General features: G+C 38.3%; 21 protein-coding genes, 3 long non-coding RNA genes, 1 other non-coding gene and 2 pseudogenes across 35 annotated transcripts; 15 read left to right on the top strand and 12 right to left on the bottom strand.

Annotated features, from left to right (window-relative positions):
• Positions 1-12,982: 12,982 nt before the first annotated feature.
• On the bottom strand, positions 12,983-14,235 carry LOC126601538 (BURP domain protein RD22-like; annotated as a pseudogene).
• A 6,865-nt stretch (positions 14,236-21,100) lies between these two features.
• On the bottom strand, positions 21,101-86,107 carry LOC126601384 (BURP domain protein RD22-like). Its single transcript, XM_050268094.1, has 4 exons — positions 86,097-86,107; positions 23,284-23,369; positions 23,075-23,183; positions 21,101-22,350 (listed from the first exon to the last, which is right to left on the bottom strand). Exons 2-4 carry the CDS (start codon positions 23,320-23,322, stop codon positions 21,341-21,343), a joined length of 1,158 nt encoding a protein of 385 aa, XP_050124051.1. The 5' UTR covers positions 23,323-23,369; positions 86,097-86,107; the 3' UTR covers positions 21,101-21,340.
• LOC126601382 (indole-3-pyruvate monooxygenase YUCCA6-like) lies at positions 70,735-74,861 on the top strand. The gene is made up of 4 exons (XM_050268092.1): positions 70,735-71,979; positions 72,727-72,975; positions 73,432-73,554; positions 73,751-74,861. Exons 1-4 carry the CDS (start codon positions 71,221-71,223, stop codon positions 73,988-73,990), a joined length of 1,371 nt encoding a protein of 456 aa, XP_050124049.1. The 5' UTR covers positions 70,735-71,220; the 3' UTR covers positions 73,991-74,861.
• Positions 78,966-79,038, bottom strand: TRNAF-GAA (transfer RNA phenylalanine (anticodon GAA)). Its single transcript has one exon. It is a non-coding gene; the product is annotated as a tRNA-Phe (tRNA).
• LOC126601396 (60S ribosomal protein L37-3-like) lies at positions 79,166-80,024 on the top strand. Its single transcript, XM_050268106.1, has 3 exons — positions 79,166-79,323; positions 79,418-79,553; positions 79,656-80,024. Exons 1-3 carry the CDS (start codon positions 79,321-79,323, stop codon positions 79,805-79,807), a joined length of 291 nt encoding a protein of 96 aa, XP_050124063.1. The 5' UTR covers positions 79,166-79,320; the 3' UTR covers positions 79,808-80,024.
• Positions 80,463-82,769, bottom strand: LOC126601388 (GTP-binding protein At2g22870-like). Its single transcript, XM_050268098.1, has 4 exons — positions 82,119-82,769; positions 81,768-81,837; positions 81,316-81,478; positions 80,463-80,997 (listed from the first exon to the last, which is right to left on the bottom strand). Exons 1-4 carry the CDS (start codon positions 82,636-82,638, stop codon positions 80,779-80,781), a joined length of 972 nt encoding a protein of 323 aa, XP_050124055.1. The 5' UTR covers positions 82,639-82,769; the 3' UTR covers positions 80,463-80,778.
• Positions 82,916-96,982, top strand: LOC126601373 (beta-adaptin-like protein A). The gene is made up of 11 exons (XM_050268079.1): positions 82,916-83,106; positions 83,555-84,071; positions 84,348-84,472; positions 84,722-84,920; positions 93,609-93,837; positions 94,006-94,172; positions 94,392-94,601; positions 95,079-95,189; positions 95,323-95,499; positions 95,746-96,195; positions 96,301-96,982. The coding sequence occupies exons 1-11, from the start codon at positions 83,054-83,056 to the stop codon at positions 96,589-96,591; spliced, it is 2,529 nt and encodes an 842-aa protein (XP_050124036.1). The 5' UTR covers positions 82,916-83,053; the 3' UTR covers positions 96,592-96,982.
• LOC126601398 (uncharacterized) lies at positions 89,388-92,298 on the top strand. Its single transcript, XR_007615728.1, has 2 exons — positions 89,388-89,531; positions 90,228-92,298. It is a non-coding gene; the product is annotated as an uncharacterized LOC126601398 (long non-coding RNA).
• Positions 96,983-99,120: 2,138 nt separating the features above from the next.
• Positions 99,121-102,784, top strand: LOC126601374 (proline-rich receptor-like protein kinase PERK14). The gene is made up of 8 exons (XM_050268080.1): positions 99,121-100,318; positions 100,488-100,958; positions 101,288-101,374; positions 101,468-101,538; positions 101,677-101,762; positions 101,907-102,054; positions 102,211-102,372; positions 102,478-102,784. Exons 1-8 carry the CDS (start codon positions 99,385-99,387, stop codon positions 102,667-102,669), a joined length of 2,151 nt encoding a protein of 716 aa, XP_050124037.1. The 5' UTR covers positions 99,121-99,384; the 3' UTR covers positions 102,670-102,784.
• An 81-nt stretch (positions 102,785-102,865) lies between these two features.
• On the bottom strand, positions 102,866-105,257 carry LOC126601392 (protein SYM1-like). The gene is made up of 3 exons (XM_050268103.1): positions 104,826-105,257; positions 103,853-103,944; positions 102,866-103,623 (listed from the first exon to the last, which is right to left on the bottom strand). The coding sequence occupies exons 1-3, from the start codon at positions 104,979-104,981 to the stop codon at positions 103,215-103,217; spliced, it is 657 nt and encodes a 218-aa protein (XP_050124060.1). The 5' UTR covers positions 104,982-105,257; the 3' UTR covers positions 102,866-103,214.
• Positions 105,258-106,182: 925 nt separating this feature from the next.
• On the top strand, positions 106,183-108,401 carry LOC126601387 (pentatricopeptide repeat-containing protein At5g25630-like; annotated as a pseudogene).
• A 430-nt stretch (positions 108,402-108,831) lies between these two features.
• On the bottom strand, positions 108,832-110,992 carry LOC126601389 (rhomboid-like protein 11, chloroplastic). The gene is made up of 7 exons (XM_050268099.1): positions 110,684-110,992; positions 110,470-110,594; positions 110,213-110,298; positions 109,966-110,006; positions 109,670-109,836; positions 109,518-109,580; positions 108,832-109,179 (listed from the first exon to the last, which is right to left on the bottom strand). The coding sequence occupies exons 1-7, from the start codon at positions 110,904-110,906 to the stop codon at positions 108,979-108,981; spliced, it is 906 nt and encodes a 301-aa protein (XP_050124056.1). The 5' UTR covers positions 110,907-110,992; the 3' UTR covers positions 108,832-108,978.
• Positions 110,993-112,869: 1,877 nt separating this feature from the next.
• LOC126601386 (signal peptide peptidase-like) lies at positions 112,870-117,532 on the top strand. Of its 3 annotated transcripts, none has more exons than XM_050268095.1 (12): positions 112,870-113,030; positions 113,166-113,289; positions 114,028-114,143; positions 114,237-114,388; positions 114,464-114,549; positions 114,906-115,033; positions 115,240-115,290; positions 115,584-115,670; positions 115,781-115,850; positions 116,478-116,614; positions 116,817-116,894; positions 117,299-117,532. In XM_050268095.1, the coding sequence occupies exons 2-12, from the start codon at positions 113,250-113,252 to the stop codon at positions 117,377-117,379; spliced, it is 1,026 nt and encodes a 341-aa protein (XP_050124052.1). In that variant the 5' UTR covers positions 112,870-113,030; positions 113,166-113,249; the 3' UTR covers positions 117,380-117,532. The 3 variants fall into 3 exon arrangements, with proteins under 3 accessions (XP_050124052.1, XP_050124054.1, XP_050124053.1); XM_050268097.1 differs by having other exon boundaries at positions 112,877-113,032; positions 113,169-113,289; XM_050268096.1 differs by having other exon boundaries at positions 112,900-113,060.
• A 270-nt stretch (positions 117,533-117,802) lies between these two features.
• Positions 117,803-118,375, top strand: LOC126601399 (uncharacterized). Its single transcript, XR_007615729.1, has 2 exons — positions 117,803-117,885; positions 118,018-118,375. It is a non-coding gene; the product is annotated as an uncharacterized LOC126601399 (long non-coding RNA).
• Positions 118,376-122,908: 4,533 nt separating this feature from the next.
• On the top strand, positions 122,909-126,724 carry LOC126601380 (sulfite exporter TauE/SafE family protein 3-like). Its single transcript, XM_050268089.1, has 12 exons — positions 122,909-123,395; positions 123,940-124,099; positions 124,481-124,681; positions 124,762-124,826; positions 125,071-125,098; positions 125,201-125,277; positions 125,366-125,452; positions 125,558-125,608; positions 125,701-125,922; positions 126,026-126,119; positions 126,256-126,396; positions 126,488-126,724. Exons 1-12 carry the CDS (start codon positions 123,180-123,182, stop codon positions 126,571-126,573), a joined length of 1,428 nt encoding a protein of 475 aa, XP_050124046.1. The 5' UTR covers positions 122,909-123,179; the 3' UTR covers positions 126,574-126,724.
• A 9,699-nt stretch (positions 126,725-136,423) lies between these two features.
• LOC126601393 (uncharacterized) lies at positions 136,424-138,923 on the top strand. The gene is made up of 6 exons (XM_050268104.1): positions 136,424-136,676; positions 137,217-137,344; positions 137,487-137,590; positions 137,722-137,809; positions 138,069-138,130; positions 138,454-138,923. Exons 1-6 carry the CDS (start codon positions 136,564-136,566, stop codon positions 138,604-138,606), a joined length of 648 nt encoding a protein of 215 aa, XP_050124061.1. The 5' UTR covers positions 136,424-136,563; the 3' UTR covers positions 138,607-138,923.
• A 2,587-nt stretch (positions 138,924-141,510) lies between these two features.
• Positions 141,511-144,648, top strand: LOC126601381 (la protein 1-like). 2 transcript variants are annotated; one of them, XM_050268091.1, is made up of 10 exons: positions 141,511-141,740; positions 141,852-141,930; positions 142,089-142,238; positions 142,364-142,506; positions 142,757-142,905; positions 143,185-143,283; positions 143,365-143,752; positions 143,920-144,067; positions 144,188-144,269; positions 144,373-144,648. In XM_050268091.1, exons 1-10 carry the CDS (start codon positions 141,690-141,692, stop codon positions 144,461-144,463), a joined length of 1,380 nt encoding a protein of 459 aa, XP_050124048.1. In that variant the 5' UTR covers positions 141,511-141,689; the 3' UTR covers positions 144,464-144,648. The 2 variants fall into 2 exon arrangements, with proteins under 2 accessions (XP_050124048.1, XP_050124047.1); XM_050268090.1 differs by having other exon boundaries at positions 144,370-144,648.
• A 1,267-nt stretch (positions 144,649-145,915) lies between these two features.
• LOC126601372 (transcription factor MYB3R-1-like) lies at positions 145,916-151,838 on the top strand. 2 transcript variants are annotated; one of them, XM_050268078.1, is made up of 12 exons: positions 145,916-146,117; positions 146,644-146,854; positions 147,254-147,308; positions 147,580-147,637; positions 147,848-147,942; positions 148,082-148,185; positions 148,295-148,423; positions 148,577-150,350; positions 150,487-150,806; positions 150,940-151,054; positions 151,148-151,384; positions 151,493-151,838. In XM_050268078.1, exons 2-12 carry the CDS (start codon positions 146,778-146,780, stop codon positions 151,622-151,624), a joined length of 3,096 nt encoding a protein of 1,031 aa, XP_050124035.1. In that variant the 5' UTR covers positions 145,916-146,117; positions 146,644-146,777; the 3' UTR covers positions 151,625-151,838. The 2 variants fall into 2 exon arrangements, with proteins under 2 accessions (XP_050124035.1, XP_050124034.1); XM_050268077.1 differs by having other exon boundaries at positions 145,917-146,117; positions 148,577-150,377.
• A 987-nt stretch (positions 151,839-152,825) lies between these two features.
• On the bottom strand, positions 152,826-156,297 carry LOC126601379 (aspartate aminotransferase, cytoplasmic-like). Of its 2 annotated transcripts, XM_050268088.1 has the most exons (12): positions 155,992-156,296; positions 155,505-155,576; positions 155,207-155,268; positions 155,001-155,084; positions 154,814-154,913; positions 154,605-154,725; positions 154,242-154,405; positions 153,997-154,134; positions 153,753-153,874; positions 153,510-153,604; positions 153,302-153,422; positions 152,826-153,149 (listed from the first exon to the last, which is right to left on the bottom strand). In XM_050268088.1, exons 1-12 carry the CDS (start codon positions 156,211-156,213, stop codon positions 153,065-153,067), a joined length of 1,386 nt encoding a protein of 461 aa, XP_050124045.1. In that variant the 5' UTR covers positions 156,214-156,296; the 3' UTR covers positions 152,826-153,064. The 2 variants fall into 2 exon arrangements, with proteins under 2 accessions (XP_050124045.1, XP_050124044.1); XM_050268087.1 differs by having other exon boundaries at positions 153,302-153,604; positions 155,992-156,297.
• A 750-nt stretch (positions 156,298-157,047) lies between these two features.
• On the bottom strand, positions 157,048-160,640 carry LOC126601391 (tetraspanin-19-like). 2 transcript variants are annotated; one of them, XM_050268101.1, is made up of 8 exons: positions 160,299-160,640; positions 159,932-160,161; positions 159,586-159,685; positions 159,221-159,301; positions 159,016-159,120; positions 158,309-158,871; positions 157,860-157,922; positions 157,048-157,635 (listed from the first exon to the last, which is right to left on the bottom strand). In XM_050268101.1, exons 2-6 carry the CDS (start codon positions 160,093-160,095, stop codon positions 158,608-158,610), a joined length of 714 nt encoding a protein of 237 aa, XP_050124058.1. In that variant the 5' UTR covers positions 160,096-160,161; positions 160,299-160,640; the 3' UTR covers positions 157,048-157,635; positions 157,860-157,922; positions 158,309-158,607. The 2 variants fall into 2 exon arrangements, with proteins under 2 accessions (XP_050124058.1, XP_050124059.1); XM_050268102.1 differs by lacking the exon at positions 160,299-160,640 and having other exon boundaries at positions 159,586-159,665; positions 159,932-160,086.
• A 1,282-nt stretch (positions 160,641-161,922) lies between these two features.
• Positions 161,923-167,520, bottom strand: LOC126601378 (uncharacterized). 2 transcript variants are annotated; one of them, XM_050268086.1, is made up of 8 exons: positions 167,445-167,520; positions 164,441-165,071; positions 164,009-164,340; positions 163,555-163,894; positions 163,036-163,184; positions 162,856-162,949; positions 162,278-162,349; positions 161,923-162,168 (listed from the first exon to the last, which is right to left on the bottom strand). In XM_050268086.1, the coding sequence occupies exons 2-8, from the start codon at positions 164,999-165,001 to the stop codon at positions 162,124-162,126; spliced, it is 1,593 nt and encodes a 530-aa protein (XP_050124043.1). In that variant the 5' UTR covers positions 165,002-165,071; positions 167,445-167,520; the 3' UTR covers positions 161,923-162,123. The 2 variants fall into 2 exon arrangements, with proteins under 2 accessions (XP_050124043.1, XP_050124042.1); XM_050268085.1 differs by lacking the exon at positions 167,445-167,520 and having other exon boundaries at positions 164,441-165,153.
• On the bottom strand, positions 166,176-169,196 carry LOC126601390 (uncharacterized). Its single transcript, XM_050268100.1, has 3 exons — positions 168,450-169,196; positions 167,445-167,525; positions 166,176-166,774 (listed from the first exon to the last, which is right to left on the bottom strand). Exons 1-3 carry the CDS (start codon positions 168,823-168,825, stop codon positions 166,407-166,409), a joined length of 825 nt encoding a protein of 274 aa, XP_050124057.1. The 5' UTR covers positions 168,826-169,196; the 3' UTR covers positions 166,176-166,406.
• A 6,467-nt stretch (positions 169,197-175,663) lies between these two features.
• LOC126601383 (D-amino-acid transaminase, chloroplastic) lies at positions 175,664-178,317 on the top strand. Its single transcript, XM_050268093.1, has 5 exons — positions 175,664-176,089; positions 176,219-176,265; positions 176,725-176,903; positions 177,082-177,755; positions 177,913-178,317. Exons 1-5 carry the CDS (start codon positions 175,876-175,878, stop codon positions 178,005-178,007), a joined length of 1,209 nt encoding a protein of 402 aa, XP_050124050.1. The 5' UTR covers positions 175,664-175,875; the 3' UTR covers positions 178,008-178,317.
• Positions 178,318-187,112: 8,795 nt separating this feature from the next.
• Positions 187,113-193,640, top strand: LOC126601375 (TOM1-like protein 9). Of its 2 annotated transcripts, none has more exons than XM_050268082.1 (10): positions 187,113-187,457; positions 188,264-188,342; positions 189,142-189,240; positions 189,338-189,451; positions 189,619-189,779; positions 190,400-190,475; positions 190,767-190,852; positions 191,633-191,824; positions 191,928-192,421; positions 192,643-193,640. In XM_050268082.1, the coding sequence occupies exons 1-10, from the start codon at positions 187,357-187,359 to the stop codon at positions 193,356-193,358; spliced, it is 2,118 nt and encodes a 705-aa protein (XP_050124039.1). In that variant the 5' UTR covers positions 187,113-187,356; the 3' UTR covers positions 193,359-193,640. The 2 variants fall into 2 exon arrangements, with proteins under 2 accessions (XP_050124039.1, XP_050124038.1); XM_050268081.1 differs by having other exon boundaries at positions 189,142-189,243.
• A 644-nt stretch (positions 193,641-194,284) lies between these two features.
• On the top strand, positions 194,285-197,072 carry LOC126601395 (protein PEROXIN-4-like). Its single transcript, XM_050268105.1, has 6 exons — positions 194,285-194,447; positions 194,704-194,764; positions 195,354-195,473; positions 195,548-195,676; positions 196,154-196,283; positions 196,746-197,072. The coding sequence occupies exons 2-6, from the start codon at positions 194,759-194,761 to the stop codon at positions 196,832-196,834; spliced, it is 474 nt and encodes a 157-aa protein (XP_050124062.1). The 5' UTR covers positions 194,285-194,447; positions 194,704-194,758; the 3' UTR covers positions 196,835-197,072.
• On the bottom strand, positions 197,003-198,751 carry LOC126601397 (uncharacterized). 2 transcript variants are annotated; one of them, XR_007615727.1, is made up of 3 exons: positions 198,426-198,751; positions 198,248-198,324; positions 197,003-197,994 (listed from the first exon to the last, which is right to left on the bottom strand). It is a non-coding gene; the product is annotated as an uncharacterized LOC126601397 (long non-coding RNA). The 2 variants fall into 2 exon arrangements; XR_007615726.1 differs by having other exon boundaries at positions 198,248-198,751.
• Positions 198,752-199,378: 627 nt separating this feature from the next.
• LOC126601376 (protein tesmin/TSO1-like CXC 5) lies at positions 199,379-213,501 on the bottom strand. Of its 2 annotated transcripts, none has more exons than XM_050268084.1 (9): positions 212,728-213,501; positions 212,129-212,230; positions 202,936-203,113; positions 202,387-202,734; positions 201,929-202,035; positions 201,747-201,841; positions 200,755-201,150; positions 200,041-200,249; positions 199,379-199,675 (listed from the first exon to the last, which is right to left on the bottom strand). In XM_050268084.1, the coding sequence occupies exons 1-9, from the start codon at positions 213,057-213,059 to the stop codon at positions 199,445-199,447; spliced, it is 1,998 nt and encodes a 665-aa protein (XP_050124041.1). In that variant the 5' UTR covers positions 213,060-213,501; the 3' UTR covers positions 199,379-199,444. The 2 variants fall into 2 exon arrangements, with proteins under 2 accessions (XP_050124041.1, XP_050124040.1); XM_050268083.1 differs by having other exon boundaries at positions 200,100-200,249; positions 212,728-213,477.
• Between the last annotated feature and the right edge of the window lie 1,763 nt (positions 213,502-215,264).

The following is a 215,264-nucleotide window of genomic DNA, read 5'->3' as shown; positions in this document are numbered from 1 at the left end:
GTTGCGTGTGAAGATTACAGACAGCTTTATCCAAGGAGATCCGGCTCTTGAAGTTGGGAAAGTGTTGCCTCTTCGGTTTTCGAACAAGCAATCCTATCGAGGATCTGGCTCTCGAGATTCGGAGAACGATGCCTCTTCGATTTTTGAGAAAGCAATCATGCTGGGGGTCTGGCTCTCGAGATTCGGAGAGCGGTGTGTCTTCGATTTTTGAGAAAGTAATCATGTTGGGAGTCTGGCTCTCGAGATTCGGAGGGCGGTGCCTCTTCGATTTTGGAGCAAGCAATCTTGTTGGGAGTGTTTTCTCGAATGTGATTAAAGGTTGGGCATGTTTGCTAGTCTACCTTGCCACGAAGCACAGAGGTTGACACACAGGGACTTTCCAATTATCCAGCAGTGGTACTGTTCCTTTACCCTTGTGGGTAATAATATGGTTGCTAGACCTTCAAAATTTATGTGTCTAAACTTTGTTAGTGTTGTTTCTTTGCTATTCTTTTACCCTTCTTGGTCAGAGCGATGTAGTGGGAGCTGCAAGCTTCACGTGTTCAACTTTGGCAGAGAACTTTGGCAAAGTTATCTGTGGTACCCATGAGCTACTGTTGCGTGTGGGAAGTGGGTGATTGAACAGTAAGACTCATGTGCTTTCTACTTCACCAGAAGTCTTCGACCGAATGCCCATAATTTCCGCAAAGCTGAGTGTGCGTGTGACAGGTGCTGACAAGGCTGGAAAAGTAGGTGCCTCTTCGATTTCTGAGATCGGCCCTCGTGGTCTCTGAGCAGCCCAGCTTTTGAGAAAGCAAGCGCCTCTTCGATTTCTGAGATCGGCCTTCGTGGTCTTTGCGCAGCCCAGCTTTTGAGAAAGAAAACGCCTCTTCGATTTCTGAGATCGACCCTCGTGGTATCTGAGCAGCCTTTCTTTTGAGAAAGCAAACGCCTCTTCGATTTCTGAGCAGGCGCCTCTTCGATTTCTGAAGCTCCGTCGAGTGCAGATTTTTATAGGGGCTGGCATTAAGTTCCAAAGCACACTTGAATCTCCACCAGTAGAAGCTCCATTCTTGCACTTCTAAGATCTTGATTTGTCCGACCTCTTCTCTCTTCAACACCTTTGAAAATGTTTGGCCCCTCCGACCGTCGTTTTGACTTGAACCTTGTTGAAGAGGCAGCCTCGCCTTCTCCTGACAACATATGGCGTCCATCCTTCGTCACCCCTACTGGTCCTCTTACCGTTGGGGATTCCGTGATGAAGAATGATATGACCGCTGCGGTGGTGGCCAGGAACCTTCTCACTCCCAAAGATAACAGACTACTTTCCAAACGGTCTGATGAGTTAGCTGTTAAGGATTCTCTGGCTCTTAGTGTTCAGTGTGCAGGTTCTGTGTCTAATATGGCCCAACGCCTATTTGCTCGAACCCACCAAGTTGAATCATTGGCGGCTGAAGTGATGAGTCTCAAACATGAGATTAGAGGGCTCAAGCATGAGAATAAACAGTTGCACCGGCTCGCACATGACTATGCTACAAACATGAAGAGGAAGCTTGACCAGATGAAGGAATCTGATGGTCAGGTTTTACTTGATCATCAGAGATTTGTGGGTTTATTCCAAAGGCATTTATTGCCTTCGTCTTCTGGGGCTGTACCGCGTAATGAAGCTCCAAATGATCAACCTCTGATGCCTCATCCTTCTAGGGTTCTGTCCAGTACTGAGGCTCCGAATGATCCCCCTCCGGTGCCTTCTCTTTCTGGGGCTCTACCGACTGCTGAGACTTCTCCTAAGCAACCTTTGTGAAGGCTCCCTCTTGTTTGTTTATTTTGACTTATGTATGTGTACATATTTGTAGCTTATCGGGGATATCAATAAATAAGCTTTCCTCCATTTCAACGTATTGTGTTAAATACACCAAAGCCTTCTTCGCTAAGTTCTTTGAATTTTCTTTTGTTGAAGCTTTGTGAGTGGAGCATGTAGGTTGAGGTAGTGTTCCCTTAATTTCCTGAGTGGGGAAAACTTCTCGGTTGGAGACTTGGAAAATCCAAGTCACCGAGTGGGATCGGCTATATGAATCTTAGAACGCCATTGTGCTCGGTCCTGTGTCATGTCCTTCGTTAGATCCAAGTACTCAAAGTCTTTTCTTAGAGTCTCTTCCAAAGTTTTCCTAGGTCTTCCTCTACCCCTTCGGCCCTGAACCTCTGTCCCATAGTCGCATCTTCTAATCGAAGCGTCAGTAGGCCTTCTTTGCACATGTCCAAACCACCGTAACCGATTTTCTCTCATCTTTCCTTCAATTTCGGCTACTCCTACTTTACCCCGGATATCCTCATTCCTAATCTTATCCTTTCTCGTGTGCCCACACATCCAACGAAGCATCCTCATCTCCGCTACACCCATTTTGTGTACGTGTTGATGCTTCACCGCCCAGCATTCTGTGCCATACAGCATCGCCGGCCTTATTGCCGTCCTATAAAATTTTCCCTTGAGCTTCAGTGGCATACGGCGGTCACACAACACGCCGGATGCACTCTTCCACTTCATCCATCCAGCTTGTATTCTATGGTTGAGATCTCCATCTAATTCTCCGTTCTTTTGCAAGATAGATCCTAGGTAACGAAAACGGTCGCTCTTTGGTATTTCTTGATCTCCGATCCTCACCCCTAACTCGTTTTGACCTCCATTTGCACTGAACTTGCATTCCATATATTCTGTCTTTGATCGGCTTAGGCGAAGACCTTTAGATTCCAACTCTTCTCTCCAAAGGTTAAGCTTTGCATTTACCCCTTCTTGAGTTTCATCTATCAACACTATATCGTCTGCGAAAAGCATACACCAAGGAATATCCCCTTGAATATGTCCTGTTAACTCATCCATTACCAACGCAAAAAGGTAAGGACTTAAGGATGAGCCTTGATGTAATCCTACAGTTATGGGAAAACTTTCAGTTTGTCCTTCATGAGTTCTTACGGCAGTCTTTGCTCCTTCATACATATCCTTTATAGCTTGGATATATGCTACTCGTACTCCTTTCTTCTCTAAAATCCTCCAAAGAATGTCTCTTGGGACCCTATCATACGCTTTCTCCAAATCTATAAAGACCATGTGTAAATCCTTTTTCCCATCTCTATATCTTTCCATCAATCTTCGTAAGAGATAGATTGCCTCCATGGTTGAGCGCCCTGGCATGAACCCGAATTGGTTATCCGAAACCCGTGTCTCTTGCCTCAATCTATGCTCAATGACTCTCTCCCAAAGCTTCATTGTATGACTCATTAGCTTAATACCCCTATAGTTCATGCAATTTTGTACGTCGCCCTTATTCTTGTAGATAGGCACCAAAGTGCTCGTTCGCCACTCATTTGGCATCTTCTTCGTTTTCAAAATCCTATTGAAAAGGTCAGTGAGCCATGTTATACCTGTCTCTCCCAAAACTTTCCACACTTCGATTGGTATATCGTCTGGGCCTATTGCTTTTCTATGCTTCATCTTCTTCAAAGCTACAACCACTTCTTCCTTCCGGATTCGACGATAAAAAGAGTAGTTTCTACACTCTTCTGAGTTACTCAACTCCCCTAAAGAAGCACTCCTTTCATGTCCTTCATTGAAAAGATTATGAAAATAACCTCTCCATCTGTCTTTAACCGCGTTCTCTGTAGCAAGAACCTTTCCATCCTCATCCTTGATGCACCTCACTTGGTTTAGGTCCCTTGTCTTCTTTTCCCTTGCTCTAGCTAGTTTATAGATATCCAACTCTCCTTCTTTGGTATCTAGTCGTTTATACATATCGTCGTAAGCCGCTAACTTAGCTTCTCTCACAGCTTTCTTCGCCTCTTGCTTCGCTTTTCTATACCTTTCACCATTTTCATCAGTCCTATCCTTGTATAAGGCTTTACAACATTCCTTCTTAGCCTTCACCTTTGTTTGTACCTCCTCATTCCACCACCAAGATTCCTTTTGGTGTGGGGCAAAGCCCTTGGACTCTCCTAATACCTCTTTTGCTACTTTTCGGATACAACTAGCCATGGAATCCCACATTTGGCTAGCTTCCCCATCTCTATCCCACACACACTGGGTGATTACTTTCTATTTGAAAATGGCTTGTTTTTCTTCTTTTAGGTTCCACCATCTAGTCCTTGGACACTTCCAAGTCTTGTTCTTTTGTCTCACTCTTTTGATATGTACATCCATCACCAACAAGCGATGTTGATTAGCCACGCTCTCTCCTGGTATAACTTTGCAATCCTTACAAGTTATATGATCCCCTTTCCTCATTAGAAGAAAATCTATTTGTGTTTTTGACGACCCACTCTTGTAGGTGATCACATGTTCTTCTCTCTTCTTAAAGAAGGTGTTGGCTAAGAAGAGATCATATGCCATTGCAAAATCCAAGATAACTTCCCCATCCTCGTTTCTCTCCCCAAAACCATGGCCACCATGAAAACCTCCATAGTTGCCTGTCTCCCTACCCACGTGTCCATTTAAATCTCCTCCTATAAATAACTTCTCCGTCTGAGCAATTCCTTGCACCAAGTCTCCAAGGTCTTCCCAAAATTTCTCCTTCGAACTCGTATCCAACCCTACTTGAGGTGCGTACGCACTAATCACATTGATAAGTTCTTGTCCTATTACAATCTTGATTGCCATGATTCTATCTCCTACCCTCTTGACATCTACAACATCTTGTGTCAAGGTCTTGTCCACGATGATGCCAACACCGTTTCTCGTTCTATTGGTGCCCGAATACCAAAGTTTAAACCCTGAGTTTTCTAGATCCTTTGCCTTACTACCAACCCACTTAGTTTCTTGTAGGCACATAATATTTATCCTTCTCCTCACCATAACTTCCACTACTTCCATAGATTTTCCCGTTAAGGTTCCTATATTCCACGTTCCTAAACGCATTTTGCTCTCTTGAACTCTACCCTTCTGTCCTAGCTTCTTCACCCTCCCCCGTCTAATAGGATCAAAGTACTTCTTTTGTGTGTCCCGTGTAAAGTTGATAGGAGCATATGCTCCCAAACAACTTTGAGTGGAGTCGTTCGAAAAGAAGTTTCTATGGCCCCCTTGCTCATTTAACACTGCATCCGGGTGCCAATGGAGATACAGCGACCCTTGCTCACTTATCACTGTGCTCGGGCCACACAGCGCGCCACTTACGGGTGACGCCCTAGCTTTAGCGCAATTTTGTTCTGAATTCATTTTCATAAGGATTCGACGTGATCATGGAGTGCCGGCTGTCGACTACCTGACGCCCTCCCCCTCCTCCTTTATCCGAATAACTGACATAAATAAAAGTTGTAAATTTAATTATAATGAATATGCAATTGTGGAACGTGTTCAGAGCATATAACTAACCCAAGACACTACAAAGGAATAATATAAAATTGAATGAACAAAGGGATGGGTCCTACACCGAGAGGACTTAAAGATGCCGATGCGGGAGTACCCTAACGTCGGGATTGTACGCCTCGATTCTAAATCTTGAGGGGGCACAAAACAAAACATGAGTGGACCAAGTTGATATATAAGTAATACAGAAACAGTTATTCATCAACGTACTAACCCCCAAAGTTTATGAAAACTCAATAGTAATAATATGTAGGTTTTTTAGTTAAAATGGTCTCTGATATTGAAAATCAATAGAAATGGTCCCTGAGATTGTCCACCATCCATTATTTTGGTCATTCCGTTAAAAACTCCATTAAGTGTCTCAGAGCTCTTGGCCAGAAGTTTGGGCAATTTTCAAAACTTCGTAACTAAATCGTTTCTTAACCAAATTCGACCCATAATGTATCAAAATGAAGATAGGAAAGTGTAGAACAAGATTATACCTATTTGGAAGCCCAATGGTTACCGAGATGGCTAGAAAATAGCTTGAAATGTGAATGATCCCTAGGAAAACTGGAAAACTCATTGGAAACTAGGTAAATTTTAAACGTTCATAACTTCTTCAATACTCAACGAAATCGAGTGATTCAAAAACAAAAATCATAATTATTGATGAGACAAAGAGAATGGTACCTTTCTCGACAGCTAATTCATCTTGTTTTGGTCCGTAAACGGCCTAAAAGTGGCTAACTCGAGACCAAGACAATAATTTTCGGGCAGTTTTTCCGCCCAACCACGATGATTTAGCCATCAAGAAAGGTATCATTCTCTTTTTCTTGTCGAGAAGTATGATTTTCGTTTTTGAATCACTCGATTTCGTTGAGTATTGAAGAAGTTATGAACGTTTAAAGTTTACCCAGTTTCCGACGAGTTTTTCAGTTTTCCCGTGGACCAGTCACCTTTCAGGCTATTTTTCGGCCATCTACGACAACCATTGGGCTTTTAAATAGGTATAATATTTGTCTAAACTTTCCTATCTTCATTTTGATGTATCATGGTTCGAATTTGGTTAATAAACGATTAAGTTACGAAACTTTGAAAATTGCCCAAACTTTCGGCTAAGAACTCCAGAACACTTAATGAAGTTTTTAACGGAATTACCAAAATAATGGATGGTAGACAATCTCATGGACCATTTCTATTGATTTTCAATCTCCAGGATCAAAGAGATGTGTCATGCAAATCTCAGGGACCATTTTGACTAAAAATGTAATAGGTTTTCCGAAAACCTATCATGCCATAAAACCTTTCATAAAACATATATCATATATAATGTGTTTAGTAGTGTTATCATAATGACCAAAGCCACTACATCACCTGACCGAAGCCAAATATATTGGGAAAATTCAAATTTTACACAGTTTACTCACAGTAAAAAATGCAAAGATTCTCAAAGGAAGGAACCTTATTGAAAAGGATGAAACAAGAAAACTCAGGTTCTGTGGTGAACAATAGGAGAATGGTTCAAGTTTTATAGAGGAAGTCAACTAAAGTGCCAAATTTGTTGGGATTAAGTGTGTTTATACCATATTTAGGGCCTCGTATTTAAATCTCGTACAAATACTCGGGGGACTTAAATATAATTATGTGATAAAGGAATGGGCAAATATGTAATGAGTGAGGAGTCATTATTCTATAAAAGGACCCCTCACCTTCACAATTGGGGAATGCCATTTCTTAAGCCTTATCACCCCTTTCACATCCCCTTTCATATTCAGAGGTTATTTCCCTCACCTCTCAGATAAATACATAATCAGTGTGGACGTAGCCCAAATCTTGGGGTGAACCACGATACATCTTGTGTTATTTACATTTCATGCAGATTCACGGTCCGATTTACATTGTTCCAAGACCTCCGGTTTTGTGCATCAACATTTGGTGCCATCTGTGGGAAACGACACAAAAAACTATGTCGGTTCTCTTTCATTTTTTCATCAAATCTCACCACTGTGAATCTGCAAAATCGCAAAAACCCAGACAACCCCAAAACCCACAAAGCACCAGCACTCCTCCACAATCCCAAGACCAGAGGCCTTCTCCAAGCCCTCTCTTTCTTCCCCAATTTTCTTCCCTTCCAGAAGAACCGCTGCCTTTGCCTATGGCTTCTCGTTCGTCTGCATCGCTTGCACTTTCTTCCTAGTTTTCAACCCATTTGGCTACTCTTTCCCTTTTGGCTTCAAGAACATCTTCAAAACCCCTTTTGAACTTTCCCGGGAAACCCATTTTCCTGGAAAGCTGAATATTTCCCGCGTTTGGATGAGAGTGGAGGTTTACAGTCTGATATGGCTGGTGCCCAACTGCCGAACCCAATTCTTTTCTTACCCTAAGAATCCAATCAGACTTCGTCCCAGAACACTACGATTCAAGTAACTGGGAAAATGGGATTTTCCGAGAAACTGGAGGGTTCAAGAAAAAATGAATCTTTTGCTAAAGATTCTGATGGGGTTTTGGGGCAAGCAGTGGCATTGACCTCGAAAGAGAGTGATGATGCTAGTGAGGCAGTGTCTGAATCTAAAAAGCAGAGCAATCAAACTCAGCCCGGTTATGAATTTTCGAGGGATGATTGTGACCTGTTTGATGGAATGTGGGTGAGAGATGATTCGTATCCGCTTTATGTTCCGGGTTCTTGTCCTCTTATTGATGAATCCTTCAATTGTTTTCTTAATAAGAGGCTGGATAATCGCTACGAAAAGTATAGATGGCAACCCAAACATTGCAATCTTCCAAGGTTGGATGGTAAGAACATGTTGGGACTATTGAGAGGAAAGCGACTAGTTTTTGTTGGGGATTCTCTTAATAGAAATATGTGGGAGTCTTTGCTTTGTCTTCTTCGAAATTCAGTGGATGATAAGAGTGGAGTTGTTGAAGCCTTGGGTAGGAGCGAATTTCGTTCAGATGGATCTTACTCTTTCGTATTCAAGTGGTGGCAGCAGCCATGCTATCGCCAACCCGCAGCTTAAGAGCTCACAGCAGCCTGCTGCATTTATTTCTTTCGTAGCCTGCTACATCTAATTCTTCCACAAAAGCTTTTGGCGCTTCTGGCGATCTTGCCAAGAAGAAGACTTTTACAGAGGCTACCTCTCATCCACCAGTGGAGACACTCATGAAGAAGATAAGCTTTCTCAATAATAAGTCTACTACTATTACTTTTGTCTGTCTTATGCCAAAAGGAGAAGAAAAACAGAAGAGAGGTATCCACTAGTCATACTCTCTGGTCACTTGATTACAATATATTTCAAGCTGTCAGGTACTTGATCAGAAAAGGAAAAGCAAATCAGAAAATGAAAGCAAAAGCAAGTGAGTGTGCCTGGAGGTGGAGAGATCAGGGTAAAGGAACAGAAAAGAAAAAGAAAAAAGATCATGTCGTTGGGAGAATATTTCAGAGAAAGCAAAAGTAAGGAATAAACACCCCCCATAATGATGCGATTTACTTTTTCGACAGATGTATGATGTAATTTATTTTTCTTATCTTTCAGAGACATCTGTATAAACCCCATCAGAAGGTTAAAAAAAAAAAAAAACGGAAAAGCCCAAAATAAATGGGCTGGCATGTTGTGGATGGCGAATGCCTATAAGCCCAAAATAGCTTCAACCAGGTGATCAAAAGTACGTCCAGTACTCCAAAATTATTCGGCAACCTGCCACTATTACCACCAACCAGGTGACCAAAAGTACGCCCAGTACTCCACAATTATTCGGCAACCTGCCGCTATTACCACCAACCAGGTGATAAAATGTAGAACCGGTACTCTAATATCATTTTGGCAACTAGCCATTCATGCCACCAACCAGGTGATGAAATGTACAACCCGTACTCTCCTTCATGCCACAAACCAGGTGATCAAAAGTACGCCCAGTACTCCAAATTATACATGAGCATTACTCATGTCATTCATACATAAACATTCATGAGCAATACTCATAACAATCATACATAAACATTCATGACCATCATTCATGTCAACATTTATGAGCATCACTCATGTTAACATTCATGAGCATCACTCATGAGAACATCCATGAACATCACTCATGTCAATCAACATAAACATTCATGAGTATCACTCATGTCAATCAGCTTCAAAAGCTTCATTTACAGAGCTCTAGCTTCAAAAGCTTCATTTACAGAGCTCTAGCTTCAAAGCTTCACCTACAAAGCTTCAGTGCAAGGTATACAAATATCATCTCCGAACAACCGCCATTTTGGCCCATACATGGATTTAGTTTGAAGTCTCCAGCCAACAGACTCTATTGACCGAAGACTTAGGGAACTACATTATGTACCATATATTGGGCCTCAACTGGGCCTCATGAAAAATACTTGGGGGACTTAGCCCATTATTTATGTATTAAGGAGCAAACCCTTATTCTATAAAAGGGACTCCCTCACTTTCATTAGAGAGCACCCATTATTCATATACTGAGGAGCGAGCCCTTATTTTATAAAAGGGACTCCCTCACCTTCATTAGAGAGCAACGCCGCCAGCTGAGCAACCGCCTTGCCACCAGCATCACTCCTAACCCATCACTTATGTATTGAGGAGCGAGCCCTTATTCTATAAAAGAGACTCCCTTACCACCATTAGAGAGCATCGCCGCCTATTGAGCAACCACTTCGCCGCGAGCATCAACTCTAGCCCATCATTTATGTATTGAGGAGCGAACCCTTATTTTATAAAATGGACTCCCTCACCTCCCAACGCCACAAGCCGAGCCAACCAAGGCAACATAAGCCACGAGCTGAGCAGCCTTGCAGCATGTGCTACTTCTAGTAGAGCATCATTTCAGATGGAGCACCGCTTCATATCGAGCATCAGTTCAAGACAACATCTAGTTACTTCGGCCCACACATGAACTGAATTTCAAGTCTCCAGCCAAAAGACTCTCTTGACTGAAGACTTGGGGGACTACTGTTTATACCATATTTAGGGCCTCGTATTTAGATCTTGTACAAATACTCGGGGGACTTAAATGTAATTATGTGATAAAGGAAAGTGCAAATATGTAATAAGTGAGGAGTCCTTATTCTATAAAAGGACCCCTCACCATCACAATTGGGGGATGCTATTTCTTAAGCCTTCTCACCCCTCTCACATCCCCTCTCATATTCAAAGGTTCTCTCCCTCACCTCTCAGATAAATACATAATCAGTGTGGACGTAGCCCAAACCTTGGGATGAACCACGATACATCTTGTGTTATTTACATTTCATGCAGATTCACGATCGAATTTACGTTGTTCCAAGACCTTCGGTTTTGTGCATCAACAAGGTGTAACATGTGCCCTTTTCCACTGCCTCGTGTGATGTTCCACATTTATTCCCAACTTTGAATCAAATTCAATTAGAAATAGTAAGGAAATTCTCTCAAAAGTAAGACTATTCGTGGATTCTACGTGATTTAGTGTTTTTAGCAAAATTTTCGTGCCAACATTATAAAATAGTGTCAAAACCATGAGGAGGCGGAAAGTCCATGAAAAATGTCACTTTGAGAGAATCTCCTTAACATTTCACAAATTAAAACATGGATCTGTCAGTAAAATCCAATAATCCATACCAGATGAAACCGAAAATGCAGAGCATGCGGTGGCCTTAATTTTTTCTTACGTTTCTGATTTGTTTCTTTGTGTGGAAATAAATTGGAGTATTTAATTCAACATTAATGGAGTGACTAGTAGATTGAGTCCTGGATACATCGAGCTATGAGATTGGCTTTCTCTATGTTTTTCTGACCGTCTTTTTTGGTAATCCCCATGCAACCTCCGCTCTAACCTTTCATCAGTCTTGATCTGACAATCCCACTTCCAACCTTTCCTTTTCTTCTTCTCTCTCAAGTTTTTCCACCTCCATGACTCTAATCCAGCCATTTTTTTACTTTTCCATTTGCTTCTGTCCTACATCGTTCTCACACATGTTCAATTCTGCAACCATCTCTTCCACCTGTGTTTCGAGGTTTTCTAGGAAGGTGTGCAGAGCTTATGCTCATATGGTGTACACACCACCACCTTCCAATTGTATGCCGTTTTCGGCTTTTTTTTGCTAGGGGAAAGTTCTTTCCTTCTAGCTTCTTTCTTTGGTGGTTGCGGTTTCAATTTGTGTGGTGTTTGGTGGAGGAAGATGGAGCCTTCTTCTTTGGGGGTGTGTTTGGTGAGATCTTTGGCCTAGGTTGTTGGATTGTGGTCGGCTGCCGGTTCTTTGACGATGACGGAGGAAGTTAGTCTTGTAAGGTTTTCTGTTTTGGGCCCTTCTCTCGGGTTGAGCTTTTGTTTAGTGTTGGGGGTTCACTTTTTGTTTTGTGTTTATAGTGTATTTGGGCCTCTTTATCTGTAATTGTGCTCTTTTGGTAATGAAAATTACCTTTGTCCAAAAAAAAAAAAAACAAAGCCTCTAAAAAAGTCATTTTGCACATAATTAGAAATAAGACCATTTATGTTTCAATTATTAAGTTTAGTCTTCGTGATTTTGCTTATCAACTAAGGTACATTAACCTTTGATCCAACTAACCAACTTCTTACCGAGTGATGATGAGTCATCCTATATTTTGCGAATGTCATTTATACCCTTAGGCTATTTTGGTCACTCAAACTTGTGATTCAAAAATAGAGAACAACGAATGAAAACATAATTTTGAAGATGAAAATAACTTAAAATTTTTTGTTTTTAGTGTGTATCATTCCTTGTATATTTCATCTACATTCACTATACCATTTTTCCTTCATCCTTCTTTCTTTCCATATATATATATATATATATATATTTTTTTTTTTTTTTTTCCCATATAGCAAGCACTAAAGGCGAAAACTACAAAAAAGCGAAACGATTATCACACAAACCCTTAGTCATGTGATTGACTGTTGTGGTTCACTTTAGCAGATTTGTAACTAGTTCTCCCAGATTGCAAACAAAATCATTATCAAACAAATCCTCAGTGTGATAGAGTGTGGTTCACTTTAGCAAACTTGTAGACCTCCTAACTCCTCAACCTGGAGTTCCACAAGAGGAAGTAGGGTAACTATGCATAAACAAATCTGATCATATACATATTACCATTATATATTACAAATACAATAGAGGAGTTCTTCAAATGCGAGTGTTTATTGCACCGGTGGCAAGTACTTTATGCTTCGGGTCATTAGCATGTTTAATAGAGATCAATCGTTTTATATATTTTTTTTCCATATTCATTGATATTATTAATTTTTGAGTAATGCGAGTGTTTATTTCACCGGTAGCAAGTACTTTATGCTTCGGGTCATTAGCAGGTTTAATAGAGATCAACCGTTTTATATATATTTTTTTTTCCATATTCATTGATATTATTATTTTTATTTTTTGAGTAATGCTAGGGAGTCTCAATTTGGAGACTAAATTTTGAAAACTAAAGAACATGGAAATTGATTATTGGTTTATTACTTAAGTCTTAAAAACGTGCTTATTTCTATTAGTGACACATCATTTAGTTTGTAATTTTAATCTTCAAATTTAGTTTCTTTAGCATTACTCTTATTTTTTTCATTCAAATTATTGATATGGGAGGTAGGATAAGATTAAGAGATACAATAAAATATACTCATCTATTTTTTTTCTTTGCTTTTATTTTGGGAGAGGGGGGGGGGTGGTACTTTTTTCGTCTCTATTACAAGAGGGAATTTTGCGTTGCTAATGAGTAATAAGAATATGTTATGAAGTGAGTACGCAGTCTCAGACATAAACAGCTCATCTGTCTCACGCGATTGTTTTTATTAATGGAGCGGGCTAATTACTCCTATTGATGGGCTACATAATCAAGTGGAGGACCCGAGCGGCGGATTCAACTCATGTAGGTTTTTGTTTTGAAACCCAACCAACATTCTCGTTTTTAAGAAAATGGCAAATGGGATTCAGTTGTTCCTGGCTCAAAATTGAGCTCTTTGAAGGCAAAATGTTTTGGGCTCCATTCAGATGTGTCTTCATGGCAGGCTGCTACTGCTTTAGCATTCGTCCCGTCAGCGCCTTTCAGAGGCACAATAAAAGTCCTTGTTTTTTCAATTGCATGGCAGTAGAAAACGGCATATGGATAGATCATCTTATGGCACACAATAAGTTTGTTGCCTGCCAGCTTTTTCACTCCAGGGGTTATTGTGTAATTCTGCAGCGGGGCAGCTCCTTTTTCCACCTCCGTCGTGATTGCTTTAATATTATTTCTTCAAAGCTTGGAGGTGGTGAAGTCAATCATCGACTCTAGAGAGGTACCACAATATTTTTCTTCGGCTCTCATGGCCACCCCTTCACAATATTGGATGGTTTTTTTCATTATGTCGGCTTCCAAAGACCCCGGTTTCACTGAAAATCGGTTAAGAATTTCTGCCAATTTGCTTGAGCCGAAGGGGATGGACTCTGCAGTCTTGCGGGACAGGAAAGTTTCTCTGGTTGAATTTCCGGATAAGTGATAATTCACTGTTGTGCCAGGATGAATGTCCTTCTCCAAGAAGAAAAGTACTCGAGTTGGGTCTTCAAGTGTTAGATTTTCAGCAGCATCTTTATGTCTTTACTTTTTGATCTGCATCTTGCTTTCAGTTGAATCATCCCGGTAAAGATATTGAACGTTAGTTGCAACATCTGCAACTTGGTTATGAACAATAACTCCCCCTTTGCCAACAGTAATGAAGTCTGCGGATTTACCAACATAAATAGCTATGGAGCCAGGGTGCTATTTCTAGTGTAGCTATTCCTAGAAGCGTGACAAACAGTATGTCATAATTTTTTACTTTTTGGTGCGCTTTTTTAACTTTTTGTCACGTATTTAGCAATCGCTAGGCTAGTAGCAACAGCCAAACTTGTTCCGCGGTTGTTGCCTCTTTTTCTTCTCGTGCAAAAGTGAAAACATGTGTAAATCACAAGGACGATTGGTTGTGGAAATGAGTTTTTGAAGCCAAAATGAGTTTTTGAAGCCAATCTGAGGTTGTACATAGATACTAACCAGTCTGGACTGTTGGAGTTTGTATGCAAATTGTCACATATATATATCGTTAGTGTATATATTGTCAAGATACTTGATATATAATCTTCATATTAATAGTAATTTGGTGCGAATAATATTTTATATAGGTCTGTTGGTATAAGACCGAACAGGTATTTGGATAAGCCAAATTCAAATTTTCATACTTATCTCTTCAATTTGAATTTGGATTATGCGGGCAGTTTCTTAACTTCCTAATACCTGTTGGGAAAGGATACCTAATATCTTATATAATAGCAAAGAGGTCAGACATGAAAAAAATATATAGAGAATAATATACATCTACTGCATATAAGATACATATCATTTGGAAGAGAAAGCATTCAAAGGTTCGCCAGAATTCAAAGTTCCGGTGCTGGAACTTTGAATTATAGATAGTTGGATCTTGGGGGACGGACGCCCGTTGAACTACAAGCACGGAGTAGGGGCGTAATTCTGTCTTTAGGACACTGCAAATCTGCAGGCCTCTATCTTTTCGATCAAGTCAGTGTTTCTACTTTCTTGTCTCTTTTATTTTACAATATTTCAATACGAATTGGTTGTAATACAATATTGGATTATAGTTATTTCAGTTGTATATTATAATTTGCTATCAATAAAGTTGTATTCTGATTGTTTGTTCCAACAATCTAAAGACAGAATTGTTGTGATGGATCAAACATCAGTGAATGCAACAGGCGTTAAGAATCCTCTCCCTGAGAAACCAGAGAAATTCAAAGGTGTGGACTTCAAAAGATGGCAACAAAAGATGTTATTCTTTCTGACCACAATGAACCTAGCCCATGTTGTGAAGGAGGAGGCTCATGTGGTGACTGAACTACCAGCGGATAAGGACATGTTGTCTGCAATAGACGCTTGGACTCACTCTGAGTTTCTTTGTAGAAACTATATTTTGAATGGGTTGGACGATTGTCTGTATGATGTATATTCATCATGCAAGACTGCCAAGGACCTTTGGGATTCACTGACCAAGAAATATATCACTGAAGATGCTGGATCAAAGAAGTTTATCATTGGTAAATTTCTGAAATTCAACATGGTGGATTCCAAACCTGTCATGGGCCAAGTTGAAGAACTCCAACGCTTAATCCATGATTTACATGCTGAAGGATGCTCTATTAATGAACACTTCCAAGTTGGGGCAATCATTGAAAAACTGCCTTCATCTTGGAATGATTTTAAAATCTATCTGAAGCATAAGCGCAGGGAGATGTCTCTGGAAGATTTAATTCTCAGGCTAAGGGTCGAAGAGGATCACAGGAAAGGCGACAAAGCTGATGCGTCTTCCATGGAAGCCAAGGCCAACTTCATTGAGGCTAGCAATCCAAGGCCAAAGCATTTCCAGAAAAACAAGGAGAAGAATGCTAAAAAGAAAAACAACTCTACTATCCATGCACCAAAAGCAAAGGACTTCAAAAAAATCAAAGGAGCATGCTGGGTGTGCGGAAAATCGGGGCATAGGGCACAAGATTGTCGTTTCCGAAAGGATATGAAATCTACCAATTCAAACACCAACAATGGCAAGATCAACGAAGCCAATGTGACTAAAGGAGATATGTTGGTTGGTGTTGTTTCAGAAACCAACATGGTATCTGATACAAATGATTGGTGGATTGACACCGGAGCAACGAGGCATATTTGTGGGGACAAAAACTTGTTCTCTACCTATGAACCAAATTCAAGTGGTGAAAAGCTTTATATGGGGAATGCCTCCGCTACAGAAGTTGTTGGAAAAGGAAGAGTTGTATTAAAGTTCACTTTTGGGAAGGAACTTACCTTGCTGAATGTTCTCCATGTTCCTGAAATTAGGAAGAACTTAGTTTCAGGGCCTTTGTTAAGCAACAAGGGCTTTAAGTTAGTGTTCGAATCCGACAAATTCGTGCTTAGCAAGGGAGGAATGTTTGTAGGCAAGGGTTATTTGGCTGAGGGATTATTCAAACTCAATGTAATTGTTGATGTTTCTATTAATAATATAAATAAGGCTTCTGTTTATTCTGTTGAGTCTATTGAACTTTGGCATGCTAGATTAGGCCATATTAATTATCGATCAATGCATAGAATGGCTAATTTAGGATTAATACCGAAACATGCTATAGATTTCAATAAAAAATGCGAAATATGCGTTGAATCAAAGTTTGCTAGACAAACTTTTAAATCAGTTTTAAATAAGTCCAGTGAGTTACTTGATTTAATACATAGTGATCTATGTGACTTTAAATCAACACCAACTCGAGGAGGAAAGAATTATTATATTTCTTTCATTGACGATTGCAGTAAGTATTGCTATGTTTATCTAGTTCATAGCAAGGATGAAGCCTTGAATATGTTTAAGACATATAAAGCCGAAGTTGAAAATCAACTTAACAAGAAAATCAAAGTTTTACGATCGGATAGAGGAGGCGAGTATGAATCTTCTGCCTTTGCAGATTTTTGTAATGAACATGGAATTGTACATCAAACGACGGCACCGTATACGCCTCAACAAAACGGTGTAGCGGAAAGAAAAAATAGAACTTTAAAAGATATGATCAATTCCATGCTTAATAGTTCTGTGCTTCCACATAATATGTGGGGTGAAGCTTTGCTTACTGCAAACAAAATCTTAAATCAAATTCCACATAAGAGGACAAATCAATCTCCTTACGAATTGTGGAAGGGAAGGATGCCCACATATAAAATATTGAAAGTGTGGGGTTGTTTAGCAAAAGTTCGAGTTCCTTTGCCGAAGAGAACTAAGCTCGGACCAAAAACTGTCGATTGTGCATTCATTGGCTATGCTAATAACAGTGCAGCGTTCAGATTTTTAGTTGTAAAATCTGAGATTGTGGATATACATGTGAACACAATTTTGGAATCTATTGACGCTGAGTTCTTTGAGAAGATATTTCCATATAAAGATAATAAATTAAGTTCTAGTAAAAAGAGATCACATGAACAAATTCATGATGATGCTCCACCGACATCTGATGTCCAAGTTACAGACTTGGAACCAAGAAGAAGCACTAGAATAAAAATTCGTAAAAGCTTTGGGCCTGACTTTAGAGCTCTTTTGTCAGAAGCCGAACCAGAAAATTTTAAGGAAGCAATATCCTCTACTGAGGCTCCTTTCTGGAAGGAGGCAATACGTAGTGAAATGGAGTCGATAATGCAAAATAACACATGGGAATTGGTTGATTTACCACCCGGTAATAAACCAATAGGTTACAAGTGGATATTCAAAAAGAAATTCAAACCAGACGGCTCTATAGATAAATATAAAGCACGTCTTGTAGCCAAAGGTTATCGACAAAGAGAAGGGCCGGACTATTTTGATACGTACTCGCCTGTATCAAGAATTACATCGATTAGGATGCTAATTTCTATTGCAGCCTTATATAATTTGGAAATACACCAAATGGACATTAAGACGGCTTTCTTAAATGGAGAGCTTGAAGAAGAAATATACATGGAACAACCGGAAGGTTTCATAGTGAAAGGACAAGAGAATAAAGTCTGTAAACTTGTTAAGTCCCTATATGGACTAAAACAAGCACCAAAAATTGGCATGAAAAATTTGATCATACAATGATTACATACGGATTTAAAATAAATGAAAGTGATAAGTGTGTGTATGTAAAGAGCTGTAAAAACTCGTGTGTCATTGTATGCTTGTATGTAGATGACATGCTCATTTTGGGAACTGATAAAGACGTTATTAATTCCACAAAGAAGATGTTGAATTCTAATTTTGACATGAAAGACTTGGGTCTTGCAGATGTCATATTAGGAATTCGAATTAAAAGAATTGATGAAGGTTATATACTAACACAATCTCACTATGTGGAATCAATACTTAAAAAATTTGGTCATTATAATGACAATGCTGCTGTAACTCCATTTGATCCCAACTGCAAATTAAAAAAACATGTTGGAGATCCAGTCTCCCAATTGGAATATGCACGAGTTATTGGAAGCTTAATGTACCTAATGAACTCTACAAGACCTGATTTGGCATATTCCATAAGCAGACTTAGTAGATATACAAGCAATCCAGGGAAAGACCATTGGAACTCTTTGGTTAGAGTACTACGCTATTTAAAAGGCACAATGAACTTTGGACTGCATTATTCAAAATATCCACCGGTACTTGAAGGATATAGTGATGCAAACTGGATTTCAGATAGCTCGGAAACTAAATCCACTAGTGGATATGTTTTCACATTTGGAGGAGCAGCAGTGGCATGGAAATCTTCCAAGCAAACGTGTATAGCACGTTCAACCATGGAATCGGAGTTCATTGCTTTAGAAATGAGAGCAAATGAAGCAGAGTGGCTTCGAAATTTTATGGAAGATATTCCACTGGTGTCGAAGCCTGTAACAGCTATTTGTATACATTGTGATTGCATGGCGGCAATTGCAAGAGCAAAAAATAAGATGTACAATGGAACGTCGAGACATATACGACGTAGACATAATACAATTAGACAATTGCTCAAAAATGGAATTATATCCATTGATTACGTGAAGTCAAAGGAAAATATAGCAGATCCTTTGACAAAAGGCCTACCACGTGAGCAAATTAAATTTTCATCGAGGGGAATGGGTCTAAAGCCAATACAATGAGTTGAACCGGACGGAAACCTAACCTAGTTGATTGGAGATCCCATGGTCTAGGTTCAATAGGCAAACTGGTTGGGTAAGACTCAATAGTTGAACACACAATTTGACCATTCCTAGGATGAATTTGTGTTGTCTGCAGTATGTTTAGGTTATGTATTTTACATTTAATGACACCGATATATTTGTATAAGAGGAATGTAGCAGAACATTCTTAATTGGTAGTCACCTATATGAGAGTAATGTGGGTCGCATTTATAAGAATATTTTTGGCAAAATTCTCTAAAGCTCTCATGAAACCAGGATGTTGTTCAGGACCAAAACGAACACAAACGTATGAACCTACGTATGTAGAAATGAAATATGTGTGATTCTTATTGTATCGGTTTATCACAAAAAGATGAACAATTCAAGATCATCTATATCCATTGCGTCATCAGGTAGACCCGATAAGTATTCACTAAGAAAGGTTCAAGTCCAAAAGACACCTCTTCTGATGCATATTTTGTTTCGTTTTTCTCTTCCAAGGCTGCATGCATTTCATTTGTGACAATTTCCATACAAATGTGGGGTATTGTTGGAGTTTGTATGCAAATTGTCACATATATATATCGTTAGTGTATATATTGTCAAGATACTTGATATATAATCTTCATATTAATAGTAATTTGGTGCGAATAATATTTTATATAGGTCTGTTGGTATAAGACCGAACAGGTATTTGGATAAGCCAAATTCAAATTTTCATACTTATCTCTTCAATTTGAATTTGGATTATGCGGGCAGTTTCTTAACTTCCTAATACCTGTTGGGAAAGGATACCTAATATCTTATATAATAGCAAAGAGGTCAGACATGAAAAAAATATATAGAGAATAATATACATCTACTGCATATAAGATACATATCATTTGGAAGAGAAAGCATTCAAAGGTTCGCCAGAATTCAAAGTTCCGGTGCTGGAACTTTGAATTATAGATAGTTGGATCTTGGGGGACGGACGCCCGTTGAACTACAAGCACGGAGTAGGGGCGCAATTCTGTCTTTAGGATACTGCAAATCTGCAGGCCTCTATCTTTTCGATCAAGTCAGTGTTTCTACTTTCTTGTCTCTTTTATTTTACAATATTTCAATACGAATTGGTTGTAATACAATATTGGATTATAGTTATTTCAGTTGTATATTATAATTTGCTATCAATAAAGTTGTATTCTGATTGTTTGTTCCAACATGGACTAGTTGACTGATATCTTCGGCATTGGTGAGTTTGGCTGGACGGAATTCCAGTAAAGCTGAGGTGACAAAGGTAAAGCGGCATGGACACCCACCAGTGTGAGCTGAAATTAAACTCGCACAATTAGTAAGAGAGAAAGAAAATAAAATTAGCAAAAACATAAGATCAATCAAATTAACTATAGTAACAGGGAGGATTCAAAATTATAGCTCTTGTCACAGGGAGGATTCAAAATTACAGCTCTTACTTACAGTTAGAAAAGCAAAGATTCTGGAGAGAAGGAACCCCATTAAGACTCAACTTTTGCAACACAAACGAAAATTACTGGATGAAACATGAAAACTCAGAGAGATATGGTAAACAGTAGCATATGGGTTCAATCTTTATGGGGAAGTAAGAAGGTGAACTACCAAATTTGTTGGGATTAGGTGTAAAACATGCAGCCCTTGCCATTGCCTGGTGTGAAGCGCTCATATTTTTGTCGGCCTACCTGTCAACAGAAAACTTTGTGGGGAAAACCCGGAAAGCAAGAGCATGCAGTGGCCTGAAATTTTCTTTAATTTTGAAGCATGCAATAGTGGCCTGATTTTTTTTTTGAATTTGTACTTTTGTGGCGAGATTTTTTTGTGGATTTTTATTTGTACAAATGAAACTTCCCTTTGTTATCTGGTGCCCTCCTTGGTTTGGGATTTTAGCTTCTTGGCAGTCCCTGGGTAACTGCTTTGATTAGATCGTAAAAGAAATTAAGGTTCCACTTCCTTATAAGCATATACAAAATTTGTTAATTATCGACATGCAACGTACTCAACTCCCTCCCTCTCCTAAGACAAAGGAGATGAAACCCGTGTATCATGCATATAGTAGCACGACAATTTAAAACTGAACCAGTGGACAGATGGCACCACAGAATCAAAGCATATATAACTATTACTGAATGTAGTAGAGCATGTCCACTAGCATGCTTTTTGGTACAAGTCCACACGATAGTATGCTTTCATTTATGAGTATATATATAGGCTGAAATACATAGTGACAATAAGAAGTAATCGACGGTCGATTTAATTTCAAACTCTTGCCACTCAAACTATGCTAATTGAGCTGATCACATCATCATACGTAGAACTCAAGGGTTGATCAGTCAAATCAGGTAGATTTCTGGTTTGGAACCCAGACAACATGATCACTGGGAAGGAAATGGCAGACCGGAACAGTTCCCGGCTTAACTTTGAGAACTTGGAAGGCCAAATGATTAGGGTTCCACTCCGATGTGTCTGTATGGCAGACTGCTACTGCTTTAACATTCACCCCATCAGCACCTTTCAGGGGCACCACATAAGCTCTTGTTGTTTTTGTTGCATGGCAGTAAAAGACAGCATAGGGATAGTTCTGCTTGTGACACACGACCGACTTATCCGCCGCCAACTTCTTCACTCCAGAAGTTATTGTGTACTTCTGCAATGTAGCTCCTTTTCCGGCTTCTGTCGAAATTGCTCGAACATTTCCTCCTCCAAGCTTAGAAGTGCTAAAGTCAATCATGGACTCCAAAGAGGTAGCACAATATTTCTCCTCTCCTCTAATGGCTGGATTCTCACACTCTTGAATTGTACCCTTGATTATATCCGCTTCCACGGAACCTGATTTCACTGAAAATTGGTTGAAGATTTCTGGCAGCTTGTTGGACGAAAATGGGATGGATTCCGCAGTTTCGCGCGGCACAAAAGTTTGCGTGTTTGAATTTGTGGTGAAGTGCAAGTTCATTGTTGTTCCAGGACGCATGTCTTTCTCCAAGAAGAAAATAGCAACGTTTGGGTCTTGATGGAGTTGGGTTTCGGTGGCTGCATACTGGTAGTTAAAAGGGTCTGGTCCTGGTTTTACTCCAACATACACGGGCTTTCCCTTGTGCCCTGTGTTTACGGACACTCCTCCTTTGCCAACACCAACGTTGGTTCCCTTCCCGGTGTTCACCCCAGTACCGCCTTTGCCTCCTACGTTCACGTTAGTGCCACCGCCTGGCTTTCCTTTTCCGGCTTCCACATGCACTCCGGTACCCTTCCCAACATCGACATGGGTGCCTCCGGGCTTTCCTTTTCCTGCATCAACGTTGACACCACCCTTTCCTACTACAACAGAGGTGCTCTTATCCTCTGTGAAATCTGCAAATTTTAGCAGACATAATGGAGAACAGGTGAGAAGAGGTAGAACATCAAAATTGTTAAGCTAAAATTTGTGAGAATATTCGGATCATATATAGAAAATATGGGAATTCGCCGTTGAGGTCATATATCTAAAACTAAAAGTGAAGTCAAATTTATCAGCACATTCATAATTGTGAAGTCAAATTATATTTTCTAACAACATAAGATTGTATAGCTAAAAGTGTCATAAAGTTTATCGGCACATTTGCACAATTGTGAAGTCAATTTATTGAAGGTATCAGGAACGCATCAACGAACGACATGGCTTTAGAAATTTCAGTCAACTATACTAGGAGCAAAGTTTATAAAAAGTTGACCGATTGTTTTGAAATTGACTTATTATATTGTGGCTTTTAGTGACATACATGTAAGAAAATAAGTGTATATATATACCAAGACCACAATCCAATTTTGATCAATGAGAACATTTAAGCTATTCCATCCCTTCAACTTTTATAATACTAAATTGTTGCTATTACAAATGGATTATATCACTTTTAGAGAATATATAACGCATTTCTTGACATGTACTCTCTAATACATGTACATCTTACATATATACGATGGTTAGACTCGCCTGTATTAGAGAGTGTCAGTAGTGATCTTAATTGTGTATGTCTAAATAGAATTATTGTCTAAGGAATACACAATATCTGAGCTTCTCTGAGACTCTAATACTAACCTGCAGGCTGGAGAAGTTCACTGATAGCTTTTGGCATTTTTGAGTTTGGCAAGACAGAGTTCCAGTAAAGTTGAGGTGGTAGAGCAGCATGGCATGCCACCAGTGTGAGCTGCAAATTAACAATATTTGAACCCTCATCAGCACCATCACGGACGCAAACACAAATCAATTGAAATCAAAAAGTAATATTTCAAAATTAGAAAGCTTACAGTTAGAAAAGCAAGGATGTGAGGGAGACAGAACCCCATTGAGACTGAAAATATTGGAACAGAATGCTAATGGATGAAGAAAGAAACTCAGAGCTACTGAATGTGTTAGCAATAGCAAATAGATTCCACATTTATAGAGGAAAATGTACCATGTACTGAAAGTTGATGGGTCCATAAGTAACTCTCCACCTGCATTGTCGACTAGTACCTTAATTACTTCAACTGCCCTAGGCTCACTCACCTTATTTCATTGATGTCGCTAGGGACACGTGCAGGCCATGTAGGGACTCAATTTAGGGCAAGGATTGTTTGCCCTCCACTTCCGGTATGCTCTTCGTGCCCTCCTGTTTTGTATGGTCACGCACGTCAATATTTTATATTGTTTTTTTTATAGATATAATAAGACAAAAATGAATAATAATATAAAATATTAACGTGGCTTAACCGTGATCACACAAACAGGAAGGCACGGAGAGGGCACCGGAAGTGGAGGGCAGACAATCCTTGTCCCTCAAGATAATGCAAGTGCATGAGAGTGAACAAGAAACAATATGAGTTGGTTTTTTATCACAAGATGTCTCGACACACCTAATTAAGATGGTTGTTAATTGAATCGAAAATTAAGTAATGCAATTTTTAAACATGGGTGCTTGAATTTAGTGTAGTCTTTAAATATGGATGATGTTGATTTATAGCATTCATATTTAATGATTACATTAATCAATTTTTAATTTCAATGATCATCTTGAATTGGTTTATCAATTTTCAAGATCATTTGTAATAAAAATCCGCATGAATTTGGTATAAGATAGGATATACATGTGAGTGTGTGAGTGCGTGAAAACTTTGAAAACAAAGAGGTGTATAGCTTGGACTGGTCATTGGTTTGTACTTTAAGTTAATTCAATGAGAGACAATTGATAAAATTTTAAGGTCACTGTAACTCTATTAGGTGGTATTATAGGAGGCTTCAGGTCTGCTGTCTCCTTTTGTGTGTCTCATTTGTGTATCTTTGTTAATATTTTAACACATATCATTTAACTTAACATAGATATAACTCTGTTAACTTTTTATTTAATATTTAAAAGTAAAAAAAAAAAACCAAAATAATCAGACCGACTGTTCGGTTAATAAATCTAGAATTCTTCACTGTTTTTCCGTGTGGCTCTTGATTTCTTCCAATCTTTTCCCCGTTCTTTTCATCCAGACTTATTCTTCAAAGCAAGGTTTCCCAGTTCAAGCTTTTAATCTTCAGGTTCCAAATCAGTATTCATCACATTTCCTACTTGGCCTGTATAATCAAGGAATTTGAATTATCCAAATCATCTGCATAGCCACCAGATGCAACGATACTAGTTGCAAGGATCTTACCACCATGCTTTACATAATCTGTACCACCTTGAATCTGGCGATGAAGGTCAACAATTGTAAGTTCCGCTCTGTAATGGATCCAGTAGGGATTCATATAGTCAGGTATGTAGGCCTTCAAATTGGAGTCGGTGTCATTGATTTTAGTTGGAGAGAGCAATTGTTTGGGCTAAAATCGAGAAGGATGTAGGAGCAAAGGGAGACGAAGGAAGAGGAGGAGATGGAGGGACGCCGGGGCGTCGATGAGAAGATGGCGAAGGGTGGGGTACCTTGGTCGTCGGTAAGAAGATGGGGGAAGAGATAATATAACTGGTCTAATTTTTTTATTCAACACAAAATAATAAAATTTAACAGTGTTAAGTTTTGGTTAAGTTAAAGGACACATGTCATAAAAATATAAAGGAAACACAAAAAAGACACGTAGTTGGAGACAGCAGATCCATAGCCATTATAGGATCAGTTTACGTAAAAGTGTTAAACTTTTTAATTAGATCATGTTAAAAATTTTAATAAAAATTTTACTTTTAAAATAAAACAATTTAAGTGATTTTTTAAACAAATTTTTTTTGAACTTTCTTGCCATTTAAAAACGTTTATTGGGAGCTGAAAACGCTTTAGATTATTTTTAAACCACTTTCATACAGGTTTATAATCTATTAATATTGAATTACGTGTTTTATTTGTTAATACTTAAAATTAATGCAAACTTATCAAGTACTCTTTAGAAAATGTGTAGTATATATATTGTTACCACCGCACACAAACATTATGTCGCAAGTGGCCCTTTACACCAGTAATGAAAATGTCTTGAGTTCTTGTATAACGACGTGGGTTCAAACCCCGTCAGTGGTTAATCTAACATCTAATCTAACAAAATCTATCGTTTAACAAAAAAAAAAACAAATATTATATCTTTTCTTAGAGGAATGGGGCAATCTCTACTACTTGCGACTTTAATCATTTCAAACTAAACAACCAACTGCCCCCATTTATTAGGGTTTAGTAGGAGTTGCATGTCGTCGTCTTCTTCTCTCATTAATTTTTGGTGGCTTTCACCAGTTATTTTCTCTTCTGTTTGTTCTCATGTCCCTTTCCATATTCAGAAAAGTAATGTGAATTGGTGTCCACGTTAGCTTGTGAATAAGTAACGTGAATTTGATGCACACGTTAGTTTTGGCAAGAACTTATTTGGTCTTAATTTCATTTACCAAGTTTATAAGTTAATCGAGATTGTCAAAGAAAGTATGTTATATCATTACGTACAATCTTTGTTTTGCAAAAGTTTCTAAAACGTTTCTTTTGGGCCAAATCCCACCACCAACTCCCCCCAATAATAGTGGGACAAACACAAAGAAAGAAAGATGAAAACTTTGATAATATCATGGAATTTGGATTCTATGTTTGGTGTTGTCTTTTGATGTCTTCTACTTGTCACAAGGTACATTAAACCCATGTAATTCTTTTTTCTTGTTTAAATATAGTTAATTACTTTGGAGATATACTTTCGGTTAAATGTCAAGAAATAAAGATGACGTGACATGACTTTTATTTGATTGTTTACTATGTAAACTATGGCATGAATTTTATAAGGATCGATGTATGTTAGGACAACGTAGAGATCAAAAGTCAACCAGTGCTTGGCCAAGTGAAGGATTCTTATAGCGTGATGGTCTTTGACGAAGCCTATTATAATCACTGTTTTCTTTTCATATTGTTTTTGCAATGGCTTGATAATATAGGTCTAAAAAATAAGGAAAACTAATGAAAAGGGCTTGAAAACTTTGAGTTTTAATGATAAGGACAAAATAAAGGGTAAAGTGAATAGTACCAGGATTGACTTTTTAGTGTAAAAATGTGGTTTTTCGTTAAAGTGAACAGTACCGGGTGCTTTTCGTTAAAGTTTCCTAAAAAATATAGTCGGTTTTCGGGGAACGAAAGGTCTTCTAATCATCTGGAGTCCAAATTTTCTGCACTCAAACACTCTTGTGGCCCCTCTAAATATGCGACACGTGTCCACCACTTACTAATATTAACTATGTTAATTTTTCAGTTAGCATTAACCCATGTTATCTCCTCTTTTATCTGCTAAATTTTTTGAGAAAATAATTGCAAAATGCAAATGACGCTTGGACTCTTCCAATTCCCTCTGTCGCAACTCGCCTTCTCCCTCGCTTCGGCTTCCATAATTATCAAGATCAAAATCCAGGCTCCATGGTTCAGTGTTTGGACATGAAGATTGAGAATTTTGAAATCCAGCTTGGATTAGTTTAATCAAGACCAAAATCTGGGCAAAGGCCGTGAAAAAAAATAAAACCATAAACAAAAGCTGCATCTATGTCAATCCATTCACGTATAAAATAAGAACAAATTACTTACAGAGGGAGATTGATAATTTTAGCAGATAACAGGGGTTAATGCTAACTGAAATATTAACAGAGTTAATATTAGTGAGTGCGTGAACACATGTTGCATATTTAAATGGGTCACGGAGGAGTCATAGGGATATTTGGGTGCAGAAAATATGGACTCTTAAATTTGAAGGGCTTCTAAAAAAAATTATCATTTAATATTTATATGTAATAATGCTATATATTAAAAATTTTATTTTCATTAGCATTTTAAAATCTCATTGTACATTCTTTATAAATGTAAATTGTTTTTTTTAATTATAAAATTTGGAGTGCAGTATAACACCCTATAAAACGCTTTTTTTCTTTTCAATTTTATTATATTATAAATGCTATATATTCAAGTGAAACTTCAAAGTTAGAGTTTTTGAAGTTTTATTTCTTGTTTGGTTGTTTAAGATTTGACTACTTTTGATTATTTAGTAAAGGTATATTTGTAACTCTTTTTACTTATTATTTAATGACGTTTGTAAACTTACAATTAGTGAGTCCTAAAGTTTGTTTTAATTTAAGTTATTGCTTTCTAGCATCAATACATTATCTTACTTTCAAAAATAAATAAAAAATAAATAAAATTAAAAAAAAAACTATCTTAAAGGCGTCCTTTTATAAATTCCGCACAAAGCTTCTAAAATCTCAAAGACAACCTTGCTAAAATGCTAATAATATTTTTCTTCTTGATATAGGTATCTATATTTTATGTTCCTCTACTCCAAGGGAACGAACCTAATTCACCTTGCGCCGAGTAAAATTGAGAAATTTAGAAGAAGAAAAAACTCGAGACTCTCCCAAGTTTTATATTTGCATGTTGTAAACAAACGATATTATTTGCACTAAAGATGAAGGGATGGGCTAAGCCTTGCAATGAGTTAGCAATAATGTGATTCAAATATTAAACTATTTTCTTGGTTTCCATTTTTCTAGAATTGTCATAGGGTTAGTTAAGTTGTTCCAGCGTAAAACTTGACAATTCTAGAAAAATTAAAATGGAGGACAAAAGTGTTTTGAGCCCCTAAAAACTACATTTTCCCAAAGAATAATGTTAGGGAGACCAAATTTTTTAAATCAAATTTGCAAACTAAATGATGTGGTTGGAGATGATTAAATTATTAACCAAGTGTCGATTAATGTGCTTGTTTCTTATTAGTGACACATCATTTGGTTTAAAAAATTTAGTCTCCCAAGCATTACTCTTTTCCAAATTTCCTAGCAACATTGGCTTTTTGAAGTTACAAAAAAAAATAAAGATTGGTTGTTATTTGTCAAAAGAAAATTGTTGGGTTTCTTGATATTTCCAAAATGAACAAAAGAATTCTCAATCTCATGTTATGGGCTTTGGATGAATATAAACATACGTGAATCCACTACCTCAATTTTTGCCAGAGTCATGGTTTGAGCCTTAAGCATATGTAGGAACTTGGTATCCAATATATATTTGGGCCAATCAAGTAATATACCCTAGATTAGGTACTCATTAAATTTATGGGCTTGTTGTCTTTGTGGTCATTAGAAAGCAAAATATTTGCTATAATCTCGACAAAACCTTAATCCCAACTACCAAAACTTCGCAAAATAAAATAGAACAATTCGATCTGAAAGATGTTATGAATCATACATGAAAACTTTGGATGAAATTACACAATTCAAATCTTCTGCACTTATTTTGTACGTGGTCTCTCTGTGATCTTTATTATTGGCTGATACGTGTTAATAAATTTAACACTCCTTAATTTTATTATTATAAATTAATCACGTGTCAATTAATGATAGATACCACACACAAAATAAGTACAAAATACTTGATCTCGTCATTCCAAGTCATGGTTTAGTTTTGTAAAACTTATGTCGGCTTCCCTTTTTAATTTGTGACATTCCTTTTTACTTTAAATAACAAACTTCAAGTCCTACAGCCTATACGGTGGGCTAGCGCACTACTATCTTCCTTTTCTTTTTTTTTTTCTTTTTCTTTTACTTTCTCACATCTTGGAACACAAGCAATTTTCAGGTGTTTTGATAAGAGCCTCCTTTCCCCACTAATGTGCCTTTTATTATAGCCTTTATTAAGGCATTCTTGTTGAATAATTAGCAAGTAAAACTTTGGTGGGGTGTGTCATCCACTAATTAGAAGAGTTTTTGGTTTTCTTTTTGGTTAAGACTCCTGAAATTAGTCAAATCCCTTGTGGGGTTTTTGTTGTTTGTCAAAGCAAAACATTGGTGGGGCGGTTTGCATATTGTGCAATTGTTCTCTTGAGGAAATGTTGTGGAGATAATTGTGATGATGTTAATTTGAATCCTAATCAATGTGGACAGCTTGAGCATGTCATGAAAGCAATTCTTGTACTAAGAAATTGAAAAGAAGCCATTGTTGTAGAAAGGTGATTCCCCTAGGCTATTAGTAATAGTAATTAAGATTTGGTGATCTTAATTTTTATTTCTCTTTTCTACTTTTCATAAATAGTAAATGACAAGAACATTGTGCCAAAATGGAAGGTTAGATCATTAGTGACATTTTATTTTGTTTGAACTCAAAAGAGATTGGTTTTAAAGAATGGTGGCAATTCCTCGATCGCAAGGTTTCTTTTCCTTTTCTTTTTCGTTTTCTTAATGAAGAGTTTTGACAAGTTTTGCATGTTAAGAGAATCTTATTGGGCTAAATAGTCATTAGCCTTAATTAGTGTTGTCTTAACATACACACAACAAGCTTATCTATGTATAGGTTGAGCATAACTCGACTCCACCAATAACCTTTGCTCTATGTGCTTATAATGTTTTTGTTAGAGGACGATGCAGTACACTTAACGTCATTTAAAAATTCAGTTTGTTTAAATTGAGAAAATTATAGAAGTTACGTAGCCAAAGCATTATTTCATTTGATTCGAGTGAAAGCATATAAAAATTAAACCTTCATATTCAAAACCGCATATATAATTGACCACTCAAAGGTTCTTTCACACAAACAAATGTCATATGATATGCATCCCAGAGGCACAGTAACCCTATGGAGAAAAAAAGTTTAAATGCTCCTGGCTACTGTAGCACTTGATATTTTGGTCACTACAAAAGGAAACGAATCTAATCACACAGAAAAAGAGATGAGGAAAAAACAATACAGAACAGTAGTACTATATAATTTTGTGCATAAGCTAATTATACTAGATCATTAGTTCCAATTCCATCCAAATTATTTGATGTTACATTTTATATAATATCTGTTTTATTAGTGAGGTTATTGCAAATCATTCATGTACATTAAATGATTGGTTTAGTATCATCTCAGAGCTATCAGCTAGCTAGTTGTTTTCTAGGGAATAAGCATCTTTCAGATAATCCACTATATAGTTGCATACCCTTTTGAAATTAGAGGAAAGCTTGGCTCCTTAAAAATAGGAAAAATTAGTTTATTGTTTTTAGTTTCTAATATTCATTGATTAAGATCTTATCAGTTTTTAAATTTTGATCAAATTCTCTAGTATTAATATATTAATACATGTAAGTTACATAATTTTTATAAAAAAACATTAGTAATTGATTTAGAGTTTTAATACTCACACCCTTATTAAGCTCCTAATTAATTTTCAATTCAAGCATTCCCAAATATAAAAAAATAGAATAAGTTTGTAACCATTAAATTTTTTAATCTTATATGTATCCATTCTTAAATATACCAATTTGTAAAAAATGTACCATTTTTTAATTTAAAATGTACCCATTCTATATATAAAATTTCATTCAATATTTTCTCTAATCCATTTTTTAAACTTATATGGGTACATTTTATTTCGTTGATTTGAGAATGTATCCATGTCAAGTTTAACAAAATAAATTTAATAATGTTATTAAGTCTAATATATATATTTTTTTGTGCTTTTGCAAAATGTACCCATGCTTTAGTACAATAATTTTTTGGTTCATTTTAATGAATGTACCCACACACACACACAAAATATTGGAGAGTATAATTCATCTTTAATATTTTTAATCTCATAAATTATGGGTTTTATTTAAAATCTCATTAATATAAATAACTAAAAATTTTATTTTTAATTTAAAAATATAATAACCTACATAGAAATACACTATTACATTAATGTCAGGAACTTCGATAAAAAATTAAAAACTACCAAGGTTTGAGTCAAAGAACATTAGTAGTTAGAGACTGCATCCAAAATGTCCTTTAAAATTAAGTAGGAATCTTTAAGATGCTTTGTTACTGATTTACAAAATTTTGTATTTATAAATACAACCATTCATATTATAAATTACTATGTAATTAAAGATCATTTATGCAAAAAATCAAATGTAGTAAATAGATAAACGGTTCATAATGCTTTTTTATACCATCCGACCATTATTTTTACACAGTTCAATGACCCAACGATCTCATTTTTTTAATTTTTTTTTTTTTTGCATATATGGTATTTTTAATGTGATTTATAATATAAACGATTATGATCATAAGTACCAAATTTCGTATATCAATAACGAAGCATTAAGGAGGAACTCCTCACCTATTGAGGATCCAAATTAATTTCTTAAAATTATGGATAAATTACATAGTAACCCCTCAGGTTTGAGGTATATTACAACTTCATACAACATCTTTAAAACATTTCACTTTAATACCTCACTATTGTTTTATTTCAAAATAATACATTTGTTACATTTTCCATCTATTGATTTGTTAAGCGTTGACGTGGTTGCCAAATCTATGCCATGTGTCAATTTTTTTTTTAATTTTAAAAAAAACCTGAATCTTCTAAATTAAAAAAAAAAAAAACCAAAAACAAAAGCTGAAACCTTATCCCCCTCTTCCTCCTCTCTTCTCCCCGCAACCCCCAAACCCATAAACCTTATGCCCCCTTCTCCTCATCTCATCTTTTCTCCCCCATCTTCATCTTCTTCCCCCTGCAACCCATAAAGAAAAAAAAAAGTCCTTCAGTTCGTCTTACCCACCCCTCCTCCTCCTCCTCCTCTTGTCTTTTCCCCCATCTTCATCTTCTTCCCCCTGCAACCCAAAAAATAAAAAAATAAAAAACCTCTTCAGTTCGTCTTTCCCCCTCCTCCTCCCCTCTTTTCTCCCCCATCTTCATCTTCTTCCCCCGACCCCCCACCTGCAACCTAGAGAAAAACAAAAAAAAAACTCAGATCTCGTTTACGCCATGTTCATAAAGTGAAGATGAGAGGAATGAGTGTTGGATTTAAGGAGTGGAGTGTGTAGATGAGGGAAGAGGGTGGGTGGAGAGGGAGAGATGTGGGTTTCTTAGTGTGGGGGGAATAATTGGTGAGGTTAGCCACGGGAGGAGGGGGAGGGTGGGGGTCAGTCATGATAGCAGGAGGGGGGAAGGGGAGGGGAGGGTGGGGGGAATAATTGGTAGGGAGGTGGGGTGGTTTTTTTCTTCTTGGGTTTGGGGGGTTGCAGGCATTTGTTTCAGCTTTTGTTCCTTTTTTTTTTTAAGAAAATTTAGTGTTAAAAAAAAATATTAGAAATTTTTTTTGCCACGTGGCATACATTTGGCAGCCACGTCAGCACTTAACGGATCAATGGATGAAAAATGCAACAGAGGTATTGTTTTGAAATAAAACAGTACGTGAGGTATGAAAGTGAAATGTTTTAAAGATATTGTATGAGGTTGTAATAGACCTCAAACCTGAGGGGTTACTATGTAATTTACCCTAAAATTATATCCACTGTTGGCACATCTCATGCTTGAAGTGGTATATATAAGCATTTTGAAATTAGTGGGATACTAGCTAATTTAATTTAATAAAGGAAATGAAAGTTAATTGCATCCCCACAACTGTCTAATCAAAACGTTGAGCTTTATATGTAGGGTTTTGGGAGTGTAAAAGGCCAAGGTTATTGAAGGGAGTGGAGGACGTGACCCACACTGATTCTGTCTCTTCTACAAAGTTGTTCCATGGAGGGAGTGGAAGAATTATATTCATAATTAATAAAATCTCTGGGATTGATGTTTTCATATGAATATATTCATGTATTTATTTTTCTTATCATATCAAAATAGGTCTCTATCAAATAGATACATCTCTTGTTGCGCAATGATATTTGATGGAATATAAAGTGTTATTGTGTTCAAAAAGCGTTTAAAAAGCTCTTATTTGAACGTATTAAATTGGGAGTTTGCAATCATCAAGGTAGAATATATATATATTTGTTGCGGAAATTCTTTCCTGGAATTTTTATTTTATAAATGTGAAAAAGTTGAAGTTCTATTATAAAATTACTTATTAATATGAGGAGTAGTCAAATCTCTTATAATACGTGGACAACACAACTTGGGTAATGTGTAATGCGTGTGGCCGTGAGACTTCACACGTGAGATGACCTGGCTCTGATACCATGAAAAAAATTGGGTTCCACCATAAAAACAAATGGAAATATAGGGAGTAGTCCAATCTGTTATAAACACATGCAAAATCTCTCATTTCATATACGTGAAATTCATTCTCAACAAAATAAACTAGTTCAAATTGAACTAAATCTCAACCTTTTTTTTTTCATCAAAAGTGAAAAAAAATAAATAGATGAAGCTACTTGTTGAATAGCCTGATTATGTCCAAAATGATTTAAATCTAATAGGTCTTTAGTATCAAAATATAACTGATATGATAATGTAATATATGCATGGACATGTTGGCTTTCCAGGTTAATAAATCAAACAAAGAGCTATGTTTCAATATAATGGAATAACCATTGCGGGGTGGTCTAGTGGTTAGAATGAATTTCAAGCATACATTCCACACGACACATTCTGGTTGGTTTATGAGGCTAGTAAATCGCACGATGGTGGTTAGTGGAAAGCTGAAATGGCTATGTGAGTTTTTCCGATCGCCGAAAGGGTGAACTGCCATGACAAAGTCACCAACTGATCTCTTTTTCAATAAAAAATAAATAAATATAGTGGAATTATAAAATGGAAAAATTAGTATCCGGTCCCTATTTTCTAATATTCATTGACTAAGACCTTATCATTTTTTAGATTTTGATTAAAATCTTTGACATTAATATATTAATGAATTACATGTAAGTTACATAATTTTTATAATAAAAATTAGTAATTAATTTAGAGTTTTAATACTCACACCCTTATTAAACTCCTAATTAATTTTCAATTCAAACATTTCCAAAATATAAAAAATAAAATTAGAATAAGTTTTTACCTATTAAATTTTTATAAAAAAAATTCAATTTTTGAATCATATATGTACCCATTCTTAAATATATCAATTTGTCATGTGAAAAATGTACTCTTTTTTTAATATAAAATGTACTCTTTTTTTAATATAAAATGTACCTATTTTTTTTATATAAAATCCATTCAATCTTTTCTCTAATCCATTTTTTTTATACTTATATGGGTACATTCTATTTATTTGAGGATATATCCATGTCAAGTTTAATAGAAGAAATTTAATAATGTTATTAAGTCTAATATCTTTTTTTTTTTTTAAATGTACCTATGTTTTGGTACAATAATTTTTTGGTTGGTTTTGATGAACGTACCCATGTGTGTGTGTGTGTAACAGCCCGTCCCTAAAAATGATGATTTTATAATTTTAATACGTGAGTTTATGAAGATGCCTTTCGAGGCAAAGTGTTGACTTGTGTTGACTACCGCGTCGTGTCATGCGAGACTCATCTTCTTGACATATTCAGATAGAGCTCGATCTTAAGGATGGGTAGGCACATGTAGAAGTGATTTTGGAGTTACAGTTAAAGTTTTATTGAGCTACGAACCCAAAGGTATTTGGAATGAAATATTATTTTAATTATTTTTACACTATGTTTTTATTATTATTAATGCAAAGTGAAATATATGCATTGTGTATGGGTGTGTGTGTGGCAGAAAAAGGGAGGAAGGAGGGGCTGCCTGAGGGCAACAAATGAGTGGAGAAAATGGAAGAAAAAGGGGAGACCAATCGAGGAAATAGGGAGGAGAAAGGAGGACCAAAGGGAAGGAGAGCAGGAGGAAAGGAGAGAAGAAGAAAATGAGGGAACCCAAACGGGTCTTCCTTAACCTGTTTCCTTAAACCGGCGGCTCCTCGCCGTTTCTCGTCCAATTTTCCGACAAATTGGACCTATAAACTGCTCCCAATCATCACCTTGGCCCTTTCTCTTCTTGTTCCACCAAAAATTAGAGGGAATTTGATAGTATTTTGGTACAAAAATAGTGATGGGTGATGGGGGAGACCTTGCCCAAAATCCATCAATTGGGAAATGATTTCTTCCAATTGCCACCACCAATAGACTCCCTTTTAGGCAGAGAACAATGCCCAATCATTGAATGGAGCGTCAGAGTCGAATTGAGGACAAATCATTTCTAGGGTTTCCGGCGGGTCGTGGCCAGTTTGAGGTGTTTTTCGGCCAAATTGGACATGACCACAGGCGACGATGGTTCGTGATTTATCGATATGCGTGCTAGGGATTCGTAGCGAGGACCTTAGGTGAGTGAGTCTTTTCCTTTCTATCATGTGTGTGTGTGTATATATATATATATATATGATTGATAATTCCTCAAACGATTATAAACTGATTATTGCATATAATTATTGTGAATGCCGTGAAGTACTAATGCGAACTAGGAATGGCTTGATCCCTGTTTAGGGTACATAGGCAATCTAACGAAACGTTAGATGTAGCCATAACATAAATGAGATTAAATAATTGAGACATTGGCCTTGTTTGGGAAATTGTGCAAGATGAGGGACATTGGTAGAAAATGTGAGATTTAACCTTATGATTTAGTGATTGGATGTTGGTCATAATTCTTTGTGTGAAGGATCGAGAATTCGAAGTAAAGAATTGTAAGTATGGATAGTTAGTTAAACTAGTGTTTAGTTGAGCTAGTCATTGATAATTATTCCCGAAAATTTATAGTTCGGGAGTAGAGCATTATAAATTGTGCATTTTAAGGCACATTATTGATATATATATATATATATATATATATATGTATTTGGAAGCACTACGATATGGTCAAGTTTTGAATTGCATCAAGGCATGTCCATAAGTATATTATTGCGCATAATTATTATGAATGCTTTAAGGTACGAAGGCGAACGTGGGATGCATAGATAAGTTCAGGTGAGTATATGTTGTGAAATGTGGGATGCATAATTATGATTACCTTTTATTTGGAACGATCGAGTGATGGCATGACTATATTATATTTTTAAGCAATTCCGACACTATCGTATGGATTGCCCATGAGTCGTACATGTTATGTTGAGATGTATTCAGAGCTCATAAACCTACACCCCGGTGTTAGTGCTCCTGCCCGTGGCCAGGGCACAGTCCTTCACGTGATGTTCATCTCCCGCACCATACGCTTACCTTAGATCTAAGGCAGGTGCACAGTCCTGTCGTACAGACCACTATAGGTGGTTCTGACTCGTAGATGACCCGCGATTATTCGCACAATTTTCACGTGACCGTAGCACTTGAGCGTATTTATTTACACCCAGTCATGTCATACAGACCACTTTAGGTGGTTCCGACTCATGTGCAAGTATACTTATTGAGCTATGGATAAGTCGTACAGGTCACTAGAGGTAACTCCTACTTATGAGCTAGCATATATGATGAAATATGTGATGAGCTAGCATAGGTGATGAGATATGTGATGAGTTAGCATATGTGATGAAATATGTGATGAGCTAGCATACGTGATAAAATATGTAATGAGCTAGCATACGTGATAAAATATGTGATAAGCTAGCATATGTGATGAAATATATGATGAGCTAGCATATGTGATGAGATATGTGATGAGCTAGCATATGTGATGAGATATGTGATGAGCTAGCATATGTGATGAAATATGTGATGAGATATGGGTAAGTCGTACAGGTCATTATAGGTGACTCCGACTTATGAGTTGACATCGATTGATGAGATATGAGTGCAGTCCTACAGGTCACCATAGGTGACTCCGACTTGCATGCTAGTATGGGTTATTAATTACATGATTATTGATATTGCTGATGAGATGCTGTGTTGTGGTATATTTATGATTTTTCTGGAAACTATATAGGTGTTGTAACGAGGGGTTATAATGTTTTATATGGTTTCTATTAAAATTTTATTTCCAGAGCCACTCACCCTTATTTTGTTTTCACCCTCCAGGTTTTATTAGCTGAGTTTTCTTATCGTCGAAGATTCGTGGCGATTCTTAGTATTGGAGATTATTTCGAGGGTACGATTCTTAATTCACTCTACTGTACTTGCTTATGCTCTAATGTCACGTGTGAAGTGGGTTCATTCCCGCTCACCAGCGCATTCTGATATTTAGGCACTCTTAGGTTTAAATTTATTCACATTTTTCGACATCATCATACTTTATGGCTTCGTCACCCTTCAGGTGTCGGCCAGCACAGCTCGATTCGAAGTCCTAGTGGACATCCCGGGTCGGGGTGTGTCAGTGTGTGTGTGTATATATACATAATATATTGGACAGTATAATTCATTTTTAATTTTTTTATTCCCATAAATTATGAGTTTTATTTAAAATCTCATTAATATAAATAACTACAAATTTCATTTTTAATTTAAAAATATAATAACCTACATAGAAATACGTTATTACATTAATGTTAGGGACTTCGATAAAAAACAATAAACCACGAAAGTTTCAATCAAAGAATATTGGTAATTAGGGATTGCATCCAAAGTATCGCTTATAAAATAAATATAAAACGTGCAGTGTAAGTCTTAACGTGGATCATCCACTAAGATTTAAATAGGTGCTACAGAAGAAGACATTTAACTTCTTTCGGTAATTACACTATCAAAATGTCGTCTTCTGGGTTTATGTATAACACTCGTCACTTTTTCACTTCGAATAAGTCAGACATAATAGACTAATTTTATATGGTCTTTCTGCCTGTTAACTTACCCAAACCTCAAATATGAATTGTTCACTTTGCTTTTCTGATGCAGGCACCTTCAGAAAGACAAAGAAAAAAAGGTAAAAAATAAATAAATGAACCTTTAAAAATTTAAGGTTTCATTATAAATTAATTGGTAATAGAGGAGATAGTTCAATTTAATTATAAGCTTATGCAATATCCCTTCTTTTATCAATGTGAGATTCATTTTCAACACTCAACCTTAAATGTGGCAAATTTTCAAGCCTAACACATAGACAAAACAAATCAGGTGATGAGGAACACATGTGACCGTTGAGCATCACATGTGGGACAATTTGCTCTAATACCATGAAGAAAGTTGAGGTTCTACCTTAAAATTAATTGGCAACGGGGAATAGACCAACTTACTTGTAAGGCCATACAAGATTCCTCTTCTTACTAATGTGGAATTTATTCTCAACAAACTTCTATTTAAATTATACAGAGTCTGTAATTAATCTAATTTTTCATTCTCTGATTGTGCTTCAACTTAAAGGGGAATTAATCAATGGATCTAAACTTCACAGTGATGTTATTTTCAACCTTTGGGTCAGGCTTCCTAATGTGCCTAATTGTCACACAATAATACTATATACCTATACTATCTTTCCCATTAACATACTAAATTATTCATATATGAGTGCTTAAATTTTATTAATTTAAGTACTTCGAAAGTGAGTGGCTTTAAGTCCTCCTTTCCTCACGTCCCCACTTATTTCGTGATGATTAGATTGGTTTTATAAATATATAGTACAACTTACAAATATTAAACTGTTAATATCAGAATTTTATAGCATCATCCCCATAATGTCTTTGGGCAAATTAAATATGGATGATTAAAAAATCACAAAGATTATGTCAACTTAAGCTACGATTAGAGTACTTTTAGTGGGTTAAAGTACTAATTTGTGCACGCGGGTCTTGATTTTCAATGGATAATTATGGATGTAACTACTGATTTTGTAACTTTTTTCTTGTTTTACGCATACTTATTTATGAGGAGTTGAGTTTCCACGCATTCACTTTTTACTGTTTTTGTGTTTCTAATTTGGACTTTGGAGTGTAATTTGATTATGAAAGTAGTGAAACTTAGAAGTGACAAAAAAGAAAAAAGAAAGGAAAGAAAAAAAAGAGTAAATTGGAGACGTAGAGCTTGTCCTGGGATTTCGTTGCATCATCATGTACTATACACATCGCACATCCCACATCCCACATCCCACATCCCACATCCCACATCCCATATACATCTGGCTATATATATGTGGGACTGTGATGATACATTTTTCTCCTGTTAAGGTTGATATATATGCATTAATTTCTTCATTTAAATGGAGTAATAAGTTGTTAAAGAAAAAGGAAAAGAAAAGGCATGAAGCATGGTAGGTTAAGTTTTAACCAACATGATAGGATCACACCTTCTTTATTAGAATTTGGTGGATGACTACTACAAAACGTATCACGATTTAGGAAAAGTTGAAGAATGTCCAGCACTATAAGCAAAGATAGATTAATGGAAGTGGAACCACAGAGGGGTGTGGGTGCTTTCCAAAGTATGAAAGTTTATGTCGTGTTTACATGATAATATTTCATGTTTGGATGAAGATTGTACCTAAAATAACCTAATTGTCACTTCTTAATTTATGCTTAAATATTATGGAATCGCCCTCTTTGACCGCCCTACTAGTTAATTGACATCATTTAATCAGGAAACTATCTCTAAACTCATAGTGGAATTGACTAATATAGACAAAACAAAATGTCTAAGTGCTAAAGTAAATTGCAAATTTTAAGTGGCAGGGGTTTGTTAATAGGAACCGCCCGCAAAGAGCAGATCAAATTACATGATAGAGATGAATCAAGGTTGTACGAGCAAAAAATAATAATAATAACAATAATAATAAAGCATTATGGTGTGCACCCATCATTAGATTTCATGTGGGCTACAAGTATAAAGATATGCAATTTATGATGACCAATGAAGATATGTATCAAAAAGCTTGAGACTATATAAGTGTTGTATTGCACCTGCAAGTGGTTTGTGCTAACTTTCAATGTTCTTAAAAGCTATCAAACAAAACTATTTTTTAGGTAAAGTAGGCATTTTAATAAGTAATCGAATAAGTAAAGGTGAAAGAATACTTGATTAGAAATACCACAAGACCTGCAAATAATTCCAATTTACATACTTTGGCATAAAAATTTGATTATATATCAATTTATAATTATATTGTTATGTTATTTAAATTTAAGAGTTACAACCTAAAATCAATTGGTGACGAATAGACATGCACAAAATATTTTAAATACTAATACAAAGCTTCATATATATTCTGTTATGCTGACCGTATACCTTCAACATAATTTAATCTTAAATCGACAATCAATAATTACCAATTGTAGATGTATGAGTATGACTAAATTTTTTTTCTCAGGGCATCAAAATTTCATTCTCAGGGCATCAAAATTTCATCTCTAGATTCGCATGCCTATGCACTTAGGGTTTAGCTCTCGAGTTTTTGGGTGAGAAGAACATAAACTCTAAAGTAATTAACCTCTCGCATCTGCATGCAGCTGTAACTGTGTCAAACAAAAACACAACTAGGTTTGCATTTTAACTTGTTTTGTTCTGCACTTAGGATTTATCTCTAGGTTTTCGGGTAAGAGGTAAAGCTCTAAAGTAACAAAACCTCGTATATGCATGCTGACTCCCAGGCTCACGTATTGCAAACCGCACTTTACTCTTCAATAAATAAAAAATTAAAAATATTAACATTAAGTAGGTCTTGTCTTGGTCTCAAAGAGTCCGCGTGCCCAAATTATTGGTTGTTTTGGAAAGGATCATCACAGGATTTTTTTTTTAGATCATCGATATCGTGTAATTAATTTTCATTTGGTATTATTTATATTTAATTTTAAATTTTAAAATTTAAAATAATTTTTTATCGCATGATATATGATACATGATCACATATACGAAATTTCTAAGATTTCTAGAAAAAGGAGAATCCTTTTCCGTGTGGGCTTCCACACTCGTTTTCAAGGGTCCCATTCAACTCTCCCTCTCTCTCCCTCTCTCTCAAGGGGCAAGTCGAGTTATAGGGTTAGGTTCGATTTTCTTATTGCCATAGCCTAGCTAGGTTAGATTCGATTTTCAGTTCCCATATGAGGGGGAAGATGGAATATTACTAAATATATTAACAACTTTTTGATCTCAATCTTATTCCCGATATTCTTTCGTTGAGAAATGCTAAATATGGTAACAACTCCAGAATTTAGTTTAAGCTACCCTCTTGGCCTCTTCCACCTACATTGGAGATAGGCCTAAGGCGATTAGCCTATACCTTTGTGTTATTACTTATTTTTAACACACTATTCTGCTCACTTTATACTTTCGGCTGGTATTATCATTCTTATTTAGGGAACCGGATCTTCTCCTGAGCATAGGGTGGGGATCATTCTGATCGGATCATTTGGATCATTGAAATTTGATCTAACGGTTACAATAATTATAATTTTTAGAAGATTCTTTATTTATAATCGTTGTATCAAATTTCAATGACCCAGATAGCCTAGTCAGGAGGATCCCCACCCTATGCTCAGGAGGGGATCCGGTTCACTTATTTAGTTCATGCAAAGATTAATTCTATATAGGCATAGCTTTCTGCATGCCTTTGCCTTTTTAACTAAGTTCTTCGCATTTCCGTCTTAAAAAAAAAAAAAAAAAAAAAAAAAAAAAAACTAGTTTTAGTTTTCTATACATCGTACTTGATTTGAGTAGTTTAAGTTTAAGTGCCATGATAATAATAGAAAAAGGTTAATTCGATTCTTTTAAAAAAGGAAAAAGTTAATTTGATGGCTTAGCATGCTAGTTTGTAAATATGAATGTTAATGAAAAAATGTGAGATTTCATCATAAAATTAATTGGTAATATGAAGAGTAACACAATCTTCACCTGTTTTAGGAAGGGCAAGGGCATCTCGGCCTCGATGTGAGTATAACGTTGTCACGTGATAGTACTTATATTCATGCATGTTATAATACATGTTTTATTTATGGGCCGTTTAATAACTATTTTGGTTTCAGTTAAAAAAAATTTGAAAAGTGAAAAATAAAAAACTGAAAGCTACTTCTTTCAGTATTCAAAATAGCTTTATTTTAGTTTTCAATTTTCATTTTTATGAAAATTCTAAAATAGTTATCAAACGAGCCTTAAGTAACAATAATACTATACTACAACGTATAAACTCGTCTTTCAATCACTATAAACTCGTCTTTCTCACCATATTATAACACAAAAGATTTATTTAAAAAAAAATAATATATATATATATATATATATATATATGACAGTATGGCTGCGATACCCATAAAAAAAAAACTCTTGCAGTGCTTTCCTTCTCCTTAGATTTTAGGTTTTGTTTGAACAAAAGATATTGCATGTAGATTGAATACTGAGATATATAAATATTTTGATGCCGGTGTGATTAGGAGAATTTTATAGGCAGCCAGCACGATATCATCAAGCCTCTTAATTAAGCACATATGGTTGTTTGCTCCTTATCAAATAATAAGGCACTTTTCAAAACAAAATTTTAAGTTTCCAGACACCGTAGTGGCTTAGAAAATTTTAGAAGCATCGTTCAGGATTGGGACATGCATATCAAGCCAAAGCACGTACACCCTAGAAAATGAAGTAACCAGCTAATCGTAAATATGCATTACTGTATGCGTATAAACATACGACACAACCGTATAGTTATTTATGTAAATATGAATTTAATTTGGCGGAGGAAGCTAATTTGAACATTTTGATTTTTTCTGAGTCGAGATCACATTCATGTTTTAACTCAATTTTTTTTCTCGCTCACTAATTTTTTTTTGTTGTTGTCAAACGGTAGATTTTATTAAATTAGAATTTAAATTAGCAACCAGCGGAGTTCGAACTCACGTCGCCATGCAATGACTCAACATCTTTCCACCACCGTGATAAAGGGTCACTTGCTCTCCCTCGCTACTCGAATTAGCTTCATTTACTTAGATGATTCAATGTATTGTGTATGAATTATTAGCAAATTAATTCAAGATGGAAAGAATAGAAATTGATTACAGAAATTTGAATATACATACACGAAGAAAAAATGCTAAAACTTGTCAAGAAGACTACATCACAAAAAAAAAAAAAAAAACTAAATATTATCAAGACTTAATTCATATGGAGCTGTATTTTTTAAGACCTAATCTTCAAACGAACAGGAAAGCAATCTAAAAGGCTGAAATGACTCTGTGAGTTTTTCCAGTTCTCGAAAGGGATGGATAATCGTGGCTTGCCACTTGTTGTCCTCCTAAAAATAAAAAATAAAGTAATCATAATCCTATTCATACTAGAAACCTGGCCTAATAGATAGGGAATTAATCAATATACTTCATATTTTTCCAAAAAAGAAAACACCAGTTTTCCTAATGGAGATGTTTGCTATTTGCCATGCACCAACTTCAGTGGCATAGCAGCAGTCCCCACAGTTCAATGATATTACCCAATACCAAACTCTACGGCCTTATCATATTTCACCCAACTTCAAAAGAAAGTCATATATATACACACATATATATGTGTATATATTAACGAATGACATACAAGAAAAAGAGAAGAAGAAGTCAAAAGAAGTCATACATATAAACACATATATATAAGAAGTCAAAAGAAAGTCATACATATAAACATATATATATATATATATATATATATATGTGTGTGTGTGTGTGTATTAATGAATGACATACAAGAAGAAGAGAAGAAGAAGTCAAAAGAAAGTCATACATATACACACATATATATGTGTGTGTATATATATATATTAATGAACAACATACAGCAAGGCTACGTACCCAATATCAGCATCAAGTTCTTATCCATGATAAATTTCACACTATTGCTGAGCTCTTGTTTGAAAGCAATGTGCTTCAGATATGTGCTTAGCTGCCCTAGCCCCAAGGTCTGCATATATATACATATATGTTTGTACAAGGACCATATGCATCACTTGACGGGCCTACGGAACCAAGATATGCCACATATGTGTATTCTATCTCTTCTCCTTCCCACCAACTCATAAACTCACATAATTAAATACCTGTGCATATTATAAATTTGGTTCTCCAAACATATTAAAATGTTGTAACACATAAAAAAATAAAATAAAATAAATATATATATATATATATTTAAATGAGAAGATTTATGTTTCTACAAGGATCCCTACGTTATCACAGTCACAAACCCCCTGATGTGGTCATACAACTTGACAAACTTTTGAACCTCATCTATTTTCATATCACAATATTTCGTTGTCAGGATTTGTGGTGATTTTTCGCTCATCGGAAGATGGGCTTGGTGCTTTTGCATCAAACAAAATTTGTTTGTTCAATTGTTGCAAAAATATTCTTGCTTTCGTTGAGGCCATGCATATAGCTTGGGTTAGAAATTAGAAACATTTATGGATTAAAATAGACAAATATTAGTTATTTTCTATCCTTTTGAGGCTCCTAATGCAGTCTTGTAGTTTCTTATGATGGATTGAAAAAATTGCCGTTGGAGATTTCATCAAATGCGATTTGTTTTTTTGAAAAAAAAAAACATTTGAGAAGGAAATCAGGTTTAGCTTCATTTGAGGCAAATAGTTATTCTTATTACAGTTGGTCTACGATTCCAGATTTTGTAGTCTTTACTCATGTTCGTGACATTTCATTTTGTCCTTATAATCGTTTTTGTCGTTGTGGGTCTTGGCATAGTCCTGCCGCTTGTATATTTTTCGTTTATTTTCATTTATTATCAATAAATTTGGTGGAGGGGGGTGGACAGACGAGGGGTTTCTGGGAGTAATGGTTCTCATCCATTCGGAGAAGGGTAGGTGCCCGCACGCTGTTGGACATTAAACTCTAATCCAACGGTTAATAGGTCAATATAGTTAATAAGGATTGATGTGGAATATAAGTGTGATTAGGGTTTAGTTATAAGTTATAACTTGGACTCCAAGTAAATGTATGTTTGTACCATACTTGACCAATCCCGAAACTACTGAGCACCGGTCAACGTTATACCGTCAAGGACTCAGAAGAGTTTCCCTCAAACCAGGAGGCCAATCACAGCGTGACACATGTGGACATCAAAAGCCAATCATAGCGCGACACGTGTCAACATCAGAAGCCAATCACAACACGACACGTGTCAATGTCAGAATGAAACTAGAAACTCTCTTCTATAAATAGAGATCATTCTCTCACAATATTTCCTAATGTCATTTGTACTAAATCATTCACTAGTACTCACTAAAAGAGAGCTTGAACCTATGTACTCGTGTAAACCCTTCACAATTAATGAGAACTCCTTTACTCCGTGGACGTAGCCAATCTAGGTGAACCACGTACATCTTGTGTTTGCTTCCCTGTCCCTATCCATTTACTTACTTATCCACACTAGTGACCGGAGCAACCTAGCGAAGGTCATAAACTTAACACTTTTTGTTGTACCAAAGTCCTCGTTGATTTTGTGCATCAACATTTGGCACCGTCTGTGGGAACGACACTTATTCCCACTCTCTTCAGCTTTGCCAAGCTGGTTTCCACCATTCGTACACTTTCTTTTGACCAGGCATCCCTTTCCAACATAGGGAGCGAAGGAAGTTACAACACATAGAATGACACCCCTCTTGCACCTAATGCGAAGTAACCAAAGAATGAAGGAAAAAGGGTTGCTCTTCAAGCTAAAGTCGATAAGCTAGAAGTTCAGAATAATAAGATAACAATGAAGAATGAGGTCCTCCAGGAGCAGTATGAGAAGCTCTTTGAGACGCTCCACGAAACTAGGCGTACTCAAACACGCGAGCTCGTTGCCCATGTGAACATCAATCATCATCTGGGTGCCCCCTAACACGGAAGGTCACCTTCCTTCGACATGGGTATCCTTGATGAGAAGCGAGCTAATCATCAAAACATTGATCAGCATGAGACTTCTCTCAACCCAGATGCTTCGACCCGAAGTAGAAAAAGTGGAGGAAGACACCTCATTGCAGAAGGGTTGGAAGGATCGAAAGCCGTTTATCGTGACTGCCGGACTTCCTAAAGCAACGTCGAGATACTCCCCTCCACATATGCTCGAATATCAATGACCCAAGGGTTTCTGAAAGACTTGGTCCCCTCCCAGGACCCAGGCCAGCTGCCAATCTAGGGAAGGAACGACAGGTCCCAGAGGAATATGAAGGTACGTGGGACTTTGAGGTATTCTGACAGACTAGACCTAGAAGTCAGTACGGCGAGTCCAAGAAAAAACCACACGCGCATGCTCAAACTTTCCTACTTCCAAGAGGCGATGGAGACTTACGAAAGAAAATTCTAGTGGTATATAACTCCACTCATGACCCCCTTGTCCTACAGCTTATTGAGGAAGTAAACAAGTTGAAAGTCGAACGTCAGGCCGAGATACCTAACTGGAACTAACCCAGGCCTGGCCCTCTCACAAGAAGGATCCTCAACACCCCCTTCAAGCGAAGACAAAACAAAAGCTTGGTTTACAACTCTATACTGGAAGGAAGGACCCAATTGAACACCTTAACATCTTTGAGTTCACCATGGCATATTGGATGCACACCAACGAAGAGCGATGTATTCTCTTCCCCTCCACCCTCTCTGGCGGAACTCTAAACTGGTATTGCCGTCTTCCACCTGAGATAGTAGACTCATTTGAGGAATTGAGGAAACTGTTTGTCTCTTAACACATCTTCCAGACCGATCACTTGCATTATGCAGATGACTTGTACATTATTCACTAAAAGCCGGACGAGTCACTATAAGAGTATGCCGATCGCTTCAGCCATAAGTATTCTCGCTGCTTTGAGGCAGATGACAAGACCGCCCTCAAGGCCTTCATGGCAGGCCTACATGATTGTTTCTTCAAGTACATGATCAATGCCAACACTTGGAAGACTTACTCTGAGGTGATGGCACAGGCTTATAACCACGCCTCCGCCGAAGCAAAGACATACCAAGAGAACCCCCATATGGTTAACCCTTATCAACAAATAGGAAGTGGAAGTCAAGTTCTACCAAGTGAGGAGATATTGGGCATTCAGACACCTATTGCATCATCTCCTGCCTCATTTAGCTACTCACTAAGTCACCAAACGTATCTTTTTCTTGGTAAAAGGAAGGATTTTTACTCTCAGCAAGCCCATTACAACAAGAGGGATAAAAGTTCGTATCAAGACAACCAGGGGTGAACGTACCGTCGACTATTATGACTATGGGGCCAAGCCTCACTCTTTCAAAGTGGAGGACTAGGTACTGAAGGAAATGCTATTATAAGAAGGCATACACATTACAAATGTTTTGACTCTCAACTGCTTGAGATCTTTTGTCACACAAGTCATTCGACAAATATTTAAAGAAGAGGGAATTCAGATAACTTCTTCTGAGTCTTTTGCGTTCCTAGCACTGGAACACTTGATCTACGCTAACCTACCATTATACTCCAACTCAGAGCTTCAACATGCATACTTTGACATAAAGTATGTGATACTAAGTGTTATAACCAACATGGATCACATATCAAAAGCATGGATCCCTTCATGCATAGCAAAACATTCATAAGCATCACTCATATCAATAAACATAAACATTATACATTCCAACACATTCATACATAAAAATCATACATTCCAACACATTCATACATAAACATCATACATTCCAACACATTCATACATAAGTCAACTGTGTTTCGAAAGGGTTCAACATACTTTGTGTCTTCGACACTTGCTACAATGTACCTCGACACCTTGCCTTTATTCTCACCAACCAGGTGATGAAATGTACAACCCGTACTCTCCCTCATGCCACTAACCAGGTGATGAAATGTACAACCTGTACTCTAATATCATTTGGCAACTTGCCACTCATGTCACCAACCAGGTGAAGAATGAACTCATCTTCATGCCACAAACCAGGTGATGAAATGTACAACCCGTACTCTCCTTCATGCCACCAACCAGGTGATGAAATGTACAACCAATATTCTAATATCATTTGGCAACTTGCCACTCATGCCACCAACCAGGTGAAGAATGAACTCATCTTCATGCCACCAACCAGGTGATGAAATGTACAACCCATACTCTCCTTCATGCCACCAACCAGGTGATCAAATGTACAACCCGTATTCTAATATCATTTGGGAACTTGCCATTCATGCCACCAACCAGGTGAAGAAAGAACTCATCCTCGTGCCACCAACCAGGTGATGAAATGTGATGAAATGCGATGAAGGAACTCACCTTCGTACCACCAACCAAGTGATGAAAGCAACTCACTATTCATTCCACCTACCAAAAGACGAGTGGTACAACTTGTACATGTGAACTCCTAGCATTCACAAATAATAAAAAACCCTCAAGCTTAACAACTCAACTAGGGGAACACTTATGCCCAACAAGAGTTATAGTCACCAACAAAGTCTTATTGCAAGTCAACAACAACTTCAATGTATGGCATATGAAGATCAAGCTATTCAGCCCTTTTACATTGGCTTCAGACATTTCCCCTCTGTAACAATGCAAACACTACAACTCGTAGAAAGCTTCACACTCTTGATTAAGACAGTGTGAAGCAAAACCAATTTATGGTGCCAACAAGAGCTTCATCAAAGGAGTTCAACCATAATTCTCAAAAGCTTCACACACTTTTAATCAATACAGTATGAAGCAAAACCAATTTATAGTGCCAACAAGAGCTTCATCAATGAAGGGCAACCATAATTCTCAAAAGCTTTACACATTCTTGATCAAGACAGTGTGAAGCAAAACCAAATTATGGTGCCAACAAGAGCTTCATCAATGGAGGGCAACCACAATTCTTAAAAGCTTCACCACTCTTGATCAAGACAGTGTGAAACAAAACCAATTTATGGTGCCAACAAAAGCTTCATCAAAGGAGTTCAACCACAATTCTCAAAAGCTTCACACACTCTTGATCAAGACAGTGTGAAGCAAAACCAATTTATAGTGCCAACAAGAGCTTCATCAATGAAGGGCAACCACAATTCTCAAAAGCTTCACACACTCTTAATCAAGATAGTGTGAAGCAAAACCAATTTATAGTGCTAAGAAAAGCTTCATCAAAGAAGTTTAACCACAATTCTCAAAAGCTTCACACACTCTTGATCAAGATAGTGTGAAGCAAAACCAATTTATGGTGCCAATAAGAGCTTTATCAATGGAGGGCAACCACAATTCTCAAAAGCTTCACACACTCTTGATCAAGACAGTGCGAAGCAAAACCAATTTATGGTGCCAACTAAAGCTTCATCAATGGAGGGCAACTACAATTCTCAAACCTTCGAAGCAAATTCAAGACTGTTCGAAGCAAATTCAATTTATATGGTTCATCCAAACCTTCGACTACTATAAGGTGTGGCTTGCATAACAATCTCTTGCTCAACAATGTGGAAGCAAAATTTGTATATGTTGTATCTCCCACATTTTCAAATTTCTAGTTTCCCAAAAAAAAAAAAAAAGGAAATTCAACAAAGCTTCATCAATGGAGGACAACTACAAATTCTCAAAAGCTTCACACTATCTTGATCAAGATAGTGTGAAGCAAAATCAATTCGTGGTACCCAACAAAGCTTCACCAACAAAAGCTTCATCAATAGGGGACAACTACAAATTCTCAAAAGCTTCACACTATCTTGATCAAGATAGTGTGAAGCAAAATCAATTCATGGTACCCAACAAAAGATTCAACTCCAAAGCTTCACCTACAAAGTTTCAACTCCAAAGCTTCACCTACAAAGCTTCAACTCCAAAGTTTCACCTACAAAAGCTTCACCCACAAAAGCTTCGCCCATAAAAGCTTCACCCATAAAAGTTTCACCCACCATAAAAGCTTCACCTACAAAAGCTTCACCCATAAAAGTTTCACCAACAAAAGCTTCACCCACAAAAACTTCACCAACCACAAAAGCTTCACCTACAAAAGCTTCACCCATAAAAGCTTTACCCACAAAAGCTTTACCCACAAGAGCTTCATCCACCACAAAAGCTTCCCCCACCACAAAAGCTTCACCAACAAAAGCTTCACCCACCACAAAAGCTTCACCCGCAAAAGCTTGACCTACAAAAGCTTCACCTACAAAGCTTCAACACAAAAGCTTCACCTACAAAAACTTCACACTATCTTGATCAAGATAGTGTGAAGGAAAATCAATTCATGGTACCCAACAAAGCTTCAACCTACAAAGCTTCACCTATAAAGCTTAAAAATATATATATATATTCGGAAATTTTAATTCGAAAATTCAAAAATTCGAAAATTGAAAAAAAAAAAATTGTCTAGGCATTCTCTTCTTTGGGCCTAACAACTTTCATAACAAATATATATGAAGGAGGAGTTTTGGGCTACCACTTAGAAAGGAAAATGGTGAAGTTTTGTTACTTTGGAAACTTGGCTACTAGCAAGACACCTTTTTCGTCAACTCCCCCAACCGGAGACTTGGGGGACTCCTGCGATATGCTACTGCACCTTGATACTCGGAAGTCTCACGACCACTCAGTGACTTGGATTTTTTCAAGTCTCAAACCGAGAAGTTTTCCTCACTCGGGAAATTAAGGAAGCACTACATCAACCTACATGCTTCACTCATAAAGCTTTAACATACAAAATTCATCAAAAGGAAAAATTCAAAATTCACCCACCACAAAAGCTGCACCCGCAAAAGCTTGACCTACAAAAGCTTCACCTACAAAGCTTCAACACAAAAGCTTCACCTACAAAAACTTCACACTATCTTGATCAAGATAGTGTGAAGGAAAATCAATTCATGGTACCCAACAAAGCTTCAACCTACAAAGCTTCACCTATAAAGCTTAAAAAAAAAAATATATATATATATATATATATATATATTCGGAAATTTTAATTCGAAAATTCGAAAATTCGAAAATTGAAAAAAAAAAAATTGTCTAGGCATTCTCTTCTTTGGGCCTAACAACTTTCATAACATATATATATGAAGGAGGAGTTTTGGGCTACCACTTAGAAAGGAAAATGGTGAAGTTTTGTTACTTTGGAAACTTGGCTACTAGCAAGACACCTTTTTCGTCAACTCCCCCAACCGGAGACTTGGGGGACTCCTGCGATATGCTACTGCACCTTGATACTCGGAAGTCTCACGACCACTCAGTGACTTGGATTTTTTCAAGTCTCAAACCGAGAAGTTTTCCTCACTCGGGAAATTAAGGAAGCACTACATCAACCTACATGCTTCACTCATAAAGCTTTAACATACAAAATTCATCAAAAGGAAAAATTCAAAAAACTTAGTGAAGAAGGCCTTGGTGTATTTAACACAATACGTTGAAATGAAGCAAAGCTTGTTTATTGATATATCCGATAAGTTACAAATATGTACATATACATGAATCAAAATAAAAAAACAAAAGGAAGCCTTCACAAAGGTTGCTCAGGAGAAGTCTTAGCAGTCGGCAGAGCCCCAGAAAGATGAGGCACCAGAGGGTGATTATTTGGAGCCTCAGTACTAGGCAGAACCCCAGAATGAGGAGGCACCGAAGGTTGATCATTTGGAGCTTTATTACGCGGTACAGCCCCAGAAGATGAAGGCAATAAATGTCTTTGGAACAAACTCACAAACCTTTGATGATCAAGTAAAATCTGACCATCAGATTTCTGCAGCTGGTCGAGCTTCCTCTTCATGTTTGTAGCATAGTCATGTGCGAGCTTGTGCAACTGTTTATTCTCATGCTTGAGGCCTCTGATCTCCTGTTTGAGACTTATCACTTCAGCCGCCAATGATTCAACTTGGCGGGTTCGAGCAAATAGGTGTTGGGCCATATTAGACACAGAACCTGCACACTGAACATTGAGAGTCAGAGAATCCTTAACAGCCAATTCATCAGATCGTTTGAAAAGTAGTCTGTTATCTTTGGGAGTGAGAAGGTTCATGGCCACCACCGCAGCGGTCATATCATTCTTCATTACAGAGTCCCCAACGGTAAAAGGACCAGCAGGGGATAAGAAGGATGAACGTCATATGTTGTCTTGAGAAGGCATGGCTGCCTCTTCACCAAAGTTCAAGTCAAAACGACGATCGGATGGGCCAGACATTCTCAGAAATGATGAAGGAGAAATGAGGTGCAATAAATCTCTAAAGTAAAGGGAAAATTCCTATAAACAATAACTCTCTGAATGTACTTCTTACACAAAATTGGTGCCCTTATAAAAGAAAGGGCAACAAGGCCGTTGGTTCAAAAATCGAAGAGGCATCACTCTCCGGATTTCGAAGAGACACCACTTTCCACACGCAACATCAGCTCATCGGGTACCACAGATAACTTTGCCAAAGATCTCTGACAAAGTTTAGACACATAAATTTTGAAGGTCCAGCTACCCTACTATTCCCCACAAGGGTAAAGGAATAGCACCACTGCTTGATAACTAGAAAGTCTCAATGTGTGTCAACCTCGGTGCTCCGTGGCAAGGCAGACTAGCAAAAATGCCCAACCTTTACTCACATTCGAGAAAATACTCCTAATAAGATTGCGTACTTAAAAATCGAAGAGGCATCGCCCTCCAAATCTCGAGAGCCAGACTCCCAACAAGATTACTTTCTCAAAAATTGAAGAGACACTGCTATCCTAATCTCAAGAGTCAGACTCCCAACATGATTGCTTTCTCAAAAAATCGAAGAGGCACCATTCTTTGAATCTCGATAGCCAGATCCCCGACATGATTGCTTGTTCGAAAACCGAAGAGGCACCGCTCTCCAAACTTCGAGAGCCAGATTTCCTTGGATAAAGCTTGTCTGCAATCTTCACATGCAACATCAGCTTTCTAGATACCACAAACCACATTTTCAAAGTGCTCTGACAAAGTTAAAACACGTAAAGCTTGCAACTCCCACTACATTGCTATGACCAAGAAGGGTAAAGGAATAGCACAACTACTTGTTGTTAGGGAGACTCCTATATATGTCGACCTCCATCCTCCACAGCCAGGCAAACCTGCAAATAAAAAAAATGCTCAACTTTTCTTCACATCTGAGAGGGCACTCTCAGCAGGGTCTCTCGAAATACTCAGCTTATTTTCCTCCCGATAATACATCTGCAAACAAGCCACACTAAAGCAAGAGTATCTCATATCATCAGGGTTAAAAGCAAGAGTATCCCATATCATGCTTTTTCCCTGTCTTTTCATTTGGCCTTGTTCTTACCTGCAAGACAAGGAGAAAGATAGCAATTAGTCAGCACTTGGAATTAAGCTTCCAGTCAGGAACTAACTGCCTGGAACCCCTTGCCTGATTACTTACCTGGCATTACTCTTGAGTACTCATCTTCAACATCTTATGCTTCTAGAGAAGATACCACATCTGCCTGAGGAACAGATAGGGCAAATGAGAAGGATACAAGGAAGCATGTGGAGACAAGTGTAACAGAACACGTGCCGATACATCCATTACTTTGTCAACAGCAAAAGTATCTCATATCATCAGGGTCGAACATACTCTAGATTTTATGGACTTGTTTTGACCTACAAATTCTTGAGTCGGCCTTATACTCTGAAGGAAACCAGAAAACCCTCCAGCCAAGTTCAAGAATAAGACTGTGGAAAGTTACTTCTTCAAAAGCAAAAGTATCTCATATCATATATTCTCCATTTGCTTCTCCTTATCCTTGTTGCTGTTTACGACACAAGGAGAATGAGAACAATCAACCGGAAGCCGAAGTCGAACCTCTGATCCAGGTTGCTTATTTGGAAGTCTGATTGATTACCTTGTCTGTTACCTCCTTCAGCAAATCTCCTAGCTCAGCGACTTGGGGGACTCTTACTATAGGGTTTGTATCGCACTTAACTAAGCCCAAAACTACAAGTAAGCTTCAAGTGAAATTGATACATTACCTTGTGCATCTTCATCGATTAAAGATACCACCTCTGGATGGAGAAAAAGTACTTCTAGAGAAGATACCACATCTACATATGAGACAGATAAGGCAAATGAAAATGATACCACACTTGAGTACTTAGAAGTTTCGTGATTACTCAATGGCTTGGATCTTGCAAGTCCCCAATCGTGGAGATTCCCTCACTTGGGAACTTAGGGGAGCACTGTTTGTACCATACTTGACCAATCCTGAAACTACTGAGCACCGGTCAACGTTATACTGTCAATGACCCAGAAGAGTTTCCCTCAAACCAGGAGGCCAATCACAGCACGACACGTGTCGACATCAGAAGCGAATCATAGCGCGACACATGTCAACATCAGAAGCCAATCACAACACGACATGTGTCAATGTTAGAATGAAACTAGAAACTCTCTTCTATAAATAGAGATCATTCTCTCACAATATTTCCTAATGTCATTTGTACTAAATCATTCATTAGTACTCATTAAAGGAGAGTTTGAACCTATGTACTCGTGTAAACCCTTCACAATTAATGAGAACTCCTCTACTCCGTGGACGTAGCCAATCTGGGTGAACCACGTACATCTTGTGTTTGCTTCCATGTCCCTATCCATTTACTTACTTATCCACACTAGTGACCGGAGCAATCTAGCGAATGTCACAAACTTAACACTTTCTGTTGTACCAAAGTCCTCGCTGATTTTGTGCATCAACAAGGTATATAACCCGATTATAATTAGAGAATAAGGGCTCTTGATATTATCCTATTTGGATTGAGATTTGGTAGATTATATCCTTGTATAATAAGGAATCCTAGCGTATGATTATGAGAATGTATGCTATGGTTGAAGTAGTATAAATACTAAGGGAAGGTCCCTGCAAACACCACCGATACACATACTTGTAGAATTTCCCATATGTTTGAGTAATATAGTGGTGGTGAGTGTGTAGAAGACCAACCTTCAAAGTCTAGGGTGTTCGAGGAAAACTTGCTACAATTGCAGTTCTTGCCGTGCTATGAAGATGACTTCTCAAGGTTAGTTCTATGGTGTTTTAATGGTACATAAACATATTATGTTTAACAGTTATCATGTTTAACAATTGGTATTAGAGCCAACGTTTATGTAATTAAAATCCATAAAGAACTGACATACTCGAAATCATGCATGCAACATGAATGAATTGATGTTTCTTTAAATTTCGATTCTGGTTTCTTTTCTGCTGCTATAATTAATACTTGCATGTGTGAAGTCTTGAGATACTTTCCTTGCATATCTATAATAATCTCGACTAAATATAGGACTAAGTAATATGCATAAAAGAACTACAAACAAGAGTCATGAATGTTGTGCTTACATCCACAGAAACCTTAAATTGTCGTTAGAAATGTTTACCATACATGATTGATGTAAAGAATTATCGTTGGCCTATTAAAACTAAGAGATTGTTTGCTGTAGAAGTCTTGATTGTTAAGCATGGTCGATAATCAAAGGTTTTAAGGTTCATAACATGCTGAAAGTTACATCATGATCAATGTTTTTGAGATGTAATTGAATGATTGAAACACAACAAATTAGTCCCAATCATTCAAGAACTGCTAAAAATTCAAGGTTTAAATTGATCAACTTGTATCAGTAGCCATAACAATGAGGTTATATCCCCAAATAAAGGTGTGACTAATCGACATTGGTTAGGTTACTAATAGCTCAGTGAGAACATATAAGATGCATGAGTTGTAAAAGTTAATTGCCAAACAAATGTGGATGGCTTTCATGTTGTACTATTACTTATGCAACTTATTTGTTTTGCACTGATATTGATTAAGCTTGAAAAACCGAACAAAGGTTAAGTTGTTTCAGTTATACAAAATATAGAGTCTTGAATGCTTATTTTCATTTGAAAATCTTTCAGTAATTAGCTCCCTGAATTCAATTCAAACACTCAATGGAACCAACTGTAAGAAATGTAGGCAAGATATCAAAATAACTCTAGGGCTCATGGATTTCGATCTAGCTTTAAGAGAGAATGAATCAACCAAGCCTATTGAAGATACAACTGCAAAAAAGAAGAATGAGTATGAGAAGTAGATTAAGGCTAACAGAATGGCATTGCTGGTAATCAAAAGATCAATGTATGATCTAGTTCGAAGGGTAATCACTGAATCAGATAATGTTAAGGCATACCTTGACTCAATTGAAGCAAAGTTCAAAGAATCCGAGAAGGCAGAAATTGGAACACTCATGAATACTCTTATAACCACTAAGTACCTTGGTGGTGATGTAAGAAAGCACATTCTCTCAATGGTTGATGCAACTGCAAAGCTCAATGCATTTAACATCAAAATAGATGACCATTTTCTAGTGCATCTTGCCCACAATTCCTTACCGAGTACTCTTAGTTGAAGAGTACTTACATAGCTTAGAAAGAAAAATAGGACCTGAACGAGTTGATTGCTATGTGTGCGCATGAAGAACAAAATATTCGACTAGATAAGGGAAAGAAACAAGTCAATGCAGTGGATAATGTCAATCCTCTTAATGAGAAAGACAACCTTCCACAGAAAAACAACAAAAGATCTGCATGAAGGGTCAATAAGGGCAATAACCATCTAAGAATTCATAAGGGTGTTAGAATGAAATGTTTCTTTTGCAAGAAGATAGGACATCTGAAAAATGAGTGCACTAGGTATAAACGCTGGAAGGAAAACAAATAGAGTAAGAAAAACAAAGGTATGGTGCATAAAATTTCAATTTGTTTTTAATCAAACTTGGTTGAGATATCTTATGATACTTGGTGGCTTGATACTGGTGCTACAATTCATGTGACAAACTCATTGCAAGGGTACATTAGTAAAAGGGTGCCAAACAAGGATGAGGTGTCAATGTTCGTGAGTAATAAAAAAATAAAAAAATAAAAAAATATTCATGAGTAATGGAGCTAGAGTTGCAATGGAGTTCATTGGAGTAGTTAGGCTTGGATTATTTTCTGGTTTTTTGCTAGATTTGGTTGATGTTGCTTATTTACCTTCCATGAGAAGGAACTTAGTCTCAGTTAGTAGGCTTGTTAATGAGAATGGTTTTTCAATATTTCGAAGTTCCAATTTAATTGGTGGTGGAGTATTGGTTGGTGCCATGTTCAAGCTTAACTGCAATATACCAACAAGTGTGGTTAACATAATAGGGCACAAACGAGCACAGACAAACGACACCTCATCCAAGTTATGGCACAAGATATTAGGGCATATTTCAAAAGAAAGAATGCAAAGATTAACTAGGGAACAAATTTTGCGGTGATTTCAAAATTTGTACTAACTGCATTAAGGGAAAATTGATAAACAAGAAAAAGAAGGGTTCAACTAGAAGTACAAAGTTGCTAGAACTAATCCACACAGACATCTGTGGACTTTTTCCAACATAAACACACAATGGCTACAAGTATTTCATTACATTCACATATGATTTTTCTAGGTTTTGGTATGTATACTTGTTGGCTGAGAAGTCTAGTGCCTTTGCTGCTTTCAAAATTTATAAAGCAGAAGTGGAGAATCAATTAAACTACAAAATCAAAGTAGTAAGGTCTGATAAGGTTGGAGAGTATTATGGAAAGTTTAGTGAATCTGGAAGACAGCCTGGTCATTTTGCATTGTTTCTACAAGAACATGGAATTGTTGCTTAATACACCAATCCAGGCACCCCTGAGCAAAATGGAGTTAGTGAAAGAAAAAATAGAACCTTGATCGAGATGGTGAGAAGTATGATGAGTAATTCAAAACTGTCTACCTTTCTTTAGGGATAAGCAATCAAAACTGCAAACTACTTGTTAAATAGGGTCCCTAGCAAGTTTGTCCCCAAGACACCATTTGAGTTATGGACTAACAGAAAACCAGTGCTAAATCATTTGAAAATTTGGGGATGCACTGCAGAAGCAAGAGCATACAATCCAATGGAGAATAAGTTGAACCCTAGAACAATCACATGCTTCTTTGTAGGGTATCCAGAAAGAACCAAGGGTTACATGTTTTATTGTCCCAATCATACTTCAAGATTCATTGAAACTAGAAGAGCCAAGTTCATTGAAGAAACTAATGATGATGAGTAGGAGGAGAATCTTGATTGGAATAAAGAGACCAAAGCAATAAAAAAGGAAAACCTAGGCGATGCTGTGACAGATGAAGTTGTTATACCAATTCCAATGCAAAGTGACCGAGTTGCAAAACCAACACAAGTTGTTCAACAAGAAGAGATTATTGCAGTAGAACTTGTGCAGTTGAACAATGCACCAGCCATTCAAGAATAGAACCTTGAGCCTATACACATCGAAACCAAAAGAACCACTCATACAAGAAAGCCTGCAATATCAGATGATTTCCTTGTGTATTTGCAAGAGGCTAAGTTCAGTAACCAAGAAGAAGATCCATTAAACTTCAGGAATGCAATTGAGAGTCTCAACAATGCATATTGGCAAGAAGCTATGCAATCAGAATTTGACTCCATGAATAAAAACAAAGTGTGGGAGTTGGTTGAGCTACCACAAGGATGCAAACCAATAGGTTGCAAGTGGGTTTATAAGACTAAGAGGGACTCTAAGGGTGATATCGAGAGATACAAAGCTAGACTTGTAGCTAAGGGATATACTCAGCAAGAATGAATTAATTACAATGAAACCTTCTCCCCAGTCTCTACAAAAGACTCTTTTAAAGTAATCATAGCACTAGTGGCTCACTTCAATCTACTATTGCATCGAATGGATGTTAAGACTGCATTCTTGAATGAAAACCTTGAGGAAGAGATCTACATGAAGCAACCAGAGGGTTTCATTTAAGAAAAGAGAGAGAATTTGGTCTATAAACTTAACAAATCCATTTATGGATTGAAATAGGCCTCGAGGCAGTGGTATTTGAAGTTTGATGAGGTTGTTTCATCATATAGTTTCGAAGAGAGCCCTAGTGATGAGTGTGTTTACATGAAAATGAATGGAAACTATTTTATTTTTCTCATCATTTACATGGATGACATATTGTTAACATGCAATAATGCATCACTACTAAGTGACACCAAGAGATTTATGTCTAAACGTTTTGAGATAAAGGATATGGAAGATGCAGCCTTTGTTCTTGGTATTCAGATCACAAGGGATCGAAGTAGATGACTACTTGGTTTATCACAGAAAGCATACATTGAAAATGTCCTCAAAAGGTTCAACATGGAAGACTCGAATGGCTGTGATGTTCCCATGACAAAGGGAGAAAAGCTCAGTAAGGATCAGTGCCCTAAGATTGATTTTGAGAAGAAAGAAATGGCTAGTAAACCTTATGATTCTCTCGTTGGGAGTCTCATGTATGCACATGTATGTACTAGACTTGATTGCATATGCTATTAGCATATTGCGAAGGTTTCAGTCTAATCATGGCAATGCACAATGGGTAGCTGCCAAGAAAGTTTTGAGATACTTGCAAATAACAAAAGAATATCAGCTAGTATACAAAAGGGATTCAAAACTCGAACTAGTAGGCTATAATGAGGCTATAATGACTCAGATTTTGCATGCTGCCTTAATTCACTTAAGTCAACTTCAAGTTATATATTCACATTGGCAAATGAGGTTGTGTCATGGAAGAGTGTGAAACAAGATATTGTTGCCACTTCCACTATGCAAGATGAGTTTGTAGCTTGTTATGAAGCTACATCACAGACTATATGGCTGAGAAATTTCACAGCAGTCTCGAGATCATGAATTCAATTGCAAAGCCTGTTCAAATTTGGTGTGATAATAAAGTTGATGTCTTTTATTCTAAAAATAATAAAAGGTCTCTAGGAACTAAGCACTTGAACACCAAATATCCATTGACAAGGAAGAAAGTGAAGTCTGGAGAGATCAAGGTTGATTACATTGACACTCATGCAATGCTTACTGATCCACTCACTAAGGTATTACCAAATGCAGTTTTTCACAAGCATACAGTCAGTATGGGAGTGACTGCAACCCTAGATTTGTTGAACTAGTGGGAGTAGTAAAAGTATATAGCATAGTTATGCATATTGGTTATTATCGTGATGGTAAATAGTAATTTTGGTTTTGTGTTTAGCCAGTCGCTGCACTTGGTTGAATTGAATGTTTAATAAAAGGATGTTGCTTCAGTAATTCATACATTGTTTCAATATAGTTCTAATTCTTATTTTCTGTTGGAAATAAAAGTTGTTGAAAGATCATAAGCAACTGATATATATTACAGTGAGACAATGTAGCAGCAAAAGGTTATCAGCTACAATTAGTAGTGCCGAGAGATTTATTGGCATATGTACTGAATTTTTTCACGAAAAATATATGTAAGCTATTCTCATAGCTTGAAAGCTTCATAGGAAGCATTAAGCAATCATAAATAAGATTGATTAAGTGGACCTGGAAGTGATGGAGTTGATGCTTTCGACTCATGGTTATGTGGCTCACTTCTGTACCAAGTCTGTGATTGACTATTTCATGTAAGCAAGGATCTTGTTCAGTGATTATAAGAGCTCATGAACACTCATGTAAGTTCATAGTCTCCGATAGTTCTGAATGAGTAATCTTTACTTGACAGAAGTATGCAAGAAGCTTATTAGCTTAACTGAATCCATTGGCCAATAAAGAATCATGCTTACAAATTCATTAAAGTTCTTTCTTGAATTAACTAATTGACCTAGTGGGAGAATGTTGGATGTTAGACTCTAATCCAACGGCTAATAGGTCAATATAGTTAATAAGGATTGATGTGGAATGTAAGTGTGATTAGGGTTTAGTTATAAGCTATAACTTGGACTCCAAGTAAAGGTATATAACCCATTTATAATTGGAGAATAAGGGTTCTTGATACTATCCTATTTGGATTGAGATTTGGTAGATTATATCCTTGTACAATAAGGAATCCTAGCGTATGATTATGGGAATGTATGCTAGGGTTGAAGTAGTATAAATACCAAGGGAAGGTCCCTGCATACACCACCGATACACATACTTGCAGAATTCCCCATAGGTTCGAGTAATACAGTGGTGGTGAGTGTGCAGAAGACCAATCTTCAAAGTCTAGGGTGTTCGAGGAAAGCTTGCTGCAATTGCAGTCCTTGCCGTGCTAGGAAGATGACTTCTCAAGGTTAGTTCTACGGTGTTTTAATGGTACATAAACATATCATGTTCAACACACGCGACTATTGCCGAAGAGTTAATTTTGTCTAATCTTTCTCCATTTGAAAATAAAAATATTCGTTGTTAAAAATACATTATTTTGGAAGAGTGTGAGACCAATTAAAAACAACTGAACACGTCAATTTTTTTTGAAAACTTTTAGTGGGACAGAAAATTGATCACACTGCGGTGATTTGAGAGCCAATAATCTACTTCCATTGAACCAATTCATATCATCTAATGAGTGTCGATATGATTTCTTTTGATGAGAAATTCATAAGAATCGTAACAACCCACATATAGCATCTCCAGAGGTGGCCCTCGAATTCGTGAGTACGTCCAAGTCACGATAATATTATGGTCCTTGTTTCCACAACGCTTTTAATTTTGTTGATATTTTCCAATGATTAGGTATGCTTGCAGATGCTAGCTACAATTTTTGGGTTCTTGTAGTTGCATTTTACTGAAATCATTGGTTTCCTCGGGTTTTGCATTAGATTATTAATCTTTTTATCAGTGTGACAACAATCACAAAACAAAAATAGAGTTGAACATAAGGAAAATAGTAGGGGAGGCATAGTATTTGGTGGTGTGTTGAGAGTGTTGACCTTTAGGCTCAACGATTTCTTCTCTTTGGTTCATCAAATATAGTGGTCTAGTATAAGGATGATTTTTCTTTCACATATACACAGATATGTCGGTTTTTTTAGGACAATGGTGATTTCATTTTTATCAACAATTCGAACAATTTACTTTTTAGGTCTTCTTTATAGATCATGTCTATAAAAAATTATCCAAATTCGAAATCATATGACCGTTAATTACATGACAATCATTTTTAGTGTTTCTATGCAAAACTATACTTGTCCATTTTCGTCACTACAAACGAATGTATTAATAATTTGAATTTGTCTATTTTTTACAAAGATGATTTATGAATAATGAATTGAAATATAAACGATTTGGATAGTTAGAAAAGAAAATTACAGATTGGGGCCTATAAAATGGGCCAGCATCAAATGTGTGTCAAAAAATGAGTTAAGTTATTTTAATGTCTAAGTAGTTCTAAAAGTGAAGTGGAACGGTTAGCAAACAATTACTTAAAATTGAGATTTGGGTTTAATCTGGTTGGGACTCATTGGGAACACATAGTGTGTTATTACACAATCGCAATCTTTTAACGCCCCCGCATTGACAAAATTTTGTCCTTGACATTGGGTTTCATAATATAAACCCATGTACTTTCTCCTACGGATATATTGTTCTTCTCCCTTCCATTGTTCTATTCATTTAAGTCTAGTCAATTGTGTAAGTACAAAATTCCATTATCAAATTCCAAACTGAAAATATTTTAATTTTGAATTATCGGTTGTACTCTCTAGGCAATGCTTTCATTAACTTTAACTCCAAAAAACAGAGACATGTCTATTTTTTAAGGGAAGCATTTTTTCTTAGGAAAACTAATCAAAAGTGTTTGAAAACTTTGAGTTTTAATAATAAGGACAAAATAAAGGGTAAAGTGAATAGTATCAGGATTGACTTTTTAGTGTAAAAATGTGGTTTGTCGTTAAAGTGAACAGTACCGGGTGCTTTTCGTTAAAGTTCCCTTTCTTCTTACCACCATTTAGTATGGTGTATGCTCACCACCCTATTAATTACCGTTAGATGAATTTAAATTTCGAAATTCGTGTAGTGGATAAGCACAAATCTCAAAATTCAAACTCATCTAACGGTAATAAATAGGGTGGTGAACATACACTATAGCAAAAATGCACTCTTTTTTTAAGAGATTGCAATTTGTAAGTTAAACGCAAAATTGTTGTGTAGTCTATATTCCTTATGTAGTTTTGTACACATTTTTATTATAATTTTGCATTATCAAAAACTAACTAAATTCTAATAAACCATTTTCCAATCCAGTACCTAGACACATAAGCACCACTCTCATTGTTGTTATCAGTGTTTAAAATATCGGTATTGGTAGAAGTATTGATATACAAATTTGTAGAAATATTAATGGATATATTGATATCGATAGCAGTTGCCTTCGATGAAAATTATGAAAATTTAAAATGAAACTTTAGGGAATGTCATATGGCAATTTGTCGATATTTAACCAATGTGTTGGAAATATTGACGAAATGTGTCGGTTTTAGTTGAAATTAAGAGTTTCTCTAATATAAGGTGAAATTTAGACTTTATGTCACATCCCGACCCGAGGTCCACCACATCCCGGGCCCGCTCCACCACCGTAGCATGATATTTTCTGTTTTGGGCCCCGACCACGCCCTCACGGTTTTGTTTCTGGGAACTCACACGAGAACTTCCCAGTGGATCACCCATCATGGGGTTGTTTACAACATTAATTTTATGGACGGATAGTAAAAATCAATTACTTGGATACATAATTATTTATGATTGGCTGGCAGTAGGAGCAGCAACCAAGTTCTGTTCTTCATGGACACCAATCCTTTGAAAATCAAATGCCAAGCCACCGCACTTTCACAATTAAATAAAACTCTAATTTATATATACATATATGTATGTAGTATGTGTATATATAAACGAGTCATCCATTGTATAGAATTCTAATTCGGCATGCTTTGTAATTTTCAACTAAAACAACATCTAGCTAACTCCTTAATTCAAATGCACTATAATAGAAATTCAAAATATTTCTTTTTCTTCAGCCCAAGAATTTATTAATTTTCACACTTTTGATTTTTAATTACTTTCAAGAACATGTTTTTGCTTGTAGTATATCTACTTTAATTTTCCATGATTACAAATCAACCACAGCTCTTAAAGTATCCCCATGTAATGTGAATGGTATCTTGGATACAATTCATACTCCACCGCCCCGAGGCCCAAGCCAAGTTGGTCCGATCCATATTTTCCAATGCCAATAATTCTAGACTTGGCAGTTTTTGACACGACACGATGACACGACACGAAAACGACACGAAAATAACGGGTTTCGGGTCAACACGATAACTTATCGGGTCACTATCGGGTGACCCGTTAAGAACCCGTTAATAACGGGTTCTTAACAGGTATACACGCGGGTAACACGTGGGTAACCCGTTTCGACCCGTTAAGAAAAAATTTATTTTAATAATTTTAAAGTTTAATTACTAAAAGATTTATTATAAAATACAATAGTCATATTAATATATACAATATATTCTATATTAAATATATAGTTTTGTATTATTGTTCTATATAAATTATAAAAAAATTAAAAAAAAGTTTTAGTCATTATTTATTTTTATTATGAGAGTTCCTTATTATCATTACTAGGATAAATTTTACATAACATATTCTTATCCAAAATTAAAATATACTGGTATAATATTTGTATATGCAAGAACTAAGAAGACATACATACAAGTATGAAAAATGTGAAAGAATATATAAACACTCGTGATTTATCATTATTCCTCCACGAATAGATAATTGTTACACTTATATTATCGTTTAGATTTTTTAAATCCTTCAAACCCTCATGAATAATGTTTTTTATTTGAGGGCAAAATTAATAAAATTAATAATAATTATTGTAGAAGTGTAAAAAATGTAAAAATATATATATAAAATCACTCATATATAAAAAAATGTAAATGCTTTAAATTAAAGATCAAATTTACTCATTACATTCTTATAGGGTCGAGGAGTGTATCTGTAAAAAATCATCAAAATCAGAGATAAAATAACCTTTAAATTATGATTTTTCGTTTATAACCGCCGAAAACTTTTGTTCCATTACGTAATCTCTGAATGTTTGTTTTTTACGATTTTTTACATATGCGATCTCGGAATGTGTACAAATAAGTTTGACGATGGATCGTTGAAAAAAGTTTCATAGAATGCATATTGTGTCAAAACGGTAGATTAAGCAAACACTTAGAGTTAATATTATACTTCTATTAAGTATAAAATAAGTTTTTCTAGTGTAAATACTTTAAATTAAAGATCAAATTTATTCATTACATTCTTATAGGGTCGAGGAGTGTATCTGTAAAAAATCATCAAAATCGGAGCTAAAATAACCGTTAAATTGTGATTTTTCATTTATAACCGTCGAAAACGTTTGTTCCGTTACGTAATCTCTGAATGTTTGTTTTTTATGATTTTTTACGTATGCGATCTTGGAATGTGTACAAATAAGTTTGACGGTTGGATCGTTGAAAAAAGTTTTGTAGAATGCATATTGCATCAAAACAGTACATTAAACAAACACTTAGAGTTAATATTATACTTCTATTAAGTATAAAATAAGTTTTTGTGGTATCCACTAGTGTAAATACTTTAAATTAAAGATCGAATTTATTCATTACATTCTTATAGGGTCGAGTAGTGTATCTGTAAAAAATCATCAAAATCAGAGATAAAATAACCGTTAAATTGTGATTTTTCATTTATAACCGTCGAAAACTTTTGTTCCATTACGTAATCTCTGAATGTTTGTTTTTTACGATTTTTTACGTATGCAATCTTGGAACGTGTACAAATAATTTTGACGGTTGGATCGTTGAAAAAAACTTCGTAGAATGCATATTGCATCAAAACGGTAGATTAAACAAACACTTAGAGTTAATATTATACTTCTATTAAGTATAAAATAAGTTTTTGTGATATCCACTAGTGTAAATACTTTAAATTAAAGATCAAATTTATTCATTAAATTCTTATAGGGTCAAGGAGTGTATCTGTAAAAAATCATCAAAATCGGAGATAAAATAACCGTTAAATTGTGATTTTTCGTTTATAACCGTCGAAAACTTTTGTTCCGTTACGTAATCTCTGAATGTTTTTTTTTTACGATTTTTTACGTATGCGATCTTGGAACGTGTACAAATAATTTTGACAGTTGGATCGTTGAAAAAAGTTTTGTAGAATGCATATTGCATCAAAACAGTACATTAAACAAACACTTAGAGTTAATATTATACTTCTATTAAGTATAAAATAAGTTTTTGTGGTATCCACTAGTGTAAATACTTTAAATTAAAGATCAAATTTATTCATTACATTCTTATAGGGTCAAGGAGTGTATCTGTAAAAAATCATCAAAATCGGAGCTAAAATAACCGTTAAATTGTGATTTTTCGTTTATAACCGTCGAAAACTTTTGTTCCGTTACGTAATCTCTGAATGTTTGTTTTTTATGATTTTTTACGTATGCGATCTTGGAATGTGTACAAATAAGTTTGACGGTTGGATCGTTGAAAAAAGTTTTGTAGAATGCATATTGCGTCAAAACAGTACATTAAACAAACACTTAGAGTTAATATTATACTTCTATTCAGTATAAAATAAGTTTTTGTGGTATCCACTAGTGTAAATACTTTAAATTAAAGATCAAATTTATTCATTACATTCTTATAGGGTCGAGGAGTGTATCTGTAAAAAATCATCAAAATCGGAGCTAAAATAACCGTTAAATTGTGATTTTTCATTTATAACCGTCGAAAACGTTTGTTCCGTTACGTAATCTCTGAATGTTTGTTTTTTATGATTTTTTACGTATGCGATCTTGGAATGTGTACAAATAAGTTTGACGGTTGGATCGTTGAAAAAAGTTTTGTAGAATGCATATTGCATCAAAACAGTACATTAAACAAACACTTAGAGTTAATATTATACTTCTATTAAGTATAAAATAAGTTTTTGTGGTATCCACTAGTGTAAATACTTTAAATTAAAGATCGAATTTATTCATTACATTCTTATAGGGTCGAGTAGTGTATCTGTAAAAAATCATCAAAATCAGAGATAAAATAACCGTTAAATTGTGATTTTTCATTTATAACCGTCGAAAACTTTTGTTCCATTACGTAATCTCTGAATGTTTGTTTTTTACGATTTTTTACGTATGCAATCTTGGAACGTGTACAAATAATTTTGACGGTTGGATCGTTGAAAAAAACTTCGTAGAATGCATATTGCATCAAAACGGTAGATTAAACAAACACTTAGAGTTAATATTATACTTCTATTAAGTATAAAATAAGTTTTTGTGATATCCACTAGTGTAAATACTTTAAATTAAAGATCAAATTTATTCATTAAATTCTTATAGGGTCAAGGAGTGTATCTGTAAAAAATCATCAAAATCGGAGATAAAATAACCGTTAAATTGTGATTTTTCGTTTATAACCGTCGAAAACTTTTGTTCCGTTACGTAATCTCTGAATGTTTTTTTTTTACGATTTTTTACGTATGCGATCTTGGAACGTGTACAAATAATTTTGACAGTTGGATCGTTGAAAAAAGTTTTGTAGAATGCATATTGCATCAAAACAGTACATTAAACAAACACTTAGAGTTAATATTATACTTCTATTAAGTATAAAATAAGTTTTTGTGGTATCCACTAGTGTAAATACTTTAAATTAAAGATCAAATTTATTCATTACATTCTTATAGGGTCAAGGAGTGTATCTGTAAAAAATCATCAAAATCGGAGCTAAAATAACCGTTAAATTGTGATTTTTCGTTTATAACCGTCGAAAACTTTTGTTCCGTTACGTAATCTCTGAATGTTTGTTTTTTATGATTTTTTACGTATGCGATCTTGGAATGTGTACAAATAAGTTTGACGGTTGGATCGTTGAAAAAAGTTTTGTAGAATGCATATTGCGTCAAAACAGTACATTAAACAAACACTTAGAGTTAATATTATACTTCTATTCAGTATAAAATAAGTTTTTGTGGTATCCACTAGTGTAAATACTTTAAATTAAAGATCAAATTTATTCATTACATTCTTATAGGGTCGAGGAGTGTATCTGTAAAAAATCATCAAAATCGGAGCTAAAATAACCGTTAAATTGTGATTTTTCATTTATAACCGTCGAAAACGTTTGTTCCGTTACGTAATCTCTGAATGTTTGTTTTTTATGATTTTTTACGTATGCGATCTTGGAATGTGTACAAATAAGTTTGACGGTTGGATCGTTGAAAAAAGTTTTGTAGAATGCATATTGCATCAAAACAGTACATTAAACAAACACTTAGAGTTAATATTATACTTCTATTAAGTATAAAATAAGTTTTTGTGGTATCCACTAGTGTAAATACTTTAAATTAAAGATCGAATTTATTCATTACATTCTTATAGGGTCGAGTAGTGTATCTGTAAAAAATCATCAAAATCAGAGATAAAATAACCGTTAAATTGTGATTTTTCATTTATAACCGTCGAAAACTTTTGTTCCATTACGTAATCTCTGAATGTTTGTTTTTTACGATTTTTTACGTATGCAATCTTGGAACGTGTACAAATAATTTTGACGGTTGGATCGTTGAAAAAAACTTCGTAGAATGCATATTGCATCAAAACGGTAGATTAAACAAACACTTAGAGTTAATATTATACTTCTATTAAGTATAAAATAAGTTTTTGTGATATCCACTAGTGTAAATACTTTAAATTAAAGATCAAATTTATTCATTACATTCTTATAGGGTCAAGGAGTGTATCTGTAAAAAATCATCAAAATCGGAGCTAAAATAACCGTTAAATTGTGATTTTTCGTTTATAACCGTCGAAAACTTTTGTTCCGTTACGTAATCTCTGAATGTTTGTTTTTTATGATTTTTTTCGTATGCGATCTTGGAATGTGTACAAATAAGTTTGACGGTTGGATCGTTGAAATTATTTTTGTAGAATGCATATTGCGTCAAAACAGTACATTAAACAAACACTTAGAGTTAATATTATACTTCTATTAAGTATAAAATAAGTTTTTGTGGTATCCACTAGTGTAAATACTTTAAATTAAAGATCAAATTTATCCATTACATTCTTATAGGGTCAAGGAGTGTATCTGTAAAAAATCATCAAAATCGGAGCTCAAATTACCGTTAAATTGTGATTTTTCGTTTATAACCGTCGAAAACTTTTGTTCCGTTACGTAATCTCTGAATGTTTGTTTTTTTATGATTTTTTACGTATGCGATCTCGAAATGTGTACAAATAATTTTGACGGTTGGATCGTTGAAAAAAGTTTCGTAGAATGCATATTGCGTTAAAACGGTAGATTAAACAAACACTTAGAGTTAATATTATACTTCTATTAAGTATAAAATAAGTTTTTGTGGTATCCACTAGTGTAAATACTTTAAATTAAAGATCAAATTTATTCATTACATTCTTATAGGGTCGAGGAGTGTATTTGTAAAAAATCATCAAGATCGGAGCTAAAATAACCGTTAAATTGTGATTTTTCGTTTATAACCGTCGAAAACTTTTGTTCCGTTACGTAATCTCTGAATGTTTGTTTTTTAAAGATTTTTTACGTATGCAATCTTGGAATGTGTACAAATAAGTTTGATGGTTGGATCGTTGAAAAAAGTTTTTGGACCGCCAGCAATAGATAATTTTGTAGTAGTGAAACCTTAAATTTATTTAACCGTTAACTGTTATTTACACTTTATTCTTCTGACTGAATTTCATTTTTAAAATTTTATTTTTTGAAAACATGATCATCTGGTGGATGTAAGAAGATGATATCACGTTTCGATATTTACGATTAACTGAAATATGAGTCAATGTCATATAATTTGTAGAAACTTTATAAACATCAAGCAATATTTTCACTAACTGTAGAACTCTAAATATAATATCAACGATCCAACGATCCAAACTGTCCATCTACCTGCACCCTCTAATAGATCATGTTTTCAAAAAAGAAAATCTAAAAAAACGAAATTTGATGAGAACAATGAAGCATAAATGTAAACAACAATCAACGGTTAAATTTTGATCTATGATTTATATGATTATAGTGGCGAATTTCGAAGTTAAGCTCTTCATGAAAGTTATAAAGCTTGTCATTACGAGTGTTTATATATTTTTTTCTATATTTTTTTACACTTCTACATTAATTAAAAAACTATTAAAGACTTTAGGTAAGCGAAAATATACTTAAAACAAAATTGCGTTTTTATGTTTTGGATGTGATAATATGGAATGTATATACTTATTTAGTATTATGTTTTTCATTTGATTATTTATTGGTTTAAAATATATTTTCCTTAACGGGTAACGGGTCGGGTCATATTACCTGTTAATATTATCGGGTCGATTTCGGGTCGGGTCATTTTACCCGTTTATTTTAACGGGTGTTACACGACACGACCCGTTAAGATATCGGGTATGACACGAAAACGACACGAACACGGAAAACACGACACGAATGCCAAGTCTAAATAATTCACATCCCTTAATCATCTAGATTAGTGGCTGAAAGAAAATCCATCTAGATTAATGACTACTTATCCTAATATGGATCATTATTTTAGGATTATGTAAAAGAATTTGTGCCCTTTAAGGACATCCATTCACACCTCTAATTTCAGATAAACTAAGGGGTGTATTTGTTACATGTTCAAACAATAATCAACTTCATTGTTAATATTTCGATTCGAATTGTGACTGTTTTATAAGAAAATATTTTTTATAGTATGCTTTATAGTTTTATTAATATTCATATCATGTCCATATCTCTTCACCGCTTAGCCTTCCTCATATAAATTCCTGTATGAGAACAATACGGAATATAAATACACATTTCACCATCAATCTATCCATCTCTCTCTCTCTCTCTCTCTCTCTCTCTCTCTCTCTCTCTCTCTCTCCTTGTGTTGAATGCTGATTTAGTCCCGTAGTTTGCTCATTCCTCCGCTTAAACCCTCCCATTGAACAACACACAGAAAATTAGGATTAGGAAAAAAAACGAATTACTCATTCTCACAAATAGATAAGACCCTCTTAATCCGCTCCATAAATCAAGGAATCGCCCTCACAAGCCTAATCTTTCCCTGATAAGTGAGAAAGAGAAAACACCTTGATCACCACTAACTCTGTATAACCAACCATCAGCTTAATCCCCTCTTAAAACAGTTAAACTTAGACTGATTAAGAGACTCACACAGTCCCAAAACCTACACCTCCTCTCCCAATGTTTTCCTCTCACTTATTTTTGTCCTCTCAAACCAAACTCTTTCCTTCACTAACAATTCCTCTGCTAGCTTCTTCAACTTTTAATTCACTATTTCTGTTCTTGAATTAAATTAATTTGTTACATATCGTCGCTTAGATGTCCATGGACTACTACAACACAAGAGAATTACAAGGCAAGCAATCCCATGATCCTTATTTCATTGACAAAATGAGCAACAAGTCTTCCTCGTCTTCGTCCTCGTCCTCGTCAGCATCATCGCCATCACCATCACCGTCGTCTAGACTCGTAGTGTGTGGGCCGGTCATCGTAGGTGCAGGGCCATCAGGGCTTGCAACCGCCGCATGTCTCAAGTTAAAAGGTGTACCGAGTGTGATCCTGGAGAGATCCAATTGCATAGCCTCCTTATGGCAGCTCAAGACCTACGACCGCCTTCGCCTTCACTTGCCGAAGCAATTTTGTGAGCTACCCTTCATGCCTTTCCCCAATGATTTCCCAACTTACCCTACAAAGCAACAATTCATTCAATACCTTGAAGATTATGCTACCAAGTATGACATTAGGCCATGGTTCAATGAGACCGTGGCCAGTGCCCAGTTTGATCCCACGCTCGGGTTTTGGCGTGTGCGGACAACGGGAGTGAAAGGTGGTGATGAGACGGAGTATGTGTGCCGGTGGTTGATTGCCGCCACCGGTGAGAATGCAGAGGCGGTGGTGCCGAAGCTTGAGGGAATGACTGAGTTTAAAGGGCCCATAAGGCACACAAGTTTGTACAAGAGTGGTGAAGACTTTAGAGAGAAGAAAGTTTTGGTTGTTGGTTGTGGAAATTCAGGCATGGAGGTGTGCTTGGATCTATGTAATCATAATGCTAGGCCTTCTCTTGTGGTCAGAGATACAGTAAGAACTCTCTCTCTCTCTCTCTAAACAAATGCCATTAAAGTGCTATAAGATTTTTGGTGCCCTTGAGTTTTTGATTTTGTGTTTAACAAGTTTTAATTTGTGTTTCTTCGGTTTTTTCCTCACTTTTTCACCACTCAATTGTTTGTCCTAATTTCTTGTCTTTAAGAATAAAACTATGAATGAATTTTTTTAACACAAATTATGTATTTATATATAATGGAAACACCATTTTTGAGAAATTTGTACTCTCTTTGCTATATTTTCTATTTTAGAGCCATTAACTGGTTTTTGTTTTGTCAAATAAAAAAAAAAAAACAAGCCCCCAAACAATCTCAAACTATTTATCATTTCAAGTTCCAATGGTTTGTTCAAAGTTGAGTAAACATGAATATAAAACCCTATTTTTAGCAAAACAAAATTTCCTTTCATCTTTTACTTTATTGGAACACCAAAGCATGCGTAGCATTGGTCAGAAGCTTCATATGTCTCTCTTACTTCCAAACCTTTTTTTCTCAGAATAAAGAAACAGTTGTGCCCTTAAAATTCTTTCGTCCTTGGCATATGAAGCAATTAATTGTTTGATTGCCTCCATGGAATGGGACTCACACATCACCTCCATGTTAATTGTTTGATTGCCTTTTTTTCCTTTCTTTTTTTTTTTCGTTTTTTTTTTGGTGCCTTTTGAGCTTTTTCTAGTGTAATTTTAATTTTATATTTTTGTTTTTTTATATTTGAATTAATTAGGTACATGTCTTACCAAGAGAGATGCTTGGAAAATCAACTTTTGGGCTGTCCATGTGGTTGCTCAAGTGGCTGCCCATGCGACTTGTGGATCGGTTCTTGCTGGTTGCGTCTCGGCTGCTTCTCGGCAATACCTCTCGACTCGGATTATACCGACCGAAATTGGGTCCCTTGGAGCTCAAGACCTTGTCTGGAAAGACCCCTGTCTTAGACGTTGGTACACTGGCAAAGATCAAAAGTGGAGACATTGAGGTACCAAGCTTTTTCATCAAGTCATTTCTCAATCTCACTTTAATCTTCTCTTTTTCTTTTAATTTACTATTTGCCAGCCATTGCTTTTAATTATTTACACAGTATTTTTTTCCCAAATGATGGTACCTCTAGATATGCTTTATGATGTAATAGCAGTCCCACGAACAAGTAAATTTTGTTTTTCTCTTGTCAGACAGTTTAGCATATTATGGTGATTTGACGTTACATAGAACCGTTTTAAACATGTTTGATAATAAATATTTTCCCGATAACTGGAACAAAATATGTATGGAGCTCTTAGAATCTTGTTTACTATCAAAATGTTATAAGTCTAGGCTTTTTTTTTTTTTTTGGTAAACTATAAGTCTAGCTTCTTTTGCTTTTTATTATATATATAAATGTCGACACATAGTTCATTTTCCTTATTTTCTGACTTTATACTATGTAATATTGTAGATATGTCCAGCCATCAAGAGGTTAAAACCTCACGCTATAGAATTCATTGATGGACGAACGGAGAAATTTGATGCCATTGTCTTAGCAACAGGTTACAGAAGCAATGTGCCCATTTGGCTAAAGGTGCCAACTCAATTCCTAATATAATATTGATTATATTGATTCTTGCATGAATGTGTCGTACACATAAATTTGACAATATATATGTATAAAGCGTTTGTCTAACAACGGAAGTCTATAAAGAAAATTTTACCCTAATTATTATGTATAGGGAATAAAAGTTTAGCATGTTCCCTAAAATATATATATGTTATTGCAGGAGAATGATATGTTTTCAAAGGAAGATGGGTTACCTAGAACGCCATTTCCAAATGGTTGGAAAGGTGAATGTGGGTTATATGCAGTGGGGTTTACCAAACGTGGACTACTTGGTGCCTCAATGGATGCCAAAAGAATTGCTGAAGATATTGAACGGTGTTGGAAAGCTGAGGCAAAGCATTGTACTCCCTTTAAAGCCTCACTTTTCCCACTATCATCATCATCACCACCATCATTATGATGATTTTGATTTGATGAGCTAATAACAATGAGAAGGCAGCTGGGAGAGAGAGTGAGAGACAGAGAGAGAGAGAGAGAGAGAGAGAGAGATTTGGGTTGGCCAGGAAAAATTTTACCAAAGGATCGCCTCTTGGAGGATATTTTATGGTTGGCACCATGTGCAAAAAAAGAAAGTAGTGATTGCTGCACACTCCCTCTTAATTTCCGTCCATGATTATATTTGCTTTGTTGAGTTCAATGGCTAAAAAAGAAAGGGGTGTGAATGAAGTGAAAACGGTGTGCAGAAATCATTTCTCAAAAGTTAAGTGTGTGCTCTTTCAGTTGAGGAAAAGAAAAATGAAAACCCCTAAGAAAAAGAAAAGGTTGAAAGGGAGAGAATTGGGTCTACGATCCCCTTTACTTTTGAAATTGACAAGAAGCTAGCTGCAGGGGATTGGGAAAGAGGAACTTTGAGAGAGAAAGAAGCATTGTGTGTGGTATCGGTTTTGCAGGGTGGACCTCATCAACTTCTAGCATGTACACTTGTACATTATTATTGATCTCTAATTAGGTATGACTTTTTTTATAGAGGCAGAGAGATCAGTGGGAGAGAGTAAAGGGTAGGATTTGGTATTATTTTTCATCAAGTGTATGCAAATGATTGTGGTTTTTTGCCTGTATTTTCAATGGGGTTGGGATGAGAGACAATTGAGAGATTAGTATTAACATTGATGTAGCTAGGGTTGTGTGTGCGGGTTATTCTTTCTCTCTATCTAGCTAGGGTTTTTGTATTTCTTCTTTCTGGATTTTTTTGAGGGGTGTAGTGTCTTCAGACAACTTCAATGGAAAATTTGACTTGATCTACTGAGAATAATGAAAATCATATGAACTGACTTCAAACTTTTTACCCTACTATTTTCATTTTCCAACTTGACATGGATAAAGATTATACACCAAACTTTTTGCAGATTTTTATTACTGCTGGCATGCAAATTTCGCTGTCAAAATGATTTCACTCCCAAGTAGAAGATTGGACCACCACTTTTTCAATCCAGGATGCATAAAATATGAATCATCATCTCAGAGAGTGATCGAGAACCCACGTTTTAATCATAGCACTTGGATCAAATATTTACATGAAATCATGAAATATTTGCTTCATCAAATATAGTGTGTATTTATAGTGCTAACAATTATTAGTCAACGCGATTAAAATATTTTGATCATGTTTTTCCTAAAGGAGCACTATATATAGCTAGCTAGCTAATCCTCACTTACTAAGCTTTATACTATTACGAGGGTAATTAAAATTTACTTTATACTAATAGGCATGCATATGTCATTTTCTCATATTTGAAAGACAAACAAAGAACAACTATCAATCACTCCACATCTTTTCGAATGATCAAAAGTGAACCAAAATCTCATCATACTCCGCATTTAGTGGCTTCTTCTGTTTCAAGGGAATGTAACCTTTATAGATGAGATTGTTTTAAGTCGGATTGGTTGTTTAATATTTTGGCCTCTATGTAAATGTTTCCATTCAAATTTAATGAAATTTTCAATCTTTTGAAAAAAAAAAAAAAAAAAAAAAAGAGAAAAAGGGGGAGGGGTAAGTTATACTATGATTGATGAATACAAACAGTAATTAAGCATTACAAACTCAGGTCACTAGAATCCCGGTGAACTTGGGTAAAATTAGAATCGACAACATAACTATTAGAGTTGAAGAGTCTAAATCATATCCCAAAATATGTGGCCGTATTCATCATATAACGGAGAATATGCTATTATCAATCGTCCTCGTATATGAATAACACATGTCAATAACAGACAATCGTTAATAAATCTGATCCAAAAAACTCGAGATCCCAATAACCAGACTAAGCCCTTGACTAAATTCTCTCATGACTGTAACTGAATTATTTCATCATTATCTAGAAAGATATATTTGATCTATTTTGACTCATGTCAAGGAATCCCAGCTAAATTGTCAATTTGATCTGTTTTATCTATCTAACTAATTACAGTTACTTCAAGTTACCTATAAAACTTAACTCAAATTGCAGGATGGAGGTGGTTCAAATTCCAAATTAATGTCCATGTCTGTCAACAAAGAGCACGAGAGAAAAAGTTACGATTGTGATTAGAATAATACTAGATAAATTAAATTTGTAAATTAAATAATGTGTCACAAATAAAAAATAAACACGTTAACTAACACTTAAATGATAATTCAACCATCAACTTCCATGTCATTTAATTTACAAAATATTGTCTACAAATTTAGTATCTCTAGCATTATCGGGTTAGTTATTGTTTATAATGTTCACTGGTCTAGTAGCTAGTACCATTTTGTTAAACAAAGTTGTGAATTCTTTTTTTTTATTATTTGAATACGTGAATTCAAATATTTGACAAAACTATAATTTCAACCATGCCAACACATTCTTGGGGATTAGCTTAAATACTTTTATTTATTTATTTATTTCATACAATAATCATCGGACCTTAAGATGTAATTCATGTGAATATATGTATTTTATACAATTATCATCAGATAGTCAAGATGGTTATTGTATTAAATGCATATAAGTATTGTAGCCAATAAATTTTTAATTTGGATCTCATTCATAAACTTCAAGGGTAAAATGGTTTTAGATTATCTGTTAACTTAAAATAATCGTGTGCTAGTTTCATATATTGCTACTAAACAATAAAAAAGTTATGCCTACATGTATAGCCTAAGGAAATTATGTACCTTCAAAAAGCCAAACTCAAATTCATGGGGTTTTTTGTTCCTGTTTGCATGTTTTATTGCGTTGCGATTTGCGTGGGAATAACATATGGTGGTACGATGTTATGGGAGAATGCATGAGTTGAGTTTGACAATTCATGATGATTACAAGATCAAGATGCATGGAAGGATTTGTTCCGACCGAATTGCCTTGACGAAGCAACCACAAATCGAATCTTAATTATATATGCTCTGCTTCACAACAAGGACACTTCATTCTCCGCATCTCATTTATGTCTATGATGATCCTTTAGTTGAGGCCACAAACTATGCCCATGTCCACCAACCTAATGTAATGAGCTAGCTTTTGTATCTCAATGCTATATATGATTAATCCACGGATTACAAATAAAACAAAAATAAACCTAATGCTAATTTAGATAAGTTCAGACACAACAATTGCTGTATGAATATTTTAACTAGGGTTAAGAACACTTCCAAATTATCAAAATTGCTTCCATTAATATTTGGCTAAAATAGACACATTGCAATATGCAATATATACACATTGAAAACGTATTTATTTATTATAAAACAAGTCCAAATAGATAACACGTACGAATCAAGTTACCCTATATGAAATTATGAATAATAAGTTAATAACACTAAGTTTTTTTTTTCTACATTCCTCACTAAACTTTTTTAGCTAATTATTGGTCACTCAATCTTTTAGCATACTTTCACTTCGTCAACTAGCTATTGGTATAATTGTCGTCTCTAGTTTAAGAAGTGAAAAGTGTATCATGACTAGTGTTATTAACTTATTATTCTTTGTAAGATTAGTAAAGTGTCACTTCTCAATGGTAGAAGAAGTCCCAAGTTTAAATCCCTCTAACCTTTTTTGATACAAAAAACGTTTCTTTCTTCTCTGTAAGAATACAGCATTCTGCTTATTTAATTGTAACAGAATTTGAATTACCAAATACAAAAGATGGAACTTAAATGACCTTATAAGAGATAAAAAGGAAATAAAGAAAGAAGACTATGACATTTTGGGTACGATTAGAAATTTGGTAAAGAACGAAAGAAGACAATTAGGTTTCAAGAACCATCTTAAAAAGCTAATTACGTACTTAGGCAAATCAACAACACAAATTAAAGCATCTTTAAGCAAATGCACTTAGCTTAAAAACACAAAGTGGTCCTTTGTAAGTTATGTATATCATCCACAAGCTCAATGATAGGGCAATTTAGGACGTACGTACTACACATATATGATTCAGTTCACATGGCCACCACTGAGGACCATCAATTAGTGGGCTTAAAAATGCCTTAATTTCTTGTGGTCCAAGAAATTGATTATCCCTAACGGTTTGATTTGTACTGATATGCATGGGATGGACCATTTCCAACCCTAAATTTATAGATGGACTGGCATGCACAAAGTCGGTAGCATGATCAAATGGCAGGGAGTCATTAGTCAACAGAAATGGTTCACCAATCAGACAGTCCCAAATCGACCATATTGGGGCTCACTCTCTAATCATGATTAGTCTTATTCCTCTGAGAATGTCTGTCACCAAAAATAGTAAAAAAATAAACCCAGATAAGAGAAAGATTGTGCCAATTCAACAAATTCGATAATTTACTTTGAAAAAAACGTATTTGAATTGTTGATGTTTCGATGTCTTGGTGTGTCCCACTTATTGCCCTATCAACATTGTTCGTGTTTGCTTTTCGTGGAAACATTATGAAAATTAATATATATCTTCCACGTATAATGTATGTGTTTGATACGATATATATACACACCACATCATTGTAATTATATATAGTAGTGTGATTAAGAAGTCTAATTATCATTATGATGCTCGTTGCCATATATAGTCAGATACGGACAAGAACTTTAGAACATAGCGGATTGAGTCACTTGTACTTACAGGTGGCACTTAATCTCCGTTTGTTATTGGGTTCAAAGCACGTAGGCATGGATAAGGACTTCAGAACGGAGCAGATTGAATCACTTGTGTACATGCTTAAAAGTAGCACTTAATATCTTTTTTGTTATTGAGTTCAAATCATGTAGATTTTTTATTTTTTTTAAGAAAACATAGACAATATTTTTTCACAAGGGACCACTTTTGAATTGTTAAGCTCAGTCCATACTGTGGTTATAAAAGTTTTATTTTCTTTTCAAATGAACCAAAAAATAAATTTGCAGAAAATTATATGTACTAGATTGAACAACAAAAAATAAACTTGCGGTGAAGGTGGATCGAACACCTGACCTTCAGATCTTCAGTCTGACGCTCTCCCAACTGAGCTATCCCCGCAGATACTAAGTCCTTACAATTTTGTTAACTTAACATAAACCATCGGCAGGACCTGGATTATATCACCAAATGGGCCTCACATGACCAGACTAACTGGCTCATTTGAATGGCAAGCCTGTGATTATTATTGGGCCTCCATTTCCAGTCCATTTGAGGCCCAACATTCGAAGTGAAACCCTAATCTGGTCGATCACGACGACTATATAAGTCACTGAATCTTCGTCCGCGAGAAATTTCCCGCAGCTCCTCTGAAATCTAGGGTTTCTCTCTGCAGCCAACGAAATGGTACTCTCTCTCGATCTCTCATTCTTTTTAGCTTTGATAGCAATTTAACTTAGATATATGATTCAAATGGTTTGAATTTGGGAATATGAATTAGGGCAAGGGAACAGGAAGTTTCGGAAAGAGGAGGAACAAGACGCACACACTCTGTGTGCGGTGCGGCCGCCGCAGTTTTCACCTTCAGAAGAGCCGCTGCTCCGCCTGCGCCTACCCTGCTGCCCGCCTCAGGAAATGTAACCACTTCTCTTTTCCTTGTACTGTTGGTTTTTTTTTTTTTTTTCTGAATTAATTATGTAATTTTCGGATTTTGATGAACTGTGTGGGTTTGGTTTCAGACAACTGGAGTGAGAAGGCGCTGCGCCGAAAGACGACGGGAACCGGGCGGATGAGGTACCTGAGGAATGTGCCGAGGAGGTTCAAGAGCGGCTTCCTGGAAGGTACTCAAGCTGCTCCGAGGAGAAAGGGTGCTGCTGCTGCTTCCTCATAAGTTTTCAAAGCCCACTGAACTCAAACTCTGTTTTGTTTTCGATTTCGTTTTTGTTTTGCTTGTCTTGATAGTTTTGAATTTTCACTTGAACAAGTTTTGGATCATTGTTTAACGGATGTTAATTGCTTATTATGTTATTAGAGGAGTTGGTTATGGTTTAGACTGTCTCCATTTGCAGCTGCATTTTGATATAAATGAAAATTACTCTCAATTACAATTATGTTTACCCTTTATTTTGCTTGTTGGGTTGATCGTCGAGTTTTCTAGCATGTCTTTAGCTTCATTGTAACTTCTTAAGATCGAAGTTGCTTCTATTTTGATGATGAATCGGAATTACTAGATTGCACCCATAACTTGGATGATAATGTGCTTGTAGGTTAGTGATTATGACCACTTTGCATCTGAAGTTAGGTTCATGCTTTCACCCGAGGGCTTCTCTTCAAACTCTTACACCTGATGTCTTGAGTTCGAACTCATGCACCCTAGCTCTTGAGTTCCAAGTCTTGCATCCAAGGTTTTGGGTTCCAACCCCTGCCCCTGAGGTTTTGGGTTCAAGCTCTTGCACCCTAGGTCTTGGGTTCGAACTCGGACCAAAATTGAAAATTTACAATCCTGAACAACTTGGCACAACAAGGAAGAACAAAGGAGCACAAAGTTGAAATGTAAAGATTATGATTCCCTGAACTTTAAATAAAGATTTAAACAGATTTACACTAGATTGAAACAGTAACACGAGGGACAAAATTGAGCTATTAGCTTTTAGCCACATGCACATTGGCTCTCCTTTTCCTCAATGTATGGCTCTCATGTTTAACATCATATTCAGATGCAAATTAAAGAGCCTTTGGGGATAAAAATACTTAGTGTGACATTGGAATTTCATCTCAGCTTCTTGTACTTGGATGTATCTTGAACAATTAGACAGCATACCTACCTGAGATTCGGAAGACGTGATCAGGTTTTTGGTTTTCCTAGTGCTTCAGCCAGTAGTTCCGCAGCTGAGCCATATGCAGTAACATTTCATCACGACCCTGATTGGTCAGGCTGCTCGTCATAATCCACGGAGGCACTGTCTTGAAGAAGCTGCTTATTAACTCCTGAAAATCCTGCACATTCTCTTCAGCTTTCTTCCCTCCATGCCTCTTCTTTTTCCGCTTGTCACATTTGGTGAATATCATAGTCATAGGAATCTGAATGGGCAGATAGTTAGTTACCTCTGCGCATCATTCACTTTTAAAACAGGTATTCGTTACAAAGGGAAGCACGTTCAAGAAAGTTTCCATTTTGTTTTCCGCTAATTATGTTTAGAACACAAACTCGTAAGTAAGCAACCGTGGGTGGTTCATCATTCAGAGGAGAAAATACAAAAGTGCAATCGCTAATAAAGTGTTTGTCAAAACCTCTAGTACCCATAAATTCCCCTGGAAAGCTAACATTATTCGATTTGAGACATCATGTTCACCATATCTTCCAATACTCTTGGCATAAATGCAAAGAAAGGGTATTACCTGATTCTGGCCCAGCCAACTAGCGTATTCCAGATCAATTTTTTTGACCGGAATGCTGGCATCAATGAGAAGGAAAACCGAAACTAATGTCGACCTATTGAGGAAGTAGTCTTTAGTAAACTTCACCCAATCAGTTCTAAGTTCCTGTGGTGCAGCTGCGTACCTGTCAGGTTACACAACGCACAGAGGTAATATAAGACTATCAGTTTAAAACTTGCATAACGAGGGCGAAATCGGCAGTCTCTTGCACATATTTAGCAGGACTCAGAATCCTGGCAAATGCAAACTGTAAAGAAACTAAAGCCAATAAGTAATGCGCTCCCTCTAAGCTCTCGGAAACTTAAAAAACTTTTCATCACGGCAACCATTCAAAATTTCAGATTAGTATCTTCACACCTTCTATATGAACAAAAAAACCGTAGAAATCAAATATACATATCTTTCAACCATACCCGTAGCCGGGCAAATCCACCAGGAACCAGCTATCATTGATCCGAAAATGATTGATACATTGTGTTTTCCCTGCAGGAAAAAATGAACGAGTTCGAATTAAGATGCCAGAATGCATGGTCAGTCTAGAGACGAAAATGCCACCATGTCATTCATCAGGGTGCCTCAAACTCTACATACTAAAACAAAGCTACAGATTATCCTTAAAATGTTGAATTTATGGAAAAACCTTCATCAAACCACCAAATCAATACTAACTTTTGTTGAGTTTCTTCCCCAAAAGCCAATAAGTCAGTCTGACAATACCAAGCAATGAAAGTTGACTGATGGAATTTACAGTACCAATTACTGACCAGGTTTCTTGGACGTCAACGCGAGCCGCTTCCGCCGCACAAGCGAGTTGAGCAGCGAGGACTTGCCGACATTGGACCGCCCCACGAGAGCAAACTCCGGGAGACCATCAGAGGGGCAGTCCTCAGTCCTCACACTGCTCTTCACGAACTCGGCCTGGTCCACCTGAGCGTTCCTGGCGTACTTGCTGAGCAGAATATTGGACCCTTTCAAGATTCGGGTGCTCAGAGCACCGGCGTCGGTATGCGAAACCTCAGTTTCAGGCGGCACGAAGAGCTTCTCGAGCGGGATTTCGATGCGGGTTTCGAATTCCTGGGGGGTTTCGATTTGGGGTTCCGGGATTTGGGAAATGGGTATGGGTTCGGAGGCAGAGAGGGAGGATCTGGGGGCGGAGAAGAGGGCGGAGGTGAGGACTGGGGGGAGAGTTGTGGCGGTGGCGAAGGTTGGGGTTTTGGGTTTTGCGAAGAGGGAGAAATGGGTGTAGAGAGATATGTGGGTTCTTGGAAGGTGAAGCAGAACCATATCTGTAGATTTTTGTATATTGATTTTTTGGCTATGATTTGGGAGCAGCCATGGGAGCAGCTGCTGTGTTCTGGTTTTGGTGGTGGGAAGTATGAGGGAAAAATCTTGGAGGTGTGGGGGACTGACGAGAAACGGTGCGTTTTAGTTGATTTCTGGGCTTTCCGGGCCGAAGCCCATTGAAACTAATTATTTTGTACTATTGTTGATTGCTTTCTGGACCTCGAGCAGTCGAGCCCCATTGTTACTGTGGAGCACCGAAGAGGGGAGAATTTACAGACAACCAACCCGGTCCAGCCACGTCAGCATTCTCAAAGGGGAAGGCTTGGATGCTTCTCTTTCAAGTTTTTCAACTTGGTTTCTGAGATTCAGCGGCCAACTCTCTCGGTTAGATCTCCGAGTTCTCTTCCGATTGATCATGGCTCCTCCGGCGCAGTCTCATCGATCTTCCTCGCCGTCTCAGCCTGCCGGGTAAGTCCAGATTCTCCCTCTCTCTAAACCCTAGTCTCCAACGCTGATCACTTGTTTGGTTCCCGAGAAAATTTTGTGATAGAAAATTGGCAAACAATATAAGAAATTTCGATTAGTGCAATTCGAACCATGCATGTTGTTATTCCGATTCAGAGATCACTCAATCTCGTTTCCTGCATGCATTGATTTTCCGCGTGTGAATTATCAGTCTATTTAGTAATTCAGTTACTGAGGAAAGAGTTTTGTAATCGGATAAGAAACGGAGCCCAGTTGAATTTAAATTCAAGTTCTTGTTTTTCGACATATTGGAAGATTTAGTTTGAACTTAGATGGCAGATCTTTCCCCAATTGTTTCAGCATTTGCTCAGAATCATTTGTATCATGGTTTACTCTCTCATTAACAATTCAATTACTTTGAATCGGTACTCAAAACTTACTTTCCGAGCAGAAAAGGCGAAGTTGCTGATGTGAAATCGCAGCTCCGGAATCTTGCCGGCAGCCGAGCTCCGGGAGTTGATGATTCAAAGCGGGAGCTTTTCAAGAAGGTTATCTCTTACATGACAATTGGCATTGATGTCTCGTCTGTTTTTGGGGAGATGGTGATGTGCTCAGCCACATCGGATATAGTTTTGAAGAAAATGTGTTACCTTTATGTCGGGAATTATGCAAAGGTCAATCCGGACCTTGCACTTTTGACGATCAATTTTCTTCAAAGAGATTGCAAGGATGAGGACCCGATGATCCGGGGGCTTGCATTGAGGAGCTTGTGTTCGCTACGAGTGACAAACCTTGTAGAGTATTTGGTTGGGCCTTTAGGTGCAGGGTTGAAGGACAATAATAGTTATGTGAGGATGATAGCAGTTATGGGGGTTCTGAAGTTGTATCATATATCGGCCTCAACTTGTGTTGATGCAGATTTTCCAACAACGCTTAAGCATTTGTTGCTTAATGACCGAGATACTCAGGTAAGGCAATTTCAGTTATCTCCCTGTTTTCTGCTTTTTATATATTAAGATTTGCTGATTTTGATATTTTCTTATCAATGTATTTTTTCTCTTTATTGTTAAAAAAAGGATAAAGCATCGGGTGAAGAACAAAGTTCAATGCCTTAGATATGATAGTCAAATAATCACTTATCTGATTTATACTTTTCCACCATGTTATATTGAACTTTACAGATGATTCAGGAAGTTTCTTTTGTGTTTTTTAGTTAGGAGATTCTCATATTCTTATATTGTCAGGTGGTTGCAAATTGTTTGTCTGCCCTACAAGAGATTTGGAGCTTAGGAGGAAGTGCATCTGAAGAAGTATCCAGGGAGAGAGAAATTTTGCTTAGCAAGCCAGTCATATACTATCTTTTGAACCGGTAGTTTATCTCTCTCCCTCTCTCTCCTCTTTTCCATATGGGTTCTGCATTATGTTGGTATAGTGAACATAATGTATCTAATGATGAATCGTCCACATAGCTCATAAGTAGAAAGCCAAGTAATATGACAATTTTCTCACCTGGGAACAATTTTTAATTGTTCAAAATGATTCAATATCAGCAATTCCATTTAATTTAACTAATGACGAAGAAACAGCAGTTGAGTTTGGTACATTTTCTCTTTTGCAGGATTAGGGAATTTAGTGAATGGGCCCAATGTCTGGTACTTGAGTTGGTAGCTAAATATGTACCCGCAGATCCCAATGAGATATTTGATGTCATGAATCTGCTCGAGGATAGACTTCAGCATGCAAATGGTGCTGTTGTCTTAGCAACCACTAAAGTATTTCTTCAATTGACTCTGTCAATGACTGATGTACATCAGCAGGTAAACATAAAGAAATTCAATTCCATTTAAACCTATAATTTTGCAACTCAAAATTTAGGAAGAAATATAGCTGTGTTAATGTTACAAAAGGTAACGTCTTGTAGTTGCATAATCATATAGGAGCTACTATATATATAGCAGAATAGAAGAACTTTTGGCTGCTGGTCATCCCTTTTATATTAATTGGTCATCCCTGTTATCTTGGAGACTTGGTGCAAGGAATTGCTCAGACGGAGAAGTTATTTATAGGAGGAGATTTAAATGGACACGTGGGCAGGGAGACAGGCAACTATGGAGGTTTTCATGGTGGCCATGGTTTTGGGGAGAGAAACGAGGATGGGGAAGCTATCTTGGATTTTGCAATGGCATATGATCTCTTTTTAGCCAACACCTTCTTTAAGAAGAGAGAAGAACATGTGATCACCTACAAGAGTGGGTCGTCAAAAACACAAATAGATTTTCTTCTAATGAGGAAAGGGGATCGTATAACTTGTAAGGATTGCAAAGTTATACCAGGAGAGAGCGTGGCTAATCAACATCGCTTGTTGGTGATGGATGTACATATCAAAAGAGTAAGACAAAAGAACAAGACTTGGAAGTGCCCAAGAACTAGATGGTGGAATCTAAAAGAAGAAAAACAAGCCATTTTCAAAGAGAAGGTAATCACCCAATGTGTGTGGGATAGAGAGGGGGAAGCTAGCCAAATGTGGGATTCCATGGCTAGTTGTATCCGAAAAGTAGCAAAAGAGGTATTAGGAGAGTCCAAGGGCTTTGCCCCACACCAAAAGGAATCTTGGTGGTGGAATAAGGAGGTACAAACAAAGGTGAAGGCTAAGAAGGAATGTTGTAAAGCCTTATACAAGGAGAGGACCGATGAAAATGGTGAAAGGTATAGAAAAGCGAAGCAAGAGGCGAAGAAAGCTGTCAGAGAAGCTAAGTTAGCGGCTTACGACGATATGTATAAACGACTAGATACCAAAGAAGGAGAGTTGGATATCTATAAACTAGCTAGAGCAAGGGAAAAGAAGACAAGGGACCTAAACCAAGTGAGGTGCATCAAGGATGAGGATGGAAAGGTTCTTGCTACAGAGAACGCGGTTAAAGACAGATGGAGAGGTTATTTTCATAATCTTTTCAATGAAGGACATGAAAGGAGTGCTTCTTTAGGGGAGTTGAGTAACTCAGAAGAGTGTAGAAACTACTCCTTTTATCGTCGAATCCGGAAGGAAGAAGTGGTTGTAGCTTTGAAGAAGATGAAGCATAGAAAAGCAATAGGCCCAGACGATATACCAATCGAAGTGTGGAAAGTTTTGGGAGAGACAGGTATAACATGGCTCACTGACCTTTTCAATAGGATTTTGAAAACGAAGAAGATGCCAAATGAGTGGCGAACGAGCACTTTGGTGCCTATCTACAAGAATAAGGGCGACGTACAAAATTGCATGAACTATAGGGGTATTAAGCTAATGAGTCATACAATGAAGCTCTGGGAGAGAGTCATTGAGCATAGATTGAGGCAAGAGACATGGGTTTCGGACAACCAATTCGGGTTCATGCCAGGGCGCTCAACCATGGAGGCAATCTATCTCTTACGAAGATTGATGGAAAGATATAGAGATGGGAAAAAGGATTTACACATGGTCTTTATAGATTTGGAAAAAGCGTATGATAGGGTCCCAAGAGACATTCTTTGGAGGATTTTAGAGAAGAAAGGAGTACGAGTAGCATATATCCAAGCTATAAAGGATATGTATGAAGGAGCAAAGACTGCCGTAAGAACTCATGAAGGACAAACCGAAAGCTTTCCCATAACTGTAGGATTACATCAAGGCTCATCCTTAAGTTCTTACCTTTTTGCGTTGGTAATGGATGAGTTAACAGGACATATTCAAGATGATATTCCTTGGTGTATGCTTTTCGCAGACGATATAGTGTTGATAGATGAAACTCAGGAAGGGGTAAATGCAAAGCTTAACCTTTGGAGAGAAGTGTTGGAATCTAAAGGTCTTCGCCTAAGCCGATCAAAGACAGAATATATGGAGTGCAAGTTCAGTGCAAATGGAGGCCAAAACGAGTTAGGGGTGAGGATCGGAGATCAAGAAATACCAAAGAGCGACCGTTTTCGTTACCTAGGATCTATCTTGCAAAAGAACGGAGAATTAGATGGAGATCTCAACCATAGAATACAAGCTGGATGGATGAAGTGGAAGAGTGCATCCGGCGTGTTGTGTGACCGCCGTATGCCACTGAAGCTCAAGGGAAAATTTTATAGGACGGCAATAAGGCCGGCGATGCTGTATGGCACAGAATGTTGGGCGGTGAAACATCAACACGTACACAAAATGGGTGTAGCGGAGATGAGGATGCTTCGTTGGATGTGTGGGCACACGAGAAAGGATAAGATTAGGAATGAGGATATCCGGGGTAAAGTAGGAGTAGCCGAAATTGAAGGAAAGATGAGAGAAAATCGGTTACGGTGGTTTGGACATGTGCAAAGAAGGCCTACTGACGCTCCGATTAGAAGATGCGACTATGGGACAGAGGTTCAGGGCCGAAGGGGTAGAGGAAGACCTAGGAAAACTTTGGAAGAGACTCTAAGAAAAGACTTAGAGTACTTGGATCTAACGAATGACATGACACAGGATCGAGCACAATGGCGTTCTAAGATTCATATAGCCGATCCCACTCAGTGACTTGGATTTTCCAAGTCTCCAACCAAGAAGTTTTCCTCACTCGGGAACTTAAGGGAACACTACCCCAACCTACATGCTCCACTCAGAAAGCTTCAACATACAAGCTTCAACAAAAGAAAATTCAAAGAACTTAGCGAAGAAGGCTTTGGTGTATTTAACACAATACGTTGAAATGAAGGAAAGCTTATTTATTGATATCCCCGATAAGCTACAAATATGTACATATACATGAGTCAAAATAAACACACAAGAGGGAGCCTTCACAAAGGTTGCTTAGGAGAAGTCTCAGCAGTCGGTAGAGCCCCAGAAAGAGAAGGCACCGGAGGGGGATCATTTGGAGCCTCAGTACTGGACAGAACCCTAGAAGGAGGAGGCATCAGAGGTTGATCATTTGGAGCTTCATTACGCGGTACAGCCCCAGAAGACGAAGGCAATAAATGCCTTTGGAACAAACCCACAAATCTCTGATGATCAAGTAAAACCTGACCATCAGTTTCCTTCATCTGGTCAAGCTTCCTCTTCATGTTTGTAGCATAGTCATGTGCGAGCCGGTGCAACTGTTTATTCTCATGCTTGAGCCCTCTAATCTCCTGTTTGAGACTCATCACTTCAGCCGCCAATGATTCAACTTGGCGGGTTCGAGCAAATAGGCGTTGGGCCATATTAGACACAGAACATGCACACTGAACACTGAGAGCCAGCGAATCCTTAACAGCTAACTCATCAGACCGTTTGGAAAGTAGTCTGTTATCTTTAGGAGTGAGAAGGTTCCTGGCCACCACCGCAGCGGTCATATCATTCTTCATCACGGAATCCCCAACGGTAAGAGGACCAGTTGAGGAGACGAAGGATGGGCGCCATATGTTGTCTGGAGAAGGCGGGGCTGCCTCTTCAACAAGGTTCAAGTCAAAACGACGGTCGGAGGGGCCAGACATTTTCAAAGGTGTTGAAGAGAGAAGAGGTCGGACAAATCAAGATCTTAGAAGTGCAAGAATGAAGCTTCTACTGGTGGAGATTCAAGTGTGCTTTGGAACTTAATGCCAGCCTCTATAAAAATCTGCACTCGACGGAGCTTCAGAAATCAAAGAGGCGCCTGCTCAGAAATCGAAGAGGCGTTTGCTTTCTCAAAAGTTGGGCTGCTTAGAGATCACGAGGGTTGATCTCAGAAATCGAAGAGCCGTTTGCTTTCTCAAAAGTTGGGCTGCTCAAAGACCACGAAGGCCGATCTCAGAAATCGAAGAGGCGCTCGCTTTCTCAAAAGCTGGGCTCCCTAGAGACCACGAGGGCCGATCTCAGAAATCGAAGAGGCACCTACTTTTCCAGCCTTGTCAGCACCTGTCACACGCACACTCAGCTTTGCGGAAATTATGGGCATTCTGTCAAAGACTTCTGGGGAAGTAGAAAACACATGAATCTAACTGTTCAATCACCCACTTCCCACACGCAACAATAGCTCATGGGTACCACATATAACTTTGCCAAAGTTCTCTGCCAAAGTTGAGCACGTGAAGCTTGCAGCTCCCACTACATCGCTCTGACCAAGAAGGGTAAAAGAATAGCAAAGAAAGCACTAACAAAGTTTAGACCCATAAATTTTGAAGGTCTAGCTACCATATTATTACCCACAAGGGTAAAGGAACAGTACCACTGCTGGATAATTGGAAAGTCCATGTATGTCAACCTCTGTGCTTCGTGGCAAGGTAGACTAGCAAACATGCCCAACCTTTACTCACATTCGAGAAAACACTCCCAATAAGATTGCTTGCTCCAAAATCGAAGAGGCACCGTCCTCCGAATCTAAAGAGCCAGACTCCCAACATGACTACTTTCTTAAAAATCGAAGAGAGGGTAAAGGAACAGTACCATTGCTGGATAATTGGAAAGTCCCTGTGTGTCAACCTCTGTGCTTCGTGGCAAGGTAGACTAGCAAACATGGCCAACCTTTACTCACATTCGAGAAAACACTCCCAACAAGATTGCTTGCTCCAAAATCGAAGAGGCACCGCCCTCCGAATCTCGAGAGCCACTCTCCCAACATGATTACTTTCTCAAAAATCGAAGAGACACTGCTCCCCGAATCTCGAGAGCCAGACCCCCAGCATGATTGCTTTCTCAAAAATCGGTGAGGCACCGTTCTCCGAATCAATCGAAGAGGCGCTCGCTTTCTCAAAAGCTGGGCTGCTCAGATACCACGAGGGCCGATCTCAGAAATCGAAGAGGCATCTACTTTTCTAGCCTTGTCAGCACCTGTCACACGCACACTCAGCTTTGCAGAAATTATGGGCATTCTGTCGAAGACTTCTGGTGAAGTAGAAAGCACATGAATCTTACTGTTCAATCACCCACTTCCCACACGCAACAATAACTCATGGGTACCACAGATCACTTTGCCAAAGTTCTCTGCCAAAGTTGAGCACGTGAAGCTTGCAGCTCCCACTACATCGCTCTGACCAAGAAAGGTAAAAGAATAGCAAAGAAACAGCACTAACAAAGTTTAGACACATAAATTTTGAAGGTCTAGCTACCATATTATTACCCACAAGGGTAAAGGAACAGTACCACTGCTGGATAATTGGAAAGTCCCTGTGTGTCAACCTCTGTGCTTCGTGGCAAGGTAGACTAGCAAACATGCCCAACCTTTACTCACATTCGAGAAAACAGTCCCAACAAGATTGCTTGCTCCAAAATCGAAGAGGCACCGTCCTCCGAATCTCGAGAGCCAGACTCCCAACATGACTACTTTCTCAAAATCGAAGAGAGGGTAAAGGAACAGTACCATTGCTGGATAATTGGAAAGTCCCTGTGTGTCAACCTTTGTGCTTCGTGGCAAGGTAGACTAGCAAACATGTCCAACCTTTACTCACATTCGAGACAACACTCCCAACAAGATTGCTTGCTCCAAAATCGAAGAGGCACCGCCTTCCGAATCTCGAGAGCCAGACTCCCAACATGATTACTTCCTCAAAAATCGAAGAGACACTGCTCTCTGAATCTCGAGAGTCAGACCCCCAGCATGATTGCTTTCTCAAAAATCGAAGAGGCATCGTTCTCCGAATCTCGAGAGTCAGACCCCCAGCATGATTGCTTTCTCAAAAATCGAAGAGGCATCGTTCTCCGAATCTCGAGAGCCAGATACCACAGACCACTTTTTCAAAGTGCTCTGACAGAGTTAAAACATGTAAAACTGGCAGCTCCCACTACCGTGCTATGACCAAGCAGGGTAAAGGAATAGCATTACTACTTGTTGTTAGGGAGACTCCTATATATGTCGACCTCCATCCCAACGGACAGGCAGACCTGCAAAAATGCTCAACCCTTCATCATATCTGAGAGGGCACTCCCAACAAAGCCTTTCGAAATATTCAGCTTTCTTTCCCCCCGATAATACCTCTGCAAACAAGCTATACTAGAGCAAGAATATCTCATATCATCAGGGTTAAAAGCAAGAGTATCCCATATCATGCTTTTTCCCTGTTTTTTCTTTTGGCCTTGTTTTTACCTGCAAGACAAGGAGAAAGAGAGCAATATGTCAGCACTTGGAATCAAGCTTCCAGCCAGGAACTGACTGCCTGGAACCCCTTACCTGATTACTTACCTGGCATTGCTCTCGAGTACTCATCTTCATCATCTTATGTTTCCAGGGAAGATTCCGCATCTGCTTGAGGAACAGATAGGGCAAGTGCGAAGGATACAAGGAAGCATGTGGAGACAAGCGTAACAGCACACGTGCCGATACATCCATTACTCTGTCAAAAGCAAAAGTATCCCATATCAGCAGGGTGGAACGTACTCTAGATTTGATGGACTTGTTTTGACCCTCAAATTCTTCAGTCGGCCTTATACTCTGGAGGAAACCAGAAAACCCTCCAGCTCAGTTCAAGAATAAGCCTGTGGAAAGTTACTTCTTCAAAAGCAAAAGTATCTCATATCATCTCTTCTCATTTTTCTTCTCTTTATCCTTCATGCTGCTGCAAGATGGGGAGAAGGTGAACAATCAGTCGAAGCTCTGATTGCTTACCTTGTCTGTCACCTCTTTCAGCAGACCCCCTAGCTCGGCGACTTGGGGGACTCCTACTACATGGTTTGTATCGCGCTTGACCAAGCCTGAAACTACAAGTAAGCTTCAAGTGAAATTGATACATTACCTTGTGCATCTCCACCAGTTAAAGATACCACCCCTGGATGGAGGAAGAGTACTTCCAGAGAAGATGCCACATCTACCTATGAGACAGATAAGGCAAGTCAAGACGACACCACACTCCGATACTTAGAAGTTTCGTGATTACGAGATCATTCTCCCACAATATTTCCTAATGTCATTTGTACTAAATCATTCACTCGTACTCACTAAAGGAGAGCTTGAACCTATGTACTTGTGTAAACCCTTCACAATTAATGAGAACTCTTCTATTCCGTGGACGTAGCCAATCTGGGTGAACCACGTACATCTTGTGTTTGCTTTCCTATCTCTATCCATTTATATACTTATCCACACTAATGACCGGAACAATCTAGCGAAGATCACAAAAAGCGACCGTTTTCGTTACCTAGGATCTATCTTGCAAGAGAACGGAGAATTAGATGGAGATCTCAACCATAGAATACGAGCTGGATGGAAAGAGTGCATCCGGCGTGTTGTGTGACCGTCGTAGGCCACTGAAGCTCAAGGAAAAATTTTATAGGACGGCAATAAGGCCAGCGATGTTGTATGGCAGAGAATGTTGGGTGGTGAAGCATCAACACGTACACAAAATGGGTGTAGCGGAGATGAGGATGCTTCGTGGGATGTGTGGGCACACGAGAAAGGATAAGATTGGGAATGAGGATATCCGAGGTAAAGTAGGAGTAGCCGAAATTGTAGGAAAGATGAGAGAAAATCGGCTCTGGTGATTTGGACATGTGCAAAGAAGGCCGACTGACGCTCCGGTTCGAAGATGTGACTACGGGACAGAGGTTCAGGGCCGAAGGGGTAGAGGAAGACCTAGGAAAACTTTGGAAGAGACTCTAAGAAAAGACTTAGAGTACTTGGATCTAACGGAGGGCATGACACAAAACCGAGCGCAATGGCGTTCTAGGATTCATATAGCCGACCCCACTTAGTGGGAAAAGGCTTTGTTGTTGTTGTTGTGGTTGGAAAATACTCTATATAGTATACAGAGTGATCTAGTTTGGAAAAGAAATAACATTTTAGGATCTGATGGTTGTGACTGTTATGCTTATGTTCCATGTTGCACCATAGTTGCCAGATTCGGTGAAATCCCGTCCAAATTCCGTACCGGTACGGACGTACCAGTACTTTTTGGATTCAGTGGTGAATTTGGTGGTCCATCTAACCATCTCCAATAATTTCTAATCAGATTACAGAAAAGCTGTAATTTTTGGGAAGGGAGGATGGAAACAACTGGAATTTTGGGAAGCTCTGTGCTTCTGGTTTTCGTCAGGTAGAGTGAAGACGATGAGGGAGAGGAAGAGAGATAAAATATTAAGTTTAATTGTAGTTTTTAATATTTTTATTGTGTTAGTTGAGGGTCCCATGAGGAGTATTGAGTTTTCAGAGAAGAAGTAAAGAGTCGGAGGCCGATAGCATTTCCCAAGTTCCATATTAATGTAATATTTATAATATTCTGACTAGACAATTAAGTGAATTAATTGTATTTTATTTGTAAACAAATAATTGCTTACAAATAATCAATTTAAACAAAAATAATTGTTTATAATAACTATAAATATTATTGTAAAATGTATATTATAAAGATTTTTAATTTATATTTTTAACAAATTCAGAACGAATCGAACTGAATATCGTACTATCTATGTGTACCCTCTGACAAATGGTACTTTAGGTTACTACCGAATTCCGTACCCAAATCGAACCACGAATTTGAACCGAACCCGTATCTGGCAACTATGTGTTGCACCATCGTGTACTATTCTTGCTATTTTATGAGAATAACTTCTCTAATTAAAGCTTATTTTTCCTCTTTTTATTGATTAGGTATATGAACGCATTAAAGCTCCTCTCCTGACCTTAGTGAGTTCAGGAAGTCCGGAGCAATCTTATGCAGTTCTAAGCCATCTGCATCTTTTGGTGATGCGTGCACCTTTCATATTTTCTTCAGACTATAAACACTTTTATTGCCAGTACAATGAGCCATCTTATGTTAAAAAGTTGAAGCTTGAGATGTTGACTGCAGTGGCAAATGAGAGTAACACTTATGAAATTGGTAAGAAAACACCACCTGAAATTCATTACAGATTCTTGAGCAATAATGTGCGTGTGTGTGTGTTTTTGTGTTCTTTAAGGTGACCCTTTCTTTGGTCAGTGGTCACGGGTGCTGTTTTTCTTGTTAGCTTTCAAGTATGACTGATGCATGAGCTTGATTCCATTTCAGTGACGGAATTATGTGAATATGCTGCAAATGTTGATATTCCCATTGCAAGAGAGTCAATCCGTGCAGTTGGGAAAATAGCTCTACAACAGTATGATGTGAATGCAATTGTTGATCGACTTCTTCAATTTCTGGAGATGGAAAAGGACTATGTAACTGCTGAAGCTCTGGTAAATAATCATGTTTGATTCTGTTAGATACTTATAATGGTAATTCTAAGCATACCAGCTTACTGTGATTCATTCATGGGAATGATATGTTAAATGGCTATAGGTCAGTTAAAAACAAACGAAGGTAAACAGAAAATAAAAGCAAAATAACGGTCATGTTACATTTATATATTCGATAGCTAGCCAGGTTGACTCAAGTTTGGAGTTTTTTTATTACAGGTTCTTGTAAAAGATCTGCTGAGGAAATATCCACAATGGAGTCAGGATTGTATTGCAGTTGTTGGGAACATCAGCAGCAAAAATGTTCAAGAACCCAAGGCCAAGGCTGCTCTTATATGGATGCTGGGGGAGTATTCTCAGGAAATGCATGATGCACCTTATATTTTAGAGGGTTTGATTGAAAATTGGGAAGATGAGCATTCCGCTGAGGTAAGTTATTAAGTTGCATTTTCTGTTCTATCTTAATGAGCCCTGGTTTATTTGTCAATGTTTTCACATCGTGTAGTAAACAGAAAGATATGAAATTATTATTTCTTTTAGCTGAAGTGTATATTACTTAGTTTTGATGAGGATCCATTTTCTGGTTGGCCTCTTGAAATTACTTGGAATGTAGTTTTTTATTTATGAAAAGAATAAAGTACTGTGTTGCAGACTTGCAGTCTCGATTTGATCAGCCAATGTGGTTTCAATGTTTGTGCTCGGAAATTAATAACAAACCAGGGGTAGTATTTGTGTGTGTACTTAGTGTGGGGATTGTGTAGGATCTTTGTGGTCAGTATATTCTAGCCTTTTACAGGTACAGATATACTTTTGAACCTCTAATGGTACAAATTCATGAAATAAAACTATGGTCGTGTTATTAATTACTTGTGTACTATTGAGTGATGGGACGATTCCATTGCGCAGGTTCGTTTACATCTACTAACAGCAGTGATGAAGTGTTTTTTTAAGAGGCCACCTGAGACTCAGAAATCCCTGGGAGCTGCACTGGCCGCAGGTCTTGCTGATTTTCATCAGGTGCATGTTGTTGAGTTTTGATGTTGTTATATATGATTACCTTTAAAAGTTCTATGCATGCATTAATTTCTATTGGTGAGAATTTTGTCATATTTTCATTAGGAATGTTCAGTAAACTTTCAGTTGGTTGCAGGATGTTCATGATAGAGCCTTATTCTACTACAGGCTTTTGCAATATAAAATAAGTGTAGCAGAACAAGTGGTGAACCCTCCAAAGCAAGCTGTTTCTGTCTTTGCTGATACCCAGAGCAGTGAAATCAAAGATCGGATTTTTGACGAATTTAACAGTTTATCTGTGGTATATCAGAAGGTAATAATAATTCTCCTCCCTTGTAAATGATTTCAGATTAAAAGAAAACCACACTCGCAATCCCCTTCCTGGGTATCTGGATAGACAAACACAAGGCGCACACAATGGATATGTGAATATAAGTGTAAACCATACGTTACTTGTCTGAATTGATTGCGGTATTTTCACTTGTTTACAATATATTGAGAGCTTTGTTGAAGGGAGGCCTGACAATTGACAAAGACTGATATTTTGAAATGCTTGCAGCCTTCGTACATGTTTACTTATAAGGAACACAGAGGCCCATTTGAGTTTTCAGATGAAATTGGAAATGTATCTATTGGGACAGAATCTGCGGATACCGTTGTTCCAAACAGAGTCGAAGCAAATGATAAGGATCTGCTTTTAAGTACCTCAGAGAAGGAGGAAACAAGAGGTCTCAATACCAGTTCTTCTGCATATAGTGCTCCTTCATATGATGCTTCGTCTGTGTCTGTTCCCACTTCTCAACTGTCGGAGTTGGCAATTTCAAACCCTAGTGTGTCAGGAAATGCTCCGCAGTCTAGCTTTGCAATTGATGATCTGCTTGGCTTGGGACTGGCTGTTGCACCTGCGCCTGCACCCTCACCTCCTCCGTTGAAGCTTAATCCGAAAGCTGTTTTGGATCCAACCTCTTTCCAGCAGAAGTGGCGCCAACTGCCAATATCTTTATCACAGGTATACCTTGAAATATATATTTTTCTGCATAATGTTTATACTGCTTATATTTTGGTCGGTCTTTTATATATATCTTTCTTACAAATTGCTTCTAATTTCGAGCAGGAGTATTCTATGAACCCTCAAGGAGTTGCAGCATTGACAACGCCTCAAGCACTCTTACGGCATATGCAAGGCCAAGCCATCCACTGCATTGCATCCGGCGGCCAATCCCCCAACTTCAAGTTTTTCTTCTTCGCACAGAAGGCAGAAGAATCTTCAACATTTTTGGTAGAGTGTATAGTCAACACATCATCCGCCAAAGCTCAAATAAAGATAAAAGCCGATGACCAAAGTGCAACTCAGCCCTTTTCATCCGCGTTCCAGTCTGCCCTGTCCAAGTTCGGCATGCCATGATCATTTAAGTTGCCATCAGCAGAAAATAGGGCAAGTCCCTTCGATTAGTTTCCTCCGGAGACGACGGGAAGGCTGCGAAAGTGTGATTTTGTAGCTGTAGATCAATCTCCATGAGATTCCATAGGGGTTGAGTTAGTTTTTCCTTTCATAATGTTTTTTTTTTCTGTCGTTGTAAAACCGGAACTGATTGCTTCTGTCGTGTACCAACTCCACCCCCCAGAAGAAAAAAAAAAAACAAAATTCTGGTTAAGTTTTGAGTGTACCATGACGTGTAAAATTCGTGTATGTGATGCATTTTTTATTTTTTAACAAACAGTACCATTTTTTTTTTTAATCTAAAATCTTTCGTTAACAAGTGAAGATGAATACAAATAATACATTTTTGACAAAATTATTTCGGTCTGCAGTGCAACCCCTTCGGAGGATCCTGTTGGTTAGCTTTTGTACGCCTTTATTTACAGCCATGGGAACAGTAAATGCCCAATCCCTTCATGTTAAAATAGTAGCTACACAATCTCTTATGTGAATCGTAACTGCTTTTAATAAATAGTAGCTGCCCAAACCTTCTACACTGAATAGCTCAAGCAATTCATATTAAAATATTATTATTTTTTCATTTCAAATAATAATAAAATATTGGTTCGTTTATGATGATTTTTCAACTTTCTATATATATATATAAGAAGAGATAGACTAAAAACAACATCTCTTGTCTCAATGACACCGAAGGTATATAAATAAATAAAACTAGGATAATAATCCATGTCAAAACACTTGAAAACAAAGATATAAATATAAATTTGAAAGTATTTGAATCTAAATAAAGCAAGGTAGGAAGAAAAAAATCAATGGAAAAAGAAAAAAAGAAGAAAATGATACAATCGGTACTTCACTACCGTTTGTACTTCACGAATCGCTAGCATCATACCGATCTCCCTATTCAATTTTTTTATTTTTTATTTTTTGTTTTTGTTAATTTTTCTTTTATTTATCGCACGTTAACAGCAAAATATCATATTCATGTTTTTCAAAATATATTTTTCCGTGCAAAATCTACTATAATTCAGTTATAGACTTTTTGAAGGTAGTGTTAGATGCCGGATTGAAGATCAACGAAGAGATGGCAGAGATGGTTGTAGGATTGTTCATTCAACTTAAGATGGTGGAGAAAGTGGAGGAGCTGCTTCTTCTTACGGTTGAATGCCATGTTGGAAGTTTTATTGCCGGTCCACTGTGAAATTATACGGTTGCATGCCATGTTGGACAGATTGGATGATGTTTTTGGAACGTGTTAAGGGTTCTTATGAACTTACAAAATCAACTTATGATCTGTTGGTCGCCTGCTATCGAAGAGCAGGGTTATCCGACAGATTGAATGACATGAAATTCACGGGAGGGGTTTTGTAGCATCCATTTCCACGGTTTATATGACGAGCGGAAATGTAGGCAAGGAGAGTTTGAACACAACCTTCACCATGACATCTTGAGAAAAGGTTTTAGCATCGGTGTATCCTGTACATACTCTAGTTTATTTGAAGTATCCCAATAGTGTAACACTGTCGACTTGATTAGATTTGATCTCGGATAAAAGACAAGAAGTACTCCAAGAAGAAAGACAGCATTTAACTCTTGTAACCTAAATATTGGGCACCAAGCAAAGCTTTGTTGTCATCTGCCCTAATTTTACATCTTCCCTTGAATCTTTTTACTTTTTAATTGAAGCATCTCCAGGTAGAACAGTGCCAACAAGAAAAGTCAGTCAACTTTTTCTCACAAACATGCTCAAATTCTCATGATGTTCGGTTAATTTGGCTCCATTTATGTTAACATGGTAATGTCTTATTAACTTGCCCTATATGTCCAACCACGTTGTAGTGTCACTCCTATTAAAGATTCTCTCGATATTAAACTGTAAACATATTGAATTCTATATTGTTGTGAGAATTCTCCTACGAATAACGTGACCAAGTTCCACCCAAATTTTTCTTTCCCATATTAACTCGTAGTGGGCTATAGCCCTAGTGAGTCAGTGGAAGGTGAACTGGATTTCCACCGACAACACCAACAACAACAGCAACTAGTTACTGTCTTACTGATCACATGCTGCTTCCCCATTCAACATATAAAAGTAAAATAAGTGAGAGGTTAGTTGGAAGATTAGTTGGAAGAAATTTATCAAAAAATAATTAAAATATCTCTCTTATTTTCTCTTAATTCACCAAATCAGAGAATCCGTGTCGTTGAATATTGATCCAAAGACTACAAACACAGGGATCTACTTTAAAAGTTATAATAACTTCAGTCGTTGGATCAATTTTCAACGGCACGAATTCTCTAATTTGGTGAATTAGAAGGAAGGGAACCAGAGATCATCCCTTTCCAATAATGTCCTATCTATCCTATATATTATATTTCAATAATACTCTTTTGGTACTAAATTATTGAATTTGCTTTCGTTAGTCTAACCTATTAAGTAGTTCAAAATTTAAACAATTTGTACCATCTCATTATTAGAGTTCATCTTAAAGTCAATTTACATTGTTCACTTATCATATAACTCGATAATCAAGGATTGTTAAAGAAAAATGACCAAAACATATATCCGTCATTAAATTTGATATCAATTTTTTTTTAATCAAACCTTGATATCAAATTTAATAGTGACTAGTGAGTTATCGGGACTCTATTATATACAGCCTCTATCTATTAGTAGCTAAAGTGTTATGTTGTTATACAAATACAAATTACAATACATCTCTAGAAACTCAATAGAAACTTACTCTGCAACCAACAATGTCTTCGCCGCCACGGTCACTGCCTCCTGCTGCTTCTCCAGTTACCACTCCACCTCCATTGACACCGTCATTTCCTCCACTTCTGCCGCCATTGTTGCCGTCACCATTTCCACAACCGTTGATGCCGCCATTGCCACAAATAGCACCATCCTCACCCACTAGTACTCCTCCTACTCTGCCGCCTATAAACAACTCTGACCCTCCTGTTTCCTCACCACCACCGCCTCCTCTAACATCTCCGCCACCTCAGCTTCCACCATTGCCAGTTCTGTTGCCACCATCTACGGTCACTCCTCCACCAACGCCTTCAGCCACTTCTCCTCCACCACCAACACTGGTCACCTCTTCACCTCCATCGCATTCACCACCACCATCAGTAGTGACCTCTTCCCCTCAACCACCCTCGCCACCGCTAACTCCACTGCCATCAACACCTTCTCTTCCGCCACTATCACCACCTTTACCACCACCACATGTTTCCCCTCCTATAATCCCATCAACCGCTCCACCACCACCTGCATTGTCAACTCCTACTCCACCAGCCCCCACCAGCCCCACCACCCAAACACCACCATTAGCGAGTCCAACCAACGACTCTCCACCACCTGCATTGCCTCCCCCATTGGCCAGCACTCTGCAGCCATCTCCCTCCAACAATAACTCCATAATCCCACCTCCAACCACATTGACAATGCCGCCTCAGTCAATGCTACATCCACCATTATCCTCATCCCTGCCAACCACCTTGCAAGTCCACAACCCAAGAGCAAACAAGAGCACAGCTTTCATAGCCGGATCATGCGCCGTTGGTGGACTTGTCGCCGTCGCTCTCTTCCTTGCCATTCTGTTTCTCTGTTACAATCGTAGGCGGAGTAAAAACAACAGTGCCCTTTTGGCGGATCCCCATAAAACACCACCATTCGCCACAAAAGGTGATTACGTTGCCTTTACTACGTTGGCTAGAGGGGATGTGTACTTTCTTATGCACCTGAGTTTGAATCTTCTCTTCGCAGTTTAGATGATTAGTTAAAAGTAGAATATAATCAACAAAAAAACAATTTCATTTACTGATTTACTGTGTTTTCTCCGTTGCATTGTCAGATGTTCGTCTACCAGGAGTCCATGTTATCAGGGTGCTATCCAGCTCCAACGTCCCACAATCTCCAATAAGCCGCAATGCGGGCTCTGCTTCGATCAAATCCAGATATCAGTTTCCACATCCGCCTCAAACTCAAAGGCCAGCTGGGTCGCCTTTCGATTTCTCAAATGGGATTTTCACATATGATCAAATAGTGGTGGCAACCAATGGCTTTTCTGAAGCCAACCTTCTTGGACAAGGCGGCTTCGGGTATGTTCACAAGGGAGTGCTTCCAAGTGGAAAAGAAGTTGCAGTCAAGCAGTTGAAGACAGGAAGCCGGCAAGGGGAGCGAGAATTTCAGTCCGAGGTTGACATCATTAGCCGCGTTCATCACAAGCATCTGGTTTCTTTGGTTGGATACTGCAAAACCGGGGTTGATAGGTTGCTTGTTTATGAGTTTGTTCCAAACAACACCTTGGAATTCCACTTACACGGTAAGTCCTATTTCAAATGATTGATTTTGATTCAACTGGAGTATGACGCAAGAATTTGATAAGTTGATTTGCCTATGCGTCTTGCTTTTACTGCAAAAATTTGATAAGTTGATTTGCCTACACGTCTTGCTTTTACTGCTATATCGGGAGTTACTCCATGTATTGCTTGAAGTAAAACAGATAGTGCATTTGTTTATGTCTATTGCTGAATCTTTTTCATGGCTCGATAGATGATTCAATAAAACAAATAGCCAATGGTTTTTTTTTTTCTTTCTTTGATCTCCGTGTTTTAGAACGTCGCTAACACTACTAAACGCAATGCATTGCAGGAGAAGGGCAGCCTGTTCTGGAGTGGGAAATCAGACTCAGAATTGCTACTGGATCAGCAAAAGGACTCGCATATCTCCATGAAGATTGTGAGTTCCCTTCACAGATCTCTTGGAAGTTTCTTTTTCGCATCGGGTAAATAAAATTGCGAATGTTTTTCACATCTTCATTCTCGGTTGCAGGCAATCCAAAAATCATTCATCGCGACATCAAAGCGTCTAATATTCTTCTGGATCATAACTTTGAAGCCAAGGTTCTCAATGCCATTACTATTGCACTAACTTTTCCTTTCACATTGCTGACAAAAATTGCGAGCTTCTCTATATATTCAATGGATTAACCGGTGTTAATAGCGATAATAAGATTAACGAACTTGAGATTTAACATTCAGGTTTCTGACTTTGGACTGGCCAAATCTTTCTCTGATACCAACACTCACATCACTCACTTTTCGACACGAGTAGTGGGAACGTTTGGGTAAGAACATGATATTCTTCTTACTACAACTCCAACGCCATAGCAATGTATTCAGTTTTGCTTTGACTGCTATCTGGCGGAACAAAATTCGCGTTGTAGGGCAGAATTTTCTTAATCAGTTGTTCTTTGGTCGAACATGTACAGATACCTGGCTCCAGAATATGCATCGAGCGGTAAGGTAACTGACAAATCAGACGTGTATTCATATGGGGTTGTACTTCTAGAACTGATCACTGGACGCCGTCCTATCAGTACTTCAGAATCCATAAGGAACAAGGGCCTAGTGCAGTGGGTTAGTTCTCTTGCATCCCTGATGCGTTTCTTAGCATTGCCTCACCTTACATTTCGTTGATCATATTATCCGATGGATGCAGAACATCAACCCTGGTCCTCGAGTGCAGAAATTTTGAGTGTACAAATAACTGAATTTTCGTGTTCGGCATTGCAGGCCAGGCCATTGCTCACTCAAGCGCTGGAAGATGGTGATTTCGATGCACTTACTGATCCAAGATTGGAGAAAAACTACAAGAAGAATGAGATGGCTCGAATGGTTGCTTGCGCCGCTGCTTGCGTACGGCATTCAGCATGGCTTCGACCGCGAATGAGCCAAGTAATTCACTCTTTCAGGTTTCACAATTATAGCTTATTTGAAACAAAGCGCATAACTGTTCATCTAATTAACCAAAAATCTTTAAATTTAATCCGAACCGAGCAGGTAGTCCACGCTTTAGAAGGAGTCGCTTCCTTGACGGAGCTTCGTGAAGGAATCACACCAGGAAACAGCACATTACACAATGGCTTCGAGAATGCATACCTCGATATCAGTAGGTACAGTGAAACTACCAGTGGATACGGTCTTAACCTTTCCGGCTCCAGCAGCGAGGGCCAACGAATGGTGTGGAGTTAAGAACTGAAAAGAAAATTATGTACATTCAATTTTTTCAATTGCCTGCTGAAAAAAAAAAAAATTCACAGATTACACTAATCTTTCTGGTAAATTATTTTGGTCTGGGTTTGAAGTAGCAGCTGTTATCTGCTTGTTCAGGTCTGTTAACTGTTTAAGAGTTGAAAAATCACAGAATGGATATGAAACAAGGATCACATATCAAATCTCAATTCCGGAAAATTTCCTTTCCGGTATTTAACTACCAAGAGTAAATATTTACAGAGGGTAAGACGGTAAAACCAAATTGATAATACTCAACTGGATGCAAGACCAAGAACTTGCAATCAGTAGCAAACACAATTGATAGAAACATTATTAAATCATTCCTAGAGAATACAAATAAATGAAAACTTGTAACGCAAGTAAAACCTGGATAACCATGAGAGCAAATCCATCTCTTCCGAATTCCCAACTTCCAAAAACTAAGTTGGTATCTTAGTTTTCTCACTCAACTGTTATACTTTTCTGACGTACAATCCACTGTATAGTTCAAGGGCAATCACGAATCACCTTTCATCACCGTTTTGCTTGCTAACATGTACTAATGATTTCAACCATTGCTTCCATGGAGCATCCTGTTGTTGCTCGAGCCATGACAAAAAAGAGCTATCCAACAAGCAAAAGAAGTTGACATAGAGGAGCTGATACCTCACAGGTATAAACCGAAAGTTTACTACTTGTACAATCGGCCATACGCCTCCTTCTAGAACAAAGGCTGGTAGAAAATCCCTTTTCACATCTTGCTTGATTTGAGGAAAACTCTTTCCGGCAGAAAAACCCATGTATGTGAAAAACACAAGTAAATCCAATGGCCCAAAAAGGAATCCATCAATCGCTACTTTAGAAGCAACAAACCGAAATGAGTTTGGTTGAAGCAGAAGTCTTGACCTTATATATCGATCTAAACCTTCATACCTGCAAAAGAATAATAAAACCAAACTCATAAACTGTCTCACTCAGCAAAGAAAAGAGAGGAAACGCAGTGAAAGGTTTTAAGGAGGCCCAAATGCCCATGATTAGTGGTTCCTTTACTTGGTAAAATTCTAGAACGCCATTTGACGTGTGAACAAGATCTCAAAAACACCAGCAAAATCACATGTCGACATACTCAGAATGACCTTTTCCACCAAAAAAATTTCCTTACCAGAGGTGGCCAACAGGCCCGACAAACCCAAATCCGAACAAGCTGGTTGTACCCACTCTTCTCCAGTTGATCTTTAACTTTTCATCTTCACCCTGTGCACGAAGACAAATAAGTTAGTCTATGAACATGGAAAACTAATTAACAATATATTTGACAGCAACGTCTTGCGAGCATGCATTTGAATTTGATCATTTAATATAAAACAAAATGTTGAGAAATTCCAAAACTTTTACGTTATATTTCTCTCATATATGTAGCCTAAAATTGGGGAACTCTGCACAAGGTGTTATGCTTAACAGCGTAACTTGATTTCAGAAAGTGTTTGGTACATTTACGACCGAAGAATTGTTTAAGAACATTACCAAAACACGTCATGTTTCTCTAAACTAAGAAAAATTATACACAATGAGTAAGTAGTTTAATATCCTCTCCAAAATATGTGAACCTCCAAATCAAGAGATAAAGAAAATGCAGCTACCAAAACTTTTCCCTAAACATGATGAAAGACTTACATGGAATTGGTTCACCGCCACTTACACATGGAATTGTATTGTTGAACCTAAACATCATGCCATAGTGAACCCGTTCAATATAAGTTGCTTATGAGGAACTATATCCGCTTGGTGCCACATTAACCCCCATTATTAAGCAACAAATCCTACACTTCTTGAAGTTTAAAAAAACAAGCACAATGAATTTTTTTCCAAATTCCATAGCAACGATTCAATAAAAATTGACAAATAAATAAACAAATACAGAGGCCATCCAAAGCATGAAAGAAATTCCACAAACACAAGAACAAGAGCTAAATGATCAAATGTAGGAGAAAACAAGAGAGACCCATCTGGGAAAATAGTGAATAACAGAGACCCATTTGAGCAAATACTGAAACAAAGCAAGAAATGCAAGAATATTACCAGAAAATTGAGGGTAAAAAAAAACCCATTTGGGTAATGGGTAATTTTATTTTTACCTGAGCTTGAATCCGCTCGCTTTCCTGGGCCGTGGAGTGGGTGATGGTCTGGGCAGTTATGTCACCAAACCCCCAAATCAAACCGGAGCTGATGACCTGCGTCTTAATCGGATGAACAGATAAAGAATTCTGGTACCATTTCCACAGCCTAAACATATCAATCCCGAAATTGACCACTCCAGAAGAATATTCCAAAAATTCAAAGATAATTACTGAAAAAAATTGGGCTGAATATTCAGATGAATCTCTAATCTGGGTCTTAATCACGGTGATTATTCTGTGATTAATGAAAAACAATTGGAAATTACGAAGAAAGAAGAGTATTTCTGAAGTTTTAATCACAGTGGCTGCTTGCTTCTGATCTCTCTTTTTTTAGATTTTCCGGGAATTCATCTTTGCGGCATTTTCCTAGGACCCCATGTATGGTACTTTTACATAAGCCCAGTGCGTAGAGCCATTGGCTTACGGCTATGACCCCATGTATGGTGACCCGGCCCATAACCCGTAATGGGCTGACTCAAGCCCAACCTAAAGCCCAAACCTTTATCTTAATTATCGAGGGTTGTGCCATCCACACACCATTTGTTTACCTTCCACACACTCCTCTCAATTTTTGACCGTCAAATCGAATATATTGAAGAAGATCAACATACAAAATTAACAAAGCATGTGTAGATGTGGATAGCACCACCCATTATCAAAGAAAATCTATTTTAATTATAGCTGACAATGATCTCACCATGGGAAATTTGTGTTTCTCATTGCGTATTTTGTCCCACCCACTAACCTATGATTTCTACCCTTTTGTGTGTGTTGTCATAGTGCGACAGCCTTACCAAATAGAGGAGTGTTACAATCATTTGTGCGCATAAACACATAATGAGAATGAACACATTATTGGCTAGGTTAGTTTGGACTTTACAATCAAGTCTTACCAAATAGCTTATTGCTCTAACCCACTCCCTATCCACCTAGATAACTCAGGCCACCCCAAATTTAACAGTTGAATTCGTGCTTGATATGAATTTAACATCGACGTTCTTGTTTTATGAGTCGAAGCATAAATGATCAACTACGTACCTATACACGACTAATTCTAACATTTCTTTTATTAATTATATGTGTCATGAAAGAAATATAATAAAAATTGGTTGGACTTTTAATGGAAATTTGATTACCTTAAAAATGAAACTAAGATTTATGAGAAAGGTGGGGTGTTGAGAGATTACACTAACTTTCATGATTTATTTTTAATAAGAAAAAAGGGAAGAAAAAAAAATGAGAAGCAATTTTCCTGAAAATTTTGAGACCCTCACTTTTTTCTCCTTATCGGCTTATCCCCATCACATTTGTCTCTCTCCCCCTCAGAGATGATTACATACATTATGTTCCCCATCTGTTTTGGTGGGTCTCCATACTCCTCCATTCCTTACAAGCAACTCCAAGCACAGTCACTCTCTCTCTCTCTCTCTCTCTCTCTCTCTCTTAATGTTCAAGTTGGTTTGACCACGTACAACCGAGCTTTGATTTTCTGGTGTCTTCTGATTGTGATTGAGTAGCACCCAGAAACCCAAAATTTTGAAAATTAAAAAATATATATATATATTGTCTTCTTTGATTTTTGTTCAGTGCAAAGTAAAACATATGGGAGAATCAGGTAACAAAAATGGAGAAAGAATTACCACTATTGCAAATGGAAGGATTCAACAGCTTGTGGCATTATCATGAGCGGGTATTGCATGTAAAACCATTTTGTGAATGACAATGATTATGCCGAGAATAATTGAGGGAATATTGACTTGGCAATCAAGTTAATGAAATCTCTAGGACTCTCGGTGCCTTAAGGAAATAAACATATTGGAGTCCTAATTACATGCAATCAATTAAGGGCCTTTATTAAGTAAATACAAGGAATAAGAGTCATGATGGGACTATAATTGATGAGATATGATTTGGGTTGATATCCTTTCCGATAATAGGGAGGAATTGATTGAAACCCTAGCTATATAACCTAGGAGCAGTCCCTGCTTCCATACCGATAGAAACTCACGAAAACTATAAGCCTATTTCGATAGTAGAGTTCATTCAGAGGTACTGGAAGTAGAAGACTACTTCTACTTTGTTCGCAAGGATCAAAGGCTTCACCTTCATAACCATGTCTTCCGAATTCTACAGATAAGTTCAATATAATTAGTCGATCTCTATTTCATATTGATTTTGATTTATTCGTGATCCTAATGTCTTGTTGTTGTGATTTCAGATTATGTCTTACATTGCAAGGATGGTAAGTTGAAGGAGGCCTTAAGGTTTATGCGCAGGATAAAAGATCTTGGCCTCTGCCCGAACATTGTACTCTTTAACTCGCTGGTTAAAGGATTCGTAGACACCATGGATAGAGATGGGGTTGATCAGGTGAGTTATGACCTACAGAACTGCGTAGCTATTTGTCTGCACGAAATGGTGTTTGTTTCGATTATTGACACAAAAATGTGTATTAGTTTGCAATTTTGCAGGTGCTGAAATTGATGGAAGAATTTGGGGTCGAACCAGATGTGATAACATTTAGCACCATCATGAATGCATGGAGCACAGCAGGGTTCATGGAGAAGTGTAGACAAATCTTCGATGACATGGTGAAGGCCGGCATACAACCCGATGCACATGCATACAGCATTCTTACCAAAGGTTACGTGCGTGCTCAAGAAGTCGAGAAAGCTGAAGAACTATTGGCAACCATGATCAAATCAGGAGTTCGTCCAAACGTTGTGATATTCACAACCATCATGAGCGGATGGTGCAGTTCTGGCAGTGGCAGAATGGAGAACGCGATCAAAGTTTTTGATAAGATGTACGAGTCCGGTATTTCTCCCAATTTAAAGACATTTGAGACCCTAATACGGGGATTTAGAGGAGCAAAGCTGCCATGAAAAGCTGAAGAAATACTCCAGATTATGAAAGGGTTTGGTGTTCAGCCGGAGAAATCTACTATCTCGCTTGTTGCAGATGCATGGCGCTCGATTGGACTAACAAAAGACCTCTCAGGTTGAAAAAGAAGAGGAGCCATTTGAGAGCTTAGAGAAAACATATCAAAAGAAATCAGCAAGTGCCTTTCATCCCAATTTGTTACAAATACCATCAGCAGTCACAAGTGATCAAAAGGGTTCAGCAACTAGAAAAGGAAGACTGGTTTTAAGAGATGGTGATTTTTCGTTGGACGTGTCATGGCTTGCTGCAAAGTCTATGAATCTGTCTCGTACTTGTAAATTTGGGGAGAGATCGCCGATTATATGCAGGCAGCAATCTCAGGGGCAGCTTGGCGTGTACGGTCAGATTGCACAGCAATGTACAGTTGTGTTTATGCACTAAAGGAACGATGCGATTTGGATATAAACAGAATCATATAGAATTATGCCGGAAGAAAATTCAGCATATGAATGTTGTAGATAGTGAAGAGAGTTTTTCTTTTCATTGAAATTTGCTTGTTTTTGAGCATGCTGATTACTTCTTGTGAATAAAATGCTTCACATTGTACTTTCCCACATTAATCATCAATATTGTTATTTACAGTTGAGAACATGAAGAGTCTCGTAGATTTAGATAGAGCAGTGTGCCCACCCTCTTACTACAGTCCAATTCGAATATGTATTTCCGTAGCTTAGAGTAGTTTAGAATATCGTATTTGTCAAAAATGAGAACTCATTTTCTCACACTCAATAACACAGTTAAAGGGCATGTTTATAATAAAATTTCAAAGATTAAAAACGCTTTTAGGTAACCAAAAATAGTGGAGAAAAAGTTGAGTGTTTTCAGGTTATAAAATACTTCCAAGTGCTTTTCATTTCAGCGGGTAAAAGGTCCAACAAAAGTGCTTATGAGAAGCGCTTATCAGCCATTGAGAATTTCCCTTACACATTGCACACATTTGGTTCAGACCAAGATTGACCCAACAACAACAACAACAACAAAGCATTTTCCCACTAAGTGGGGTCGGCTATAAAGACCAAGATTGACCCAATTGGGGAAATTTCTATCCTTTTTGTATTGAATCAATTAGCATCAGAATAATGTACACATGGTCAACAAAAAATAGAGCACAATGGTGAGCAGGATATTAACCGCTGCAAAAGCACATAAGTGTGGTTTCAATAGCGAATTATAACCGAGTTCTGCCTGCTTTGCTTTGGAAATTCGATCCTTCTTGTGATGGGGGTTCAGAAGGAACCTTGCTGAGAATCCATACCAGAAAAACACCAACAAGAGCACCTGAGAGATGGGCAATGTGATTGACATTCATCAACGAATTTCTACCAAAGGTGCCCGATAATGCAGTAGAAGCTTGGGCTGCTTCCATAACCTAGTTGTGGCCAAAAACAGCAACAAAAACAGAATCATATTGGTAATCTGTCCCCAAATATGTACTTAGGACATATGGTAAATGATCTTAGGAAAAAATAGAACATAAAACGCAAAATAAACATGCACGCACACACAGACACGTAAACTAATAAAACTACAGATATTTGAAGTGTAATTTCGTTTAAAACCAGATAATCTGACAAAAATTATAACAAAGCTGTAAAACCATGAAACAAATTGGAACAAAGAATTCATATGCTCCAATCACTTTTGGAGATGCTTTGGTAGGAGAAACTATTTGAGGAGCAATGTCTATTTCTGAAAACCTCGACTCACCTTTTCTACAACAAATTGGCCCAATATAAGCACTTCGAGGATCTTCCTCCAGTCCCAAGACATCTAAATTGATCAACAGAGCGGTTGACTGGTTAAGCATAAACTGATTTGTCTCGTCTAGAGAAACGATAAATTCCAAGATCGGAACTCACCTTTACAAGCACACTAATGGTAAATAATCCGAAAACAGCACCAGAGGCTCCAACTGAAACTGCATTTCGTGGTAGAACAAGCCACGATACAAGGTTTGCTCCAACCCCGGTAAGAATATAACAAAGCCACAGAGCAAAATTCCCTTCCTCTTCTTCAACTAGCTTACCTGTTCAAACAAGAAAGACACCATCTAATTATCTAAATTTGATTTGTATTTTCTATTTTACGTCCAAATTTCATTTGTTTCGGTATTAAGTTGACCCTGCCAGAAAAAAGAAAAGAAAGGGACCCTCACCAAAAATATACAAGAAGAAGAGGTTGCTCGAGAGATGGCTCCTGAAAGAATGCATAGTGAATTCGGTAATCAGTACATACATGCAAGTTATTTAACACTAAAATGCTCTCTCGCTACACTTATGTTGCTAGACTGTGAATCTAAAGTCCAAACCACGCATTCTAACAAAAAGCAACCCGATGAATGATCCAGATTCACAGTCCGGCAACACAACATAATTTATTACATAATCGCATATGCGTCTCACCAATTAGCATGACAGAATGTTGCTGTTAGAAACTGGTACCATGTAGGCCAATTGTGGTACAAGTAGAGCATTTTAATCGCGCGAACCTAATACAACCATAAACAAATCATAAAATCTAAACCCAATTAGATGCTGGACTGATTACAAATTACAATTTACAAAGTTGTTAAATTCGAACTAATCAAACATTAAAACAGTACAAATTACAATTTAATAAAGTTGTTGAATATGAATTGATCAAACATTAAAAACACTACCTGGAACACATGATCAGCTAAGTAAATCCCAATGTTAGCAAGTATAATCCAGAATATTCCGTTGGCGCGTCGGTGCGGCTTCCCTCGCTCTTCTGGCCGTGATAGAACATCTAAGTCTAGGCTGTCTAGCAGTTAAACACACAGTAAGTTGCTAAAGCAGAAGCTGAAATATCCACCAGACTCCAACTAATTAACTTGAAGCAAGAGGATTTACCTGAGCCGTTGGATTTGCAGACTATTATGGGGGATCGAGCGGTGGCGGGAAGAAGGGGGCGGGGAGAGAGGTGGAGTTTGCTGGGTTTGGTGTGGTCGGGGGGAAACTTGAGATTGAGAGTGAGGTTGGGATGGTGAGAGAAGCAAGTGCTGGGTACGAATTGGAGTTTGCTGGGTTTAGTGAGCGTTTGAAGATGCTGGAGCTGGAGCAGAAACCGGGACATTCTGCCTCCGCTGTGGAGGTTGCTGGGTTTTAGAGCGTTAAGGGATTCCAGATAGTCCGGGAAAGGGAGATTCCTTTGTACGTCCCCTCCCCTCCTTTCCCCCGTCCCTTTTCTCTCCTGCTGTTAGTAAATGTCAATTTTGCCCCTCTGCGTTACTGTTTTTTTTCCCTTAAAAATAAACCACTGGTATTAAGTCACGGTTATTCATCATTTTCAAGGGTCAGAAAGACTCACAGAGGCATTTTAGCCTTCCATGGCCACAAGTCTGGCTTCCAAACCAGCAGCGGATTTGAAACCCGAGACCTCCAATTTTTAGTTTGAAGGAAACTTCGTAATCCGTCATTTACTACTAAGCCACTAGCTCGTGGTTTTTTCATTCCATTCTTAAGTTTTTCCTTTTGGTTTTGTACTAGTACTATTTAGGGGTTTTAAAAATCAACGATTATATGTTACAAAAAAATTATATTGTTGAGTATGAGTAATATGATAGTCTGACCTTGTGTAAACTACACTATTATTGTAATAGTGCGGTCCAGAACATAAGTGTCTTAACATTTAAGTTTGATCAATAGTACCAGTTAGGGCAATAACTTTTATGTGATCAACATGCACCAATGTTGAATACCCAAAATCCGTAGTGGTCACACTAAAATGTTGTGACACTTTGTGCTTGTTCGACAAACATACCATAGCTTAGCTAGTTAAATAACGTATATGCAATAATGCCTTTCCCGTAATATAAAATTTCTCATGAACTTATTTCATAGAACAATTCACATACTGGTAAATGACACGATTACCGTACCACACCTTCACTACTAATAGTTTGAAATTCGTTAAAGATAACTTTTAATCCTTTTTTTTTGTTGTTAAATTTGTTTTAATTTTTAATTTTTTTTTTCAAACCATCAATATTATCTACACTAAAAGAGAGGGGGTGAGTTTAGTCTCATAATAGGCTAGTAATAATGTGGTTCAAATTTGCATTTGGCGATAATCAAACATAAAATCTCTCACTTACAAGTGAAGATGAATGTCACTAGATCGTAGTACTAAATGGCTGTTGAAATTTTTTTATTTGACTGAGGACGTATTCAATTGAGAATTTGAGGGAATTTAATTATTTTAATGAATTTAGGGGTACTCTATCAGGATTTTAAGTGATTATCTGAAATTCAATATGTATTCAATCAAAATTTTAAAATAGTTTATTAAAATTCTTAAAAATCTGGATGTATTCAATTAGGATTTCGAAGAAGTTTATAACAATCAAGGTGTATTCAATTAGTAGTTTATTTTAAAGAATTTTTAAAAGTTGAGGAATTTGAGGGAATTGGAGAGATTTCGTAGTGCAATTTAAGCATTCACAAATCTCACATCTCCTCTTGAGATTTCAAGGGAATTGAATAAAAAAATTTCATGAAATCTCTATAAATAAATTAAACTCCATAGATATATAAATTTATTAAAATATCTCAAATTTTCAATTGAATACACCTAGTGTTTAGTCAAGTGAGAATATTTTGAGCCAAAAAAAGAAAAAAAAAAGACTGAAGTGTGAAAAAAGGGTGAGGTGATACAAGAGAAGGGCAATAGTGCCAATCTATAAAATTTCTAGGGCTACATTGGAATATACTATAATATAATTTTCACCAAAAAGAGAAACGGAAAAGTTTTGACATCAGCGGTAAAATCTTTAAAAAGGAGATATTTTGAGGTTCGAAATCCGACATGGCGAAATATGATTGGACCCTAGACGCCAACCTACGTGGCTCGCTTATAAAGTATCGAAATAGGTCATCAAATTTATGACTGATAAAACGTATCCACATTGCAGATACGTAATAAAACAACCGCGAATCACCTCCCGCCACGTAACAAAAAGTCCACCTTTGACCATTTGACAGTTTTAGTTTCCACGAAATCTGTTTCCTTATTGGCTGTCACCGAAAGCCACCTAACAGCCCCGTCTCTTTGTGGTTCTGAATTCTAACTTTAACCCCCAAATCCCCCGCATTCTCTTTCTCAGGTAAAACCCTAACTCTGCAAATTTTCTCAAAATCTCTTCTCTCCGATCCGTACGGAAGGAGACCGTTTGAAAATCTTCTGCATCGCGGCCCACTGGTACAGTCAATTCCCTCTCTTACAAGAGCGGTAATTTCGTCAGTTTTCAAAATTGTGTATCTTTTGTTGAAATTGAGATTGTGATTTGGGGGAAATTCGATTGGTTTATATTCTGTAATTGGATCTCATTTCTAGGGTTTTGAGGAGGAGGCCCAATTCAGTTCGATTTGATCGGAATTGTTGTTCGAAGCGGTTTCTTTTCGAGTGATTACATTAACGATGAAGAACGTTGAGCGTATTGCCAATATCGCCTTAGCAGGTTTGCTCTCCATAAGCAGTAATTTAAATTTGTTTTACCAATTGTAATTTACTGGGATTTTTTTGTGGGCATTGGAAAATGTTGCTTTATAAATAGGGAAAAAAAGTTTGGGATTGAGTTGTTCATTGGGCTATGGAGCTGGTGGGGGAGTATAATTACATAAATTTCTAATCTTGATGAGTCTTACAGTGAGGGAAATGGCACTGTAGTTTTGAAAAGCATCAAATTATATTTTTTTTATTTATTTTGATTAAAAAGAATCAAATTTGAGGAGCATTTAGTGATCTTGAAGAACTAGAGTATAATTGGCTATTTATAGCCTTGCTGATAGGATGGACATGAATTAGGGAATGACAGAACCATGTGTAGATTTCATTTAAGATCGATGTGTTTTAGGATATGCTTGGTGGTTGAGATAAGTGGGCTAACAAAGTTAACATCCAATGCCAGATTTCGTTCTGTATGTTTTTTGTTGCTATAAGTATTTGAAATGAAATGGTGATGAGAAATTTCTTGGTACACTCTCGCTGTTCTTGTTTGACTAGCCAATTTGGGGAAAGTATGAGAGATTGCGTGCCTGTCTGTTTTTATGCCCATTCCCAGTGTTATAAGTGCATTGCATTTAGTTATCTAGTAAAATTTGCAATATATATTCTGTAATTTTTAGATGCCATTGTTGAGGTGTGGTGGAATGGTCATCACTTGGAAATTAAATGACTAAGTTACTTTTGTCTGCAGGTTTAACGTTAGCACCACTTGTTGTAAAGGTAGATCCAAACCTAAATGTAGTTTTGACTGCATGTCTCACAGTTTTCGTGGGTTGCTACCGGTCTGTGAAGCCAACTCCACCTTCAGTAAGTTCAGCTGTCTATTTGTTTCTGATGCATCTGTTCGAGTCTTCACTGCCCTGCCTTGAATTTTATAAATGTGCTATTTCAATCATGCAGGAGACGATGTCCAATGAACATGCCATGCGTTTCCCGTTTGTCGGGAGTGCAATGCTGTTATCACTATTTTTACTTTTTAAGTTCTTATCCAAAGACTTGGTTAATGCTGTCTTGACGTGCTATTTCTTTGTTCTTGGGATCATCGCTCTTTCGTAAGTCCTTTATTTATAGTTTATTTTCAACTGCTATATTATTGTTAAAATTTTTGACCTCCTGTCTGTGTACAGAGCAACACTGTTACCTGCTATTGCACGCTATTTGCCAGAGAGTTGGAACAACGATCCTATCGTCTGGCATTTTCCATATTTCCGGTGTATGATGTCCTTTTGAAGTTTTATGGTGGATACTATTGTTATGACATATTTTACTTCATCACTAGTTTTATTTATTTTCTTTTGAAACTCTGGATTTACTGTCTACGAATTCGATTCTATTTTATGCTATAATTCTACTTGGTTGAGAAATTAAAATGATTGTTTGAAGTGTTGTGTATATAGTTAGTGGATCTTCTAGAATTATTAGGCAGGTAGGAAATCATTTTAGTTATGGTGCCATTGTATGAAAGAAATTTTGTTAGTCGTATAGTCTGAGTTTTTGTTTGATCTAGTTGACATTATCTTGCTTGCATCATGCAGAATGATAATTTTCCTTCCACCGTTTCTTACACAGCTGTGGAGATTGAGTTCACAAAATCTCAGATTGTTGCTGCAATTCCTGGAACCTTTTTCTGTGCATGGTATGCTTCAAAGAAGCATTGGCTGGCTAACAATATATTGGGGCTTGCCTTCTGTATTCAGGTATGTCAGCATCCAGTTATATAGATTTTTGAGTATGTTTAGCATCCTCTCTGATAAACATCTTTTCTTTTAATCTATATCTTTTATAGTTTTTTTTTCTTTTAAATTTTAATCCGGTGCTGGCGTATGTTTTGAAATGTTTATTTAATCTGTAACTTTATACTCAAGAACTGAGTTTTGAAGAATTTCATTATTTTTCTTTTCAGGGAATTGAAATGCTTTCTCTTGGGTCTTTTAAAACTGGTGCCATCCTTTTGGTAAGAAGAGGGACTCTTGGATTTTTGTGATTATTTTTTGAAGTATTTTAATCTGCTTCTGATTGCCATTGTCATCACTTGTGCTGCTGAAGCTTCCTTTCTATCTCTGTCTTGACTGCTTTAACTCTTGATCTAGTGTTTCCGGGTTGCTATGATATGCTCTTGTTTCCTCTTGCTGATCATTGAATATTGGATACTAAATTATAAATACCCTATGTATAATTACATATGCATTTGTATGTATTATATACATACATGTATTTTTTTTAATCTTTGGTCCTTGTGCATTGCAGGCTGGACTTTTTGTGTATGATATTTTCTGGGTTTTCTTCACTCCAGTTATGGTCAGTGTTGCAAAATCTTTTGATGCGCCTATAAAGGTTTGTACTCCATATTAATCAAAGACCTTTTGTACCAACAAATAATCAATTTCTGAATGTGGCTAAACTTCTAATACTCTTACTGCAAACATGATTTAATTGGTCTGCAGCTGTTGTTCCCCACAGCAGATGCTGCACGTCCATTTTCTATGCTTGGACTTGGTGATATTGTAATCCCTGGTAAGGTTAAAATTTTCATATCCTATTATCTAGTATCTACTGCATGATCTGTTTATAAGGTTTATTATTTGTCATTTTGTTATAAATTTGTTCTATGGAGTTTGAGTATTATATTATGTTGAAGTAAGATGTATCTGTCATTTGAACGAAGTATACTATTTAAGTAGAATATTCTACCCACTAAGTTCTAATCGGTCTCGCCCTTTTCCATTTCATATACTACCTAAGCATCATGGATTTGGAAGGACATTTGTTTTGAATCCTTTGGGACCTACAAGCCACCTGATTTTGTCTTCCCTAATTAAGCATCTATATTTCCCGCTTTTGTATATTTGAGGAATGTTGCTTTTCACTTTGTCTATCGCAAAAGTATAATATTCTAGTAATGTGGATAACAGGGATCAATTACTTAAAAGGATCTTACTGGATAGAGAATATGACTAACCTCTATAATATTTCTTTTGAAAGAAAATATAAGAAGTGGTAATTTTTTGGCAAATGGATTTAGGCTTTTAGCATAAAAATGCTTCATATTTTGGGTGATCTAGCAGCCAGTTCATTAGTTCAAACTTTAAAACTTTATATTATACATTTAACTTTAAAACTGTCTGTTATATCTTCCTTCAGGCATTTTCGTGGCGTTGGCTTTGCGGTTTGATGTATCTAGGGGAAAAAAGGGCCAGTACTTTAAGAGTGCATTTTTGGGATACACGGTTGGTTTGGTCCTCACAATTGTTGTAATGAACTGGTTTCAGGCAGCACAGGTATGGCATAATTATGTTTGATGGATTATTTTTCAACTAGTTCTTGCACCCCACCTTATAAATACCCGTTGATGTTAAGTGTTAACTGAAGTTCCCGTTATATTATAGAGACCACTTCATTTACTTTACGTCATCATTGGTCTCCCCTGTACATCATAACTAATTTATTACCTGATCCATCTTGTATGTTTTCTGTTGACAGCCTGCACTGTTGTATATTGTACCATCTGTTATTGGATTTTTGGCTGCTCACTGCATTTGGAATGGTGATGTCAAACCGGTATGTTCACACGTCCATGCTTTCTTGTTTCCAAAATGTTATGGATTATGCAGTTACGTAAAGTAGATAGTGAATATTATGGCATTACATTCAAATATATAATATACACAGTACTAATATTGATATAAATCCAGAAAAAAAATTAATGAAAAAAAATTTATTCAATTCAATCCCATCGCAGTGGTTTTGGTCCTTGTTGGGGTTCATAAGTGATGGGCCAATGACTTAGCGATCCTTTTGCCAGATAATGATTAAAAGGGACTTTAAGTTTTGGGTTGAAGGAAAATATTGGAAACGAAAACTAAAGCTAGTCATGTGTGTTACTTCCGTGTATATATTTGTAAATATGTGTGTATTCTTTGAAATCGTTTGCTGAGCGAGGTTCTGATTCTGTCGTGATGCAGCTTTTGGCATTTGATGAGTCGAAGACTGCGGCGACATCTGAAGAAGAAAGTGATGCCAAAACTACCAAGAAGGTGGAGTAAGTTGAAATACAGAGAAGAGACAGACACCGAAACTTTCCCAACTCAACACCGGAATGCCTTTAAAGCCTCTTTTATCTTTTAGCTAATTATGCAACTGCACACAGCTGTAACAGCTTCTTTGGATCGAGGACGAAATAATATTTGAGTTACTACGTTTACCCATTTCTTAGCAGGTCAAGTATTCAGTAAATGTGGTATAAATAACAATGAGTAGTAATTACAAACAATAGTCGGAAGCCGTTGGTGTACCAGACTGCCAGTCAGAGGTTGGCTCTATTTTTCGGCATCTATAGCATTTCTGTTTTCGCGCGCAATTTGATTTGTGTCTGGTTGACAGAGTTTCTCTCATGCTTAATGGCGGATGCTGAGATTGATTATATTTTTATTGTATTATTATTGTTATTATTCTTCTTTATCTATAGCATGTCAATACGTTTTGTTGGCGACACATTATCCGTTCCAAAGTCGGACTATGTTATTGGATGGCCTTTGGCCGGAATTTTCTAGTATGCTTCTAGGGATCTTTTGCGCTGAAATTTTTGGTCGTCAAGGGTCTAATAATTAAGATCTAAGAGTAAAAAATTTCGATATACAAATTCATTGAAACATAATAGAATTTTCGTAACTTCCTTATGCAGATAGCTACTATGAGTAATCAACACAACGTGGCATTGCATCGGCATTAACATAAACATGGTTGCCCGAGATGGCAACTCAGCAATCTTATCCTGCTGCACTTATCATTTTATGTACCAAAACAACGTTGTCCTGCACAAACACCACAACTACTCCGTCTCAAAAAGCAAAAAGGAAAAAGGAAAAGGAAAAATGAAAAAAGGAGCTCGCCTACTAGTTTATAGATTTTTTTTTATTTTTTATTTTGATAGATTATTATTATTTTTATTAGATTTGATTTGGGTGGAAATCTGACTTTTTATTATTTAATAACAATAATAATAAGAGAGATTTTATTTAAATTCATAAAATATTTCTCTACATTCAGCTTACTCTTTACCCTTATATTATTTTTAATAAAATTATCAATATCTCTTCAGACCCAAATTTACTACTTAAATTATCCTCATAAATCCAATTCAGTGTACAAATTTATCTTTACCCCCATTGTTTTTCGCAATAAAAAGCTACCCATATCAGTATCTATGAAGATCCATTTTAATTAAATCCAAATTAACCAAACCCTAGCTAGTTTAACAAATGCATATATATTTTGCAGGTCGGCTTGTAGTAGTACTAGTGAAGGCCTATGCTAGCTCTCTCTCCCCTCCTCCTCTTCTTGCTGTTGATCTTGATCAGCTGCTGCTTGTTGTTTTGGCAGCAGTAGTAGCAGAAGTTGAAACAGGTTTTCTGCAGGTGATGACTAGTGTTGGAAATGATGATGGTTGGTGGTGGTCGGATTAGTGCATGGTGGTGGTCACAGTGATACCGTTGATGGGGATATTATCGGCATTACCGTCACCTTATTTCTTAACAAATTTGAAATTTTAACAGAATAAAAGAGATATTATTATGTGGGCCCTCCTTAACAAATTTGTATTTGCATGCATGCATTATATGCTTCACATACATGCATTTCATATGCATGACGATACATACAGATGCAGAGAATCTAATTTTGTGGCTGATGATCTTGTCTCCCTCTACCTTATTTCTTATATATTATTTTTACGTTCAACTTGTCTTTGTGGGGTCTCTCGTATTACGTAAAACTCGAAGAGCAGATCAACTTTCTCCTTCTGGATCAGTCGATAAGTACTTGATAAACTCGTTTTGAACGTGGGGCTGGGGGTCTGTCTGTCTGACACTGTGAATGATTCCCAAACCCTACGACAATAACCGGTGTGTAAAAGACTAACCTGTTGTTGTTTTTTAGCGTGCCAAAGTCCATGCTGGATAGGAGCCTGTCTCTCTGTCTCTGTAAGACTTGTAGTGCCATCCAGTTGGGGTTTGATTAAAATCCAACGGAGAAATAGCAAAATAAATCAAAGTAGATCTGAATCCCAGTCCCAATACTAACTTTATCACTGCTTTAATTTAAATACATCAATGGTAAAGATTTAACCACTTGTTATTAATGATGATTAACCTTAGCACTGCTATAATGAATGATACACTTTGCGTACCGTCTATCATTCATAATTAGAATTCTTCTAATCGGCTCATAAACTACTAACCTTAACATTGATGTAACACTAATCTATATCGATGAAAAAACAGACACAGAATATACACACAATATTTTGCATATTGGTTATGCATATATATATGTATGTGGCTTTTAAGATGGAGATGGAGCCGTCAGAAAAAGGTCGAGACGATAGCATGCCAAATGGATGAGCGTTTGAAAGCACATGTAGCATAACACAAGGGGCGCCATGGAGTAGTCAAATGCAAATGATTATTCCCACAGTTCCCTCCTGCGTCAATTAGTATATTCAAAGTAAAAAAAGTTCTTCTGGATAGGGAAGGGAAACCCTAGAACATGTCGGGAATTATATATGCTTGGATAAATATAGTTATTTATGTATTTGTGGACGACGGTAAATGGTTGCTCAATACCGTAGAATTCAAATGTGAGATGCATATAAATTATCGGGTTTCGATTTACGCAAGCGTTTTTTAAGAATGCTTAGTTGTTCTTCTAAAAAAAGGCAGTTAAATACACCCTGAAAATAGCACATTTCTTTGATGATAATATATTCGCGAGTTTGGTTGCAAGTGAAATATAAAGCACCATAAAAGGCTAAAAGTTGGATCGAGATCAAGTATGAACTGGCTTTGAGGAAAACTTTTAAATATTTTGACCCAAAAATATGAACTTAAGAAGATTTGATGATGGCGAACACAAGTAGGGTTCCATTTTTTTAATTTTAAAAAAAATGATAGACTCTGTACACGTGTTATTAGTGATAGGTTAAATACACTTTGTACACGTGTTATTAGATAGTTTGTTTCTAATTTTTTAATTTTAAAAAAATTGATAAAGTTAAGAATTCTTATATGGGTGTGATATCCACACACTCTTTTTTACTTCTTCCACACCTTTTTAGTTTTCGGCCGTTGGATCGGATGAATTGAAGAAGATCAGCGGACATAAATTAACAAGGGTGTGTAAGAAGTACAAAAATGTGTGTTGATAGCACACCCCTTCTTACATTATTAACTTTTCATTTGTCTCGTTTGGGGAGACATCCTATCAGGATCTTTTCTACCAAAACCACTAAATCAAGTGATATGGACATTTAAAATTTGATCTAATGCCTAAAGTTATTATAATTTTAAAAAATGACCCCTGTTTTTAATCGCTTGATTAAATTTCAATGATCCATATCACTTGATTTGATGGAAGAGATTACAAAGAAACTTTTCATTAGTCAAATTTTCAACACAGCCTTTTTTTTTTTAAAGAAACTAATGGAAATGGCTTGAAAATTTTGAGTTTTAATGATAAGAACAAAATAAAGGGTAAAGTGAATAGTACCAAGATTAACTTTTTAGTGTAAAAATATGGTTTTTCGTTAAAGTGAACAGTACCAGGAGCTTTTCGTTAAAATTCGTTTTTTTTTTTTACATAAGATTTACCTTTTTTGTCGACAATGACGTGTAGATTAACATTACCTTATAAACAATGGGGTGCAATATCCACACACCCCTTTTTACTTCTCTCACACCTTTTTAGTTTTCGATCGTCGGATCGGATGAATTGAAGAAGATCAACGGATATAAATTAACAAGGAGTGTGTGAGAAGTAAAAAGGGGGGTGTGCTCCACACACCCCTAAACAATTTATACACATATATGTAAAATGCCGGACGGATGTATGGCACCAATTTCTTTATACAAATTTTTACACATATTTTTGTGGGACTCATTTTGTAATGTATTTTAACGATCTAAATTGTCTAGCTTTTAGGTGTTTCCTCAAGGATCACGCCTCCAAAAAATTACTCAAATCTGAAATCATATGACCGTTGGATTAAAGTTCAGAGTTTCTTTGTATAATCATACCCGTTCATTTTTTTCACTACAAATGAGTGTCTTAATGGTTTGGATTTGTCTAATTTTTTGTAAGGATGTTCTAAAGGATAGAAGGTTCAGATCGTTAAAATACTTACTCAGTGGACTCCAAAAAAATATGTGTCAAATCTTGCGTAAAAAAAAGTGGTTTCATGAATTTCCCTCCATATATTATTATAATACATCCCAAAAGAAATGTTAAATATAAAATATCATACTGTATTTAATGATTTATGTAGCAATTTGACATTTTGTATAATCTTTTACTCCAAAGGGTATATGTTGAGTGAAAATATTGGATCTACTTAGTAAAATAACCAGTATATCTTAATATTTAATAAACAATAAAATAATGATTTGAATCCTTTAACCAGTGCTGTAAATTTTTTCAGTAGTTGCAATGTATGCTTTTTCACATCATGACATATTAGAATTGACGTTTCCTTTGAAGAAATTTTACAGTTATTGTGGACATGTTTCATGACGTGGACCGTTTGACATCTTTTTTTTCTTTATTTATTTTTACATAACTGATAAAGTGTTAATTATCAAGATCAACCAAATACAAAAGGTGCGGAAGGAGTACATAATCCTCATGCTTATTTGACATCTTCTTTAAAGAAGTTCTAACAATTTACAACCTTAAAATCCCTTTGTCCATGAACTATCACTCCAAAGTAATAGGCATGCAATCCTTAAGACGACATGACATGTTTACATATTGTCACAAGCCACCTTTGATTGCATATTTCCGATCTGCTGCTAAAAACGTCGAGTGTTTGTCTAGTCAACTATTACATAGCGTGTCTTGCTATTCATAAATGAAAGTGGAGTCCAACTCACGTGTCCTTTTTTTTTTTCACTTTTTTTTTTTAATAATGTGATTGCATGGGCCCTATGGCAACTATACTTTGTGAGATGTTTGTCCTTTTAACTTTGGCAATGTGATTGTGTGATTGTATGATTGTAAGTTGGTTAATATGAAAAGGTACGTGTTATGCATGATAAACGATGGTGTTAGTGAGTTTAATTGTTCATTGTTAGAGATGAGGGAAATCGATGAAGAACAAATTCGCATCAGGTGCATATACATGATTGTTTTCAGCCAATGTTGCGTTATGTGCAAATTATTACCGAAAAAAGTTATTGGTTTTTTTTTGTGTGATAATGAGATAGGTTTAACAATAATAGTGTTCACCACCATATATATCACAGTTGAATGAATTTAATTTTTATTTGTTTAGAGGACACAAACGTAAAAATTCAAACTTTTGAAAATAAAAAATAAGTAAGATACCTAGTATTACAACCTGGTGCACTTTTTATTTTTTTATTATTTTTTGGAGTTGCTGTTATTATCCAACAACATGCCAAATAGTTATCCCACGTGGAGAGATTAGAGACGCATGTGCATAAAACAAGAAGAAAATCCACGTCAGCAAATCGCATTTCTCCCCCTCAAATTCGATGGAAATCTCCCGTCTCCGACGTCATTACTGAATCCAAACAAAGAAGCAATAACATTCACCCACCAAACCCCATTTCGTCATCTCTCCTATATTAAGCTTTCATCCTTCACCACCCACTTTCACTGCAATATCAAAGAGGAGACAGCTTTTCTTGTCCTTCCTATCTTCTCTCTCTCCCGGCTTCTTACTTTCGCGGAAATAAAACCCACCTCTCTGAATCTATCCTACGGAAAACCCACATTTTCCTTTCGCTTTCTCGGCAACCAAACAGAAGAAAAGGTGGTGGCTTTATTGATATGGTGGCGTTTGGAGCGAAATGGCACGGTTTGAGATCCGTGGCAATGGTTATGCTGCACTTTGGGGCGGCTTTTGTGTTTGTTTCGGCGGAGAGAGGCCTGAGGCTTGAAGGTTCGAGGTTCAACGGGACAGAGGGATCCGAATCTAATTACTTTTTCAAAGCTGTGAATTTCTTATGGCAATCCGAGAAATCGGGATATCATCATGTTTGGCCGGTAAATCCCACAAAACCTGTTAAATTTTATTTTTCGGTTGAAGTTTTTGGTTAATCTTCAAGTGTACTTTTAATTTCCAGCTAAATCACTGTCTGACAATCAAAAGAGAAAGCGCACATCTGTATAAATTTGGCTGAAAAACTTAAAAAGCATTTTTTGGAGAAAATCTTCAGTTTTCAATAAGTACTTGCCTTTTTAATAAAAAAATTTGACTTGTTTATACGAAAGCACTTCTAATAAAAACACTTATGAGCAAAAGTGCTTTCTAGGAAAGCAGTCCCAAGTGGGATCTTCCCTGTTCCTTGTAAATAATTATAGTAGATTGGTGTAAACCTGAATGCACCGCATGCATTACATTTGTATCAAGAAGTACACATCATGTGGATAAAATCAGAAATATGTGTTAGTTGGGGTTTTAATGCAAAACTGTGTAAAATTGGATACTTATTGCTAATTGCTCTGCTATTATATGTTTGTCACTTCACTGTAAAAAATAACTATAAGGGGTTTGTAAACAAAGGATTTTGTGAATTTTGGTTTACAGGAAATGAAATTTGGGTGGCAAATTGTTGTGGGTTCTATTGTTGGATTCTGTGGAGCTGCGTTCGGGAGTGTAGGTGGTGTTGGTGGTGGTGGCATTTTCGTTCCAATGCTTAGCCTAATCATTGGGTTTGATCCAAAATCAGCAACAGCTATATCAAAATGTAAGAAGAGATTTTATGGTAATTTAATAGGAATGAAAAGATGTGGCGTTGAATTGGTAGTTATATAACACGGTATATGATGAACTGGTTTAGAAGCTAGCGGTAGTATTGTCCAATTGTGCAGGCTGTTTGAATTGAATAAGCTCTTGATCACAGATCACTGTTGCCTGATTTTAGTTCTTCAGTGTGACACCCAAGTTTCTTGTGCTGTGTTAATTTGTCGTGGTAATTTTAGTGAACAGGCTTTTTAAGTCCTTTTCATGGTTCAGTCCTATAAAAATGTTTTCTCAAACTACATTGATTTTTTCATAATGATTCACTGTTATATTGAATTACTGACTGGAAGTTACATCGCCGTGGATTCATTTTGCTTCGTTTCAGGTATGATCATGGGTGCAGCTGCCTCAACTGTGTACTATAATCTTAAGCTAAAGCATCCGACTATAGATATGCCCATTATTGACTATGATTTGGCTGTACTCATACAACCGATGCTCATGCTGGGCATTAGTATTGGAGTGGCTTTTAACGTGATCTTTGCTGATTGGATGGTCACAGTTTTGCTTATCGTTCTCTTTATAGGTAATGGACCAATCATCCTTTTGGGTTTGAATTTCTTGGTGTTACTGTATACTTCAACCGCTTATTACTGGCTTTTTCAGGTACGTCAACAAAGGCGTTCTTCAAGGGTGTCGAAACATGGAAAAAGGAAACCATTATGAAGAAGGTAATGCTATGAATTTCTGACTGTGATTAAGATAATTCAAGGATCACAACATATGAGTTCACTTTAGTACTCATACTTGGTGATGTCCAAATTCTAGTTTCATTTCACTTAGGGATGGAATCTCTACCTCCATAGTTTTATATGCAATAAGCAAGGCTCTAATTTAAATTTAGGTTTAAGTTCTCTTCAAATTCATATGTTGCACTACTCTAACCTTTGTTTTTTTTTTTCTTCTGGATTTTAGGAGGCTGCTAGGCGTTTGGAGTCAGCTGGTGAGTATGATATACTGTAGCTCAAATGTTGTATAAAACATTCGGATTTCTTGCTTGTAGTTGATTTCTACAATCACGCCATATATGTTCTTGTTCGGTCAGCTGCTGAGAATGTGGCATACAAGCCTCTTCCAAGTGGCCCAGCCAGTGAGCAGGAAAAGGAGACCAAGGAGCCGGAGGTGAGTGCATGCACAGTGCACAGTACTTACGCAGACGCTGGTATAATTTTGATGGAGTTTCAAAGCTAAATCTAGATGATCATTTCAGGTCTCGATTATTGAGAATGTTTGCTGGAAGGAGCTTGGACTTCTGGTTTTCGTCTGGGTTGCATTTCTTGCACTACAAATTGCCAAGGTTTCCATCTCTTTACCTAGTCTATCAGAAAATTTTTATTGCAAATTCCCTTGATTATGTGACATTGTGGAGCTAATGAGTAATAACCATCCGTCTTTTCCACAGCAACGTACAACTACCTGCTCTCCAGCATATTGGGTAGTGAATTTGTTACAGGTAGTACGGTGTGAATTGTTTCTCTGCATGTTACATGTTAAAATTCAATACATGGACGATCAGGAATGAGCTAATGTTTCCATGTTCTGCAGATCCCAGTTTCCCTTGGTGTATCTATGTACGAGGCAGTGAGCCTGTACCAGGGACGGAGGGTAATAGCATCTAAGGGAGAGGAAGGGACAGATTGGAAAGTGTACCAGTTGGTTATCTACTGTCTATTTGGTGTAATTGCAGGAATCGTAGGTGGGTTGCTTGGATTAGGCGGAGGATTTATCATGGGTCCACTGTTTTTGGAGCTCGGACTCCCCCCTCAGGTGCCTTTTTTGATTTTCCTTGACATGAAGCATTATTAAACAAAACCAAAAGCCACAAAAATGGTTCAGTTTGTTCTAAAACTTCGTGATGATTTCGCTGCAGGTCTCCAGTGCCACAGCCACATTTGCAATGACATTCTCGTCATCCATGTCTGTTGTAGAATACTACCTTCTAAAACGTTTTCCAGTTCCTTATGGTAAGTTTTATCCCTGCAACGCCAAGGATATTTCGCTACAAAATCGTCATTTTTATCCAGTTGTAGACAGATGGAGCTAGTACTTCACAAAATCGTCTAAATTTGGATATTAACACACACATTGCAATCTCCGCAGCTGTCTACTTGACCGCGGTTGCCACTGTTGCAGCATTAGTAGGACAGCACATTGTTCGAAGGCTGATTATACTCTTCGGAAGGGCGTCTCTAATCATATTCATTCTAGCCTTTACCATATTTGTCAGCGCAATCTCACTAGGTAAGTGTTTTTTCCGTCAACCAACTTCAAGTTGCGCTAATACCCTGAATTCTGAGAGGCATTTGTTTCTCTTTTGTTTTTGTTTTTTCAGGTGGAGTTGGGATATCGAACATGGTCGGGAAGATTAACCGGCACGAATACATGGGTTTCGAAAACCTTTGCAAGTATGATGTATAGAACGTTATCTTCAAGGGGAAAACATTTGCTAGGGTTCTCATAGATGAACTCTGTACTGTGTTCTACTGTTCTTTTTTGGTCAAAGTGTTGTACTTGCTAGGTCAAAATTGTGTTTTTCCCCAAAAATTGTGGGTCGGTAATGTGAAAGCTAGTTTCTCTCTCCTAACCGCTCTTAATTACTCGAGCTATAAAAATTTTACTAGAGTTTTTTTTTTTTTTTTTTTTTTTTTTGTGTATTAAGCCAACGAACTCCGCCGTGTAAGTTTATCTTACATTGCCGATCCCAAGCCCGGATAAAGGAGGAGGGGGAGGGCGTCAGGTAGTCGACAGCCGGCACTCCATGATCACGTCGAATCCTTATGAAAATGAATCCAGAACGAAATCGCGCTAAAGCTAGGGCGTCACCCGTAAGTGGCGCGCTGTGTGACCCGAGCACAGTGATAAGTGAGCAAGGGTCGCTGTATCTCCATCGGCACCCGGATGCAGTGTTAAATGAGCAATGGGGCTATAGAAACTTCTTTTCGAACGACTCCACTCAAAGTTGTTTGGGAGTATATGCTCCTATCAACTTTACACGGGACACACAAAAGAAGTACTTTGATTCTATTAGACGGGGAAGGGTGAAGAAGCTAGGACAGAAGGGTAGAGTTCAAGAGAGCAAAATGCGTTTAGGAACGTGGAATATAGGAACCTTGACGGGAAAATCTATGGAAGTAGTAGAAGTTATGGTGAGGAGAAGGATAAATATTATGTGCCTACAAGAAACTAAGTTGGTTGGTCGTAAGGCAAAGGATCTAGAAAACTCAGGGTTTAAACTATGGTATTCGGGCACAAATAGAACGAGAAACGGTGTTGGCATCATCGTGGACAAGACCTTGACACAAGATGTTGTAGATGTTAAAAGGGTAGGAGATAGAATCATGGCAATCAAGATTGTAATAGGACAAGAACTTATCAATGTGATTAGTGCGTACGCACCTCAAGTAGGGTTGGATACGAGTTCGAAGGAGAAATTTTGGGAAGACCTTGGAGACTTGGTGCAAGGAATTGCTCAGACGGAGAAGTTATTTATAGGAGGCGATTTAAATGGACACGTGGGCAGGGAGACAGGCAACTATGGAGGTTTTCATGGTGGCCATGGTTTTGGGGAGAGAAACGAGGATGGGGAAGCTATCTTGGATTTTGCAATGGCATATGATCTCTTCTTAGCCAACACCTTCTTTAAGAAGAGAGAAGAACATGTGATCACCTACAAGAGTGGGTCGTCAAAAACACAAATAGATTTTCTTCTAATGAGGAAAGGGGATCGTATAACTTGTAAGGATTGCAAAGTTATACCAGGAGAGAGCGTGGCTAATCAACATCGCTTGTTGGTGATGGATGTACATATCAAAAGAGTGAGAAAAAAGAACAAGACTTGGAAGTGCCCAAGGACTAGATGGTGGAATCTAAAAGAAGAAAAACAAGTCATTTTCAAAGAAAAAGTAATCACCCAGTGTGTGTGGGATAGAGATGGGGAAGCTAACCAAATGTGGGATTCCATGGCTAGTTGTATCCGAAAAGTAGCAAAAGAGGTATTAGGAGAGTCCAAGGGCTTTGCCCCACACCAAAAGGAATCTTGGTGGTGGAATGAGGAGGTACAAACAAAGGTGAAGGCTAAGAAGGAATGTTGTAAAGCCTTATACAAGAATAGGACCGATGAAAATGGTGAAAGGTATAGAAAAGCGAAGCAAGAGGCGAAGAAAGCTGTGAGAGAAGCTATGTTAGCGGCTTATGACGATATGTATAAGCGACTAGATACCAAATAAGGAGAGTTGGATATCTATAAACTAGCTAGAGCAAGGGAAAAGAAGACAAGAGACCTAAACCAAGTGAGGTGCATCAAGGATGAGGATGGAAAGGTTCTTGCTACAGAGAACGCGGTTAAAGACAGATGGAAAGGTTATTTTCATAATCTTTTCAATGAAGGACATGAAAGGAGTGCTTCTTTAGGGGAGTTGAGTAACTCAGAAGAGTGTAGAAACTACTCTTTTTATCGTAGAATCCGGAAGGAAGAATTGGTTGTAGCTTTGAAGAAGATGAAGCATAGAAAAGCAGTAGGCCCAGACGATATACCAATCGAAGTGTGGAAAGTTTTGGGAGAGACAGGTATAACATGGCTCACTGACCTTTTTAATAGGATTTTGAAAACGAAGAAGATGCCAAATGAGTGGCGAATGAGCACTTTGGTGCCTATCTACAAGAATAAGGGCGATGTACAAAATTGCATGAACTATAGGGGTATTAAGCTAATGAGTCATACAATGAAGCTTTGGGAGAGAGTCATTGAGCATAGATTGAGGCAAGAGACACGGGTTTCGGACAACCAATTCGGGTTCATGCCAGGGCGCTCAACCATGGAGGCAATCTATCTCTTACGAAGGTTGATGGAAATATATAAATATGGGAAAAAGGATTTACACATGGTCTTTATAGATTTGGAAAAAGCGTATGATAGGGTCCCAAGAGACATTCTTTGGAGGATTTTAGAGAAGAAAGGAGTACGAGTAGCATATATCCAAGCTATACAGGATATGTATGAAGGAGCAAAGACTGCCGTAAGAACTCATGAAGGACAAACCGAAAGCTTTCCCATAACTGTAGGATTACATCAAGGCTCATCCTTAAGTCCTTACCTTTTTGCGTTGGTAATGGATGAGTTAACAGGACATATTCAAGATGATATTCCTTGGTGTATGCTTTTCGCAGACGATATAGTGTTGATAGATGAAACTCAGGAAGGGGTAAATGCAAAGCTTAACCTTTGGAGAGAAGTGTTGGAGTCTAAAGGTCTTCGCCTAAGCCGATCAAAGACAGAATATATGGAGTGCAAGTTCAGTGCAAATGGAGTCCAAAACGAGTTAGGGGTGAGGATCGGAGATCAAGAAATACCAAAGAGCGACCGTTTTCGTTACCTAGGATCTATCTTGCAAAAGAACGCAGAATTAGATGGAGATCTCAACCATAGAATACAAGCTGGATGGATGAAGTGGAAGAGTGCATCCGGCGTGTTGTGTGACCGCCGTATGCCACTGAAGCTCAAGGGAAAATTTTATAGGACGACAATAAGGCCGGCGATGCTATATGGCACAGAATGTTGGGCGGTGAAGCATCAACACGTACACAAAATGGGTGTAGCGGAGATGAGGATGCTTCGTTGGATGTGTAGGCACACGAGAAAGGATAAGATTAGGAATGAGGATATCCGGGGTAAAGTAGGAGTAGCCGAAATTGAAGAAAAGATGAGAGAAAATCGGTTACGGTGGTTTGGACATGTGCAAAGAAGGCCTACTGACGTTTCGATTAGAAGATGCGACTATGGGACAGAGGTTCAGGGCCGAAGGGGTAGAGGAAGACCTAGGAAAACTTTGGAAGAGACCCTAAGAAAAGACTTAGAGTACTTGGATCTAACGGAGGACATGACACAGGACAGAACACAATGGCGTTCTAAGATTCATATAGCCGATCCCACTCAGTGACTTGGATTTTCCAAGTCTCCAACCGAGAAGTTTTCCTCACTCGGGAAATTAAGGGAACACTACCTCAACCTACATGATCCACTCACAAAGCTTCAACATACAAGCTTCAACAAAAGAAAATTCAAAGAACTTAGCGAAGAAGGCTTTGGTGTATTTAACACAATACGTTGAAATGAAGGAAAGCTTATTTATTGATATCCCCGATAAGTTACAAATATGTACATATACTTGAGTCAAAATAAACAAACAAGAGGGAGCATTCACAAAGGTTGCTTAGGAGAAGTCTCAGCAGTCGGTAGAGCCCCAGAAAGAGAAGGCACCGGAGGAGGATCATTCGGAGCCTCAGTACTGGACAAAACCCTAGAAGGAGGAGGCATTAGAGGTTGATCATTTGGAGCTTCATTACGCGGTACAACCCCAGAAGACGAAGGCAATAAATGCATTTGGAACAAACCCACAAATCTCTGATGATCAAGTAAAACCTGACCATCAGATTCCTTCATCTGGTCAAGCTTCCTCTTCATGTTTGTAGCATAGTCATGTGCGAGCCGGTGCAACTGTTTATTCTCATGCTTGAGCCCTTTAATCTCCTGTTTGAGACTCATCACTTCAGCCGCCAATGATTCAACTTGGCGGGTTCGAGCAAATAGGCGTTGGGCCATATTAGACACAGAACCTGCACACTGAACACTGAGAGCCAAAGAATCCTTAACAGCCAACTCATCAGACCGTTTGGAAAGTAGTCTGTTATCTTTGGGAGTGAGAAGGTTCCTGGCCACTACCGTGGCGGTCATATCATTCTTCATCACGGAATCCCCAACGGTAAGAGGACCAGTAGGGGAGACGAAAGATGGGCGCCATATGTTGTCTGGAGAAGGCGGGGCTGCCTCTTCAACAAGGTTCAAGTCAAAACGACGGTCGGAGGGGCCAGACATTTTCAAAGGTGTTGAAGAGAGAAGAGGTCGGACAAATCAAGATCTTAGAAGTGCAAGAATGAAGCTTCTACTGGTGGATATTCAAGTGTGCTTTGGAACTTAATGTCAGCCCCTATAAAAATCTGCACTCGACGAAGCTTCAGAAATCGAAGAGGCGCCTGCTCAGAAATTGAAGAGGCGTTTGCTTTCTCAAAAGCTGGGCTGCTCAGAGACCATGAGGGTCGATCTTAGAAATCGAAGAGGCGTTTGCTTTCTCAAAAGCTGGGTTGCTCAAAGACCACGAAGGCCGATCTCAGAAATCGAAGAGGCTTGCTTTCTCAAAAGCTGGGCTGCTCAGAGACCACGAGGGCCGATCTCAGAAATCGAAGAGGCACCTACTTTTCCAGCATTGTCAGCACCTGTCACACGCACACTCAGCTTTGCTGAAATTATGGGCATTCTGTTGAAGATTTCTGGCGAAGTAGAAAGCACATGAATCGTACTGTTCAATCACCCACTTCCCACACGCAACAGTAACACATGGGTACCACATATAACTTTGCCAAAGTTCTCTGACAAAGTTGAGACACGTGAAGCTTGCAGCTCCCGCTACATCGCTCTGACCAAGAAGGGTAAAAGAATTGCAAAGAAACAACACTAACAAAGTTTAGACACATAAATTTTGAAGGTCTAGATACCATATTATTACCCACAAGGGTAAAGGAACAGTACCACTGCTGGATAATTGGAAAGTCCCGGTGTGTCAACCTTTGTGCTTCGTGGCAAGGTAGACTAGCAAACATGCCCAACCTTTACTCACATTCGAGAAAACACTCCCAACAGGATTGCTTGCTCCAAAATCGAAGAGGCACCGCCCTCCGAATCTCGATAGCCAGACTCCCAACATGATTACTTTCTCAAAAATCGAAGAGAGGGTAAAGGAACAGTACCACTGCTGGATAATTGGAAAGTCCATGTGGGTCAACCTTTGTGCTTCGTGGCAAGGTAGACTAGCAAACATGCCCAACCTTTACTCACATTCGAGAAAACACTCCCAACAGGATTGCTTGCTCCAAAATCGAAGAGGCACCGCCCTCCGAATCTCGAGAGCCAGACTCCCAACATGATTACTTTCTCAAAAATCGAAGAGATGGTAAAGGAACAGTACCACTGCTGGATAATTGGAAAGTCCATGTGGGTCAACCTTTGTGCTTCGTGGCAAGGTAGACTAGCAAACATGCCCAACCTTTACTCACATTCGAGAAAACACTCCCAACAAGATTGCTTGTTCGAAAACCGAAGAGGCACCATTTTCCCAACTTCAAGAGTTGGATCTCCTTGGATAAAGCTTGTCTGTAATCTTCACACGCAACATCAGCTTTCCAGATACCACAGACCACTTTTTCAAAGTGCTCTGACAGAGTTAAAACATGTGAAGCTGGCAGTTCCCACTACCGTGCTATGACCAAGCAGGGTAAAGGAATAACATTATTACTTGATGTTAGGGAGACTCCTATATATGTCCACCTTCATCCCTAACGGACAGGCAGACCTGCAAAAATGCTCAACCCTTTCTCTTATTTGAGAGGGCACTCCCAACGAAGCCTTTCGAAATATTCAGCTTTCTTTCCCCCCGATAATACCTCTGTAAACAAGCTATACTAGAGCAAGAATATCTCATATCATCAGGGTTAAAAGCAAGAGTATCCCATATCATGCTTTTTCCCTGTCTTTTCCTTTGGCCTTGTTCTTACCTGCAAGACAAGGAGAAAGAGAGCAATCAGTCAGCACTTGGAATCAAGCTTCCAGCCAGGAACTGACTGCCTGGAACCCCTTACTTGGCATTGCTCTCGAGTACTCATCTTCAACATCTTATGCTTCCAGGGAAGATACCGCATCTGCCTGAGGAACAGATAGGGCAAGTGAGAAGGATACAAGGAAGCATGTGGAGACAAGCGTAACAGCACACGTGCCGATACATCCACTACTCTGTCAAAAGCAAAAGTATCCCATATCAGTAGGGTCGAACGTACTCTAGATTTGATGGACTTGTTTTGACCCTCAAATTCTTCAGTCGGCCTTATACTCTGGAGGAAACCAGAAAACCCTCCAGCCCGGTTCAAGAATAAGTCTGTGGAAAGTTACTTCTTCAAAAGCAAAAGTATCCCATATCATCTCTTCTCATTTTTCTTCTCTTTATCCTTCATGCTGCCTGCAAGATAGGGAGAATGTGAACAATCAGCCGGAGCTCTGATTGCTTACCTTGTCTGTCACCTCTTTCAGCAGATCCCCTAACCCGGCGACTTGGGGGACTCCTACTACATGGTTTGTATCGCGCTTGACCAAGCCTGAAACTACAAGTAAGCTTCAAGTGAAATTGATACATTACCTTATGCATCTCCACCAGTTACAGATACCACCCCTGGATGGAGGAAGAGTACTTCCAGAGAAGATGCCACATCTACCTGTGAGACAGATAAGGCAAGTCAAGACGATACCACACTCCGGTACTTAGAAGGTTCGTGGTTAAGAGATCATTCTCCCACAATATTTCCTAATTTCATTTGTACTAAATCATTCACTTGTACTCACTAAGGGAGAGCTTGAACCTATGTACTTGTGTAAACCCTTCACAATTAATGAGAACTCATCTATTCCGTGGACGTAGCCAATCTGGGTGAACCACGTACATCTTGTGTTTGCTTTCCTATCTCTATCCATTTATATACTTATCCACACTAATGACCGGAGCAATCTAGCGAAGATCACAAAAAGTGATCGTTTTCGCTACCTAGGATCTATCTTGCAAGAGAACGGAGAATTAGATGGAGATCTTAACCATAGAATACAAGCTGGATAGATGAAGTGTAAGAGTGCATCCGACGTGTTGTGTGACCGTCGTAGGCCACTGAAGCTCAAGGGAAAATTTTATAGGACGGCAATAAGGCCAGCGATGTTATATGGCACAGAATGTTGGGCGGTGAAGCATCAACACGTACACAAAATGGGTGTAGCGGAGATGAGGATGCTTCGTGGGATGTATGGGCACACGAGAAATGATAAGATTGGGAATGAGGATATCCGAGGTAAAGTAGGAGTAGCCAAAATTGAAGGAAATATTTGAGAAAATCGGTTCCGGTGGTTTGGACATGTGCAAAGAAGGCCTACTGACGCTCCGGTTCGAAAATGTGACTACGGGACAGAGGTTCAGGGCCGAAGGGGTAGAGGAAGACCTAGGAAAACTTTGGAAGAGACCCTAAGAAAAGACTTGAGTACTTGGATCTAACGGAGGACATGACACAAAACCGAGCGCAATGACGTTATAGGATTCATATAGCCGACCCCACTTAGTGGGAAAAGGCTTTGTTGTTGTTGTTGTTGTTGTATTAAGCCAACGAGTTATATTAAAAAATACACAACCTTTTTGGACAGCTTGAGGTAAGATCATAGGAAGAGGATCCTCTCCGGATCCACTTGTGGGGATCCTAGGTCTTCACATTCTAGCTGTTCATTGTACATCGTACGGTTAGTTTTCGTCATGTATTATTTGTGTTTAATTTTAAATAAAAAAAGTTAAATGATTTCTGATCATATAATGCACGATAAATAGTTAATATATGAGGATCCTCAAAATCTTCACAATTTGGATCCGGATGGGATCCAAATCCAAGATCATAACACTCATGGCATGTTTGCGTAAGGGTAATCGGAATAAAGAAAGGGAATTGAATTCCGATTACGGAGTATTCCGGTGTTTACTAAATATTAAGGAATAAAAAAAGTGGTGGCGCCCACACGAAAAAAGGAATCCAATTCCTGAAATTGGAGGAACCGGATTCCCTAGTTTTGTGAGGTATTTGAATTCCCTGAGGGCAAGGGAATCGGAAATGCATCTTTTATTCCAATTATGCCCTCACTTGTTTCTTATTATCCCAACATTGCCCTTCATTTGACATTCATTATGTCATTTTTAATAAATAAATAAAATCTATTTATATATTTTTATATAGATAATTGTATTATATAAATTTAATTAAGAATTTAATTTAATTAATTAGTATGAAAATAATTTATTTATGTAAGGGCAATTTAGTCATCAACTTAGTTTTCATTCCGATTGAAGTGAATTAGTAAACAACTTATATGGACTCAACGTCATTCTTGCCATCTTTTAATAAATAAATAGAACCTATTTATACATGTTTATATAGATGAATTTTATTATATAAATTTAATTAAGAATTTAATTTAATTAATTAGTATGAAAATAATTTATTTATGTAAGGGCAATATAGTAATCAATCTAGTTTTCATTCTGATTGAAATGAATTAGTAAATAACTTATATGGACTAAACATCATTCCTACTCCGATTCCTAACAGTTTTAGTAAACAACTTCAACAGGAATCAGATTCTGATTCCACCTCAATTCAATTCCCCCTCAATCCAATTCCTCTAAATTTGATTACGGATTAGTAAACACGCCATCAATCCTTGTCAGCAACCAATCAGAGTGATAAGAACTGCACCCCCCCCCCCCTAAGATTCTACTCTAAGGATAGGATTGCGTTTAAAGTGACTTAGGTCCGTCAGCTAAATTTATTTGCATTTTTTTATTACATAACTAGCCGTTGTATTCAACAAATTTGTTATGTTTTAATGTATTTTAGACTTTTTGACATTGCAAAGTTAAGCCACTTAAATTTTGCAACTTTCTTTCACTGCAAGAAAAATGCCTACTTAATTTTCAGACTTTTGAGCCACCAAATTAATTAGGAAACTAAATTAGTTTAATTTCAAACATGATTATCTTAATGTATTAATGGTTGAATCCAATTTTGCACTCCAAGTCTGCTTCATTCAGTTTCTTAATGCAGATGCCTTGTAGCCGACTGGCGGTGAACAAGTTGTTAAGTCACGTTCTGCAAGTTGGGATGTATGACCTCTGAGGGATTCTTGAATTGAACCTGCTTAATGTAAAATATCGTTTCATACACACTCGATATTCTAGATTCGGTCTTAGACCCGTTAAGTTAACGGGTCATCCAAACCCGACCTGTTTCATCCGTTAACAATTATTATTATTATTTTGCATAAAGTTTATTTTTTGTTGTTAAGACTTTACTGAAATTACTAAAACATCATCAACTAACGGATGCGGTTGACTCAAGGTGATCCGTTATTTAATAGGCCCGACCCATTAAGCATCCATCCAAATACTAATATTAACAGATTAGATCAAATTAAGGGATCGGATCCAAGATGACAGGTCTATTCGATCCCTCGCTCAATATTGATTGCACGTTGAACGGTTGAAGTCAAAAAGAAATTTTTTTCCCTTTTTTTTTAATTGAAAAAGTTAAAAAGGATTGGTTCTATTCCCTCTTAACCCAAGCCCAATAACATGAAAAACAAAAAAAACAAAAAAACAAAAAAAAAAAGATTTTCCAGTGATCAAAATTCCAATTGGAAAGCTGGAAGGTGGAACTCGGAAGCCCTAGCTCCTCCTCAAAGTTTGTCGCTTTCTTCTGCGGCGATCGAATTCTAAGGGGCGAAACATGGTGTTCTACTTCAAAGCGCGATCGGACGTGGGCGATTTCACCATTTTCATGGGCCTCGACAAGTTCGAGAACGAGGAGCTCATCAAATATGGCTTCCCCGAAGACATTTGGTAACTCCTTCACCCAATTCTCTGTCTCCAACTTTTCGAATTTTCAATCCAATTCGCAGTTTATCCCAATTTTTCATTAGAAAGATTGAAAATTTGTAATTGCATTTTTTGTCAAGTTTTGAAATTTCTGGTCAAGAATCAAGAATTAGGTCAATGATGGGGATTAGATTAGGGAGGATTTCAATTTTCCCACAATTAACACGAAAGGATTATGTGGTTTGTTTAGTTCTGATCGTATCGGGATCAGTTCATATTGTTTCAGAATTGGGATTGTGTGCATTTGTATGAAAGAATGAATCGGAAATTTTGCGACACTGCCATGTTATGACTTAGTTTAGATGTTGAATGTTTAAGGAATGCATGTTTCGCCGGTTTTCTAGTAATTGTTTGTTTAGTTCAGACCGTGTTTATGCGTTAGTCCTGTGTTTGATTGTTTGAACTTGTAGTTAGTAACTCAGAGGACAAAAGAACTTGTTATTAGTAGGAAATTGTACTATATGTAAGCTTGAAATTTTATGTAATGGGATTTTGGCGTTACAGGTTCCATGTGGACAAAATGTCTTCCGCCCATGTTTATGTTAGGCTGCACAAAGGACAGACCATCGATGATATAAGTGAAGGTTTACTGGAGGATTGCGCTCAGCTTGTCAAAGCAAATTCCATCCAAGGCATTATCTAAACAGATTCTTATATTTTAGAGTAATTGGTTCCGTTTTGTAATTTCATCCAAGCCTTTTTCTTTTTTCTTTTTTCTCATTCCAATAAGGATACTGCATTGTTGTTGTGTTCTAATGATGTGTCATTTTGCAGGCAACAAGGTAAACAATGTTGATGTTGTTTACACTCCCTGGTCCAATTTGAAGAAAAGTGCCTCCATGGATGTTGGTCAAGTTGGTTTCTACAATTCGAAGAATGTGAGCTTCTTTATATTGTAGCCTATGTACATTATTATGTGGAATAGTAACAGGCTATGTAGTTTGTATTTTCATTGGGTTTAAGATGCATGGAGATACTGATCATTGTCCAACAATGACACTTTATTTAGGTTCGGACTGTGAGGGTGGAGAAGCGGATCAATGAGGTAGTTAATAGATTGAACAGGACAAAAGTAGAAAGGAAGCCTGATTTGAAAGGTAAAGTTTTAGTCTCAGCTTTATTTTAGTTTGTTTACAAACGTGGCTCTAAAAATCCAATCTTGAAAAACAGTCTCAGTTTGCTCTTTATGGAGGAAAGTTGACACTTCAGTTTCCTTTCGATATCTCTGGCCTAGTATGTCTTATGTATTATTTGTAGTTATGGATATTGTAAGTGATATTGGTTTTCCAATGTTACCCTTGTCTTTTTATGGCGTAATGGTGCGATAACTAACGTGCTAATAAAATGTAACTGCAGCTGAGCGAGAAGCTGTTAATGCAGCCGAAAGAGCTGAGAGAAAGCAGTTCCTGAGGGACAAGGTAAGTTCCTCCTCCTGTCTTGGCTAGTAGCGTGTGCGATTATCTGAGCGTATTCTTCACCTTATTAACTTCTAATTTGCTTCATGTATTTTTGCTCTTATACGTGAAGCTGTACCGTAGAACTTATTGACTTCACTACATCTCCGGGTTTTGAATTTTGCAATGGTTAATGTACTGAATCTTAATTTAGTAATAGTTCTACAACTTGTTTTTGATCAAATGATACTGCATTAGGCTAGGCTGTATCTTGCATTATTATAATGTAAAATGTGATGTTCTTGTGTTGAACAAAACAATTTAACTTTAAGGAAACTATTCTGCAGAAACGACGGGAGGAGATGGAAAGGCTTGAGAAGGAGAGACAATTGGAACTAAGGAGCTACAAAGGTTTGATGAATTCTGAAAATATGACATCTAACAAACAAATTGCATCGACAAACAAGTCATTGCAGGAACTGGAAGAGGACTTCATGTAAGGATATCATTCTCTATGGGTTGGGTGAGACGCTGCTGCCCGCTGCCCGCTGCCCATGAAGAATAGAGTTTATCATTCAGTTTGTGAGTTAGTCCTAAACCTTTTATTTTGTTGATGTCGATAAGAAAAAGAGAAAACACAACAAATGGAGGGAGGAAAGAAAATGGGTGAATGGGTGAGGGTTGGTTCGTGGATATCTCTTTCTTGTCATGGTGATGCACAAAAATCAAACTTCATTGAGGATGATGATGAATGATTTATTTGCAAAAATATTTGCAACATTTTAAAACCCTTAATTTATATTTGCCTATTTCTGAATGATTTACTAAAATCATATATATGTGTGTATGTATACGGAGATTATGCGATGTAGGTGTACATTTTGAAAAGGAGGGGACGGGGAATGGAGAGGTTGCTCTTTCTTTTGGTCCATGCGAAAAGGAAAAAGAATTTCATGTTCTTTTCCCAGAGATGGATAATTACTTGCTTAGTAAGTTCCATGTGTGACAATCTAAACTATCGTGGTGGCGATGCATCATTCAAATAACTGACTATAAACTTTTGAGCAAAAAATAAAATATGCAAATGCAAAATGTGTTCACCATTTTTTGTTGGAAAAACCTCTAACTAATAAGTAGAAACTCCCACCAAATTTTTGCTCTACTCAAATCAACATTCTCGCTTTCGTTTCGTCCACAGCCGCTTGTTTCTTAGATTCAAAAATATTTTAATATTGGAAAGTTAAATACGAGGATACGCCAACATATACCATGACCTTTTTCACCTCACGCGTGATGATGAAGCATTGAATCGGAGCAAACTCTAAGTTCAATTGCAGTGCAGCAGGCGATTAGAGCAACCAACGGAGCAGGCAAATGATCAGCCAAATTTATTTTGATAATTTACATAGACAAAATCAAGCTTTAATTGACTAGTCAGCTGAGTAGGCAAACTTTGCCTACTCCTCAAAGTAGGCAACATTGGCTATCCTGAGTAGGGGTGGTTTTGGTATATTATCGTATCAAAATCTCTGTATCAATTACCATACCAAATATTTGGTACGGTAAAATCTATTACCATTACCGTACCAAAATTTCGATATACCAAATAGTTTGGTTGGTATGGTATGTCAATGGTAATTGCCACTTTGTTTTACGCCACTTAGTTTGCCCAAAATCTAATATTTTTTAATTAATGTAGAAGTGTAAAAAATATATAAACGTTCTTAATGACAAACTTTACAACTTTCGTGAAGAGCTTAACTTTGAAATTCGTCATTATAATCATATAAATCATAGATCAAAATTTAACCGTTGATTGTTTTTTACATTTACATTTCATTTTTCTCTTCAAAATTTTTTTTTTTTTGGATTTTCTTTTTTGAAATCATGATCTATTAGAGGATGCAGGAAGATGAACGGTTTAGATCGTTGATATTATGTTCAGAGTTTTACGGTTAGTGAAAATGTTGCTTGATGTTTATAAAGTTTCTACAAACTATATGACATTAACTCATATTTCAGTTAACTGTAAATATCGAAACGTGATATCAAAGATTTGAACCGTTCATCTTCTTACATCCGCCAGATGATCATGTTTTCAAAAAAGAAAATTTTTAAAATGAAATTCAGTAAAAATAAAGCGTAAATAACAATCGACGGTTAAATGTAAATTTAAGGTTTATGGATTATAGTTTTGGATTTTGAAGCTAAACTCTTTATGAAAGTTGTAAAGCTTGTCACTACGAGTGATTTTATATTTTTTTTTTTACATTTTTTACACTTCTACAATAATTATTATTAATTTTATTAACTTTGCCCTCAAATAATTATATGAATAAATACATAATATAATATTAATAATATTGGTTGGTATGGTATACCACTGGTACTGGTTTTGGATACCAGTATCGTACCAAAACAGTATGGTACGGTACAAATATCGTACCATTACCAATTGGTACAAATTTTTGGTAATAATTTGGTATGGTATGGTTGGTACAGTAATTTGGTAAAAATTTCCACCCCTAATCCTGAGTATGCAAATTGGGTCTCACATTTTTTTTTTTTTGTTATAGTGCAATACTTTATGTAGAAGAAAATGACAAAATTAAAATGTAAAAGTAAATTTTATAGATAAAAGAAAAAAAAAATATTAGAGTAATGTTAAAGATATCAAATTTTAAACCATTTTTTTTAGACTAAATAATGTGATAGTTGATGATTATATTATTTCTTTAAATTATAGAAAGAGAATTCTAACCATCAATTGTCACGTCATGTAATTTATGATAGAGTAAATTGTATCAATGATACCTCAATTTTAATCACATTGGAACAATGGTCCCTCAACTAAAAATCAATTACCATTGATCCCTCAACTTATCAAAATGTGTAGCTATAGTCATTTTCATCAATTTCATCAAAATTTTGTCAAAATAAGTTATGTTGGAATAACCATTCATATAATTAGGGCCCTCAACTCATTAAAGTGTGTATTTATAGTCATTTTCGTCAACTACGTCAAATTTTTTGTCAAAACGAGTTATGTTAGAAGAACCATTGTTACAATTGTGTTAAGGTTAAGGGACCATATCTCTAGTTGAATTAAATTTGAAGGACCAATGGTAATGGACTTTTAATTGAAAGACGATTGCTCAAATTGAGTTAAAATTAAGAGACCATAACTACAATTTACTATTTATGAAAAAAATAATCTAAAATCTTTCTCTCCCCAGCATTACTATTTCCAAGTTTTGACTAAAATCCGTGGGTCCCAACATTCATCAGCCACCACTTACGTGTCATAAAAATGGAGCATCTCGGAGCAGAAATCTGTACGACAAACAAGCCATAACTGAACCCGGCCCACTACTAAAAACTACTAAAACCGAAAAGCGAACTGAAAAAGCCCGAACAAAGTTAGAAATATCCCCCTCCAAAACCCTAGAACCTCTCTCCCCTCCCTCACTCTCTCTCTCTCTCGCTCTCGCTCTACCTTTCCTCTCATCGCTCTCGCTGTTCGTAAGCACAGTCTCTCTCTCTCTCTCTCTCTCTCTCTCTCTCTCCCTCTCTCTTCACAACAATGGCGACGCCTTCTTTGGACGAAGAAACCTCGAAGAAAGTGCTGCGCCAGGTTCGATATTCAAACGCTCCTAAATTTTGATCATTTTATTCGAATTTATCAAATTTCTGATTAAAATTAATTTCCCCCCTAAAAAGCTCGATTTTATTTATTCTTTTGCAGGTCGAGTTTTACTTCAGCGACAGCAATCTTCCGAGGGACGATTTTCTCAGTAAAACGATTAGCGAAAGCGAAGATGGACGTATCCTTACTTTATCAAATTTCTGAGTTTTTCAAGTCTAATTAAATTATTATTATTATTATTATTATTATTATTATTATTATTATTATTATTTTGTAAGTAATTTTGTTAGGGTTTGGATTTCTGGGTTTTGAGTTGGCCTTGACTTTGACCGTTAGTGGTAAGCTTGGCTCTGATATGCTCGTTTACACGGATGAGAAATCATCTCAATTTGGGCGATGTGAAGCCCGATACTGTCCCCGAAGCTAGCGTAAAGGCCGTTGCCGAAACGCTTCGACAATCTGCCACTCTAAAGCTTTCGGAAGACGGTGAGCTCACCGTTCTTAATCACTAGAACGCAAGTAGAAGACTTTTTTTATTACTAAAATGCTGCTTTTAATTAACAAAATTTGTTTCTGTTCGATGCCTAATAGATCGTATGTATGTGTTTTAGGGACAAAGGTTGGTAGGGCTAATGAAATGCTGAAGCCGGAGGAGGTGATAGAGCAGGTAGACAACAGAACAATAGCTGCTTCGCCATTTGCGTTTGATGTGAAGCTTGAAGATGTCGAAACTTTTTTTAGACAATTTGCCAAGGTATTGGTTGCTGCACCATCATTAAGTGGCATTGGATTCGCTGTTGCTTTCTATCTTTTTCGTATTTGATACATGTTTGGACTTACTCTACATAGGTTGTATAGCTAAGTGTGGTTATAAATTTTAAACCATGTCAGTATTAGTCTGCCGCAAAAAGTCCATTGTGGAGTGAAATTTCAGTATTTTGTAAAAATATTTGTGCCTTCAATTTAATGTTGCAAGTGTATGAATTTGTTCTCAATTGTTTCAGGTTAACAGCGTGAGGCTGCCTCGTCATGTTGCTGACAAAAAGCTACTATGTGGCACTGCTTTGGTTGAGTTTTCAACTGAGGAAGAAGCCAATAAGATTTTGGAGCAACCTTTGGAATCCGCAGGTGTTAAGTTAGAATTGAAGCCGAAGTAAGTTTCACTTGTTGCATACCGCTGTCATACAGTAAATTTGTTTTTTGCGATTTTATTTAATGAGTTTATGACAATACAAAAAGGCATTGACCTGTAATTGAAATAAAAAAATTCTGGTTCTTTTATGACGTAAATTTCTCCCCTGTCAACTTGTTTTTGTTTGATATTAAATGCAGCTTAACAAATAAATCGTTTTTTGTTTTGATTCTGTAATTTTTGTTCTTGCAAGTCCTTGTTTGTATATCTGCATGTTCTAATAGAGATTGTGTGATTTAGGAAGGATTTTGATACCGATAGAGAAAGAGAGGTAAAGGAATATGAGGCTCGACCTGTTACAAATACAAAGGGCAAGAATAACACGAAAGCAGAGGCTGAGTAAGTGGATACACTATTTGGTTTCCAGCTTCTTTCTCTTTTGGGTGTTTAGCCTGATTAACTTATCTTATGATGTTACAGCTACCCCAAGGGTTTAATTGTTGCATTCACGTTAAAGAGCTTGTCTGGTAAAGGTCCTGCAGTGGTTAGTAGTATGCCTGACAATGCCAATGATGGTACAAATGGTAGTACTGAAGAAACAGAAAAGAAAGTGTCAGAAGATGTTAACGGGGCGAATGAAGATGTAGAAGTTTCTGGAGAAGATGTTAAGGATAATGTAAATTCTGATGAGAAGAATAGTTTGGATGAAGTGAAGGAAGCTGGAGATGGGGAAAAGCCTTCTGAAGGTTCCGTTCCAAAGGGTGGAGAGAAGGAAGAAAGATTGAATGCTGCTGCATACAAAGACAACATGGATGTTGTTTTGCGTGAGGATTTGAAGGCTGTCTTTGAAAAGTTTGGCACCGTAAAGGTATCACTATTATTCTCTTTTACTTTTTTGCTTGAATTTATGTTTCCCGTGCGTCATTAATTCGGTACTCTTAAGAATTTGTAGGTAGATTCTTTGCATTCGTCATGGTTGAGTGTATTGTGGTTAATTTGTTTTGACATTTTCACACTCGTTTCTGTCATGTAAAGTACATTGATTTCAAGATCGGAGAAGAATCAGGATACATTCGGTTTGAAGAACCTGAAGCAGCTCAGAAAGCACGTGCGGCTGCAGTCTTGACCGAGCAAGGAGGTCTGGCTGTGAAGAATTTCATCGCTACTTTGGAACCAGTCAGCGGTAGGCAGCAACTGTCATCTTTATTTCATTTGTAGTTTTTCATCCCGGAGCCTGATGTGTCATGAATACTAGTTTTCTATTCTCTTGTATTGAATGCTGTTTTACATGCTATTCTTTCAGGTGAGGCTGAAAAGGAGTACTGGAACCTCTTCCGTGGCAACCAAGAAAAGTTCCGCGATAGTAAGAACCACCGCGGAGGAAGGTTAGTGTAGTTCTTTGCATCCCCATCGCCCAATTGCTGTTGTTGCTTTCACCGGATTTAATCTGCAATTCCCATATCTTATTTTTCGATTTATGTTTAGCAGGGGAGGCAAGCACCATAGGGGTGGGTGGAAAGGCCGCTCAAGAGACAATGATAATTCCGGGGGTCGCCCGAATAAAGTCCGCAGATTTTGATCCTCTTTCGGATAAATTTTGTGCAATACCTTATAGAGATTAATAGTAGCACAATTGCTTTTCGATAGAGCCCGGTCTCTATTAGCTATAAAAAGCATGGTATTTTTTGCATCTTCGAACATTAATCTAGTTCTGGTACTTGTCCGTGTAACTCGAATTATATAATTTAAAGGTTGTTTTCCTAATTTTATCTTATTTCTCTTTACCTATGTTTGAAGATTTTGCTAGCTTTACTGAAGCGTTTAAATTCTCAAAAAATCATGAAAGTTGGCACTCTTTTTCAGGGTTCACTAGCATTTTCATTATTGATTGATTTTAAAAATATTTTCACAACAAACACTTTCAACCAGTTTAAACCAGCTTAAAAGTATTATCAAACGAATTATTGGAATTTTTATTTTTTGTAATCTCAGTTTGGTAGGTGGTGACTTTTTAAAATGATCATTTAATAATGTAACAGGAGTCTTTGAGTATTTGAATTAATGAAACGGACATTTGCAAATTGCAATATCCATTTCATCGTAATAAAGATATTTGACCAAACTAATCACTCCTGGTTTAAAATCTCCCTATTTTCTCTTCCTAATTAACCTTTTTTAAGGTCATAAGTATTATTTTTTTCCATAACCATCCCTCTATACATATATAGATTATCGTTTGAGCTGTTGCCGACACTTTAAAAATAATATTGTGTACTCTAAATTTCAAAAATGTTGCTCTCATCACTCTTTTTATATCCAATTTTGTGTTTTCAGCTCACAAAAGTATTAAGTTTATTATTATTTATTCAAATTTAACATTTGATATGATTTTTATTTATTTATAAAATATAAAATAAAATAAAAAACTCAAAAGTGCCAGGATTGGTCGACGGATGGACAATAGTTAGTGGATTGATATTAGAATCTTTTCGTTTTTATTGAAATTAAAATCTTAAAATCCTAATCACGAGCTGGTGGTCTAGTGATAAAAAACGGATTACGAGATTTTTTTAAAACTGAAAACTAAAGTCTCGTGTTCGAAACCTGCTGCTGGTATGGAAGCTAGACTTGTGGTCTGAGTCTTCCTAACCCTCAAAACCCGCTGCTGGTGTGGAAGCGAAATTTTTGGTTAGGGGAGACTGAAATACCTCTGTACGTCTTTTTGGCTCTCGAAATAAGTGAATAACCGTGATTTGCCACAAGTTGTCTCTCTTTAAAAAAAAAAAAATCTCAAAATCGTAATATTGGCCGAAAAAGAAAAAGGGAAAACAAAAGTAAAAGGGGAGGAGAAAATTTATTTGTCCCGTTGAAATTTAAAAAAAATTAGGTGGTAAGGCAGGTCTTGGTAGGGCCGGCATCAATTCATACGTGGCAAAATATCCACCGTTGGTTATTTCAAACCTGCTTGACCTTCAACTCCAGGTTTGAAACTCCCACAGTCCGCCCCTTTATTTTTGAATAGAGATCCGGACCGTTTCACTATCTCACTCCTCTCTCTCTCTCTCTCTCTCTCTCTCTCTCTCTCTCTCCTCCTCCCTACTGTGTGTGAGCAGATCTCTTTTCAAATTTTCCATTTCTTCGCTTTCGATCTTCAAATGTGCTCTTTTGCGATCGCGTCGTCGACTTTCTCTCTCCGTGGAATCTCTGCTCTTCGCTCTTCCAAGCTCTGTTCGGTCAGTGATTTAGGGTTTTCACTTGATTGAATTTGAATTTTCTTTTTTGTATTGATCCCATTTTTTTTATTTTTTATTGAATCGATTTAATTGAATCTTTTTCTGGCTCGGATTTTAAGTTCTCTGCGAGTTGGGTTTATTTGAATTTGAATTCTTGGATAATTTATTCGTGTCTGAGGGCTTAATCTGCTGGTTTTTGATACAGTTCTCATTGATTTTCAGTTAAACTTGAGTTTGATACAATCAGTTTACAAATCTACTCAATCCCATTCTTCAGTTTGAAACCAAGGACTGGCTGTTGAAGTTGTAGCGGATACAATTTGTTGAATTTTGTTTTTTTGTGTGCCAACTTTGATTTTATATTTGAATTACTAAGCTTTGGCTGAATCAATTCACAATTGAGCTTAGATTATCAATTCTTAATTTGTAGTTTATTAGTTCTCCATATGGGGGTTTCATTTCTTGATGAGTTTCTACCATCGATTTTTGAGCTTAATGTCTCTTTAACTTTCTTGTGTTTTTGCAGTTTGTGGGTCTTCTGTGCAACAAGTTCGGCCCCACCATTGCTTAGCGTGATTATCATGATTTGGAGTCCAAATACTAGAGAGAATCGTCGAGTAGGAATCCGGGTATGCAGCTTGACTTGTGTGTTGTTTAACTATGGAAGGTGAAAGAACAAATTCTACTCCTTCGGAAGGGCTCGGTGACAGCATTCAGAAAGTTCGAGCTCTCCATGGGTAATTCTGTTTGAAGACTATTCATTGTTTTGTTGATGTCATTACCAGTTGTCCATATTCCTTTGACAATTTGCTTCATTTAAAATTGTTTTACTTCTTGTTTATTCCTGTCAACCTACTTGATCGTTTTCAGTGAAATTAAAGAAGAATCATGTACCACAAGGATGTATTCAGTGTTTTGTAAAAACTGTTAAACTAAAGTGCATATGTTCATTGGTCAGCAATTACAAGGGTGTCGTGTGTGAGTGCATGTGTGCATTGTTAAATTTTCGACCTTCTATGTTATAGGACTCTCTCTCTCTCTCTCTCTCTCTTTTGGTTTAGTATGGTAAAATTCTCCTTGACAGAGAATTAGTTATACGACTCAGTTTTGGTCTGATATATATAACTCTTTTGTAGGAGGACTAGTGGGCCTACAAGGCGTTCTACGAAAGGACAATGGACACCTGAAGAGGTAAATTTTCTTTTAAAATAACATGCTGTCAAAAAGATGCATAAGTTTATGGCTTGTTGCGTATTAACACCTTGGCAGTCAGAATTTCACCGAGCGAATTTTTAAATTGCTTTAGCTGCTTTATTTGATACATCATTGATATTTAAATCTCAAATTACTGTGTTTTTGTTTAATACATTCTCCTAGTTACATGCATATTTGTCATTCATTCGTTATCCCTCTTTCTTTATGGAATATGTGGCGCACAATAATATATTCTCTGTCCATTCAGGATGAGATCTTGCGGAGGGCTGTTCAGCGTTTTAAAGGAAAGAATTGGAAAAAAATAGGTATTATTGTGTTACTAATGTGTCCATCTCTATTAGCATGTCATGATAGATTGTTTTCACTAAAGTTTAGCCCTGTTCTCTCTCTCCTCCCCCCCCCCCCCCCCCCCCCCCAATTATTTGAATTGACCAAAGATTTTTATTTCAGTTGATGCTACTTATTATTTATCTATGTTCTGTTCATTTTTTAATTGGAATCTTGGCTATTTGTAGCGGAGTGTTTCAAGGATCGGACTGATGTGCAATGCCTACATAGATGGCAGAAAGTCTTGAATCCCGAACTGGTCAAAGGTCCATGGTCTAAAGAGGTATCGCACTACTTGCATCTTATTCTTGTGTTTGTTCTGTCGCCTCATTTGTTTGTTAAGATTTTTTGTCGGATCAACTCATATTTCTCTTTTTTACATGCAATGTTTTCTTACTAGTTGTTTCTGCAAAATTGATTAGGAGGATGAAGTTATTATTGAGTTGGTGAAAAAATATGGTCCAAAAAAGTGGTCCACTATTGCACAGCATTTACCTGGACGTATTGGTAAGCAGTGTCGGGAAAGGTATGATAACAGAATTTCTTGTGGATGATTTCATTGATACAATCCTGTTACTCTTCAATCCTGATCTAGTATTTGTTTCTTTTTCTGACCATGTTGGAACTACTTTTAGGTGGCATAATCATCTTAATCCTGGCATAAACAAAGAGGCATGGACACAGGAAGAGGAGTTGGCTCTGATACGTGCTCATCAAATGTATGGGAACAAATGGGCAGAGCTAACGAAGTTCTTGCCTGGAAGGTATGCCCATACATTATTTAGAGGCAAAGAGTCTCTGTTATTTCTATGTACATTTAAAAAAAACTGAATGTTTTCCATTGCTACTACTGTATGTCCTTTTACTCTGGTGCACTGGCAACAATTGTGATATATCTATACTTGCATGGTCAACAGGACAGACAATTCTATAAAAAATCACTGGAACAGTTCTGTGAAGAAGAAGTTGGATTCTTACTTAAAATCGGGTTTGCTTACACAGTTTCAAGGGATGCCTCATGTTGGAAATCAAAACCAACACATGATGTCATCTTCTTCAAGAATGCAGAGCAGTGGAGATGATAGTGGTGCCAAAGGTGCAGAAGTAGAAGAAATTTCAGAATGCAGTCAAGATTCAACTGTTGCTGGTCACTATCTCTCAGCACCTGAAATGGCCAATGTGGTACCACATACTAGAGAGGAGTTTGGGAATAATGATGTTTCCCGTTTAGCGAATGACCCAAGCTGCAGTCCAGCATCTTGTTCAGAACCATACTACCCATCTATGACTATAGGAGATGCCAATTTTTCCGTTCCAGAAATACCTCCTGAATTGGTTTGCTCCAAATTCCTGGAACAAAATTTCTCACATGATGCTGGAGCTTCGATGGGTGGGGATTTCCAGTTAAATTTGCATGAGTTACCTAACATTTCTTCACTAGAATGCGGCCAGGAATCATCAAGCATGTACACTCATTGTATGAGGTCTAATGAGAGCCATGAAGGGGTGGAGGCTCCATTTCAAACTTCAACTTCCATGGGTAACATGGCCTTCGGTTCGGTTAAATCAGAGCACATGTTGATATCTGACGATGAATGCTGTAGGGCATTATTTTCAATGAATGGTGGGTGTTTTCCCTCTAGAGATTTTACAAATTGCTCAAACATAGTTGATTTAGGTGCTTGCACAGAATCAGTACTTCTCCAACCCGCAAACCTCCAAATATCTGAAACTGGCAGACCTTCAGCTTCACAATCATATCAACCCCTGAATTCTGCTGTAATTGGAACTTCTTGCTCTCAAGTAGTTTCTGCTCATGAAAATCCACTGATATATGCTGGAGAACCTACTCATTTATTCAGAGTTCAAGACCAAGAGTTTGTGACAAGTTTAAATGATGGATTTATCTATAATAACGAGTCTGCCAGTTCTCCCTGCAAATCAGATCTGGTTAACGATTCTTCAAAATTAGTCCCTGTAAATACATTTGGTTCGGGATTGGATGCGCAAACTTGTCCTGTGGACGTGAGTTCAAATGAGCAGACAGAACAGCAGGATGATGGAAAAGAACAGCAGGATGCTGGAGCTCTATGTTATGAGCCTCCTCGCTTTCCAAGCTTGGATATTCCATTTTTTAGTTGTGATCTTATACAATCTTGTAATGACATGCAGCAAGAATATAGTCCCCTTGGCATTCGTCAGCTGATGATGTCTTCTATGAATTGCCTCACTCCCTATAGGTTATGGGATTCACCCTCTCGTGAGGGTAGCCCTGATGCCTTGCTAAAAAGTGCTGCTAAAACTTTTACAGGCACACCATCTATTTTGAAGAAACGACACCGAGATTTATTGTCTCCATTGTCGCCATTATCAGATAGAAGAATTGATAAAAGGCTTGGGACTGACGTGACCTCCTGCTTGGCCAGAGATTTTTCACGTCTAGATGTTATGTTTGAAGACACTGAGAAGAAAGAAGATTCCCTTTCTCCATCTTCTGATCAGAAAAGAAATTCTGATGCCTCTGGTGAAAATAAAGAGAATAAGGGTACCTGTGAAAACAAAGTAGAAAAAGGGATTGACAGCACTGCAATGTCAGATGATGGAACTGCACAGAGAGATTTTGATGACGGTCAATCCCGGGAAAAGGGACAGCAGTTCCAACAAACTGCTGATGTTGATGCTAAGAGTAAGGTTGATGTCGTCCCAACTACACAAAGTGTGAGTTTCCCTTGCATTTATTTTGCTGGCTTACTGGCCAATCACTTAATGTTGGTGGATTTTATATTGCATTTGTTTGTAGTATAAATTCTCTTATTGCACTTTTCAGGCACAACCTTCTGGAGTACTTGTTGAACGTAACACAAATGATCTGCTACTAAATTCTCCTGATGTAGTTGGATGTAAAGCTGAAAAACCCTTCAGCTCAACTGCTAGAACTCCTAAAGAACAGTTACGTAAAAGCTTTGAAGCCCCCAACCCAGGAGGTCCTTCTAAATCTTTTTCTGCAAGACAATGCTCATCTGTTAAAACCCCCACTATATGCGTAAAGAAGCATGGAATTCTCGCAGATAAATGTGTACAGTCTGATTCTACGTCAGCTCCACCAGAGACTGATAGTGCCGGCAATGATGTCAATATTGAAAGCATGTATGATTTAGTCTTTTGTCAATGTCATTGTTTCTGGCATATTCAGTATTGCCTTATGATTTCTTGTAGTTCTAGAGTACTCTCAATATATGATCCTGATGGGTTTCTTTGGTGACGGTGTTTGTTTTTCTAGGTTTGGTGGTACTCCTTTTAAGAGAAGTATCGAATCTCCTTCGGCATGGAAATCTCCTTGGTTCATCAACTCCTTTGTCCCCGGCCCTAGAGTTGATACTGAAATTACAATTGAGGTAACCACAATTTCTGGCAGATGATTATCTTCTCAAATTACATGGTCGTGGGTCTGATATTAATTAAATCCATCGCGATTTTCCTCTCTCCAGGATATAGGGTTTTTCATGAGCCCGGGGGAGAGAAGCTACGATGCCATTGGGCTGATGAAACAGATAAGTGAGCAGACTGCTGCTGCCTATGCCAATGCCCAGGAGGTGTTGGGAAATGAAACTCCTGAAAGTTTATTCCGGGAAAGACAGAAAGACCGAGATATTGCGGGCCCTGAGAACAAGCAGGGGTCGCCTAATCAGCCAGGGAGTAGTTCTCTTTCGGCTTCCAATGTTTTGGTATGATCCTTTTTTCTTCGTCTAGCGTTTTCAGTTATTTCTTGAAAGGGTTTGTGTTCTTATCATTGTAACGAAATCAGCTAATCATCTAGGTAATATTTTTCCTAGGTGGAGTGTCGCACCCTCGACTTCAGCGAATGCGGGACGCCCGGGAAGAAGGGAACAGAAAACGTAAAGACTTCCTCAAATGCCAAGAGCTTTTCGAGTCCGACTTCATATTTGTTGAAGGGTTGCAGATAAATAGCTTCCTGTAAGAAGGTTGCCTTACTTCTTGCTTGGGTTATTTTTCTGTCACAGTTGTCCTTAGATTTTGTTATCCATATATATATAATATGTATGTATGTAGTTCTTTCTCCTTCTTTGTTTTATTCCTTTTTTTGTGTTTTTCAATTTTTTGCTGCAGCGTCTGGATCCAGTTAATCAATTAATTGAAAAGAAATTTGTTCATGAGCTATTCCATGTTCTTATATTCGTGTTTTTTGTTACCCTACTTGAAATTTAACTGTTCCAGTTACGATTACATTCTTCTTACCCAAAAAATGAAATTACTCTCTACCATTGGTGAAGTTTGAAGATTGTTTGGGAATGAGAGATTTTTTAGAGTGCTTTTATTATAAGGAAAACTAATGAAAATTGCTTGAAAACTGAGTTTTAACGATAATGACAAAATAAAGGGCCAAGTGAATAGTAACATGATGGACTTTTTAGTGTAAAAATGTGGTTTTTTGTTAAAAGTGAACAATACCATGAGTTTTTTTTATTAAAGTTCCTTTTATTATAAGCACGTCGTAACTTTTACGTAATTCAACTACTTTTTTATGAAACTTTGGGGTGTGTTCTTGAGAAAACTTTTCTTTGAACCAATAGAAGTTAGAAGTGTTTTTGTTCATTAGAATGCGCTTTAGCGCCTTCCAAAAACAATTATAATTTTCTAAATATCGAGTTTGTTTTTGATAGGTTACTAAGATTATCTTAAAAGGAGATGTCAAATTTTAAATACAAATTTTAAATTTGAAGGCTTATGTGGCACATTGATCTTTTTATAAATTTTGTTCTCCAACCGATATGTCAAACTTAAACTATTATTTATCACATTATTTACTTTTTATAGTTGTAATTAATATTTTAAAACAAAAGATAACTATTAAAATTATAAAAAGTATTTATTAATTACTAAAAATAGATTTGAAGTTGTTGTCTCTCCTGTCTTTCCATGTCATACCACATAAGAATTGACATTTCGATTGGAAAACATTAGTGATGTCTTTTATTACTATTAATGCTGATGTGAACTTTTTAACATCTCCTTTGGAGATGCTCTAAGCAATCTGGCTTTATAAACAATCTTCATTGTTCAAATCTTAACCGTTTATTTTTCAAATTACTCCACCGTCCCAAACTATTGAAATTGAAAAGCATCCAAAAATTATGAAACAAAGAATCCTCCAAAAACTTTTAATTTGACATGAATATTTCTTATGAATGCATACAAAGTTTGAGATGGGGGAGGTAGAAAACGTCACACAAATCCTCCAGATTTTCTTCATCTTATCATACTCGGCCAAATCTTTAACCTCATCCAATGAGGTAAAACAATTATTACAAGAAAACTGCAGAAAGGGAAGAGTCCAATGTTGAAGTTGGCTCACAACAAGAAAATGTTGCCTTCTTAACATATGATTATGCAGCGCGAGTAACAGCGGCATGTATTGCCTCTGTAAGATGAGGGACGGTTCTTGAGCTCAGACCCGCCATGCTAATCCTCCTGCAAAAACCAAGAAAGAAAATTAAGTCGATCGCCTCATTCTGCAAATCGTCACTCTATCTGCGTCAAGACGTGTTTGGATATGCAACGAAATTTCTATCCTTGACGTTCAGAAGATTAGGCTTCGTTTAATAAAAAAGCTGATTGATTACCCGTCGGATGTCATGTAAATATGGTACTCTTTAGTCATGAAGGCAACTTGCTCGGAGTTCAATCCGGTGAAGGTAAACATTCCGATTTGCTTGATGATGTGGCTCCAGTCACCGGGTGTGCCTGCAGAATAACAACTCAGTGAGGTGATGTAACTATGCAAACTGCTACGGAAATGCATGATACTCATTCCCATATGGAAACACTCACCCTTAGCACGCAAGGATTCAAAAAGCTGATGCCGCATGCTGATGATACGATCGGCCATGGCCTTCAGCTCAATTGTCCATTCGTTGAACAAGTCCCTGACCGCAGAATACAAAAAGTGAGGAGGCAACTAGAACTCGAAGTAGTGAAGAAAAAAAAAAGATTCGGGTTGGAATTCAGTAATTAGCTAAAGACACATCAAGTCATTGCCATTTAACAGGCATTTGAACAAGATTCAAAGAGTACCTATCCTTGAGAATGGTGGCTACAATGGATGCACCATGAATGGGTGGGTTCGAGTACATGGGCCTGATCACAAGCTTCAGTTGGCTCTCAACCTTGCTTGCAACATCAGCATTCTTGCAGACCTATGTTCAAGTAGAAATTTTGACAACGAATACAATCAAGAGACAATTTGCCTCGCATGAATTTTTGTGGGATGCATCAAAGTAAGGGAAATCGCAACTGAAAGTTATGGAATGAGTCTTACAATGCTTAAGGCTCCAACACGTTCGCCGTACAGACCCATGTTTTTTGCATAACTTTGAGCAATAAGGCACTCTCCACCATCAGCAGCAAACCTACGAACAGACTGTGCATCTCCATCCAAACTTCCACTAGCAAAACCCTATGAAGAAAAGAAAACAATTCACCATGAGTAGTTAGAATAGCATGACGTTAAACAGAAAGAAGAAACTAGTGTGTACAGGAGTTGGAACTTTATACGCAATCTACCTGATAAGCACTGTCGAAGAACGGTAATAATCCTCTTGATCTCACAAGCTGTCTGATCTGCTCCCACTGCTCAAGGGTTGGATCAACACCAGTGGGGTTATGAGCACATGCATGGAGAAGTACAATTGCTCCAGCTGGGGCAGAGCTGAGGTCTTCCAAGAGGCCTGTTAAATGAAACGAAAAGAGTATTAAAACAGGACGAAGAATAGACACGTTATAATGCCTGCTGCCAATTACCCCACGAGGGAAGAACTATTAGTAAATTAAGAAAAAAACTATATGGCAGAAGATGAAATAGTTGGGGCAAAGAAATTCAACTGTGATAGACACAATAAGAAACTATTAACACGTCTAGTTCTAAACCTTGGAAGTTGAGGCCACGAGTTGCTGGATCATAATACCGGTAACTTTTCACAGTCAACCCTGCCAGAGTGAAAACTTTGGTGTGGTTTCCCCATGTCGGCAGGGGTATGTATATTGTGCGCTGCAGTAAAATAGATACGGTTAAGTTCGCTGAACCATAATCTACACAATAGTAGAAACAAGAGAAGATGCAACAAGTAAGCACTTACTTCATGATAATGCCTTGCCAAAAATTCACCTCCAACTCTCAATGAGCCAGTGCCCGATAGACATTGGACGGTAGTAATCCGGTTCTCTTGAATAGCAGGGCTGTACCAAACAACTGATCAATACACCTCCAAACAAAACATGATAAAGAAAAAAGGATTCGAAGAGATATCAATCCGTCTTCTATACCTGTCAGCACCAAGAATCAGCTTAGCGCTCAGCTTATTGAAATCTGCCAGTCCAACGATTGGAAGGTATTCCTTAACGCGAGACCTGGGTGTAATGAGGAATCAAATCGTAAGCAAATAATTAACGGCACAAATCAGGTTAACGTGAATAATGTTAGCGTCTTAAATTAATAGCGAAATGAGTTTACTGACAATCACATAGCTTACATGTCATTAACGAGCAGCTGTTCTGCTTTTCTCACCACATTAAGAACAAGTGGTTTTCCCTCCTGCCATTAAATGACAACAAAACAAGTTAAGAAATTAAGCATACACAAATGACGATAACAAGTCATTCCCTTTTTAGTATACGAAAATACGCATAATTTTGACAATGAAACGAACATCAGCTCTGCGTGTGAGCGGAAACCATTCGATTTCCATACATTAGAGAAGATCGATTTCACTAACAATACATACTACAACTTCATGAATCATGTTAAATTCAGTACATAAAGGGACTCACCTCGGTTCGATAAGCGCCAACACCCAAATTCAACTTCAGAGGACTTGGATCTTTGTTATACGCAACAGTAACCTGTTCATATAGTCAAAAATCGGATAACAATCAATCAATTGATGGAGATTAATACGATAGGTGTTCGGATAAAGATAAACAAGCGCGATCAAACTAGTTTATGAATCACGACCAACATCAAAGCTAGCATTAAAATACCCCGAAATTGAAAACCGAAAAGGATTTTGGGCCCGAACGATCAAATTACTGTTCAAACATTCAATCCATTACCAAAATTTGAAATCTCAACCGAATTTGAAAACTGTTCAAACATTCAATCCATTATCAAATTACCAGGATTTTGTAAACTGTTCAGCTTAAGCGCAACCGAAATCAAAACTCTATCACTACAAATTACACGAAAATCTGAAATCTCCTAAACTGATTCAAGCAAAGATCAAACACTTTGAGAGAGAGAGAGGAAGAGAGAGAGTACCCCAAGGATTGGATCCTCGGGAGCGCGAACGACGTGAGCGAAGACGGAATTGGCGTGGGCGGAAGCTGGCGAGGAAGAGATGGAGTTGTTGTGAGCATCCATGGCGGAGGACGATTGATCTTCTTCGGCAGCGAGGTGTCGTACCAGAGCGCTCAGCCTCCGATCACTACTCGTAGAAACAGAAGAACTGTGGGCGTGGGGTGATGTTAACTGTGGGCGCATGTTAGGCAGTTTTATTCGTTCCTGGGCTTAAAATTCGCCTTTTTTGAGTTTTGGTGCGCTCTCTGTGTCAAGTGTCTTCGTTGTTTGGGCAATATAAATGGAAAGAAAACGATTTGCATTCCTTAATTGCATACGTGGCCGACGACGTGGCGCGTCGTGGAGGCCTCCCTCCTCTTCCGTGACGTTTCTGATTAAGTGGGCCCCGCTTTTCCTTAACTGCCTGTATTCGACAATTTGTATTGTATTTACACCTTTTCTTTTTTCCAAGAATTCTCTGTTTCCAACTCTGCACGATCCGCCGTTGGCTTTATGTGGTACGGAATTCTTAGCCGTTGGATTGAGAATTGTTTTCTTCTTTTTTTTTTTTTTTTTTTTTCTGCTACGAATTGATGTTGTTATCCGTGACGAGAAAAACCGTCTCGGTGGGCACGTGCATCGAGGGCACGTGGCTTCGACCTTATCGATGTTATCTAATTTGGGTAGGCAGTCCCTTCGGGGACATCCGATAAAATTTTGGTAGGCACGTGCATCGAGGCTCTGGGTATGGGCTGAATCTCTGCCTCTTGTTTGTAAGCGTACATGCATCTCTTCCCGTTATATAAAAGCCCATGGGCTTTAAGCCCGTCCAATGGGGTTGGGAGAAATTAAACTAATGAATTTGGAGAGGAGTAAAATTAAACTTACGACTTCGAGTGTAAATGTAAATGCACTATTCCAGTCCATTGTTTTATTAACTGTGTTTTAACTAATTGAGCAACAATTTGAGATCATGAGGGTAGGCGGTGGGGAAAATTAAATTTATGATCTCATGTGTAAACAATATATGCTACTTACTAACCAATCAAGTTACAAGCACGTTGCTCGCATTTTTCTATTTTTATTACAAATAGGGTAACCCTTGGATTACAAGAGAGTTACAATAAGCCACTTTATGCACTTCAAAAATGGCTTAGAGATGAGTGGTCACAGCTGCATGTATTGCATCTACGAGATGAGGACCTGCCTTGGGACCAAGACCTGTCAAGGTAATCCTCATGCACAGTAACATTAAGGGTGAGTAAACTATGCCCTAATGTAAGATGACGATGTTCGATCTATGACACTGCCGATGGACTCAACGCAGACCGCAAGACAGTGACCCTACAATATACAGCAGACTTAACCAATTTCTCAGGTACAAGATCCTGCAGGCCTTACCAGTTGAGGGATCTTATAAAACTGCGAAGTTGAAGCTGAAATCGAGCTTAAACGAAACTCTGCCGTACCTGCTAAGCAATATCAAAGAAATTATCTGCTCCCACTGTGGCATAGTTGGATCAACACACTGGTGGGGTTATGCGCACATGCTTGGAGAAGCACGATAGCTCCTGTTGGGCCAGAACGAAGATCTTCCAGCATTCCTGTCAGTCACCGAGACTGGAACTAGAAGAGGTGAACAAAAGAACATTCAAGCATCGTCGCGGATGGAAAACGTTAGGTAGAATAATAGGTACAAACAAATTATAGCCTACATAATCTTATCGATCTTCTGACAGAAATAAACGATAAGTCCACTGAAAATACAATCTACAATATAAGAGAGGGATGCAAGGTAATTGTATACAAAAGAAGGAAAATACAAGTAGCATTTATATACAAAAGCATACCTTCAAAGTCTAGTCCGTGTGTTCGTGGATCATAGTAACGATATGTCTTCATAGCTAGACCTGCTAAAGGTCGTACCCAGTGCACAAGGCTCCCGCTTTACGCAGGGTCTGGGAGAGGTGAATGTCGGCTAGCCTTACCCCCATTTATGGAGAGGCTGCTCCCAAGTCTCGAACCCGAGACCTGCTGCATTGAAAAAATTCAGATGGTTTCCATAAGGTGTCTGGCTAGGACATGTACACTGTATGATGATGCTAAACTACTCTAATGCATAGGAGCGCGAGTTTATCTCGTGGGGATCAACCAAGAGAACTAGACACACAAATATTCAAAGTTTTAAGCAAATGCAATACTGGTGTGAATTGCAGTATCCTGTGAACCATCAAGTCTTTGAACTATACACAAAGAAATCCAAGTTTTAAGAAAGTGTGGGAAAATCTAATTTCCTTACCACGGGAAATGTTGCTTCAGGAACCTGAGGAATGTTTGCAAATGCGGAACCGCCATGATCTCCAGCTGAGAGAGTGGCAGTGCAGGAAATCGTCCGTAGAGTTTTGGACCTGGATGGCGGGGGTGCTGAGCTGAGATTTGGAGTTTCGGACAAGCGGTTGTTGGTTTTCAACGGTAAAAGCTTTTACCATTTCAGCGACAGTGAACTAATGGCACTGCCAAGATTATATACTTCTGAACCCCCTCAACTAAACACAAAAATGCAGGGGACCCTAAACCCAAAACTTATATACTTCTGCCCTAACTAAGGGTGACTCTTCTATGAAAACGCATTCTGAAAAATCTTTGTACATTTGAAAAAAGGCTTGGGCGTGGTGGAGATTCAAATTCTGGTGATGAAACTTCGTAGTTTCTGAATCCATGTCTTGATATATCTTGTAACGATTGTGTAGGTGCTGCTAGAAATGAGTATCTGAAGTTTGTGACATCAGAAGAGTTGAAATGTTCCGTCCTCGGCTCAGAACCAATGGCCCAAAGAATGATTCCCAGCACGGTAGCCTTGATCTGTAAAATGAACTTGTGTTTAGCTCAAAGTCGCAGGAAATTCTCTAGTGCAAACATTGTCTGAACCGTTAAGTCACTAAAATTATGATGATCTAACGGTTCAGACAATGTCCGAAATTGAGTAAAAAACGGGGTTTTTTGTACCTGCGGTATCAAAATGAGAATTACAATGATGCGGCACATGTTTAGATGAAACCTCAAGAACTTTTTGAACGGGGTGTGATCCTCATCAATGTACTTGGCGAATTGCTGTGAAAAAAACAGGCCAAAAAAGCAGCTTCTTGAAAAAGTGATTACTAGTTAATGGCTACCAAGCTAAAAAGACTGAATGCAGTCCATGAAGGCATACCACTTCCCAGTCCATCCTAAAGAAAATTGAGACAATCACTCCAACTTCAAGGCAAAGAAGACAGAAGACGAAGAGTACGTACTAATTAAAATTGGTCAAGGACAAACCAGATTGATGATATTTATGTAAATAGTCATAAAACTAAATTCAAATTGCTAAAAAGTGGTAAAAAGTTGAAGGAAAAAAGGCAGAAACGTTTGGATAGCAATTTAGACACTCATCTTCAAGTGTTCTGCACTCAAGGGGAGGAGTGCAGGAGATTAAAACGAGTGTGAAAATCACCGCCCAAGTTTTTTTTCGAACATTGTAAACGAAGATTTGAAGCCAAATGTCGATCGAAAAGCTCTAAACACCAGAAAGGATACAATGAAGAGAATAAAACTGCTGACGGAATGGGCAACAATATGACCGCAAAGGGTGCTGAGGCAGACAGCAATTCCCATACCTAAACATGTATATATAAACCTGTCAAACAAAATTGCAACTGATGACTTTCGAACAAATGCAAAATATAACAAGATTAAAGAAAAACTGCAGGAAGCCTCTGCTCTATACGTCCATCACAAAAAACAGCAAAAACCCTTCTCGTTTTCTTTGATACAAGCGATATTGGAGAGCGGAAGATTCGAATACGGAACCTCGGAATCACCCAAAGCATGAAAATATGAATTCACAATTCAACAAAAGTAAAATATGTGTATATATATTTACCAGGGCTGAGGGATAATTGGGACAGGAGGGAGCTCAGAGACTCCAACTTGCCATTTCTTGGTGAGCCAAAGGCAGTAGATGATGACTGCAACTCCACAAACATTGACAAATAAATTCAAAACTCTCATGGAGTTGCTCAAGCAACACCTTGCACTGATCACCATTTCTCTATCACACCAGTCAGCACAACTCTGTCTGTGTTGCTATAGCCCGCACCTATTCCTAGCTGCCTATATAACTCAGAATAATAAACAATAATAATATTCTACCTTTCCTTCTTCTACCTTTCCTTCTTGAGAAAAACCCATGTGGGTTGGAGGAAAGGAATTGCTGGAGATGGGGGTTTGGTGATAATTTGGCAACAGACCCAAATGACTTATGTGCCTATAACGAGATGCAATTGTGGCGATATATGAATTAGTCAGTTAACTCTTACATGATAGTGTGTGATTGGATTGTGATACCACCATAACAACAGAATTCACATTGCATTGAAGTTTATCTCAACAAAACATGACAATGTTTAACTGGCTGGAATACCACCGCATTAAAATCCCCTTGTATGTAAGTCCTCAATAGTATGATTGATCCGCCTACTGGAACCTTAAGAGATGCGATGATAACGTTGAATGTTTGATGGAGAGTAAGCGTACATGTGTTTGGACTATGCAAATCCAAGTTAAAACCACACAACTAACATTCAAAAAAGTAGGAGTAGAAACCAAAGACAGAGGCTTCATGTCCGTATAATGCCATTCAAATGTGTCTTAGGTACTTGTATTTATTACCCAAATAATATTTGACTAAATTCTTGACAGGTTGAACATTCAATATTAATTTGATCAATTTTGGACTAAAAAAATTTAAAAAAGGTGACTAAACTGTTTTATATCTTTTATTCAGCCATAAATTTTCTATCTTGATGACTAAAAATAGTATGTTGAAAATGAAATTAATATATTTCTTTTAGAGCTGTTATCTACACTCTAAAAATACAATCATGCGCTTTATAAAGTTAAAAACTATTGTTGTGTACATTTTTTTTTTTTGTGTAACAAATGATATCGAAAAAGAATAGAATTGCACAAAAAAAAAGCGAGTGCAAATATTAATACTCTTAACTAACGGAGCTATAAGTCCGTTGCTGATAAAATATTACCTACTACCTAGAAAGGGACAAGCGAGAATTGACAACCATTGCTCCTGCTCCCACACACAAAATTAGCGGATTGAAAAATCGGCAGGGAAATTAACGTAATCGATGTCGTCAAATGTTGTCCTTCCCGAAAGTCAATTAGCATGAGTGGCCACATCTAGGAATGACGATCCTCCTCCGGATCTTTTTTGTAAGAATTTAAGAGATCTTCCAATCACATCTGTTCATTGTACGATCAGTTTTCGTTAAATACTGTTTATATTTAATTTTAAATAAAAAAATTACAATACTTTCTGATCGCACGATATACGATAAACAGATGTGATTAAAAGATCTCTGAAGTCCTCACAAAGAGAATCTAGAGAAGATCCTCATTCCACATCTAGGGCCTAAACGCGTTTTGTGCACGAAGATTTGGTTTCTCTCTCATCACGTGACATTTGATACTTATTTTAGAGATGTGCTATCCACATACCCCATTTTACTTCTCACACACCCTTGATAATTTTTGTCCGTTGATCTCCTTCAATTTATCCAACCTGACGGCCAAAATTTTAAAAGATGTGTAAGAAGTAAAATAGGGTGTATGGATATCACTCCCCCTTATTTTACTCATCAATTATAAATCTGTTCATATATGGAAGAATAGTACGAGGCATTTGAACGAAAGATAAGTTCTTATAACGAGTTTCATAAAAAAAAAGTATCACAAGTAATAATCCATGCCAAAATTCAAACCTAACTAAAACCCGACTATATATTTACATATAAATATCTCTCCCATCACGTGACATGTGTTCTGAGAAATATCCGATGCACCCAATGATGACTTGGATTGAGGGGGAAAAAATACTTGGAAAGTTATATTTCGATAATTCTAAGAGTTAAACGACATCCGCCAATTCAAAAGAGCAGCCGAGCAGGTACATGAGGCAGGTAATTAGCAAGAAGTAAAAAAATCTCAAAACGTCATTACACGAATCTAAACGAGCAAAAATTGCAGGAGAGGACGGTAATTTAGAAAGCGACGGATGACTCAATCAAGCTTTACCCTGTCCATATCATTGATCACCCCTTCAAGCTGTAACGAAAATGTTCAAAGATATTAAACAAGGCGATTAACTATTTATTTGCCTAACGCTGCTAATTAAGATTTCTTTAAATAAGGGAAAACAAGGAATTGTGCATACCTTAACGATTTGTCGCAAGAAGTAATCCCCATATCGTTTTGCTGGTTTTGATTCGACGACAGAAATCAAGTCCTGCAGTAGAATAGAAATATTACACGCAGAAAACATATGCGTCATCATTTACCATTCTAATTTACAATAGATAAGGCTAACAATTTCCCAGTAAATAAATCATCATTGATGTGAAGAAAACATAGATAGACGCAGATCCTACAAGTGTAAAAGAAGAGCAATCAGAGTAACTGAACCCATTTCCAAAGACAAGCATTCTGCATTCACACTTTTTGTTTTTCCTTTAGGGCATTGAATTGCATAGTTAAGTCAAACTACAGACCGAAATCACATGGTCGCTTAAGAAAACTATGAGTCGACCTAACATAATTTAAGACTCAAAAAACAGAAAAGAATTGTATTTGAAATATAAAAAGGGGGCGATGCTGCATAAGGCCAGCTGACGACTTAAGGTAAGACTATTTTAGATCTTCTGAGGCAAGTTTTCAACAAACGTCCCATAAACCGAGTGCATAAGGAGTTCTAGTTTCCATTAACAAGATAAAAGGTAATAGAAGAAAACATACATCGTCAATATAGAAATCCACATCAGCATTGGAGATAACTTTTCCCTCAGTATCAACAGCATGTGTCTTGTGCTTGTATGTCAACAAGATTGTCCTACACGACAGAGTGACAAAACAACAATATTATATAATCAAAACAAGAATTAGACAAACATAAGTAGCAGAATCCTCATTAAGTACCTCAACTTGGATTCATCCACTTCCATGTAGCTTGCGAGCTTTCCTACGGAGATGGACGAATAGACTTTTAAGAATGTCCTGACGCCTGATAATAACTGTTGCTGCTTCACTTCATAAAGGAACAGTTTCAATTGAAGTCTATAAGCGTCCTGCAATTGGTAAATCGATTTTATTAATTGTGCGCACATGCCCGCGCGCAAACCCATTCAGAGAGAAAGACAGAGAGGATCTCCACCGACACTTTGCCTCAAATGTCACTATATCTAATAGTAGGACTTCTATTTGATTTCTGTTTCCAACCTTAAAACCCAAGAGCCTAAAGACCACTTTTCTCTCTGGTATGACACCATCAAATTTCAGTCTATGGAATTTTTGTTATTGCTCAAGTGTTTGCTGATGCTATGCATCAAGTCTACCACCAATTCATGTAAACGCATTATAACCGCAACCAATAATTAGAATCATATGCACTATTCTCCAAGAAAAATCATCATATCAACAATGTAAGGTTTCACATACCTGGTTGTAGTTAACAAGGGGCTCCTCAAAACTTGGAGGGGAAGGGGTAATGAACTTAGGGCATGCGTAGGAGAAGAGCTCATCATAAATAGCAAAGGCTTCATCGTCATATCTCTGCATTCTGTTCATTTTCTCACCATACTTCTCGCGCAACTGAGAGTTCACAGTTTCCTCAACAAGCTTCACTTGGGGGCATAGCGAAAGAGCAATTGCCAACAGGGCATACATCTGCTCATTCTTCTTCAGAATCTGCTCATACTGTGGAGATTTCTGATGGTACTGCTTGGTCTTGTAGATGTATAACAGAATCTTATTAAATTCTCGAATCGCTTCCACATACCTGCAGCCAAAAACCAGTAATACTTGTAAGGCTACCTAAACAAAGTATATATGCATACACATCTAACGCAAAACAAGGTCAAATCACAAAGAACATACAAAACGAACAATGTACCTCCGCAGCATAAGATTGGCGAAACCATAATGATAAACGGTGGTAATGTGGCTTCCAATAACAGTGGTAAAAACACCTTGTTGGGTAATGTCAATGGGCTGCAAACACTTCAGACCGGTATGATAATCGCCCAAAAGACAATGAACTCGAAGCAAACCCACCATGCTGAAATACCCCAACACCTTCAACACATTACTGCCACCATTATAATCATACCCATCAGTGGCGGTAAACTGCTCGAGCCCTTCCTTCTCTTGCTCGAGAATCTGAATGATCATCGACTTCTCAACCAGAGCTTGCAAGAAGTTAAGCACACCATACACATTCCAAGCCTGCCAAAAAAACCCCCAATTATGGTCATCTCAAACAACAATGAGAACCCAATTTCGGGTTTAGGGTTTCTGACATTGAAGAACTAAATGTGATAATTACCTGATCAAATTGCCTGAGCAGAGCAATCTCCTGCTCGGTTTTGTTCTTCATCTTAGCTCTGTACTGGCAGAAGCTCTGGAACTGGTAGACGAACTCGTCGACCATGTCCCAAAGCCACTGGTTCGGCAGCTGCATATTAACGACGCCATGGAGGACAACCTGGAAGAGGCTGCAATAATTATCCCAGGAGTCGATTCGCTGCTTCAGCGTCGGGGACAGGCGGGCGTAGAGGTGGCGGAACCACATCTCGCGATAAAGGAGGCAGAAGACGTGGTCATTGTCGACGTAATGGGCGACGGCGTCGACGGAGGGCCAGGGGGTGTCCTTGAAGAGCCGATCGGAGAGGGTCTGGAACGAGGTCTCGTACATCTGGTGGATCTCATAGACATTCTTCTCGCGGATGTGGCGGTAGAGGTGGACGACGAAGGATTTTACGGAGTCGGGGACGAAGTTGGGGTCGTATCCGAGGTCTGAAGACGGCGGGGCTCCGGACGAAGTTTGGCGCTGCGTCGCCGATGTCTCGTCGTATGTGCCTGCGTCGTCGTAGTCGTATGCTGCCATTGTGGTTGCTGCTGGTTGGGAATTCGAGTGTCGAGAGAGTCGAGAAGGGATGTGCCGTTCAGCCCAGCCACTGCAGAGAAACGATGAGAGAAGAAGAGAGATTAGGGTTTTACACCCTTCAGTTACTGCAGCACTAACCAAATAATTTCATTGGGAGTTTTAGCTAAAATAGTTCTTAATTATTGCATTATTTCTTATTTTGATTCGTGAGATTTGAATATGTAGAAATTGGTCATTAACTTTGTTCACAATCAATTATTTTGTTCATTTCGTGAAAAATCTTCATAAAATAAAAATAAAATAATAAAAATACCCTCAATTTTGGTCAAATCATTTTGGCATATTGTTTATTAAATTGAGGATAGTTTTTTCATTTTGATCCTTATTTCACATAATCTTTCACCCAAGAGTTTTTTCATTTTGATCATTATTTCACATAATCTTTCACCCAAGCACTAAAATAATTGATAGTCGATAATTTCAGGAATTATTTCTATTGATTTTAAAGATGGATTGGGTTTTGTTTGGGCTTATAAAGTTGGTTGGGTTTCTTATTCGGGCATTTGATTACGCCTTTGTCTAAAGATGGAATGTAAAAAAGCAGATTGTTTGTATGTCATTGATAGACACCATTATTATTAATAAAATCAAAATGTTATACCAAAATTTGTACTGCAACCTAGATGTATTTCTCTTCACTTGTGAGTAAAAGTTTTTTAGGTTTTGACATAGTAAAAGCTTTTAGGTTCGACTTACATGGATGACACTGTTGTATTATACTTGTGTTAAGTTCGATACTTGATTAGTGGTTGACCCATTGTGTGACCTAACCTAAACTTAAACGCATCACTTGGTACATGATATGGGCGCATCACATTGAAAAACACAAAGTTCAAAAGATGAATTGATAACAAGCTGAGAACATGTTTACTTGAAACAAGAGAATGATAAACAATACCCCCAAAGGTATGATTTATCAAGGAAACATAACCCATTACTTGCAACATAGTAGCATGCAAACATGCCTTGAGTTTCTCAGCATTGTTCACTAAGTAAAATAGTATTAGATCTTTGATATGTAAATCGTGGCAGAACATCTGGTTACTGGGAGAGAGAGAGAGAGAAAGAGAGAGAGATATTCACAGGCTACCAAAGAGGGCACGCGCAACAAAGGTTACAAAATCGACATGATCCTAAAGTCGGGTAATTAGCATTCACTTTGTGTTACATCATTACTAGAACCATTTCAAATCTGGCATCTTTGAAGAGCCAAAGTTGAATTTCAAACTATTCTATCCTCTTCTGAAGTTGTCAAAAAGTCCGCTGGAACTTGTTTAGTTCTGAAAGGCTTCACGTAAATGCCAAACCATTCGCATGTTAGAGTTCGAGATATGTGGGAAAGTTCCTAATAACTGTCAGGTTCATCTTCTTCATCAGATGATAGGAGTGAAGACCCCATCCATGCTTTAAACCCTTCGTTAACCCGCCTTTCCACCTCTGGTGTCACTTCTACGGGGTTCTCCAACATTTCAAGACCTAGGTTTCGACTGCCAAACTCACCCTCATCGAGGATTGCAGCTGCTCTCCTTCTTAGAAAGAAGGCAGTTCCTCCATAAAGAACAACCATCCCCCAAGATCCAAACTCATAGCACCAGAACAAGGGCAAAGAGCAGGAGCTTCCTTGTGTTAGGAGGCTAGAGCCAAGAAACAATGCAAGTAGACCAAATATGATAGCAAAGACAGCATTCAGAATCGATAGACATCGAACTCCACCTGCAGATTATAAAAGAGATCAAACATCAATTATTAGAGGTTGTCCTGCAACGCCAAGCTTCTGGCCAAAGATGCCAGGATATAAAAGAAATGCTACAATTTGTATTGTTAAAGATAACTGGCATGATAAAACGGATGAACCATCAGTGCCACACGGGAAAAGATACTGATAACCGAACTTCTGTATGCCCGTTCTGGCAAGGCCCCAATAAGAAGAACGAAATTTTTTCATGATGCAAGCAATCTCTTAGATCCATCTTTAACCAACAAAAGAAAGCCTTTACCCTGACTCACTTGCAACTAAAAAAAGTGTGAACAAATTCTGGCACACTAAACTTCTATACCAAATTTGCTATTTAGGAGTAACTAGTAGCCATATAACTAGCGCCAGGGTAAAAACTCAAAACAGCCAAGCAAGATGAGATAGTAAGCAGCAACCAGATGATCTATGACAAGTCCAGTCACATGTGATAAGCAATAGATAGTGGTGACTGAAATATATAGGATACAGTAGTTCATTTGAAATATTCCAAGAACTAAACCATGAACAAGTGAAGCAAAATCTCAGTGTGAAAGGGCGAAAACGAGTTACAACAGCTAAATATCAATAAAGGAAAAAGAAAACAAGTGTGCCAGGAGTTTGAGAGAGAGAAAGACAAAGGGAGCATACCTCTTTTTGAAGCACAGTAGTTATTTTCAACAACTTTTAAGCATCCATGTCTTGTTGGAGCAGAATAAGCAACGGTGATTCCTGCACCCAGATTGAAACTATGAGAAGTTGAAAACCATTTAACATATCCAAATCAAATTATTGCCCTGAAAATTGTTAGATCTAATCCCTGTAGAATATTTTCTCAAAAAAATTCCTTGTAGAATAATAAGGCAATATCCAACAACACAATGTCCCTTCTACAACAAAATTGTATACCATGCTCCATGCACAACCAATTAATACTCATTTCTACACTTCGCAAGCAGATTATGCCCTAGACATGAAGCTGGTCACTAGGTGTGAATCAACCACTGCAGAACCATATAAAGCCCCATATTTATTACCAAGTTTTCAAATATCGACCCTTTAAGGGTGGGCTTTCAGCTTTGATGCATATTCTTCTGATTGGCTTTAACAGAAGTTCTACTTCTACTACAGAATACCCAAAATAAAATAAAAAATAAAAAAACTACCCATGTAAATTTGTAATAAAGAGATTCACTTTTGTGCTCCGGGTTAGTACATGGCTTCTAGTACTCATTCACCAGCTACAAAACTATCAACTTGAAGTATTGTAAGCATAAATTTATTGCACCAAGTGAACACCATGACTTACAATTCAGAGTACTTAGACAATGGCTTATCCGAGACAGCAAACCCCAGATTATAAATGCCATTTCCTTATGGTACTTCTGATGATTTTGCTAACCAAATAGACCAAGATTTCACAACCATCCAATATGTAGCCTATACATTCCCCAAGTCTTCCCTTTTGTTATCACTAATCACAATCATTTTTTACTAGATATTTCGATCCTAACGCACTCGTAATGAACCAAGTCTCCACCTTTCTACAACAAACACAAAATCAAAAAATTAATTTCCTACCTCTTAGATTTATTAGCATCCAAACAACTTTAAATTGTAAAACATAATCAAAGTAGAGCTTAAAAGCTTCCTTACCCGCAACGAGATACATGAAAGTAGCCAAGAAAATGATCAAGGTGGGAATGAACACAACCATCCAATAGTAATCAGCAATTTCCTGATCCGTAAGATAAAACGCTCCCGGAAACGGATCGGAATCTCCACCTCTCACATTCATCGGCAACGAATTAAGCCTCCGGTCGCCGCAGAACGGCCGCTTAGCTGGGTCGGCCGGAAACACAATGTTCAAGCTGATAACCGTGCACACAACAACTACGAGGCAGACCAACGCCATGGACGCCATTAGCAGCGGTTTCTGAAGTTTCCCCCACGCTCTGTCTTCCGCCCGGAGGCTCTCGTACTCGTGCTTCGGCATGAACGCCTGGCGAAGCGCGTCGCCGATTATCTCCATTTTTGAACCAAGGTCAAGAAACCCTAGCTCAATCGGATACAGAAACGAACTAGGCTCTGCTTCTTTGCAGTGATGATTGATTGAATTTTGATCGAGCAAACCCTAGGTTCTTCAACTGCCCCAAAGTTTGGGGCTCTTGATCCAAGTTCGTGGGTTGAAAAATTGAATTTTCAAAAACCCTAATTTGCAAGTGTGAAACGTAAGAGAGAAGTCGGTGTTGTTGCTTTCAGATATGATAAGCAAGTCAGCACCATTTTTAAGGAATCGGGATTTGGCCGGTGTTGCTGTGTGGTGGCGCGTACAATTCACAACCGCTTTGGTTAGCTGAAAATTTGATGACTTGGTAGGCCGTGGCCGTAGGCTATGATTGGCCTAATTATAAAAATATTATAATGATTTGTCTAATTAGGTACATGAAACATCCTATTGCAAATGGTGAGTCCACTACCCACACTTCAAAAATAAAATTTAATTTTTGTCACTTAATATTATAGTTAATTATATTTGCTTATGTATAAATAATAAATATTTAAGACAAAATTCATAAATAACGAATTTAAAGCCAATTTATTATCCTATTTATATACATATGTTATTTTTTAAGAAAATAAAAATAAAAGTTAGATTCTATCAAACAAAAAGGCAAAAGCTAATTTGCTCAATGACATCAATTCATTAAAAAATTTGCATAAATCCATTAGAAGAAACAAGAAGCCTTCACTTTTCCTTGACATCTTTTGATTTTTTAATACAATACTTTGAAATGGCACATTAAAAACTCAAAAGAATTGTTGTCATTTTGTGATTGTCAACAAATTGTTACAGAGAAGAAATAAAGTCATAATTATCACATCATTTCAACTAATTTGAATGAAATGTAATCAATCATGAAATTAAAATGATTAATCGCATGCAAAAAAATTGAATTTAGCTCTATATCAAACGAGACATCCTAGTGTCACGGGCCGCATGTTAAAAACAAAGAAAATGCCCAAGACATCATATATCTAAGCCCATGAAGCCATGTCTTCATGGAAGCTTCTGGAACGTCCCGGAGAAATCAAGAACGTGGCGGAGCATTCAAGATAATCTAGGGCATTCCGGAACATTCCACACAAGTGTACATATTTAAGCCTCACCTAGAATAATCTAGATTAGGCAAGTTGTATCTAGAACTATGCTAGATATTTTTAGATGTAAGTAGGGGATTCTAGAACCCTCCATTGAGGAGGTGACTTAGGCCTATAAATAGGAGGTAAGGCCATTTGGCCAAACCATCCAAGAATCCAAGAGTTGTAAGCAATTGTAAAGTTCTCTTAACTTTCAATACAAAGCTTCCTTTCTCCCATCTTCTAAGTGATCTTAGCATTCTCCAAGCTATCTTAGCTTTCTTTGTGATTCGATCCGGGGAAGCGAGGCTTCGAAGGCTTACTTAGCTTGTTCATCGAGGTATTCAAGTCTAAGTGCCGCACGGGCGGAAGGCTTAAAGAGTCATCCCGTGACAGCTGGTATCAGAGCCAAGCTCGTGAATCACTTGAAGGAAAGTAGGATATGGCAAGTGGAGAGATGGTGTCCGGAGTCTCCGACCTAAGGGAGCGTACTGCCGAGGTCCAAGACGTTGCCAAGAGCAAGCCAAAGTTAAAGGACTTGCAAGCATCAATGGAGACCATGGAAGAGCGACTCGAGAAGGTGGAACGAACCATACTCGAGTTCGATACTCGACTTGATGAGGACGTTGTCGACAAGGAGGAAATCCAAACCATGGTGGACAATGGTAAGGATGAACTGCGTGGCTTGGTGGAAGGGCTACGAGATGAGCTCCTTGGCGCTCTCAACACCATGGCAGACAAGATGCGAAGGGAAGTCCAGGTTCACCTTGACAACATAGAGGCAAGGTTTGTGGCGCTCCAAGAAGAGATAAAGGACACAAGGGAACTTAAGGGGGATGTGGCATTTTGTAAAGAAGCAGTCGTGAAGCAATTCGTGCAAGGGCCGAGGGAAATCAAGGCGTTGGACTCCAAGGTAATCGATTCCTTTAAACCCAAATCCTATAATGGGAAGAGGGAAGCAAAGGAGCTCGACACATTCGTGTGGAACGTGGAGCGATACTTCAAGTACCTAAAGCTTGAAGATGACGAGTCCAAAATCTCAACGGCAACCATGTTCTTAGCCGACAATGCCCTTATGTGGTGGCGTCGCCGAAGCATGGAGATTGAGCAAGGTACGTTCTCTCTCACCACTTGGGATGAATTTAAGAAAGATCTTATGTTGCACTTCTATCCCCAAAATGCCAAGTACGAAGCCAAGGAGAAACTAAGGTGGCTCAAGCAAACGGGGAGCGTCAAAGACTATGTCAACGCCTTCGTGAGCTTGTTATTTGAGGTGCCCAACATGTTAGAGGAAGACAAGCTCATGTACTTCCTGAGTGGACTGCAAAATTGGGCAAAACTCGAACTACAAAGGAGACACGTGCAAACATTGTCTGATGCCATTGCCGCCGCCGAATCCTTGATTGAGTTTAAATCAAGCCACCAAGGTGATTCCAAGTCCACGGGGAAGAGGGGTAACCATGAGAGAAGTGGGGGAGAACATAAGCCGAAGGACAAAGCCGAGACAAGTAAATCGAAGGAGAAGAGAGCCGATAAGCATGACAAAGGCAAGGGTAAGTCTTGGCAACCCACTTGTTACCTATGCGACGGCCCTCACATGATGCGAGATTGCCCACAAAAGAAGGCCCTTAAGGCCATGGCCTTCAAGGAGGACAAGGCCGAGGAGAGTAACGATGCAACGATGAGATGCATCCGTCTACTGAATGCCATCCAGACAACCCTCCCACAACCTAAGGCTCAAGTTGGGGGAGGATCATTGTTCGTCGACGTCAAGACTGGTGACAAGACGACGCGTGTGTTGGTGGACACGGGAGCAACACACAACTTCATGACGTCGGAGGAAGCTACAAGGCTGGGCCTTCGAGTCACAAAGGAGCCTGGTAGCGTGAAGACGGTAAATTCCGCTGCCACCCCCATTGTTGGAGTTGCGCGTAATGTGCACGTAGACATTGGCACATGGAAGGGAACGATCGACTTCACCGTAGTCAAGATGGACGACTATGGCGTAGTCATTGGGTTAGAGTTCATGGACAAGGTACGAGCCTTTCCCATTCCCTTCTACAATATTTTCTGTATCCTAGCCGACGGAAGACAACCTTGCCTGGTGCCATTGGAAAGGCAAGCCAAGAAGTGTACCCAGCACTTATCGGCAATTCAATTTGCCAAGTCTTGGAAGAAAGGCGAGGCCACATTTCTTGCAACCCTAATGTTGAATGAAGGGGAGGAGAAGCACGGGCCTTTGCCGAAACAAGTGGAAGACGTCCTTGTGGAGTTTGCGGACGTGATGCCTAAGGAACTTCCAAAGAAGTTGCCACTAAGGAGAGAGGTCGACCATGCGATTGAGTTGGAGCCTGGTGCTAAGCCTCCCTCCAAATCACCTTATAGGATGTCGCCACCCGAGTTGGAGGAATTGAGGAAGCAACTCAACGAGCTACTTGATGCTGGCTACATCCAACCCTCCAAGTCCCCATATGGTGCACCCGTCTTGTTCCAACGCAAGAAGAATGGTAGCCTAAGGTTGTGCATCGACTATAGAGCATTGAACAAGATTACCATCAAGAACAAGTACCCACTTCCGTTGATCGCCGACTTATTCGATCAACTTGGTGAAGCAAGGTACTTCACAAAGTTAGATCTTCGATCGGGATACTACCAAGTGAGGATAGCCCCTGGAGACGAATCGAAGACGGCGATGGTGACCAGATATGGAGCGTTCGAGTATAAAGTCATGCCATTTGGTCTAACCAATGCCCCCGCAACATTCTGCACATTGATGAACAAGGTATTCCATCCTTATCTTGACAAGTTTGTCGTGGTTTACATTGATGATATCGTTGTTTATAACAAGACATTGGAGGAGCACGTCAAGCACTTGCGCATAGTGTTCAAGACCCTTCGGGAACATGAACTCTATGTCAAGAAGGAGAAATGCTCCTTTGCCACAAAAGAAGTAGAATTTCTTGGCCACAAGATAAATGAGGGGAAACTTATGATGGAAAAGGGCAAGATCAAGGCCATTCAAGAGTGGGAACCGCCGACCAAGGTACCAACACTACGATCCTTTCTGGGGCTAGCCAACTACTATCGAAGATTCATTAAAGGGTATTCAGCCATAGCAGCACCCTTGACAGACCTTCTTAAGAAGAACAAGGCATGGGAATGGACGGACCGGTGTCAAGAGGCCTTTGAGAGGTTGAAGAAGGCCCTAATGGAGGAACCTGTACTAAGGTTGCCCGACCTTAACAAGCCATTCGAGTTACACACTGATGCTTCCGACTTTGCCATAGGAGGAGTGTTGATGCAAGAGGGACATCCGATAGCCTATGAAAGTCGCAAGCTAAACAATGCCGAGAAGAGGTACACGACCCATGAAAAGGAGATGACCGCCATCATCCATTGCCTTAGAGTTTGGAGGCATTACTTGCTTGGAACCCCATTCATCATCAAGACGGACAACGTTGCCACTAGCTACTTTCAAACCCAACAAAAGCTCACACCTAAGCAAGCAAGGTGGCAAGAGTTCTTAGCGGAGTTTGATTACAAGCTAGAGTACAAGCAAGGAAAGGAGAACGTGGTGGCCGATGCTCTAAGTAGACGAGTAGAGTTAATGGCTACAGTACTCAAGCCGCAAAGCCATCTCTTGGGCCGTGTCCGAGAAGGTTTATCACATGATGTCCAAGCCAAGAACATTGTGGAGTTTGTCAAGGAAGGGAAGACAAGAAGGTTTTGGCTTGAGGACGGCTTGTTATACACCAAGGGCAAGCGGATCTACGTCCCAAAGTGGGGAAGCTTAAGGAAAGAAATCCTTAAGGAGTGCCATGACTCAATGTGGGCAGGACATCCTGGCACTCACCGCACGTTGGCTTTGGTGAGCGATGCTTATTATTGGCCACAAATGCGGGATGATGTAGATTCCTACGTGAAGACTTGTCTTGTGTGCCAACAAGACAAAGTGGAACAAAGGCAACAGGGAGGACTGTTGGAACCACTTCCCACCCCATCAAGACCATGGGAGTGTCTAACCATGGATTTCATCACACATTTGCCCAAGTCTGATGGATGTGGATCTATCTTCGTCGTGGTCGATAGATTCACCAAGTATGCCACTTTCATACCCGCACCTGTGGAGTGCACAGCCGAAGTAGCTGCACGCTTATTTCTAAAGCACGTGGTGAAGTATTGGGGTGTTCCGAGGAGCATAGTCAGTGATCGAGATGCTCGCTTCACGGGTAGATTTTGGAAGGAGCTCTTCAAACTACTTGGCTCGAAGTTAGACTTCTCCACAGCTTTTCATCCCCAAACTGATGGACAAACGGAGCGGGTTAATGCATTGTTGGAGACTTATTTGCGGCACTATGTTAGTGCCAATCAACGAGATTGGGCTAAGTTACTTGATGTTGCCCAATTCTCTTATAACTTGCAACGTTCAGAGTCGACGGGGAAAAGTCCGTTCGAGTTGGCTATAGGGCAACAACCCTTGACCCCGAACACGGTCGTGACTGGCTACACGGGGAATAGTCCAGCCGCTTTCAAAACCGCTAAGGAGTGGCAATTAGCCCACGAACTTGCTCGAGCTCATTTGGAGAAGGCTTCAAAGAAGATGAAGAAATGGGCGGATCGCAAGCGAAGGAATGTGGAGTTCCAAACTGGCGACCAAGTCTTTGTGAAGCTCAATGCGTCTCAGCACAAGAGTACTCGTGGCTTGCACAAGAGCTTGTTGCGGAAATATGAGGGACCATTCCCTATCATCAAGAAGGTTGGCAAAGCCGCGTATGTTGTGGAACTCCCACCCCGCCTCAAGTTTCACCCGGTGTTCCATGTAAGCAACTTGAAGCCTTATCATGCAGACAATGAGGAACCAAGCCGAGGTGAGTCTCATCGAGCACCCCCTTTGATGACGGAGGCATTTGACAAAGAAGTGGAGAGCATTGAAGCCAAGCGTGTCGTGGTGCGACCAAGACAACCAAAGCATGTGGAGTACTTCGTCAAATGGAAGGGGCTACCATACTCCGAAGCAACATGGGAGAAGGAGACGTCCTTATGGCAATATAAGGACTTGATTCAGACATTCGAGAGGCAAGAGTCGACGAGGACGTCGACGGCTTAAGTGGGGGAGGATGTCACGGGCCGCATGTTAAAAACAAAGAAAATGCCCAAGACATCATATATCTAAGCCCATGAAGCCATGTCTTCATGGAAGCTTCTGGAACGTCCCGGAGAAATCAAGAACGTGGCGGAGCATTCAAGATAATCTAGGGCATTCCGGAACATTCCACACAAGTGTACATATTTAAGCCTCACCTAGAATAATCTAGATTAGGCAAGTTGTATCTAGAACTATGCTAGATATTTTTGGATGTAAGTAGGGGATTCTAGAACCCTCCATTGAGGAGGTGACTTAGGCCTATAAATAGGAGGTAAGGCCATTTGGCCAAACCATCCAAGAATCCAAGAGTTGTAAGCAATTGTAAAGTTCTCTTAACTTTCAATACAAAGCTTCCTTTCTCCCATCTTCTAAGTGATCTTAGCATTCTCCAAGCTATCTTAGCTTTCTTTGTGATTCGATCCGGGGAAGCGAGGCTTCGAAGGCTTACTTAGCTTGTTAATCGAGGTATTCAAGTCTAAGTGCCGCACGGGCGGAAGGCTTAAAGAGTCATCCCGTGACACTAGGAAACACCAAACGATCTGAAATATGATTCAAACGAAATGTAATAGTATTTTTTTTTCCATGTTATACACATGATCTTTTCCAAACTCAAAACCTATCCTTAAAACCCCGTAGTGTGCACTCCACGCGCCACCTTAAGCCGTGGTGGTAATACACGAGGATTATGTAAATGTAAAGGCGGGACCCACCTACGATCCAGTATTAATCGAACCCAGGCAACTCTTAACCTCAGTCACCGATTGACGTCTGCGTTTTCGCAGAGCTCACTCTCCGATGGCTTCCATGGCTTCCTTCCCGTCTCTCCCGAAACCCATCTCGCAAACCCAGCATTTTCCTATAAACCCAGCTCGCCATTCAAGGGGTTTGACCGTAGTTTCACGAAATCATCTATTTTCCGGACATGGGTTGCTTAATTTTCAACATGGGTCGTTCGGAGCCGGAGAGATGAGGCCCATCAGAAGTTCGAACCGAACCAAAGCTGTGTCCGGTAAGTTCGTAGAAGCACTTCTGTTCATAATCGCTTTTATAAACATGTCCAATATTTTTTAAAAATCTCAAGTACTCACTTATAAGTTCATGATTAGAACTCTAACAACGACAATATTGGTTGTGCCAGATTCTGGGATCCAAGTCCCTGAGGTTCCACAGCTGACTTCCACAGAGGTCATCTTCTCGCCTTTGAATTGTGTTATATATAATTGGGAAGTGATTTCGGCTCTCCCTTTCTCTCTTTTGCACACCCGTATTCGTTTATGGTTCTTGGATTCAATAAACGAAAGAAAAATCAACGGACATAATTAAATAGGGTGTGCATAAAAAGAACAGGAGTGCGAGGAAATCATTTCCCTAGTCCCGTATAGTACTATATGCTTTAGTACTGTTCTTAAAGTTCTTTGCTTGCAGTAAAAGTTAGAAAAGTACAGCGAAATAAGTGAAAAAAGATTAATTGGTGTCTTGAGTTAATATTTTCTGCGATGAAGTGTGGTAAAGTTTGAGACTTGTTTGATTCTGGAAAAAGATTAGTTCAGACTTCAGGGATTAGTACTAATTACTAAATATCGACGTCCTATACTTTTTTTCTTTCTTCTGTTTTATGATATTTGAACTTTTCTATGTAGAAAGGCAATTGAAAGGCTAAAAGCACACCGTGAAAATCAGAATGGTAAGCAACAATTTCTCGCCATGTACTCTAGCGTTTTCGGAGGAATTACAACGGATCCAGCTGCTATGGTGATTCCCATTGATGACCACATGGTCCACAGAGGGCATGGTGTTTTCGACACTGCTGCTATAAAGGATGGGTTAGTGAGTTTGGCCTTATGATGTCTGGATAACTTTTGTTGAACATCGAACATGGATTTTGAAAATTTGTATGATCTTAACACACACACACACAGATTTTCAGTGCTGTAGATATGAATTAGACTATTAGTCAGTAAGTTCAAGTTTGTTTATTGTTCTCTCTTCTCTGCATTGAAGATATCTCTACGAGTTGGACCAGCACCTTGACCGTATTTTAAGGTCAGCATCCATGGCGAAAATTGACCTGCCATTTGATCGGGAAACCATAAGAAGGATACTTTTACAAACTGCGAGTGTTTCCAAGTGCAAAACAGGATCGCTGAGATACTGGCTCTCAGCAGGACCGGGTGATTTTCAGTTATCCCCATCTGGCTGCCATCAGCCATCGCTTTATGCTATTGTGATCCAAGATCAATCACCCTTTAGTTCGAAGGGAATTAAAGTAGTAACTTCTTCGATCCCAATAAAACCCCCCCAATTTGCAACCATGAAGAGTGTGAATTATCTTCCAAATGTGCTTTCGAAGATGGAGGCTGAAGAAAAGGGTGCATTCGCAGCCATTTGGCTGGACGGAGATGGTTTCGTCGCTGAAGGGCCTAACATGAATGTGGCTTTTGTTACAAAAGAGAAGGAACTTGTGATGCCTCAGTTTGACAAAATCCTAAGTGGGTGCACAGCAAGGAGAGTTTTGGCTCTTGCAGAAGGGCTGGTGGGGGATGGCAAGCTTCAGGGAGTAAGAGTAGACAATGTGACTGTTGAGGAAGGGAAGAAGGCAGATGAGATGATGCTTATTGGCAGTGGAATTCTCGTCCGCCCTGTGGTGCAGTGGGACGAGCAAATCATTGGGGATGGTAAGAACTTATCTCCATCCTGTGTAACTTTGAACATAAATTAACCGAATGAATGACCAACCAAATGTCCGCCCTGTCCTTTCTTTTGATGTGTTTCTTTCTTTTAACTACCATTTCCAAATGTTGCCTAATGAAACTTTTGGAGCTGATTACACAGGTAAAGAAGGCTCGTTGACTCAGATTCTCCTGAATCTTATTATCGAGGACATGAAATCCGGCCCGCCTTCTGTCCGAGCACCTATTCCTTACTAAGCCGGCACCAGCTGACATTTCAATTCTGTTGAAGTTTCAAGTGCCAGAAATGTATCATTACCCAACTGCCACATTTATGTCCTGTACACGGAGCTCTGTCCAGATCCTTTTCTCGACCACGAAGGATCAACCGTTCAAGGAACGCGATTTAGTTATGATCAAATTTATTTCGGTGCTGTCGTAAAAGCCAGTCAGAGTTTTTATTTTACTGTTAACAAGCCAAAACTGCTGTGATGTATTATTATATGGAATGTTAATATATTTTTCAGTGTTTAATGTATAAAGATTACTGCAGATTTAAGCACCTTCATAGCATGGTCTCTTGCCAGTTCTACCTTCTCCGACAGCCTGTGCTCATTCCAATTGTAGTCGATGAACGAATAACGCCATTTATCTTCGGGATTGCGAGGACCTGCATGCGCGGACGAATTGAACTGTTGAGCTTTGTCGAGCCATGGTATAAAATTAGTGTTTTCAAAATGCGGAATTCCATAGGAAAACCTTATTAGCGGAATGCGGAATATCATCTATTAAAATCATATGATATGGTTGTTGATGATTGAATTATTATTTAAATCTTGATTAACCTAGCCTTATCCTTTGAATAAACATTATTTGGTGAAAAAGGTTGGTACTATGTATGAAACTCATGTCCATTTTTAATTAAATAATGGATTATCACTATGTCGTTAAATTAATGGGTCAATATTATTAAAAAAATGTTATTTGTACTCCAAAATTTTAATTTTGCATTTAAACTTTCTATATTTAGAACAAACAAAAAACATTTGTAAGCAGTTAAAATTGAAATTTTTTGAATGACAATGACAATTCCCTTTATTATTTCGATACATTTTCTATAATAAGAACATTGGTTAATATTACTCCTATGTAAAAATTCGGGTTGATCATGGAACTGAAAACTACTAGTTAAAACGAAAGGAGGGGGGGGGGGGGGGGGCGGAGGGGCAAGTCCTAGGTGCATATAAAATTATTTTTCAGGGTGGAATTTGTTGCTTAGTACTACGATTTAATAACAAAAATTTAATGGTATTTTGTTCTCTTGTAAGTGAACGATTTTAAGTTCGAATTTTGATAATGACGAATTCACAATCAATTTAGGTTTTGAAGGTACCATCGTGCTCATGAGGACTCTACGAACTCAACCACACCCATTTCAGGTAAGAAATCTTCGATTTCACGTCGAAATCACAAGCACCGAGTTTGGCACTGTTCATGAACTTTGTATTGGTTCGTTTTTAGGACAATTCAAGCTCATAGTGAGCTTTATGAGGTTCTCACGAAGCTCGGGGACGTTCGTTTGAAAGTTTTGGACGTCGGGATCACAAGGTTCGAAGGTGGCCGGTTTTGGTGAAATTTCCTGACGTGATTTCGAAGGTTTTGGAGGTTTTTAAAGGTATAGCCTTCTTCCTCTCGTAATTTGTGAAGTTTTGGTGAAAATTTCATGGAAAATGGTTGAGAATCGAAAGAGAAAAGACCGATTACAGGTCTGCCTAGTTTCCGGCGCCGGCAAGTTTTCCCCGCGACTGGAGGTAGGGGATGATGCGCGCGGGGGGCGCGTGGACCCGTGCCTGTCCCGGCGCATGAGGGCGCGTGACAAGCCCAAAAATTATTTTAAAAATATGTCAACGTCCGTGACGTCGAGTAGGTCACTGTGGTATATTCATATACCCAAATTGAGCATCGTATGAGAAGTTATTACGAATTGTCGGTTATGTGCTTTAAATAACGTTGTTTTAGTTGTTTCGCATATAGGTGATACCTATCCCGAGGACGAGCGCATCCAGGGATGTCACGGGGGTTACGACCCTTCGACTTATCAGTGAGTGGGCAGTATTTCTGTTTATACCTATATACTATTGATATTTTTCCCAGAAATTGAGTTTAAATGAAAGTACGTTTTAAAATGTCATGCATGCATATTATGAGATATATGAATTGATAATTGATGCATATATATATGTGAATTGGTGCTGTGGACGCACATGTGAGTATCAAGTGAGTTTTATGTTATTTATGTAAATCATTGATGATGTGAATTGTGTTGATAGCTCATAACTTGCACCTCTAGTGTTGGTGCTTATAGTATTCACCGCACCGCATGCTCACCTTGGATCCAAGTAGGTGCATGTCGTACAAACCATGAGAGGGTTCCGACATGCTAGTCGTACAGATCACTAGAGGTGGTTCCGACTAGTAGGTGACTTTAGATTATGCACGCAGATGATTGATGAGAGAAGCACTATAGCGTATTCTTACACCTTTCTTGTCGTACAGACTACTTTAGGTAGCTTTGATTTATGTGCAGAGTAGTGCCGTACAGGTCACCGTGGTGACTCCGGCTGGGTTGGATATTGAGTTATAGAATGAACCGTACATGACCAACTGCGGGGTCTCCGGTTGTTTCATTATGTCACCTGTTATATTGATGCATCCATATTCTGTCATTGACATTTATAACATGGCATACTTGCTGGATTTTGATAAAGATTGATGTTTTGAGAGATATGAACAAATATTATGCTATTATGTTATTTTATGGGAAAGTATACAGGTTTTACAGTGAGGGGTTAGAAATGTTTTAAATGAAATGTTTTGGAAAACTTTGGTTTTACTGACCCACTTAATTTTGTTTTGCGCCCCTCCAGGTTCTAGATAGTAGCGTTGGTGGCCCACGAGGATTCCCACGGCGTACTGACAGACTACATAAATGTAGGACTCACCTGCGGGTGTTGTAACTTAGTTATGGTCCTACTTGATTGCACCTAGTATTTATGCTCTGAATTTGTGTGTTTTACTCTTAAGCTCACTCTAGCATGCTAGTTGGATATTATTGCTAGTAGTTGGTTTTTATTCCCTCGTATTTCTCATATCTTTTGCTTATGCATCGCACTTTTGGTTACGTCACGCTCACGTGATGGCCAGCACGCCTTGATTATAGGATCGGGGTGTGTCATTAATAGATTAATTATTGAGTTCCTACTCATCAATTTTGAAATTCTCCTACATTAATGTAATAATTTCGAGGTCACCTCATAATTAGAATGATTTTTTTAAACTTAAATTTGAATATCTGTTCAGTAAAAATAACTCAAATATCAAATAAACTCGATTAGGTTACAAATTTATAACTTAATCGAAAAAAATCAACTCAAGTCCAACTTCTAAATTATTTTAAGGAAATTTTAACGAAAATATTCAGGTACTATTAACTTTAATGAAAAACCACATTTTTACACTAAAAAATCAATCCTGATACTATTCACTTTACCCTTTATTTTGTCATTATCGTTAAAATTCAAAGTTTTCAAGTCATTTTCATTAGTTTTCCATAATTTTAAACAGATATTTGAATTTCACATAACCTACCCCACTTCTAAAAGTATGCTTTTCCCATGCAATTATTGGTGTAGAATATCTCTAAATTTTTGTTTTAAATAAAGGTATTATTAGGGAGAATGACAAGTCATCTAAGTCTGCTACTGTTAATAATTCTGTTACTGTAAATTAACTGATTGTATTAGTTGTGATTAGTTAAGATAGTTATAAAGTAGTTAGGGGTATCTATGTAAATAGCCAAAGGCTATATATATTCCTACACAATGTGTAAAGTTCTGAGTCAAGTAAATACAATCAAGAAAACTTACTGTTGAAGTTTTCTGTTTCTATATGGTATCACGCCATTCCGCTTCACAGCTTCGATCTTTCTCTTCGCTTGCTGCATCGATCGACTCTTGATCGATTTTTCTTCTCTGATCGTCACTTATTCCCTTCCGATCTTGTAGTATTTCTTGATTTCTGTCAGTAATGGTGGCTCAATCGACTGGTTCATCTTCTCCGGTCATCTCCCCCTCGAGCCCAAACCCTAATTTCTCTGGAAACCCTAATTCCTCTGGAAATCCGAGTCCTCTGACTTCCTACACTTCTCTCACAATTCATAACATCGGCAGCATGGTGCCGATCAAGCTCAAAAGATCCAATTACCTACCATGGCGCGCCCTGTTTGGCCTGATTTTCCGGCAATACAAGCTTCTTGGAGTAATCGATGGTACTGACGTCTGTCCATCGCCATTTCTGCCTGATCGTAGCATCAATCCTGCTTTTGAGGACTGGTATGAGAAAGATCAAAATCTTTTGATCTGGTTGAATTCCACACTTTCTGAGGAAATCATCCCGTTCACGGTTGGGGTTTCATCCTCTCGAGAACTTTGGGTAAAGCTTGAACAGCGCTTTGGTGGAATTTCAGAGGCTCATATCCATCAGCTGCGATCGCGCATTCAATCTGTTCAGAAAGGATCGCGTTCTATCTCTGACTATCTTCAAGAACTCAAGGACATTTCAGATTCTCTGCAAGCTGCTGGTGCTTCTGTCTCTGATCGAGATCTTATCGCCGCCACACTATATGGTTTGCCTGATGAATTTGAGTCTTTCATCGACTGTATCATGCTCCGATTGTCCTCTACCTCTCTTGATGAACTTCATGGCCTCCTTCTCACAAAGGAATTGTCTATGGCCAGACGCAAAACTGTCAGTTCATCTCCTGTCCCTGAATCTTTTCAGGCTTTCTCGGTGCAGTCTCAGCCTCCTCTCCTTCCTACTCCATCTGCTTTTGCTGCTCAGAATCTCCCTCTTCACTCTGCATCTCGGTTCAACTCTAATCGTGGCAGGAACACTAAGGGACAGTTCTTTTCCAATCGAGGTCATCGAGGTAATCGTGGTAATTTTCCTAATAACCGTGGCAATCGAGGTTATCAAGGCTTTCGCAGCAATCAAGTCTCTTCTCACTTCAAAGTGCTTTGTCAAATCTGTGGTTCTACCAGTCATGAGGCTATTGACTGCTTTGATCGTATGAATCCTGACATCTGTGGTCGTATTCCTCCAGCTAAGCTTGCTGCCATGTGTGCACAACATTCTGCTAAACCATCTCAGCCTTGGTTAATTGATTCAGGGGCAACCTCTCATATCATTAATGATGTTGCTAACCTCACCTCTCCTACTCCCTACACTGGCGAGGATAAAGTGTATATTGGAGATGGTAAAGGTTTATCCATCCTCAATGTTGGTTCATCTACTCTGCACACCTCTCATAACTCTTTTCAATTGCGAAATGTTTTACATGTTCCCCACATAACCCATAATCTCTTATCTGCTTATCAGTTTGTTAATGATAATAATTGTTCATTGACACTTGACCCTTATGGATCCTATGTCAAGGATCGTATTTCGGGGAAGATGCTTTTACGGGGACCGGTTAGAGATGGCTTCTATCCTCTTCAAAGTTCCAGCAATCTTCATCCTCTTTCACCTACAGCTTTACTTAGTATTAAAGCTCCAGTTACAATTTGGCACAAGCGTTTGGGTCACCCTTCCTCCTCCATTTTCAGAAGGCTCATTTCATCCAATAATCTTGCTTTACAAGGCAAGTCTACTGTGGACTTTTTCTGTTCGGATTGTGCTCTTGCCAAGAATCATAAGCTTCCATTTAAAGCTGCTACTTCATCAACAACTCACAGCCTTCAACTACTGCACTGTGATCTGTGGGGACCTGCCTCAATCACATCAAGTAGTGGTTTTCAATATTATTTGCTCATTGTTGATGACTATAGTAAATATAGTTGGTTCTTTCCTTTGAAATCTAAGTCAGATGTATTTTCTACATTTGTTGTCTTCAAATCATATGTAGAAAATTCACTTGGAAATAAAATAAAGGTTCTGCGTTCAGATTCAGGGGGTGAATTTACTAGTCACTCTTTTGCATCATATCTCAGCAAACATGGCATTCTTCATCAGTTCAGTTGTCCCCACACCCCTGAGCAAAATGGTTGTGCAGAAAGAAAGCACAGGCACCTTGTTGAAACAACTCGCACTTTGCTTCTTGCATCTCATGTCCCCCATATTTTCTGGGTAGAAGCATTCTCCACTGCTATCTATCTTATTAATCGCCTTCCTGTTTCTGGCATTTCACAGTCCCCTTGGCAGTTGCTATTTCACAACCATCCAGACTACTCTAAGCTCAAAGTATTTGGTTGCCAATGCTTTCCTTGGCTCAAACCTTACTTTCATAGCAAATTGGATCCCAAGAGCAAAAAGTGTGTTTTCTTGGGGTATAGTCTTCAACACAAAGGCTATAGGTGCCTTGATCCTATCACCAATCGCATCTACATCTCTCGTCATGTTGTATTCGATGAAAGTACTTATCCATTTCAGTTGTCCCACAATCAACACTCTTTTCCTGTTCCAAGTCCTCTATCTTCCTCACCAACAATTTCATCCTCTCTGGATCTTCATTTTAGCAAACACATTCCTCATGTTTTCAGTCAGCCATCTACATCACCATTATGTGCTTCTGTGCCTGTTCCTATTTCTTCATCTTCATCTTCCCCTGCACCTGTCTCAGTTGGCTCTTCTTCCAGTTTTGTTCCTCCTTCAGCACATTCATCTTTCTCCCAAAATCAACAGAGTCATCCTCATGCCCCTGTTAATTCTCATCCAATTATTACTAGATCCAAGGCTGGTATACTCACGTCGAGAGCCTGTGCAGCAACTAAGCACCCACTTCCAGTTGATATGGATTATGTTCCTACAACATACTTGCAAGCTTCTAAGCATGCTCATTGGAGGCAAGCTATGCAAGATGAATTTAATGCCTTGCTAACCACTGGTACTTGGTCTCTTGTTCCTTCTCACTATTCTCAAAACTTAGTGGGCTGCAAGTGGGTTTTCCGGATTAAGAAGAAGCCCGATGGCACTGTTGACAGATATAAAGCCCGGCTTGTGGCCAAGGGTTTTCATCAACAAGAAGGTATTGACTTTCAAGAAACCTTCAGTCCAGTTGCCAAACCGGTTACAATTCGGATCCTTCTTACCCTTGTTGTGCAATATAATTGGTTTCTCAATCAATTGGACATTAGTAATGCCTTTCTTCATGGAGACTTAAAGGAGGATGTCTACATGCAACAACCCCCTGGTTTTGTTGATCCCTTACACCCTACATCTGTGTGTAAGTTGAGGAAATCGTTGTATGGTCTCAAACAAGCTCCTCGAGCTTGGTTTGATAAACTGTTCCAAGCTCTTCACTCTCTTGGATTCACCTAATCATCCTCAGATGCTTCTTTATTTGTTCTCAATGGTCCTCAGTTAGTCATTGTCCTTGTCTATGTTGATGACATTCTTGTCACCGGACCCTATCCTCACCTCTGTCAACACTTCATTCAGCAACTTGGGGCTCAATTTCCAGTAAAAGACCTTGGTCCTCTTCATTATTTCTTGGGATTAGAAGTACATCGATCTTCCCAGGGTATATTTCTCCATCAAACAAAGTACTTATTGGATCTTCTCAAGAAAACAAATATGGAGGGTGCAAAACCTTGTTGCACTCCCCTTGGCTCTAAGAAATTAGATCACAGTGGCCCTATTTTGTCCAATCCTACTGAATATCGCTCCATTGTTGGTGGTTTACAATATCTTACTTGGACTAGACCCGACCTTGCTTTTGCTGTGAACCAAATCTGCCAATTCATGCATGCTCCCAGGGAACAACATCTCCAGGCAGCAAAAAGGGTTCTCAGATTTCTCAAAGGCTCTATCTCACATGGTGTGTGGTTCACTAAAGGCCCTGTCCATCTTTCTGCCTACTCGGATGCCGACTGGGCTGGTTGCACAATTGACAGGAGATCAACCACTGGTTATTGTGTATTTTTGGGTTCCAATCTTATCAGCTGGAGTGCCAAGAAGCAAAGTACTGTTGCAAGGTCCTCTACAGAGGCTGAATATCGCTCCTTAGCTCACACAGCTGCTGAGATAACTTGGGTTTGCAAGATTCTCAAAGATCTGCACTATCCTCTCTCTACATTCCCTACTCTTTGGTGTGACAACATATCAGCAATATCTTTAGCATCTAATCCTGTCTTTCATGCTCGAACAAAGCATGTTGAGATCGATTATCACTATATTAGAGAATTGGTTTTGGCTCAACTTCTCAAAGTCAAGTTCATCTGCAGTGAAGACCAATTAGCTGATCTTCACACCAAGTCTCTGTCTAAAACCAGATTTAATTATCTGTGTTCCAAGCTTCCCATTGGCCTCATTTCTGATCCCCCTTCTCGCTTGAGGGGGTGTATTAGGGAGAATGACAAGTCATCTAAGTCTGCTACTGTTAATAATTCTGTTACTGTAAATTAACTGATTGTATTAGTTGTGATTAGTTAAGATAGTTATAAAGTAGTTAGGGGTATCTATGTAAATAGCCAAAGGCTATATATATTCCTACACAATGTGTAAAGTTCTGAGTCAAGTAAATACAATCAAGAAAACTTACTGTTGAAGTTTTCTGTTTCTATAGGTATCCTATCATACAAAGTTTACAAACTAATATCCCTCCTTATAGCATAGCGTGACATAAAAGAATATATGGGAATCCAAACTCGAGTTGAGAGCTCAAAGTCTTTGTTGTCTAATAGGGACAAAGATTGTCTACCCTTCCACTTTCGGTGCCCTCCCGTGCCCTTCTGTTTGTGTGATCACGGTTAAGCCGCGTCAACATTTTATATTACTATTCATTTTTGTCTTATTATCTCTATTAAAAAACAATATAAAATGTTGATGTGATTTAACTGTAACCACACAAAACAGAAGGACACGAGAGGGCAGACAATCCTTGTCCGTCTAATAGACCAACCCCTTTATCTCTAGAAATATTTAAAAAATAACATGGGCATGTCATTTGTTTTTTGGTCAATGGCATCCGTTTGGTGAGCCCTGGCTTAGGTAACAACTACACTATGCTTTGAATTTTTGAGCCGCGATAATTTTGAAGTCATTTGTCAAAATTCCAACAAAAGATGTTGTCACGGGTGAAAAAACAGAAAAAAGAAGCAAATGGAAAGTCGGTGACACGAAGATAACAGAATTAAAGAGAGTCAACCGTTGATGAAAAAAGGCAGGCCAAGCAAACGGTGTACAACAAGTACACCACATACCACACCGCGGCACGCGAATCTCCGAACTTCCAATACGTGTCCTCACCTCATTGGCCTGTCAAATCTGGTTCCATCCGCGATAAACAATTCAAAGAAAAAGGAAAACAATTCGGTTCCTCAACAACAGAAAAGAAAGAGGAAGCCAGCGATCTCTCACACAGAGGAACAGTTCTAGAGAGAGAGAGAGAGAGAGAAAGAGAGAAGCAGTTCTAGAGAGAGAGAGAGAGACGCCGGAAGAAAGATTCCGTCGTATTTTTGGAGTCTTCTGCGATCTTGGCGGCAATCGGAGGCGGGTGGGTGTGGTATTCGGATCGCGGCAGCGACTTTCGGGCGGAGGAAGAGCAGGAGGGATGGTGAATTATATGGTGGAACGCGCCACGAGCGACATGCTTATCGGTCCTGATTGGGCCATGAACCTCGAAATCTGTGACATATGCAACCACGACCCTGTGTATGCGGTGCACTCGATTATAACTCTCTCTTTTTTGTTTAGCTTGATCCTGGCATCATTTTTGCTGTAACTAAGTTTTTGATGTGTTTGTGATGATATATATGTATACTTTGAATCAAAGAGGGAGTGAAGATGCTGGTTGAATTTGATCGAACAGTTAACTTTGTGTTTGGTTGCTGAGCGAATTCGAGGATAGAAGTGCAAAAAAAAATGATAGGAAAGGATAGAAAAGAACAAATTCTGGCGATTTATTACAAATTTGTTTGTAAAATTGAATCTGGTTGCGATTTAGTGGGTTCGATTGTGAGCGCGGGTTCGTATGATGTCATAAATTGGATCTTTCTGAATGTGGTCAGCTGAAATGTTAATCAATTTGATGCATTTTAATGGTTTTTTGACTGATTACTGGTCAGTGTGTATAATTGAGCTCAATATTTTACAATTGGAGGAGTGATTAGTAATGCTCGTCGTATATTCGTATGCTTAAGTTCGTAGTAATAAGCATATACCATAGGTTTGGGGGCAACGTAAACAAGCCATAGACGTTGCTTTGATTGTTCGGAATGCCAAAGCTGCTAATGATGCACATAAATGCTAATTCTTTTTCGTTATTTAGGATGTACACAAAGCATGTTAGACGTGATAGACATGAGAATACCTTTTTCACCCTGTTGTGTTCGTATCAAGTGTTGTACTTCTGATTTTAGTTATTGTCACAAGCTAACTGGATGTATGCTTCTCTAGATTGGATCTTTTTGTTGAAGATTACCTAGATTCAAACCCTCTGTTTGGTTTTCATATATCAGGCAAGCGAAGGATGTTGTTAAAGGTATAAAGAAGCGCCTTGGAAGTAAGAATTCAAAAGTTCAACTTCTTGCCCTTACAGTAAGCTCCACGGAACTGTTTCATTTTAATTAAGTGAAGTGGCCAATTTGACTATCAATCCTTGTTGTTTTCAGTACATTCTTTTTCATTTCTTTAAATTTTATACTTTATTTACCTAAAAATTTTTAGTCCCAGGACTCTTATTGATTGGTGTACTTGTCTTTTAATTTACGGGTTGAATTGTGTTATTGTTTCCTTCAGCTTACGGGAAAACTTGTTAATGGATGTGTGTGTGTGTGTGTGTGTTTTATTTATTTTTGATCAACGTCTTTGCTTTTAGCATGGTGTGTCTTATTTCTGTATTGTCATTGTATGTTTGTCAGTGCTTTATGTTCTTCCCTATTTGGGTCAAGTAATCATTGAGTTTTGATGTATTATGATAGATCTTTACTTACATTTCTTGTTGTATGCCTAGTGGATTTTTAATACCAGTGCTACTCTCATATGGAACAAATCATGGTGAAATTTTTGTACGGTGTGAAAACAGAAAATTTATTTTAGTAAGATGGACATGTTCCTGTGCGGATTACTCTCATGTGTTTATACTTTATACTCGATTCATAGAAGTGAAAAGAGATGAATGGCTTAGATCCAGCAGTCTGGAGAGCTGGCAGATTTAGAGTTTATAAGCACCAAAAAAAAACTAGTTGATGGTCTACTGGAAATTTCACTGAATTTTATGTTCAATTCCTTTCTGCTGTAGATGCCATTTATATATTCACATTGATTGTCATTGTTAACGAAATTTTATTACAGTGGTCTAAATTGGTTTTATTTTGGTCTGTTCGCTACATTGTAGCTGTTGGAAACAATAATAAAGAATTGTGGAGACATTGTTCATATGCATGTAGCAGAGAAAGACCTCCTCCATGATATGGTTAGAATAGCAAAAAAGAAGGTAGCATGTACCCCTCCAGCGGTCTGATCGTTTGTTATACAATATCACTTTCATTTCTATTTAAGTTTTCTCATAGTATTTATGATGCAAATTGTAGCCGGACTATCATGTCAAAGAGAAGATATTGATCCTGATAGATACCTGGCAAGAAGCTTTTGGGGGACCGAGAGCAAGATATCCACAATACTATGCTGCATACCAGGATTTGTTGGTATGTTCATTAAGAACAATTCTCTATTCATAAAACAACTTCATTATTAAAACTTAATATGAGAAGCATTCATATTACATTATCAGTGTCAAATTGTTATTTCATTGCTTATATTCTGTTTTAGCGCTTGAATCTTCAACATTGTCTGAGTCAAAATATTTCTTCAGCGTTCTGGAGCAGTATTCCCTCAAAGATCTGAATCATCTGCGCCTGTATTCACACCACCCCAGACACAACCATTGTCAGCATTTCCTCAAAATTTGCAAAATCCAGATCGTCCGAGAGATGTAGCTGAGCCTTCTGCAGAGGCTGAGTTCCCAACCTTGAGGTGCACATGTAACTCCTCCTTGTTCTGATTGAATGATGCAAAACTTCTATGAGATTCTTTTTCTACGTGTGTTAGTGATCCAATCACATAGGATTTTGGCTACGTATGGCAGGCTTTGTTGGCATCTTTAGACAGATGCATTTAATAGTAAAAGCTATGATGGAAGTATGAATATACAATGGTATGGTGGAAGTATGAATGTACTAGGTCTTTATGGTGAAGGGGGATTTTCTTTTTTGTTTTGTTCTTGCTGTCCTGTGTGGTTCAATGCAAATGATGTTTCATCCTTGATGAGACATGAATGCAAGTCAGGAATTTGGTTTTGGATGACAAAGCTAGGTTTTGGATGACAATGCTTGGTGTTGCTTCCACTTACTTGCATCTTTGGTGGGTGGGATGTATCAAGTTTCAACTTGCAGACTGGGTGTTTCCCATTTTAATGCTCTGAATGGTTTATCCTAAGAAATTTAGCAGTGAGAAATTCCAAGGACAAAAGTAGTCAAAATGAAAGTTAGAAGGAAACTGTTATTTCTTTATAGTGTGCAGCCATCGAAATATTGCCGTGTGTGTGTATATATATATATTTCTCATATTTTAATTGATTTTTTTTGTTTGGTTAGCTTGACGGAAATTCAGAATGCACGGGGTATCATGGATGTCCTGGCAGAAATGCTAACTGCAATAGATAACAAAGAGGTAAATGTATCGTTTTTGATATGAAGAAAATAATATTACAATGTGATATTGATTAAATGATGACAGCTGAAGTAATGTTACTATGCCCTTTTCAAGTCGTTTGATAGATTTGGATATTACAACATTTTAATAAAGAGAAGAAAAAATTTAAATCCCCCTAAGCTGAATTTACTTGGATCTTTATCATGCTGGATGTTTCATCTATAAGGAACTGTGCAGTGAGGAAGATGCTTGAATATCATAATTTCAATCTCCGTTTGCTTGTTGCTCAAGTTTTCTTTCAATTTGCAGGGGCTTAGACAGGAGGTGATTGTTGATTTGGTTGACCAGTGCCGAACATATAAGCAGAGAGTGGTACACCTTGTTAACTCGACTGCGTAAGGCCACAACTATATTCCCAACTACCTTTCTTTTCTTTTCTCTTTTCCACAAAAAAAAGCAGTTGCCTATTCTGTATTGGCTCTTTTTGTTGCATGGTGTGTATTTGTGTATTATTGATCATATTGGTTAAATAAGAAAACAAGAAGTTAAGTAATTATAGAAGTTTTAAGAAGGTGAGGAAGATTGTTAAACAAAAAGTGACTTGATATAGGTTCCTTTGAACTAATATGCTACAGAATTCCAAATCCTTTTTTTATTTTATTTGTAGGAAATATACGGTATTGTGACTTCCAAAACAGTCTGGTATGTTATATTGTGATATAATCATTCAAGCCAATAAATAACTTGAAATTATGTCTGAGCATTAGATGCTTGCTCTGTAAACAAACTAAACGAACAAAGGAACAAGCCCTATTTAAGGACCTTAAATGGGAGTTGGTTTTCTTTTCATTTTTTTTAACGAAATGTGTGTGTGTATGTTTACATGATGTAGACGTTTATCATGGAAATTTTCTTTTAAAGTGAAGTTGAAATATGATCTAGATGTTTATCCGGGATCTTTAATATCATCCATGTAAGATTTGCTCGAATGATAATTATAGGTTATATTGATTCTTTATGTGTAACTGTCATTGCAATTTTTCCCATTTCTTTACTTAGTAAAGGTTTTTGTTAGGGATGAATCACTTCTGTGTCTAGGATTCTTTGTGTTTTATGTTCTTTATGTGTAACTGCCATGGCAATTTTTGCCCATTTCTTTACTTATTATTTGTTAGGGATGAATCACTTCTGTGTCAAGGGCTGGCGCTGAATGATGACTTGCAACGTCTTCTAGCCAAACATGAAGCCATTGCTTCTGGAAATCCAGTTCAGCCGGATAAACCCAAGCCTGCAGCTAACGGAGCACTTGTAAATGTTGGTGGTCCTCTAGTTGACACTGGAAATGACAGCAAACAGCCTGATGGGAGGTAATTAGGATTTTAATGCGCTCACAGTCACTGCAATATATGGTGACTAATCCATTGGTGTTTGTTAACCATTGAAAATAGTAATGCCAGAATTTTTTTGCAGATCCGCCTCAAGTTCCGGTTCCGGTGCTAATCCACTTAATCAGTTATTGCTTACTGCCCCTCCAACTACTAATGGTTCAACTTCTACTGCAAAGGCCGATCCCAGGATGGATCTTCTTAGCGGTGATGACTTTGTCTCACCAAAGGCAGATGCTTCATTGGCTCTTGTTCCTGTGGGACAACAGCCAACAACTCCTGTTAATCAGCAGAATGCCCTTGCTCTTATCGACATGTTTGGCACTGAGAATGTCCCGAACCCTGTGAACACCCATCCTACTAATGCAGCCAGCCAACCCAATCCTTCACCCCCGCAATTCCCACAGCAGCAGAATTTTCAATCTCCACAAGCAGGATTTCTCCTGAACGGAAATGCCCCAATTATGGGGGTCCCTCAGTATGAGCAGTCTCCATTCGCACATGGTGCTGCTCCTGCCTGGAATGGTCAGATGGTGCAGTCGCAACCACTGCAGCAGCAGCCGGCTTCACCAGGCTATGGTGCGCTTTTCAATACTTTTTTGGTGTTTCAGTCTCCATACTGTTTGGTTTCATTTACATTCTTTTGTATATATAGGAAGATGAACCAAAGTATACCCCTATATTCCCGGTCAGTGCAAGTGATGTGCCTGCTATTGGTGATTGTATTAGCCATGAAGAAGGTTATTCGGTTTACACTTTTTAGAATATGGTAACCTCTCACATTTCACATGGTTGGACAGGTTCACCAACCAGTGGATCATTGCCACCACCTCCCTGGGAAGCTCAGTCAATAGATGATGGCAGCCCAGTAGCAGGTTCTCGATTCTCTCCACCCCCACTGCAAGTTACTACCAAGGTGGTGGTCAATTCACCAGGTGGTTTCCATCCCCAGGGACCTCATAGCGACCAGGTTGTAGGTATGTATATCCAGCCAATTACAACTACCCATTTGTCAGCAATCAATAACCAGGTTGGTCCTAGCAATCATTTGGGTTTGCCCTCTTCACCGGTCCAAGGGCCATACACGGGTATGACTCCACAAGCTATTCAAGCAGGCCAGATGACATCTATGTATCCTCAACAAATGTATGGTGGTAATCAACTAGTCCCCTACGGCTATGATCAACAGCAGCAACAGCATCAAGCATACGCCCTTCAGCAACAGCAACAGCAATATCAACAACAGCAAGCCTACGCCCTTCAGCAACAGCAGCACGCATACGCCCTTCAGCAACAGCAACAACAGCAACAACAGCAATACGCCCTTCAGCAGCAAATGTACGGTCTTTCCGTAAGAGATGGTAATGGTATGAAAAACCCCTACCAGGTTTCTGCTCCATCTTACGTTCCACCAAGCAAGCCATCCAGGCCAGAGGATAAGCTATTCGGAGACCTCGTTGACTTTGCAAAAATGAAGCCAACAAAAACGACGCCTGGCGCAGCTGGTAGCGTCTGAAGTTATTATCGGTTTTCACCCTTTTTCCTCCTTTATTTTGGCCAACAACTTAATTTTATTTTTGGTTTCTTTTCGCGTTCTTTTTCATTTTTGGTCTTTTTTCTCGATATATATATATATATATATATAATTTTTTTGTTTGTTGGGCATTTGACTCCGTAATCTGGGTTTGTGATTGGGAACGTGTACATTCTTTGTAGAAAAAAACCCCGATAAAAATGGGAGACCTCCATGCGATTTAGAGATTGAATTTTATATGAGATCTGCATTTTTTTTTTTGTATTTTTTCAGTTTTACTCTCCAACCCTAAATTTTTCATTTTTGTGTACTTTCTTGATTTACGTTTTGGTCTTATTTGGTGGGTGGCTGAATCTGTATCTAGTTTCAACAGTCAACGACTAGACTAATTCAATGCCTAATGTTCCTGGTAGTAAATCATCCGATCCGTTGCCGATTGAACTTATGACCTGTCGGACTTTAGATGTGACACAATACAAACTGCATCTTGTCTGCTTTGACTTTGCAAAAGGACTAGAGTTCATCGTATATAATTACAGTTTTCCCGGTGCAATTCCATATTTGTTGGTTTAGTTTTTTTTTATTAACCACAATTGTGAAATTTTATACACGGTCTATTTGAGTTGGTAGTTTCAAGTGCTTGACAACTTCAACGACAGATATAAACGCTCTTAACCATGTATGCAAAGTAGATGGTTAAATTGTGAATGTAAATATTAGTGTATTTTGCCAATTTTTCTCATTTTCCTAAACCTTGCCCAATATTCCTCTATTTACATTATGATACGTGATGTGCTATATGTTTTTATTTATTTATTTATTTATTTTGGGGTCAAATGCCATATGTATTTTTTGGGTCAATATCTCTCCTCATTGTCTGACCAAAAAAAGAAAGGAAACTATTGTTTGGTGACAAAATATAATCGGAAACGTGGCGGGTGCTGATTCGTCAGTGGTTCCCTTTTCCATGTCCCTTTTAGCACCGTGTACCAAATCTCATTCCTAACCCGACTGTAAAGAAATCGATCGTCGATCTTCATCTCTCCCGAGGAAAGCAAGTCTCTCTGCAAGGTAAGCTTCTGGGGTTTCAATCCGTTGTTCGAATATTTCCTGCAAAAATAGAAATTTACGTTATATCCCCCTGAGTTACATTAAATTGCAGATATTGCCCCTTTTCAATCGAATTGTATCGATTCGGTTTTTCCAGAGGTTTTGGTTTTGGATGCGTGTGGCGAAATCAAAACTTCCAATCAATTCACTCCAATTTTTATTTATTTATTTATATTATTTTTTGTTAATTTTGTGAGAATGTTGTGATTGTGTTCAGGTAGTGGGGCTTTGTAGTGAAGCGCTGCGATTTGAGTTCCCAGGCAACAATCAACATGCAGGTTAGCCCAACTTCTTGTTTTGGCCAGTCTGGTTATAGCTAGAATTCATTGGACTGGTTTTTCGGGTTTATTTTCGATCGGGTGTTCATCCGAATGCTGTTTAGCTTAAGAGCTTATAGGGATATGAGGGTTGTTAGTTAAACAAATTGTTAGCTTGAAATGTGCTCCAAGTGGGTGAAAGTTTTATGGCTGAAAGTGGATTCGGTTAGAGGGAGGATTGTCGGAAAAATGTGGTAGAAAGGTGAGAGATGGAGGGAGAGTGGATGTGGGTTCGAGGAAAAAGCAGTGTTTGTTTTGTGGAGAGGAAGTAGACGGTGAGGCCTCATGGAGCGGAATTATGGACATGAATGACTGGTATATTGTATTGCATAGTGTGGAATTGTTACGTAGACCACACTGCAAATATAAAATCGTGAAATACGATCATGTATCTTAGATGGCAGTGAAGCTAGTGCGAATGGTGAACTTTAGTGGCTAGCCGGGTGTTGCTGTTATACAGTATCTTCTCTGCTTCTGGTCTTGGATTGGTGTAATGCATAGCTTTTTAAACCATGCGGTGAAACCGTTTTGAACAAGTAAGTTTTTGCAGGCATCAAGGGCAAGGCTTTTCAAGGAATACAAAGAGGTGCAGCGTGAGAAAGTTGCTGATCCAGATATTCAATTAGTTTGTGATGACACAAACATATTTAAATGGACTGCTCTCATCAAGGTAAGCTCCGTCATTACAAAGAAAACTTCTTGGGGTGTATTGTTTGGCCTTATTTGTCCATATTTTGCCTTTAGGGTCCATCAGAGACCCCATTTGAGGGTGGTATATTCCAGCTTGCTTTTGCGGTTCCTGAGCAGTATCCTTTGCAACCTCCACAAGTCAGGTTCTTAACAAAAATATTCCATCCAAATGTGCATTTCAAGGTACGAAATCTTTGTGTGGCAATGTCTAATCTGTTTGGAAATCTGAGGAATCTGGCTGAGTTGTGAAATTAGCAAAGGAACTAGGTGGGAACTTAGTGATTCTGTCCAGGATGGAAGAGTGATGGAATAATATGGAGATGTTGTTCGACACCAATGATTAGGAGTCAAAAGTTTCTTCAACTATTGTTTTATTGAGTTAAGACTACCTGAAGCTGTTTTTTACTTTTTTTTTTCCTAGGCAGAAATGTAGAAGTGTTTTCAAACCTCGTTTGTAGCGTCTTTTCTTGAAAATGAATAGTGTGTCAAAGCTTACTGAGGATTTCATTTGGTCAATTGTTTGGTACACTGTACCGGGATTACCCTCCGACAAATGACAAGATCACCAGATGAAAAATAGATTGGACACTAAATGTTTAATGCACTGTTGTAAACATATCAAGTGTTGTTTCATTTTTCTGAAGTTGTTTTCTAGTGCAGACAGGAGAGATTTGCCTTGATATTTTGAAGAATGCATGGAGCCCTGCTTGGACACTCCAATCTGTTTGTAGGGCTATAATTGCTTTAATGGCCCATCCAGAACCTGATAGCCCACTGAACTGTGATTCAGGTACGCAGACGCGCACATTATGTATATGAGCATTGGATTTCTAAGACACAGGAGCTCAATTTTTGTTTTTCCATCCCCCTGTGCTTTGTGAGTCGTCTTTATCTATTCTCAAGCCCGACGAGTGGAAACCTAAGCTCTGTTCACATGGATGAACTAGGATTCTGAAACTAGGGGGTCAAAGGACGTAAATGATAGTTGTTTGAGATTAGTGAACCGTAGTTTACTTATGAAAGTTAATCCGATTTTCCATATCCGCTTTTGTTTGGAAGAAAGGAGAGAATTTTAAAGTTCCAAAGACAGTAGGTTTTTCCCTATTGATGCATTTGTATTTTAGGATATGAAATTCTCGTGGATTCACAATTCTGCATTTAAATTGGTGCTAGGTTTGAGTTGATACACAAATTACTGTCAATTTCATTCTCTATCTTGTGTTTTAGTTAGTTGGTGTTGCTTCTGTGGCAGGCAATCTTCTGCGTTCCAGCGACTTCCGAGGGTACAATTCCATGGCCAGAATGTACACCAGGCTAGCCGCCATGCCGAAGAAAGGCTGACGAAGCGGGGTGCGCTGTAGTTTTTTTGCCTTCAATTTTAGGAGCAGCTTGTATGTGATTGTATTGTCTAATTTTATGCACGAAGTTGCACATAATGTAAAACCTCGGCACATGTTAGCTTGGGGGGTTTTTATGCATCATGATTTGATTGTGAATTTGTGATCGACGAAACCGAAAACTAGTCGTTTAAGAATGCTGTTGTAATAATATTCCGTACTAACAGAACATTTTTTCGAAACGACGATGAATTATTTCAGCCTTGACGATATATCATCAGAGAGTATATTGCTTAAGCCCAAAACCGATTGGCTCTGAGTTACAGATGAACACTGGGTAAGTAGATTAGTAAGAAACGACGAACGCACGATTGCAACCACGGCCTCACTGCTTCAGAAACTGGTCGAACCAGTCACTGGCCTCGGTTACCATGAGCGGGGTCATTCGGTGCCTGATTCCCGGCTGTGCTATTGACTGCATTACGATATTATTTGTGTTTGGATGAACAGACATGACAACGGTCGACGGCCATGAGTATGAAGGAAGGTTTGAACAGAAGAACAGATGAATCAGAGGCTCTAAATGCAGTTGAGGATGGTAAAAATTATTTGTACGGTATAACAGTGCTAATCCATACCTTCAAGTTATCTACGGCGTGCGCATCTGCATAAGCCTTGCAAGCTTTTGATTTGGGAACTTCCAGACCAGTTAGTGTTTGGTAAACCTTTTCCGTCAAAGTACTTTCTCGGACTCTCATTCTCCTCTCCCCTCGTTTTCTTCGGGCTTTTTATCATCAATATCCATTTTCTCCGTCTTCATTTGCCCAGAAAAAATAGCGTCTTCCTCGATGATATCGACATCATCCCACCTGCACCTCCCAAAAACCTAGCCCTTCCAATATTCCCAGAAAAAATAGCGTCTTCCTCGAATCCTTCTCTCCTGCGATCGAAGCAAAGGAAAAGAATCGAATAACACAGGAGTTTTGATGTGGCTGGAGATGGAGGCTTCAACTGGGAATGAAGTTTCAGGTTCGTATCCTTTCTGTCAATTCTCTATCAAAATTGTGAGAAGAGTTCCAGATGATTTGTTGTCTTATATTTTTAATTGATGGCTGCAGAATTTGGTAGATGTAGCTGCTTCTCAGTGAATTGCGAAAACTGGAGCTGCCAACAAGAGCAAGGAAGATGGGCATTTAAAAACTTTCATTAAACACACTGTCCACCGTGTTTTAGATGGAAAAAAAGCCGCTTTTTGAAAGCAGCAAGTAGCTGCTTCCACTTTTCAGCTATTTCTGACCGTGACTTAGGAAATAAGCAGTCTTTGGCTCTGTTGCCAAATACAATTTTGAGGCCTTTAAAAAAATTAAGCAGTACCGAACTGGTACAAAGCATTTCCAAATGGGAACCAGATTCGAACCTCACTGAAGCTTGGTGGATTAGCCTCCTGAAACAACGGATTCGCCACCGGTTTGGCCGGCTCGACCAACATTGGAACTGAAAGGAATAAAAAACGTCTCACATTACCAATTTTTTCAACTGATTCCCTCAAATTTTCTCACCAGCCAAACACAAAATTAAGCAAAGAAAATGTCTACCAATTTACTAATCTTCGCCCGATCGTCTGCTCCGCAGAACTTGGAGGAACTCCGAGCGAAGCTTCCGAGCTTCCTCCATTTCGCTCACGTCACAGTCGCTGAGTTTTGATCTGCTGCTTCTGGCCTGTGACTTGGGCCGGTAATTACAGAAAAGTTTTGGCGGGGAGGGAGGTACGGAGAGACATGTGTGGGAGTCTGGGACGGAAGAGGTGGCACGTGCGCGCGCGTGGTCCTTGGTGAGTTGGATTGCAGAGGTTGTGGATGAGCAGTGATGGGTGAATGGGTCCTCATCACGCTGCTCCTTTTCCTCCAGAAACGAATATTATTTATTACTGAATAATAATAAATACAAATTATGAAAACCTTTTTGGGGTGCGATCAAGTTCTTTATCGCTCTGTTTGGCAGCTGAGAAAATTTTGTGGGAAAATATTTTGATTGGTTTTCTTTTCTTGCGCATTAAATTTTATTGTTTTAAGATGTTATTATTGTTGTTTGTGGATCTGTGCTCTGTTTATTTTTTAATTTTTAAAGTTGTTTGGAAGCAGTCCTTCGATGGGTGAACTGCCGTGACGAAATCATCAGCTGACCTCTTTTTTAAAGAAAACAACCTAGACATGTGAGAGTTTTATATTACTTTCAAGATAAAATAAAAAATAAAAAATTAACCACAGAGAAAATATGTCTTATCATTGGTTGTATATATGTATAATACAATAATACAGATAAACATATAATTATATACAACTGAGACACTTCATAATCTCTCCTCATAAGATAAGGCATACAAGAATAGTCCTCCAATGGTTTTGTTGGATATGGCCAAACGATATTGGAAGAGTGAAGTATCAAAAACATGATGACAAGAGTACATGCTTTGAATTACTTGAGCGACAAGTTCTTTAAGAATTAGTAATTTGGAAACTATTTTGGCATTTACATCATTTTCTCAAAATTCCCAGCAACCAAACAGAAATGTTTGGTATTCGATTGAGTGAATTGGGTTCATGTGCTCGTCTCCTTATGGTGATGAACATTCCGTTTGAACGAAAAATAAACAAAAAAACTGAAAGTGGTAGGAAGCAACATTCAAACAAACAAAACAATCAGAACGACAATCCAGTTTAAGGAAGATGCAAGGAAGCTCCACCAATACGGTAATCGTACTGTGGCATGGAATGGCTTCTGGGAACAGTGCTTTCATGGGATTGGCTTTTTCTAGCTCCTCTACCAGATTACCAGGCTTCCAACCCTAGCCATAAGAGATCCAACGGTTAATATCGACAATTATTGTGAGATTTGAACACTTCTGTATTGAGATGGGAAACCCCTAAAAAGCATTTTATCATACACCAGCAGAAATGCATAACAAAACTGAAAGAAGCTCTTTCGAGAATTAATTTATGCCAAGAGAAAAAGGGTCTAGCTCTCATTAGTTTACGAAAGTTCGTTTTTACTAACTGTGAGACCTAAGATCAAATGATGTGGCAGGAAATCATGCCAAAGTGTCTCGAAAGAGGCACGGTAGTACCATTTGAATTTGGAGCTACTTCTATCCTAAGTTACAACCGGTGTTGGTTTGAGTGCTCAGTATTATTTCTCTATGGGCAATCCAACCTTTAGAGTGAGATCATTGTCACCAGAAGTGACTGTTGTTACCGGCTGAAGAATTTTACCGTTTGCTGATGAAAGAGGAGATTTCACAATGTCGTTGCTGTAGGCCTCTTTCTGGTACCTGGGTTCAGTGGTAGGTTTTGCTGTTCCAACCTGTACGGATTCTTTGTGGCTTACCCTCTCCCTTTTGGCTTGGGGAGAACACATTGTTTCTGCAAAGTCAAAGACAAACGACTCACTCTTGTTAGGCTTGCTGGATGCATGAATGAAGAACAAAGTCAATCAACAGTCACAAAATAGAACTTTTTACCGTCCTAAAGCTTTAATAGAGATAAAAAGATTCCTGTCAATAAGTTTTGGTATTGGGCCACTATAACATTTCAAATTGCAAATTTCGGGACTTGGCTGCAAAGAAATCTTCCAAAGACTAAAACAAGATGTTGATGTGGGGAATTCAACACCCCGAAAACCATTTATATCCATGACTAAAAATGCACATTCATTCTAGAAAGTCTGCTAGTTACAGTAAAAGAAGACATGATTGGCCAAGTTTCCACAACGCTCTGAACGGGTAGAAAAATATAGGAACAAAGCCAAACTGATCTCTTCCTTGTAGGGTGTTCTCATAGTATTAAGTTCTCAAAAATATTCACAAAGCACATGGGTATTTGTTTTTCGACAATCATAAGTTTAGAATTGTAACTTGGAGAAGCTCACCTTTTATGCTCCCCCGCGTAATAAGATGGTTAAGGCAATCTCTGAACCCTGTCAGAACAAGCCTTTCCTGTTCCACGTAAACCTCTGTGAAACCTATATCCTGAGTTGACTTCTGAGGCATGCTTGGATTATCGGTTCCAGCACCATTTGGCAATCCAGCTTCCATAAACATCTTATCTTGTTCATCACACATCAGGGCAAGAGTTCCAGGTGACATTGGCCTACTATCTTGCACATCACCTCCATTCGATCCAGAAAATCTACTCGCGTCTCTATCTGCTTGATTCACTTCTATATGGTCATCATGCTGCTTATCATGTTCCGTTTTATGTTTATTCCCCTCTTGAGTGGATGAAGTGGCATTAGTCTTATCAATTGTCTCTCTTTGCCTGTTTCCTGGACAGATTAAATTAGAAAATTCAAAACCGAATCACATATTTTAAAGACCATATGTAGAATATCTAACATCCACCGTAGCAACTAAAAGGTGGGAGAAAGAGAGACAGTAAGTTTTCTTCCCCAAGGAAATAAAAAATTCAGAAATCTATTGATTAGTCTGAAATAAACAGAAGCCCGGGTGAAAATGGCACAATGAAAATACAAGAGAAAAACATATACTCGATATTGGTCAATAACCATGAGCTCCTTTTTCTTGGGCCCTTTAGAAACAGCCTCTTGTTCATTTACTTTTAAAACTATGATAAGGCAGTTTTAGTTGGAAAGCAAGTTTTCCGAAACCAAACGGAATAGAATTGTCTTTCCAAAAACAACAGAGTTCCATGCCTTGGAATAATAGCCTTTTCAGACAACTGATTACCTAAAAATTTGTCATCTTGGGAGAGCCCATTAGGACAGTAGGGTTCTAGCAGTGTCCTCAAAATATTTTAAACAAAGAATAAAAAAGAGCTCTAAAAACTCGAAAGTGAAATGAGATGCACATGCATTGGCAAGAGAATAAAGGAATCTAATTGACTTGTGTATATAACCAAAACCTGCAAGTTCCCTTGCAGCTGCTCCTGCAACTACAACCAAACGTGAGCACAGATCCTTTACGTTTTTTGGTTGGATGATGTCCGCCAATGGAGATCTTCAGTCACAAAACGTGATGATTAGTATATTTTGAAGGAAAATAAAGCAAACTTTTGAATTAACAATGTTGAGAAAAGTAACACACCTGTATATAGTTGTTTTTGAAGGTCTTGATACTGCTGCATTAGCAGCATGAAAGATAGGAACAGACAACTGAGAAGAAGAGGTCATAGGAGGTCTTAGATGATTTTCCTGATAAAATTCAATTAAAAAATAAGGTTAACACGAAGCCTGTTAGCTTAAGAAATAGATGGAATGAAAATGGAAGCAAGAATAATGAACTGAATCCGAATTAAATCTGGAAGGGATTGCCATATTCCACAAGCATTTTTGTAGAATAATGATCATTAGCTTAGCCTGAGCTAAAAAAAAATGTGAACAATGATCTTAGCCTTCATGAGTAAGGTCATTCAAGTAGTAATAATGGCAATACTGGACTTTTTTAAGCCTGACAAGAACAACTTATCAAAATATTCAACGCCAAACACACTACTACCCAAAACTTAACAAAGATGTATTCAAGTACTTGAAGAAAAATTGTACCTGTTGAGATTGTGCAATCGGATGAGTGGATTGATTTCCAGTGGTAAAATAAAGTTCATAGCCTTTTCTTTTTCTGGACACAAGAGGGGTCCCGTAACCAGAGGTTCCAATGGCCCCACTAATGGCTGCATTGGCCTGTTGCATGTAGGCCACAGTATTGTGGCCTTCATGATAGAGAGCTCTTCTCTCTTCGCTTCCTTCAAAGTTCTTGCAGTCCATGCATTTACAATTTTCAGAGCATAGAATATTGGCTTGGAAGCACTCACAATACTTCTTGAGGCAGCCTGATTTCTTACAGTGGCATCCTTTGTTGTGCCTTCCAGCTGCTTGAATTTCCCCAGCATCTTCCTGCATTTGTTATAAGAAACTATTAATGCACACTGAGCTGAATTACCAAATGCAATAAAATTGACTCAAGAACATCAATAACTAGACTAAACATTAAGAGTGTACTATGCTTGCACCTCCTTGTTTTCTCACCATCATAAGAACTTCGTAAAAGTCCATCCAAGGGTACAGTTGAAGCTACAAATGAGTCAGATTACATACCCTACCATCACGAGATTCTTGTGGGCTGCTAGCAATCTTTGGTTGGAAGGCATTTGGATTACGCTCTAAAATTGCACCACGTGCGTCCTGCCTAGCAGCTTCATTGTCCACATTATTGTGACAATTCGAGCAGTTGCAACCTTCACAATAAATTCCAGCTGTAAAGCACTCACAGTACCTACAAGATTGTCAAGTTCTGAGTTTAGGTATTAAAGAATGTGGGGGAAGTAGAATAGATGATGAGCCACATACAACAACAACAACAACAACAACAAAGCCTTTTCCCACTAAGTGGGGTCGGCTATATGAATCCTAGAACGCCATTGCGCTCGGTTTTGTGTCATGTCCTCCGTTAGATCCAAGTACTCTAAGTCTTTTCTTAGAGTCTCTTCCAAAGTTTTCCTAGGTCTTCCTCTACCCCTTCGGCCCTGAACCTCTGTCCCGTAGTCACATCTTCGAACCGGAGCGTCAGTCGGCCTTCTTTGCACATGTCCAAATCACCAGAGCCGATTTTCTCTCATCTTTCCTACAATTTCGGCTACTCCTACTTTACCTCGGATATCCTCATTCCCAATCTTATCCTTTCTCGTGTGCCCACACATCCCATGAAGCATCCTCATCTCCGCTACACCCATTTTGTGTACGTGTTGATGCTTCACCACCCAACATTCTCTGCCATACACCATCGCTGGCCTTATTGTCGTCCTATAAAATTTTCCCTTGAGCTTCAGTGGCCTACGACGGTCACACAACACGCCGGATGCACTCTTTCCATCCAGCTCGTATTCTATGGTTGAGATCTCCATCTAATTCTCCGTTCTCTTGCAAGATAGATCCTAGGTAACGAAAACGGTCGCTTTTTGTGATCTTCGCTAGATTGCTCCGGTCATTAGTGTGGATAAGTATATAAATGGATAGAGATAGGAAAGCAAACACAAGATGTACGTGGTTCACCCAGATTGGCTACGTCCACGGAATAGAAGAGTTCTCATTAATTGTGAAGGGTTTACACAAGTACATAGGTTCAAGCTCTCCTTTAGTGAGTACGAGTGAATGATTTAGTACAAATGACATTAGGAAATATTGTGGGAGAATGATCTCGTAATCACGAAACTTCTAAGTATCGGAGTGTGGTGTCGTCTTGACTTGCCTTATCTGTCTCATAGGTAGATGTGGCATCTTCTCTGGAAGTACTCTTCCTCCATCCAGGGGTGGTATCTTTAACTGGTGGAGATGCACAAGGTAATGTATCAATTTCACTTGAAGCTTACTTGTAGTTTCAGGCTTGGTCAAGCGCGATACAAACCATGTAGTAGGAGTCCCCCAAGTCGCCGAGCTAGGGGGTCTGCTGAAAGAGGTGACAGACAAGGTAAGCAATCAGAGCTCCGACTGATTGTTCACCTTCTCCCCATCTTGCAGCAGCATGAAGGATAAAGAGAAGAAAAATGAGAAGAGATGATATGAGATACTTTTGCTTTTGAAGAAGTAACTTTCCACAGGCTTATTCTTGAACTGAGCTGGAGGGTTTTCTGGTTTCCTCCAGAGTATAAGGCCGACTGAAGAATTTGAGGGTCAAAACAAGTCCATCAAATCTAGAGTACGTTCCACCCTGCTGATATGGGATACTTTTGCTTTTGACAGAGTAATGGATGTATCGGCACGTGTGCTGTTACGCTTGTCTCCACATGCTTCCTTGTATCCTTCGCACTTGCCCTATCTGTTCCTCAAGCAGATGCGGAATCTTCCCTGGAAACATAAGATGTTGAAGATGAGTACTCGAGAGCAATGCCAGGTAAGTAATCAGGTAAGGGGTTCCAGGTAGTCAGTTCCTGGCTGGAAGCTTGATTCCAAGTGCTGACTGATTGCTCTCTTTCTCCTTGTCTTGCAGGTAAAAACAAGGCCAAAAGAAAAAACAGGGAAAAAGCATGATATGGGATACTCTTGCTTTTAACCCTGATGATATGAGATATTCTTGCTCTAGTATAGCTTGTTTGCAGAGGTATTATCGGGGGGAAAGAAAGCTGAATATTTCGAAAGGCTTTGTTGGGAGTGCCCTCTCAGATATGATGAAGGGTTGAGCATTTTTGCAGGTCTGCCTGTCCGTTGGGGATGGAGGTCGACATATATAGGAGTCTCCCTAACAACAAGTAGTAATGCTATTCCTTTACCCTGCTTGGTCATAGCACGGTAGTGGGAGCTGCCAGTTTCACATGTTTTAACTCTGTCAGAGCACTTTGAAAAAGTGGTCTGTGGTATCTGGCTCTCGAGATTCGGAGAACAATGCCTCTTCGATTTTTGAGAAAGCAATCATGCTGGGGGTCTGACTCTCGAGATTCGGAGAGCAGTGTCTCTTCGATTTTTGAGGAAGTAATCATGTTGGGAGTCTGGCTCTCGAGATTCGGAGGGCGGTGCCTCTTCGATTTTGGAGCAAGCAATCTTGTTGGGAGTGTTGTCTCGAATGTGAGTAAAGGTTGGACATGTTTGCTAGTCTACCTTGCCACGAAGCACAAAGGTTGACACACAGGGACTTTCCAATTATCCAGCAATGGTACTGTTCCTTTACCCTCTCTTCGATTTTGAGAAAGTAGTCATGTTGGGAGTCTGGCTCTCGAGATTCGGAGGACGGTGCCTCTTCGATTTTGGAGCAAGCAATCTTGTTGGGACTGTTTTCTCGAATGTGAGTAAAGGTTGGGCATGTTTGCTAGTCTACCTTGCCACGAAGCACAGAGGTTGACACACAGGGACTTTCCAATTATCCAGCAGTGGTACTGTTCCTTTACCCTTGTGGGTAATAATATGGTAGCTAGACCTTCAAAATTTATGTGTCTAAACTTTGTTAGTGCTGTTTCTTTGCTATTCTTTTACCTTTTTTGGTCAGAGCGATGTAGTGGGAGCTGCAAGCTTCACGTGCTCAACTTTGGCAGAGAACTTTGGCAAAGTGATCTGTGGTACCCATGAGTTATTGTTGCGTGTGGGAAGTGGGTGATTGAACAGTAAGATACATGTGCTTTCTACTTCACCAGAAGTCTTCGACAGAATGCCCATAATTTCTGCAAAGCTGAGTGTGCGTGTGACAGGTGCTGACAAGGCTAGAAAAGTAGGTGCCTCTTCGATTTCTGAGATCGGCCCTCGTGGTCTCTGAGCAGCCCAGCTTTTGAGAAAGCGAACGTCTCTTCGATTGATTCGGAGAACGGTGCCTCACCGATTTTTGAGAAAGCAATCATGCTGGGGGTCTGGCTCTCGAGATTCGGGGAGCAGTGTCTCTTCGATTTTTGAGAAAGTAATCATGTTGGGAGAGTGGCTCTCGAGATTCGGAGGGCGGTGCCTCTTCGATTTTGGAGCAAGCAATCTTGTTGGGAGTGTTTTCTCGAATGTGAGTAAAGGTTGGGCATGTTTGCTAGTCTACCTTGCCACGAAGCACAGAGGTTGACACACAGAGACTTTCCAATTATCCAGCAATGGTACTGTTCCTTTACCCTCTCTTCGATTTTTAAGAAAGTAGTCATGTTGGGAGTCTGGCTCTTTAGATTCGGAGGACGGTGCCTCTTCGATTTTGGAGCAAGCAATCTTATTGGGAGTGTTTTCTCGAATGTGAGTAAAGGTTGGGCATGTTTGCTAGTCTACCTTGCCACGAAGCACAGAGGTTGACATACATGGACTTTCCAATTATCCAGCAGTGGTACTGTTCCTTTACCCTTGTGGGTAATAATATGGTAGCTAGACCTTCAAAATTTATGGGTCTAAACTTTGTTAGTGCTGTTTCTTTGCTATTCTTTTACCCTTCTTGGTCAGAGCGATGTAGTGGGAGCTGCAAGCTTCACGTGCTCAACTTTGGCAGAGAACTTTGGCAAAGTTATCTGTGGTACCCATGAGCTATTGTTGCGTGTGGGAAGTGGGTGATTGAACAGTAAGATTCATGTGTTTTCTACTTCCCCAGAAGTCTTTGACAGAATGCCCATAATTTCCGCAAAGCTGAGTGTGCGTGTGACAGGTGCTGACAAGGCTGGAAAAGTAGGTGCCTCTTCGATTTCTGAGATCGGCCCTCGTGGTCTCTAGGGAGCCCAGCTTTTGAGAAAGCGAGCGCCTCTTCGATTTCTGAGATCGGCCTTCGTGGTCTTTGAGCAGCCCAACTTTTGAGAAAGCAAACGGCTCTTCGATTTCTGAGATCAACCCTCGTGATCTCTAAGCAGCCCAACTTTTGAGAAAGCAAACGCCTCTTCGATTTCTGAGCAGGCGCCTCTTTGATTTCTGAAGCTCCGTCGAGTGCAGATTTTTATAGGGGCTGGCATTAAGTTCCAAAGCACACTTGAATCTCCACCAGTAGAAGCTTCATTCTTGCACTTCTAAGATCTTGATTTGTCCGACCTCTTCTCTCTTCAACACCTTTGAAAATGTCTGGCCCCTCCGACCGTCGTTTTGACTTGAACCTTGTTGAAGAGGCAGCCCCGCCTTCTCCAGACAACATATGGCGCCCATCCTTCGTCTCCCCAACTGGTCCTCTTACCGTTGGGGATTCCGTGATGAAGAATGATATGACCGCTGCGGTGGTGGCCAGGAACCTTCTCACTCCCAAAGATAACAGACTACTTTCCAAACGGTCTGATGAGTTAGCTGTTAAGGATTCGCTGGCTCTCAGTGTTCAGTGTGCAGGTTCTGTGTCTAATATGGCCCAACGCCTATTTGCTCGAACCCGCCAAGTTGAATCATTGGCGGCTGAAGTGATGAGTCTCAAACAGGAGATTAGAGGGCTCAAGCATGAGAATAAACAGTTGCACCGGCTCGCACATGACTATGCTACAAACATGAAGAGGAAGCTTGACCAGATGAAGGAAACTGATGGTCAGGTTTTACTTGATCATCAGAGATTTGTGGGTTTGTTCCAAAGGCATTTATTGCCTTCGTCTTCTGGGGCTGTACCGCGTAATGAAGCTCCAAATGATCAACCTCTGATGCCTCCTCCTTCTAGGGTTCTGTCCAGTACTGAGGCTCCAAATGATCCCCCTCCGGTGCCTTCTCTTTCTGGGGCTCTACCGACTGCTGAGACTTCTCCTAAGCAACCTTTGTGAAGGCTCCCTCTTGTGTGTTTATTTTGACTCATGTATATGTACATATTTGTAGCTTATCGGGGATATCAATAAATAAGCTTTCCTTCATTTCAACGTATTGTGTTAAATACACCAAAGCCTTCTTCGCTAAGTTCTTTGAATTTTCTTTTGTTGAAGCTTGTATGTTGAAGCTTTCTGAGTGGAGCATGTAGGTTGGGGTAGTGTTCCCTTAATTTCCCGAGTGAGGAAAACTTCTTGGTTGGAGACTTGGAAAATCTAAGTCACTGAGTGGGATCGGCTATATGAATCTTAGAACGCCATTGTGCTCGATCCTGTGTCATGTCCTTCGTTAGATCCAAGTACTCTAAGTCTTTTCTTAGAGTCTCTTCCAAAGTTTTCCTAGGTCTTCCTCTACCCCTTCGGCCCTGAACCTCTGTCCCATAGTCGCATCTTCTAATCGGAGCGTCAGTAGGCCTTCTTTGCACATGTCCAAACCACCGTAACCGATTTTCTCTCATCTTTCCTTCAATTTCGGCTACTCCTACTTTACCCCGGATATCCTCATTCCTAATCTTATCCTTTCTCGTGTGCCCACACATCCAACGAAGCATCCTCATCTCCGCTACACCCATTTTGTGTACGTGTTGATGTTTCACCGCCCAACATTCTGTGCCATACAGCATCGCCGGCCTTATTGCCGTCCTATAAAATTTTCCCTTGAGCTTCAGTGTCATACGGCGGTCACACAACACGCCGGATGCACTCTTCCACTTCATCCATCCAGCTTGTATTCTATGGTTGAGATCTCCATCTAATTCTCCGTTCTTTTGCAAGATAGATCCTAGGTAACGAAAACGGTCGCTCTTTGGTATTTCTTGATCTCCGATCCTCACCCCTAACTCGTTTTGGCCTCCATTTGCACTGAACTTGCACTCCATATATTCTGTCTTTGATCGGCTTAGGCGAAGACCTTTAGATTCCAACACTTCTCTCCAAAGGTTAAGCTTTGCATTTACCCCTTCCTGAGTTTCATCTATCAACACTATATCGTCTGCGAAAAGCATACACCAAGGAATATCATCTTGAATATGTCCTGTTAACTCATCCATTACCAACGCAAAAAGGTAAGGACTTAAGGATGAGCCTTGATGTAATCCTACAGTTATGGGAAAGCTTTCGGTTTGTCCTTCATGAGTTCTTACGGCAGTCTTTGCTCCTTCATACATATCCTTTATAGCTTGGATATATGCTACTCGTACTCCTTTCTTCTCTAAAATCCTCCAAAGAATGTCTCTTGGGACCCTATCATACGCTTTTTCCAAATCTATAAAGACCATGTGTAAATCCTTTTTCCCATCTCTATATCTTTCCATCAATCTTCGTAAGAGATAGATTGCCTCCATGGTTGAGCGCCCTGGCATGAACCCGAATTGGTTGTCCGAAACCCGTGTCTCTTGCCTCAATCTATGCTCAATGACTCTCTCCCAGAGCTTCATTGTATGACTCATTAGCTTAATACCCCTATAGTTCATGCAATTTTGTACGTCGCCCTTATTCTTGTAGATAGGCACCAAAGTGCTCGTTCGCCACTCATTTGGCATCTTCTTCGTTTTCAAAATCCTATTGAAAAGGTCAGTGAGCCATGTTATACCTGTCTCTCCCAAAACTTTCCACACTTCGATTGGTATATCGTCTGGGCCTATTGCTTTTCTATGCTTCATCTTCTTCAAAGCTACAACCACTTCTTCCTTCCGGATTCGACGATAAAAGGAGTAGTTTCTACACTCTTCTGAGTTACTCAACTCCCCTAAAGAAGCACTCCTTTCATGTCCTTCATTGAAAAGATTATGAAAATAACCTCTCCATCTGTCTTTAACCGCGTTCTCTGTAGCAAGAACCTTTCCATCCTCATCCTTGATGCACCTCACTTGGTTTAGGTCCCTTGTCTTCTTTTCCCTTGCTCTAGCTAGTTTATAGATATCCAACTCTCCTTCTTTGGTATCTAGTCGTTTATACATATCGTCGTAAGCCGCTAACTTAGCTTCTCTGACAGCTTTCTTCGCCTCTTGCTTCGCTTTTCTATACCTTTCACCATTTTCATCGGTCCTCTCCTTGTATAAGGCTTTACAACATTCCTTCTTAGCCTTCACCTTTGTTTGTACCTCCTCATTCCACCACCAAGATTCCTTTTGGTGTGGGGCAAAGCCCTTGGACTCTCCTAATACCTCTTTTGCTACTTTTCGGATACAACTAGCCATGGAATCCCACATTTGGCTAGCTTCCCCCTCTCTATCCCACACACATTGGATGATTACCTTCTCTTTGAAAATGGCTTGTTTTTCTTCTTTTAGATTCCACCATCTAGTTCTTGGGCACTTCCAAGTCTTGTTCTTTTGTCTTACTCTTTTGATATGTACATCCATCACCAACAAGCGATGTTGATTAGCCACGCTCTCTCCTGGTATAACTTTGCAATCCTTACAAGTTATACGATCCCCTTTCCTCATTAGAAGAAAATCTATTTGTGTTTTTGACGACCCACTCTTGTAGGTGATCACATGTTCTTCTCTCTTCTTAAAGAAGGTGTTGGCTAAGAAGAGATCATATGCCATTGCAAAATCCAAGATAGCTTCCCCATCCTCGTTTCTCTCCCCAAAACCATGGCCACCATGAAAACCTCCATAGTTGCCTGTCTCCCTGCCCACGTGTCCATTTAAATCTCCTCCTATAAATAACTTCTCCGTCTGAGCAATTCCTTGCACCAAGTCTCCAAGATCTTCCCAAAATTTTTCCTTCGAACTCGTATCCAACCCTACTTGAGGTGCGTACGCACTAATCACATTGATAAGTTCTTGTCCTATTACAATCTTGATTGCCATGATTCTATCTCCTACCCTCTTGACATCTACAACATCTTGTACCAAGGTCTTGTCCACGATGATGCCAACACCGTTTCTCGTTCTATTTGTGCCCGAATACCAAAGTTTAAACCCTGAGTTTTCTAGATCCTTTGCCTTACTACCAACCCACTTAGTTTCTTGTAGGCACATAATATTTATCCTTCTCCTCACCATAACTTCCACTACTTCCATAGATTTTCCCGTTAAGGTTCCTATATTCCACGTTCCTAAACGCATTTTGCTCTCTTGAACTCTACCCTTCTGTCCTAGCTTCTTCACCCTCCCCCGTCTAATAGGATCAAAGTACTTCTTTTGTGTGTCCCGGGTAAAGTTGATAGGAGCATATGCTCCCAAACAACTTTGAGTGGAGTCGTTCGAAAAGAAGTTTCTATGGCCCCCTTGCTCATTTAACACTGCATCCGGGTGCCGATGGAGATACAGCGACCCTTGCTCACTTATCACTGTGCTCGGGCCACACAGCGCGCCACTTACGGGTGACGCCCTAGCTTTAGCGCGATTTTGTTCTGGATTCATTTTCATAAGGATTCGACGTGATCATGGAGTGCCGGCTGTCGACTACCTGACGCCCTCCCCCTCCTCCTTTATCCGGGCTTGGGACCGGCCATGTAAGACATAGGCGGAGTTATGATGAGCCACATACATGGGGATAATTTGAAACATATAAAGTACTAGAAAATAAAGGTGACATCATTTTGTATTGATAGTAACTTAAAGTGGATTTATCAACTCAACCATTAATTCCACAAATTATCTCGTTCCAATATGCAAATGGAACGAAAATACCATACTGAGGGATAGAGGTTTCCCAATATAAATCTACAGAGAATTCACATTCAAGCTTGCAGCTTTATGTAAGCAAATTGAAGCATCATTGAGAATATCTGTTTGTTTACATGTTAATGGACGACAAGCTGCGTTTCCACCATAAAGCATTTTGACATTTTCACTTGGAAAAACATGTACTCTACATGAAAGGGTTAAACTGACTATCAAGGTTTCAATGTGTAACAGAATACACAAGATATGCAAAAGGTGAGATGAAGTGCCCAGGACCAAAATGCAAATATCTACAACATCTCCCCCACTCTCCAGATGTGAGGTGAAGAGATCTTCCACAAAGGGTTTTTTGGCATCTAAGTTTCAAATTACAAGATACCAAAAACAAATACAAATTCCAAATGGAGCAATCTAATGCTAAAAGTTATGAAGTGGAGGAGATGTCCTTACAACTTCAGGCACCGAGAGTTTTTACAGTTGCACTGCTTCTGCTTCTTTGGAGTACAATCTTTTCCATCGCCACGTTGGCGTGATAAAGGAGATTCTTGTTTGCTGAAGAGAAACACATGCACACAAAGGTCAAGAGAAGTATAATACAACAAACCTCACAATCAGGGAGCTTTAAACATAACTTAATTAGAAAGAAACAAAAGAAATGAACAATAATTAACAATAAACGATATAAAACCAAAGTAGAATATCGAAGAGAATGTCAAAAGCAGAGCTTCCACCTCTCTATGATTAAGATAGTAGGAAATTCTTGTACTTTCAGATAAGTTATTAAACAACATTACCAATATCAATAATATATCTGAAAATCTTAACACAATTTCTCATAAATGTACAATGCAAACTCCCTTAGCAACCACATTTACCATTCAAGCATAAAATTACCAATTTTGCACTACTTTTCTACCACAAGATCATAAAGTTTGGCACTACATCAAAGCCTATCTCAACATTTCCAATATTCAATACCAAATTCAACCAAATAAACTTCAAATTCAAATAAATAAGTCCAAATATGATCAAAATTCATAGAAATTTACCTCACTTGCGAAAGCTTGTGCACCGGGTGCGGAATCCGAACGTTTGCGGGCGGCGAGGGACTCGGCCGAGCCTGAAGCTGCGGAATCGCCGGCGGCGGCGTTAATTGCTTCTGGGAATGGACCGCCGCCGGCTGCGGCGACTGTAAATGCAAATGCAACTGTGGTTTTGCCGGTGAGATTTGTGGCTGCTGCTGCGCCACTGACGGTGTCTGTAGCTGTAGCTGTACGTCCGGCACCGCCGCACTCGCCGACGATCGACACAGCGTCGTGAAATCCAATTGCCTCGCCAATTTCTTGGGCGCGACTTCGGAGACCGTTTCGCTCTGCTCCATTAATCTCCAATAAATTCAAATGCCAACATGCACAATTAGTCTCCCAAATTCGCATTTAATTTCCAAAACACAAATGCTCAAAACCCTTCGAGAAATAATTCCACCGCGCACGCCATCGGTAATGTAGAAACGGTGTCGTTTCGGAGCTCAATCGTCACCGGAGACCGTCGCGGAACGACGGCGGCGATTAGGCGGCGATTTCCACTACCGAAAAAGCAGCCATAAAATTTTGAATAAAAAGGTTTGAAATTTCTGAAGGAGCTCGATTTTTAGCTGCTGAAAATCTCGAACCGGATCAGAGATTTGCAGAGATTGAAGAGAATCGGAAGAATTGGGGAAGATAGAGCAGCTCTCGAACTTTGGTCTTTTTCACTTTCACTCCCTCTCGATGTTTTTTGAAATTGAATATCCTAAATAATGGAGGGCTGGATGAGAGCAATGGCTGATCTGACGGTCTGGATTGAAATCTCGGTTGGACAGTCAAGAGTGGGTGGGAGGGTGAGGAGTGGTGGCCAGCCGTTGGATCTGGAGGAGCTTTAGGTTTTATTCTCTGAGAGCGACGCGAGTGGAATTTGGCGCTAATTAGAGTCCGGAAAGCGTAGCGTCGGAGGTCAGTGGGAGGGAACACGTGTACGGGTGATGATGACTCTTGATAGACCTAGGGGTACAATGGACGGTCAGAATTTGAAAACATAAAGACATGAAATCCGTGATACTGTTCACGTTAATGAAAAATCAAATTTTTACATTAAAAAGTCAAATCTGATACTATTCAATTTACCCTTTATTTTGTCCTTATCGTTAAAACTCAAAATTTTCAAGTCTTTTTCATTAGTTTTCCTTTAGGAATTTTGTATTTCCCGACGGCTATAAGAGGAACGCTGTGTCACAACATCAGATATTTTCTTTCACAAAATTATATATTTTTTTATATAAATGATATTTGTAGGACACAACACCTTTTTTATATGTCAAATTTGACAGCAAGACTCATATGTAAATCCAAGTAGAATTGACATGTCGGTTGAAGTTTCTTTCCACCTTCAAATTTGATTGTGTGATATTCCAATTAGGATTATCCTTTGGAGATGGTCTAAGGAGACTCTCAAAAGTAGAAGTCTTAGTGGACTCTCTATTATCTCATGTTTTTATAATATTAATATGAAAATTAACGTTAAACAATTAGGTGGCATAAAGTCCATAAGACCACACCCAACCCTGGGCTATTTGCCAAATTACTCCACTTATTCCCCCCCCCCCCCACCCCCACCCCAAACCCAACCTAGCCCAAGCCAAATCTTTAGGCTAAAAGCCAAATGTCAGGCCATCTCCAACCGATAGCTGGCCAAATGTCTCGTTTTAGCCATCTAGCTCTCCAAGATCCTCCAAGATATTAATATTTTAATGAACAATACATGGCCATATTTGCCTCCGTCTCCAACCAAGGGCTAGATGGCTCGTTTTAGCCCTGTCACAAAAAACCGTTTCCAACGGAGGGCCAAAGGGCCATACAGCCAAATGTAATTTATTATTTAAATGTTGTTAAATGTTTTTTTATGTTGTATAATTTGTATGTTGGTTAATGTTATTTAATGTTGTTTCATATTGTTTAATGTTGTTTCATGTTACTTAATTTAATTTAATGTTGTATAATGGGTTAGGAAGTTATAGGAAAAAAATATAATTTAAAAAAAATATGAAACAAATTTTGTGAAATAGAAGTTATAGGAAAAAAAAGAATTTAAAATAAAATGAAACAAATTTTGTGAAATATAAGTTACAGGAAAAATAGAATTTTAAAAAAATATGAAACAAATTTTGTAAAATAAAAGTTATAGGAAAAAATAGAAGTTATATGAAAAATTTTGTAAATAAAAATAATAATAAAACTGTAAAAAAAAATTCAAATGCAACGACTAGTTATTCAAACGCAACGGCTAGCTGACTAGCCGTTGCATTTGAATTTTTTCTTAAGAATTCATGTTGGTTATAACCGACAGGAAATCCGACACATTTAAAAAAATTATGGCCAACCTGGGGCTGGTTGGAAGTGGCCAACCCTCTAGCCCTTTCCGATTCTGTAAGGCCTTCTCAAATTCTATAGCCCTCTGACCTAGCCCTCGGTTGGAGATTGTTTTCGGGCTATTTTCGGCCCTCTGGCCATCTGGATCCTTCCGTTGGAGATGACCTCAAACCAAGGCCAAA

Source organism: Malus sylvestris, chromosome 15, assembly GCF_916048215.2.
Source record: "Malus sylvestris chromosome 15, drMalSylv7.2, whole genome shotgun sequence".
Classification (NCBI taxonomy): domain Eukaryota; kingdom Viridiplantae; phylum Streptophyta; class Magnoliopsida; order Rosales; family Rosaceae; genus Malus; species Malus sylvestris.
The sequence above is the reverse complement of the archived record's forward strand: the minus strand, read 5'-3'. Positions and strand labels throughout refer to the sequence as shown.

Coding starts and splice junctions, on each gene's coding strand:
- LOC126601396 (XM_050268106.1), top strand. Junction 79,554..79,655: donor TGCTGCCCGCCTCAGGAAAT/GTAACCACTTCT, acceptor GTTTGGTTTCAG/ACAACTGGAGTGAGAAGGCG.
- LOC126601375 (XM_050268081.1), top strand. CDS start 187,357: ATGGTGAATTATATGGTGGAACGCGCCACGAGCGACATGCTTATCGGT. Junction 189,244..189,337: donor GAATAGCAAAAAAGAAGGTA/GCATGTACCCCT, acceptor TGCAAATTGTAG/CCGGACTATCATGTCAAAGA. Junction 191,825..191,927: donor AGCAAACAGCCTGATGGGAG/GTAATTAGGATT, acceptor ATTTTTTTGCAG/ATCCGCCTCAAGTTCCGGTT.
- LOC126601392 (XM_050268103.1), bottom strand. CDS start 104,981: ATGTTTAGGCTGTGGAAATGGTACCAGAATTCTTTATCTGTTCATCCG. Junction 103,945..104,825: donor GCGAGCGGATTCAAGCTCAG/GTAAAAATAAAA, acceptor CTTCGTGCACAG/GGTGAAGATGAAAAGTTAAA. Junction 103,624..103,852: donor GGGCCTGTTGGCCACCTCTG/GTAAGGAAATTT, acceptor ATTCTTTTGCAG/GTATGAAGGTTTAGATCGAT.
- LOC126601390 (XM_050268100.1), bottom strand. CDS start 168,825: ATGGAGATAATCGGCGACGCGCTTCGCCAGGCGTTCATGCCGAAGCAC. Junction 167,526..168,449: donor TTTCATGTATCTCGTTGCGG/GTAAGGAAGCTT, acceptor ATCTGGGTGCAG/GAATCACCGTTGCTTATTCT. Junction 166,775..167,444: donor CTACTGTGCTTCAAAAAGAG/GTATGCTCCCTT, acceptor TATAATCTGCAG/GTGGAGTTCGATGTCTATCG.
- LOC126601380 (XM_050268089.1), top strand. CDS start 123,180: ATGGTGGCGTTTGGAGCGAAATGGCACGGTTTGAGATCCGTGGCAATG. Junction 123,396..123,939: donor GATATCATCATGTTTGGCCG/GTAAATCCCACA, acceptor TTTGGTTTACAG/GAAATGAAATTTGGGTGGCA. Junction 125,923..126,025: donor AGCTCGGACTCCCCCCTCAG/GTGCCTTTTTTG, acceptor ATTTCGCTGCAG/GTCTCCAGTGCCACAGCCAC.
- LOC126601378 (XM_050268086.1), bottom strand. CDS start 165,001: ATGGCAGCATACGACTACGACGACGCAGGCACATACGACGAGACATCG. Junction 163,185..163,554: donor CCCTTGTTAACTACAACCAG/GTATGTGAAACC, acceptor TACCAATTGCAG/GACGCTTATAGACTTCAATT. Junction 162,950..163,035: donor GTGGATGAATCCAAGTTGAG/GTACTTAATGAG, acceptor TCTGTCGTGTAG/GACAATCTTGTTGACATACA.
- LOC126601379 (XM_050268087.1), bottom strand. CDS start 156,213: ATGCGCCCACAGTTAACATCACCCCACGCCCACAGTTCTTCTGTTTCT. Junction 154,914..155,000: donor CTGATTCTTGGTGCTGACAG/GTATAGAAGACG, acceptor TGTTTGGTACAG/CCCTGCTATTCAAGAGAACC. Junction 154,135..154,241: donor TCTTCGACAGTGCTTATCAG/GTAGATTGCGTA, acceptor TTTTCTTCATAG/GGTTTTGCTAGTGGAAGTTT.
- LOC126601372 (XM_050268077.1), top strand. CDS start 146,778: ATGGAAGGTGAAAGAACAAATTCTACTCCTTCGGAAGGGCTCGGTGAC. Junction 147,309..147,579: donor GACAATGGACACCTGAAGAG/GTAAATTTTCTT, acceptor CTGTCCATTCAG/GATGAGATCTTGCGGAGGGC. Junction 148,424..148,576: donor ACGAAGTTCTTGCCTGGAAG/GTATGCCCATAC, acceptor CATGGTCAACAG/GACAGACAATTCTATAAAAA.
- LOC126601384 (XM_050268094.1), bottom strand. CDS start 23,322: ATGGGGTTCTGTCTCCCTCACATCCTTGCTTTTCTAACT. Junction 23,184..23,283: donor ACATCCTTGCTTTTCTAACT/GTAAGCTTTCTA, acceptor GTTAATTTGCAG/CTCACACTGGTGGCATGCCA. Junction 22,351..23,074: donor TGAACTTCTCCAGCCTGCAG/GTTAGTATTAGA, acceptor TAAAATTTGCAG/ATTTCACAGAGGATAAGAGC.
- LOC126601374 (XM_050268080.1), top strand. CDS start 99,385: ATGTCTTCGCCGCCACGGTCACTGCCTCCTGCTGCTTCTCCAGTTACC. Junction 101,539..101,676: donor ATCATAACTTTGAAGCCAAG/GTTCTCAATGCC, acceptor TTTAACATTCAG/GTTTCTGACTTTGGACTGGC. Junction 102,055..102,210: donor ACAAGGGCCTAGTGCAGTGG/GTTAGTTCTCTT, acceptor TCGGCATTGCAG/GCCAGGCCATTGCTCACTCA.
- LOC126601393 (XM_050268104.1), top strand. CDS start 136,564: ATGGTGTTCTACTTCAAAGCGCGATCGGACGTGGGCGATTTCACCATT. Junction 136,677..137,216: donor GGCTTCCCCGAAGACATTTG/GTAACTCCTTCA, acceptor TTGGCGTTACAG/GTTCCATGTGGACAAAATGT. Junction 138,131..138,453: donor AGCAGTTCCTGAGGGACAAG/GTAAGTTCCTCC, acceptor ACTATTCTGCAG/AAACGACGGGAGGAGATGGA.
- LOC126601381 (XM_050268090.1), top strand. CDS start 141,690: ATGGCGACGCCTTCTTTGGACGAAGAAACCTCGAAGAAAGTGCTGCGC. Junction 141,931..142,088: donor TAGCGAAAGCGAAGATGGAC/GTATCCTTACTT, acceptor TTTGACCGTTAG/TGGTAAGCTTGGCTCTGATA. Junction 142,906..143,184: donor AAGTTAGAATTGAAGCCGAA/GTAAGTTTCACT, acceptor TGTGTGATTTAG/GAAGGATTTTGATACCGATA.
- LOC126601373 (XM_050268079.1), top strand. CDS start 83,054: ATGGCTCCTCCGGCGCAGTCTCATCGATCTTCCTCGCCGTCTCAGCCT. Junction 83,107..83,554: donor TCGCCGTCTCAGCCTGCCGG/GTAAGTCCAGAT, acceptor CTTTCCGAGCAG/AAAAGGCGAAGTTGCTGATG. Junction 96,196..96,300: donor TGCCAATATCTTTATCACAG/GTATACCTTGAA, acceptor AATTTCGAGCAG/GAGTATTCTATGAACCCTCA.
- LOC126601386 (XM_050268095.1), top strand. CDS start 113,250: ATGAAGAACGTTGAGCGTATTGCCAATATCGCCTTAGCAG. Junction 114,550..114,905: donor GCATTTTCCATATTTCCGGT/GTATGATGTCCT, acceptor TTTCTTACACAG/CTGTGGAGATTGAGTTCACA. Junction 116,615..116,816: donor ACTGGTTTCAGGCAGCACAG/GTATGGCATAAT, acceptor TTCTGTTGACAG/CCTGCACTGTTGTATATTGT.
- LOC126601395 (XM_050268105.1), top strand. Junction 195,474..195,547: donor AATGGACTGCTCTCATCAAG/GTAAGCTCCGTC, acceptor TTTTGCCTTTAG/GGTCCATCAGAGACCCCATT. Junction 195,677..196,153: donor ATCCAAATGTGCATTTCAAG/GTACGAAATCTT, acceptor TTTCTAGTGCAG/ACAGGAGAGATTTGCCTTGA.
- LOC126601391 (XM_050268101.1), bottom strand. CDS start 160,095: ATGGTGATCAGTGCAAGGTGTTGCTTGAGCAACTCCATGAGAGTTTTG. Junction 159,686..159,931: donor CCAATTATCCCTCAGCCCTG/GTAAATATATAT, acceptor TTTGTTTGACAG/GTTTATATATACATGTTTAG. Junction 158,872..159,015: donor TTCTCATTTTGATACCGCAG/GTACAAAAAACC, acceptor TTCATTTTACAG/ATCAAGGCTACCGTGCTGGG.
- LOC126601382 (XM_050268092.1), top strand. CDS start 71,221: ATGTCCATGGACTACTACAACACAAGAGAATTACAAGGCAAGCAATCC. Junction 71,980..72,726: donor CTCTTGTGGTCAGAGATACA/GTAAGAACTCTC, acceptor TGAATTAATTAG/GTACATGTCTTACCAAGAGA. Junction 73,555..73,750: donor ATGTGCCCATTTGGCTAAAG/GTGCCAACTCAA, acceptor ATGTTATTGCAG/GAGAATGATATGTTTTCAAA.
- LOC126601389 (XM_050268099.1), bottom strand. CDS start 110,906: ATGTCCCGGTTTCTGCTCCAGCTCCAGCATCTTCAAACGCTCACTAAA. Junction 110,595..110,683: donor CTGCAAATCCAACGGCTCAG/GTAAATCCTCTT, acceptor TTTAACTGCTAG/ACAGCCTAGACTTAGATGTT. Junction 109,180..109,517: donor GCCAATTTGTTGTAGAAAAG/GTGAGTCGAGGT, acceptor GGCCACAACTAG/GTTATGGAAGCAGCCCAAGC.
- LOC126601383 (XM_050268093.1), top strand. CDS start 175,876: ATGGCTTCCATGGCTTCCTTCCCGTCTCTCCCGAAACCCATCTCGCAA. Junction 176,266..176,724: donor CACAGCTGACTTCCACAGAG/GTCATCTTCTCG, acceptor CTATGTAGAAAG/GCAATTGAAAGGCTAAAAGC. Junction 177,756..177,912: donor CGAGCAAATCATTGGGGATG/GTAAGAACTTAT, acceptor CTGATTACACAG/GTAAAGAAGGCTCGTTGACT.
- LOC126601376 (XM_050268084.1), bottom strand. CDS start 213,059: ATGGAGCAGAGCGAAACGGTCTCCGAAGTCGCGCCCAAGAAATTGGCG. Junction 202,735..202,935: donor AAGAATCTCGTGATGGTAGG/GTATGTAATCTG, acceptor TAACAAATGCAG/GAAGATGCTGGGGAAATTCA. Junction 202,036..202,386: donor CGATTGCACAATCTCAACAG/GTACAATTTTTC, acceptor GAATTTTATCAG/GAAAATCATCTAAGACCTCC.
- LOC126601388 (XM_050268098.1), bottom strand. CDS start 82,638: ATGGTTCTGCTTCACCTTCCAAGAACCCACATATCTCTCTACACCCAT. Junction 81,838..82,118: donor GTTGACGTCCAAGAAACCTG/GTCAGTAATTGG, acceptor TTTTTCCTGCAG/GGAAAACACAATGTATCAAT. Junction 81,479..81,767: donor GTGGATTTGCCCGGCTACGG/GTATGGTTGAAA, acceptor GTAACCTGACAG/GTACGCAGCTGCACCACAGG.